The sequence below is a fragment of the Staurois parvus genome, unplaced genomic scaffold (assembly GCF_062004578.1).
Source record: "Staurois parvus isolate SC_StPar_1 unplaced genomic scaffold, SC_StPar_1.0 ptg000310l, whole genome shotgun sequence".
Lineage (NCBI taxonomy): Eukaryota > Metazoa > Chordata > Amphibia > Anura > Ranidae > Staurois > Staurois parvus.
In genome coordinates, this window is record NW_028318106.1 from 19554 (window position 1) to 307911 (window position 288358).

General features: G+C 42.8%; 2 protein-coding genes across 2 annotated transcripts; both read right to left on the minus strand.

The window, feature by feature from the left end:
• Positions 1 to 22841: 22841 nt before the first annotated feature.
• Positions 22842 to 171791, minus strand: LOC149457630 (O-acyltransferase like protein-like). Its single transcript, XM_089683422.1, has 15 exons — positions 171641 to 171791; positions 127574 to 127713; positions 110684 to 110762; positions 104483 to 104621; positions 104207 to 104406; positions 97261 to 97431; positions 90902 to 91004; positions 74800 to 74901; positions 68136 to 68301; positions 54827 to 54906; positions 44545 to 44658; positions 40325 to 40445; positions 37851 to 38037; positions 28710 to 28852; positions 22842 to 24068 (listed from the first exon to the last, which is right to left on the minus strand). Exons 1-15 carry the CDS (start codon positions 171789 to 171791, stop codon positions 23970 to 23972), a joined length of 1995 nt encoding a protein of 664 aa, XP_089539548.1. The 3' UTR covers positions 22842 to 23969.
• A 20817-nt stretch (positions 171792 to 192608) lies between these two features.
• On the minus strand, positions 192609 to 252406 carry ZNF532 (zinc finger protein 532). The gene is made up of 8 exons (XM_089683423.1): positions 250097 to 252406; positions 245601 to 245782; positions 241472 to 241648; positions 220789 to 220951; positions 217090 to 217377; positions 202161 to 202273; positions 198896 to 199043; positions 192609 to 195728 (listed from the first exon to the last, which is right to left on the minus strand). Exons 1-8 carry the CDS (start codon positions 252404 to 252406, stop codon positions 195234 to 195236), a joined length of 3876 nt encoding a protein of 1291 aa, XP_089539549.1. The 3' UTR covers positions 192609 to 195233.
• Between the last annotated feature and the right edge of the window lie 35952 nt (positions 252407 to 288358).

Here is a 288358-nt window from a genome sequence, read left to right on the forward strand (position 1 = left end):
GCCATAAGAGTTCCCTTCACTGGAACTAGGGGGCCAAGCCCAACCCCTGAAAAGCAGCCCCACACCATATTCCTCCCTCCACCAAACTTTACTCTTGGTTTGACTTTCCTGGTTTAGTGACGGGGACACAGGTTAATTTTAGTCTTAAAGGGTTAGTTTATCTTTACCAAAAAACTGCCTATCCAGGTAAGGGGCACCCTTAGATAAAAAAAACAAAAAAAACATAAAAAAAAAACTCTGCAGCTTTGACCAAAGTTATAGTAATGCTCAATATACAACCTGTACCTCTTCTGGTTAGGCTGCTAGGTAAACTTAGTTTTTGGCTCCATTGTAGTGAATGAAGCAGCGATCGATTGTGTAGGTCTGTTCAGCATTTCCTGAGCTGAGAGTTTAATTACTCCCACCTGCCTCTGAAATAAGTTTCCAGAGCCTAGGGCTAGGAGATTCTAATCAGTTGAATATGAATCAGTTGAATTGAATGATATTTATTAGACCCCAGCCAATCCCTGGAAGGAGGAGTCTAAATAGTGGCTGGGGAGGTGATAAAATGTGCTGATGTGTTCTTTCCCTCAAGGGATGGCTCTAGTTCTCCTGGGGAAAGAATGAGGAGGGGGGTGGTCACTGGGAAATAACCAGAGAGACAGGAGACTGCAGTCTGGGCCTCAGCAGCTGATGGGAAGATTGCCTAAGGATTACATTTGCTGGAGGGCACTGCACTGAAGTCTTGGGTCTGGAGAAGAATCTTGTTATCTCCTCCACTAAGGTTCTACCTGCAGATGCTGGGTGGCAGACAGCTCCTGGGATACTGTGAGTAAAGGCCTTGTTGAGGACTGTTAGTTGTACAAGTGCCAGAAGGGAAGAGTCAGAGGTTGCTTTATGGACTGCTGCGGTAGGGTCCTAGATGTGCTGGCTATTCCCTGCTACCTCAAGGAACGCTGCTTTTGGAAGGTTAGAGAGAATTTTGTCCTCCTCTTGTTGTTACTGATCTTTTGGAGTATCCTGAGACCCTAAACTCCTCTCCTGTTAAAGTTCTTCAGCAATAAATACTAAAAAGGCATCCCCTAGACAGAGCCTGGAATGTCGACTTTTGAAGGACTGAGCTTGTGTGACTGGCAGCCTCTGTGCTACTGTTGGAGACCTGCACTGCAAATGATTACCGTATTTTTCGCTCCATAAGACGCACCTGACCATAAGACGCACCTAGGTTTTAAAGGAGAAAAACAAGAAAAAAAAATATTCTGAACCAATGGACTGCAGACATAGTACAGGGGATGACCAGAGACTGCGGACACAGTACAGGAGATGACCAGAGACTGCGGACACAGTACAGGAGATGACCAGAGACTGCGGACACAGTACAGGAGATGACCAGAAACTGCGGACACAGTACAGGAGATGCCCAGAGACTACGGACACAGTACAGGAGATTACCAGAGACTGCGGACACAGTACAGGAGATTACCAGAGACTGCGGACACAGTACAGGAGATGACCAGAGACTGCGGACACAGTACAGGAGATGACCAGAGACTGCAGACATAGTACAGGAGATGACCAGAGACTGCATACACAGAACAGGAGATGGACCAGAGACTGCAGACACAGTACATGAGATGACCAGAGACTGCGGACACAGTACAGGAGATGACCAGAGACTGCGGACACAGTACAGGAGATGACCAGAGACTGCAGACACAGTACAGGAGATGACCAGAGACTGCAGACACAGTACAGGAGATGACCAGAGACTGCGGACACAGTACAGGAGATGACCAGAGACTGCGGACATAGTACAGGGAAAATACCAGGGACACAGTACAGATGACCAGAGACTGCAGACAGTGCAGGGGATGACCAGAGACTGTAGACAGTGCAGGGGTTGACCAGAGACTGCTGACCTTTGGGGAGGGAGGGGGAGCGGGTACCTGAATTTGACAGGTACCTGCTCCCACTTCCGTAGAGTTGTCTTTCCCTCTTCTTTCCGCGCCGGCTTCTGTGACAGCCGAGTGCCCACTGCGCATGCGCGAGTTGCTGCGCTTTGTGAATGGCCCGGCGCCTTCTGGGACCTGTCATGTGTCCCAGAAAACACTGGACCATTCACAAAGCGCAGCGCATGTGCAGTGGGCACCCGGCTGTCACAGAAGCCAGTGCGGGAAGACTGTGCAGCGCTGGAGCGAGGAACAGGTAAGGCCTTGCAGGAGAGAACAGCTGAGCAGCCAGGCCGATATTCTGACATGGTGGCGGCAGAAATACCGGACCGGCTGCTTTATATTCGCTCCATAAGACGCACTGACATTTTCCCCCCTTTTTTGGGGGGAAAAAAGTGCGTCTTATGGAGCGAAAAATATGGTAATTGCTATTATCAGCCTCTACAGTGCATCCAGAAAGTATTCACAGTGCTTAACTGTTGCCACATTTTGTTATGTTACAGCCTCATTCCAAAATGGATTAAATTCATTTTTTCCCTCAACATTCTACAAAAAATACCCCATAATGACAACATGAAAGAAATTTGTTTTGAAATCTTTGCAATTTATTAAAACTAAAAAAAACACATGTACATAAGTATTCATAGCCTTTACCGTGACACTCAAAATTGAGCTCTGGTGCATCCTGTTCCCACTGATCATTCTTGAGATGTTTCTACAACTTGATCGGAGTCCACCTGTGGGTAAATCAGTTGATTGGACATGGTTAGGAAAGGCATAAACCGGTCTATATAAGGTCCCACAGTTAACAGTGCATGTCAGAGCGCAAACCAAGCCATGAAGTCCAAGGAATTGTCCGTAGACCTCCGAGACAGGATTGTATCAAGGCACAGATCTGGGGAAGGATACAGGAAATGTCTGCAGCATTGAAAGTCCCAATGAGACAGTGGCCTCCATCATCCGTAAATGGAAGAAGTTTGGAACCACCAGGAATCTTCCTAGAGCAGACCACCCAGCCAAAATGAGCGATTAAGGGAGAAGGGCCTTAGCCAGGGAGGTAACCAAGCATCCGATGGTCACTCTGAAAGAGCTCCAGCATTTCTCTGTGGAGAGAGGAGAACCTTCCAGAAGAACAACCATCTCTGCAGCTGTCAGGGATCCCCTCGATCCCCGCCGCGATGGTCCCGGCGCAGGCGCAGTATGCCGCCCTGTGCAGGGACGCGGGCTCTAGGTCCGGGCCGGCCGCGGCGCGTGAGTTCGCGCATGCGCAGTAGGAGCCACAGCCGCCCGCTGGGCACCAATGGCAGCGCAGGGCGCGATATTTAAACGGCCCTGAGCTGTCATTCAGTGCCTTCTGGTCTTGTCCTTGCCCTGTATCCTGTTGTCAGGGCAGGAACGATGGAATGGGCAGGCAGGCCTATGGTACGGTCACGCTGCGACTGACGACAGCCACTACCCACAGACCAGAGTCCCTCAGGGCGCGGAGTCTAAGCCCCAGGCTACCCTTCACCAGGGCCCCTGATGGTGGGGATGGACTTGACGCAGCCTGAGACCAGGTCGCGGCCCCCGAGTGACCCCAGCTGCGATAACGACTGCCGCCAATGGCGTACAGCTGGTGGGAGCTAGATGGGATCACGAGTAGAGTAGTCAGACAAGCCGGGTCGATAACAATGGAGCAGACAGTACTAGACGGTAGGCAAAGAAGACTCAGGTCACGGGCCGGGTTCAACAACGGGAGGTCAGATAAAGGGTTAACGCAGAGAGTAGTCTTGTCCAAGCCGAGTCGGTTACCAGGAGAGCAATGGGAACAACACAAGAGCTTGCAACAGGGCAACATACAGGACACAAGTGCAGAGCACACTTGCAGACAGCAGGTTTAAATGTGCTCAACCACACCCTTCTGAGGAGGAGCCGCAGAAGCCTGAAGGCATAAAGGTTCCCACCATGCTTTGCAGAAAACCAAGATGGAGGCCAGCTCATGGAGATGCACAAGCTCTGAAGAAAGGTAGGACCTTGACAGTACCTCCTCCTCAAGGACCCCTCCCCCTCCGTGGCTCCACAAAAGGTTTCTGAGGAAATCGGGCGTGAAAAGCGCGGAGGAGGGCAGGAGCATGAACATCCGCGGAAGGAACCCAGGAACGTTCCTCGGGACCATAACCACGCCAATGGACCAAAAACTGTACCCGACCGCGGACCAACCGAGAATCCAAGATGCGGCTCACCTCATACTCCTCATGACCGTCGACCCTGATAGGACGAGGACGAGGCAGAGAGGCAGTAAAGCGATTACAGATCAGAGGTTTCAACAGGGATACGTGGAAGACATTGGAGATGTGCATCCCAGGAGGAAGAGCAAGGGCATAGGCAACCGGGTTCACCCTGCGAAGAATGCGGAAAGGACCAACAAAACGGGGGGCCAGCTTTGGTGTGGGCACCCGAAGCTTGAGGTTGCGAGTGGACAACCACACCCGATCTCCGACCTGGTATGAGGGAGCGGGCAACCGTCTACGATCAGCCTGGAGCTTCTGGCGCTGTGCTGAGTCCTTCAAGGACCTCTGAATCTGCCCCCATGAGGAGCGCAGAGCAGCCAGGTGGTTATCCACAGCCGGAATGTCCTGTGGAGAGAACAACTCAGGCAATACAGCGGGTTGGAACCCATAGTTGGCCATGAAGGGGGACATCCCAGAGGAGGAGTTGACAGCCGAGTTCCTCGCAAACTCTGCCCATGGCAGGAGATCGGCCCAGTTGTCCTGATGATCTGATATATAGCAACGAAGGAATTGTTCCAGGGCCTGGTTGGAACGCTCCGCAGCCCCATTGGACTGAGGGTGGTAGGCCGAAGAGAAGGAAAGCTCGATACCCAACTGGGAGCAGAAGGCGCGCCAGAACCTGGACACAAACTGGCTCCCACGGTCCGTGACAATCACCTTGGGCAACCCGTGCAAGCGAAAGATCTCCTTGGCGAAAACCGTAGCCAGTTCCTGTGCAGTCGGTAATTTCTTGAATGGAACGCAATGGCACATCTTAGAAAAACGATCGATCACCATAAGAATGACCGTATGACCTTGAGACGCAGGAAGATCCACAATAAAATCCATTCCCAGGTGTGACCAGGGACGCTCCCCATTGGGAATGGGTTGCAGAAGGCCCAATGGAAGGTGCCGAGGAGATTTATTCTGGGCACAGACCGAACAAGCTGCTACATATGAGGCGATGTCAGAACGGAGAGATGGCCACCAGAATAACCGAGAAACGACCCAGGACAATTGGTTCCTACCAGGATGACCGGCAGTCTTGGCATTATGGTAGGTACGTAGCAAGCGGGTACGCAATCCCTCAGGTACAAAACATCTTCCAGCAGGTCTCTCAGGGGGAGCGTTAGTCTGAGCCGCCAAAATCTGCTCCCCAAGGGGAGAAGTCAGGTTGGTACGAATGGCAGCCAGGATCTGGTTTGGAGGAATGACCGAGGTCGGCTCAGTGTCCTCCCTGGACAGCTCAGAGTATTTCCTCGACAAGGCATCAGCCCTGACATTCTTGGAACCAGGCAAGTAAGAGACCACATAGTTAAAACGTGACAAAAACAGAGCCCACCTGGCCTGACGGGGTGTCAACCTCTTAGCCTCCGAGAGATATGTGAGGTTCTTGTGGTCAGTGAGAACTAGGACCGGGACCACAGAACCCTCAAGCAGGTGCCTCCATTCCTTGAGAGCCAGAATAATGGCCAACAACTCCCTGTCTCCAATCTGGTAGTTGCACTCTGCAGAGGAAAGCTTCTTGGAGTAGAACCCACAAGGAAGTAGGGGTCCCTCGGGTGACCGACGCTGGGACAAGAGGGCGCCTACTCCTGTCTCAGATGCATCAACCTCGAGAACAAAAGGCAACCCAGGATTGGGATGAGACAGAATTGGGGCCGAAGTGAAGGCGGCTTTCAGAGCCTTGAAAGCTGAGATGGCCTCGGGTGACCACTCGTGAGGGTTACTGCCCTTCTTGGTCAGATCTGAGAGAGGCTTTGCCAATGTGGAAAAGTTCCTGATAAACTTCCGATAATAGTTGGCAAATCCCAAAAAGCGCTGAATGGACCGAAGACCACTGGGACGAGGCCACTGCAGAACCGCTGAAACCTTCTCAGGGTCCATAGAAAAACCCATCGGGGAAATGATGTAGCCTAAAAAGGCAACCTGGGATTGGTGAAATTCACACTTCTCGAGCTTACAGAAAAGCTCGTTTTCACGTAACCGTTGCAGCACCCGCTTAACATCCTGGATATGAGTCTCCATAGACGCAGAGTAAACCAGGATGTCGTCCAAGTAAACCACCACGCACTGCTGCAACAAGTCACGTAAGACATCGTTAATAAACTCCTGAAAGACCGCGGGTGCGTTACACAACCCAAAGGGCATAACCAGGTATTCATAGTGGCCGGTTCTGGTGTTGAACGCGGTCTTCCACTCATCGCCCTCCTTGATCCGTACAAGGTTGTAGGCAGCCCTAAGGTCGAGCTTAGTAAAGACCGTTGCTCCCTTGAGGCGGTCAAACAACTCGGTGATCAACGGAATAGGATAAGCATTTTTAATCGTGATCCGATTGAGACCCCTAAAATCAATGCAGGGTCTCAGCTCACCTCCCTTCTTTTTCACAAAAAAAAACCCAGCTCCTGCTGGAGACGTAGACTTGCGAATGTGCCCCCGGGAAAGCGCATCCGCAACGTATTCCTCCATGGCCTGATTCTCTGCCACCGAAAGAGGATACACCCTGCCACGCGGAGGAGTAGCACCAGTTTGTAAGGTTATGGCACAATCGTATGGACGATGAGGAGGCAGGGCACCGGCACGCACCTTGTCAAACACGTCCAGGTACTCCCCATATTCAGTGGGCAGCACAGAGTCCGAGGAGGTGCACAGCACCTTAACCGGACCACGGATGCAACCAGCCCCACACCGTGGTGACCATGAGAGAATCTCGGCCGATCGCCAATCAAAGGTCGGATTGTGCCTCTGAAGCCAGGGATAGTCCAAAACCACGGAGTAGTGCGGGGAAGAAATTACCTGGAAACAGGCCAATTCCCTGTGAACAGCCCCAATAGCTACCTCCACCGGCAGGGTCTCGTGGGTAACCTGCGATGGCTGCAAGGGCCTGCCATCTATCGCCTCGAGAACCAATGGAGTCTCTCGAGCCTGCAGAGGAATGGAGTACTGGGCCACAAACGAACTGTCCATAAACAAACCGCCAGCCCCAGAGTCTACCAGCGCCTGGGCCGTCACCGAGCCTCCTGCCCAAGAGAGGACAACGGTGATAAGCGGTTTATCTTTACGGGAAACCGGGGACGAGGAAACTCCACCCAAGATCTGCCCCCGACAGGATCTCAGGTGCGGGCGTTTCCCGGACGGACTGGACAGGACTGCCGAAAATGCCCCCCGAGTCCACAGTACAGGCAGCGACCCTCCCGACGCCGAGAGGCCCGCTCCCCCTCGGAAAGGTGAGCAAACCCCAGCTGCATGGGCTCACTACCAGACAAACCATCCCCAGGAGGCGTGGGAGGAGAGGGAGGCACGGGTGGGACAGAAAACGTAGGCGCCAAACGGTTAGGAGGCCTCCGCAGCCGCTCCTTAAATGAAGGCCTCTCTCTGAGCCTGGTGTCAATCAAGATTAGGAAGGAGATGAGTGCCTCTAACTCCACAGGCAGTTCTTTGGCTGCAATCTCGTCCTTCAACGCATCAGAGAGACCATGAGAGAAAGCAGCCACTAGAGCCTCATTGTTCCAACCCACCTCTGCCGCCAAAGTACGAAATTCGATGGCGTACTCGGCAACGGTTCGTGAACCCTGATGCATGGACATGAGCAATTTGGCAGCAGAAGCGGAGCGAGCGGGTACGTCGAATACCGTACGGAAGGAGGCAACGAAACGGGTAAACACGTGAATCACCGGGTCATTCCTCTCCCATAAGGGATTAGCCCAGGCCAAGGCCCTATCAGAGAGCAGCAAGATTAGGAAGCCCACTTTTGCCCTCTCAGTAGGGAAAGCGTGAGGTATTAATTCAAAGTAAATCCCCACTTGGTTAAGAAAACCACGACACTGACTCGGTTCCCCCCCAAAGCGCTGAGGAAGAGGGGCAGAACCAGTCATACCTCTGGGTACCGCGGGTTCCGCAACAGATGCAGAGGTAGGTGCAACAACCGGAGCAACAGTGGGAGAGTCCACCGGAGTAACAACTGACCTAATAGCCCCAGGGGTAAGGTGCGCTGTGCGTGCAAGCAGAGCCTGCAACGCCTGAGCGAACTGATCCAACAAGCGATCCTGTTGGTCGAGTCTGGCGAGTAACATAGGGATCGAAGGCGTACCTGCACCGTCAGGGTTCATGGCACTTGTGTAATGTCAGGGCAGGAACGATGGAATGGGCAGGCAGGCCTATGGTACGGTCACGCTGCGACTGACGACAGCCACTACCCACAGACCAGAGTCCCTCAGGGCGCGGAGTCTAAGCCCCAGGCTACCCTTCACCAGGGCCCCTGATGGTGGGGATGGACTTGACGCAGCCTGAGACCAGGTCGCGGCCCCCGAGTGACCCCAGCTGCGATAACGACTGCCGCCAATGGCGTACAGCTGGTGGGAGCTAGATGGGATCACGAGTAGAGTAGTCAGACAAGCCGGGTCGATAACAATGGAGCAGACAGTACTAGACGGTAGGCAAAGAAGACTCAGGTCACAGGCCGGGTTCAACAACGGGAGGTCAGATAAAGGGTTAACGCAGAGAGTAGTCTTGTCCAAGCCGAGTCGGTTACCAGGAGAGCAATGGGAACAACACAAGAGCTTGCAACAGGGCAACATACAGGACACAAGTGCAGAGCACACTTGCAGACAGCAGGTTTAAATGTGCTCAACCACACCCTTCTGAGGAGGAGCCGCAGAAGCCTGAAGGCATAAAGGTTCCCACCATGCTTTGCAGAAAACCAAGATGGAGGCCAGCTCATGGAGATGCACAAGCTCTGAAGAAAGGTAGGACCTTGACACCTGTATCCTGAATCTGAACCTGTACCTGTAAGTTGCTGACCCGGATTGTACCTGACCACTGCTGAATTCTCCTGCCCAGACCCTTGCTTTGCCTGACCTCTCTTCCGTATGTCCCCTATTGGATCTGACCTACTGTTGATGACCTGGCGTGTGACCCAACTATTCTCTGCCCGCTGCCTTGTACCGTGCTGTCCTCCCTGTTACCGACCCGGCTTGCCTGACTCTGCACTTGCTCCGCCATCCATCCATCCATTCCTCTCAGCGGGGTTCCCAGACCTCCTCATATCAGGCTCTCTCCCGTGGGAGCCCCTGGCGACCACCCCTACCACTGACGGGTGTCCTCAGTAAGCACGACCTGGTCCCGGGGTACTCCAAGTCCATCCCCACCATCAGGGGCTCTGGTGAACAAGTACTCTGGGACTTAGACTCCGTGCGCTGGGGACGCCTGATTAGTGGAGTGCTAGTGGTGTCGCCAGGCGGTCCCTTACAGCAGCACTCCACCAATCAGACCTGTATGGTAGAGTTGCCAGATGGAAGCCACTCCTCAGTAAAAGGTAAATGGCAGCACGCCTGGAGTTTGCCAAAAAGCACCTGAGGGACTCTCAGATCATGAGAAACAAAACTCTCTGGTCTGATGAAACAAAGATTGAACTCTTTGGCCTGAATGCCAAGCGTCATGTCTGGAGGAAACCAGGCACCGCTCACCACCTGGCCAATACCATCCCTACAGTGAAGCATGGTGGTGGCAGCATCATGCTGTGGGGATGAACTGGGAGACTAGTCAGGATTGAAGTAACAATGAATGCAGCAATGTCAGAGACATCCTTGTTGAAAACCTGTTCCACAGCGCATTGGACCTTAGACTGGGGCGGCGGTTCATCTTTCAACAGGACAACGGCCCTAAGCACACAGCCCACATAACAAAGGAGTGGCTACAGGCCAACTCTGTGAATGTCCTGAAGTGGCCCAGCCAGAGCCCAGACTTGAACCCGATTGAACATCTCTGGAGAGATCTGAAAATGGCTGTGCACCGACACTCCCCATCCATCCTGATGGAACTTGAGAGGTACTGCAAAGAAGAATGGGAGAAATTACCCAAAAATAGGTGTGCCAAGCTTGTAGCATCATACTCAAAACAACTTGAGGCTGTAATTGGTGCTAAAGGGGCTTCAACTAAGTATTGAGCAAAGGCTGGGAATACTTATGTACATAGGGTTTTGTTAATTTTTTTTATTTTTAATAAATTGCAAAGATTTAAAAACGAACATCTTTCGCGTTGTCATTATGGGGTATTGTTTGTAGAATGTTGAGGGAAAATACAAATTTAATCCATTTTGGAAAAAGGCTGTAACATAACAAAATGTGGCAAAAGTTAAGCACTGTGAATACTTTCTGGGTGCACTGTATGTATGTGTAATGATCATGCCACTGTATTTAATATACCATACAAAATCATCTGAGTACCTTATTTAATCATTGCTGTTCAGCAGTCACATGATGTTTTCCAGGTCTATAGTTACATGGACTGCACAGATAAGAAAAGGGAGGAAATGAACAGCTTAGAAGGGAATTGAAACTGGAGCATGCTCAGTAGAAATGGCAACGACAGGTCTACACAATCTCAGGTTGCAGTGGGGACACAGACAAGGAAGGAGGGACAGTGAACACCAAGACCAACCAGGTTTTTTGCAGAATACAAAAGACAAATCCTATAGTGACTGAGTGAGTAGGAACAGCATGTACTGATAGTTTTTAATGATGTGGGTTTAATGGCACTTTAAAAGGAGGACTAAAATCTTTTAAAAAATTCGAGCAGTCAGGCTGTTTATTGCAGAAGAGGCTTGCAATGTCTTTTCTGCAATAAAATAAACCTTTTTCCTTAGAATGTACATATACAGTATACATTCTGGCGTTCTGTGCGTCAGGATGAATGAACTGCGTATGCATGGGAGTTATGTCATCCCATGCCAGCAAATCAAGACCGCTGTGGATTGGCACCCAGAAGAAACTGGTGAGAAGATGTCAGCTCTGGCGAGGGACTTTACAGTGGTTTGACCCTTGAAGCTAAGGTAAGTATTCCAGAGTTTAGTTCTGCTTTAAATAATACCCTTAATGCTATAGATATAGCCCATTTGTGTGCCTCCCGTAGCCTGGACGAAAAACTCCCAGAGATGGCAACATCCTATCCAGTCTTGTTGCTAGGGCATTACTAAGACACTCTGAGCTGATTCAAACACTGTTGCATGCACTCTCTCTTTGCCCTATCACAGAAGCTCTCAGTTGAGATGAAAGAGGTACTGGAGCTCACTCCTGTGATGGTGGGGGGTGTGCAGTAGCAGCTGGGAGTCTCTTAGCAACATCCTAGCAACAAGGCAGGACAGGGGGACATTATGTCTGAGAGTTTTTCAGTCAAGCTTTGGGAGGTATGTAAATGGTCTACAACTAGAGCAAGGGCATTATCCATCTTTATTCAAAGTTGCCTAGTTGTTTTTGATCTACAAGTGCCCCTTACACACATAGGCAGTTTTTGGTAAAGGTGAACTAACACTTTAAATTGGTTATAAAATGTGGATGGAGAAATCTCCCTCTGTGGTTATTGTATTTTGACTCAGTCGGGATACATGGACAGTGGCTGCATCTGGCTGGATGCAGCCCTGTTCAGCTGACCATTTTCCACCTGGCTTCTTTTTGGCTCGGTTTTTCATTCAAAGGATGTTGGGCAGCAGGTTGCACCCATATAGTGAGTTCCTTAGAAACCGGTCAAAATTTGTAATGTGTACTGCTTTAGTATAACATACCCTGGACAAAACTCTTTAAATTGATTAAAACCATTGGACCAGCACAAGAAATATCCTGACAACATTCGTTTTTTTACCCTATTCGCACAGAAATGTACATGCACTTCCATTGGGTCAACTGCTATGCCATCCTTTAACCCCCCTGGCGGTATTCTGGAGTGTAGTTTGGGGTTAACTTTCAGTAACAGAAGTGGTAACCCCGAGCTACACTCGGGATTACACTGCAGCGTTGCTCCGGGATCCCTCCAGCACTTACCTTGTCCTGCGCTCCCGCGATGTTCCCCCTGCAGCGCCTCCGGCCGATGCCGGCATCTGTCTTCTGGGTTCCATTCCTTTCAAGCGTCGGGACGTACGGGGACGGAACCGGCAGGAAATTTAAAAAATGTGACATTTACTCAATACACTAAAATCACATAGTAAAACATTACTGTATCAACCCATTTCACATACATTTTGTCCCGAGTGCTTTGTCCGGCGCCCTGCCTGCATTTTTACTGTTCTTTCTGCCTGGAAACTGAGAAACGTCCATGGCGTCCAAAAAGTGTCCCTTTAGGTCAAAAGCGGTTTTAGACCAGCTAGAGAACAGCGATAGTAAATTAGAACCACTTGCAGAATTGAGTGATAATGATTCGTGGGGGAAATTCCTCATCAGACACTAAAAAAGATTCTGCGACAGCTCAGCGATGTGCGAACTTGGCGCTATATTTCAAATTTCAGTGTTTTTGGTTTGATTATATTATTGAATTAAATTTATTATTATTATATTATTATTTTTTATGATTATTTATTATATCATTATTTATGATTTTGTGTTTCAAATTTTACCCTACCCGGGATGTTTACTAGACTCTTGTTCGGACAGATTTCAGTGAGTTATTCCTAAAAATCACAGCCTACAATAAAAAAAACTACATATTTCCATGCAAAAAAATGTAACGCTTTGAGCACAGAAATATTGACATAATCAGACCGCTAGGGAGGTTAACCTACCAGCATGTCTTTGGAGTGTGGGAGGAAACCGGAGTACCCAGAGGAAACCCACGCAGACACATGGAGAACATGCAAACACCAGGCAGGTGGTGCCATGGTTGAGATTTGAACCAACAACCCTAGTACTTGTTCGGACAGATTTCAGTGAGTTATTCCTAAGAATTACAGGCCTACAATAAAAAAAAACATATTTCTGTGCAAAAAAAGTACCGCTTTGAGCACAGAAATACTGACATAAGACCTCTAGGGAGGTTAAAAATAAACCCCTAGGTGTCCTTGCTTTGATCCTGCGTTGATCAACACAGGTCAATGGAAATGGTGTGAATGAGCCCTAAATTACATCACTGACCCTGGGATGACACATACCAAGGCTAGGGTACTTTCTTCTTACCCCGTCATTTCCACGTAAAAATAAAAACTGAAGCTTGAACAGCCACTTTATTAAAATAGGAATGAAGGACTTCACTTGACTTTTAATTTATAACTTGGATGTCGCTGTTACTGAGCGCCACTGTGCCGTGACTAATTCTTATGCACAAATGCTCAGTATTCATTAGATTCATTATAATTATCCTGTAATTATTATCACAGACACTGACTCTGATTAGTGTAATGAGGGAATATACAGAGCTCTTTTCATGGCAGCAGCCCAGTTATGTGGGTGTTAGAGTATAGGAAAAAGAGAAGAATTCAACTTTAAGGGGAACCCCAGAAAAAAAATTACAAATGATTAGCCCATTGAAAGATAAAATACCCAATCCAACGTTTGCTGCAAAAGTCACCTGTAATCCAGAGAGTTCCCCCCTCGCTGAGCTTTTTTCTGCAACTATATGTCCTCATTCTGATGGCCAGCATCATTCAACCCACTTCCTGTGAGCCCAAGTCATACTGAATCCACCCCCATCCTGTGACTGGAAACTTGCTTGTCTCTCTGGTTTGTCCTCCTGTCAGCATGCTTCTGGTCAGCACGTGAGCTGATTGGCTCCTTGTGCTGCTACATAGCCCACAAGAAGACAAATCCTGGTACTTACACTGTTGAGTTTATTTACTAAAGCTGAAGAGTACAAAATCAGGTTCACTTCTGCACAGAAACCAATCAGCTTCCAGTTTCTATTGCCAAAGCTTAAGTGAACAAGCTGAAGTTAGAATCTGATTGGTTGCCATAAACAGCTGCACCAGATTCTGGGTGCTCCAGTTTTAGTAAATCTTCCCCTGTTTATGTTTCAGAAAATACTTTTAATAACGTATTAATGGCTACAGAGTTCCATTTATGTGTCTTTAATAATAATATATCTGTTTTGAGTTCAGCTTTAGGTTAGGTTTAGGTGTGTGTCACTCCTCTGAAAAATTATCAGCCTTTGGATCACTTTTCAGAGGTGATTGACAGGTGGTGAGAAAGTAATTTGATGCCTCCTCACAACATGTTTTAATCCCATTTTTGTAAAAAGCACCTGCAGCAATGCATGCGGTTGTGGGGTATTTGTGGCGCTTCCCCATTTGCTAGAATGGGTCACATTTGGCAAGCTTGCCACCTACCGATTGCAACATGTTGGATAGTTTTTGCTGCAGGCACCATGACCATGGCATGTGAACACCCCCATTTACTGGCATTGTAGCTCTTTGGGGGCACTTGGGTGAGGCATTAAAAACATGGCTAAACTGTGCATTTTTAAGGCTACCCAGCTGCTAGTCAAAATTATTATTATTATTATACAGGATTTATATAGTGCCAACAGTTTGCTCAGCGCTGTACATTATAATGGGAGACAGTACAGTAACAATACAGTACAACACACGAGGGGTTCGAGGGCCCTGCTCCTGGGAGCTTACAATCTAGGAATGAGGCCTTAACATATACAGTGGGTATAGAAAATAATCACCCCCTTTAAAATAATCACATTTTGTTGCTTTGCAGCCTGAAATGAAGACAGACACAGTTTTTGTTTTATCCAGCTGTATAACATCCAAGTGAAAGATATGACACCAACATGTCAGAAAAAAAACAGAATCACTGATTTGGAAAAAGGATCACCCCCTCCTAAAAACTCAATCAGGTGTAATCACCTTCTCAATAGCACACAAAGTCATTTGACTTTCAGCTGTGATCATCTGTGGTCATTTGATTAGCTCAACATGAAAAGAGCTTTCCTGGAGCATTTCAGTCCCTGTTAGTGCAACTGAAGCAAACAATCAAATATGGGTGGCAGGGCACTGTCAAACGGCACAAGTCAGGAGATGAATGCAAAAAAATTTCAAACACCAATGCCTAGAGGTTCAGTTAAGTCTTTTGTTAAGAAGTGGACGGTATTTGGTACAAACAGACCCTCCCTGGATCAGGACATCACTCCAAGCTGGATGAAAGAGCCAGGAGGAAACTGGCCATATGCCCAAACATTTGGGTATACCCACTGTATCTCTGTCCAGTTTTTTTTTTCCCTCAACCCCTTTCTGCCGACTGTATGCATATATGTGGCCTCACGAAAGTGAGTCTTTATCCGTGGGGCCGTACCTGTCTTTGTGCACAGAGACCGGGCTCTCACCAGGAACCCCGGGTCCCGTGCGAACGGACCTGGGACTCCTAGTTCCAGGTCACCTGATCACTATGATAGCCCCTGATTCGCTATCACAAAGATCAATCACTGTGCAGCCCTCCCCTGTGTTTTTGAATAGAGAGAGATATACATTGTATTTTTTATCTCTATGCAGGGAGATAGATGTAAATAATCAAAAGTGCTAAGGAAGGAAGAAAGGAAAGAAAAGAAAAAGAAAAATTGCTAGATCAAAGTTTGATTTAGGTCAGTGCCAGTGTTAGTCTTAGGGTCAAAGGTCAGGGTCAGTATATTTTGGGAAGGATGTAAAAAGAAATGAATTAGTATCAGTGTCAGTTAGTGTCAATGTGTTTTAGGTAGGAAAAAAAGCAAAATGTTCACTATTATGTCTGGGCCCTACTGCAGGTACATCCAACAAATAACATGCAGATATGTGGTATCACTATGTTTGTCAGGAGCAGGAAAATTTTATTTTGGGTTGATCTTTAATAGAAAATTATGGCAGTAGCAAGAAATATACAGCTAAATATTATTTTTTACTATTTTGGGCCAGTTTTCCTTTGATAATAATAATAATAATTAAAAAATAATCAGGAGATATCTGTTACCATTTACCACCAAATGAAAGCCCAATTTGTCCTTTAAAAAAGAAAAAAAAATAAGCTATAATCCACCTGGATACACAAAGAAGTTGTGATGATACCATGTGCAGTTTTACTAACACTTGTCAAAGTTGCAAAATTGTGTTCAGGAGTTAACATTTGTTTTATTCTCAGTCACTAAGGGGTTAAAGTGTTATTACACCGTAATATTTTCTTTTCAATAGGTTTTATTTTGTTTTGTTTTAAAGAGAGATACAAATACAGTTTACAAATTAATACCCTAAAAGCAGAGCAACCAATATATCAACAAAGAAGTGATCATTGCAAAAATGGTACAAACAGCAAGGAGGCAAGGCCAATGATTGGTCAATATAGCAAAATAATGCAGGAGATGGCAACCACAAGGCTGATACTATTATTTATTACAGGTTCTTAAATAGCGCCATCAATTTATGCAGCACTTTACACATATATATATATAGTACCTCACATCAGTCCCTGACCGTCAAGGGGAGTAAAATCTAAAGTCCCTTACATTCATACATACACATACTAGGGCCAATTTAGACAGGATCCAATTAACCTCCCTGGCGGTATTCCCGAGTGTAGCTCAGGGTTAACTTTCAGTACCAAAAGCGGTAACCCAGAGCTACACTCAGGTTTACCCTGCAGCATTGCTCTGGGATCCCTCTTGCACTTACCTTGTCCTGCGCTCCCGCGATGTCCCTCCTGCAGTGTCCCCGGCCATGTCCTCCGGCGGATGCCAGCATCCATCTTCCGGGTTCCGTTCCCTGCAAGCGTCGGGACGTATGGGACGTACAGAGGACGGAACCAGTGGGAAATTTAAAATTGTTAAAAAGTGACATTCACTCAATACAATAAAATCACATAGTAAAACATTACTGTATCAAACCATTTCACATACATTTTGTCCCGAGTGCTTTGTCTTGTGCCCTGCCTGCATTTTTACTGTTCTTTCTGCCTGGAAACTGAGAAACGTCCATGGCGTCCAAAAAGCGTCCCTTTAGCTCAAAGTGGTTTTAGACCAGCTAGAGAACAGCGATAGTAAATCAGAACCACTTTCAGAATTGAGTGATAATGATTCGTGGGGGAAATTCGTCATCAGACACTGAAAACGATTTTGCGACTTTGCTCAGTGATGTGCAAACTTGGCGCTATATTTCACATTTCAGTGTTTTTGGTTTGATTATATTATTGAATTAAATTTATTATTATTTTTTATGATTATTTATTAAATTATAATTTATGATTTTGTGTTTCAAATTTTATCATACCCGGGATGTTTACTAGACTCTTGTTTGGACAGATTTCAGTGAGTTATTCCTAAAAATTACAGGCCTACAATAAAACAATGACATATTTCCATGCAAAAAAATGTATCGCTTTGAGCACAGAAATAGTGACATAATCAGACCGCTAGGGAGGTTAACCTACCAGCATGTCTTTGGAGTGTGGGAGGAAAACGGAGTACCCAGAGGAAACCCACGCAGACACAGGGAGAACATGCAAACTCCAGGCAGGTGGTGCCATGGTTGAAATTTGAACCAACAACCCTAGTACTGCCAGGCAGAAGTGCTAACCATTTAGCCTCTGCGCTGCCCTGATACTATAGTATATGCAGCAGCAAGAAAGGTGGGATTTGGCGCCCAACTGCCACAAATGAGAGCCAATCACAGTGGTCACATGACAGGGATGCCACGCTGCCTCCTGGGCATTAAAGCCCTCTTAAAGAGCTGCTGGGAGGTGAAATAAAAGCAGTATTGGTCACAATTACTCAAAATTTGAAAAACTGCTGACAGGTAGGGGTTTTTATAACTGAAGAGACCCTAATAGGTCTTCCAGCCTGTCAGCGGTAATGTAATCTGAGCCACATATGCATAACTCAGACCACATTTATGGCACCCGCTCTGTGCTATAATAAATTGACTCCCATACACATGCATGGGAGTGATGTCATTGTGGCCTGACTTCAAGCAACTAGAGGAAGTCAACCTGAAAGAAAGACCAGAAGAAGATGGAAATGCCTGGAACCAGCTAGAGTCGTGACTAATACCCTAAATGCTGGGGGAACAAAGGGATCCACACCTAAAAACGTAGCTTCATTAAGGACCAACTTTGGTGTATCCAAGATTTGCAATAAATGTTGTCTAACCTTGGTTTTAATAGCAGTGGTTGGAGGATTCTTTTACATTTTTTGCTAAAATGGCATGTTTGTACTTTTTGATATAATATTGAATAAAGTTTTTTGCAAATCTTGGATACACAACGCAGTTAGTCCTTAATGAAGATACTTCGGTGCCCTAGCATTGCGATTTTCAATAAATTAAGTCCCTTTTTTATGAGTTTAATACTCTTGTTTTATCTGGTTAGTTTTTAGAGTCATTACTAAGTCCCATGGGTGGGGGGAAAATGCTTCGGGAGGGCGTGACCTGGATTGAGTCGGGCCGAAGCTGTATTCAATGATCCTACACTAGGGCTGAGCTGGCGTGCGACGTTATAGCTTTTTTAATCTCTGACAGTGTACATACAGCCCGGACGAGCACTCTCCTTGCCTGCACCCATAAATGGGAATGACCGAAGTTTGGATGGTCATCTGGTGTGGATAAGTTATATATGGTCACTAGAGGGCTTTGTTTGATAATAAGTCTACCATAATGTGGTGCATACTAGTACATTATGGCATAATTCTCCTGTGAGCCCATTAACCACTTCCATACCGGGCACTTTTACCCCCTTCCTGCCCAGGCCAATTTTCAGGTTTCAGCGTTCTCACACTTTGAATGACAATTGCGCAGTCATACAACATTGTACCCAAACTAAAATTTTATAATTTTGTTCACACAACTAGAGCTTTCTTTTGGTGGTATTTAATCACCACTGGGGTTTTTATTTTTTGCTAAATTAACAAAAAAAGACTGAAAATTTTGAAAAAAAAACACTTGTCTTTGTTTCTGTTATAAAAGTTTGCAAATTAATAATTGTTCTTCATAAATTTAGGCCAAGATGTATTCTGATACATGTCTTTGGTGAACATAACCCAAATCAGTGTTTATTATTTAGTCTGTAGGAAAGTTATAGAGTTCACAAACTATGGGATATATCTGAAAACGGATCAATCCTGAAGTACTGACAGCCAATCCAATTTCTTGAGGCCCAAAAATGTCAGAACAGTACAGATATCCCCCAAATGACCCCTTTTTGCAAAGTAGACAGTCTGACATATGTCATAAGAGGCATGGTGTGTTTTTTGAAGTTGTAATTTTTTTGTCATACTTTTTTGGAAAATGAAGAAATTAAAAAAATTATTTTCACAATTTTTTTTTACACCAGTGCAGTACAGCATCGTCATATAACTGGTGTGTTGATGATTAGGGACACTGACTGGTGACAGTATGAAAAACAAAATTGATACATTTTTTTCAATCTTTTTATTATTTTTTTCATATTACACTATGACCAAAGTAGTATAATGTTACCATAGTAACATTTTACTACTTTGGGGAAGTGATCAGTTTTTTTTTTACACAGTTTGATTGCTTATAGCAAAGAATTTATTTGCTATAAGCAAGCATTCAGCTGAATGGAATTGATTCATTCAGCTTTTTTTGTTGTGGTTAGCTGTGATTGGCCATGGCTAATCACATGACACAGATGGTCTGTGACTGGCCCAGCCTGTGCATGTGATCACTGTGACCATTCACAGCTAGACGCACTTGTATACAATGGATGGCATGAAAGAAAGCCATCCATTGTATACAACTGTCATGTGACCTGCTGTAATTGGTCACAGCAGGTCACATGGTACTGGCAACGGGGCCGGTACACAGATCTGTCATCGGCCGTGTCTGAGGTACACAGCTGGTGACAGATCTTGGCATTGAGCGGCCCTGCGGGCACACGCAAGGTGCTATCCGGAAAGGGCGTCATATGACGCCCTCCCGGAGGGATGAGAGGTTTGCCCGGCCGTCATTTGACTATCGGCTGGGCGGGAAGTGGTTAAAAAAAAATTGTGGAGTTTAATTCCACATTGGGGGTTCACATAAAATCCTCAGAATTCCACTGGTGCCAACATCTAAAAACTAAACAAAAAAAGTAACAGTGCAACCAGTTAGATAACCTCCACATTTTCTAGTCTTTTTTTTTTTTACAAATGATGACTTATATATTGTTGTAATTCTTTTTATTATTATCGATTTACACAATGCAATTGGCACAATCATCCTTCACAGGGATCCTCTCCATAGGCCATTTATCAAGAGTACAGCAATCAGCATGAAGTATCGACAAGGAAATAAGAAAAGAACATTCTGCTCTGACGTCAACAGGTTTAAAAATATGTGAGCCAATATTACACCTGGAATGATAAGGAGAAAAGCTTCTCTTCATACCGAAAGGTTATAATGTCTCCAATATTGAGTTTATTAGAATTCCAAGTATGTTTGAAAAGGTTTTAGTAGTGGACTACAGGAATGGCTATGAGACCTCACAGTTATTCGTATTAAAAAGAGAAAGCAAAAGGTCAGACATATATGAGATATTTTTTTATGTAAGTAATCCGGACTTGCACAGCTCCCAAGAGACGGCGAGGTAACATTTGGGAGGATAACAGATGATGCACTGATAATGAAAGTGAAATAACTGTAGCATGCACCATATTTTTAAAAAGAAGCTTTCCAAAAATGTTTTAATTTTTCGTAATGAATGTTTTTCTTTTTACTTGATTTTTACTTTACTTTTACTTTTCACTTGATTTTGAATTTCCTTTGAAGTAGAATTCCAGGTTTAAAGTGGTATTGAACCTAAAAGCAAACGTTTTGTTGTGTTGCAGATTACCAAGTCTTAGCTGTGGTAGCTGAATTACCGTAGTTTCTCTTATTTTTACCAGGTGGTCTGGCCAGTAAGTCTCTCCTTTTCCTAAAGAACAAGCTGCCCTACAAATATATCAGTTAAGAGGGATGAGACAAGCCATTTACCACTGAGAGGGGAGCTTACAATGATTGTATTTTATTTATTCAAATAAAACCTTTGTTCCCCCTACCAAAAAAAAAAAACTGTTTGTTCGAGGGGTGTAACTATAGGGGTCACAATTGCAACCCGGCCTCATGCTCCAGGGGGTCATGTGTCTCCCATGTACACCTGGATATGAAGCGTGGTGAGATGCCTGCATACAGAGAAACTGATTTCTGCATTTTCCTCCTGCAGCCACTTAATGGCCACTTCAATTCCTCCTCTCCCTCCCGCAGGCATTCAGCGGCTGCAGGAGGAAAGGAAAATAGAGTGATCTGTTCTACTGTATGCAGCCAGCCCAACACTTCTCTTATCCAGCTTCTTTCTGCTGCCCATCTGTGTGTTCTCCTGCCCCCCTGTGCTGTTTTCCGGCCCCTCTTTTTTTCAAAATTGTCAGTCTTTTTTTGTTTATAGCACAAAAAATAAAAAATGCAGAAGTGATCAAATACCACTGAAAGAAAGCTCCATTTATGGGGGAAAACATGACATAAATTTAATTTATGTACAGTGTTGCATGGCCGCGCAAATGTCAGTTAAAGTAACGCAGTGCCGTATCGCAAAAAAATGGCCTGGTCAGGAATCCTCTGGAGGGCAAGTGGTTAAAAGCTAGCATAAGTTCATATGGGCCTAGAACGTTTATCTATCAATAACTACAGAAATATTTGGAGCATCAGATTTCCATGTAGTGGTCAAAGTGAGTCTGTCCGCAAACAGTACATGAGCAACTACTGTTCTAAATGGTGCAAGATAGGAATCTAATCCTAAACTTAGGAGTGTCATTGATGGTGTTAAAGATATTAAACAACCTGTAAGAAATGCTAGAAAATTTGAAACAGAGTTCCACAAATGTATATTTTTACAATACTAAAAATATGCAGTACATTTCCTATTTCATCATTAGATCTCGAACAAACAGGAGAACACTCCAGCTAATATTTTTTAAGCAGTTACAGTAACTTATATTTTCCTTTTAGGGTAAGGGTTTAAAATAAATGAATAAAAGCTGACCATTGTAAGAACCCCTGTCAGTGGTTAATGTTTTGTCTGAACCCTCTAACTTTTGTTGGACAGCTTGATTTGGTAAAGAAGATTATTCTGAATGATGTCAGATGTGTTTCAAAGTCAAATCAACATAGGCCCTTAAAATGAAAACCTAGTTATGCTTTAAACCAGGGGTCCCCAAACTACAGCCCGCGGGCCACATGCGGCCCGCCAAGGACATTTATCTGGCCCACCAGGCAGGGGCGTATCTGCCACGAGGCAAGGGACTAGGGTTTGGCAGATCGGGAGAGCTTGGCAGGGCTCGGGCAGGAGGCAGGAGGGAGGGATCAGCAATTCTAGAACAGGGGGAGGTGGGCTCGGCTTATGAACCCGCACCACTCACCTGGCCTCTCTGCAGCCAGCCGGCCATCTATTCTGATCAGTGCATGCAACCGTCACGGCCGGACGGCGGAGCCTAGAGCTGACCATAAAGAGGAGGAGCAAGAGAGGAGACTCCATCGCTGCATGTCGGGTATCATGGCCACGGACCCTAGATAAGTGCAATAGATGATCGATCTCCTCCCTCTCTCTTTCCCCCCTCTCTCCTCTCTCCCTCTTCCTCCCCCCTCCTCTCTCCCCCCCTCCTCTCTCTCCCCCTCGTCTCTCTCTCTCCCCCCTCATCTCTCTCTCTCCCCCTCCTCCCCTCCCCCTCCCCCCTCCTCTTTCTCTCTCCCCCTCCTCTTTTTCTCCCCTCCCCCTTCCTCTCTTCCCCCCCTTCCCCCCTCTCTCCCCCCTCCTCTCTCTCTCCCCCTCCTCTTTCTCTCTCCCCCTCCCCCCTCCTATTTTTCTCTCCCCCTCCCCCTCTCTCTCCCACCTCCCTCCCCTTTCTCTCCCCCCTTCTCTCTCCCCCCCTCTCTCTCCTCCTTATCTCTCCCCCCCCCCTCTTGTACACAGATCTGACCCAACAAGGTGTCCTGCATTTACCGTATATTTCGCTCCATAAGACACACTTGGGGGAAAATGTCTGTGCGTCTTATGAAGCGGCTGGCCCAGTATTCCCGCCGCCATTGTATGTCCGCAGTCTCTGGTCATCTCCTGTACTGTGGCCTCCTGTTTAAAAAGTTTGAGGACCCCTGCTTTAAACCCTTCTGCCCAATCATGTGCAGTTGATAGTACAATTAATACTGTCATCAGATGACATCTTACATGATTCACGTCCGATAATGGATGAAAAACTTTTCACCATATCCTTCTGGCTGTTTGTCCAGTTGTGTTGCCCTCATCTAAGCATGTACCCATGTAAATATTCAGGTGGTCTTCTGAAGCAGTAGAAATCATCTAGACTGAAACTTTCGCTTATGGCTTCAATAAAGTGAACCTGTGAGGTTAGAAATATGTGAGCAGATATTGGAGACAATGATGAACAGGCAGGTATTTGTAACATCCAGGTAAGGGTTGGGCATTGGCATGACCATGGGCAGTGAGGTCTGCAGACGTCCTGGTAAACATAGCCAACAATTGCACCTACATGTATTTCAATGACAGAGAAGAACACAAGTAACTGATAAAAATACAAAAACAGGTCTCAAAAAGGCCACAATAAGAGCCTCACGGGGATGTTATGCAGTGATCCTGGCTTTTCTGCAAAGCCCCAGAGAGCTTGGATCTCTGCTTTAATGAATGGGTGCCAAGCTTCTTCTCCAGGAGTGATGTGTCTTCAGACTCCTACCTGCTGGAATCAGACAACTGGAAGAATAAAGGAATGCATGAAAAGCGATCAGGAGTCATAGCTAAAGATGATTTTGTCCTTTCTAACTCCAACAAAAGGTTCTCTTTAAAATACAAATAACATATATACTGTGTACTCTGTACTCCATAGCCAAAGTTTGAATATTCCACATAATGTCGTCAGTGCTTGATCTTCTGGAATCCTCTGGGGCTTGGTATGACTCTTTATCAAAGTATGATCCCTGCATGTACTGCATTTCGGGTAATTTATGTCCGCACTTTACTTCAAGTCCATGTAGTCAGAGTTGAGCCATTGAGCCATGGTGTTCTTTATTACATTGGGAAAATAATCAGTGCTAGGTACAGAGCAATCTTTGAAATGGCCTTTCAAGCAGTACTGTAAGAGCCAGCCCAATGGCGATCGTCAGTAAGGAATGTCCAATGAACAGGTAGAACTGGTGGAACAAAAATACAGTCAGCTACTTCTGAGGGAAGTGAAAGCAACGAGTGCTATTAGTTGGGTAACCTAACCACTTGAAGACCAGGCCTTTTCTGGCACTTTTTGTTTTGCATATAACAATCAGTATTTTTGCTAGAAAATTTCTTAGAACCCCATTATATATTTTTTAGGCCCCAGAGAACAAACACAAGTTTTGAGTATAAATTAAATTTTTTTCAATTTTAATGCAAAATAAACAAAATACATAACCCAATTTTTTCGTAAAATGTAAAAGATGATGGTATGACAAGTAAATAGATACCAAACATGTCACGCTTTAAAATTGCTCAGGCCTGTGCAATGGCAACAAACAAAATAAATGTTATTATCCAATGTTTTAAAAGCTTTTATAAGCTACCACTTTAGATTTACAGAGGAGGTCTTGTGGTAGAATTACTGCCCATGATCTGACGTTTGTGGTGATACCCCACATGTGTGGGTCAATCTCTGTGCGCGTGCAGGACCGATGCGTGCATTCATCTTTTGCACACAAGCACGAGGGCACATAAAATTTTTGTTTAAAATGATTTATTTGTTTATTTTTTTAACACTGTTGCTTTAATTTTTTTTTCTTATGTAAACATCTCCTTTGACAGCAATACGCATGTGACAGGTACTCTTTATGAATTGATCTAGGGTCAGAAAGACCACAGATCCCTCCTCTGGCTTTTAAAAAAAAGTATCGGCATGATGCCAGCAACTGCAGACATCATCCCAGTATAAACGCTTGAAGTCAAAAGACTTACCAGGTGTGTGACTGGTTGCAGGGCAGCTGTTAGAAACCACATGGCCCAATACAACCACCCTGACAGGGCCCTTCTCAAAATAAACACAACTTACTATGCTTTGGTTTATGAATGAACACAGTGAGCGATCGGTAGCGATCACTCATTGTGTTCATCGGGAAAGGAAGGGCCTGGTAAATGTGAAATATTTACCGGACCCTTCCCCCACTCTCCATCCTGAAGGATCCTATTGTGTGCTTGCAGTTGCCGCTGGGAAGGAGAGGAGGGAATATGGCAGCACTGTGGGTGGGGGCACACAGGGAGGCCTGGGCAGCAGGGAGAAATGTATGGTGCACAGGGAGGGCGATGAATTACTGGAACCGATCCCCTTTGTGTCTCTCTTTGCAGCAGCTGAAAGCCAGTGGGAGGGAGAGCTTTCAGCTGCTACAGAGACAGCCATTCATCGGTTCCAGTAATTGCCTCCCCCCTGCTATGCTGATCACTCTCCCTGCCCACATCTGATTCACCCAGCTTCCTGGGCCCTCTGCTGGCCTGTGCTTTGTACAGGAGGACTGGTGGTATCCCCTCATCCGCAGCCCTGATTGTATATAATTATAGATTCTATGGCAGCTTGAAGAGGAATATTGTGTCCCATTTTTTCTTTTTTTTAATCCCCTCCTTTACTTTTATCACTGGGGTAGACTCTAAAACATACTCACAAGAACAGCGAATCTAGCACTGACCTGCTGTGATCCGCCTCTCTATCGCAGAAAATCAGGTCCCATGCCACAATGCCAAGCTGTGGTTTCTAAAGCTGGCAAAATCCTCTTTTGTATTAATAGAGGTATAGACTCCAGAGAGAGAGATATCATTTCCCCCGGTACAAATCATTAGTAAGACCTCATCTGGAATATGCAGTTCAGCTTTGGGCACCAATTCACAAAAAGAACATTGGGGAACTGGAGAAAGTACAGAGAAGGGCAACCAAACTGATAAGAGGAATGGAGGAGCTCAGCTATGAGGAAAGATTAGAGGAACCGGATGTATTCTCTCTTGAGAAGAGGAGATTAAGGGGGGATATGATCTCCATGTATAATACATAAGGGGGGGATATGATCTCCATGTATAATACATAAGGGGGGATATGATCTCCATGTATAATACATAAGGGGGATATGATAACCATGTATAATACATAAGGGGGGGGGATATGATCTCCAAGTATAATACATAAGGGGGGATATGATCTCCATGTATAATACATAAGGGGGGATATGATCTCCATGTATAATACATAAGGGGGGGATATGATCTCCATGTATAATACATAAGGGGGATATGATCTCCAAGTATAATACATAAGGGGGGATATGATCTCCATGTATAATACATAAGGGGGGGATATGATCTCCATGTATAATACATAAGGGGGGTATGATCACCATGTATAATACATAAGGGGGGATATGATAACCATGTATAATACATAAGGGGGGATATGATCAACATGTATAATACATAAGGGGGGGGATATGATCTCCAAGTATAATACATAAGGGGGATATGATCTCCATGTATAATACATAAGGGGGGATATGATCACCATGTATAATACATAAGGGGGATATGATCTCCATGTATAATACATAAGGGGGGATATGATCACCATGTATAATACATAAGGGGGGATATGATCACCATGTATAATACCTAAGAGGGGATATGATCAACATGTATAATACATAAGGGGGGATATGATCTCCATGTATAATACAAAAGGGGGGATATGATCTCCAAGTATAATACATAAGGGGGATATGATCTCCATGTATAATACATAAGGGGGATATGATCTCCATGTATAATACATAAGGGGGGATATGATAACCATGTATAATACATAAGGGGGATATGATCACCATGTATAATACAAAAGGGGGGATATGATCTCCAAGTATAATACATAAGGGGGATATGATCTCCATGTATAATACATAAGGGGGGATATGATCTCCATGTATAATACATAAGGGGGATATGATCTCCATGTATAATACATAAGGGGGGATATGATCACCATGTATAATACATAAGGGGGGATATGATCACCATGTATAATACATAAGGGGGGATATGATCACCATGTATAATACATAAGGGGGGATATGATAACTATGTATAATACATAAGGGGGGATATGATCAACATGTATAAATACATAAGGGGGGATATGATCAACATGTATAAATACATAAGGGGGGATATGATCAACATGTATAATACATAAGGGGGATATGATCTCCATGTATAATACATAAGGGGGGATATGATCTCCATGTATAATACATAAGGGGGGATATGATCAACATGTATAATACATAAGGGGGGATATGATCTCCATGTATAATACATAAGGGGGGATATGATCACCATGTATAATACATAAGGGGGGATATGATCTCCATGTATAATACATAAGGGGGGATATGATCTCCATGTATAATACATAAGGAGGGATATGATCTCCATGTATAAATACATCAGTGGTTCATATAGTGAACTCGGTGTAGAGTTATTCCCCCTGAAGTCATCACAGAGGACAAGGGGGCACTCTTTATGTCTGGAGGAAAAGAAATGTAATCTCCAAACACGGAAAGGTTTCTTCACAGTGAGAGCTGTGAAAATGTGGAATAGACTCCCTCAAGAGTTGGTTCTGGCCAGCTCAGTGGATTGCTTCAAAAAAGGCCTGGATTCTTTCTTGGATACACAGAATATAACTGGATACTAACATTTATAGGTAAAGTTGATCCAGGGAATATCCGATTGCCTCTCGGGGGATCAGGAAGGAATTTTTTTCCCTGCAGGAGCAAATTGGATCATGCTTTGCTGGGGGTTTTTTTGCCTTCCTCTGGGTCAACTGTGGATATAAGATAACTTTTTTTTTTCTATGGTTGAACTGGATGGACTTTTGTGTTTTTTGAGCCAGACTAACTATGTAACTATGTAACTATCTCCTATTCCAATATCACGGAATCTGACTGTTTCTTTCTGGTTCAGGCAGTGCCCCCCCCGATTATGAGCTGCCAGTTCCGCTGTCTTCCAGCCAATGGGTGGAAGTCAATGCCTCCTGGGATACCTGGAAGCACCTGGAGTGGGTGGACATCATTCTAGCCTAGTTGAAAATGAACACAGGGAGCTTGCTGGGGCATGCTGGAAAAAAGTAAATACTGTGCATCACATTACAAAACAATATGGGCTTTTTAGATTGAGGATGGGGGAAAGGTTGTACTGGTGCAAAGTCAGTTTTTGGAGTGAAGGTCCACTTAAAGCGATATTAAAGACTGGCAAACATGTCATATTTACCTGCTCTATGTAATGGATTTCCACAGAGCGGTCCCAATCCTTCTCGTCTTGGGTCCCCACCGGTGCTCCTGGCCCCACCTTCCTGCCGAGTGCCCCCATAACAAGCAAATTGCTATGGGGACACCCAAGCAGGCATGCTCATGAGACGCTGCTCTGGGTGTCCATTCACACACAGAGTGGTGGCTCGGCCCTGCCTCGAGCTTGCTTTAACTCTTTTGAATACCATGATATGTCTAAATGTTCTTCAGTAGACACAGGGTTAAGGAAGTAGTGAAATAAAAGTACTTTAAACAACCACTTTTTACATATTCTTTGCGGACTGCAATACTGGGGGGTGTGGTGGGGTGTGCCCATGCCCTACATACCTTGAGCTAAAAGGTGTCCCTCTTCCCCATCTTAGAAAGGTTGGAGTCATGTATTCACCATTTTTCAATATGCCTCCCCTCCATGACTTCACAATTAATGCAATTCTACTCTACCTGCCAAAGATGGACCTCAGCAACCCTCACCATGTTGATGTCCTGATAGTGGAAGAGCGTCTCCTGCAGTCCGCAGTAGAAGATTATAATAATTGGATGTGCCAGGTAACATGCGTAACTGACCTTCGATAATATGTTCCATATATCACATGACAGCACTGTATTTAGGGCACCTGCAAAAAGAAAATTAATACATTTAGTGGGATTAATGAACACTGCAAATAATTTAAAGTGGAATTCCTAACACTAACTATTCCTAAAAATGTCCCCTCCCCCCCTCCTGCTATCTATCCAGCCTACCCTATGTAAAAATAGATCTGTACACTTACCTTTTTTTCTAGACATGTGTGATTCGTTTTGTTCAAAGCGAAATTCTGCCACAATTTTTGTTATTTGGAGATTCAGAAGTATCCAAATTTCTGAATCACAACAGTAATGAATTTCAACAAAATGCGAAATAAAAACAAATGATCTGAATTCAAAATTGAAAATTAATTTGATCTCCAAAAATTTGAATTCGAAATGGCAACATTGCAATAAATCAATAAGATATAAACGTGAAAAAAGATGATGATTCCTACCTAGGATTCTTTATCGAATAGAATAGAAAAGAAAAGAATAGAACAAAATAGAATAGAAGAGAATACAATAAAACATAAAAGAATAGAAAATAAAATAATAGAAAAGACTAGAATAGAACAGAATAGAACATAATAGAACAGAAAAAATAGATTAGAATAAAACAGAAAGAATTAAGCTCTCTTTCAAAATTCGAATTTCAAAATTTTGAAATTTGAATTTCAAATTTGAAAGTAACAAATATACGAAACGAATTCCGAACAAAACAAATCATTTTACCATAATGAATATGATGAAACAAAATTATTAACTTAAAGAACAAATCTGAAACAACTTAACAAATATTACCGTTGTCCACAGGATTATTTTTTTCAGCCCGCTCTGGTCCGGTCACAAGATCCCGCAGCTCCAGCTCTCCTGAGTCAGGGAATGCTCCACAACAGCTGGGAATTCCAGTATCGATGATGTCACCCATAGGCTCCCATAGACCAGCCATTGTCCATGCTCCTTTCTCTCCCCTGCAGCTGGTTGCTCACTCACACAGGGGAGCCAGAGCTGTGAGATCATGTGATCGGGCAGGAGCTTAACCAGTTCCCTACCGTGCTATAGCCGAAGGATGGCTACAGTGCAGTTGTCTGGTTCTGGAACGACATCCATGGACATCATTCCAGAACAAGCCCCCTGCGTGTCCCCAGCGGGGCGCGCACCTGGTGCTGTCGGTGATCGCTGTGATACGGTAAACGGCCAATCACGGCGGCCTTTTACCACGTGATCAGCTGTGTCCAATGACACAGCAGATCACTGGGCAAATACAGTTGCCAGTTATCGGCTGTACTTTCCTCACGCTGTCATAGCTTGAGGAAAGTACTGCCGCGAACCGGCAATTGTCAGCGAAGGGATCGGCACTGATCATCAGGGCACTAATGATCAGTGCCCTGATGATCAGTGCCACCCACCTGTGCCCTGCGGTGCCACCCAGCAGTGCTGCCCAGCAGTGCCAGCTCATCAGTGCCACCTATCAGTGCAGTCTATCAGTGCCCATCAGTGCCTCCTATCTGTGCCACCTCATCAGTGCCCATCAGTGCTGCCTATCAGTGCAGTCTCATCAACGCACATCAGTGAAGGAGAAAAATTACCTGTTTGCAAAATTTTATAATAGAAACAAAGAAAAACTTTTTTTTATTTTTTGCTCTTTTTTTGTTTATAGCACGAAAAATAAAAGACACCCAACGTCGATTTAATACCACCAAAAGAAAGCTCTATTTGTGTGGAAAAAAAGATAAACATGTCATATGGGTACAGTGTTACATGACCGCGCAATTGTCATTCAAAGTGCAACAGCGCTGAAAGCTGGAAATTGGCCTTGGCATGAAGGGGGTATCAGTGCCCGGTAGGCAAGAGGTTACAAAAGTAAGTATATGGATATTTTTTACATAGAGTAGGCAGGATAGGTGGCAGTAGCTGGTAGGGAACATTTTTCAGAATAGTTAGTGTTGGACCCCTTTTACACTTGAGCGTTTATCACTCAAAAATGCTCAACAAGTAAAATCCCATTATTTCCAATGGCCCATGTTCACACTTGAGCATTATGTAGCAAAACACCTAACGCTCAAAAAAGACCCCATAGACTTGAATTGAAAACGCCTGAACAGTGGGAATGAGCATTTTTTCAGGCGTTTTCAGTTTCAGCAGCTGTTTCTATTTCTATTGCTCACAGCAAAAATGCCTAAATGAAAAACGCCCTGAAAAAAAAAACACCTATAACATTTGCAAATCTGGTCAAAAAAACACTCAAAGACACCTGAAAAAAAAAAAAGCTTGAAAAAACGCCTGAAAAATTCTTAGCTCAGCGTGAATGGAGCCTTAAGTAGGAATTCCACATTAAGAACTTTCACAACCTGCCTGGAGTTGACATGTTCTCCCTGTGCCTGTGTGGGTTTCCTCCCACACTCCAAAGACATGCTGGTAGGTTGATTGGCTCCTTTCTAAATTGGCCCTAGTATGTGTATGTATGAAGGTGAGTTCGGGACCAGGGGTGGACTGACCATTTGGGAACTCGGGCGCTGCCCGAGGGCCTGGGGTCAGTAAGGGGCCCCATGAGATGCCCCTGGTACCTTTCATAGGCTTCTTTGGGTGCGGTTTGAGTGTGGGCGTTGACACAGGGGCCCCATGATCCCCTATTGCCTGGGGGCCCCATGAGTTGTCAGTCCGCCCATGTTCAAGACCCTAGATTGTAAGCTCCTTGGGGGCAGGGACTGATGTTAATGTATAATAAATATGTAAAATATAAATGAACGACTCTATATAAGTACCTGTAATAAATAAATAAATCGAATATCCGCATCACAAAACTCCAATTTGCATAAAAGCTGCAAACCCCCCGCCCATGTAGAAAGCACTCATGCAGATGTTTTCATTAAACCACCATCATATCGCCTCAGACGGCTTTTCTGTTGGGCACATTCAAAATCTGTTAATTTGTTCTGCCATTACACAGGAGCTAGTTAAAGTGTTGATGAGTTATATTTAGTGATTCCAGGCGGAGAAGATTGCAGTGCTGAGACTTCAACACAGATATCTTTTGGCTCAGACAATCCTAGCACAGGAAAGGTAATTATGTCAACAACGGTTTATTTCAAGTGTATGTGAATCCTAACAATGAACTGCTCTTATTTGCTCCCCATTGGTCTGCTAACGACACAGTTGAATACATTTTGTTGTCTACGTTTCATAAGCGCAAAAATAAATTCCTGTTGATCAGCCTTTTCCAGCCTTTTCACTCCAGAGGTACCCATGAAATAAACTTCAGGTCTCAGCAAACCTAAATGTAATTATTTGGGGCTTGGTGGGAAAAATGCCCTTTACATTGGTGGTTAGAATACCATCTTTAGGGCTTGTTCACACTTGACTAAATTTCTAGCTCTGCACAAACGCTCCTATACCCTTAGTATGGAGGTTAGACAGGCGTTAATGAGCTTTAGTATGGGCATTAGACAGGCGTTAATGAGCTTCAGTATGGGCGTTAGACAGGCATTAATGATATTTAGTATGGACATTAGACAGGCGTTAATGAGCTTTAGTATGGGCGTTAGACAGGCTTTAATGAGCTTCAGTATGGGCGTTAGACAGGCGTTATTGAGCTTCAGTATGGGTGTTAGACAGGTGATAATGAGCTTTAGTATGGGCATTAGACAGGCGTTAATGAGCTTCAGTATGGGCATTAGACAGGCATTAATGATATTTAGTATGGGCATTAGACAGGCATTAATGAGCTTTAGTATGGGTGTTAGACAGGCGTTAATGAGCTTTAAACCAGCAAACACAAATGCTCCTGCGCTTGGGGATGGACTCGATGCAGGCTGCAACCACATTAAGAATGTCCTGGAACATGCACAGCTTGCTGCCCTCAACAGACCGGGGGAATCCAAATATACTGAATGAGGAAAGAACAAAGAGAGGGCGCACAGGCCTAGTGCATTACCATAAAAAATGTTTAATAAGAAATAAAGTAGGTATTGTACTCACAAACGACAATAAAGTCAAGGCACATCATAAAAGAACAGCTGGGTCAACACCGCGCTGAGTAACAGTCCGTAATGGGGAATGTAGACATCCATTCCTGAGGAAGAGGCAAGTCCTCGAAACGCGTCACCCTATTGGATGTCTACATTCCCCATTACGGACTGTTACTCAGCGCGGTGTTGACCCAGCTGTTCTTTTATGATGTGCCTTGACTTTATTGTCGTTTGTTAGTACAACACCTATTTTATTTCTTATTAAACATTTTTTATGTTAATGAGCTTTAGTATGGGCAGTAGACAGGTGTTAATGATCTTTAGTATGGGCATTAGACAGGTGTTAATGAGCTTTAGTATGGCTGTTAGACAGGCGATAATGAGCTTTAGTATAGGCGTTAGACAGCCCTTAATGAGCTTTAGTATGGGCGTTAGACAGGCGTTACAAAATGCTCGCAAAGCGCCCAATGCGGGGTTTTGAGGCATTTTATAAGCATTCTAAAAGCAGTAAAACTGCACCACAAACACCTATAATAAACTGTAATGGTAATAAACGCGCCGCAACGTGTTTGTGGAGAGTCACCATAGACTTGAATGGGAGGCGTTGAAAGGCTTCAAACTCCTCCAGACTCTGCATTGTGTCGCTTCAAAATTGAAGCCTCATGTCAACACTTCATGTGTTGATAATGTGATAATGTGAACAGCACTGTGTGCTGCCCATAGCATAATTTGCATAGGCGTTTGAGGAGCGTTAAACCTCCTGTCTTACGGACAAATAAATAGATCATTGATGTCATGCCTCCGACTTTGCCAAGTGGCATTGGCCCCAAAACTATGCAGGCACCATCATAATTTAGGTTAACCAGTTCTAAAGCAGAAATACAGCTACAGGGCAGCACGGATGCGCAAAATCACGTATATATACATAATTTTGCATTTCCAGGTGGGAGTGGCACGCGCGCCCTACTTGTGCCGCCATTCATGGCCTCGGCTGTCAATCACCAGGTCCCGGCAGGTGATTACTCGCCAAAACCTGGTGATCGCTGAGTATCTCCGAAGGGGGAGAGACCTGCGTATAAACAACACAGATCTCTCCCTGTCAGCTCCTGCACACTTCTTTGTATGGCTGTGCATAGCAGAGCCATACAATTCAGTGTGCTTACAGTGAAACAAACACACAGCCCACATAGTGAAACAGCACAAAGTTAACCCTTTGATTGCCCCAGATATTAACCCCTTCCTGCCCAGTGCCATTAGTACAGTGCCAGTGCTTTTTATTAGCATTGATCACTGGGGATGTCAGTGACACCAAGTCAGTTCCCACCCAGTGTCAGAATTCCCGCCACAGTCTCGTTATAAGTCGCTGATCGCCGCCATTACTAGTACAAAAAATTTTTTAATATCTATACCACCATTTGTAAACGCTATAACTTTCACTTAAACCAATTAATTTACACGTGTTGGGATTTTCGTTTATTTGGAACAGTTTTCTTCCGAAAATACAATACATTACATTACATTACTTCCGAATTTTTTTTCTGTCATACAAGAATGTTCAGAACTTTAGCAACCTCTTCACTTTCAATATGAGGCTAGCATGTAAAAACAAAAAAACGGACAATCATTCGTCTGATATTCTCACCATGAGTACGGGGATTTAGCTTTATGGTGGTTCTAAAGGTCGAAGGTTTTTTAATGCATTCTCTGCAGGAAAGAATATGTAAACCCAACATTTCATATTCCTGATATGTGCCTGCTATACCATGTACTTGTATGAAGAAGTCTCCTGTTCTCTTTGTATTGCTTCCTTTGTGTGAAATCCCCGCTGTTCTTGCCAGTCCCTCTGCTTCCTATTAAACACTGACCGTACTAGGCATGAGAGCACTGCATGGTCAGTTCTCTACTAGCTGTTCTGGGAACTCTGCCTGCTCTCCTCCAATGATCAGACTTGTCCTGACACACCTACTCCCTACCCCCCCCCTCCTTGCACAACCTTTCACTGGGAAGATCAGTGTACTGCTGTTTCTCCTCCACTAGCTCTTATGCAGCTGAGGACAGAGAGTATGTGATCATTTATAAAAAAAGGGAAGCACCCCTAAGAGGGAAGCCCCCACAGGCTCCCTGAGCCTGATCTCAGTCCAGCGCTTCCTTGAATCTCTCATTCCTCATTGGCTCAGACACAGCAGTGGGAGTTACTGGCTCCCACTGCTGTCAATCACAACCAGTGGGGAGGAAGTGGCAGGGCTGAGCCACACTCTGTGCGTCAGTGGACACACAGAGCTGGCTAGGGAGAAAGCACGCACAAGTGCCCCCATAGCAAGCAGCTTGCTGTGGGGAAACTCATTAAAAGGAAGGGACAGAAGAGCCAGCGGGGGACCTGAGAAGAGGAGGTTCAGGGCTGTTCTATGCAAAACCATTCACAAAATAGAAATGTATCTTTACAATCACTTTATGCTTGCAGTATTAGAGGTATAAGGAGGGTAAAACCTTAGAGAAACACAAATAGTTTCCACTTCCCAATAAAGGAAGAGAAAAGCAAAAAAAGGGAATTCAAGTGTGCCAATAATAAATATATATATATATATATATATATATATATATATATACAGAAATAATACCACAAATAAATTTTATTCATACAAACAAAAAATATTTAAAATCATTGCTGTTAGAAGCTGTATGGCGATATTCCATCGGAAATGTCAAATGCTGGTATGTATATAACATGCAAAGGTGTATTAGTTCCGATGGTTACATAAAACAAGGCGTAAAGGATCAACGCGTTTCACTTTCTCCACTTCATCAGGATTCACACCCACAAAAGAACATTACAGCATCAAATGTCTCACTAGGTGGTATGCTGTTGGCGGAGCATGAAGCGATTTTTATTTTGAGAGTGGGTTCCCCGTGTATGGCCCCCCGGGATTCACTACATGTCTTTCCCTTGTATATAATTGAGGACTGTATGCAATGATGCGGAGTTGCTGTAATGTTCTTTTGTGGGTGTGGATCCTGATGAAGTGGAGATAGTGAAACGCGTTGATCCTTTACGCCTTGTTTTATGTAGCCATCGGAACTAATACACCTTCACATGTTATATACATAACAGCATTTGACATGTCCGATGAAATATCACCATATGGCTTCTAATAGAAATGATTTTAAATATTTTTAGTTATTTGCATGAATACAATTCATTTGTGGTATTATTTTTCTTCTATATTTCATTTTGGCACACTTAAAGTCCCCTTTTTTTGCTTTCCTCTTCCTTTATTTGGGAAGTGGAAACTATTTCTGTTCTATATATATATATATATATATATATATATATATTTGGATGGTGCCTGTATGTCTTACTACCTCATCCACGTACATTTTTGTAACAATAAAACCATAGAAGATACGCATACTTTTCTATTTTTATCAGTATATGCATACATTTTATTTCAAACATGTATGCCCATTCTGTTGATGATGTGAACCTCATTTCCAGATGGTTATGCTCTATATCTTTACTGATACATCTTGAAAATCAAAAACAAAAGATTACACATAAAGTGAACCTGTCCCAAAGCTGGGCAATTCAAACTGCTGTTATGATGAAAACATGTGTAAAGCACTGAGAACTGAATTACAATCTGATTAGTAGATCCAGAGATATATGCATCTGGTGTTATGCAGAATTCTTGAATTTGGACTGGAAAAAACAAACCTATCTTCTTTCTGCTCCTTTCTGCCCTCTGCTCTCTGCTCCCTTTCTGCTCTCTGCTACTCTTCCTTTTTAATGTAACAGTTGGTTCTAGTACCTAAAAAGGTATGAAAAACAACCCTTCTGGTACCCCAACATGACCATGGGCCACCCCAACATTCTTGATAGATTTATATCATCATCTGTTAAGCTCATTACAATCTGTATTTTTAGGGGACCCAGGATCACTAGCCAGCCATTTGTAAAAGTAAAATAGTCTTTATTGGTTTTCAAAATCAAGCAAATAAAACTGCTTACTTCAGCAAAAATAAACCCAAACAGTCAATAATGTTGGCCTAATTTACAAGGACACAACGGCTCACCACCAGTATACCATAAGTGTAATCGATCAGTGAAAAAATGTACCATTGATGTTGTTAATGATCGATAAAATATCAATAATTGGGGGACAAATATTGATACAATGGTGGAGTTATTACATGCATGTTCGACACATTTTTATAAATCCGAATGAGTTTCTAAGCACGTATGGTAAGCATAATACACACAGTCAGCAATATGTTTTCGAATTTGATTTCTTTTTTGAATTTGTTTTGAATTTGATTCAAATTTTGATAATTTTTTATTTCGGATGAAATTTAGTTTAGTTATTTCAGATTAGTTTAAATTCATTACTATTGTAATTCGGAAATTTGGATACATCCGAATCTCTAAATAATGAAAATTTTGTCCAAATTTTGATTTGAAACAAAACGAACCGCGTATGTCTACTGCTAATATAAACGAGCCCTCACACAGTTTTTTACAATACATATATACTTACTGTATATATACTTATCACATCTCATGACAATGATCTCATTGCTTTACTGTTTGACTAACACCTTTAAAAAAAATCAAATAGTGATCTCATTGTCTTATGATCTTTGATAAACATGTCTGAGCTAATATATAATATAGCTTGCAAGTGATTCTTCTTTATAGATGAAGACAAAATGAATAAAGAGCTAACAGCAAGCTTCTTGAACGGATAAAACAAATTTAAAGCAAAACTAGTATTTAATTATAATACATAATATATAATTTATATTATATAGAAAAGTTCTTTTGGTGAATCTGTTTTGCCTCTTTCCTAGAAGGACACTTAGGAGGCAAGAAACTCCGGACCAGGTTCAGCTTTCAAAGGAAAAGTTGAGATTTGAACATAACCTTTGCTGCCTTTATTAGTGGATCTATGGATGGTTTTGGCATTAAGATAACCTCTGCTTATATGTTTTTCTCATCATATACTCAGTCTGAATTGCCGAGGCTTGTGACAAATCGACTTTAGAGCATGGTTCAACATAAATTCACTGTATTCCTTGGTACCTCCATATCCTTCGTGACACAGAACAACGATCATGGCAATTGCGGCTGCCCACAAAGTCCTATGGATGCCTTGGTAAAGGGCGGCCAGGATGGAGTAAGACGTAGGAGTATCGTCCAGAATGAAAGCAAGACATATCACCAGAAGCATGACAAGCAATGCAGATATCCATCCTACAACCGCCTGAGCCTGTACAGAGACACAAATCCTTCCAATTACAGAAAAGAAAAAAACAAAAAAACAGATGGATCAACAAATGTACTCAATGTACTCTTCAAACTAAATACAGTTACGGTACTTGTCAGAGTACGGCAAACTCCTGGTGAATCATTCATCATCCTCAGAACTGTCAGAACAGTAAACAGACATTGAGTGTCTTAGCAGCATACAAACCTAAGAACAGAGTACACCTCGAAAAATTACAGCCCTATAGATGTTATTATCAGATATGTTGTGTTCCAGGATAAAAGGACCAGCGGTGCAATATGTGACACATAGGGATGCACACTGTGGACTTGTTTAAACTTGTTTTGATTTTATCACACATTCAAGCATCTACTGCTTCAACATGCATTTTTGAGGCTTTGTGATTCTTTTTTTGAAGCCTGGAAAATGCCCTGTGTGTTGATTTTCAATTTAGCATCAGTAGAACCCTGGCTCAGAAGTACTCCCAGCCCAGTAATACCCCTGTGCTGCAAATCCACAGCTCAATAGTACCCCTGGTCAACAGATCTCTAGCAAATTAGTACCCTCGTTCTGCAGATCCCTTGCTCAGCAGTACCAGCTCTGCTGATCCCCCACTCAGAAGAAACTCCAAGCTCTGCTGATACTTTGGTTTGCTGATCCTACTCTCTGTCCAGTCCCCTCTCACTATATTGCTCCAATGTTGCTCACCACGTGTGACATCTGCTAGTTTCTAATAAACATAAAATTAGTGAAGCGCTTGTATCACATGAATACAATCATGTATCTCCATAAAGTATAATTTTAAATCAAAGTGACCACTATATATAATAAATGTGTGTTGACTCCCTCTAGTGGAAAGAAAAATAGTGTCAACCAAAATAACTAAATATCACACATTATGAAACTAAATATATAGTGCATGAATCAGATATACTGAACAAAGTATATATACGTGAAAACAGAATAATTGGCCACATACAATGGTGTCTAAATCAAACATAAATAATATATGCCATAGGTGAAAAAAACAATATCAACAGTGAAAAAATATTCCATGCATGTGACTGTGCTTTAAGCTGGAACACACACGTGATCTCCACTTCTAAGTGCAGGTACTCTCCTTCAAATGGCAGCAATGCCTGCTCACCTCCCTTCCTTGACCCACACAGGGCCTCAAAGCAGTTACCACCTCAGTGGTGTATTCCTCTGGCAGACTCCTTAATCCTCCTCCTCTCTTATGTAACTCAGAAAAAAACAAGAAAGCCTTCCATAGTGTAGTAAATTTATTAGGCAAAGTTAAAAATAGCAAAGTTTCCACTCACATGCTCCTTTCCATAAAATAGCATTTTTCCCAGCCTGTGGGTAGATATGCATGCACCTGGGGGAATCCAATATGGCCACTGCGTCCGGACATGCGTCACCAGGAAGTAGACAAACCGACGCGTTGCGTCACGTGCGTCGTGACTTCATCAACCCTGATATGGGTTATCCATGGCATATCCATGAAGGGACACACAGACCTCTACATGGTAGACAATGGCACCTTGACTGCCATTAGGTATCGGGATGAAATCCTTGGACCCATTGTCAGACCCTATGCTGGTGCAGTGGGTCCTGGGTTCCTCCAGGTGCACAACAATGCCCGGCCTCATGTGGTGAGAGTAAACAGGCAGTTCCTGGAGGATGAAGGAATGGATACCATTGAATGGCCCCCACGCTTGCCAGACCTAAATCAATTAGAACATCTCTGGGTTCATCTGACACCGCCAGGTTGCACCTCAGACTGTCCAGGAGCTGAGTGATGCCCTGGTCCAGATCTGGGAGGAAATCCCCCAGGACACCATCCACTGTCTCATTAGGAGTATGTCCCAACGTTGTCAGGCATGCATACAAGCACGTGGGGGCCATACAAACTACTGAGGACCATTTTAAGTTGCTGCAATGAAATTTCAGCAAAATGGACTAGCCTGCTGCATCATTTTTTTACTTTGATTTTCGGGGGGGCTTTAAATTCAGTCCTCTGTAGGTTGCTAATTTTCATTTCCATCAAACGATGGGGCATCCTTATGTTCCTAACACATTACCCCGTCCATATTCGTGTAGAAATCCAGCATGAGATTTTTCTCCATTGAGATCTGATTTGTTTTCAAAGTGTTCCTTTAATTTTTTGGAGCAATATATAAATAGAATACAACAGTCAATGACAATCCTTATCACATATACCTGTTTTTTTTCAGATATCTTGGTTAATAGACCTTGGCATCTGTATTTTATAGTCACAAGAACTTACCTTGTTTCTAATGTACTGCTTTTGGGCAATCATAATGCCAGTCACTATACCAACCAAAAACGGGCCGTATCGACAGTAAGGTTTGGTGTAATACTCCACCCAGTAATTCATACGGGACTGACTGTGGAAAAAAAAGGATTTCTTATGAGTAGATTATAGCCTATCTCTAGGCACATAGCTAAATACACCCATGTTATGTACATTTCCAATGGTTACATAGTAAAGTTTTAAAAATATACTAGTCCATCTAGTTCAACCCACAGAAAAAAAAATTGAAAACCTCCATATACACAATCTTATACCCACACTTGATCCAGAGGAAGGCAAACAAAAACATAAATCATGATCCAATTTTGCTCAAGTGGGAGAAAAAAAAATCCTTCCTGATCCCCCAAGAGGCAATTGGATATTCCCTAGATCAACTACCCCTGGTGTTACTATAAATATTATCCAATTATATTTTGTTCATTTATGAAATAATCCAGGCCTTTTTTAAACCAATCTACTGAGCTGGCCAGAACTGCTCTTGAGGGAGTCTATTCCACATTTTCACAGCTCTTACCGTGAAGAAGCCTTTCTGTATTTGGAGATTAAATCTCATTTCCTTCAGTGGTAAACACTGTCCCGTTGTCCTCTGTGATGACCTTAGAGTGAATAACTACACTGTGTTCACTATATGAACCACTGATGTGTTTATACATGTTGATCATATCCCCCTTAATCTCTTCTCAAAAGAGAATTGAGAGAATTAATTCAGTTCCTCTAATCTTTCCTCATAGCTGAGCTCCTCCATGCCCCTTATCAGTTTGGTTGCCCTTCTCTGTACTTTCTCCAGTTCCCCTATATCCTTTTTGTGAATCGGTTCCCAAAACTGAACTGCATATTCCAGATAAGGTATTACTAATGATTTGTACACGGGAAGAATGATATGTCTTTCTGCAGTCTATACCTTAATACAAGAAAGTGTTTTGCTCCTGTAGCACTACCCCCTTAGGAATTGCTGATGAATTTGGGTCCCCCTATAGAACTGCACAGTCAGTCATTCAGCATTTTTCTACACAAGCTAGCATTCTGAGACAGAAACCAGACCTTGAGCTTTTGTTTTGTTGTTTATTAGGGGGTTAAACGTGGATAGAGTAAGGGGGGCATAGGATGCCCAAAGGAACCAACATCTGAAGACAACGTCTGAACTATTCACAGCTTCTCTTCTCTAATGCAACACAGTCTCTGTTGGAGTGCTAGCCAGCAGCTCCTAGCTGTACCACCCCAGACCCTAGATGAAATCCTCTTCACCCAGAAAACTGAAGACTTCTCTTCTTAAGCAGGGGATCTGGCTCCTGTCCTTTTAAGTGAGGTGAAGAGTCAGTAGTAGGGATCTAATCTGGTTTCCCACCAGAGTGCTCCTTCCCCTATCTGCCCAGGGGGTGCAGATGTACTCACTCATATCCTCTCCTGTACTGCTAGTGGGTAAGCTGCTGCTACCAGGCCTATAAGCTGGGCTGCTCTTTCCCTACCATATACAGTCAGGTCCATAAATATTGGGACATCGACACAATTCTAACATTTTTGGCTCTATACACCACCACAATGGATTTGAAATAAAATGAACAAGATGTGCTTTAACTGCAGACTGTCAGCTTTAATTTGAGGGTATTTACATCCAAATCAGGTGAACGGTGTAGGAATTACAACAGTTTGCATATGTGCCTCCCACTTTTAAGGGACCAAACGTAATGGGACAATTGGCTTCTCAGCTGTTCCATGGCCAGGTGTGTGTTTTTCCCTCATTATCCCAATTACAATGAGCAGATACAAGGTCCAGAGTTCATTTCAAGTGTGCTATTTGCATTTGGAATCTGTTGCTGTCAACTCTCAAGATGAGATCCAAAGAGCTGTCACTATCAGTGAAGCAAGCCATCATTAGGCTGAAAAAACAAAACAAACCCATCAGAGAGATAGCAAAAACATTAGGCGTGGCCAAAACAACTGTTTGGAACATTCTTAAAAAGAAGGAATGCATCCGTGAGCTCAGCAACACCAAAAGACCTGGAAGACCACGGAAAACAACTGTGGTGGATGAGCGAAGAATTCTTTCCCTGGTGAAGAAAACACCCTTCACAACAGTTGATCAGATCAAGAACACTCTCCAGGAGGTAGGTGTATGTGTGTCAAAGTCAACAATCAAGAGAAGACTTCACCAGAGTGAATACAGAGGGTTCACCACAAGACGTAAACCATTGGTGAGCCTCAAAAACAGGAAGGCCAGATTAGAGTTTGCCAAACGACATTTAAAAAAGCCTTCACAGTTCTGGAACAACATCCTATAAACAGATGAGACCAAGATCACCTTGTACCAGAGTGATGGGAAGAGAAGAGTATGGAGAAGGAAAGAAACTGCTCATGATCCTAAGCATACCACCTCATCAGTGAAGCATGGTGGTGGTAGTGTCATGGCGTGGGCATGTATGGCTGCCAATGGAACTGGTTCTCTTGTATTTATTGATGATGTGACTGCTGACAAAAGCAGCAGGATGAGTTCTGAAGTGTTTCGGGCAATATTATCTGCTCATATTCAGCCAAATGCTTCAGAACTCATTGGACGCTTCACAGTGCAGATGGACAATGACCCAAAGCAGACTGCAAAAGCAACCAAAGAGTTTTTTAAGGGAAAGAAGTGGAATGTTATGCAATGGCCAAGTCAATCACCTGACCTGAATCCGATTGAGCATGCATTTCACTTGCTGAAGACAAAACTGAAGGGAAAATGCCCCAAGAACAAGCAGGAACTGAAGACAGTTGCAGTAGAGGCCTGGCAGAGCATCACCAGGGATGAAACCCAGCGCCTGGTGATGTCTATGCGTTCCAGACTTCAGGCTGTAATTCACTGCAAAAGATTTGCAACCAAGTATTAAAAAGTGAAAGTTTGATTTAGGATTAATATTCTGTCCCATTACTTTTGGTCCCTTAACAAGTGGGAGGCACATATGCAAACTGTTGTAATTCCTACACCGTTCACCTGATTTGGATGTAAATACCCTCAAATTAAAGCTGACAGTCTGCAGTTAAAGCACATCTTGTTCGTTTTATTTCAAATCCATTGTGGTGGTGTATAGAGCCAAAAATGTTAGAATTGTGTCGATGTCCCAATATTTATGGACCTGACTGTAGGTGGTCTTCTCTCAGGTCCCGAGTTTTCTGCCTTTCCAGCTCCAGGCTCGCAGGCAGGCCCCATCTCACCAGGCCTCCTGGCAGCCTTCCTCCTCCAGCCTGAAATCTTTCTATTCCTTCTTCCACTTGAGTCCTCACACACTCCTGCTACTGAACAGGCTCTTACACATTTAAGGGAGTCCCAGCCCCTTGCCAAGCCTTCTGTTGGGGATTGGCTGAGGTCCCTCAAGAGTGCAGCCAACCACTCCTCAGATCTACCCTCTGCCTCCAAGGCCCTCCTCCAATAACCTCAGTGCAGGGGCAAATTACAGAGGGGATGGCCTGCAGAGTCTCTCAGCCCTGGCCACCATTTGACCTCTATGGCTATCACACCTAAGTTGCTAACCAGGTCGTGACTAACCATTAGGGGTTAGCTCCCCCTATCTGCACTAAGAGGGTGCTACACTCGCTTTGGAAGCTGCAGCTTGGCATTGCATGCCATTATTAAATGTATAATCTACCAGAACTCCCAGATCCTTCTCAACCATTGACTTCCCCCAGTTGTACTCCCCCTAGTATGTATGATGCATGCATGTTCTTAGCCCTCAAGTGGCATAACTGTACATTTATCAACATTAAACTTCATTTGTCATATAGTTGCCCAATTAAACAGAGCATTGAGGTCGGCTTGTAGGTTGGAGACATCTTGTAAGGACGCAAATTTTCCTACGGAAACCTATCATCTATCTACAGCCAGCATTATTCATGGCATAAGTAAGGCTTTTCAGCCGAAATGCGTTAGTGCTGTATTGCTGTATTTCTCATGTAGCCAATAAAGATTTATTATTATGGATGTTTCTGACTAGCCAGCTCAATCTCACTACTATATTGTTTATTGGAGAGTGGAGGCACCTGAGCCAGAGCACCAGTTTCCGGCCACAAGAAGGTGTTTTGCGGTTGAGTGTGGTGGTTTTTTCCCCCTTTTCAGTGATTGTAGGTTTAGATCCAGTTGCCTGAAATCTCCAAAATTCTAGACATGTCAAAGAGCCAAATATTCAAAGTTTTATAGTTACCTTTCACCTCTTGGATAACGGATGGAAAGTTTTAAAAAGAAGGAAATCAAGGTGGTGGTAATAGAAGATGCGATAAACATCAGAGCCACTGCAGCAAACATAACATGTTTAGCTCTGCAAAACACAAAAACAGATCAAATTCTATCAAATAGAGCAAAGGATCTACAGCGGGGATGTCAAACTGGTGGCCCTCCAGTTGTTCCCAAACTACAAGTCCCATGAGGCATTGCAAAGCTAACAGTTACAAGCATGACTCCCAAAGGCAGAGGCATGATGGTTTTGCAACAGCTGGAGGGCCGCCAGTTTGACACCCCTGATCTACAGTACAGGGCCGGACTGACAACTCATGGGTCCCCCGGGCAATAGGGGATCATGGGGCCCCTGTGTTCTTGCCCACACTCAAACCACACCCAAAAAAGCCTATGAAAGGTAACAAGGGGCATCTCATGGGGCCCCCTACTGACCCCGGGCAGTGCCTGAGTTCCCAAATAGTCAGTCCGCCCCTGCTACAGTATCTCTGTGTCTGTTCTATGATGAACTTCAGGAAATAGCTTTTGGAGGAACTCACTAGATGTGTGTGTGATTCTCTGACTACCCAGCTGTCAAAGCAAAACTCCCAAACATAACTAAAGTGGTATTAAACCTTTCAAAAAACAAAAATGTAATATATTGCAGCTTACCAATCCTTATGCGATGTGATGGCTGTTTTTTTTTTTTTGTTTAGACTTTTGACCCTTTTTCTAACCGGGTGATCTGGCCAGTAAATTTCCTGTGTCCACTCTGGATGGAGGAGCAACAGAGACACCTTTGGACATCAGCATTGTCAGTCTGAGGAGATGGTAGTGTAAGGTGCTCTAGCAGATTAAAGCTTGGTTCAGATATATGCATTTTACGTTTGATGCTTTCTCCAGTGCTTTTTGCAGTTTGTCTTTCTACACATTTTTGATGCTTTTTTGACGCATTTTTACCGTTTTGAGTTTTGTTCAGCTCTTTTTTTTTTTTTGTTAAAGTGGAATTTTTTTTGTTGCTGGGCAGGATAAAAATGAAAAATGCGGCAAAAATGCTCTACCGTGCATTTCAGCAGCTTTTCCATTAAACTCTATTGTAGCAAAAACCCTGCTTTTTGTAAAAAGTCTCTGACCCTTTCCAAAAACGCAGCAGATCAAAAAAGCATAGATGTGAACATGTCCCATAGGAAACTATGTTAAATGGACTGTAGTGTGTTTCTGCAAAAAGCACTAAAAAACGCATTGGTGTGAATGGAGCCTTTTATGGACTTGACTAAGTCTCCGTTCACGCCTATGCTTTTTGTACGTTCTGTTGTGCTTTTCGCAGTTCGTTTTGCGTTTTTTTGAATGCGTTTTTACCTCGTTTTGTTCAGCTCTTTTTTTCTTTTGTTAAAGGGGAATTTTTTTTTGTTGCTGGGCAGGATAAAAATGCAAAATGCGGCAAAAATGCTCTACTGTACATTTCAGCAGCTTCTTCATTGAACTCTATTATAGCAAAAACCCTGCTTTTTGCTTTTAAAAAGTCCCCGACCCTTTCCAAAAACGCAGCAGATCAAAAAAGCATAGATGTGAACAAGTACCATAGGAAACCATGGTAAATGGACTGTATTAAATAAAAGGAGAAAATAGGTGCAGCGCTAAAATCAGAATACAGTAAAAATTCTCTATAAAATATATGCATCTAAATGGCAATGGTCAAAAAAGATGTGATACAATGGTAAACAGTGCGCTAATCCGTGAGAAGTGTTAAAGCACACGTAAAGTCCTCATCCCAGATCAGTGGTGATAAGAGAGGTGAAAAATCCTAGGAACAGATAGAGTGCGCACTCACCAGAGGTGCGTTTAAATAACGCATGTAGAGAAGTATAATCTGCATGAACGCTCCAGCATCAAGGCTCTGGTCAGACCGCACTCCGTACTATCCTCTGTTTCACCGCGAAGAACAGTAACCGGGATTCATCAAACCGTGTAGGCATCAAAGGTACTCCTTAGTCCAGATAGGCACTGTGGGAGGTGGTGCTCTCAAAGAGAGCCCAATAAAGGACGCCACATAGTGTGATGCTATTTGACTAGGGTTTATTAGCCAAAAAGGGTGAAACAACAAAAAGTTACTGACCATACAATGTTGGCCACATATAGTGGCTAGATGTCCATAAGCTGTAGCCTCCTCTGACGCGTTTCGTGCGATGCACGTCCTCAGAGGATCAGGGCTTACAGCAGGACATCCTTCCCCATCTATTTATACACAGAAATGGCAATCGGGCTAGTTGCGGCGGCCATTTTGCCGGCGTCTCGCGCATGCGCAGTAGATCGGCGCCATTTTGCCATAGGACGCTGAGGAGAATGCAGTTATTCCTCCAATGTCCATTCAAAATTACATAGAACATACAGGGTAGGCGCCATGTTATAGGTGGGGAAAGCAGAATCTATTATAATCGCCGATCAGGCTACTAAGAAAATGAGCATTGTTGTTAGAACTAAAAGGAGCATTATGCTGTCTGGTAGCATTAGCTCCATACAAAAAAACCCATATCCAGATAGAACTCGGTGATTTGCTGCAGTGTGTTTATCCTGTATATATATGTATATAGATGCATGTTACGGAATTTGCATAATATAAATTAAGGAAAAATTAATCCTTATTCTGCTTTCAATTTAAATATGAATATAAATAGTCAATCAGTGATTACTCACTAATGACTTTATAAAAAGGTTTAATAAATATTAAGTCATGATAATAAACAATTATAAAATAATTATGCGATGGCCATTTCTGTTGTAATAGATAGATGTAGATAATACAGATACAATTAAAATCTAACATATTTTATTAAGTATATATTTTAAAATAGTTCAGTATGGTATAATCAATTTCATATGGTCAGAAAATTAAAATAAAACATCAATACTGGTACATAAGCATAAGACATAAAAAATATATAAAAAATAGATTAATAAAAAACTCCCTAAAAACATGTGTAAAATAGAATTCACAATAAAACGTTATGTTGGTGTTGTTAATAATAGGACACCATCAACCACATCAACTCAGACAGGGCAAAAATATCAATAATTTCAGAACAATGTAAACGCACATTAACTGTCATCAATAAAGCAATTCAAATCAAATTCAATATTGTGGCCTTTTGGATATAAAGATCCAAGGTCATAAATCCACTTAGACTCTAATTGTGAGATCGCTCTTTTTTTATCCTCTCCAATGTGCGTTTATCAATCCTATACCCATAAATATTAATGATGATGGGTCTTGGTTGTGATGCGTTTTATAATGTAGAGATAATGAGTGATCCTTGTAGCCCTTTCTGACATTATTCACGTGTTCTTTTAAACGATCTCTCAATCGTCTGGTTGTTCGTCCAATATATTGTAAATGGCAGGGGCATTGTATTAGATAAACAACATATTTACTTGTACAGGTAATAAAGTCATCAATCTTAAAGGTCTTGCCATTTGCTGTAGAGCTGAAACTTGTATGTCTGCTTGTAAATTTACTATTAGTACAGATCATGCACTTTCTACATGGGTAAAAACCTTTCATTTGAGGAAAGAAAGGAGCATATATAGGGGGGTCGAGAACATTCGGGGCTATTCTGTTCCCCAACGGAGTGGCTTTTCTAAAAGCGATCTGTGGTTTATCTGGTAAAAATCGTCTTAAAACTGGATCTGACATAAGAATCTTCCAATTATTACGAATTATCCTGGTGACAGACTTATGTTGAATTGAATAGTCTGTCACAAAAGGACAGACTCTCTCAGGTCTCTTGTTATCATTATTCATCAACATCAAATCTCTGTTAGAGTTGCCTACTTCTGTCATAGTTTGTGTCAAAGTATTTTCATCATAACCCTTTTCAAGGAACTTAGTTTTAATGATGGCGGCCTGTTTATAGTATGTATTAACATCGGTACAGTTGTGTCTAATTCTGGTAAACTGACCCTTTGGTATATTCTGCAACCATGCCGGATGGTGGCAGCTTTCCAGGGGAATGAAACTGTTTCTATCAGTTTTCTTAAAAAATGACTCAGTTATAATTCTTCCTTCAAAATTTATCAAAGTCAGGTCCAGAAAATTAATGTTCTCATGACTAGAATTAAAAGTGAGACTGATGTTAAGAGAGTTAAAATTCAAAGTGGTGAAAAAATTTAAAAGTGATTCTTCATTGCCATTCCATATGAGGAGGATGTCATCTATGTATCTCCTGTAAAAGGAGAGTTCGGGCCAATCTCTAGCATAGATGACATCCTCCTCCCACCTGGCCATAAACAAATTCGCCAGGCTGGGGGCGAACTTCGCCCCCATCGCCACACCCTTAGTCTGTAAATAAAACTGCCGATTAAACCAAAAATGGTTCTTATTCATTGCGAATTCCAAAAGTATTAAAATAAAATCCTTCTGTAAAATTGGTATATCACTAAAACCATCTAAGAAAAACCTCACTGCTTCCATACCATCCGAGTGGTTTATATTAGAATACAGAGAGGCTACATCGGCTGTAACCAGGAATGTATCCGAATTAGTAGATACAGTTGTGACCAAAATTATTCAACCCCCAATGCTGTAAAGGGGTTTAGGGACTATAGTGTACATTTGGAATTGTATTCAGAATCAAATCCTACAAGGACGTTGTAACTACCCAAATGCAACTAAAATGACATCAATTGTTTATGTAATACAGTAGTAAATGGTTCTTATGTGGTTTCTTCATTGCCACAATTATTCAACCCCTTAAAGACTACCACTCTGAAGAACAGAGGTTCATACAGGTGCTTTCCATCAGGTATTGAAAACACCTGTGGATGTCACCGAGCAGCAATCAAGCATAATAAGCACCAATTAGGCAGCTTTAAAATGACTGTGATACTCAGCTCCTTCTAGACATTTACTGGTGTGGTTACAAACATGGTGAAGGCAAGAGAATGGTCCAGGAAGACAAGAGAAGAGGTGATTTCTCTTCACAGGAAGGGCAATGGCTATAAGAAGATTGCAAAGATGTTAAACATACCAAGAGACACCTTAGGAAGCATCATTCGCAAATTCAAGGCAAAGGGCACTGTTGAAACGCTACCTGGTCGTGGCAGAAAGAAGATGCTGACTTCGACTGCTGTGCGCTACCTGAAGCGTAGAGTGGAGAGAAGTCCCCGTGTGACTGCTGAGGAACTGAGAAAAGATTTGTCAGATGTGGGTACAGAAGTTTCAGCCCAGACAATAAGACGCACACTGCGTAATGAAGGCCTCCGTGCCAGAACTCCCAGGCGTACCCCCTTGCTGTCTCCAAAGAATAAGAAGAGTCGACTGCAGTATGCCAAAAGCCATGTGGACAAACCACAAAAGTTGTGGGATAGTGTTCTGTGGACTGATGAAACAAAATTAGAACTGTTTGGGCCCATGGATCAACGCTATGTTTGGAGGAGGAAGAACAAGGCCTATGATGAAAAGAACACCTTGCCTACTGTGAAGCATGGTGGAGGGTCAATCATGCTTTGGGGCTGTTTTGCTTCTGCAGGTACAGGGAAGCTTCAGCGTGTGCAAGGTACCATGAATTCTCTTCAGTACCAGGAGATATTGGATGGAAACGTGATGCAGTCCGTCACACACCTGAGGCTTGGGAGACGTTGGACCTTTCAACAGGACAATGATCCCAAGCATACCTCCAAGTCCACTAGAGCATGGTTGCAGAGGAAAGGCTGGAACATTTTGGAGTGGCCATCGCAGTCACCAGACTTAAATCCGATTGAGAACCTCTGGTGGGACTTAAAGAAAGCAGTTGCAGTGCGCAAGCCTAAGAATGTGACTGAACTGGAGGCCTTTGCCCATGAAGAATGGGCGAAGATACCCGTAGATCGCTGCAAGACACTTGTGTCAAGCTATGCTTCACGTTTAAAAGCTGTTATAACTGTAAAAGGATGCTGTACTAAGTACTAAGATTGAATGTCACTTGGGGGTTGAATAAAACTGATAATGCTGTGAGCACAGAAAAGACATTTGTGGTTATTTCATTATAACTGTTATGTTATATTTGTCTGACCTACAAGTGCCTCTTTAATGTAAATGTAAGCAAGATGACTGAATGATCAAAAGCAATGTCAAACTGGCCAAAACACTCAATTTCAGTGGGGGTTGAATAATTTTGGTCACAACTGTATGTCTTTAATATCATGGAGAACCTGCTTTGTGTCTTTAAGATATGCCGGTGTTTTCATCACAAGTGGCTGTAGGAAATGATCAATATATTTACCTATTCTGGCCGTTAGAGATCCTATGCCACTTATTATCGGCCTCCCTGGTGGCTTAAGTGGATCCTTATGTACCTTAGGTAATATGTATAAAATAGGGAGTCTAGGTGATACTGGGCATAAAAATGCTTTTTCTTTTTTACTTATGATGTTCTCCTCATATCCCCTTTGTATTATAGACTTAAGTTCTTTCTTATATTGAGCTACTGGATTTTTAGGTAACGGTAAATATGTATCTCTATCACTAAGGATATTTTGGACTTCTTTAATATAATCAATTTTATTGAGGACTACAACTCCTCCCCCTTTGTCCGCAGGGCGGATCACGAGGTCTTTCTTCTCTAATAATGAATCAATAGCTCTACGATTAGCGTCATGTTTGTTGATTTTCTTTGTTTTTAAAGTCTCCAAATCACGTAACACTGTATCCCTAAAAGCATTAATATAGGTATTATTTTGTGGTGGAGGGTTAAACAGTGACGGATTATGAAGCTTAGAGTTAATGAATCTCCATTCGTTTGAGGGTAATGGAGGTTTATTGAAAAAAATATTTTTTTAGTGATAGTTGTCTTACATATTTTCTAATATCGACATAAGTTTGAAACTTATTGAGCGGTTTATTAGGCGCAAATTTTAATCCTTTATTTAATAATTTAATCTCTTGGGTAGTCAGAGTTTTATTACAGCGTCCTATGGCAAAATGGCGCCGATCTACTACGCATGCGCGAGACGCCGGCAAAATGGCCGCCGCGACTAGCGCGATTGCCATTTCTGTGTATAAATAGATGGGGAAGGATGTCCTGCTGTAAGCCCTGATCCTCTGAGGACGTGCATCGCACGAAACGCGTCAGGGGGCTACAGCTTATGGACATCTAGCCACTATATGTGGCCAACATTGTATGGTCAGTAACTTTTTGTTGTTTCACCCTTTTTGGCTAATAAACCCTAGTCAAACAGCATCACACTATGTGGCGTCCTTTATTGGGCTCTCTTTGAGAGCACCACCTCCCACAGTGCCTATCTGGACTAAGGAGTACCTTTGACGCCTACACGGTTTGATGAATCCCGGTTACTGTTCTTCGCGGTGAAACAGAGGATAGTACGGAGTGCGGTCTGACCAGAGCCTTGATGCTAGAGCGTTCATGCAGATTATACTTCTCTACATGCGTTATTTACACGCACCTCTGGTGAGTTCGCACTCTATCTGTTCCTAGGATTTTTCACCTCTCTTATCACCACTGATCTGGGATGAGGACTTTACGTGTGCTTTAACACTTCTCACGGATTAGCGCACTGTTTATCATTGTATCACATCTTTTTTGACCATTGGCATTTAGATGCATATATATTTTATAGAGAATTTTTACTGTATTCTGATTTTAGCGCTGCACCTAATTTCTCCTTTTATTTGATCATTGTAAGGTTGGTTGGTTGCCTTTTTTGGTGTTCTAGCTGCTTATACATTTCTGTTTTGTAGCGCTCGCTATACCATTTCCAAATGGACTGTATTGTGTTTCTGCAAAAAGCACTAAAAAACGTGTATATGGAGCCTTATATGGACTTGACTAAGGCTCCGTTCACACCTATGCTTTTTGTCTGTTTTGCAGTGCTTTTCGCAGTTCAATTTGCATTTTTTTACATGTGTTTTTACCTCGTTTTGTGGAATTTTTTTTGTCGCTGGACAAAATAAAAATGCAAAATACAAAACGCGTCAAAAACACGCCAAAAACGCACTGCCATGCATTTCAGCAGCTTCTCAGTTGAACTCCATTGTAGAAAAAATGCTGCTTTTTGCTTTTAAGAAAAGTCCCTGACCCTTTCCAAAAATGCAGAAGCTCAAAAAAGCATAGATGTGAACATGTCCCATTGGAAACCATGTTAAATGGACTGTAGTGTGTTTCTGCAAAAAGCACTAAAAAATGCATTGGTGTGAATGCAGCCTTAGATGGACTTGACTAACATGTCATTTTGCCCAAGATAATGATAGACCAGTAAAATTATTGCGGTATTAAACCAAATACCAAAAATGTAATATGTTGCAGCTTGCCAATCATTAGATGTGGTAGCTGCATTAGTTTTCTTTCTTTTTCCCTTTGCTTTAACCTGGTGATCTGGCCAGTAATGCACCTCCTATATTAGAGCGCCCCCACTCTAAATGGAGGAGCACAGGGGGCACCTTTGGACAGCAACATCAGTCTGGGAAGGGGGGGGGAGAGTATTAAATGTATTAGCAGATTTTAAATACATTAACAAATTTAGGCCAAACTCCAGATCATGCTTTATAATGAGTTACAGCAAACATTTTTTCCTTTTGAGATTAAAGTTTTACATTAATAAATAAAAGCTGATCATTGTAAGCCCCCCAGTCAGTGGTTTGTCTCATCCTGTAAACTGATACATCTGGAAGAGGTCTTGTTCTTTTGAAAAACCACAGACTTACTGGCTGGGTCATCAGATGAAAATAAAGGAAACAAAGCCTAAAAAAGAAAACGAATGCAGTCATCAAATCTAAGAATTGGTAAGCTGCAATATAATGAATGTTTGCTTTTGGGTTTATTACTGCTTTAAAGGTACCAATTCTAAAAGCAGTTTTTAATTGTCATTATAAAGAGTCCATATTCCATTCTCCCAAATTAGTCATTGGCCAACTGGACATTTGTAAACTTCCCATGAGCATGACCCTCCTGACTCTTGTCTTGATTCGTATTTTAACTCTATTGTATTGTACAGCACTGTTAATGCCATTGGAGCTATATAAATCCTGTATTAAAAAAAATTATTATAATATTTATTATTAACCACTTCCTGACCACCCTATAGCAGATATACTGCTACAGGGCGGCACGGGTGCGCAAAATCACATATATATATACATGACTTTGCATTTCCGGGTAGGTGGTGTGCGCCCTACCCGCGCCGCCATTCGCGGCTGTGGCTGTCAATCACCAGGTCCCGGACAGTGATTTCTCGCCGGTGCCTGGTGATTGCTGAGGATCTCCGACAGGGAGGAGATCTGTATGTAAACAATACAGTTCTCCTCCCTGTCAGCTCCTGCACACTGCTTTGGATGGCTGTGCACAGCACAGTCCTCCAAAGCAGTGTGATTACAGTGAAGTACACACACAGAGAGCTTACAGTGCAACAGCACACGGTTAACTCTTTGATTGCCCCAGATGTTAACCGCTGCCTGCCCAGTGCCATTAGTACAGTGTCAGTGCTTTTTTTTTTTAGCACTGATCACTGTATTGGTGTCATTGGGGATGTAAGTGACACCTAGTCAGTTCCCTCCAGTGTCAGAATGCCCACCGCAGTCCCGCTATAAGTCGCTGATCGCCGCCATTACTAGTAAAAATTAAAAAAAATAATTCCAGTATCTTTACCGCCATTTGTAAACTCTATAACGTTCATGTAAACTAATTAATTTACACGTATTGCGATTTTGTTTACCAAAGACATGTCGCAGAATACATTTTGGCCTAAATTTATGACGAAATTTGATTTTTAAATTTTTTTTACTGGACATGTTTAATAGCAAAAATTCAAAAATATTGTTTTTTTTCTCAAAATTGTCGGCCTTTTTTTTTATAGCACAAAAAATAAAAACTGCACAAGCGATCAAATACCACCGAAAGAAAGCTCAATTCGTGGGAAAAAGGGACATAAATTTAATTTGGGTGCAGCGTTGCATTACCACGCAATTGTCATTTAAAGTAACTCAGCACCGTAACGCAAAAAATGTCCTGGTCAGGAAGGGGGTAAATCCTCTGGAGGGCAAGTGGTTAATAATAATAATAATAATAATAATAATAATAATATCATTATACATACTCAGCAATCAGCAATTGCTGGGGGTGGGGGGAGCATTAAGTCACAAAATGGTTCACAGACATTGTGCTAAAACTAAGCGGACACTCTTAAATGTTATAACGCAGCGAATGATCTATGTCATTAATTTCCATTCTCACAGGGGACCCCCAACTCAAACCCCCATAAGAACATATGCCTGAAGATATACTTACTTGACATACAGGAAGATGAGAAGAGGGGTTGTGAGATGGAACTGAAAATCATTTGAGAGGTACCAGGCCCAGCCGGTGCACTGAAATAAATGGCAGTGAGACGCAGCAATTATTTTCTATAAAGTGTTACTACGCCGTGCAAAATAAAAGTTTTGGATTGTATCGCTCTCTGATGTACAATTCATGTTGGCGTGTTGTATTGATTGGCCCCAGCTGGACATATAGAAGGTCAGCACTGCCGCTGTCACATACAGGGATATTATTGATTGGGTTAATATCTGCTCCTTTGTTTCAAAAAAGTATTAATGTAATAGACATTCATTCAAACCCATGCATGGAAGTTCTTTATTGTGCAATTAAATGATTGAGAGAAGGCAGGAATAAAATAAAAGGCAAAGAAATAAGAAAGGAGGGAAGGAGGGACGGGAAGAAAGGAGAGGGAGGGAGAGAAGAAAAAACAATGTTAATCAATTTTATTATAATCCTTCATTCAGTTTACACGTTTTTAAGTGGACTCTAATTTTAACTTTTCATTTTATTTAGAGTGAGAGGGAAATGTTTTAAATCAGTTTTATGTATTTATAATTCTTCATTTAGTTTACAAGCTCTTAGGCTACCACAATTTTTTTTTTTTAATGTTTCATTTAAAGTGTTCCTAAACCCAGGACCCTGCATTCACTATATCTGGTCTCCCCGGACCCTGCATTCACTATATCTGGTCTCCCTGGACCCTGCATTCACTACATCTGGTCTCCCTGGACCCTGCATTCACTATATCTGGTCTCCCCGAACCCTGCATTCACTATATCTGCTCTCCCTGGACCCTGCATTCACTACATCCGGTCTCCCTGGACCCTGCATTCACTACATCCGGTCTCCCTGGACCCTGCATTCACTATATCTGGTCTCCCCGAACCCTGCATTCACTATATCTGCTCTCCCTGGACCCTGCATTCACTACATCCGGTCTCCCTGGACCCTGCATTCACTACATCCGGTCTCCCAGGACCCTGCATTCACTATATCCGGTCTCCCTGGACCCTGCATTCACTACATCCGGTCTCCCAGGACCCTGCATTCACTACATCCGGTCTCCCAGGACCCTGCATTCACTACATCCGGTCTCCCAGGACCCTGCATTCACTACATCCGGTCTCCCCGGACCCTGCATTCACTACATCCGGTCTCCCAGGACCCTGCATTCACTATATCCGGTCTCCCCGGACCCTGCATTCACTATATCCGGTCTCCCCGGACCCTGCATTCACTATATCCGGTCTCCCCGGACCCTGCATTCACTATATCTGGTCTCCCCGGACCCTGCATTCACTATATCTGCTCTCCCCGGACCCTGCATTCACTATATCTGGTCTCCCCGGACCCTGCATTCACTATATCTGGTCTCCCCGGACCCTGCATTCACTATATCTGCTCTCCCCGCACCCTGCATTCACTATATCTGGTCTCCCACAGCACACACAACATGGAAATGCAATTATTTTAGTAAATATACACTCCAAAATACCTTTTCTCATCAGCAGTATAAAGCATTCTTGTGACTTATTATTTATTTCAGGTACTTATATAGCGCCTTCAACTTACGCAGCACTTTACATATATATTGTACATTCACATCAGTCCCTAACCCTCAAGGGGCGTACAATCTAAGGTCCCTAACTCACATTCATACATACACATACTAGGGCCAATTTAGACAGGATCCAATTAACCTACCAGCATGTCTTTGGAGTGTGGGAGGAAACCGGAGTACCCAGAGGAAACCCATGCACGCACAGGGAGAACATGCAACTCCAAGCAGGTGGTGTCATGGTTGGGATTCGAACCAATGACCCTAGTACTGCCAGGCGGAAGTGCTAACCATTTAGCCACAGTGACTTCTTACAGTGTCCAGCTGGGTACTGGTTATTTTTTAGGAGGATTTTTCATTCTGCTCTGACTGTCCTATGAGGCTGCATAACCCCTGACCCTCTGTCTGGACAGTGCTGATTGGCCCTGTGCTGATCACATGCACCCTCTCTAGCAATGCACACTAAACTGAGCATGTGCAGAGTGACTCCTAGAATTCTGTACTATCAGCAGATGGATTGGGGACAGTAAAAGAAGGGGAGGATCTGAGAAGACAGGATCAAACACCCTTTTTACACAATGCAGAGGATTAACCCCTTAGGTTCCACAGTGAGTATAACAAGCATGCTTTACTGCATATACAGACTGATTTTACTGTTGTGGGTTTAGTACACTTTAACTTAATTTTTTATATTTGTATAAAGTCTTTATTGTACATATAAACATTTAAAGTGGTATTAACCCCAAAGCCTAGACTGTAATCATTAGCCGTGGTGGCTGCATTTGTTTTCTTTATATAAGTTTTTTTCCGCTCTGTTGTCACCTGGTGATCTGGCCAGTAACGCACCTCCTGTATTAGAATACCCCCATTCTGGATAAAGGTGCACAGGGGGCATTGTTGGACAGCAGCATTGTCAATCTATGGAGAGGGGAGTGCTGGATATACTAGCAGATTTAGATACACTAACAAATTGAAGCTAAACTCCAGCTTACACCACAGTAACAGCAACTTTTTTTTTCTTTTTGGTTAAAGGTTTTCAATGAATAGATAAAAGCTGACCATTGTAAGCACCATTGTCAGTGGTAAATGGTTTGTCTCAACAATCTTAATGGATACATTTTCAGGACAGCTTGTTCTGTTGAAAAACAATAGATTCACTGGCTAGGTCACCAGATGAAAATATTGGAAAGAAATCCTAAAAAGAAAATGAATGCAGCCATCACATCTAAGAATTGGTAAGCCGCAATATAATTAATGTTTGTTTTGGGGTTTAATACTGCTTTAATACAGGGGCGCTTCTTAAAGTACTGTATGTCTAAGATTCATTGTGACATGTTTTCCATTATTTTTCTTACCATCTGTGTCTCATTCGAGAGAAATCCCATCACTTCCTATCCTGTAGATCAGGGGTCCCCAACCCTCATGCCGTGGACTGGTGCCGGTTAGACATGTGCGGTTTGTTTTGTTACGAATCGCATTTTGGATGAATTTTTTAGTTACTCAGAGATTCGGATGTATCCAAACAACGAATTGCAAAAATAATTAATTTAAACGAATCGAAATAACAAAATGAAATTCGGCCGAAATTTGGTTTGAAAACAAATGCGAAAATGGACGAAAAAACGGATGTAAACAGATGTAAATGGATGAAAGCAGATGAAAAACAAATGTAAAACGGGAATACGGTTCGTTTTTGCATTGGAAAGGATGTAAACTGATGAAAAACTGATATGAACTGATCCGGTTTTTTTTGGGGAAAAAAGTGAATGAACTGATGATTAAAACGGAACGCCCGTGTGAAAGAACCCTATGGCTTCCTCTACTCCACAAACGTGGCGCAGATTCTCCCTCACTTCCTGTGGGGTGAAAACATTGTCACCAGACATATGCTTCATCAAGTGAGATCATGTTCATATATAGTTGGGTTGGTGCAACGCTCTCAACAAAGACAGATACTAAACTCAAATATAGTATTCAGCATATAGCACTATCCTTTTACAAACGAAGTTCCCACCAAGTTACTAACACAATCCTTCCCCTGAAGTACAAATAACATCAAAACAATATATAGTAAACTTGGTTACCCTCTAATCAGTAATTAGTGTATAAACATAAAGTCCAAAGCCCCAAAAAAGTCTATAAAAATATAAAAATAATAAACAAAAAACCAAAATCATCCCAAAAGCAAAAAACAAAAGGTCCAAAATAAAGTCCCAAATGATGATTGCAAAAAAAATCTTTATCTGTGATATCTTAATTCTTCATATCCCGAAATCCTTGTGATATACTTCAAACCAAATCTTCATATACCTCAAAGAAAAAAACTCAACATGTGTGATATCTTCAAAGAGAAAGGGGTATATAAAAACCGTGCCACACGTGTTTCATGCACATAAAAAATATATTAACGTGCCACCACAACCGTGAAAGAGGAAGTCCCTCAGCCTTAGGAGTCAATCCACTGCATACCACTAGAGGAAGTGTATAGTTACCCTCAGAATGGTATCAAGGGTCTGAGTACTTCTTTCCAACCTTTGAATATTCCTTCAGCCTTTCAGCTGCTTCCCACAGACCTCATAAACAGACCAGGGATCAGTATGTATCATAAAATTTATAGCACTTTATTGTAGTAACTTACATTTAAATAAGGTAACATCAGCTTCCACATCACAAACGATATGTTCACAATCCTGCCTCTCCTCATAAGTGTATAGATTCCACACTCTCTCACTCCCAAGAGGGAACCGATTGCCTGTGGTAAGACCCCAGTACCTCAAGGTCCCATGAGGATTCCAGGACGCCACAGCCGCATGTACCAGGATCAGAAATGGCCGCCGCCGCACTTCCGGAAGAGCGTCACTACGTCACCACGTCACGTGCCCCGTATAAACTCATATATACCTAATTTGAAAAATCCACTTTAACTTGCTACAGGTGGCTGCCAGTTATTAGGGCCAGTTAACACTACATGGGTTTCAGTTGCATTTTTTTCTGCATCCAAACCGCACAAAAAGTAGGTTATACGGTTGTCAATGTCATAGTTCTTGCAGTCCCAATGTGTTCCAGTTGTAGAAAAAAAAGTAGAACAGGCTGCATTTTTCCTGCACAGAACTGTACTGGAACGTGGTAAAACGCATCAAAAAAGCACCAGAATGCACTAAAATGCGGCGAAATGCACCAAAAACGCACCTGTCCCTATTTAAATCGAAGAAAGAGTGAGGGGAAAAATGAACTGGAATGCATAAAAAAAAACACACTGGAACGCATCAAAAACACATCAACAATGCCCTGGAGCGCACCAAAAAAGCATCAAAAACGCATCTGGACTGCGTTTCTGTAGATAGAACTGGCCCCTAGTCTGTGTTAGGAGTAAGGCGCATAGAACATGGTTAATAATAGTCCTATAGTAGATATAAATATAATGAGTCCATCCAGTGTGGGCAAGCTGAGATGAAAGCAGAAGTTGGTTCCAAACATTCAACCAAGAAGAGAGAAGCACGGTGCCTCCAAGTGTAGACTTAATCAAAGATTTAATAGTAAAACAGGTTAGGCAACTCACACATAAACCTGTATCAGGCGAGTCATAGACCAAGGGTGACAGAACCGCCAAGATAAACGCTGGGGCGCCTCAGCTGTCAGTAACCGGCGTGGACCGAGGAAGCTGGCCGGCACCTCTATCTCGGGAAGCTGGCCGGCACCTCTATCTCGGGAAGCTGGCCGGCACTTCTATCTCGGGAAGCTGGCCGGCACCTCTATCTCGGGAAGCTGGCCGGCACCTCTATCTCGGGATGCTGGCCGACACCTCCATCTCAGGATGCTGGCTGGCACCTTTATCTCGAGATGCTGGCTGGCACCATTATCTGGGAAGCTGGCCGGCACCTTTATCTCGGGAAGCTGGCTGGCACCTTTATCTCAGGAAGCTGGCCGGCACCTCTATCTCGGGAAGCTGGCTGGCACCTCTATCTTGAGAAGAGGATAGGTGGAATTATTTATTTTTATTATTTATTTCAGGTACTAATATAGCACTGTCAATTTACGCAGCGCTTTACATACATATATATATTGTACATTCGCATCAGTCCCTTACCTTCAAGAGGCATACAGTCTAAGGTCCCTAACTCACATTCATGCATACATATACTAGGGACAATTTAGACAGGAGCAAATTAACCTACCAGCATGTCTTTGGAGTGTGGGAGGAAACTGGGGGACCCGGAGGAAACCCACGCAGTCACAGGGAGAACATGCAAACTCCAGGCAGGTGGTGCCAGGGTTGTGATTCGAACCAGCGACACTAGTACTGCCAGGCTGATGTGCTAACCATTTAGCCACTGTGCTGCCCCACCGGAATGCACCATGGAGCGCAAGTGTTCAGCTTCATGTTGTCACCAGGGGGTTGCGACACGTTTTTGAGCATGCACGAAACAGACATGCGCACTCCTTTCTCAAGCTCCACACTCAAGCTTGAGAAAAAAGTGCGCATGTCCGTTTTGGACTTAGTGTATGCCCAGAAACGCGTCTCAACCCCCTGGCGGCGGCACGACGCCAAATGCTTGCACTTCAAGGTGCGCTCTAACAGCTTAATTGGTCCACGCCGGTTACTGACACCTAAAGCGCCCCTGCATTTATCAGGAGATCTTTGGCAGTTCTGTCACCCTTGGTCTATGACTAGCCTGATACAGGTTTTTATTGATGGGAACCTCCTGCGCTCCTGACTAAACCAATAAATAAATATATAAATCTAAATGGAATATTAAAGCTGCCAACATCCAATCATATACCTAATGATCTATAGACAAAGCAATACAGTAAATGATGTAGCGCTATGAATATTCCATACTCAAGTTAACACACCAAAAGCACACAAAAATAAAGTGAATAAATTCTAAAATAAATAAAAACAAAAACAAAGTGTTAAATAAGTGACTTGATCCTCATAAAACACGAAAAAATACTATAGTGTCCGAAAGTGACTTGATCCTCTAGGGATCCATTTGCTAAGGAAGTGAACATAAATCCACAAAGTGATAACGATGAAAACGTGTCTATACCAATATTTCCACACAATACAATGTGTATGTGAATTGATCCTAATTAGGATCTGAAAGTGATGGTGAACTCTCAGATAATATAGAACAGTCCAAATGGGACTAGTGCATAGATTCTGTCCAAAATTAGGACTGAAGGCGAAGAAACAACACACATAAATCCAAAAAAACTCCTATTCACGATAATCCCCCAAAACACCCCCCAAATCAAATATAAACTCAAACACAAAAAATCATGTAAACAAAAACACACGCGTGACAATGAACACTATAGTGTAAGTAACCGTGTCACACTATATGTGACAAGCATGCATAAAAAATAAACGCATGACACTAAAAAAATGCATAAAGGAAAAATAAGTGAACAAATGTCCAAATTGGTGTTTAGACACCACGTAGTCCTACGTGTTAAAGCACCCGTGCACGTGTAACGGACCGCCTGGCGGTACCACTAGCACTCCACTGGTCAGGTGCCCCCAGAGCACGGAATCTAAGCCCCAGAGCACTTGTTCACCAGGGCCCTTGATGGTGGGGATGGACTTGGAGCGCTCCGAGATCAGGTCGTGACTACTGAGTACACCCACCAGTGGTAGGGGTGTCCGCCAGGAGCTCCCACAGGGGAGAGCCTGATATGAGGAGGTTGGGTGACCCCGATGGGATGGATGGATGGCTGACCAGGTGCGAGGTCAGACAAGCCGGGTCGGTAGCCGCGGGGACGGTGCGGTACAAAGCAGCGGGCAGAGATTAGTCGGGTCACACGCCAGGTCAGCAACAGAAGGTCAGATCCAGTAGGGAGCATCCAGGAGAGAGGTCAGGCAAGCCAAGGGTCAGAGCAGGAGAATACAGCGTGGTCAGGTACAATCCGGGTCAGCAACTTACAGGATACAGGTACACAGGTTCAGGGATTCAGAAAAGACCAGACGGCACTTAATGACAGTTCAGGGCGGTTTAAATATCGTGCCCTGCGCTGTCATTGGTGCCAGGCGCGCGCCCGCGGCTTCTAGTGCGCATGCGCGAGTTCGGATGCCACGGCCGGCCCGGACCTAGTGCCCGCATCCCTGCACAAGGCGGCGCACTGCGCCTGCGCCGGGACCAGCGCCGCGGTGATCCCTGACAGCACGTGGGTGGCGGATGTGCGAAACCACAGAAGGATATCCTCAGATAGCAGTAATACCCACTCACCTCCTTGCTTCGACCCGCAAAGGGCCAAAACCAGGGGCGGGCTGACAACTCATGGGGCCCCTAGGCAATAGGGGATCATGGGGCCCCTGTGTCCTTGCCCAAACTAAAAAAAGACTATGGAAAAGGTACCAGGGGCATCTCATGGGGCCCCCTACTGACCCAGGGCCCTCGGGCAGTGCCCGAGTTTCCAAATGGTCAGTCCGCCCCTGGCCAAAACCCTTTTAGGATCACCAAACTGGATCCTCCATGTATAAGACTCCTCTGTCACTGCGCCCCTCTCCCTGCAGTGGTCTCCCCCTCAGGAGTAAGCATAATAGTGGCGTGCTCCTCTCCAGGCAGATAGATGTGGTGTAGCCAATTTTCTTGTTAAAGAATCTCCCATAGCGGATTACTATATACTGTATTAAGAATAAAGCCAAACCTTCCAAATTTGCACTCACATTTCATTACATCTCTGTAAAAGCATTTGGAACCTCATGTTCTGGGTGTAATTGCATGGGTGTAGTAAGATGGGGTACGCACCGGAAGTGCGTCACCGCTTACCTACGCGTAGCGTCTCCTTAGTCACGTGACTTCCTCAGGGCTCAGGTTTTTAACATGTGAGTTGCCTAACCTGTTTTACTATTAAATCTTTGAAGTCTACACTTAAAGGCGCTGTGTTTCTCTCTTCTTGGTTGCCAGCTATTGCCTTGTAAAATTGTTACCTTATTAACTTCAGTACAATGAAACAAAACCTAAAAAATAGTAGAAGCCTTGCTGGTGCTATTTGCATACAATTAATAATCTGCTGCACCCGGCTATTACCTTGTAAAACTCAAATTCCAACGTAAACCATGACTGTATATTAGCTTTGCGTAACAATATACACTATAATGCCAAAAGGTTTTGGGATGCCTGACTTTACACGCACATGAACTTTTATGTCATCCCAGTCTTAGTCCGTAGGGTTCAATATTGAGTTGGCCCCGCCCTTTGCAGCTATAACAGCTTCAGCTCTTCTGAGAAGGCCGTCCACAAGGTTTAGGAGGGTGTCTATGGGAAGGTTTGACCATTCTTCCAAAAGTGCATTTGTGAGGTCAGGCACTGATGTCGGATGAGAAGGCCTGGCTCGCCATCTCAGCTCTACTTCATCCCAAAGGTGTTCTGTCGGGTTGAGATCAGTCAAGTTCCTCCACCCCAAAGTCGCTCATCCATGTCTTTATGGACCTTGCTTTGTGCACTGGTGCGCAGTCATGTTGGAACAGGAAGGGGCCATCCCCACACTGTTCCCACAAAGTTAGGAGCATGAAATTGTCCAAAATGTCTTGGTATGCTGATGCCTTAAGAGTTCCCTTGATTGGAACTAGGGGGCCAAGTCCAACCCCTGAAAAACAACCCCACACCATAATCCCCCTCCACCAAATTTACACTTGGCACAAGTACCGTTCTCCTGGTAACTGCCAAACCCAGACACATCCATCGGATTGCCAGACAGAGAAGCGTGATTGGTTACTCCAGAGAGCATGACTATACTGCTCTAGAGTCCAGTGGCGGCGTGCTTTACACCACTGCATCTTACGCTTTGCATTGCACTTGGTGATGTAAGGCTTGGGTGCAGCTGCTCGGCCATGGAAACCCATTCCATGAAGCTCTCTATGCCCTGTTGTTGTACTAATCTGAAGGCCACATGACGTTTGGAGGTCTTTAGCTATTGCGTCTGCAGACAATTGGCGACTTCTGCGCACTGTGCGCCTCAGCATGCGCTGACCCTGCTCTGTTATTTTACGTGGCCTGCCACTTGGTGGCTGAGTTGCTGTTGTTCCCAGTTGCTTCCACTTTGTTATAATCCCACTAACAGTTGAGCGTGGAATATTTAGTAGCCAGGAAATGTCACGGATGGACTTATTGCACAGGTGACAACCTATCACGGTACCACACTTAGAGTCACTGAACTCCTGAGAGTGACCCATTCTTTCACAAATGTTTGTAGAAGCAGTCTGCATGCCTAGGGAATGATTGTATACACCTGTGGCCATGGAGGTGATTGGAACACCTGAATCACATGATTTGGAGGTCTGGCCCAATACTTTTGGCAATATAGTGTCCATGAATCAGTGTAGTATTTATACACCAACTACAAATCCGCTTCCACCAGTCCTTATTATAAAGTGCTTGTGCTGCATAACATTTCTCAATGTCCAATATATAACCAGTCCAAATAAAGTGCTTCCATTAATCATTTTCCACCATGATAAAAGTGCTTTCCACCTCTCCCTTTTGAAAAGTCACTCTCCAGATCCGGATACATAGACAGGTCCACAGCACTTTATTAACACTCTTTGTTTCCTCCAGTTTGGCTCCATATGGCACCACCTCCAGCTCTTCCCCACTCCACCTCCAGATACATGCAAAGAAAGTACCAGGATGGAGACTGCAATGGTGGGCTTTATTTTATAAAACACACACATTAAAATGCATTACAGGCTGACAAATTCAGTTAGCATTGAGAATCAATAGAACCTCCAGGTCCCAGACAAAGTGGCTGTGCACTCCAGTGGCCAGAAATGATACAAGCGGATGTGATGTCAGTGTGCCTCTGCCCTATACTGTACCCTGTTCTACTATTTTTTAGGTTTTGTTTCACTGATTGCACTGAAATTAATAGTTTACAGTTTTACAAGGTAATAGCTGGCAACCATCTGTAGCAAGTTTAGGAGGATTTTTGTTTAGTTTTTTTTTAATTCAGAATATTTGAGGATAGTATATGTTTTTGTTGAGAGCACTGCACCAACCCAACTATATCTGAACTGCTTTACTATTTTCCAAAAATGGGAGATGCACAGCAGCTTACAACACTCTATTTTGCACATTATTTTCAGCGACCTAGAGGTTCATTGTATTATATGAGGTGGTATCAAAAAGTTTCAAGACAAGTTTTGTAACACGCCAACAGATGGCAGCACGAGGCTGCACGCACAGTCACAGGGAGCACCGACCTCCATAAGACAGTGTGTCAAAAGACATCATCCTGTGTACATTGGGAGTTGTGCAACTGGTGCTACTCTGACCATGGGCATTACCACATCTGCCCTTTTATCATAGACAGCAGGTTGGAACAAAGAGCAAACATGAAATTCTGTGTGAAACAGGGCAAATCGCTGGATCGTCACAATGTTGTCATAACAGCGACCTTTGAGCTGGATCTTCATCTTCAGGAAGAGGGCATTTTTGGCAATTGAGCTCATTGAAGGTCTTCCTGATCTCTCGTCATCTTCCAGTGATGCTCTTGAAGCGGCCATGCCATTCAAATGACTTGCGGCATCACCGTAAACTTGCCGAATCATGTCAAACATCTCTGTGGCAGATTTGTCCAGTTCCACGCAGTATTTCACATTGCTCTTTGTTCTGACTTTCTGTCCATGATGAAATAGCAGATGTGGTAACACACGTGGTCAGAATAGCACCAGTTGCACAGCTCGTACACAGGACGATATCTTTTGGCACACTGACCTATGAAGGTCGGTGCTCCCTTTGACTGTGTGTTGAGCCTTGAGCTGCCATCTGTTGGTGTGTTACAAAACTAGTCTCAAACTTTTTGATATCACCTGATAAGTGAGATCATGTGACCAATGGCAAAGCATTCGGTCATGTGATTGACCACCATTGAAGCTCAAAATAGTGATTTCCATAAGTCAGGTATGTATTCCTTTATATTTGTTATTGTATAGGGAAGGATAGTCAGGAGAGGAGTGTTATTTAGGTACAGGTCTTTTTAGGGCTCATACACATGGCAGCAACGGGGCTGTATAGAGTGCTTAAGCATCTAGAACAGGGGTCCTCAAACTTTTTAAACAGGGGGCCAGTTCACTGTCCCTCAGACTGTTGGAGGGCCGGACTATAGTTTAAAAAAAAAAAACTATGAACAAATGCGGACACAGTACAGGAGATGACCAGAGACTGCGGACACAGAACAGGAGATGACCAGAGACTGCGGACACAGTACAGGAGATGACCAGAGACTGCGGACACAGAACAGGAGATGACCAGAGACTGCGGACACAGTGCAGGAGATGACCAGAGACTGCGGACACCGTACAGGAGATGACCAGAGATTGCAGACACAGTACAGGAGATGACCAGAGACTGCAGACACAGTACAGGAGATGACCAGAGACTGCGGACACAGTACAGGAGATGACCAGAGACTGCGGACAGTACAGGGGATGACCAGAGACTGCGGACACAGAACAGGAGATGACCAGAGACTGCGGACACAGTACAGGGGATGACCAGAGACTGCGGACACAGTACAGGAGATGACCAGAGACTGCGGACACAGTACAGGAGATGACCAGAGATTGCAGACACAGTACAGGAGATGACCAGAGACTGCAGACACAGTACAGGAGATGACCAGAGACTGCAGACACAGTACAGGAGATGACCAGAGACTGCGGACACAGTACAGGAGATGACCAGAGACTGCTGACACAGTACAGGAGATGACCAGAGACTGCGGACAGTACAGGAGATGACCAGAGACTGCGGACATACAACGGCGGCGGGAATACTGGACCAGCCGCTCCATAAGATGCACAGACATTTCCCCCCAAGTGTGTCTTATGGAGAGAAATAGTGCCCCATCATTGGTATCAGTGGGAGGAATAGTGCCCCATCATTGGTGTCAGTGGGAGGAATAGTGCCCCACCATTGGTATCAGTGGGAGGAATAGTGCCCCATCATTGGTATCAGTGGGAGGAATAGCGCCCCATCATTGGTATCAGTGGGAGGAAAAGTGCCCCATCATTGGTGTCAGTGGGAGGAATAATGCCCCATCATTGTTGTCAGTGGGAAGAAACGTGCCCCGTCATCGGTGTCAGTGGGAGGAATAGTGGCCCGTCATTGGTGTCAGTGGGAGGAATAGTGGCCCATCATTGGTGTCAGTGGGAGGAATAGTGCCCCGTCATTGGTGTCAGTGGGAAGAAACATGCCCCATCGTTGTCAGTGGGAAGAAACGTGCCCCGTCATCGGTGTCAGTGGGAGGAATAGTGCCCATCATTGGTGTCAGTGGGAAGAATCGGAGCAGAGCGGCAGCGCGAACATCGAGTGAGGGAGTGGCCGGAGTGAATGAAGGAGCAGCGCTTCCTGGACTGGATCGTCGTGGGACTGGGACACGGAGCCAGGTAAGATACAGCAGCCCCCTGCCCGCCCCTGTACTTAGTGTCCCTTCCGCGCGGCAAACACGCCCCTGGCGGCGGGCCAGATAAATGTCCTCGGCGGACCGCATGTGGCCCGCGGGCCGTAGTTTGAGGACCCCTGATCTAGAACCTCCATAGAAACTTTTGCAGAACCCACAGCTGCTGCGCGCAGCCACCCTGAGAAGCAGTTACAGGATTCACCTGTACGTGGGTATGCACTGGTAGTTGCGCATGCATGCTGTACGGCCCCATTACAACCATGTGCAAAAGCCCTTAAAGAAAAGTATTTAAAAATAGTAATTAGACAAACTTACAGAATCGGAAACGGACACAAAATTGGTAATCAGCAAGACATTTGCCCACCACACACGGTTACAGCTGTCCCACTGATGCTTGGGTAGTTCCCAGAATACACCCCACTGAACCAATGAGATAAGAGCAATAGAGAGTGGGATGGAAGCAAGGTGAAGAGGTTGTATCCTAATATACAAAAAGAAAAAAACATTATTTACAGAATTAGACTTTTAATAAACTATATACAATAGAGTTAAAAAAAAAAAAAGAAATTATTTAAATTTTTTCCTGTGTGAGTTTAGATTTTAAGAGGTTAGTTCAGCTTTACCGTGTGGCCATTCCATGAAGTTGGACGTGAAGCAGTTAATCACAAACTACGTAGGGCGTTCTTTACTGTTGGTGTCAGTAGGGAGTGTTGATTTAAAAAAAAACTCAGATGGGCATCTTAATGAACACAATATACAAGGATATGGGAATTGGTAAAGAAATAAATACATAAACACTCATATACCCGCTCCTACACAGATTGAGCTGGTTTTTATTCAACCTTACACTGTCCTTGAAACCTGTAAGCCATGCCCTTGCATCTGGGCACCATTCAAGTATCTGGATTGAATTTGTTTTTTATACTTGCAGTTGTTTTGCGACTATATTAGAGTTTGCATTTCTACAATAATTTGGTCTTATTATAATGCATTAGGCTGGTGCGCCCTGTCTTTTTATCTTTGGTTCAGCTTCTGGTCAAAGGATCTCTCCTATCTGAAGCGGGCAGCAAGGCCTGTACATTGCTCTTCATGGACAAATTCTTCCTGAATCTGATGAAATCCAAAGAGGAGCACTACGCAAGACCATATCTATAGACTGCTTAGAGTTGAGGTTCCCGTTCACCTGCAATGCTGATGGGTTTTTTTGTTTCTTTATAGGTACATTTTTGAATGCACAATAGTAACTCCCCTATCTGAAGTGGGCAGCAAGGCCTATTGATTTGTTCTTCATGGACAATTTCTTTCTGAATCTGATGAAATCCAGAGAGGAGCACTACGCAAGACCATATCTATAGACTGCTTAGAGTTGAGGTTCCCATTCACCTGCAATGCTGATGGGTTTTTTTGTTTTTCTATAGGTAGCTTTTTGAATGCACAATAGTAACTCCCCTATCTGAAGTAGGCAGCAAGGCCTATTGATTTGTTCTTCATGGACAATTTCTTCCCGAATCTGGTGAGATCCAAAGAGGAGCACTACTCAAGACCATTTTCTATAGACTCCTTAGACTTGAGGTTCTCATTCACCCATTCAGACTTGAGGTTCTCATTCACCCATTCATTCTTTGTTTCTTTTTAGGCAACTTGTTTGAATGCACAACAATACCTTACAGTGCTGACCTATATCTATAATCTTTTTGTCCAGGAGCAAGGAGGCATCGCCTCCTCACCACCACTTGTAAGTCCACACCAGCAAGGTGGGTGGACTATGTGATAACTGGGGACTCCTCCTACTGAGCTGGAATCATGAAACCTGGAGTATGTTTTTTTTTTTAGACAGGGACACAGTTGCTGACCTTTATCCATGGACAGCCTCCTGAAAGCTGGACTGTCCCCAGCAACCGGGACAACCCATCATTCTACTATGCCTACAATTTTTTGTTTTAGTTGTGCATAGAATGGGGAAACATTAGAACCCCTAAGATGTTTTATTACTCTCAGGGTTCTGTTAGAGAGACTTGCCCTCGCTTACTGTTCTGGCAACAATGTTTTACCAGATGGGAAGGGAGGAGATCTCTGCAACAAGGACTCACACAAAAATAAAGAGCTAACAAGTGTTCCAGCATTCTTCTACTTAAAGTGGAATCCCACGTTACACCTAACTACCCTTAAAACTGTTCCCTCCTCCCTGTTAACACCTTTGCTAGCTAACCTATGTTAGAAAATGTATATACTTACCTATTTTCAGATCGATCCGGTACGGTCAGGTGATCTGTCTCTCCTGTGTCAGCCAGCAGCAGCTGCAGGGGAGAGGAGGGAGAGCTGACAATGAATGAGTCATTAAAGCCTATAGGTGACATCACCACTCCAAGCTTTACTAGCTGTTGTAGGAGCACTCTCTCCTCTGCCCTGCAACTAGTGCTTACTGACACGGGGGGGGGGAACCACGTGACTGACCAGAGTGGCCTGAAAATACAGTAAGTATGAAAAACGTTCTTACAAAGGTTAGTCAGAATAGATGTGGGGGGGGGGGGGGGGAGCATTTTTAAGAGTAGTTAGGTTTTGCCCAAAATTCTAATTTAACTTACAAAAAGCATTTTTACTTCTGTCTATGCTGCTGTTAGAGATTTTTCCCATACTTTCGACACTGGTGGCAACCTTTTTACTGGACCGGAGTGAAGGAATGTTTCCAACAGGGCCTTCAACTGCAGGAAACTTGGCAGAAATGCAAATCCTCCCACATGGAAGAAAAGTATATTTGAAATATATTTTAAAAATATTCTTCCCAAATATATTGACATATATTTGAAATGGTACAATTTTGGTCATATTCAATATATATATAATATAACATACACATACACATGCACATGCACACACACATATACACACTGCATGTTGAAATGCGTTTTTTTTACAAAAAAATCTGAAGAATATATTTTTAAAAAATATATTTTTAAAAATATATATTATTTTAAAATACATTCTTCAGATTTTTTTAACATATAAAAAAGTCATTTTAACATATATTTGTAAATGCACTCCAAAAATGTAGATATGTATTTTTAAAGACACACAGTATATTTGAAATGTATTTTTAAAAATATTTTTTTATATATTTTGTAATAAAACCGCATTTCAACATGCAGTGTGTATGTGTGTGTATATGTATGTATATATATATATATATATATATATATATATATATATATATATATATATATATATATATATTTATTGAAATATATTTTTAAATATATTGAATATGGCCAATAGCATTTTGAATAGCATTACAAATATATGTTAATATATTTGGGAAGAGTATATTTCAATATTTCTTCCATATGGACTTCTAAACTCTATCCAAAAAAAAAGAAAACAGTTTTGGGTGCTTATACACTTTAAAGTGAACCTATATTATAGTAACCTAGGTATTGCACAGGTTTGATTTATTGAGAATCTGTATAGATAGAAATATTGGCGCCATCATTGTTGAATTGTTTTTAGTGTACAGTACCATTCAACATTATATTGACAATGCTTTCACTGACCAGTGAGGTTTTGGCACTGTTGAATGCTAGGGGGTGGAACTTGGTTTTACCGGGCTGTATGTGGACAGTGTACTAGGGGTCAGGGTTGTTCCTCCTTGCAACGGGCATATTAGAGAGTAAAATGCAGATCCATGCAGATGCTTCTGTGTTGCTTTGGTTTGCATCTCTGTTGCATTCAATTTATTTTCTTTGTGAATTGGTTGGAGTTGCTTGTAAATTGTGAATATACATAAACTTGTATGGAGAGGAAAAAAACTGTTCAAAATGCATACAGATGTCCATGTACATAAGCCTTTAGCCTTCCCATAAGGAGCAGAGGATAGATGGAAGTACAAATAGTCAACCACTCTTATGTTGCCCAAACACTTTGTCATTTTGTTGGCAGTTTATGGGCTTTTCATTGTTTCATAGTATTTTGTTTTATCCTGTTCTCTTTTTCAAGTGACAAAACACTTAAACCAATGCAGTGCCAGACAAAAGGCATTTGCAGTTGTTTACAAAATAATATTAATCAACTGATCTCTGTAAATTGGGAATCAACTGAAATAGCAAGTGATAGGTTGCTGTGAGGCCAGTGAAACAACTGGAGAATAGAGGAATAGTCACAATATCGCCCACAATCAGTCATGAATATCTGGCAGTGTCCAAAGACATGGTTAGTTAGGTCAGACCTGACCCATAGACTTGCCAGGAGAAAGAGAAACAGAGAAGTCACTGAGCAGGCTGAAATATATATACAGTACTCTGCAAAAGGTATGGGCAGGTGTGAAGAAATGCTGTAAAGTAAGATTGATTTCAAAAATATATAATTGTTATATATTTTTTTTTTTTTATCAATTTACAAAATCCAAAGTAGCTTCAAACCAGCATCAATTCAATTCATCAAGCTCTTCTAAAGAATCACAAAGAAATAGGTAACGTTGAGGACCATGGGTGCAGTGGCAGGCCAAGGAAACCTAATGTAGCAGATGAAAGGCACATCATGCTTACTTCCCTTCAACTTCCAGAGAAGTCTGGCCAGAAGTGGTCTTCATGGGAGAATTCTGGCCAAAAAGCCATACCTCCGATGTGGAAACAAGGCTAAGTGACTCAGCTATGTACGAACGATGGTTCACCAAAGGGCTGGAGAGTGGTACCATAATGAGTGTCTGCAGGCAACAGGGAAGCATGGTGGAGGGTCCTTGCACATTTGAGGCTCCGTTTATGCAAAACGTAGATGAAGATTTTGTCAAGATCAATGGTGTCCTCAATGCTGAGAAATGCAGACAAATACTTATCCATCATGCCATACCATCAAGGAGGCATGTGATTAGCCCCCAATTTTTTCTGCAGCAGGACACTGACCCAAAACATGCAGCCAATGTCATTAAGAACTATCTTCAGTGTAAAGAAAAACACGAGTCCTGGATGTGATGGTTTGGCCCCCACAGGGCCCCAATCTCAATATCATGGAGTTTGTGTGGGATTACATGAAGAGACAGAAGGATCTGATGCAGCCAACATCCACAGAAGATCTGTGGTTAGTTCTTCAAGATGTTTGGTACAACCTACCTGCTAAGTTCCTGTGTGCAAGTATCAAGTACCTAGAAAAAATTATGCTGTTTTGAAGGCAAAGGGTGGTCACACCAAATATTGATTTGATTTGGATTTCTCTTCTGTTGATGGGGGTTGATTTACTAAAGGAAAATAAACTGTGCACTTTGCAAGTGCAGTTGCTCCAGGACTTAGTAGTAAATGAGCAGAAGCTCTGTTGACTTCGATTATCCATAATCCATCCATCATTATGCTGTTTTTTTATTTGCTGTTAGTAAATCAGCCCCCATAATCTACCATTTTAGGTTCTAAAATGTGTCAACTAAAGTGAAATAAAGTATAGAAGGCTATGTATTATTGTATTTCCCTTTTTTAGGATTACTTAATCTGTAGCTGAGCAGTCCATCAAAACTGCTTAGTAATGTAACATAATTGGAATAAATATGTTGAACTCTGACAATGATGATTCATCAATGTACGTAATTGACAGCAGAGTGCTATGAATGGTTTTGTTTAGAAACAGATCCATTCTTATGCTGAGAACTGGTATAACGACATGGATGGGAAGGTTTTGTGTACTGAAGTGTCTATGAGGGGGAGGGGGGTGGGTAACAGTGGCGGTGTTTACATCACACCATTTTCATCAACCCATGGGCTACCTGGGTTCATCTGTAGTTTTTTTTCTTCTATTTTGGGGGTTTACTCTTGAGAGGGCAACTTTGTCACAATATCAACAACTAAATAAAATGTACAAAATTTTGAAGACTATCGTTACACATAACAAAAAACCTATTGGGCACAAAAGGTGTGCAAGTGCAATGATGCTGAGTGTCCTCCAGCTAGGAAAAGAGGCTGGCTTTATTTGACTTCTTGTAGCTTCAAATGCATACTGTGAGACGCTCACAGTGTGCAATGAAATCAGGGGAGGGGCTATGACATCACAACGCTTGATGGTTCCATATTGACACCAGCTGGCAATGTTAGGTTTTTCACCACTGAAAAAAATCTGGAGGATACATTTTTACATTTTGTGCACAAAGCGGCTTAAATACAGATTATATGTGATTGCATTACTTTTATTAATAAAACGGTTTTCAAAGGATATCACACTATGATCTGATTATTCCTCTATATCAACCACCATGGAAGGAGAGCCTATCGATTGAACAAAGGAGGACCCCAAAACAGCAAGATACCATCTCATCAATACTTTGGTCCATTTAAAGGGACACAAGTGTTATATGAGCTTACTTAAGGGTTTGGTCATATGCTTGAGGTGAGAGCACAACAACTGGTGGGGGGAGCACACTAATGCAAGTTTTTTCACACAAAATAATCAATTAAGAAGCACGGGATATTTATTTTTATTTTTTTCCAAGTGAACTATGCACATTTGAAGAAGTATATATATATGGACTTTTTTTTTTAACTTTTTTTGACTTGTATATGGACATTGCTTTTTTAAATTGATATTGATTGATTCATTCCATTTATTTTATTATTTTGATACATATTAGTAATAGCAGCACTAAGATGTACTTATTTATATTCAGTAATTTTTAGTGAAGCACGGCACAATTTTGGTATATAGGGTGGGTAATAGTGGCTGTGTTTATATCACACCATTTTCATCAACCCATGGGGTACCTGGGTTCATCTGTAGTTTTTTTTTTCTTCTATTTTGGGGGTTTACTGTTGAGAGGGCAACTTTGTCGCAATATCAACAACTAAATAAAATTTCGTCACACATAACAAAAACCTATTGGGCACAAAAGGTGTGCAAGTGCAATTAATATAGTGCACATAATCTGCTTTGGGGAAATAAATGAGCAAAGTGTGGAACTATTAATATTATAATAACATAATGACATATTTTTTATGCAGGTTAGGATACCTACCTCTTTAACCTTTTGAAGATATACCACATAACCATAGTTAGAGTTACCTCTTTTTCGGAACCTTCAGTCATCATTAGGAATGTTTTGGCACCAAGAAATCCACTGCAATAAAAAGAGGATTACAGGATGAAGCAATAGCAATGATCACAAGGCACTTGTGGGCCAATTCTTGTAGCACTGTGGTGGTGTGGGGCAGCACCAAACCTCAACATTTACAAACATAAAAATAAAACTGAAGGATGAAGAGTGGTATTAGAATGCGGAGAAGAGTCAGAAAGCTCCTTATTGCTTGTTTACATTACCGGATCACTCTTCAAAGAACATTTGACAGGTAGTGAGGAGGCATTGTATTGTCTTCTCATCACCTGCTTTAATCCCTTGATCCCCGCACTAGTGCATTACATGTGATTTTGGGGCACTTGTGCCAAGGCCACAAAGCAAAACATGGCGCCCATGGCCTGTGTACACCTCCAGCTGCTACCTCTGAAGCTACACGAGGTACAGCCGCTTATCTTAATCAGTGAGAAGCCACTCTCCACGTACGTTGGTTAACACTAGAGGCTCCACATCACATGGCTGGCTACTCTAGCCAAACATTCACATAGGCGTGGGTGTGCGTTGGCACCTATACCCCACCATAGTTGGGTTTTTCTATGGATAACTGTTGATTCTCGATTGCATGAATGATGCTTTCTAGTGTTAACGAGCCCTTATAGTTCAGAAACATGAAACCATCCTTCCTTTATCTCCATTGGTAGTATGTACAGTTAAAATGTAGCTCTCCATATAAAGGAGACAGTTGTGTTACACTATTGGATTTATTATTATTTCTCTGTGACCATCACTTGCTTATTATTGCTCTGTTTCTTTAAGCTGTCTCCTTCTGTCTAAGCTGAGCTCTTTCTCTCACCGTACTTGTGTATATCCCTCCCTCCTGCCTCTCTCTGGTAATCATTCCACTGTATCCTGTCTTCCTGAATGCATTTTTCCATGAGGCTTACAACATTAACATTTTTCTACCTATGATTATCCTCCATTAAATGGAACATTCAAATGGGTTTCCTCATCTGACTTTCTCAACATATGAGTTTATTTATTGAGTTAAGCTGTCTGACCCGATGCAAGATAGATTCAGCACCCCGTGGTATAGCTGTATAAATTGTTGGAGATAAAGTTTATCGTCCTGTAGTTGAGTCAGAACAAAGACTGCATGCTAGCTACAGTCTTATTGCCCTTTCTACCAATAGCTTGTATAAAGACAGAGCTTGCATAAAATATCTATATAATTAGGTCTGCACCTCTATTCCTCTAAAACCCAGCAGCTGTATTCCTGAGTATCCCCTGATACTCCAGAATATAAATATGTCCATTATACAGCTATGCAACTTCCATTTTACATTAAACATATCTTCTTATACAAATTCATAAACCATGACTTGTGCCAGAGGCATAGCTTGAAGCTTGTGGGCATCGAAGCAAAAGTCCCCCCCCACAATGTTGACCTGGGCCACCCTCCCACTACCTCCCAGGCCCATCCAGGGGGTGAGCCTCTGACTTCTAGACTCACACACAAGTCCATCGCTTTCTCTTGCAAGTCTAGAGTGTAGTCTGTCTGCCTCCACCTTGTGTGCATGTGCATTGTTGGGCAGGACTAAGCTGGGCGGGAAAGGGCTTGACTGGGCTAAGCAGGGAGCTGAGCAGAGCGTTCGCTTCTGGAGGAAAGAGCTTACCCCGTCACTCAGTGTGGATGAAACTGGAAACTGAGAGGGGCCAGGACTGGCCTGGCTGGTCTTGGTCCTTATGAGTTTACTGAATTAACTAATCAGGGTGATGCAGCAAGGCCATTTCCACAGTGACAGAGTGTCAGTGTTAAATCTAATGTGACAGGGAAGCCGCACAGGCCTCCCCCTAGCATGGGCAGGGTCCCCTTTGCAACCCCTGTGACCTCTTAAGTCCTGCCAGTGACTTGTTCAATAACATGACAACAGCCTTCTTCCAACTCTTTTTATGCCAACAAGTACCTGTGCAAAAAATTTACTTGTGCAAACATTGCAAACAGTACAAATAATATTTGTGCAAAAAATCCTGTGCCAAAAAGATTGTGTAAATTCTATATATATAGTCCACCATGCCATACAACAGTTCCTCTGTCTTAGTTTCAGATTTCTTTCTTTATGTTCAACTGTTGTCCAAAGCTCTGGATGTCCCCTTCATAATTCCATTTATTAAAATCAGTTATAAGACCAAACCAAATGCACGCACGTGTAGACATGTGCAGAATGAAAAATTTGTTTTGTTTTGATTCATATTTGAATAATTTTGCTTAGTTAAATTTGTTTTATCCATTTCTGGAATTCATTTTGTTTATTTGAATTTGAATTTAATTGAATTCAATTCGACCGAATTCGGAAAGTTCGAGTTTCAAAAGACAGTTTTATATTCTATTCTATTGTTTTTTCTGTTCTATACTTTAATTTTCTATTCTGTTGTTTATACAATGTACTATTATATTGTTGTTTTCTATTCTCAGATTTTCTGTTCTATTCTATTTGAATTTTTATTTATTCTATTCAAAATTCGAATTTCAGAAGACGGTTATACTCTCTCTATTCTATTGTCTTTTCTATTCTATTCTTTTATTTTCTATTCTATCCTTTTCTATTATTTTCTGTTTTTTTCTATTCTAAACTATTCTATTCAAATCTATTTGAATTTATTCTGTTCGAAATTTGAATTTCGGAAGACAAATTCTTTCTATTCCATTCTTTTTGCTGTTCTATTCTTTTGTATTCTATTTTAATTTCTATTTTTGTTTATTAAAATTCTAACTTTTTTTTATTTTAATTAGGTAAGATGGTTATATTCTACTGTTTTGCTATTCTATTCCTTTCTGCACTATTCTATTTTTTATTTTCTGTTCTGTTCTGCTTTACTCCAGTATTTTCTATTCTACTCTTATTTTTTACTCTATTTTGTTCTGTTTTGCTCCATTCTATTCTTTTAGTTTCTATTCTATTCTGTTCTTTTTTACTTTATTCTTTCTATTCTATTCTTTTCTATTCCTTTATTTTCTATTCTGCTTTATTCTATTCTTGTTTTCAAATTTGAATTCAATTTCAAGTTCATTTTCAAAATCAAATTCGATTTGAATTTTGGAAGTAATTTTGTTTTGTTATTTCAGATTCGTTTAAATTCTTTATTATTGTAATTTGGAAATTTGGATACATCCAAATCTCCAAATAACAAAAAGTTTGATCTAATTTTCTGTGCTTGATTTTAACAGATGGAGTTGTGCTACGATATTCTCTTGTGTTTTGTGAATTTCATACCTTCCCCTTCTGACTAATACATGGAGGATATGTGGATAGTGAAAAAAACATTTTTATACCCATTACAAAAAAGGAACGAAGGATCTGGAGAGTGTCCTATCTGGTGGAGGAGTTTGAAGGTTTATGTTTCTTATAATTTTAAAGGCAAGCTTGGGAGATATATATATATATATATAGATATATGTATAGAGAGAGAGAGAGAGAGAGAGAGCTTGTATAAAAGGAGTTTAAAGTAGCTAGAGTTTAAAGGATACATTCACCTTTTGCCAAATAATAATAAATGCACATTATTTTGTGCTTTTTTTTTTACTGCAGGAGCCTGTAAAGTATTACAACCTGTACTGTTGTTGCAGGGAGGGGGAGGATCAGGTGGGTACATAGTTAGTGCAGCTGAAAAAGACAAAAGTCCATGTAGTTCAACCATAAAAAAAAAAATTATAATTAAAAAAAAGTTATAATCCTATGCCCACAGTTGATCCAGAGGAAGGCAAAAAAAACCTAGCAAAGCATGATCTAATTTGCTCCTGCATGTCCCCAAAGATGAAATTATCAGTTAAGGAAATTTGTATCGGGGATATCAAAATAAATTTGTCATAATATAAAATAACATTATGGTTATTTTTATTACTGCTACTACAGCTATACCATCTATCCTAAACACTAGTCCCTGGTATAAATAAAAAAATAAATCACCTCCCAAAATAAGCCCCCCACCAAAAAGTCACACTTTCTCCCTAGAAAGTAGAATATAATAAATAAACCTTTTTGTAAACCTACCCGTGAATTCCCAGTATTAGCAAAAAAAAAAATAAATAATCGAATAAATATATGATAAATAAATAAATCAACTAATTAAAATAAATAATAAATAAATGAAAATCCATCAATCAATCCATGCACAAACCATTAGTCCATAATGTGTCCAATTAAAATCCAAAACTGCAATCTCAAATGTGTCCAATAATGTCCAAAAATTCAAATTTCAAACTCAATCCAATAGGAAGGATTTCAATCCTAAAATAATCCACGAAAAACCTCAAAGAAAAGAAATAATCTATAGTGCATTATTTTCAAACATATACATATATAAATATACAAACTCTAAACAGTGCAAAATCTAAACCACTCCTAAATGTGTCAATAGTGCAAACACACCGCAGAAAAGAAAAAAAAATTATATAAATGCTATATAATCCGTGAGTACTCCAAAACCGTGAACACTCCGTGACCACACTAATACAGTGTACACTCTGTGATCCAACCAAAAGTGATACTAAATACTATTACCCTCTGGGAGTATTCATATGCATAGCCAATATCTCTAGCATTAGTTTCTTCTGATTCCTTCACATCAGGAGTTGATCCTCCAAAATCCTTGTAAAGATAAAAAGACTCTTATACAGACTCTTATACATCCCAAGTGTAGGGACAATTTTATTCGAAAAACTTACATGAAGATAAACAACTTTCAGCTCTCTGGGTGGCTCTGATACAGCCCAGCAAACAATGGCATAAAACCACGTTTTGACAACCAACAAAATGGCCGCGGCGACACTTCCGGTTAGCGTGCGTGCATCTTGACGTCACATCCCTAACGCGTTTCGTCACATCCGGACTTCATCTGAAGGGATCAGGACATCTCCTTGGCCGCTCCTTTTATTCTAATACCTCCAATTAGCCGGAAGCTCGAGCCGCCATTTTAGATATGGGAAACATGTCTCCGCAAGCTCCTATCTAAACCCCCATTCACAACAAACGGGTGGGAGCCATAATAAGTCGGCGGAAACCATAACGCATCTCAAATAACCCATGAAAACTTAAAGTGCATATAGTCGTGTAAATACATAAATATATACTCATCTATCCCCGGAAACTGCAATATAAGTGTACAACGAGAATACATAATATAAACTTTAATCTTACTAGCCCCCATACTCTCTATTTCTGAATATAATAAACAATATTCTTTTTATCTAAATTAACTAATAATAAACCATCCTAAATTAACTAATTATAAACCATCCGACACGTTATTTAGGATACTCTACTCCCCTCTACTGTTCAACTTTATCATAGCCAGAAAAGAGAATAAATACACCATATAAATTGTAAATGCATAAAAAAATTATAAATATATTATTTTAAAATTATTCTAAAATTATTTTAATTTATATTACTTTACCTTGATTTTAAGATCATTAAAATTATTAAAATCAAAACTAAAAAACTATAATCAATCCACAGTCAATATCCAACCTCAGAATTCTCTATCCACGTCTACACAACTACCTCCTACTTACCAAAATTAAATTAAATTAAAATTTAAATTAAATTAAAGAACAGCTCCCAAAATCGGTCTATAGATCTAACCTATCTCCCTCAAACGTCTGAAATGAATCAATTTAAATCGAGCTCTATATTTAAACCCCTCGGTTTTAATGTATTCAACTGAAAGATCCAAAATGTATGGTGTTATTTATACCTCTCTAGGGGTTCATTAAGCATTATCACTAATTTTGATGTTTTTGATCAATTGAAAATGGATGTGTTCAATTTTATGGATAACAGGAAAATTATTTTAGATGAGGTATTCTCTACCACTCAGTAAGTTCTAGATGTAAATGTGGAATTGTTGGCAAAAAAAGTTGGTTATACCATGGAAAGGAAGTTACAATTGTGGTGGGATATTGTGACCTTTGAAAAATATATTGCAGAGGGCATAGTACCCAGGAGATTAAGATGGGACCTGGTCCCAAATGATGGACTGAATGATGAAAATTCCCTAGCGGAGTGGAAAAGGTTTTTTCACACATGTGAAGAACAATTGCTTAATATGCTGATAGAGGGGAAGAAGAGAAAATTGAGGATGGTAGAAACCAAATTAGGGGAAATGAAAAAGAAAGTTGAAGAATTTAAAGATAAGAAGGATATAAATGGATTATTTAAGACTCTACAGGAACAGCTTAACAAGAAAGATGGGGAAATTAAGAAAAAGAAACATAAAAAATTCATTAGAGATATGGGAGACTATCAGGCTAACAAAAGTTATAAATGGCAAGAAACAGTCATCAATAACTGTCAGTCCACTGAGTCATCACCAGCCAAGTCATCTTCAGAGGATAAGGAAGAAAACAGGATAGGACAAGGATATATATCCCAAGGCCAGAATAGGAAGAATCATACCTCTTCAGTCCCTGGGAGAGTAGATTAATCTAAAGCACCTTTTTTAAAGGGGAATTTTAAATCTAAGAGTCCGTCCAATCATGTTTACAATGTCCCGGTTCATAATAGGTTCCAGCCCTTAGAAGGTTGGAATAATTATTATAGCCCAAGAGGAAACAGGGGGAGGGGAAATTTTTTCCAGGGGGATTACAGAGGCCGTCCACCGGGTCCACCATTCAGAAGACCTTATTACCAACCACAATGGGGAAGGGGAGGACCGAGGAATCCTCCATACTACTACTGCAAAGAATGGGAGGGAAGTTATTCCCCAAGAGAGGAAGAAGAAAGCAAACCCCAGAATCAGTATACAGAAGATCACTTACAAGACAGAGGGAACGAAAACAAGAGAAAGAGAAGAGAAGTGTAGGTGAAGGTATCTATAATCTCAGTTCCGTTCCTCTGACCAAAAATGAAATTTTAGTGTTGGATAAGGACTTAAAGTTTGCTCCAAAATCTAATTTGAACAAATTTGAGACAGATATTGATATTAACAAATTTATTAGAAAATTAAATATTAAGAAATATTTTGCCTCCCTACCGAACCCTACATTAGCTGCTAATCCTCAGACAAGGTCTAAATATGTTCATAGCAATGTAAAGAATAAATCTATCTTTAACCATTCCAATTCTAGAAATTTGAACATAGAGGTATTTAAACAGATGGTAATAGATGACCTTTATGAACTAAATTTACGTAAATTTAAGGAAGAAGAATCCTTGTACCAAAAATAAGAATAATATTGTGATTAGACCGGCGAATAAAGGAGGAGGGGTAGTAATAATGGATAGAATGAAATATGAAGAAGAGATGGACTCGATGTTAAGTGATACGAGTACATATGTGAAAATTCCGAAAAATCTGATTGTTTTATATAAGAAACAGCTCCTAAAATTGGTCAAGAAAGTGGAAGAAGATAAGATCATAAATGAAAAGGAAGCTTTGTATCTTGTCCCTTCACATTGTAAAGTGCCATATATTTATATTTTACCGAAAATCCATAAGAGTTTGACAAAACCTCCAGGGAGGCCCATTATTAATGGGATTGGTTCCATACATTCAAGGGTGGGACAATATATAGATTTTTATTTACAGCCGGTGGTTAAAAAAATGCCTTCGTATTTAAAAGACAGTCAGGATGTCATCAATTTATTAGAGGGAATGGAGACTACTCAAGAAATGTATTTAGTTGCCATAGATGTGAATTCTTTATATACAAGTATAAAACATAGTGATGGAATAGAAGCTAGAAAATGGGCCTTAAAATACCATACGGATTTACATATTAAACAGAGAAAATTCATTGTACAATTCTTAGAATTTAGTATGGGGAAAAATTATTTCTGGTATGGAGGTGATTATTACGAGCATAAAAAGGGTGTCGCAATGGGCGCCAAATTTGCTCCAAGCTTGGCCAACATTTTTTTAGCAAAATGGGAAGATAAAGAAATCTATGGTAAAAATTGGAAAGGTCTAAAAATATGGAAAAGATACATAGATGATATTCTGGTAATATGGGAAGGGACGGCGGTTAGTTTACAACTTTTTTTAGATTTTATTGGAGAAAATAGATATGAACTTGGTTTTACCCATAATATTACCGGTAGTACTAAATTGGCCAATTTTTTAGATTTGACCATTTTTAAGTCTAATAATAAATTATATTTTAAAACTTTTTTTAAAGACACAGATAGAAATGGATATATTCCTACAAGTAGTTGTCACCATCCCCACTGGATCCCGGGAATACCCAAGGGACAATTCACCAGGATTATGAGGAATTGTTCCAGGTTGGAAGATTATATATTGCAATCTGAAATTATTAAGAATAGATTTATCTCTAAGGGTTAGGATCCAAATAAATTAGAAGAAATTAGATTTAAAATTAGTCAAAATTATCTAGGAGATGAAAAAATTAAGAAAAATGTAAAAATTAAGGAAGATAATAAGAAAGTAGATTATGCATTCATTTCTCATTTTAATTGTCAATTTAAAGAAATTGAAAAGATTTTTATTAGACATTGGCCAATAACAAGAAAAGACAATATTTTGGGACCAGTTCTACCAGAAAAACCGTCGTTTATATATAGAAAAACTAATAATTTAAGAAGCCCCCTAGTGAAAGGTGTGATTTCTCCACCGAATAGAAAAGCTATTAAGATGTTTGATTTTAAAGGATTTTATCCCTGTAAAAATGTAGGATGTGTAGGACCACTGGGATTAAAAATAGGGTGATTTCATCATTTAGATCCCATTCGACTGGAGAGCAATTCCCCTTTCAAAGGTTTCTTACATGTAATACACGTTATGTTACATACATGTTGGAATGTCTGTGTCAATTCCAATACATAGGGAGAACTAAAAGAAATCTATGTGTCAGATTGGAAGAACATGTTAGGAATATCAAAAAGGGTAAAAAAGACCACAGTGTCTCAAGACATTTTAAAGAATTCCATAACTCAGATCCGAGTTTGGTGAAATTCTGTGGGATCGATATTGTGGAAGGACATTGGAGGGGTGGGAATAGAATTCAGAAATTGTCCCAGAATGAAACATTTTGGATCTTTCGGTTGAATACATTAAAACCGAGGGGTTTAAATATAGAGCTTGATTTAAATTGCTTCATTTCAGACGTTTGAGGGAGATAGGTTAGATCTATGGACCGAGTGCGGGAGCTGTTCTTTAATTTAATTAAAATTTTAATTTAATTTAATTTTGGTAAGTAGGAGGTAGTTGTGTAGATGGATAGAGTATTCTGAGGTTGGATACTGACTGTGGATTGATTATAGTTTTTTAGTTTTGATTTTAATAATTTAAATGATCTTAAAATAAAGGTAAAGTAATATAAATTAAAATAATTTTAGAATAATTTTAAAATACTACATTTATAATTTTTGTATGCATTTACAATTTATATGGTGTATTTATTCTCTTTTCTGGCTATGATAAAGTTGAACAGTAGAGGGGAGTAGAGTATCCTAAAAAGCGTGTAGGATGGTTTATAATTAGTTAATTTAGGATGGTTTATTATTAGTTAATTTAGATGAAAAGAATATGGCTATATAGAGCTTCCGGCTAATTGGAGGTATTAGAATAAAAGGATCGGCCAAGGAGACGTCCTGATCCCTTCAGATGAAGTCCGGGTGTGACGAAACGCGTTAGGGGATGTGACGTCAAGACGCACGCTAACCGGAAGTGTCGCCGTAGCCATTTTGTTGGTTGTCAAAACGTGGTTTTATGCCATTGTTTGCTGGGCTGTATCAGAGCCGCCCAGGGAGCTGAAAGTTGTTTATCTTCATGTAAGTTTTTCGAATAAATTTGTCCCTATACTTGGATATCTGTATAAGAGTCTTCTTATCTTTATGAGGATTTTGGAGGATCAACTCCTGATGTGAAGGAATCAGAAGAAACTGATGCTAGAGATATTGGCTATGCATATGAATACTCCCAGAGGGTAATAGTATTTAGTATCACTTTTGGTTGGATCACAGAGTGTACACTGTATTAGTGTGGTCACGGAGTGTTCACGGTTTTGGAGTACTCACGGATTATATAGCATTTATATAATTATTTTTTTTTTTTTTTCTGCAGTGTGTTTGCACTATTGACACATTTAGGAGTGGTTTAGATTTTGCACTGATTAGAGTTTGTATATTTATATATGTATATGTTTGAAGATAATGCACTATAGATTATTTCTTTTCTTTGAGGTTTTTCGTGGATTATTTTAGGATTGAAATCCTTCCTATTGGATTGAGTTTGAAATTAGAATTTTTGGACTTTATTGGACACATTTGAGATTGCAGTTTTAGATTTTAATTGGACACATTATGGAATAATGGTTTGTGCATGGATTGATTGATGGATTTTCATTTATTTATTATTTATTTTAATTAGTTGATTTATTATTTATTTATCATATATTTATTCGATTATTTATTTATTTGCTAATACTGGGAATTCACGGGTAGGTTTACAAAAAGGTTTATTTATTATACTAGTCCCTGGTAGTATACTATGCTGACAGCTCTCCTGATGCTTGTCTTTTTTTTTTGGATACTTTAAGTTAAGATCAATGGCATCTATTGTCACAGTGGCCAGCTTTAAGCCCAAACTGTCATGGACCCAATGCTTGGGGCCTAGCCTGGACTGACTGCTTTACTGTACTAATCTCTTCCCACTACTGAATGTCTTGCGATAACAACCCATGTAATCCAGCCAATACCTTTTTTTGGATATATTGGGAAATAATTAGAACCTTTGCCAATTACATGATGCAAGTAAAAATCTACCTATAGGCAGAAGTAATCTTGCCTTTGATATTGTTCCCATTCCTCGAATGGGATGTAAGAAATTTTTGATTTGATCAGCAGCTGCAGCCAACAGGCCACAGGACTAATCAGTGTATTCTGATAGCAGAAGAGTCCCCACCTTGCTTGTGTGGATGGGGGACTACATTCGTCTTTTTTTGATCAGACCATTGGCTAATCAAAAAAAAAAAGAAAAAAAACCCACATCTTTGGGTACCCTAAAGATCACCAGCAGGGGCACAGACAGCAATACAATAAAGGTTACTGTTAGGGTTAGAATTAGAGCTACAGATATGGTTAATGTAATGGTTGGGATTAGGGATGCAGGAACTATTTATGTTAGGGTTGGGGTTAGTTATACAAGGAATATTAGTATTAGGGACACCAGGACAGTTAGTGTTAGGGTCAGTAATACAGGGAGGGTTCGTGTTAGATTTGAGGTTAGGGCTATATGGAGACCTACTGGACCCAGTCCTCCACTCACTCTGATGGGAATACATTAGACCTTGTTTTCTCTTAGCTTTGCACTCCCTACAACCTCACAAAAACCCCCTTTCCTCTCTCTGTTCACAATCACCTATCCCTCCGAGCAGCAAACAATTACCCACGGAAACCTTCACAACCCTTCTCTTTTCCACTCGGCAACTGACCGCCTCTATGACAGAATCTCTCCCCTGTCCTGCCCTGACCTGGCCACTGCTATCTACAACAGTTCGCTTTCATCCACACTAGACTCACTTGCTCCTCTAACAACACGAAGTATCAGGCCACGACCATTACAACCTTGGCAGACTGACCACACCAGAAATCTTAAGTGACATAGTCATACACTGGAGTGATTGTGGCATAAAACCAAATCTCAGTAAGCTTTCACCCTGTATAAATCTGTTTTCTTAACATACAATTCCTCCCTCCATGCTGCCAAACAAGCCTACTTTGTCACTCTCATCAATAGCTTGTCATCCAGTCCTCGTCGTCTCTTCTCTACTTTTAACCCTCTACTTTCTCCACCTCCACCCAGTAACTCACTCACTGTTTACAAGATTGCAAAACATTTCCAAACCAAGATTGATGCAATTTGAAGGGGCATTTCCACTGAACAGACATCTATCCCACTTAGCATACCTTATACTACACCTCCCTCAACACTTTCCTCTTTTGACTTTGCTGCTACCGAAGAGGTCACTAAAGTTTTCTCAGAAGCCCGTCTTACCACGTGCCCACTGGATCCTGTCTCCTCACAACTACTACGGTCGCCCTCTTCTATCCTATGCTCCCTCACTCGCATCTTCAATCTCTCCCTTTCTAATGGTGCCTTCCCCACCCCTGTACACAATACTCCCATACTTAAAAAACCCTCGCTGGACCCCACCAATCTGAACAACCTAAGATCCATCTCCCTGCTCCCATTCACCTCTAAACTCTTAGAATGCTTAGTCTACAATCACCTGAGCTCCCACCTCACCGACAACAACCTTCTTGACCCTTTACAGTCTGGCTTTTGCTTACTCCACTCCACTGAAACTGCCCTACTAAAGCTCACTAATGATTTACTAACTGCTAAAACCAATGGCCACTACTCCATACTCTTACTACTTGACCTCTTTGCGGCTTTTAATACTGTTGACCATCCCCTCCTCCTCAAAAAACTCCACTCTCTTGGCCTCCAAGACTCTCCTGGTTCTCCTCCTACCTATCACAGCGCTTCTTCAGCGTTGCCTATAACTCTGTCTCCTCCTCTCCACTACCTCTTTCTGTAGGGGTCCCTCAAGGTTCTGTCCTTGGACCCCTTCTCTTCTTCATCTACACCTCCTCCTTTGGTCACTTGATAAACTCCCACGGCTTTAAGTACATCTCTATGCTGATGACACAGAAATCTACCTTTCTACTCCTCACCTTACCCCTTCAGTCTCCTCTCGCATTACTAACATACTAAGTGACATATCGGCATGGATGTCACTCCACTTCCTCAAACTCAATCTTTCCAAAACTGAGCTCTTACTATTCCCTCCAGCCCATGCCCCCTTCCCTGACTTTTCCATCAAGATTAACAATACAACCATCAGTCCCTCCCCTTATGCCTGGGTACTAGGTGTAATCCTAGACTCCCATATGTCCTTTCAGCCCCAAATTCAATCACTGTCCAAATCTTGTAGACTTCACCTCCACAACATCTCCAACATACGCCCGTTCTTAACCCTGGAAGCAACTTATTCACTCCCTTGTTATATCTCGCCTCGACTATTGTAACTCCCTCCTCATTGACCTACCTCACCGCAGGCTATCCCCTCTTCAGTCTATCATGAATGCTTCTGTCAGACTCATCCACCTTACTAACTGTTCCATATTTGCCAAGCCCTCCACTGGCTTCCCATTGCCCAATTAATAAAATTCAAAACATTAACAATAACATATAAAGCCATTTATAACTCTGCCCCAAATTACATCACCAATCTTGTCTCCAAATATTACCCAAACCGTACTCTCAGCTCCTCGTATGACCTCCTACTCTCTAGCTCCCTTGTCTGCTCCTCCCATGCTCTTCTCCAGAACCCCTCCATCCTCTGGAACTCTCTACCACAATTTATCAGACTATCGCCTACTCTGCTCACTTTTAGGCGATCTCTGAAAACCTCTCTCTTCAGGGAAGCATATCCTTCTTTCAGCTAATAATGGAATCTTCTCTTCCTCCTACCAGTCCATCCCCCACAGTTATTACCTTTTGTACCACCAGCCCCTCCCTCTTAACCCTCTTGTATTGAACTGTATTGTTGCTGTATTGTCTCCCGTTATATTGTAAAGCGCTGAGCAAACTGTTGGCGGTATATAAATCCTGTATTATAATAATAATAATAACACTGGGATTATAGCTACAGGGTCGGTTAGGGCTAGAGCTATAGGGAGGTCTACTGTTAGTTTTGGGGTTATAGTTATAGTGCTTGTTAGTTCTAGGGTTCTGCTAGGGGTAATGGGGCTGTTACTCTTAAGGTTGGATATAGAGAGGGTTAAGATTTGGTTCAATGGGAGAATTAGTGTTAGGGTTGAGGTAAGGGCTACATGAAGGGCTAATGTTAGGGCTACATGAAAGGTTAGTGTGGGAGGCTACAGGCAGGATTAGTGTTAAATTTACAGAGCATGTGAGGGCTACAGGGAGTGTTCGTGTGAGGGGGCCTTAGAGTATAGCATTGCTCTTTGTTCTAGGACATCCGTGCTAAAAGCCAAATGGTACTAGCACCAGTCTCCTAGCACTGAAAGCTATCAAGTTTTTCCAGCCTGCCCAGAGAGTGGCCCTTTGGCAGTGCCTGGGATCCACCATTATAAAGTTATTAGCGCCAACAATTTATATATACATGAGTCCCTGGCCTCAAGGATTTCACATGAATACATACGCATACTAGGGCCAGTTTAGATAGGAACAAATCCTTGCAAGCATAAGAAAAACATTCGAGCCCTATGCAGGTAAAGTTGTGGTTGGAATTCGAATTGACAACCCTTGTGCTTGAGGTTGAGGTACTAACCACTAAGCCGATGAGCTAACATGAAATCGGCTACAATGAGACAATTGCCCAATCTGGCTGAAAATAGTTGTATTGGGTAACTGCCATCTCATATCTTTGGGAACTTTTACTCTTCAAAGCATTGTTTTGGAATGCCAAAACCCAGACTTCATACATAACAGGAAAAACACACGGTCAGAAGAAGAGACTTATCACAGACTCCAGAAGCACATACATACATGACAGACTAAGGGACCTACAGCTGGCTGACATTTAAAGTGGCCGCACAATACGGAACAGACCCTCATTTACTTTGCAAATTCCTTTGAAGATTCTTGCACATGTTATTAAAAAAAATAATTATGGTTCTGAATGCTTGTGTCTCTAAGACAGTGGTAGTAATGCCTAACTTATGTCATTCCAAGACTGCCTTATGGGGATTTTAATTAGTGTACTCCAGAATCACATTAACTTCCCAGGCAGCTGAGCAAAATTTATCAAAATGCCATCTTGATCCCTGCAAGTGTTGTCACTTGGGAGAGGGCTGCAATTAAGTCATTTCCCTTAACAGTAATCAGGATTTTATATGTGATTTTTTTGGTGCCACCATGACCCCATTAGACTGACAGTTTGTTGACATTTCAGGTTAGATATTATCATATTATACATTACCGTTTCCCCCGTAACAGCAGGACACATTCAGCTCCCATTTCATCTTGTTATCTAGGAAGAAATGACGTATTGCCTCTACTTAACCTCGGTAATTAAAAAGACTTTAAAACCGGATACTGAGATACTAGTAGGGCAGTTAGAGCTCTCCTCAGTCAAGAAATTAAAGGGCCAACAAAATCTATTTATGAAGCCACCAAATGTTGCAAGGAAGAAATTAAATGTTAAAGGGAACTTGTCACTAAGGAAAAGGCACTTGGCCATGCATGTATGTCATTAGATAAGTCTTCGAATTGAATAAATTGGAGCTAAACAAAAAAAAGTTATTTTATTATTTAGCAAGAATATTAAATATGCTCCACTAGTTTAGTGGAGGGCTTTTTAATTTTTTTTGGTCCACCTTTACCTGAATGGTTATACGTTCTTGCTGGTCCCTAAACCATACCCCAACCCATACCCCTTTGTTTCTTTGCACTGCACTTATTATAGCCAATAAGGCTAAAATAAAGGCCTCTAAGATATTAGGCTGTGTCTGTGCTATACTCGAGGAACCCTTGAAAAAAGTTGTAGGTCTCAGGGAACCTTGCTAAAATTAAGCCTTGGGGGGAGGGGGGGGGGTCAGTGGGGAAATTGCCTTGACCTTGGTGGTCAGGGAAGAATGCCCCCCTTATAGTGGTGATCAGAATGCCATCCTGCCAGATTGCTAAAAAAGATCATTGGTGTCATGATGCTGACTCTGCCCAGTGGCATTGTATCTGGCACTATTCAGGCACTATCATATGGGAGGACAGTCAGCAACAACTCCAGGAATCCCTAGCAACCTCTTGAGGAATCCTATGGTTCCAGGAACCTTGGTTGAGAATGGCCGCGTTACCGGTTTTAGATACACAGTTGGCCATAGGACATACGTTAATGACTGATGGTTTTGCCCACTATTCCTCATACTGATAGTGAGGATATTTGTTTCTCACCATTCTAACAGGCACTTCACCTGCTTCCTGTAGGTGGATTCTTTGTTATTACGAATCAAGCCTATACTGGCAGTATCAGAATTGGAGATAGATTAATTGCGTTTACCTTAGGAAGAAGAAGGAATCGACACCCAGGTACACTGGACCACTCAGAGTGTAGAAATATATTGGCTTTTCTAACACTCGTGCTTTCCATTCAAAGGAATTATCTGTGATGGAAAACCAAAGTAATGTAGAACATGGAGTCAATATTTCCACTGAACTGTTGTCATACTTTTTAATACAGAAGGATACAGTAGTCTAATGCTGGCCATACACATAGGGATAACAATAAACCAAGATTAAGAAAATGTATTCAAATTCTGTTGAATTTTCCACCAGGACCAATTTTTAAATATATGTCCATCCATTATTTTTTTTAAGTTTTGGTTAGAAAAAGGTGAGGTTAAAACAACTGTAATGTTGTACTGCTATTTAAGGCTTGACTAAGGAGATTTCTCCTCACTTACTGTTCCACTGACAAAGTTTTTTCTAAGTTAGGGAAAATTAGCAACAGAGACACAGAAATAAAACATCATTATCAGTAGAATAGGGTAAGCCTAGAACTCTCATAAGATTTATATGCAGAAATCAGGTACTTAAACTGTAATATATATCTAGTAGAAATTGTACACTGGTCTTTTACCAATGTAGAGAAGTCCTTCTCTTCCTTTTTACCCCTCTAAAACCCCTAAAATAATTTCCAGGTCTCAAGAAACCCCTGCTAAAACCTATTCATTGAGGATTAATTACATAAATGCCTCTTACAATGGTGGTCAGTTGGAAAAATGTAAACCTTGCAAAAGAGGTGGTCACCCTTACAAAGAATTAAAAAGATAACTGGCATCATGCTTCTACATGTGGGGGGTGATGAAGATTTTTTTTTTTTAAACACTGATTGCTTTTACACCCATAAAGGCTGTAAAAACAATAATTTCTCTTTCTCTCTGGCTGCATTCTTGCAGGTATTGAGAAATACTGTGTGAGCTGTGATTGGTCACAGCTTATCACATGTAACAAGGCTGTTGTGAATAGCCTTGTACCATGTGACCTCTGTGATCATTCACAGATTTTACACGTAGTAAGCAATGATGTCAGAAGTGACATCTTGCTTACTCCTATTCATGTGATCACTGATTGGCCAATCAGTGATCACATGATCAGGACCTCACACAGAGGTCCCGTACAGCAGTGTTTTGCTGTGTCCTCCGGACACAGCGGGCACTGGATCGTGGTGCTGTGCGCTCCCATTGAGCGCGCACAGTCCAAAATGGCGGGCGCAGCTTATAAACAGCAACCCACCCCTGCACTGCCACCATCTGGCTGTTTATAAACATGGGCCGGACGGAAGTGGTAAAAAATGTTGATTTTTTTTTGTGTAAAAGTGCCCTTACACTTAGTGAACACCTGCATCTGAAGAATAATTTGACAGTGTCTCTTTACTGACTGGGACTATTAGAATTTTTAACTTCCCAAAGAAAAAAAATCTCACTTTTCTCAATCACACCTTATTCATGTTATTTTCGGCAGCTCCTATGTTTGTGAGCAACTAGGGCAGGATCTTTAACTTGTGATCTGCCTGACTTTTTCTGCTAATCAGCTATCCTTATTATTAGTGTATTTTATGTGTGGCCCAAGACAATTCCTCTTCTTCCACTGTGGCCCAGGAAAGTCAAAAGGTTGGACACCCCCGATAAAAACTTAAAAAATAAACCAGAGAAATCAAGAAAAAAGTAAAGCACATTAGGAAAAGCAAAACAAAACTGAATACATTATTTTATATATAATGTTTATATGATTATCTACTGTCCAAACAGATCTATTCACCATGGAATACACATTATATATGAAAAACAAAACAGTCAGCACTATGGTACACAGCATAGGCTGCTAGCAACAATAAGGATTGATATATAAATCCTGATGGGTATGTATAAATAAATAATTGCAGCACCACCAAAACAAATGTGCTTGAATAAATGAAAATGTAACTAAATAAATAAATCAGTATGTGAAATGAATCCAAATAAATGCAAAGTAAAAAAACAAAAACAAAATAGCAATATGTGAGTGCAACTATACTCTAACCAACATTGTCACAAAACACATATATAAAATTATTGTTATACAAGATTTATATAACGCCAACAGTTTGCTCAGCGCTTTACAATATAATGGGAGACAAGACAGCAACAATACAGTTCAATACAGGAGATAATTTCGCAGTGAGAAATATCTTTCTATTAGAGACTAATCCTAGGTTCACACCTTCAGGTGTTGTGCAGACAGGGCAGTCCATTCATTTGAATTGGCTGCAGTAACAAAATGGAGAAAAAAGTCCCTGCACCTTTCCAGAAATCGCAGCCCGCATGGGATCCACACTACGGTGCGGTTCCCAGTGTGGGTGCAATTTCCAGTATGGGTGCTGTGCCATTAAGATTAATGGCACCCCCCGTGGGTCCCATGCTTTGTGTGCAGGCGGTCGCAGCTGTCCTGCTGTGGCTTCCACCCACACAAGTGTGAACCGAGCCTTATTAAAGCAAGTGCTATGAACAGAGAAATGTAAAGTGTGTTTGATGACATGGCATGCATGAAGGCAGAATGCCAATGTATATTTAAATACAACATACATTTTTTTTAATCTTTATCAAGAAAATTTAAGCGATCGGCAGCTCCTAATACTGAGATTTTAAAGTATTTTTAAACATTCAAATTCAGCAGATTGCATTTTTTGTGTAATAGACTTCAATGGACCCGTACCAAAAATGCAAGTGTTGCATTTTCGCAGGGTTTTTTTATTAATAGAAAAGTATGAGAGTTCTGTTCATATAGTGTGACTTTGATGCAACTTTACGTTCAGGTTCGCATCAAAGTCCCATCAAAGTAGTGCAGGAAGTTTTATGTGACCAACATCACATGTTAGGGTTAGGGTTAAGTGCTAGGGTTAGATGTTAGCGGTAAACATTAGGGTTAGGGTAAGCAGTAATTTTTTAGGGTTGAAACCATTTACCCTAACAATCATGACTACAGCTAACCCTAGCCCTTAACTCTAACCATTGATCTTAACCTATTCAACATTACCGGTCCTATGGACATAGAATCTCTCCTCCAGCATGGAGTTCCGTCCCTTGAGCAGAGCACCTCTGTCTCCAAATGGAAGCAAAGTGAAAAAAACAAGAAGCGCACCAACCTTGCGCATTACCTCAGTAACCAAAATTTATTAGTAAAGGAATGGTACTCACAAACAGCGAATAAAAACAGGCATGTAAGTCCTCCAAGGGACTTCAGAGACAAGAGGCCAGCGCGACTGAGACTGAGAGTGTATGTTCCCATTTATACCCATAGACTGAAATTAAGCCCTCCCCTATGGGTTGGGCAGTCTTAGGCTGGGAGGAGGGGCCAAGGTGTCAAAAGAATATAGTGTCTAGTCATCAAGAATTTACTCAACAAATCTAAAATAAATACAATGTAGATAAATATATAAAATAGCTTAAATATGACAATAAATAATTTGTTACTAAATGCAGCTTATGAAATATAAATGCGTAATATATAGATTAGACTGATGGTGAGATACATAAAAAGTGGAGAAAGAGGAACTCATAATTGCATGAACCAAGAATGGCCAGTGATTTGTAAATTATAAATAAAGGGTGGGCAATTTAGCCAGAGTATTTGCTTGAAATAGTTGTGTTGTGTATTACGCATTTATATTTCATAAGCTGCATTTAGTAACAAATTATTTATTGTCATTTTTAAGCTATTTTATATATTTATCTACATTGTATTTATTTTATATTTGTTGGTAATATCTTGATGACTAGACACTATACTCTGTTGACACCTTGGCCCCTCCTCCCAGCCTAAGACTGCCCAACCCATAGGGGAAGGCTTAATTTCAGTCTATGGGTATAAATGGGAACATACACTCTCAGTCCAGTCAGCTCTGAGGAAGAAGGTATGACCTTTGAAACGCGTCAGCTGTACTGAGTGTCTACCCCCATAATGGGATTCGCGCTGGCCTCTTGTCTCTGAAGTCCCTTGGAGGACTTACATGCCTGTTTCTATTCGCTGTTTGTGAGTACCATTCCTTTACTAATAAATTTTGGTTACTGAGGTAATGCGCAAGGTTGGTGCGCTTCTTGTTTTTTTCACTTTGCAGTATTGTTCGGGCTTCCCCAGCTTTGTTTTGGAGCTGCACGACCTTTCATGCTCTGGTGGTCATTTCGTTTGGGTTTGATTTCACCTACTCGCCACCGGCCTGGGTCCTGGAGCGCAAGAGGAATCGTATTTTGTCCAAATGGAAGCACATCTGTATCCTGAAGGGCGACATAAGCTATGGCCAGGCCTCTCTTATAACGAGCGAGTGCCCCTGCACACTCCAACAGACTACAGTAAGACCTGTAAGACCTCCAGTAAGACCTGGACACAGGATTGGAGATTTCTTCTCTCCCAAAGCACTTTGAAATCTCCAAACTCTGGAGCCCATTGCAGGAAAACAAAACCCAGAGAAAACTGAAAATACAGTCTTCTCCAGTCAGACAGAACACTCTAAAGCCCCTCAAGCTGTATCTTTGAGGACCCTGTGTGTCCTCTGCACATACACAGTTGCAGGAGCTAGCACTGTCACAGTACACTTTAATGCTTGACATTTTTAGCACATTCAAGCTCAAGAACATCCAAATTTTTGCCATACATTTTTAAGGCCAAGCTCACCTTTTTATAAAATATTAAAAGAACTGCTAGCTCACAGGAGCCTCTCCAATCTGTAGGTCCTTACTGCACTTATGTATTATGATCACCTTCTCCCACCATCCACACCAGCAGGTTTAATGTTAATGCAACACAACAATGTGAGCAGGACCTCAAAGGTTTTATTGCTTTCTGTGTTCCTGCTGGGGCACCTCAAATGGCTTTCGTTCAACCATCTTTAGGTTACTTGGCTTTCCTCAACTTTTGTTTTGGTGTTTTTGCATCCATCCAGGGCAATGACATGGATGGTTCTGTGTACTCTGTAAAGCACTACAGAATTTGTTAGTGATATGAAAACTGCATATTTCATATTTCCTTGTTAATATTGTGGCTCTTTAATGTTTATGAATGCCTCCAAGCTTTGGTTTAGGGGCTATACAAGGACAAAGTATTGTAAACTGACTATTCGGACAAGCCAAGCCAGACCACTAATCTAATTTCAGGAATGCGTGATTGCAAACTGCCCAATTCCTTAAAAGGTAATGTGGTTTGCAAGGGGAGTTGACCATTTCCTTACATTCAAGTCCTATATTACCACAGCCATAACTTGTAAGTCTTAGTCTCGTCTTCAGAGCTTGCAATCATGCATGCATATGCAGTTATATAGTTGGTAAGGTTGAATAAAGACACCAGTCCATCTAGTTCAACCTGTGTGGGTGTGTGTGCTCATGTCAAAAACTCATACCCTATATCCCTGTATATTGTGGTCACTAAAATGTCCATCCAAGAGTTTTCTGAAACTATCAACACTTCCCGCTGACACCACTGATTGTGGAAGTGAGTTCCACATACTTACCGCCCTGACAGTGAAAAACACTGCGCTGTTTAAGGCTAAACCGCTTCTCCTCCAATCTCATTGAGTGGCCCGTGTCTTCTAATACTCCCTGAGACAGAATAGTTAATTCCTAATGCTAGACTCACCACTGAGGTATTTGTATATTGATATCATATCTCCTCTTAAGAGTCTCTTCTCCAAGGAGAATATGTTTAGTGTTTGTAAGCATTCTTCATAACTGAGATCCCCAGGCCCCTTATTAACTTTGTTGCCCTTGTCAGGACTTTCCAGTTCTAGTACATCTTTTCTGAGGACTGGTGACCAGAACTGGATGGTATACTCTAGATGTGGCCAAACCAGAGTTTGGCAGGATTATAGTTTCATCTCTGGAGTAAATACCCTTTTATATGCATGCTAAAATTCTACCAGCTTTGCTTGCTGCAGCTTGGCATTGGATGCCACTGATGAGTCTGTCATCCACTAGGACCACCAGATCTTTTTCCATCCTGAATTGCCCGAGAGGTTCTCCCCCTAACGAGTAACTTACGTTAGTATTTTTAGCTCCCAAGTGCAATACTTTACATTTTTCAATAATAATACTCATTTGCCATGTTTTTGCCTTTATACACTCCTTTATTTTATTGTATAGTTTCTATATCTGTCTATATGCGTCTTTGATCACCTGCGTAAGCAGATGGAACTGCGAGGCGGAAACAACGTCTTTAGTTAGGTATTATTGTTATATTTTCTATTATCTGTATCTGTTATTACTTAATTAAATATTATACTTATAAGTATTTGTATGATCTCTCTTTGCACATATGGAATACAATCCCAAAAATGTAACAACACAGTTAGCCCTATAAAAATTACCAAAATATATCTAATAATATACATACCAATATTAAAGACACTGGCCAACTGACTGGTGTGCCCAGAAATAATCCACAACAGGCTGAGGACTCTGATCCCGTTGAGGGCTGGATATTCTCGAGCTGGGGTGTTGACTGTCATCACAGCCTGGATATTTTCTTGCAATGAAAAACTCTTGAGAACATGACCTAAACAACCTAGATACAACAAATTCTTCTTAAATAATGTGCAGTAGCTGGATGCATTTAACAATATATCTTCAAACTTTTGGCTTGACTGGGAACATTAATGTATTTTAGCAAATTCAGCAGAAATTTGCTTAAGCTACAAGAGTCTTGCAGTGCCAATACATTACCTGATAAAAGCTAGCATTTCTTGTGATGATGAGGCGGTGAAGAGGATAGCTAAAGTAATGATAAGGAGCAATTGCATGTTTTGAAAGCATTATAATTACTAAGGGCATAGATTTTCAAACATTAATAATCTGACAATTGTTCTCTTTCCTGCAGAGAAATGGGGTGGAACATTTTTCAATGCCTGTCCTGTGTCCCCTTGAAGGCTCCATAATTTTGATGTTGTAGAAGGACTTATGTAGTCAAGTGTTCCAGAGAGCTATACCATTGGTATTATAGCCATCAGAAAGGTCACCTATGTCTGTTCTCAGCTATGACCCAGGCTAAAAACCCCATCTTACAAGAAGAAAAACACAAGACTAAGGTAAGTAAATGAGCATCATGCCCACATGTACGTTCTAGCAAGCCAAGTAAGGACAGGATGACAACTGAGAGTTATCTATCTGTAGCACTACCCCCTTAGGAGTTGCTGAAGTTTTTGATCCCCCTATAGTCCTGCACAGCCAGGCAACATGTATTTCCACACAGAATTGCATTCAGGAGTCAGTAACCAGTCCTTGAGCTTGTTTTTTGGATTGTATTGTATTTTAATACGGGGATTTCAACTTGGATAGGGTAAGGGGTTTACGGGATGCCCAATGGAACTGAGAAACCGAGGACAACTTCCTGAACTATGTTCAAGTGGTTTCAGCAAACAGTCTCTTCTGGAGAGCTAGCCAGCATCTCCTGTAGTACCACCTCAGACCCTAGATACTCTTTATCCCTAGCTGTTGTGGGTGAATCCCTGAGCAGAGGATCCAGTGTCTGCCACATGAATAGTGAAACAGTCCTGGGTGGCAGGCTAATTGAGCTTCCCACTAGAGTACCTCCTTTCCCTTTCTGGCCCAGGGTGTGCAGGTTTACTCACTCAGTCCTCCTGTGCTACTGGTGGGTCAGTGGCTGTTACCAGGCCTTTTTGCTGGGCCACTTCTTCCCTGCCACACAGGTGGTCCTTGCTCTTGGGGGGGCTGGTGAAAGTCTGAGCTTTCCTCCTTCCAAACTCCACTGTCTGTAGGTAGGTGAGCTCTTCTCCATCTGGGCTCCCTCCCAGGCTCCACTCTTCAGCCCCACTCCATCTCCAACTTTTACTCGAACCCCCCTCCTCCTCCTCTACTGAGCAGGCTCAGTTACTCTTAAAGGTTTTCCTGGCCCCTTGCCAAGCCTCCTGTTGGGGATTGGCCAGGATCTTGTAAAAGTACAGACTAACCACTCCTCAGATCCATCCACTGCTTCTAGACCTTTCTCCAAAGTTATAGAGCAGGAGGAAATTCCAGAAGGTTGGTCTGCAGAGCCTCTCACCTCGGACCACACTTTGACCCCTGCTAGCTATCACACCCAGGCTGCTACTCATTGCTAACAATTGAAGTCTAGCTCCCCCTAGCTGACTAGGAGGGTGCTACATATCTAAGGACATACTAACTCCCTGGACATCATTAGAATCATGCTACATTCTCCATTTTTAACAAAAACACCTGCAAATCCATGCATAGGACTGTAGAATAACAAGAGGCAGCAACAGTATATTACATGTGTAACATGTACTCCATGTAGCGCAGACCCCTTACAGGTACTGCTGATTTGTCCCAGGTTCTCTTCCTGGGCAGCCAGGCACACAACACTTGAACGGTTTCTCTCTCAATAATCAGGATGTGGATGTCTTTTTAAGCTTTATTGCATGTTAAACTTGGATGGGGCGTTGGGAAGCTTTGGGATACTCCAGAATTTAGTACACAAACTACTTGGAGGACTTTATCTCTATCCTGTCTACTCTCTTCAGGGGCATCCCCCTCTTAACAGACACTAGAGACACAAGCACTTCTGGGAATCCCAGTAGGAAAAATCCCACATTAGCGGAACTAACACAGTCACACAAGGGGTTAATAGTAGACCATCACCAGGATCGCACTTCCAGGCCTCAACTCACTGTGTCTCCAGATACTTGGATACCTCCTCTCCAGTATTGGCTAGACACTGTACCATAAATCTCCAGGTCAGATCCTCAGTGTACCGCCTTGACTTCAAAAACTGCTTCCAGGAGAAATAGGCCCCCCCAGCTCCTCCTGAGTTTGGGGCCTTGATGAATTCTCTGCAGGTTTCACCTAAGCTGCCCAGAAGGGCAACAGCCCTTCAGGCTGGCATCTCCTCCTCCAGGACAGAAACCCTGATACTCCAGGTCTCTGACTATTTATCTCCGCAGCCACCTACTGGGTACTCCACCCAGGGATTGGCTTAACCACATAAATATTCAGGCACAGGTCTGCCTCTCCCAACCCACTACATTCTAAAATCTATTAGAAGGCAGGGAGAAGTAGTTGAGCCTGCTGCCTATGAAACTCAGAGCAGCCAAAACTAATCACACACTGCTCCACTGTTTACAGAGGAGCCAAACAGACTAAATTTACCTGAACCCCTCTAGCAACCTATTCTAGGAGGATGCTACACCCATTACAAGATTGTGGTCGTGCATGGTGTGATGTATTGACATGACATTCATTTTGAAATGCACCCCAAATTGCGCATGTGCTATATTGTCCCTGTCACATAACCACTACTGCAATGCTACATGGTGTGAACAGGCTCCTTCAACGTTGGTGTATTGGTTTCTTTATTACTTTTTAAAACACTTGTGTGAAAATTCCACAGCAGAACAAGGAGCAAAGGAGTTTAGGGACTGCTTGGAAGGGTCACAAGACTCTCTATAAACAAGTGATAAGCAGTCATCTATTCTTTATCTAGAGGCTGTAGACAGGTAAAATGTGGATGCTCTGAATATAAAATCAGGCTACCTCCCAATAGCACAATCTAGATTTGAAGCCTAGATCTAGCTAAAAGTTTTCATTTGCAATGGAGTAAGTGTTTGAGCCTCTGTTGGGCTTTAATTGCTTCCTTTGTTTACTTTAAGCAACTACATCATTGCAGTACGCCAAAAACACTGATGCCAGCCTGCCAGCTTTATCATTTCTAATGTAAACTTAAAGCAGATACGCAGATACGCAGAGAAGATGGATAAAGTATGCTGAGACCCTGACACCAACTTAAAAAAATGCAGGAAAAAGCAGAGAACAATCAAATAACATAAATGCTTGCTTGAAATAATTTTCTTTTCTTTTATTTGCAGACCTCTCTTCTCTACATCCGGTCAAAGTCCAGAATTTACACAGCATTTCTGAGCACAGGAAGGCGGGCGGTGAGGATCTGATGTCACACACTGCACATTATAAAGTGTAATCTGAGACCTGAGTGGAGGGAATGGACACACATCCCTATACACAGTCTCATAGGGAAACATGCACAACTGGGGCTGTCAATCACCTCATGTGTGCTGGAGGGGGGGTGGGGCAGTCTCCCAGGATCCCTTGGTGTCCACATAAACTGTCAGAAGTGAACACATTGATAGCAGAGGAATTGGAGAAATCACACTAGGTGCTTTGGATTGAGACATGTACACACTACAGAAGGGTGTGCTTTGCTAATGTTTCATTTCAGAGTTTTACAACCACTTTAAATGTACATATAATCTTATGGTAAGATTGTTGAAATTAATGGGCCCTTCAAAAGACTTCACTTCGTGCACTGAACTTTGAGAATTAATTGTTGAGTGCCTGCAGCTACAGAGGTCAGTGAGATCTTAAATAAAGCTTATTTAATGCTTGTTAAGAATATGTAAACAAGTCACTGTTCATAGCCTGGTCACAGTTCCATCTTAAGGTCAAAGTTTAATTAATGTATTGAATTATTCAGTTCATGGGATTTGTCCCCTTTTTTATTACCCAGATGAGTCGAGTGTAGATTAGTTTATATTATGACCTCCATCTTTTTTCTGGGTCAATAAACAGGTAATTTCACATCTAGTTATTCTATTACAAATGATCTATTTGGTTTCCAAAGGCTACAGACGTTCTGATAATCTACTAATTTATCTTACTCTTTGGCGGGTTTTTTCCTGGGTGAATTGTGTTCCTTACCTTGAGGCTGTTCTGAAATTTGTCACGTTAAACTATGTTCTCTGTCTTTCACAGGGATGCTAAAAATAAATGAGATTACTTTATACACAAACCTTTTTAATAACTTTCACTGCTAAATATGCAGCTGTTTTAGGAACCCATGAGAACATGCACAGGGTTAGAATGACATTTCCGTCATGGTAAATCTTTAAAAGAAATGTAAAAAAATATTTTTAAAGTGTTTTTTTTTTATTGCTTCTGTAAATTGGGAAAGATTTAATGGAAACAACCCTAGCAGCTTCTGTTAATGTTAATGTTAATTCTGATTAAAACCTAATTTCCTTCAATTAAATGCAGAATTTGGGGAGTTGTATTTCCTCAATAGACATATATTGTGCATTGCCTAATGTGCACATGCTAGCAGATGGTGCAGTTGCAAATTTGTATGAAATATAATAATGAACAAATGGCCTTTCATATGATTATCAAAATATGATGCTGATGAAAACACAATACATATTTCCTTTAAAGTGAACCTGTGCCCAGCCAATTGACATTACCATATATTTACATGTTCTTAACAAGCAGGAAATTGCTTTTGAAACAAGCCAACATTAAGATTTGTAGCTGCAGGTCCTGTTGAGTAATTCATTCTCAAATTTCACAATATGAGCACTGAAGCTGTCCAAGGCCTTGTCTCAGTAATTCAGCTCCCCTCTACTCGGAGTGACTGAGCATCTTAGCTCACCCTTGCTCCTTCATCTCAGCAATCATTCAGCATCTTAGAAACTCAAAATGGTAGTAAAGTGCGTTCTTTGACTTTTACCTATAGATAGGCTTATAATAAAGCTTACCTGTAGGTAAAATGAATATCTCCCAAACATGCACCATTTAGGAGATATTCCAGAGAGCAGCAGCCGGAGACATCACCTATGCATGCACTCTGAAGGAACGGCATACCCGCGCTGTTCCTTCAGAGATGTGTACCGTGGCTGGGGCTCCCAGCTTGTATGCACAGGAGTGACGTCATCGCGGCTCGGCCACTCAGATGGCCAGAGTCCGCAAACCTGGAAGGAAGACTGGGTGAAGATGCGATGCATACTAGCACATTATATTACCTTGCAGAGGAAATAATTTTTTTAAAAGAAACTTTGCTACCGTTTTAACCTGCACCCCCCCTTTCTGCTTTTCTACTCCCCCTCACAGTGATATCTCAGCTCACCCTGTTCCTGCCTCTCAGGAGATGAACTCTATCTGCTTCCCCGTCCCCCAAATTGACTCAGCAGTTTATCTTAACCTGCTCCCCACTATCCATGGTGAGTAAGTAGCTCACCCTCTGCTTCTGTCAGGAATGGACTTGCCAATAATGGTGGGACTCACCTGCCTTGTGGGCTGCAGTACCAGGGCTGGCCAGCGGGTGCTCTCAGCAATCAGAGACTCACCCCTGCAGTCAGCCAAACACCTGAAGCTGATTGCAGGGGTTGTATTTAAGGAATGGCCAGACTCACAGTCAGGGCCTTGGTGTGTGTTTTTCCATGGGCCCCGGTATCTTGTATCCTGTGTTCCTGTTCCTGTTTCTGCCTGACTTGTTGCCGACCCTGCCTGATCCTGACCTCTGCTGACTTCTCCTGTTTGATCCCTGGCTTGTGACCCTGACCATTCTCTGCCCGACCCTCTGCACCGCGCTGCCCATGAGTTACTGAACCCAGCTTGTGACCCCGACCACTCTCCCGCCTGTTCCTGGTACTCCATTTGCCCATTTGCTACTGACCCGGCCTGCCTGACTACTCTTTGTATTGTATGTATTGTTATCGGTGGGTGGTTTGGTTTGCTTTGTTTGCACTGTGTTTATGTTTAGTTTTGCACTGCGTTTTGTATTGTTAGTCTTAATAAATCATATTGTTTTTACCATATCTGAAGCCTGCGTTTCCCTGTGTCAGTCCACACACCTCTGGTCATAGCCCTGACAGCTTCCCTCCTCCCAATAATGACTAGGTAGCTCACCCTCCTCTGCTTCCCTCCTCCTAATAATGACTCAGGAGCTCAGCGTCCTCTGCTTCCCCCCTCCCAACAGTCACTCAGCAGTTTAGCTTATCCTGTTCCCCACTATCCGTGGTGACCAAGTAGCTCACCCTCTGCTTCCCTCTTCCCAATAATGACTCAGGAGCTCAGCTTCCTCTGCTTCCCCCCTCCCAAAAGTCACTCAGCAGCTCAGCTTACTGTGCTGCCCACTCTCAGAAGCCTAGCTCCTCCTGCTCCCATCACCCCCATGTTGCAATATTGGGGCCTCAGTGGTCAAATGCCAAGTCCCGGGGTGTTACGTGGGAGGAAAGGGAGTAACTCAATGTTCTCTATACTCAGAAGTACCAGGTTTTTATTTTCCCACTAAACACAACAGCAGGTGAGAAATGGGAAGGTGAGTTAAGATGCTGGTGGGACTGGCATCAAAGTGAACCTGTTGCTTTGTTCAGTCTGAACAAAGCAGAGGTTCAATTTAATCTAGCCGTTGGAGATGTTTTGTCTGTTGTATTAAAGACATAAATGACTGTATTTCTTTGTAATTTCACTGAGCAATCTACCGAATGATCTGGGCAATTCAGTGTGAAATGGGTATTTATGTATCGACTGTAGATTACTTGGTGTCTTCTCATTGCTGTAGTCCTCCTCCAGGGGGGAAGGAGATTTGATGGCCGGATTATCTTGGTCCAGAGCTCTCGGTTTCCTGTGCAAAATAATGCCCTGACACTGAGCTAATGGAGACGAGTCTTTGAAGTGAAGAACTGCAGTGTAAATGGATCCAATTATTGGCAAGATGATCAGAACTCCACTGAGGAACCTGCCGGGAGCACAGAGCAGAATTATTGATACTTCCAGCTTATGGAACACTAATGTGGTATTAAGCTTATACTTACAGGCAAACAATGGCAAATGGATTTGCTGGGAAGAGGCCTCGGGAGCAGACTGTATTGGCTACCGTGACAGCAGTTTCATTCTGGATGATGAAAGTGGGCAGAGCGGCCAGGAATGGTGCGTTCTTATATCTGAACAGGCCTGGCAAAATAATTATTATTGAGATTAAAGAATTCTAACTTATGCCAGGTAGTTTTCTAACAATACAGAGTGCAATAGCCAATAAAAAAGGATAAAGTACGCTACACCTTATAGAGAACTGCCACCATAGTCATATCACCATACAGTATGCGTAATTAGTCTGTTATCCTTAAAGTAGAACTATAGGCAACACTTTTTCTTTATTTTGGATAGAGTAAGGGAGGGTTATAACTAATTGCTGGGATTTCCCTTCACTTCCTGTACCATAGCCAAACAGGAAATGGGAGCAAATTTAGGAAATTCCTTGGGGGCCCCCAGGTCACCAGAACTAGTGTCCTCCATTGGAAGATTTCCCCTCTATTACTTTTCTAAGGACAACTGGGGGAATCAATGGTGGAGAAGGATCTGGGAGTTCTCGTAGATCACAAGCTTAATAATGGCATGCAATACCAAGCTGCAGTTTCTAAAGCGAGAAAAATCCTCTCTTGTACTAAAAGAGGTATAGACTCCAGAGAGAGAGATATCATTTTACCTCCGGTACAAATCATTAGTAAGACCTCATCTGGAATATGCAGTTCAGTTTTGGGCACCAATTCACAAAAAGAACATTGGGGAACTGGAGAAAATACAGAGAAGGACAACCAAACTGATAAGAGGCATGGAGGAGCTCAGCTATGAGGAAAGATTGGAGGAACTGAATTTATTCTCTCTTGAGAAGAGTAGATTAAGGGGGGATATGATCTCCATGTATAATACATAAGGGGGTATGATCACCATGTATAATACATAAGGGGGGATATGATCTCCATGTATAATACATAAGGGGGGATATGATCTCCATGTATAATACATAAGGGGGGATATGATCACCATGTATAATACATAAGGGGGGATATGATCAACATGTATAATACATAAGGGGGGATATGATCTCCATGTATAATACATAAGGGGGGATATGATCTCCATGTATAATACATAAGGGGGTATGATCACCATGTATAATACATAAGGGGGATATGATCTCCATGTATAATACATAAGGGGGATATGATCTCCATGTATAATACATAAGGGGGGATATGATCTCCATGTATAATACATAAGGGGGATATGATCTCCATGTATAATACATAAGGGGGATATGATCTCCATGTATAATACATAAGGGGGGATATGATCTCCATGTATAATACATAAGGGGGGATATGATCTCCATGTATAATACATAAGGGGGATATGATCAACATGTATAATACATAAGGGGGGATATGATCTCCATGTATAATACATAAGGGGGGATATGATCTCCATGTATAATACATAAGGGGGATATGATCTCCATGTATAATACATAAGGGGGGATATGGTCTCCATGTATAATACATAAGGGGGGATATGATCTCCATGTATAATACATAAGGGGGATATGATCTCCATGTATAATACATAAGGGGGGATATGATCTCCATGTATAATACATAAGGGGGGATATGATCTCCATGTATAAATACATCAGTGGTTCATATAGTGAACTCGGTGTAGAGTTATTCACCCTGAGGTCATCACAGAGGACAAGGGGGCACTCTTTACTTCTGGAGGAAAAGAAATGTAATCTCCAAACACGGAAAGGTTTCTTCACAGTGAGAGCTGTGAAAATGTGGAATAGACTCCCTCAAGAGTTGGTTCTGCCCAGCTCAGTGGATTGCTTTAAAAAAGTCCTGGATTCTTTCTTGGATACACAGAATATAACTGGATACTAACATAGGTAAAGTTGATCCGGGGAATATCGGATTGCCTCTCGGGGATCAGGAAGGAATTTTTTTCCCTGCAGGAGAAAATTGGATCATGCTTTGCTGTTTTTTTTGCCTTCCTCTGGATCAACTGTGGGTATAGGATTATAACTTTTTTTTTTTTTAATGGTTGAACTGGATGAAAGAAAGACTTTTGTCTTTTTTCAGTCAGACTAACTATGTAACTATGTATTTTCTTTTACTTTCACTTTGAATGATAATGGTAAACAGGACACATAGAGAGGGTGAATCTCCTAAACAGGGGTCCAGACAGCAATAAAAACTGACAGGTTTTCTAATACCTCTCCACTCCATCCAAAACAAAAAAAAATGCCTTTAGTTATACTTTAAGCTGGCCATAGATTAACAATTTTTTTTGTACTAACCAGCAGGTTGAAGGAAAAAAATGATCCAGTTCCTCCATCCACACACTCAATGTGGATGGGGGAATCACTACTGCAGTGCTATAGTGTTCTGATGGTGGGGAGACTTCCCCGTCCTCAGAATACACTGATCAGCACCTCTGGTTATAGCCAGCGGCACTGATCATTCAGGAAAAAACCTGACAAGCTGGTTGCACAGAAATCAATTGGTAGGTCAACTTCTATACAACCAGCCTGCCTATACGTGGATCAAAATGTAGCTCAATATAAACAACATCAACAATATCCTTTATTGAGGTTATTGAGGGATAGAGAGCACCTACGTACATTCTAAAAATAAGAAATGTGCAATACATACGTCACATTATACATATTAAACACTCAGTAGATGCGGAGATCTGGGCAGCTAATAAGACAGAGATGAAACACACTGAAAACTTTGGGAAGAAGTAGCAGAGGGAAAGGAAATAGCAATACTAGGAGAACATCAAGGAGGAGGAGGAATAGAGTGGACACAGAAGAGGTGAGTAGAATGGATGAGCTAAGTGACTTTGGACATTGTCAAAAGTCTGCAGAAACTTAGGCAAAATTTGCTTACATTTAAGAGGTAAACTGATTCTTTTCACTCTTTTTACTTTTTATTTCTTATAGTGTCCTTTCCTCTTTTGTGCATTTAATCATTGTTCTGTTTCAAATGGCAATGTATGTAATGACATACCTCCATAGATCTCAATCTTTCTATGGCCGCTTGCAGAATCTACAGGCTAACTCCATAGTAAGACATAGAAGTTGAATCCAACGTAGCTGTCAATACAGCTACCTGTCTTTTGAAGTGTGTGAAGACAATGACTTTCCTAAACCTTGTCTCTGTGATGAACTAAAACTAAATTGAGGAAGCATGAGAAAACTGCGAGGGTCTAGCTAGGACTGTATTAACTAGCATTTAACAGGAGTAGGAGACAAGGGGACATACCAAAGCACACAATAAACAAGTTGCTGCTGCAGCACCACACTGGCACTAGCTGTTGGTAGACACAGGGGTGCCATACTCAATTTCATCAAGGGCCCCAGCAGTATTATGGTTGCCCTCAAAAGGCCAGTTGTATCTGTAAGACTAGATGTCCAGAGCACCCCCACCTTCCATCAGATGTCAAGAACCCCCGCCATCAGAAGTCAAGCATCCCCCACCCTCCCTTACATCACAGTGCACTACCACCCTCTTATCTTGTGCTGCTGCCAGGAAGAAGCTGGGGTTGGAGCTGGGAAGCAGAGTGTGCAGGGTCTGGAGGAGGACCAGAGGGGGGCTGGAGTCAGCTGAATGCTGGGACTAGGGCAGTTAGAGACAAGGGAGTGCTTCAGCAGCACAGAGAGGAGCAGGATCTGTAGGAGGAGTTCTGTCCTCTCTGCTGCCAACTGCTGAGACCCGGGAGGGGGGCAGAGACGAGAGAGGTGCCACAGCTGCAAGAGAGGTGCGAAGGCCACATGAAAGGACCTGGCAGGCCAGATTTGGTCTGTGGACCTTGTGTTTGACACCTGTGCATTACAATATTAAAAATACAATGCAACAGGGGCAAAACATTTAATAGCTGGGACACGGCAATCAGTTGTGTACTGTCACTTTACATTTTTTATTTTACCTTTTTATTGTGCTATTTACTTTCTTCTTTCTGTGTTAAAATAAAATAATATAATGAAGCTGATAGGCACAAGAAACAAGTCCATGATACTTAAAAAGAGCTAGTGGCCATTAAAGGCCCTTTGCACTTTTAGAAAACTCCAAAAATCACCAATGATGGAACACGAGGGGGAATATAGTAGGAGGCAGGGCAGACTGGCATTGGAGGAGAGTCAGGGGTAAAGAAGTCACATTGAATGAAAGTGAAATACAAAGATGACAGCAGAGTAGGAGAGAAGGGACCTCACAGGTAGGTAGTGAAATATTGGAGGTGGAGGAGAGCAGAGAGGGAGGTAGAGCATGTAATCCACCAATACTAGTGAATGGAAAGAGGAATGTACCTGCAACCGTCACCCAAAAACAAATTCCAATGCCACTGTCTTAGTATCCTTTTATTTTTCACAAGAACAGGTAGCTGCTATGGGGCCCAGAAAATATTCGTAATTTATGAAGATTACAATAGCATTTGGTAAATTCATAAAATGTAAATGAAAGTATAAAAAAAAGCTAAAAACGTTTCAAAGCACTATTAAAGCCAAAAACAAAAAAAAATTATATATTGCAGCATTCAGTTTTTTTTATTTTTTTATTTTTTCACTTGGTGATCCAGATAGTAAAAACTTCCAGCCATGACTAAGGACCAAGCTCTGAAATGCGTTGGCTGTTTTTACCTTGTTAATGTACATTTAATAAAGATGCAGACACTGATTGTTTATTCTGAAGTGATGACCATCTTTTGCCTTTATAGTACAAACTTCCTGTCTTGGGATGTCTCCACTCTAGATGGAGGAGCAATGGAGACATCCTTGGAGACAGCAGCATTGTCAATCTGGAGAGATGGCGGTATTAGTGCACTAGCAGATTTAGTTGGATTTCATTAATAAATTTAAGCTGAACTCTAGCTAACAGGTTTAAAATAAGAACTCCGGGATAGGCAAAATAATCACCCATTAGTACCCCCATCCCACCGTACACAAAACACTTAATACATTTTGGAAAAACCTTACCACTTAGGAGAAAAGTCTTATTGAATTTTCATGACCTCATCTCTAATTTTAAAGACAACAGCATCTGCTCTGCCAAGGAGGTACAGCTGGAATTCATCATAACCTCTCCTATCTCTCTGAAGTAAAAGGAAACTACAGCTCCCATCAATCACAGGGAATTGTAGTGAATGTGGGCGGGTACACTAGGCTTGTACATTTTGATTGAGCCAACCACTGCAGGTGGGGCAGAATTACATCACTGCTACCTGGAGAAAAGAACTACAGAAAGGATGTGCCAAGACCAATAGCTGGGGAATAGGAGGCACAGCAGCCATTGGTCTTACAAGAAACTAAACAGAATTAACGGTTTGATTTGAAAATGAATAGGCCATTTCAGAGCAACTACTGAGTGAACCAGAAGATAGATGACATATTCAGTGAAGGTAGGAAATCAGCAACAAGGACATGTCCAGTGTTCTGCTTTAAGCAATTATAGCAACCATTTTTTTTTTCTTTGTGGGATAAAGGTTTTACATAAATAATTAAAATCTGATTATTGTAAGCACCCCTGTCAGTGGTAAATGGCTTGTCTCTACCTTCTAACTGCCACTTTTGCTGGACAGCTTGGTCTGTTTAAGGAAGTTGAAAAATAACTGAAGTACTGGCTGGATCACTAGGTGAAAATAAAGGGGAAAAAAAAGAAAATTAATATAGCCATCACATCTACGAATTGTTAAGTTGCAATATAATACATTTTTGGGTTTAATGGCACATTACATTTTGGATAGAGAAGTATTAGAACCCTTTTCATGTTTTATTACTGTCTATGTCACCGTTATGAAGATTCACCCTCTTTATTTACAGTATCCTGGTGACTGTTATCAGAACAGGAAGAGGGGAAATCTCTCAATAGGGACACTAGTTCTGGGGACATCTGGGGATTCCCTCATTTTGGAGGGATTTTCTCTCCTTTGCTGTTGAGGCCATGGGGCAGGAAGTTAAGGGAAATCTTCCCTTACTCTATCCAAAATGAAAAAGAACTTTTGGCTTTAGTTCTGCTTGAAGATCATAATCCTCTACAAATGCTTTGAAATCAGTATACCAGTTCACTAAAATAATTGCCTCTGAGGTTGAGATTAGAGAGACTCAGGGGCCCCTTAATCATTTTGCTCCAGGGCCCATCACACTTGCATATAGCTCTGAATAACCACATCATTTAGTTTACCTATGGAGGCCAATAAGGTGATATCTTGGCTAGTACAGGAATCAGGAACACATATCCCAGTCACAAACTTTATTCCTTCCTGTAAAATAATAATAATAGGAGAATATTGTAATATAAATCAATATTTTAACAAATAATAATCAGGCTGTGGCAGGTTGGTGACCAATAGGGATGAGCGGATGGTTTGGTTTGGACTTAGACCATATTTGATCAATGATAACGCCATTATCACTGCCCCTCCCCTTATATAGCTGATGACAGCTTGGGGATCTCATTTGGTTAGTGTTCTGGTTGGGATTGGTCACGTGTGCTGGGTCATCAGGTTTTTTTGGGGGGGTTTTTTGAGTTGCTGGGTGGCGGACATTGTAATTGACCATGGATTTACAATGTAGGGACATTTTGGAGGGATTTTATTTTAAATAAAGGACTTGTCAGACATTTGCGTATCTTAATTTCTCGGTTACAACTTTTTTATCTGTGAATGAGTGGGATCACTTTGCACCCATACTCATTCCATTGGGGGGGCAGTATCTAGGAGCAGGGACTTCAAAATTCCAAGGTCCCCATCTACAGACTCCCCCCCCCCCCCATCCACTGGACAAGGGTTGTGGGGAAGGGGCCCACGTCCTCCCATGTTGAGGGAATGTGAGGGCTGCACAATCCCCACTAATTTCCTGGCCAGCCAGGCTGCATGTTCTGATTAAGGGCTTGTTCCTACTAGAATGCAGTGCGGGAGAGTCACGTTCCCATGCAGCTTCCCACACTGCATTCTGATCGCAATGCCCTTGCAATCTGCTCAGAAGGTCAGTTAAAGTTAACGACACCCCAAACACAGGTCGTGAACGCATTGTGTTTGTCCGCACTGGCCCACACCAAACCACCTGGCACAAAGTACCATGCAATGCGGTTGCCGTGCATTTAAAAAAAGTAGTGCATGCACTACTTTTAGCACGGTGTGGTGTGACTTCTGCCTGTTCAAATGAAAGGGCTTGAAATCGCACTGCATAGACCCGCATATGAACACACAGCGTGTTCCTGTGCAATTCAGATCCAGGCATAGTGTGAACCGGCCCTTAGTGTCTGGTATGGATTTTTAGGGGGACCTCACACTTTTTGTTATTTTATTTATTTATATTTCTGGTACTTATATAGCGCCGTCAATTTATGCAGCGCTTTACAGGTCTGTAAATATACACACAGTATCTCACTGAAGTGAGTACACCCCTCACATTTTTGTAAATATTTGATTCTAACTTTTCATGTGACAACACTGAAGAAATTACACTTTGCTACAATGTGACGTTACGCCGCCGGATCAGGGAGGTCCGGCGGCCATCATACCTACACCAGCTGGTCAGGGCTCATAGCATTTCTTTAGGCTGATTGTTGTACCCACAGCAGGAATTTGCTGCATGTATGTTTGCACTTTATCCACATTTTAATACATTTAATACATTTATTGGATCGTTAACATACTACACTATGGGCATTTCCTTTTGTTGCTCTTTGGTGAGCTTTTAATTTCCCAGAGCCCCCCACGTGACCATTCCCTTACCCAGAAGAGGCTGCATCCATATCTTTAAAGGGATCCTCCAGACACAGCACCAACTTTGATGTTAACCATCCACCCTGAGCTGTCAGCTCCTATACCATCCTTAAGAGGGACTCCGGGATCTTCATTGATTCCATCTGAACCAAATCAGTTTATCTTGGTCTCATCAGACCACAGGACATGGATCCAGTAATCCATGTCCTTAGTCTGCTTGTCTTCAGTAAACTGTTTGCGGGTTTCTTGTGCATCATCTTTAGAAGAGGCTTCCTTCTGGGATGGCAGCCACGCAGATCAATTTGATGCAGTGTGCAGCGCATGGTCTGAGCACTGACATGCTCACCCCACCCCTTCAACCTCTGCAGAAAATTTCCCAAAGACAACCTCTGGATATGACGCTGAGTACATGCACTCAACTTCCTTGGTTGACCATGGCGAGGCCTGTTCTAAGTGGAACCTATCCTGTTAAACCTCTATATGGTCTTGGTTACCGTGCTGAAGCTCAGTTTCAGGGTTCTGGCAATCTTCTTATAGCCTAGGCCATCTTTATGTAGAGCAACAATTCTTTTTTCCAGATCCTCAGAGAGTTATTTGCCATGAGGTGCCATGTTGAACTTCCAGTGACCAGTATGAGAGAGTGAAAGCGATAACACCAAATTTAACACACCTGCTCCCTATTCATACTTGAGACCTTGTAACACTATGACACCGGGGAGGGAAATGGCTAATTGGGCCCAATTTGGACATTTTCTCTTAGGGGTGTACTTACTTTTGTTGCCAGCAGTTTAGACATTAATGGCTGTTTGTTGAGTTATTTTGAGGGGATAGCAAATGTACGTTATACAAGCTGTACACTGACTACGTCACATTGTAGCAAAGTGTAATTTCTTCAGTGTTGTCACATGAAAAGTTAGAATCAAATATTTACAAAAATGTGAGGGGTGGACTCAGTTCTGTGAGATACTGTATATTGTACATTCACATCAGTCTCTAACACTCAAGAAGCATATAATATAAGGTCCCTAACTTACATTCATACATACACATATTACTGATACCCAAATACCACCCTACCCGTAATTAGAGATGAGCGAAGAAATGAAAAATTCGATTCGACTGATTCGGCGAATTCGTGGACAATATTCGATTCGAGTCGAATAAATTCGCTGTGAATTTAACTTAAAAAAGGGTGTTTCTAGGCTTCAGAGAGACTTAATATTAGTGCAGAACACTGTACCTTTAATTTAAATGCCCTTGGAGTCTGCTGGGGAAGAGAAATAATACTGTCTGTCAGTATGACATGCAGATGAGTGCCGTCGATCTTAGAATCACTGCACACTTCACTCCTTTGGCCAGTCACGGGGCCAAAACCAGTGTTTGGAGCCACAGTGTGGCGGTGGAGGCAGCAGCAATGGGAGGCCATACAGCAACCTATGACAAAATGGAAACCAGCAGGAGCGTGAGGAGACCTGAAAGTGGCACATGGCAGAGTGGGAGCAATGGGAGGCGGTACAGGGACCCAGGTCACACTATGGGCCCAGCAGCAGCGTGACCAGGCGGTACGGGGGCCCATGGCCGATATGGGGCTTGGTGGCACCTATGGAAGGCCTGTAATCTGCCAGCAACCTATGACAAAATGGACAACCGCAGGAGTGTGAGGAGATTTCAAAGTGGCACATGGCAGAGTGGAAGCAATGGAAGGCCGTACAGGGACCCAGGTCACACTGTGGGACCAGCATCAGCGTGAACAGGCGGTACGGGGGCCCATGGCCGATTTGACCTCATTCATCCCATAGTCCTGCCGACTCACGAATAGCGTGGCCTCCTCAAAGGGCCTGAGCAAGCGCAGGTGTCACACATGAGCTGCCAATGGCTGACATCTAAGTTACACAGGGAGTACCTTTATCCGCTTTTAACATCAGGAAATCTGTGATGGCCTTTAGCTGTTCGTAAAGGCGGTCTAACATATGTAGGGTTGAATTCCACCTTGTTGCAACGTCACAGCATGAGGAGTCGGTACGGGGGCCCATGGCAGATTACATGTCTGGCAGCAGCTATGTGAGGCCCGTAATCTGCCTGCACCCTATGTCAAAAAATTTAACACACCAGCAGTGTGAAGAGACCTGAAAGTGGCACATGGCAGCAGAGTGTGGCGATGGAGACAGCAGCAATGGGAGGCCGTACAGGGACCCATGAGAGACTCTGGACTTGGCAGCAGCATGAGGAGGCGGTATATAGGGGCCCATGGCAGATTAGGGGCCTGGCAGCAGCTATGTGAGGCCCGTAATCTGCCTGCACCCTATGTCAAAAAATTTAACACACCAGCAGTGTGAAGAGACCTGAAAGTGGCACATGGCAGCAGAGTGTGGCGATGGAGACAGCAGCAATGGGAGGCCGTACAGGGACCCATGAGAGACTCTAGACTTGGCAGCAGCATGAGGAGGCGGTATATAGGGGCCCATGGCAGATTAGGGGCCTGGCAGCAGCTATGTGAGGCCCGTAATCTGCCTGCACCCTATGTCAAAAAATGTAACACACCAGCAGTGTGTGAGGAGACCTGAAAGTGGCACATGGCAGAGTGTGGCGATGGAGACAGCAGCAATGGGAGGCCGTACAGGGACCCATGAGAGACTCTGGACCTGGCAGCAGCATGAGGAAGCGGTATATAGGGGCCTATGGCAGATTAGGGGCCTGGCAGCAGCTATAGGAGGCCCATAATCTGCCAGCACCCTATGTCAAAAAATTCTACACACCAGCAGTGTGTGAGGAGACCTGAAAGTGGCACATGGCAGAGTGTGGCGATGGAGACAGCAGCAATGGGAGGCCGTACAGGGACCCATGAGAGACTCTGGACCTGGCAGCAGCATGAGGAGGCGGTATATAGGGGCCTATGGCAGATTAGGGGCCTGGCAGCAGCTATAGGAGGCCCATAATCTGCCAGCACCCTATGTCAAAAAATTCTACACACCAGCAGTGTGAGGAGACCTGAAAGTGGCACATGGCAGCAGAGTGTGGCGATGGAGACAGCAGCAATGGGAGGCCGTACAGGGACCCATGACAGACTCTAGACTTGGCAGCAGCATGAGGAGGCGGTATATAGGGGCCCATGGCAGATTAGGGGCCTGGCAGCAGCTATGTGAGGCCCGTAATCTGCCTGCACCCTATGTCAAAAAATTTAACACACCAGCAGTGTGAAGAGACCTGAAAGTGGCACATGGCAGCAGAGTGTGGCGATGGAGACAGCAGCAATGGGAGGCCATACAGGGACCCATGACAGACTCTGGACTTGGCAGCAGCATGAGGAGGCGGTATATAGGGGCCCATGGCAGATTAGGGGCCTGGCAGCAGCTATGTGAGGCCCGTAATCTGCCTGCACCCTATGTCAAAAAATTTAACACACCAGCAGTGTGAAGAGACCTGAAAGTGGCACATGGCAGCAGAGTGTGGCGATGGAGACAGCAGCAATGGGAGGCCGTACAGGGACCCATGAGAGACTCTAGACTTGGCAGCAGCATGAGGAGGCGGTATATAGGGGCCCATGGCAGATTAGGGGCCTGGCAGCAGCTATGTGAGGCCCGTAATCTGCCTGCACCCTATGTCAAAAAATGTAACACACCAGCAGTGTGTGAGGAGACCTGAAAGTGGCACATGGCAGAGTGTGGCGATGGAGACAGCAGCAATGGGAGGCCGTACAGGGACCCATGAGAGACTCTGGACCTGGCAGCAGCATGAGGAAGCGGTATATAGGGGCCTATGGCAGATTAGGGGCCTGGCAGCAGCTATAGGAGGCCCATAATCTGCCAGCACCCTATGTCAAAAAATTCTACACACCAGCAGTGTGTGAGGAGACCTGAAAGTGGCACATGGCAGAGTGTGGCGATGGAGACAGCAGCAATGGGAGGCCGTACAGGGACCCATGAGAGACTCTGGACCTGGCAGCAGCATGAGGAGGCGGTATATAGGGGCCTATGGCAGATTAGGGGCCTGGCAGCAGCTATAGGAGGCCCATAATCTGCCAGCACCCTATGTCAAAAAATTCTACACACCAGCAGTGTGAGGAGACCTGAAAGTGGCACATGGCAGCAGAGTGTGGCGATGGAGACAGCAGCAATGGGAGGCCGTACAGGGACCCATGACAGACTCTAGACTTGGCAGCAGCATGAGGAGGCGGTATATAGGGGCCCATGGCAGATTAGGGGCCTGGCAGCAGCTATGTGAGGCCCGTAATCTGCCTGCACCCTATGTCAAAAAATTTAACACACCAGCAGTGTGAAGAGACCTGAAAGTGGCACATGGCAGCAGAGTGTGGCGATGGAGACAGCAGCAATGGGAGGCCATACAGGGACCCATGACAGACTCTGGACTTGGCAGCAGCATGAGGAGGCGGTATATAGGGGCCCATGGCAGATTAGGGGCCTGGCAGCAGCTATGTGAGGCCCGTAATCTGCCTGCACCCTATGTCAAAAAATTTAACACACCAGCAGTGTGAAGAGACCTGAAAGTGGCACATGGCAGCAGAGTGTGGCGATGGAGACAGCAGCAATGGGAGGCCGTACAGGGACCCATGAGAGACTCTGGACTTGGCAGCAGCATGAGGAGGCGGTATATAGGGGCCCATGGCAGATTAGGGGCCTGGCAGCAGCTATGTGAGGCCCGTAATCTGCCTGCACCCTATGTCAAAAAATTTAACACACCAGCAGTGTGAAGAGACCTGAAAGTGGCACATGGCAGCAGAGTGTGGCGATGGAGACAGCAGCAATGGGAGGCCGTACAGGGACCCATGAGAGACTCTGGACCTAGCAGCAGCATGAGGAGGCGGTATATAGGGGCCTATGGCAGATTAGGGGCCTGGCAGCAGCTATGTGAGGCCCGTAATCTGCCAGCACCCTATGTCAAAAAATTAAACACACCAGCAGTGTGAGGAGACCTGAAAGTGGCACATGTTTGAGGCATGATTCATGGCGGATTTAGTCAGTTGTGTCAGGAACTGGTGGTTTGAAATCCAGACTAATCCACGCCTGATTCATTTTCACAAACGTGAGTCTCTCCACACTTTGGGTGGACAGTCGTGTCCTCCGCGGAGTTACAATACCTCCTGCCGCACTAAACACGCGCTCCGATGCCACGCTACTGGCCGGGCATGACAGCCTTTCAAGGGCAAATTCAGCTAGTTGGGGCCAAAGGTCAAGTTTCGTTGCCCAGTAGTCAAGGGGATTGTCTACCTCGGTTGGCAGGGTGCTGTCCAAGTAGGCCCAAGCCTGTTGTTTGAGCTCCTGCTCCAGGTCCACCTGATGCTGCTGCTGCTGCTGCGGCTGGTTAGTAGTTTCCTCACTGCGCTGGTGAAGAAAGCTACTCATCATCGACTGCAGACTGAGGCAGCCGCTGCTGGTGGAGCTGCCACTGCTCCTACCACCCCACCCCTCCCCTGCTGCCATGCCAGCGGAACGCGAGCGCACAGGGCCCACAGTGTCTGAGGATGGACGTTGGCGCACAAAGGCAGAGACCAACTGACTACATAGGTGGTTTTTATAGTACGTAATTTTGGCCTCCCTCTCAGCAGGTGTGAAAAAGGCCACCATTTTGGACCGGTAGCGAGGGTCCAACAAGGTGGACAGCCAAAAGTCATCCCTCTGTCTGATGGTTATTATTCGGCTGTCGCTACGCAAGCAACCGAGCATGCTATGGGCCATTTGTGCCAAGGAATGCGAGGGACTCCCTGCCTCCATCTCCACAGCATACTGCCACGGTGCGTCTGGGTCCTCTGTCTCCTCCTCCTCCTCCTCTACCAGATGCTCCTGCTCCTCCACTCCTGTCCGCTGAGTGGAAAAACCACCCATTTCACTCAATAATTCCTGAGCACAAATGTCCTCCTCTACCTCCTCCTCTTCTTCCTGTCCTGCCCCCACAGGGGTCATGTGGCGTTGAGATCTGTGCGCCACGTCTACCGCACCCTGACCAGCCATTGTTAACAGCATTTGTTCCAGGACGTGCAACAGAGGAATGACGTCGTTCATCCCATAGTCCTGCCGACTCACGAATAGCGTGGCCTCCTCAAAGGGCCTGAGCAAGCGGCAGGTGTCACGCATGAGCTGCCAATGGCTGACATCTAAGTTACACAGGGGAGTACCTTTATCCGCTTGTAACATCAGGAAATCGGTGATGGCCTTTCGCTGCTCGTAAAGGCGGTCTAACATGTGTAGGGTTGAATTCCACCTTGTTGCAACGTCGCAGATCAGGCGATGCTGTGGAATTCCGTTCTGCCGCTGCAGCTCAATGAGGGTGTTCTTTGCGGTGTAGGAATGGCTGAAATGCATGCACAGTTTACGTGACATTTTAAGGATGTCTTGCAGTGGGATGGTGGATTTTAGGAACCGCTTGACAACCAGATTGAACACGTGAGCCATGCATGGCGCATGGCACAACCTTCCTTGACGCAGAGCAGACACCATGTTCTTTCCGTTGTCAGTCAACATGGTTCCGATTTTTAGTTTGCGCGGAGACAGCCATCTGTCGATTTCTCTGTTCATTACACTCAGCAGTTCCTCCCCTGTGTGACTACGTTCGCCAAGGCATACCAGGTGCAGCACAGCGTGACACCGTTGCGCCCTGCACATGTGATATGCCGGTCGGGTAATGGGACTTGGCACGGGGGTGGCGGCTGAGGACACGGCGGAAAAAGAGGTGGTAGAGGCGGACATGCTTGCTGGACCAAGGACGTGCAAACGTGGAGGCAAAAGCGTCGTGACCTGTCCAAGTTGCTGGTGCGGCTGTGCCGGCACCACGTTCACCCAGTGGGCCGTAAATGACATGTACTGTCCCTGACCGTAGTTACAGTTCCACACGTCGGCGCTGCCGTGCACTTTGGCAGAGACCGACATGCTCAAAGACTGGCCCACCATCTCTTCTACATGTGAATGCAGGGCTGGCACTGCCTTTTGGGCAAAGAAATGACGGCTTGGCACTCTCCACCGCGGCGCGGCACAAGCCATCATTTCTCGGAAAGGTGCTGAGTCCACCAGTTGGAAAGGGAGGGACTGCAGCACCAGCAACTTGGACAGGAGGACGTTCAGCTTTTGCACCGTCGGGTGCGTGCTCGCAAACTGTTGTCTCTTGGATACGGATTCCAAGAAAGACTGTTGACGGAATCCGAGAAGAGGAGTAGCAGGAGAAGGAGCATCTGAACGAGCGGAAGATGCCAATGAGCGACAACTCCCCTCAGCAGAGGTGTTGGAGCCTTGACTGGCTGATAGAGGGCGATTGACGACGTCGGGTGACGGAGCAAGTAACGGAGCGGGTGATGGAGCGGGGGCTGGGGCAGGCAGAACCGCCGTATGTTTATCACGGTTTTCCCAGGCCACCGAATGGTGACGCTGCATATGCTGACGCAACGCTGTAGTCCCAACATGGGCCCCCTGGCCACGCTTGCATTTCTGGCCACATAGTCGACATACGGCTACGTTTACTTCCTCGGGCGGCTTGAGGAAAAATTGCCACACCACCGAGTAGGAAACTTTGCCCCCGCTACTCTTCACTGGCTGACTGCTACTTCCTCCGTGCGCAACGGCACCACTACTGGCCGTGGTGGTAGGCTGCAGTGGAGCTGGTGCTCTACTCCGTGGACGTTTGGCTCCACTGACACTGATGCGACCCTGCTGCTGTCTCCTGGGCAACCCACCGACTGTTTTGCTCGCTGCCAAGCTGCCACCCTCTTCTCCTGATGATGCGGAAGAAATTGCCTGATGACGACGAGGCTGCCAAGTGCGATCAACCTCCTCATCATCAAGTAGGGTCTCCGCCTCACTACTAGCCCCCTCGGCTGCGTCTGGGTCAGGAGACAGACCTGTCTCTAGACCGGCTACCGAGCCACTCTCCTCGCCAGTACTTGTTCGCTTGGCTGCTGAAAAGGCCGATGTCTCCCCCCGTTCCTGACCGCCCTCTGTTAGCTCTTCCTCACTGTACAGTGGGGCTGAGCCCACAGCATGCGATACTTCGCTTGGTGAGGGAACAGCAAAGGACAGGGGCAGGTAGAGGACACGTGATTTCAGTGGGCTTGGTCCCGGGCCATGCCAACTAACGGTTGTGTCTGACGTACCCACCGACCGTTGGCTGTAGGTGTCAGAGGTGACCTGGGAAGAGGAAGACGACCGAGCCAACCAATCAATGACGGCAGGGTTGTCGGTGGAGACACGACCGCTGGATGACACCGGGAGCACTGGCCTCTGGCTGCGAATACTGCTGCCTCGACCCCTTCCTCTGCTGCCACGTCTGCTCGCTCCTAAAACATTGCCTCCTCTGCCACTCCTCTGCATGTTGTCTGACATACTATTTAATTCAACGATTAGGTGTCCCTGAGTAACAATTCTCTGGCACTCAGTAACAATTCTGTCTGTCCCTGAGTATGAATTCTGTGGCCCTGAGTAACAATTATGTGTCTGTGCGAGTAACAATTCTGTGTCTGTGCGAGTAACAATTCTGTGTCTGTGCAAGTAACAATTTTGTGTCTGTGCGAGTAACAATTCTCTGGCACTCAGTAACAATTCTGTCTGTCCCTGAGTAACAATTCTCTGGCACTCAGTAACAATTCTGTCTGTCCCTGAGTATGAATTCTGTGGCCCTGAGTAACAATTCTGTGTCTGTGCGAGTAACAATTCTGTGTCTGTGCAAGTAACAATTTTGTGTCTGTGCGAGTAACAATTCTCTGGCACTCAGTAACAATTCTGTCTGTCCCTGAGTAACAATTCTCTGGCACTCAGTAACAATTCTGTCTGTCCCTGAGTATGAATTCTGTGGCCCTGAGTAACAATTCTGTGTCTGTGCGAGTAACAATTCTGTGTCTGTGCAAGTAACAATTTTGTGTCTGTGCGAGTAACAATTCTCTGGCACTCAGTAACAATTCTGTCTGTCCCTGAGTAACAATTCTCTGGCACTCAGTAACAATTCTGTCTGTCCCTGAGTAACAATTCTCTGGCACTCAGTAACAATTCTGTCTGTCCCTGAGTATGAATTCTGTGGCCCTGAGTAACAATTCTGTGTCTGTGCGAGTAACAATTCTGTGTCTGTGCAAGTAACAATTTTGTGTCTGTGCGAGTAACAATTCTCTGGCACTCAGTAACAATTCTGTCTGTCCCTGAGTAACAATTCTCTGGCACTCAGTAACAATTCTGTCTGTCCCTGAGTAACAATTCTCTGGCACTCAGTAACAATTCTGTCTATCCCTGAGTATGAATTCTGTGGCCCTGAGTAACAATTCTGTGTCTGTGCGAGTAACAATTCTGTGTCTGTGCAAGTAACAATTTTGTGTCTGTGCGAGTAACAATTCTCTGGCACTCAGTAACAATTCTGTCTGTCCCTGAGTAACAATTCTCTGGCACTCAGTAACAATTCTGTCTGTCCCTGAGTAACAATTCTCTGGCACTCAGTAACAATTCTGTCTGTCCCTGAGTATGAATTCTGTGGCCCTGAGTAACAATTCTGTGTCTGTGCGAGTAACAATTCTGTGTCTGTGCAAGTAACAATTTTGTGTCTGTGCGAGTAACAATTCTCTGGCACTCAGTAACAATTCTGTCTGTCCCTGAGTAACAATTCTCTGGCACTCAGTAACAATTCTGTCTGTCCCTGAGTAACAATTCTCTGGCACTCAGTAACAATTCTGTCTATCCCTGAGTATGAATTCTGTGGCCCTGAGTAACAATTCTGTGTCTGTGCGAGTAACAATTCTGTGTCTGTGCAAGTAACAATTTTGTGTCTGTGCGAGTAACAATTCTCTGGCACTCAGTAACAATTCTGTCTGTCCCTGAGTAACAATTCTCTGGCACTCAGTAACAATTCTGTCTGTCCCTGAGTAACAATTCTCTGGCACTCAGTAACAATTCTGTCTGTCCCTGAGTAACAATTCTCTGGCACTCAGTAACAATTCTGTCTGTCCCTGAGTATGAATTCTGTGGCCCTGAGTAACAATTCTGTGTCTGTGCGAGTAACAATTCTGTGTCTGTGCAAGTAACAATTTTGTGTCTGTGCGAGTAACAAATCTCTGGCACTCAGTAACAATTCTGTCTGTCCCTGAGTAACAATTCTCTGGCACTCAGTAACAATTCTGTCTGTCCCTGAGTAACAATTCTCTGGCACTCAGTAACAATTCTGTCTGTCCCTGAGTATGAATTCTGTGGCCCTGAGTAACAATTCTGTGTCTGTGCGAGTAACAATTCTGTGTCTGTGCAAGTAACAATTTTGTGTCTGTGCGAGTAACAATTCTCTGGCACTCAGTAACAATTCTGTCTGTCCCTGAGTAACAATTCTCTGGCACTCAGTAACAATTCTGTCTGTCCCTGAGTAACAATTCTCTGGCACTCAGTAACAATTCTGTCTATCCCTGAGTATGAATTCTGTGGCCCTGAGTAACAATTCTGTGTCTGTGCGAGTAACAATTCTGTGTCTGTGCAAGTAACAATTTTGTGTCTGTGCGAGTAACAATTCTCTGGCACTCAGTAACAATTCTGTATGTCCCTGAGTAACAATTCTCTGGCACTCAGTAACAATTCTGTCTGTCCCTGAGTAACAATTCTCTGGCACTCAGTAACAATTCTGTCTGTCCCTGAGTAACAATTCTCTGGCACTCAGTAACAATTCTGTCTGTCCCTGAGTAACAATTCTCTGGCACTCAGTAACAATTCTGTCTGTCCCTGAGTATGAATTCTGTGGCCCTGAGTAACAATTCTGTGTCTGTGCGAGTAACAATTCTGTGTCTGTGCAAGTAACAATTTTGTGTCTGTGCGAGTAACAATTCTCTGGCACTCAGTAACAATTCTGTCTGTCCCTGAGTAACAATTCTCTGGCACTCAGTAACAATTCTGTCTGTCCCTGAGTAACAATTCTGTCTGTCCCTGAGAATGAATTCTGTGGCCCTAAGAATTCTCTGGCACTCAGTAACAATTCTGTCTGTCCCTGAGTAACAATTCTCTGGCACTCAGTAACAATTCTGTCTGTCCCTGAGTAAAAATTCTGTGGCCCTAATAACGTTTCTGTGGCCCTAAGTAACAATTCTCTGGCACTGAGTAACAATTCTGTCTGTCCCTGAGTATGAATTCTGTGGCCCTAACTAGCGTTTCTTTGTCCCTAAATAACGATTCTGTGGCCCTCATTAACAAGTCTGTGTCCCTGAGTAATGGTTCTCTGTCCCTAAGTAACTTCTCTCTGTCCCCAATTCTCGTTTCTGTGGCCCTAACTCTGTCCCTGTCCCTAGTACAGAGCGGTCTGCCTCTGTTCAATGACTGCAGGCAAATGAAGATTTCCAAAATGGCCGCTATATATACCTCGACCATTACACAGTGCTGGCTGGCTGGCTGCTGATTGGCTGATGCGATCACATGTCGTTGAGGAATGCATTATGGGGCAGCGCGCCTTGTCTGCGCGCCTTCCCCGACATCCCCGCTCCGTCGCCGCACATGTCAGCCGCCATTTTCGGAAAAATTTCGATTCGCGCGTCCGAATTAGGCTGTTTTTCGGATTCGGCACGAATCGAAATTTTTCCGATATTCGACTCGAATTCCACTTCGGATACTTCGATTCGCTCATCTCTACCCGTAATCTTCGCTCCTCACAAGACCTCCTACTTTCTAGCTCCCTGGTTTCCACCTCCCACGCCCGACTGCAGGACTTCTCCAGGACTTCCCCCATCCTCTGGAACTCACTACCCCAATCCATCAGACTGTCACCTACCCTCTTCACCTTTAGGTGCACTCTGAAAACCCACCTCTTCAGGGAAGCCTACCCCGCCCTCACCTAACAGCCGATCTCCTCCACTCCTCCTATTACTCCATCCCCCACAGCCACTTCCTCCTGTGCCACTATCCCCTCCCTCCTAGATTGTAAGCTCGAAAGAGCAGGGCCCTCGAACCCCCTTGTGTTTTGTTTTGTTACTGTATTGTCTCATGTACTGTCCCCCACTATAATGTGCAGCGCTGAGCAAACCTTTTGGCACTATATAAATACTGTATAATAATAATAATATTATTATTAGGGACAATTTAGACAGGATCCAATTAACCTACCAGCATGTCTTTGGAGTGTAGGAGGAAACCGGGGTACCCAGAGGAAACCCGCGCAGGCACAGGGAGAACATGCAAACTCCAAGCAGGTAGTGCTGTGGTTGGGATTAGAAATGACGACCCTAGTACTGCCAGGTGGAAGTGCTAACCATTTAGCCACTGTGCTGCCCATATTTGTTTTTTTTCGAATGGAGTCTCCCTTAAAATCCACACCAGATCCTTTAGGTCCTGGGGGACCTCATGCATTTTTTATTTTTGTGTGAAGTACTCCCTTAAAATCCATACCAGACTCAGAGGGTACAGAATGTAGTTTGGGGGGGACTCTATGTATTTTTTTTCCATTCTTGCTATAAGATGTGTAAAGCAAAAATTACATTTACAAAGGGGGAAAAAAGATACAGTTTAAATTGTGAGCAAAATTGCCATCTTCTTTTTTTCTAAAAAACAAAAAACACACAGACCTCTCCAACGGTCCCATAAAATATGTGGTAGGACCTACTGAGGAAGCCTTTGGAGGTGTAACGCATATAGGAATGGAGTCAAGCCAGCAGATGACACTGGGCATTGTGGAGACCCTGTGGCGAGAAGGCTGTTCATTTATGCTATTTGTTATTTGTGCAACAGATGTTTGTGATTGTCCCGTTTTGGAGTCTTAATAAATTGCTTTTGAAACGTATTGGAGGGAACTATTTGTTTTGTTTCTTTTGCATTAGTACATCCTACATGGAGTGGGGTGGTTGAACATACAGTAGGTTCAAGTCCAAATACTGGTGGAAGTTACTAGGAGACAGAAGCCAGTTGGAGTATAGCCCTTGATTGCTGATTCCCGACTTCCCTATAGAAGAACTACTGCTACAAGGCAGCAGGGCTGCGCAAAATCACATTATATATATATATATATATATATATATGTGTGATTTTGTATTTCTGGGTAGGGGGGGCGTGTGTGCTCTACCCGCACTATCATTGGCGGCCTCAGCTGTCGATTACAGCCGGAGATCCCCCGCCGGCACCTGGCAATCACCAAGGAACACTGACGGGGGAGAGGTCTGTATGTAAACAATACAGATCTCCCCGCTATCAGCACCAGCACACTGCTTTCTATTGCTCTGCATAGCAGAAGAGACTCTTCAACAATAGAACAAAGTGCCTGCCTGTTTGAAATAGATTGTAGCTGCTTCCCGCTGCCCTATAGCAGAAATACTGCAACAGGGTGGCAGGGTTGTGCAAAATCACGTATATATATACATGATTTTGCATTTCTGGGTAGGGGGCAAGGGCCCCCTACCCGCGCCGCCATTGGCGGCCTCAACTGTCGATCACTGAGTCCCTGCCGGTGATTCCCCACCAACACCCGGCAATCGCCGAGTATCACTGACAGTGGAGAGGTCTGTATGTAAACAATACAGATCTCTCCCCTGTCAACTCCTGCACACTGCTTTGTATGGCTCCGCGCAGCAGAGCCATACAAAGCAATGTGCTTACACAGTGAAACAGCACACATTAGTACAGTAGTACATTAGTACAGTGTCAGTGCTTTTTATTAGCACTGAGTACTATATTAGTGTCACTGGAGATGTCAGTGGCCGCTAGGTTCTCCCCCAGTGTCAGAATGCCTGCCGCAGTCCCACTATAAGTCGCTGACTGCTGCCATTACTAGTATAAAAAACAAATTAAAATCCTAGTATATATATACTGCCATTTGTAGATGCTATAACTTTCACGTAAACCAATTAGTTTACACGTATTGGGATTTTTTTTAGTAAAGACGGAGCAGAATACATTTTGTTTTAAATTTATGACGAAATTTGATTTTTTAATTTTTATACTGGACATGTTTAACCCCTCGCTTACAGGGCACTTATACCCCCTTCCTGCCCAGGCAAATTTCTAGCTTTCAGCGCTGTTGCACTTTTAATGAAAATTGCGCGGTCATGCAACACTGTACCCATATGAAATTTTTATCATTTGTTTTGTGACAGATAGAGCTTTATTTTGGTGGTATTTAAATCACCTCTGGGTTTTTATTTTTTTCTTAAACAAACCAAAAACCACTGAAAAAAAAAGTTTTTTCTTAGTTTTTGTTAAACATTTTTGTAAATAAGTGATTTTTCTCCTTCACTGATATGCGCTAATGAGGCTGCACTGATGGGCACTGATAGGCTGCACTGATGGACACTGATAGGTGGCACTGATGGGCACTGATGAGGAGGCACTGGTAGGTGGCACTGATGGGCATTGACAGGCATCACTGATGGGCTCTGAAAGGCAGCACTGATACATGGCACTGATATATGGCACTGATAGGCAGCACTGATAGGCGGCACTGACTGGCACTGATGGGTGACACTGAAAGGCAGCTCAGATGGGCACTGATATGTGGCATTGATGTGCACTGGTAGGCACTGATATGTGGCATTGATGTGGCACTGATGGGCACTGGCACGAGGCACTGATGAGCACTGACATAAGGCACTGATGGACACTGACAGGTGGCACTGCTAGGGCTACACTGATCATCAGTGCTTCCCCTCCGCGGAAAGCCGGCTCTCCTCTCCTCTCGAGCTGTTACATGTGATCAGCTGTGATTGGACACAGCTGATCACATGACCAAGCTGACATCTTCGGCTCTTTCCATGATCGGTGATCTGCAGTGTCACGCCGATCGCCGTGCTGCACACTCCCTGAGCCTCGCATGCGCGGTGAGAATGGGAGGACGTCATATGACGTCCTCCCAGAACGAGAGAACCATCTTGCGTCCGTCATATTACTATATGGCGGGCGGGAGGTGGTTAATAGCAAAAAGTCAAAAATATTGTTTTTTTTCTCAAAATTGTCGGTCTTTTTGTGCTTATAGCGCAAAAAATAAAAATTTCTGAGGTGATCAAATACCATCGAAAGAAACTCTATTAGTGGGAAAAAAGGACATAAATTTCATTTGGGAGCAGCGTTGCATAACCGTGCAATTGTCAGTTAAAGTAACGTAGCGCCGTAACACAAAAAATGGCCTGGTCAGGAAGGGGGTAAATCCTCTGGAGGGCAAGTGGTTGGAATGCATATACATATAAATCTGCTAGTGCATCAAACACTACCCTCTCCACAGATTAACAATACTGCTCTCCAAAGGTGTCTCCATTGTTCCTCCATCCTAATCGGAGACAAACCTAAGACAGGGAGTGTGTTGCTGGCTGGATCACCAGGCTTTATGGATTGGATCTTGCAGTAATTAGTCTACACTGCCTTGTCCTATCATCATAAAAATCCAGTGTAACTGTTATCAAGCAAGAACAACCATACCTGCTCCACGTGTAGTTTGCAGTATTCTCCCTTAAAGTTCCCTTGAGGATCTTCTACTGACAGGCACTCACTATACGACCCCAGTCTGTCCACATTTCCCATCAGTAAGTTGCTTCCTGGTTTTCCCACAGAATCGTACACTGCAAGAAGAATGAATTTTTTAGTGCTATTCCTCCCACTGACACCAGCAGTAGGGCATAATTCTTGCCACTGACACTAGTCATGGGGCACAATTTCTCCCACTGAATGGGGCACTATTCCTCCCACTGACACCAATGATGGGGCACTATTTCTCCCACTGACACCAATGATGGGGCACTATTCCTCCCACTGACACCAACAACAGGGCACTCTTCCTCCCACTGATACCAATGATTGGGCAATATTTTTCCCACTAATACCAATGATGGGACACTATTCCTCTCACTGATACTAGTGATTGAGCGATATTTTTCCCACTGACACCAATGATGGGGCACTATTCCTTCCACTGACACCAATGATGGGGAACAATTCCTCTCACTGACACCAATGACGGGGCACTATTCCTCCCGCTGACTCCAATGATTGGGCAATATTTCTCCCACTGATTGGCAATATTTCTCCCACTGATATCAATGATTGGGTAATATTTCTCCCACAGATACCAATGACGGGGCACTATTCCTCCCAGTAAAACAAATGATGATGGATTAAATATTCCCAACATTCCCAACATTCTGAGATGGGAATGAGGGACACCTATTAGCAAAAGTGTATAAGTATAGGACATTCCCTCTGCCACACCCCCCTTAAAGGGGAATTATATAAAAAGAAGATTAGTTAAACCCACAAGTGCTTTATTTTTACCATTATTTTTTATATTGGCTTTTTCAAATGCAGTAATTTAGAAATTGGATAAAAGGTTTAGCACTGTAAAGCACTTTTTGATAGATAAATAGTGCATTTAATATACAATTATATAGATCAGACCAAAAATGAGGGGGAAATGAGGGGGAAGAAGGGACAGAAGGACTTTGTTCCAAATGAGAGACAGTCCCTTGAAATCAGGGACAGTTGGGAGCTATGGGATTACTCCTCCTCCTACTGACCACAGGCATTATGTAACTGACCATCAACCCTGAGGCAATGTTTATTCTCACCAATGCTGGGCCCAGGACATTTTCTACCCCCACTGGCCACAATCTGGCCCCCCTAAAGCCTGAAGGACAGTAAACTGGTCATTTGTTTGAAAAGTTTAGAGACCCCTGGTGCAGGCATTGATTATATGATCCTCCATTATACAACTGGTGTAGGCATCAATTATATGATCACCCATTATATTTAATCATATAATGTCTGAAGGCACCCATTATTTATTACAGGTATTTATATAGTGCTGTCAAATTTTGCAGTGCTTTACACATATATATTGTATATTTATATCAGTCCCTGCCCTCAAGGAGCTTACAATCCAAAGTCCCCAACCCACTTTCATACATTTGAGGGCCAATGTTAGACAGGAACCAATATACCTACCAGCATGTCTTTGGAGGCACAAGAACATGTATACTCCAGGCAGGTAACAGCATGGTTGGGGTTTGAACCAGCGAGCCTAGTGCTGCCAGGCAGAAGTGCTAACCACTTAGCCACTGTGCTGCCCATAATCATTGGTGTTGGCAGTCATTATATGATTATCCATTATAGGCACCCATTAAATTTAATCACATAGTTGATGTAGGCATTCATTATTCGATCGCCCATTGGGGACACCCATTATATTTAATCATATAGTTGGTGTGGAATTCATTATATGATCGCCCATTGCAGGCACCCATTATATTTATTCATACAGTGGGTGTAGGCATTCATTATATTTAATCATATAGTTGGTGTAGCCATTCATTATATGATCGCCCATTGGAGACACCCATTACATTTATTCATAGCATGGGTGAAGTCGCCCTTTGTAATGATCACCCTTTCTAGGCACACATTATATGATCAACCATTACAGACACCCATTAGATTTAATCGTATAGTTGTTGTAGGCATTCATTATATGATCGCCGATTGGAGACACCCATTATATTTATTCATACAGTGGGTGTAGGCACCCTTTATAATGATCACCCATTCTAGGCACCCATTACATTTAATCATATATTTGGTGTAAGAATTAATTCTATGATGACCCATTACAGACACCCATTAGATTCAATCGTATAGTTGGTGTAGGCATTCATTATATGATCGCCCATTGGGGACACCAATTATATTTACTCATATAGTTGGTGTGGCATTCATTATCTGATCGCCCATTGCAGGCACCCATTATATTTATTCATACAGTGGGTGTAGGCATTCATTATATTTAATCATATAATTGGTGTAGGCATTCATTATATGATCACCCATTATATTTTATCATATAGTTGGTGTAGGCATTCATTATATGATCGCCCATTGGAGACACCCATTACATTTATTCATACCGTGGGTGAAGTCGCCCTTTGTAATGATCACCCTTTCTAGACACACATTATATGATCACCCATTACAGACACCCATTAGATTTAATCGTATAGTTGGTGTAGGCATTCATTATATGATCGCCCATTGGAGACACTCATTATATTTATTCATACACTGGGTGTAGGCAGCCTTTATAATGATCACCCATTCTAGGCACCCATTATATTTAATCATACAATTGGTGTAGGCATTAATTCTATGATCACCCATTACAGGTAACCATATAATGAATCATATAATTGGTGTGGGCACCCATTATATGATCAAATGAAGGTCTCTGTATCAGCAACCCCCACACCCTCTTATTTCCAGAATATTTCCAGATCCCATGGAATAGAGCAAACAGCAACCCAAGAAAATCTCTCTTCTCTTTTAGGAAGATGAAATACGCCTTCACACCACGTCAGGTAGTAAAACAAATTGACTGAAACATGACTTTTTACAGAAAAATATCTCAGAACACGCTGTCTGCCTGGGGCTACATCCTGGGCAGTTCCTGAGAGATCCATCACCAAGAATACAGCAAGAGATATGGTAAAAAAAAGAGAGCTGCGGATTGTTATCTATTATTTCTCAGAGCAGAGCTCTTTTCTACTGCTCATAAAAAGAAAAAATTGGGCTGTGGATAGAAAAAAATCATGCAAAGTACAAACATAGCTTCACCTAAATGGATGAGCCGAGGGTTTATAGAACGGTCTATTCGGTAAGCGATTAAAGTGATATTAATCCTAAATTTTTTAAAACACTTTCAGCAGCTATTTTATTCACTTATTGGGTATGCAGATTCTTTTAATCCTTTCACAGCCAAAGCCATTTTTTCACATATGTTTAAAAAAATCATTTTAGGCCTGAAGATTACATAAAACCCACAAAACAATAACATTTTTCTGAAAGAAGACATCCTGGAGAATAAAATGGTCATAGCACCAATATTGTATGGCATAAAGTATTAGTGCAATGGTTTAACAAGTGTAGAATTACAGTAACAAATACACTCAAGTTAATTTTAGGATGCACAAACACACCACATATAACCCAATTTTTTGGGTAAAATATAAAAGCCCCTACAGGTCTCAGTTTAGAGTTAAACCATAAATAATAGGCCTAGAATTATATCTTTCACTCCAGTGTGCACGACGATATGCAACACGTAGCACAAACTATATTTTTTCATGCATAGGCACCCTCAACGCATATGTTTACATTCATATGTACAGTGAAGGAAATAAGTATTTGATCCCCTGCTGATTTTGAAGGTTTGCCCACTCACAAAGAAATTATCAGTCTAAAAATTGAGTGTTCGGTGTATTGTAACACAGAGACAGAAAAGCAACAAAAAATTAAAAAGAAATGCATGTCTAACAAATGATGTACTGATTTGCATGTTCATGAGGGAAATAAGTATTTGATCCCCTTCACAAAACATGACTTAGTACTTGGTGGCAAATCCCTTGTTGGCAATCACAGAGGTCAAACGTTTCCTGTAGTTGGCCACCAGGTTTGCACACATCTCAGGAGGGATTTTGGCCCACTCCTCTTGGCAGATCCTCTCCAAGTCATTAAGATTTGGTGGCTGACGTTTGGCAACTCGAACTTTCAGCTCCCACCACAGATTTTCAATCGGATTAAGGTCTGGAGACTGGCTAGGCCACTCCAGGACCTTAATGTGCTTCTTCTTGAGCCACTCCTTTGTTGCCTTGGCCGTGTGTTTTGGGTCATTGTCATGCTGGAATACCCATCCACGACCCATTTCCAATGCCCTGGCTGAGGGAAGAAGGTTTTCACCCAAGATTTTACAGTACATTGCCCCATCCATCGTCCCTTTGATGCAGTGCAGTTGTCCTGTCCCCTTAGCAGAAAAACACCCCCAAAGCAGAATGTTTCCACCACCATGTTTGACAGTTGGGATGGTGTTCTTGGGGTCATAGGCAGCGTTCCTCCTTCTCCAAACACAGTGAATTGAGTTGATGCCAAAGAGCTCCATTGTGGTCTCATCTGACCACAACACTTTCAACCAGTCCTCCTCTGCATCATTCAGATGTTCAGTGGCAAACTTCAGACAGCCCTGGACATGTGCTTTCTTGAGCAGAGGGATGTTGCGGGCACTGCAGGATTTCAATCCTTGTTGGTGTAGTGTGTTACCAATTGTTTTCTAGGTGACTGTGGTCCCAGCTGCCTGGAGATCATTGACAAGATCTACCCGTGTAGTTCTGGGATGATTCCTCATTGTTCTCATGATCATTGACACTCCACGAGGTGAGATCTTGCATGGTGCACCAGACCTAGGGAGACTGACAGTTGCTTTGTGTTTCTTCCATTTGTGAATGATTGTACCAACTGTTGTCACCTTCTCACCAAGCTGCTTGGCAATAGTTTTGTATCCCAGTCCTGCCTTGTGTAGATCTGCAATCTTGTCCCTGACATCCTTGGACAGCTCTTTGGTCTTTGCCATGGTGGAGAGTTTGTAATCTGATTGTTTGATTGCTCCTGTGGACATGTGTCTTTTGTACAGGTAACAAAATGAGATTAGCAGCGCTCCCTTTATGAGACTGCTTCTAATCTCAGCTTGTTACCTGTATGAAAAACACCTGGTAGCTATAAATCCTGCTGAATGATAGGGGATCAAATACTTATTTCTCTCATGAACATGCAAATCAGTGCATCATTTGTTAGACGTACATTTCCAGTATATTTCCCTGGCACTGCTGTTCTTACTGGAAGCCTTAGAGCATATCAATTGGCTTCACCATGGAGTCTTGGGGAGAATGATTTTGTCACTTCCGGTTTCAGGGCTTATTCACATCAGAATGCAGTGCGGAAAACCTGCGTTTCATGCACATTTCCTACACCGCATTCAAAACAAATTGGGTATGTGATCTACTGCAGCTGTCAATATATTCCTAACGACACCCCAAATGCAGATTGCAAATACAGTGCGTTTGCCCACACCGGATCACACTACTACGGGTGCCGCATTATCATGCAATTTGGTGCAGTGCGTTTTTAAAAAGTAGTGCATGCACTACCTTTTGTGTGTTCCAGTGTGATTCCAAGGAATTGCTGAAAATTGCACCACACACATGAATCGCACAGGAATGTGAACTTTTGAGTGAGAGACAAACAAATTAAAGCCAACATTTGATCAGGGGACTAAAGATGGCTTGCCCCCCTTTCCCTTTGACCATTACCTCCTCCCCTTCACATTAATTAACCACTCAGACAAGAAGCTGGAGTTAATGGCATCCTGCATCCTACTTAAAATAAGCCTCCAGCTGCAACACCACCGACTTGGAGACAGCCACTGCAGATACCACCATCAGAAAAAACTGGGAGCCGTACCTCAGACGGGTCCCTACAAAGTACCTTTTTTTGCCCACAGTAACCAAGAACTTTTCACCCCGCCGGCTCCCGTCAACAATAACCATCACGACCACAACTCAAAAAACGGACAAGACACAACGGGCGGGAGGGAGGGAAGTTTTCCTTTGCTAATCTTCCTTCCAACTGAAGACCCCTTCCCACATCCCATCCAAACCACCCCTTGTGGCTCCACCCGCTCCTATCTTAACCACTTAGCACTCTCCATCCTGTTTCTTGCCAACTTAGATGACTCTCCTCTCTCTACCCCTTTAACCCCTGTCATGCCGGCCCTCCCCTCATGTCTTCTCCTTTCCTCTTACTCCGGGCCTCCCTTTTTAAGCAGTTACAACAACAGGATTTTTGTTCTGGTAAAAGGGTATAGATTTCTCACTGCCAGAACTTTTTTTTTTGTAGCACTACCCCCTTAGGAGTCGCTGAAGTTTGGGCCCGCTATAGTCCTGCACAGTCAGGCAACACAAATTTCCTTCACTCTTGCATTAGAAGAAAGTAAAAAGTCATTGAGCTTGTTTTTTTAGTTTTATTAGGGAATTAGAACTTGGATGGGATAAGGGTTGTATGAGATGCCCAAGGGTAATGGCAACAGAGAACAAACTCCTTAGCAACTATATACAAGACTTTACGTCAAAACAGTCTCTTCTGGAGAGCTAGCCATTCCTACTGTACCATCCCAGACCCCAGATAAATCCTCATCTCATCCAGCTATCTGAGGGAAATCCTTGAGCAGGGGATTCAGTGCCTTCCACATTAGAGTAAGACAGTTCCAGGTAGTTACTAATCTATTTTCCCACCAGAGTGCTCCTTCCCCTATCTGGCCCAGGGGGTGCCTGTCTACTCACTCTGTCCTTCTCCTGTGTTGATGGTGGGCTGGTGGCTGCTACCAAGCCTTCTAGCTGGGCCGCTCCTTACTTGCCACACAGGTGGTCCTCTCTCAGGGGGCCGGTGAAGTCGCAAGCTTTCCTCCTTCCAGTGTTCCTGCCTGGAGGTAAGCCCCTTCCCATCTGGGTCCCCTCCCAGGCTCTTGTTCTCCAGCCTCACTTTCTCTCCGTCTTCTACTCAAACTCTCCTCCTCCTGCTGAGCAGGCTCAGTTACTCTTAAAGGCTGTCCTGGCCCCTTGCCAAGCCTCCTGTTGGGGATTGGCCAGGATCTTCTAAGAGTACAGATCAGCCACTCCTCCCCTCCGCCCACTGCTTCTAGATCTTTCTGCAAAGTCCTACAGCATGGGAAATTCCAGAGAGCTGGTCCGCAGAGCCTCTCAGCTCTGACCTGAATTTGACCCACCTGGCTATTACACTCAGGCTGCTACTCAGCCTTCCTAACCAACAATTAGAGTCTAGCTCCCCATAGCTGACTAGGAGGTAGCTACATTTTTAAATGCATATTTTAGGCTGAAAGATTACTTAAAACCCCCCAAAACAATGTATCCCTCAGTGTTATCTAGCTGTTTCCAACGTTGTGGTCAAGAGGGTACCATGTTCCACGTTTGGTGGAAATGTCCAGTTGTGAGTAGGTTCTGGATCCGCATATTCAATTTTATATACTCAGTAACAGGACTTAGTATCCATAGATCACCGGAATTGGCTTTGTTCAATATACTACCCTCTGGCGTCCCCAAAAAATCGACTAAACTAATTTTATACCTATTACTGGCGGCTCGCATTACCATAGCTAGAAGTTGGAAACAATCTTTGATCCCGTTAGACAGGGTGAAACAAAAACTTAACTGGATAATAGTTAACGATAAACTGATAAGTATTGTCAATGACGATATATCCAGATTTGAGAGGACTTGGGAGCCTTGGATTAATTACATTACTGTATCATGAGAGTCCTACAGCTGACCCCCCCCCCTTATTTTCTTCCTTTCCCTTAGGAGTCATTTTCTTCTTCTTTTCTCTCTCTTTCTTCTCTCTTTTTCTACTCTATTCACTGAATTATTTCTGTCACATTTGGTTCATTCCTTTGGTTCAATTTCTGTTTATTGATTTATGAAACCTGTAAGTCTTGATGGTTATGGCACTCTCTGTGTGTATTTGTAATGCCACCTTTCGATAATCTTTTTGCGTGCCTATCAGTGTTATGATTCTGATTCTATATCTCGTTCCACCATGTAGGTGGACTTTTTTTTTTGCCATCTTATTTTATGCTTTTATATGCTTGTTTCTCAATAAAAATATTGAAATATAAAACCCCCCAAAACAATTTAGATTTTCTGAAAGCAGAGGCCCTGTAGAAGAAAATGATGTAAGATTCAATTATGTCACACAATATTTGTGCTACTTTTTAATCAAATTTATATTTTCAGTAAAATACATCTAAATTAATTTTAGTGTACACTAAAATAAAAAATCTCCAAATTTACTGTAACATATAAAAGATATGACATAGTTGAATAAATAGATACCAAATATGTCAAGACTCTCAGTGACAAACTACAGTACCCAAAATTGTCCAAAGCAAACACTTTTAAAGTCTTCAAAGGTTATCAATCAAGCCGGCCATACACTGATTGTAATTCAACTGTTTCAGCAGAGCACTGGGCAAATTTTGATTAGTGTGCAGCCATCCCCACTGGAAAGAAGTCAATTGTGTGATCAATGTCTGTGGACAGGACATGATGGTAAGTTTTTCTCAATCAGCAGCTGCAGCCAGTCAGTGACAGCGGAGGGTGCAGCTGTCAGAATACAATGTCCCAGCAGGGTGATTCCTCCATTCACATTTGTGTGAGGAATCTATTAGTCAGACTGAGCAAAAAAAAAAAAAAAATAACAGTGATTGACTAGTAGTTGACCATAGATGATGGCACTACCCACAAGGAAGAAAAATATATTTGAAATATATTTAAAAAATATTCTTCCCAAATAGATTGACGTATTTGAAATGCCACAATTTTGGCCATATTCAATATATTTCAAAATATATTTCAATAAATACATATATACACACTGCATGTTGAAATGCGTTTTTTATATATTACAAAATATATGGAAAATACTTTTAAAAAAATATATATTTTTTAAATATATTCTTCTGATTTTTTTTAACATATAAAGAAGTAATTTTAACATATATTTTTACATATATTTGTAAATGTTTTCCAAAAATGTAAAATTTGTATTTTTAATGACATACAGTATATTTAAAATGTATTTTTAAAAATATTTTTCATATGTTTTGTAATAAAAACACATTTCAACATGCAGTATATATATTTTGAAATATATTGAATATGGCCAAAATTGTAGCATTTCACATATATGTCAATATATTCAGGAAGAATGTTTTTAAAATATATTTCAAATATATTTTTCTTCCATATGGGTAAAATCTTATTTCAGCATGTACAGTAATGTACTGCAATACTCAAAACCTGCTGCGCACATGTCTTTTATGTACACATCTGCCCTGTACATGCATGTTTATGTGCACGTGTGTGTGCTTTAAAAAATTTTTTTTTTTTACTTTATATATTTTTTTTTACTTTGCATGTTTATTGGCACTGCAAGAAAGCAATAGCCACCTGGCTGAGGCTCTATTCACACGTGTGTGACTTGTCATGCGACTTTGGACACACAGGGGTTGATTTACTGGAAAAGGGAAAATCTGGTGCAGTTCCGCTTAGAGACCAATCAGCTTCCAGGTTTCACTGTCAAAGCTTAATTGAACAAGCTGAAGGTAGAAGCTGATTGGCTAACATGCACAGCTGCTCCAGATTTTGCACTCTCCAGTTTTAGTAAATCAACCCCACAAAATCACATGACAAGTAGTATTTCAGCAGAAGCTGTTGAAATCTCTATGACTTAAAGCTGCAACAACATTAAAAAAGTTCTTGAGCCAGTTTGATCCAACTTTCATGTGACTTGAGTACCATAGACTGCAATGTAAACTCTCAAAAGTCGCATGAAAGTTGCATCTTAATGTTATCGGTGTGACAGTTATGCATCAAACAAAGCCAAAGTCAACAGTCAAAGTTGCATCCAAGTTGCACCCACCCAAAGTTGCAAAGGAAATCGCTTTACAGTCACACAAGTGTGAATGGAGCCTGAGCCTGGGTTCACACTGATGCGGTGCGGAATTTGCAGCGTTTTCTGAGCGACTTGCGCACCGCATAACAATTGCACCCCCTTCATGTGAACCGCTGCAGGTGTGTACGTTAAGTTAACAGCACCCTGAAATCGGTCCGCAAAACACGGTGCGATCTGCCGAATCGGATCCTATAGGTGTGAATACCCATGCGATCCGATTTTAGTGCGGACCAAAAAAAGGGCCCTGCACCTTTTTTGGTGTGGATGCGGTGCGATTGATACCATAAAAAATGTATGACTCCAATCGCACCGCACACAAATCGCATGTGATTTTCACAGGAATGTGGTGCGGTTCCTGTGCGAATCACATGCGATATGTCGCACCGCACAAGTGTGAACCCGGGTTGTAGGTAAAGCTTTGTCTGGCATTACACTTTAGCTGCTGATTGTTTAGTGCAACAACCCATAGCAACGTGGGATGAGCAGAGGTGATCCGATAGGATGCAATTACTCTTCAGCTAATAATTTTCCACCCCGCTCAGTTGATTTTTAAATTGATTTTTCTTGAGCTTGGTGGTGCGTCCAAGGCCACACACAGCTTGATCGATTCAGCAGTAATTGGACAAAATTTGAGCCATCCCTTAAGGTGGGAATACATGATTAGAAAATCGACTGATCGGTCATCCGATGACCGAGAGGCATTCGTTCGTTGGTCGAAATAGTGGCCCACATTAACCAATCTAAAAAAATCGTTTGGGCAATACGTAGTGTTGACGTCTTCCGTACAAGTGGAAGTGATGCGGTGTGCATGTGACCTTGTAGCCACGCCCTTCCGGCCAGAACGAGCGATATACACAACGATTACCAGCAATGAGTATCATATCGTTTATTACATTATCTATATACATAAATAGTGATACATAAAATATAATCTGCAGAATTCCGGTTTCATTATCTCATTAGGCCAATCTACTTTTCACATTTGGATTTTCCGTTCGTGTTTACGAAGATTCCTTGGACATAAACATCCCAGTCATCTTATGTTTCCGCTCATGCGTGATAGCGCTTGATAGATTTTTTTCGTACGATCGTCATACCACAGCATAGAAAATTGGTAGTTCGTATGCAAAACGACTACATTTTTCACTGTTGTTTAACCGGATTTTTTCATTCACAATATCGTTATCGGTTAAAACATCCTGCTCATCAATGAAGAGAAAATCGTTCGATCAGTGCTTCCGCAAACGTTTTCGTAAAAGTTTCTTATCGTGTGTGCGGAGCTTAAGGCTGCCTTCAAACCAATGCTTTTTTTTAGTGCTTTTTGCAGAAATGTACTACAGTTCATTTAACATGGCTTCCTATGGAACATGTTCACATCTATGCTTTTTTGAGCTGCTGTGTTTTTGGAAAGGGTCAGGAACTTTTTTTCAAAAGCAAAAAGCAGTGATTGTGCTACAATAGAGTTCAATGGAGAGTCTGCTGAAATGCACGGTAGTGCGTTTTTTGCTGCGATTTGCATTTTGCATTTTTATTCTGCCCAGCAAAAAAAAAAAAAAAAGCTGAACAAAATGCAAAACGCAGCAAAAACACATGTAAAAAAATGCAAAACGACCTGCGAAAAGCACTGCAAATCAGACAAAAAGCAAACTGCATAGGTGTGAACGGAGCCTTAAAGCAGAAATAAACTGTACCACCGCAAATTATTCAATTCATTTTTAAATATTCAAAGCAAACTCACCCATCCATAGTAGACACATAATCAGCAGATCCTAATGTGCACTGTTACTCACATGCTTATCAACAGACTATATACAGTAACTGCCATGGTACCGAGTAGCAGACAGTATGTCACTTTTGCATGTATGTCATTTTTTGATTTTGACTATAGTTAATAGTTGTCTACTACCAAAGCTTTCTATCCACTTTGACGTTTACAGAAAAACAGGAAAATACAATATACATTCCAAATTAAACATGTACAGCATATCCTCCAAAGAGAAAGCTGCAATAGGGGGAATTTCCCAACAGGGCCAGAGACAGCAATAAAAACCTGACAGACAATCTAACCTGTCCTGACCGTAAAACCAAAAATAAAGTTCTGGCTGGCTTTACACTTTAACTGCTAATTCACAAATATGCACGCTAGATGCAGCTACTATGATTTTGTGGGTTTTTTGGGTAATCAAATTAATTAATGGAGGTCCAGTTAGGCTTCGTTCACACCAATGCATTTTTTAGTGCTTTTTGCAGAAACACACTACAGTCCATTTAACGTGGTTTCCTAAGGAACATGTTCACATCTATGCTTTTTGGAGCTGCTGCATTTTTGGAAAGGGTCAGCGACTTTTTTAAAAGCAAAAAGCAGCGTTTTTGCTACAATAGAGTTCAATGGAGATGCTGTTGAAGTGCATGGTAGTGCATTTTTCCCGCATTTTGCGTTTTACATTTATATTCTGCCCAGCAACAACAAAAAATTCCACTATAACAAAAAGAGAAAGCATCAAATGCAAAATGCATATAAGTGACCCAAGCCTTATGCAGGCCATAGATGGGTCGAAAATCGGCCGATTTTTCGGCCGAAAATAAAATCGGCCGATTTTCGGATCGTTAGTGGGCGATTTGGTCGGCCGTTTTTCGGTATTTTGGCCGTTTTTTTTTTTCGGTAAAGTTGGAAAAAAATCGGCCGATTTTTTACCGATAAAAAAACTGCGCATGAGCAGTGACCTGCAAGAGGAAGACAAAAAGAAGAAAAAGAAGAAGAGGAAGAGGATGAAGAAGAGGATGAAGAAGAGGAAGAGGATGAGGATGAAGAAGAAGAAGAAGAGGATGAGGATGAAGAAGAAGAGGATGAGGATGAAGAAGAAGAAGAGGATGAAGAAGAAGAAGAAGAAGAGGATGAGGATGATGATGATGAAGAAGAGGATGAGGATGAAGAAGAGGATGAGGATGAAGAAGAGGATGAGGATGAAGAAGAAGAGGAGGAGGAGGAGGATGATGAAGAAGAAGAAGAAGAAGAGGATGAGGATGAGGAAGAAGAAAATGAGGATGAAGAAGAAGAAGAGGATGAGGATGAAGAAGAGGAAGAAGAAGAGGATGAAGAAGAAGAGGATGAGGATGAAGAAGAGGATGAGGATGATGAAGAAGAAGAAGAGGATGATGAAGAAGAAGAGGATGATGATGACGAAGAAGAAGAGGATGAGGATGAAGAAGAGGATGAGGATGAAAAAGAAGAAGAAGAGGATGAGGATGAAGAAGAAGAGGATGAGGATGAAGAAGAAGAAGATGAGGATGAAGAAGAGGATGAGGATGAAGAAGAAGAAGAAGAAGAAGAAGAAGAGGATGATGATGAAGAAGAAGAGGATGAGGATGAAGAAGAAGAAGAAGAAGAAGAAGAGGATGAGGATGAAGAAGAAGAAGAATAAGAAGAAGAGGAGGAGGAGGAGGAGGATGATGAAGAAGAAGAGGATGAGGATGAAGAAGAAGAGGATGAGGATGAAGAAAAAGAAGAAGAAGAAGATGAGGATGAAGAAGAAGAAGAAGAAGAAGATGAGGATGAAGAAGAGGATGAGGATGAAGAAGAAGAAGAAGAGGATGAGGATGATGATGATGATGAAGAAGAAGAGGATGAGGATGAGGAAGAAGAAGAAGGAGGAGGAGGAGGATGATGAAGAAGAAGAGGATGAGGATGAAGAAGAAGAAGAGGATGAGTATGAAGAAGAGGATGGGGATGAAGAAGAGGATGAGGATGAAGATGAAGAAAAAGAGGATGAAGATGAAGAAGAAGAGGATGAGGATGAAGAAGAAGAAGAAGAAGAAGAAGAAGAAGAGGATGAGGATGAAGAAGAAGAAGAAGAAGAAGTAGGATGAAAATAAGAAGAATTCCAGTCCAGCAAAAAGTGTCTCTGCAGAGAGCTCCGCTATTTCTGACAGTTCTCTGACAGTTCCTTGACATTTACAGCCGTTGAAACATTGTATCTATTTGTTTCCGAATAAAAACATCTGTATCCTAAATGGAAACAAATAGATACATTGTTGCAACTTCTATAAATGTCAAGGAACTGTCAGAGAACTGTCAAAGAAATAGCAGAGCTCTCTGCAGGGACACTTTTTGCCGGCACTAGACGGGTAGAAAATCGGCCGATTTTTTTTTACCATTGATGGTAACGTCGGCCACTTGAACAACCGATTTTTCGTTTTTTAAAAGAAAAATCTGCAGTTTTTCTCCCCATCTATGGCCTGCATAAGGCTGGCCATACACTATACAATTTTCTGTCCAATTTCTGCCCAATTTCATTTAGATTTACCTTCAACCCTGTAGTGCAAGAGCCTGCCTAACTGGATACAACTGGAAGTGTTGTTTGGGTTTGACCTCCTATTATATGGTTTTTGGTAAATGTAAACCAAAAATCTCAAGAAAATTGTATAATGTATGGCCAGCCTTAGGTGATAACTAAACTCACTGAGTACCTTATCTGCAAATAATTAGCCTCAGAACCTGTGTATTTAACCCCTTGTCCTCCTGAGGATTTACCCCACTTCCTGACCAGGCCATTTTTTATTAAATTAAATGTACGTCTTTTTTTCCCCATGAATTGAGTGTTCTTTCGGTGGTAATTGACTGCCTGTGTGGTTTTAAATTTTTGTGCTATAAAAAAAAAGAACACTAAAAATATTTTTGACTTTTTGCTATTAAACATGTCCAGTAAAAAATGTTTAAAAATCTAATTTCGTCATAAATTTACACCAAAATGTATTCTGCTCCATGTCTTTGCTAAAAAAAAATCTCAATACGTGTAAATTAATTGGTTTCCGTGAAAGTTATAGCATTTACAATGGCGGTATATATACTGAGATTTTTTTTTTTACTAGTAATGGCGGCGATCTGCGACTTTTAGCGGGACTGCGGTGGGCATTCTGACACTGGGGGGGAACTGACTTGGTGTCACTGACATCCCCAGTGACACCAATACAGTGATCAGTGCTAAAAAAAAAGCACTGACACTGTACTAATGGCACTGGGCAGGAAGGGGTTAACATGAGGGGTGATCAAAGGGTTAACTGCGTGCAGGGAGTGTTTTACTAGGGGATGGTGTCTGTGTGCACAGCCATCCAGAGCAGTGTGCCGGAGCTGACAGGGAGAACTGTTTGTAAACAAAACAGTCTTCCTCCCCGTAAGTGATTGTTGGAAATCACCAGGCGCCTGCGAGTAAGTACCGGCCAGGGACCAGTGATTGACAGCCGTGGCCGCAAATGGCGGTGTGGGTAGGGTGCTCGCGCGCACCCCCTACCCGGAAATGCAAAACCACACACACACATATATACAGTCAGGTCCATAAATATTGGGACATCGACACAATTCTAACATTTTTGGCTCTATACACCACCACAATGGATTTGAAATGAAACGAACAAGATGTGCTTTAACTGCAGACTGTCAGCTTTAATTTGAGGGTATTTACATCCAAATTAGGTGAACGGTGTAGGAATTACAACAGTTTGCATATGTGCCTCCCACTTGTTAAGGGAACAAAAATAATGGGACAATTGGCTTCTCAGCTGTTCCATGGCCAGGTGTGTGTTATTCCCTCATTATCCCAATTACAATGAGCAGATAAAAGGTCCAGAGTTCATTTCAAGTGTGCTATTTGCATTTGGAATCTGTTGCTGTCAACTCTCAAGATGAGATCCAAAGAGCTGTCACTATCAGTGAAGCAAGCCATCATTAGGCTGAAAAAACAAAACAAACCCATCAGAGAGATAGCAAAAACATTAGGCGTGGCCAAAACAACTGTTTGGAACATTCTTAAAAAGAAGGAATGCACCGGTGAGCTCAGCAACACCAAAAGACCCGGAAGACCACGGAAAACTACTGTGGTGAATGAGCGAAGAATTCTTTTCCTGGTGAAGAAAACACCCTTCACAACAGTTGGCCAGATCAAGAACACCCTCCAGGAGGTAGGTGTATGTGTGTCAAAGTCACCAATCAAGAGAAGACTTCACCAGAGTGAATACAGAGGGTTCACCACAAGATGTAAACCATTGGTGAGCCTCAAAAACAGGAAGGCCAGAATAGAGTTTGCCAAACGACATCTAAAAAAGCCTTCACAGTTCTGGAACAACATCCTATGGACAGATGAGACCAAGATCAACTTGTACCAGAGTGATGGGAAGAGAAGAGTATGGAGAAGGAAAGGAACTGCTCATGATCCTAAGCATACCACCTCATCAGTGAAGCATGGTGGTGGTAGTGTCATGGCGTGGGCATGTATGGCTGCCAATGGAACTGGTTCTCTTGTATTTATTGATGATGTGACTGCTGACAAAAGCAGTCGGATGAATTCTGAAGTGTTTCGGGAATATTATCTGCTCATATTCAGCCAAATGCTTCACAACTCATTGGACGCCGCTTCACAGTGCAGATGGACAATGACCCAAAGCATACTGCAAAAGCAACCAAAGAGTTTTTTAAGGGAAAGAAGTGGAATGTTATGCAATGGCCAAGTCAATCACCTGACCTGAATCCGATTGAGCATGCATTTCACTTGCTGAAGACAAAACTGAAGGGAAATGCCCCAAGAACAAGCAGGAACTGAAGACAGTTGCAGTAGAGGCCTGGCAGAGCATCACCAGGGATGAAACCCAGCGTCTGGTGATGTCTATGCGTTCCAGACTTCAGGCTGTAATTGACTGCAAAGGATTTGCAACCAAATATTAAAAAGTGAAAGTTTGATTTATGATTATTATTCTGTCCCATTACTTTCGGTCCCTTAACAAGTGGGAGGCACATATGCAAACTGTTGTAATTCCTACACCGTTCACCTGATTTGGATGTAAATACCCTCAAATTAAAGCTGACACTCTGCAGTTAAAGCACATCTTGTTTGTTTCATTTCAAATCCATTGTGGTGGTGTATAGAGCCAAAAATGTTAAAATTGTGTCGATGTCCCAATATTTATGGACCTGACTGTATATATATATATGTATATATATATATATATATATATATATATATATATACAGTTGTGTTCAAAATAATAGCAGTGTGTTGAAAAAAGTGAATAAAGCTGAAAATCCTTCTAATAGCTTTTATTTCCATACACACAAATGCATTGGGAACACTACACATTCTATTCCAAATCAAAACATGGAGAAAAATAGATCAAATTTGTGTTGTTCCTCTAAAAAAATTGAAGAAAAGTGAATATTAGACTGTTCAAAAAAATAGCAGTGTTTGTATTCTTCTTTACAAACTCAAACATTCACTATATAAACTGAAAAATGTTTGAAGATTTTGCTTTCCTTTGAATCACTTAATGAATATTTGGTTGTAGTCGCAGTGTTTGTGAGAACTGCTGTACATCTGTGTTGCATGGAGTCACCCAACTTCTGGTCCCTGTGATCAGGTATTCCAGCCCAGGATGATTGGACCACATTCCACAGTTCTTCTCTATTTCTTGGTTTTGCCTCAGAAACAGCATTTTTGATGTCACCCCACAAGTTTTCTATCGGATTAAGATCCGGGGATTGGGCTGGCCACTCCATAACATCAATCTTGTTAGTCTGGAACCAAGATGTTGCACGTTTACTGGTGTGTTTGGGGTCGTTGTCTTGTTGGAACACCCATTTCAAGGGCATTTCCTCTTCAGCATAAGGCAGCATGACCTCTTAAAGTATTCTGATGTATTCAAACTGATCCATGATCCCTGGTATGCGATAAATAGGCCCAACATGGTAGTATGAGAAACATCCCCATATCATGATGCTTGCACCACCATGCTTCACTGTCTTCACAGTGTACTGTGGCTTGAATTCAGTGTTTGGGGGTCGTCTGACAAACTGTCTCCGGCCACTAGACCCAAAAAGAACAATCTTACTTTCATCAGTCCACAAAATGTTGCGCCATTTCTCTTTAGGCCAATCAATGTGCTCTTTGGCAAATTGTAACCTCTTCAGCACATGTCTTTTTTTCAACAGTGGGACTTTGCGGGGGCTTCTTGCAGATAGCTTGGCTTCACATAGGTGTCTTCTAATTGTAACAGTACTCACAGGTAACTTTACACCTTCTTTCATCTTCCTGGAGCTGATTGTTGGCTGAGTCCTTGCCATTTTGGCTATTCTTCTATCCATTCCAAATGGTAGTTTTTCGCTTTCTTCCACGTCTTTCAGGTTTTGGTTGCCATTTTAAAGCATTTGCGATCATTTTAGCTGAGCAGCCTATCATTTTCTGCACTTTTTTATATGTTTTCCCCTCTCCAATCAACTTTTTAATCCAGGTACGCTGTTCTTCTGAACAATGTCTGGAACGACCCATTTTCCTCAGAATTTCAGAGAGAAATGCACTGTAACCAGCATGTACAACATTTGCTGCCTTCCTTCTTTAAATAAGGGCAATCATTGCCACCTGTTTTTCAAAGAATGAATGACCTCACTAATAGAACTCCACACTGCTCTTATTTTGAACATTCCCCTTTCAATTAGTGATTCAATTACACAGAATCAGCAGCATGCATGTCATGACTGTTGGGTCTGTTGGATTTCTATTACTCTACTACACCTGCTAGTAAATTATTTGCCATGTAGAAATATCATTTCTACCAAAAACAGAGATTGATCAGGTTAGTGATGTCTGACTGCTATTATTTTGAACACAACTATATATATATATATATATATATATATATATATATAGATATATATAAATGATTTTGTGCACCCGTGCCACCCTGTAGCAGTATTTCTGCTATAGGGCGGACGGGAAGCGGTTAATATGTGTTTGGTTTTAAAGGAATGAGGGGGCAACTCTACTGACACATCAGGTTGAATTTCCACTTTGATTTCAGGTTTAATCATGCAGAGAATTCCGTTTTTGTTTTTAATTAACAATTAAAGATCCATTCCCATACTGCGATCATTTGGTGCTCATTCCCTCAAGGGGTATGAAGAATCCTGGTTAAAGAGGATCTTCATCCTAGAAACAATAAATCCTGTAGCTGCTGACTTTATATAAATGGACACTTACCTGTCCAGGGATCCAGGGTTGTCCTCACCTAGGCCGGTTCTTTGCTGGTCTACGGGTGAGTATCCAGCTGTGACTCCTTGCAGTTTCATAGCCGGCTTCCAGCTGTGCATTGGCAAGCCACACTGTGCTTTGTGAATGGTCCCGGAGCCTCCTGGGACCTGTAATGTGTCCCAGAAGGCTGTGGGCAAAGAGAGGGGGGCTGAACTTCCGCTAAGATCGCCTAGACAATCTGAGCGAAATTGGGAGCAAGTATCAAAACCAGGTTTCTGCTCCCTCCCAAAAAACATTATGTGCCAAATGTGGTAGAGGAGGGGAGGAGCAGGATATACACTAACTGGCCACTTTATTAGGTACACCTGTTCAATTGCTTGGTAACCAATCACAGGGCAGCAATGCAATTCATTTAGGTATCTAGACGTGGTGAAGAGGACTTGCTGAAACTCAAACCGAGCATCAGAGTGGAGAAGAAAGAGGATTTAAGTGACTTTGAACGTGAAATGGCTGTTGGTGCCAAATGTGCTCCTCTGAGTATTTCAAAAACTGCTGATCTACTGGGATTTTCACGCACAACCATCTCTAGGGTTTACAGAGAATGGTCAGAAAAGGAGAAAATATCCAGCGAGCTGCAGTTGTGTGGACGAAAATGCCTTGTTGATGTCAGAGGTCAGAGGTGAATGGGAAGACTTGCTGTGACATTCAGATGGTAGGGTTAGAATTTGGTGTGCACAACATGAAAGCATGGATCCATCCTACCTTGTATCAATGGCTCAGGCTGGTTGTGGAGATGTAATGGTGTGGGGGGCATTTTCCTGGCACTAGCAAGGCGTACCTAATAAAATGGCTGGTGAGTGTAAAGGGGAACGTCCCCTTTTGGGAGAAATTCCACTTTAAGAACAGCTGCACTCATAGAAAGCTATAAAGAGGCAGAATTAAAAGAAAAAAAAAACATTTAAAGTAAATATTTTATTTCTTAAAGTTCAGGTCCTAGGCAAGAATGATGGACCTGAACCCTGCGCCTGTGCAGGAATGCAACAGGTCACTCAGATCCGCTGCACCATTCCTACGCATGCAATGCCCTGATAAATGTCCCCTGGGTCTTCTTCATCACTCATCATCCCAGGAGGCAAATCATGGGATCTCATGCTAATGAAGAAACGGCACAGATGTCTAGCAGTGTACTGGCAGAGGTCTGAAGTGTGTCTATGCATTTGCAAGGGGTCTGTCGAATGTTCAGACGTGCCATGGGGATCTGCCAGGTCCCATAGACCAGGCAAAGAATTCTGTGAAGAGAGGAGCAGTGAAGGGAGAAGTAAGCAAGCTAAACCCTCCTGGACTCTAGTGACTAGTGCCATGGAAACCACTGTGACTTGGGCTCCTGGAAAAGTGTCATGGAAACCACTGTGACTTGGGCTCCTGGACCAGTGTCATGGAAACCACTGTGACTTGGGCTCCTGGACCAGTGTCATGGAAACCACTGTGACTTGGGCTCCTGGACCAGTGTCATGGAAACCACTGTGACTTGGGCTCCTGGACCAGTGTCATGGAAACCACTGTGACTTGGGCTCCTGGACCAGTGTCATGGAAACCACGCTGACTTGGGTTCCTGGACCAGTGTCATGGAAACCACTGTGACTTGGGCTCCTGGACCAGTGTCATGGAAACCACTGTGACTTGGGCTCCTGGACCAGTGTCATGGAAACCACTGTGACTTGGGCTCCTGGACCAGTGTCATGGAAACCACGCTGACTTGGGTTCCTGGACCAGTGTCATGGAAACCACTGTGACTTGGGCTCCTGGACCAGTGTCATGGAAACCACTGTGACTTGTGCTCCTGGAGGGTCCTTCCCACCGACTATGGATCCAGGGCTAAGGTTACAAGGAACCTTTTCCCCAAGAGGATTACCTGGGTGCCTGGCTGGCAATTAAGGCTAAAGGCACTGTTTCTGGGACCTCTTGGCATACTGTGCATAGTAGATCTATTATCCTGGAGTGATGTGTTATGTGGGGGGTAAATTCCAGCATATGTGGGGTTAAGAAACTATATTTTCTGTTACAAGTTTCCTGGTATCAACTATTGTTTGCTGTAATTAGGTTTAGGCTCCATGTACACTGCAGCTGCTAAACTGACGTTCAGGAGCTGTTGAGCGTTTTTTCAGCAGCCCCTGAACTCTCCCTAATGTTTTCCTATGTGTCCGTGTACACATCTTCATTTACAGTCATTTACAGGCAGTTGAGTTTACAGTTGTTTTTTTTTAACACACCAAACTTGCGTTCAGGAGTAGATTTTACCAGTGTTTCAAACACCAAATGCTTGTAAACGCGGTTAACCGTGTTTATAAGCGTTTGCGTTTAGAAGCGTTTTTTAACTTTTCCATGTCCAGATTGTGTACAGAGCATTTTTCATCAGAAATGCATGCAAAGCGTTTTCCATGTATTCAACTGGACCCGGTACACCAGCGCAGTCAGTTCCAGGTTTCTCGTGAAGGAAGAAATGGTAGAACGTGCCGCATTATGCTCATGATGGGATCCATAGTGAATACAACCAGAAAAGACAGGTCATCTCAACACATACTGCTCTCTCTGCTTCTGCTCTCTCTATTCCTCTCAAATTGTCTGAAATAGTTAATTATTTACTATTTTTCAGTGCTCTCTGGGCATTTGGAAGGCCTCCTGAGGTTATCTTTTAAAAACTCTTCCAAAATGCAAACGCACATAAACACGGTATGCAAACGCAGCTAAACAGACGTTTTTTAACCTGCTTTTTCCAGAAGTCAGTTTCCATCGTGCAGACGTGTTTTCCAAATGCCCCGTGTATATGAGCCCTTAGGTGATATGCTCTCATTCTGTTTAACCCCTTCCCGCCGGTGCCTCCCGGCCCTTTAAGAGTTTCAGACCCCGGGAGGCGGGGGCGTGGTTTAGGGATCATGTGACCGCCGTGACGCGTCGTCATGGCGGTCACATGATCGGGAAAGGTCCCGATCGAAAGAGTGGACCGGGACCTTTCCGTGAGTACCGCACATGTGTGCTGGGAGGACGCAGGGCGCGCACTCTCAGCACATATGTTTTTTCTTACCTGAACGCAAATGTGTGACCGCTCAGCGTCTAGGCCCAGATGCCGGGAGGCCGCACATTTGTGTGTGACCGGCGTAAAGGGGTTAATCACCTCCAGGGTCCAGACTGCTAGGTGCCGGGAAGGAATTCATTGTTTTCCTCACTCTTCATTCTACATTGCCATACCTGTCTAGGTGGAAGGCTTTGGTGTATAAATGTTGTTTGTTTATAAAATCAGTCCTTCTTTTACTCCAACATTGGTTCTGTCTGCTGCTTGGAGTAGATTTGTTATATTCTGGTTCCAGAGTGGAGGACGTTGTAGTTTGGAGGAGATACCCATTCGGGGTGTCAGACAGTCCATCACAACTAGTAAGAATGTTTTTTTTTTTTAAAGTTTATAAAGGAATACTTTTATTTTTAATAGTAAGGGTTTTTAAGTTGCCCGGAGCAGCTAGTCTTTTGACAACTTCTGAGATATATCAGACACACAGCCTCCTGGCTAATTCCCTTTGTGGGGTAAAACTCACCTGAGATTCAGTCTTACACTCTCTCAAAGACCCTTTGCATGCTGACCCATGTGCATCATAGGCCTCATTCACATGGGTGCATCGATCCATACACAGTTACAAGAAAAAGTATGTGAACCCCTTGGGATTACGTGGAGTTTTGCATGAATTGGGCATAAAATGTGCTCTGAATGTCATCTAAGTCACAACAATAGAAGAACACAGTCTGCTGAACATAATGCTACACAAACATTAGATGTTGCCATGGTTTAATTGCACATAACATGTAAACATTCACAGTGCAGGGAGGAAAAAGTATGTGAACCTTTGGACTTAATAACTGGTTGACCCTCCTTTGGCAGCAATAACCTCAACCAAACGTTTCCTGTAGTTGCAGATCAGACCTGCACAATGATCTGGAGTCATTTTGGACCACTCCTCTTCACAAAACTGTTTCAGTGTAGCAATATTCTTGGGATGTCTGGTGTGAATTGCTCTCTTAAGGTCATGCCACAGCATTTCAATCGGGTTGAGGTCAGGACTCTGACTGGGCCACTCCAGAAGGCGTATTCTGTGCTGTTGCAGCCATTGTTTTGTTGAATTACTTGTATGCTTTGGGTCATTGTCCTGTTGCATCACCCATCCTCTGCGGAGCTTCAGTTGGCGGACAGATGGTCGTACGTTTTCCTGCAAAATGTCTTGATAAACTCTGGAATTCATTTTCCCATCAATGACAACAATCCGTCCAGGCCCTGAGGCAGCAAAGCAGCCCCAAACCATGATGCTCCCTCCGCCATGTTTTACAGTGGGGATGAGATTTTGATGTTGGTGTGCTGTGCCTTTTTTTCTCCACACATAGTGTTGTGTATTCTTCCCAAACAACTCAATCTTGGTTTCATCTGTCCACAGTATATTTTGCCAGTAGTGCTGTGGAACATCCAGGTGCTCTTTTGCAAACTTCAGACATGCTGCAATATTCTTTTTGGACAGCAATGGCTTCCTCCGTGGTGTCCTCCCATGTACTCCATTCTTGTTTAATGTTTTCCTTATTGTAGATGTGTCAACAAAAATGTTAGCATGTGCCAGAAATTTCTGTAGGTCTTTAGCTGACACTCTGGTATTCTTCTTTACCTCATGCAGCATTCTGCGCTGTGCTCTTGCTGTCATTTTTACAGGACGACCATGCCTAGGGAGAATAGCAACAGTGCTAAACTTTCTCCATTTGTGGACAGTCTGTCTTACCGTGGACACATGAACATCAAGGCTTTTGGAGATACTTTTGTAACCCTTTCCAGCTTCATGCAAGTCAACAATTCTTGATCGTAGGTCTTCTGAGAGCTCTTTTCTGCAAAGGCATGGTTCACATCAGACAGTGCTTCTTGAAACCAGTAAACCCAAAACAGGTGTGTGTTTTTTAAGGGCAGGACAGCTGTCAGCAACACATCCAATATCATCACATTGATTGGAGTCAAGGTTGGCTCACTCCTGGCTCCAATTAGCTCTGGGAGAAGTCATTAAGCTAGGGCCTCACATACTTTTTCCTCCCTGCACTGTGAATGTTTACATGTTATGTGCAATTAAACCATGGCAACATCTAATGTTTGTGTAGTATTATGTTCAGCAGACTGTGTTCTTCTATTGTTGTGACTTAGATGACGTTCAGAGCACATTTTATGCCCAATTCATGCAAAACTCCACGTAATCCCAAGGGGTTCACATACTTTTTCTTGCAACTGTACCTGTGTGAAGGGTTGTCTTCAATCATGCCGATGCACAGGTGCCCCATTAAGCCACATGTAGGCAGCCTGTTCGAATCTTTGACAGAAGAGCGATTGAACAGACCTGCATGGATCTCCAAGCGCTTCCCCAAATGTGCATCCATGTGGGACCGATGCATGAATCAGAACAAAGTCTACCTCAGCTGCATGTGTAATGGGAGGTGGTGAAGCATTTGAAAAAGGAGGAGCACTGCTATCTACTATTCAGTGAATATGGATGTGCACTGGGGGCTTTTTGAAAAATATTGTTGAAGGTGAATTTATTCTTTAAATTGTATTTTTTACATGCAGACAGATTTTATCTGAATTTGACTTGGTATCAGGACCTTGCAAGTTACTGTACAGCAGAATTCAGACTGGATGCAAGTGAAGCAGCGCAAACAATTGAGCTGCAGTGCTAGGAACATATTGATTGGAAGAGAGAGCAGAATGATGGGAGATGAGCTCAACAGCTTCTCCTTTCACTGCCCAGTCACAGGGTAGGTCTGGGGAGGAGACCCTTATTTATTACTCCTCCCCTTTCATACACAGCTGTGCAAACCCCAGAACAGTGAAATCACAAATAGAAATAAAAATATTGATATAAAACAGCTCACTTATATGTGCACTATATTGCCAAGAGTATTGGGCCAGCCCTCGAAATCATTGGATTCAGGTGTTCCAATCCCCTCCATGGCCACAGGTGTATACAATCATCACCTAGGCATGCAGACTGCTTCTACAAACATTTGTGAAAGAATGGGTCGCTCTCAGGAGCTCAGTGAATTCAAGTGTGGTCCCGTGATAGGTTGCCACCTGTGTAATAAGTCCATCCGTGACATTTCCTGGCTACTAAATATTCCATGGTCAACTGTTAGTGGTATTATAACAAAGTGGAAGCAACTGGGAACAACAGCAACTCAGCCATGAAGTGGTAGGCCACGTAAAATGATAGAGTAAGGTCAGCTCATGCTGAAGTGCGTAGAGAGCTTCATGGAATGGGTTTCCATGGCCGAGCAGCTGCATCCAAGCCTTACATCACCAAGCGCTTCTCTGCCTATCAATCCGATGGACATGTCTGGGTTTTGATGGTTGCCAGGAGAAGGGTACTTGCCTGACTGCATTGTGGCGAGTGTAAAGTTTGGTGGAGGGGGGATAATGGTGAGGGGTTGTTTTTCAGGGGTTGGGCTTTGCCCCTTAGTTCCAGTGAAGGGAACTCTTATGGCCTCAGCATACCAAGACATTTTGGACAATCTCATGCTCCCAACTTTATGGGAACAGTTTGGGGATGGCCTCTCCCTGTTCCAACATAACTGCACCAGTGCACAAAGCAAGGTCCATAAAGACATGGATAAGCAAGTTTGGGGTGGAGGAACTTGACTGGCCTGCACAGAGTCCTGACCTCAACCCGATAGAACACCTTTGGAATGAATTAGAGCGGAGACTGTGAGCCAGGCCTTCATAAGTGCCTGACCTCACAAATGCGCTTCTGGAAGAATGGTCAAACCTTCCCATAGACACCCTCCTAAACCTTGTGGACAGTCTTCCCAGGAGAGTTGAGGCTGTTATAGGTGCAAAGGGCGGGCCAACTCAATATTAAACCCTACGGACTAAGACTCGGATGCCATTAAAGTTCATGTGCTTATAAAGGCAGGCGTCTCAATACTTTTGGCAATATAGTGTGTGTATATATATATATCTATATATACTGTGTATCAGGAGCAGACTGACAACTCAAGGGGCCCCCGGGCAATAGGGGATCATGGGGCCCCTGTGTCCTCACCCACGCTCAAACCACACCCAAAAAAGCCTATGAAAGGTGCCAGGGGCATTTCATCGGGCCCCTAACTGACCCTGGGCCAGTCAGTTGGTCAGTCCGCCCCTGCTGTGTATACAGCAGAGTTTATTTACTTCCAGTCTGGGCCAATGTTGACATTTCTCTCACACATTCAGCATTTTGTTTGCTAGAAAATTACTTAGAACACACAAACATTATATATTTTTAAGCAGAGATCCTGGAGAAAACAATTGTTGCAAATTTTTTTATCTTATGATATTTGTGCTGCAATTTATCAAATGCAAATTTTGAGGAAAAAATACACTTTAATGAGTTTTAGTGAACACAAACACAATATAATACCCATTTTTTTGTAAAACATAAAAGATGATGTTATGCTGAGTATATAGATACCTAACATGTCATGATTTAAAGATGAATATGTCCGTAGAACAGCAACACTTTAAAAGCCTATACAGGTTACCAGTTTAGAGTTACACTAGAATTATTACTTTACCCTCTCATGTTTGTGGTGATACCTCATACTCTGTGGTGTGATCGTCATTTACATGTGCGTGCAGGACCTATGAGTAACGTTTGCTTTTGCACATAAGCACTGGGGAACTAGGGCACTTTCATTTTTTTTTAATTATTAGTTATATTATTTTTTATACACTGTACCTTTATTTTATTTATGTATTTATCTTTTAGACCAACTTTTTTGCTATTACAAGGGATGAGCAACGTCCCTTGTGATAGCATAGGCCATGACAGGTCCTCTTTATGGAGAGATCTGTGGTCTATTAGACCCTTGATCTCTTTTCAACCCTCCAAAGCATATGATCACACTGAGATCAGTTTGAATAGATGCTTTCACAAGCTGGTAAAGGACCCTGCTGTAAAAATGATCCAGCGGCTGTATAGCTGCTAGGATTACTTTTATTTTGTAGAAAATTCTGGCCCTAAAAAATTATACCTGAATTATTGCTGCAGCTGCACCTGCACCTGCAGCGATGACCAAGATATCACCCTTCCCGTCCAAGGACGTATGAGTACGTTGGTAAGGACGGGAAATGGTTAAGTCTGCTTAACATAGATAAAATTATTTCATTGAAGCTGCTCCTTTTTTAAACAAAAAAACAATCTCTTCAAATGAAACGGGAACTTTGCGTTAAATGAGTCCACCATTTTTCTCCAAGAGTAAAATAAAGGGGGAAAGGGCGCATTTTGCTTCAAAGCAAACGGCAGCTTTTCTTTCCAGCTGAGAAGAATCTGGAAAATGCACTTTAGCCCTGGATAATTTATAACTACATGCGTGATACAAGGTGCCTTTCAAGCAACGCAGCAGGCATCGCGTATTGAATTGCCTTTCAGTGACGCTCTATTTCCTGGAGTTTCCCCACAAAATGTGTTTTTAAGACCTCTGACTGTATGCAGCCTTTGCCGTGAAAATGGTAAAATGGAAACTTTATTGTGTTTAATTATTTAGCATTGCGGAGAGGTAAAAATAAAATATATTTACAGAAACATCACAGGGGAAGGTGCCCATAAAGTTTTTTTTTTCTTTTTTTTTATAATTGTAGATTTTTATTAAGGGCCGCAGCCCAAGTTTTAAAACAATACACAATTCCAACAGAAACACATTGTGTATAAACGTCACAGTGACAGAAGCCAATCATTTGCTCAGAGAAAAGCAGGAACAAGAAAGACATAAACATATATGAACAGCATGTCATTCAGTACTTTTTGGAATCAGGAATCATCATAAACCTGCACAGTATCAAATTACAAAAATTTGCAACATTATTCAAAGGCATATGAATTATAATATATTGTCCAAGCTATACGAGAGGAGATGAAAGAGGAGGGGAGGGGGAGAATTTACCAACAGGTGAGTGGTCCCATGCCCCCCAGACAGAGTGGAAAACACCAGAATGTTCAACTACTAGTGCCGTAAGATATTCCATTTCCCTTATATCCGAAATCGCTGTTATAAAATGAGTTTGCAATGGTGTGTCTACTGACTTCCAAAGACGGGGTATCACCCTTCTAGCAGCTGTCAAAATGTATTTATTTCAGGTACTAATATAGCGCCGTCAATTTACGCAGTGCTTTACATACATACATTGTACATTCACATCAGTCCCTAACCCTCAAGGGGCGTACAATCTAAGGTCCCTAACTCACATTCATACATACACATACTGTACTGGGCCAATTTGGACAGGAGCCAGTTCCCCTACCAGCATGTCTTAGGAGGGTGGAAGGAAACCAGAGAACCCGGAGGAAACCCACGCAGGCACATGGAGAACATGCAAACTCTAGGCAGGTGGTGCCGTGGCTGGGATTTGAACCAATGACCCTAGTACTGCCAGGTGGAAGTGCTAACCATTTAGCCACTGTGCTGCCTGTGCAATTCCAACCGTTTAGAGAATACCCCTAAAGGGTAGGCCCAGAAGGTAATGGAGTAGATCTATGGGTAGAACAACATTCAAAACTCATTCCAATACCATCCTGAACCATAACCCAACATCCCACAATCCGAGGACAGGACCAAAAAATGTGTGACAGTGTACCCACTTGCTCATAAAGTTTTAATAACTCTTAGAAACACAAACTCTATTATAAATGGCTACAGTAGAAGAATAACTTATTTTGAGCTTTCAATGAAAATGACGCAAGGGTCGGGCCAAGGGATGAGGCTAGAGTCCTAAAGGGGAGAGCCATACCTTAACATCTAGCTCACCCTGCGCAGCAACACATAATACATAATGCATGAGTGTTGTCATACGGCGGGAAGGTGCGTTACAAAGTGTTATTTTTTTACTTCTGTATTATCATATACAGTATGTTATCTATTTGACCTCTATATTATCATCACATGCAAGAAAAGTATATCTTATAGGCAGAATTTTTGAGACACAACATCATAGTATAGAATATACAAATGTTAATATACAGTTATCACAAATAAAACTTCATCCAAGAAAATATGAAACAGTTGCATATAAAATTACCAAACACCAAGTCCATATGTAATTCTATTGCAGTATATAAAAGGTGCTTGGTGTACAAGGCCACATCTATTCCACTCTCTATACACACATAAGTTGGTGATTCTGTAGCTCAACGCGTTTCATGGAGGATACTCCACTTCTTCAGGAGCAAGCAATGAGGAAATAAGGAATATAATTCCTCTGAATCCCTCCAAGAAGGATGGGCTATATTCAGCTTGAAACAATCCAAGAGCGAACCCCACAACAAGGGGAAAGCAACAGCCCTCCAAGTAGACACAGACTGCCCCCCCCCCCCCACACACACACACACACACACAACACCATGGTTAATGCACTTTTTGTGGCAACTCTTTAATTATAAATATTGGTATCTCAAATCAGGAGATAACCCATTACCTCTCAGTCCCCACTCAGCATTTATTCAGGACCCAATGTCTCCCCTGCCCTTCATAGCAGCTATTCAAGCACAGATAGCACTTGAATAGCTGCTGGCCTGGCTGCAGCATCCAGGGAATAACAGCCCTGAAACCAGAAGTGACAAAATGATCACTGTTTACTGCAAAAGAGATCAAGGAACAGATGTTCTTCAGTCTCCTCATGCTCACCATCCTGATGCCCATCAATGTGGTCCTGGGGTCCCAGTAAGAGAATTTGAGCCTGGAAACCATGGAGGAAGGAGAAGGGACTGCACCACCTGCACAGTAAAAGTGATTAGGTGGCTCTGCAGCTATCTGGATCACTTTTACATTACAGCTGGGAATTGAGTGAAGAAATGGAGCTACTGCAGCCATGAGTTTGTGCTTAACCCTTCCCTCTCTGGACCTACTACATATATCCAGAGAGCTGAACTGGTTAAAACTGCGATCAAACTTTTGTTTCTCAACCTTGTCCCATTAGGGGGATTTAATTTCCTCTCTTGTAGACTGAAAAGTAAGTGAGAGGATATGTTTCCAATTTGAGGGATATCACCTCTTAGACAGTTGTCACAGGTACAAGCATAACCATTGGAAGTATTTCCCTCTCTTCCTGTTCTGGTGGCACTACACATTTTGGGTGGCATCTAGGTAGAGGAATGGCTTTGCTTTCTCATGCCAAAGAACAGTGAGTAACACAGTAATAAAATCACCCAATCTCCTTTTAAATCTCATGAGATTAGTAGTCAAAGGCATCAGTGCCTTAGCTCTCACCTTGCAGAAATACAACTACGAGGTGGTAGCCACAGGAGTGCCTAGGCACAATCGCATATTAGACACTGTACTGCTATTTTTCAGGAGTAATTCAAGACCAAAGGTAATTTTTTTCAATGGTACTGCTTAGGCACAATCAACATTTCAGTTCCACATGTATCTAATGCTAAAGCTTTTTCTTTAAATTTTTGGATAGAGTAGGTAATTGTTATATCCCCTGTCTAGTTTTTATTCCTGCCTGTGTTGCTGCTGGATAGAGTCTCCTAATCTATTCTTCCTGGTGACTATTGTCACCAAGAAAAAAAGTGATACAAAATTTCACATTTTAGTCATTACTGGAACAAGAATTGAGGGGAGATTATACAAAGAGGACACTTGTTCTAGGGCAACTGTATAAAGCAGCCATTCTCAACCAGGAGGAACCCTAGGGTTCCTCCAGATGTAGCTAGGGGTTCCTTGAGCTGTGACTTGTTTGATGGTGCCTAAATGGTTTCAAGGCCAACACTAGAGATGAGCGAAGAAATGAAAAATTCGATTCGACTGATTCGGCGAATTCGTGGACAATATTCGATTCGAGTCGAATAAATTCGCTGTGAATTTAACTTAAAAAAGGGTTTCTAGGCTTCAGAGAGACTTAATATTAGTGCAGAACACTGTACCTTTAATTTAAATGCCCTTGGAGTCTGCTGGGGAAGAGAAATAATACTGTCTGTCAGTATGACATGCAGATGAGTGCCGTCGATCTTAGAATCACTGCACACTTCACTCCTTTGGCCAGTCACGGGGCCAAAACCAGTGTTTGGAGCCACAGTGTGGCGGTGGAGGCAGCAGCAATGGGAGGCCATACAGCAACCTATGACAAAATGGAAACCAGCAGGAGCGTGAGGAGACCTGAAAGTGGCACATGGCAGAGTGGGAGCAATGGGAGGCGGTACAGGGACCCAGGTCACACTGTGGGCCCAGCAGCAGCGTGACCAGGCGGTACGGGGGCCCATGGCCGATATGGGGCTTGGTGGCACCTATGGAAGGCCTGTAATCTGCCAGCAACCTATGACAAAATGGACAACCGCAGGAGTGTGAGGAGATTTCAAAGTGGCACATGGCAGAGTGGAAGCAATGGGAGGCCGTACAGGGACCCAGGTCACACTGTGGGCTCAGCAGCAGCGTGACCAGGAGGTACGGGGGCCCATGGTCGATATGGGGCCTGGCGGCACCTATGGAAGGCCGCTAATCTGCCAGCAACCTATGACAAAATGGACAACCGCAGGAGTGTGAGGAGATTTCAAAGAGGTACATGGCAGAGTGGAAGCAATGGGAGGCCGTACAGGGACCCAGGTCACACTGTGGGACCAGCATCAGCGTGAACAGGCGGTACGGGGGCCCATGGCCGATTTGACCTCATTCATCCCATAGTCCTGCCGACTCACGAATAGCGTGGCCTCCTCAAAGGGCCTGAGCAAGCGCAGGTGTCACACATGAGCTGACAATGGCTGACATCTAAGTTACACAGGGAGTACCTTTATCCGCTTTTAACATCAGGAAATCTGTGATGGCCTTTAGCTGTTCGTAAAGGCGGTCTAACATATGTAGGGTTGAATTACACCTTGTTGCAACGTCACAGCATGAGGAGTCGGTACGGGGGCCCATGGCAGATTACATGTCTGGCAGCAGCAATGGGAGGCCCGTAATCTGCCAGCACCCTATGTCAAAAAATTTAACACACCAGCAGTGTGAAGAGACCTGAAAGTGGCACATGGCAGCAGAGTGTGGCGATGGAGACAGCAGCAATGGGAGGCCGTACAGGGACCCATGAGAGACTCTGGACTTGGCAGCAGCATGAGGAGGCGGTATATAGGGGCCCATGGCAGATTAGGGGCCTGGCAGCAGCTATGTGAGGCCCGTAATCTGCCTGCACCCTATGTCAAAAAATTTAACACACCAGCAGTGTGAAGAGACCTGAAAGTGGCACATGGCAGCAGAGTGTGGCGATGGAGACAGCAGCAATGGGAGGCCGTACAGGGACCCATGAGAGACTCTGGACTTGGCAGCAGCATGAGGAGGCGGTATATAGGGGCCCATGGCAGATTAGGGGCCTGGCAGCAGCTATGTGAGGCCCGTAATCTGCCTGCACCCTATGTCAAAAAATTTAACACACCAGCAGTGTGAAGAGACCTGAAAGTGGCACATGGCAGCAGAGTGTGGCGATGGAGACAGCAGCAATGGGAGGCCGTACAGGGACCCATGAGAGACTCTGGACTTGGCAGCAGCATGAGGAGGCGGTATATAGGGGCCCATGGCAGATTAGGGGCCTGGCAGCAGCTATGTGAGGCCCGTAATCTGCCTGCACCCTATGTCAAAAAATTTAACACACCAGCAGTGTGAAGAGACCTGAAAGTGGCACATGGCAGCAGAGTGTGGCGATGGAGACAGCAGCAATGGGAGGCCGTACAGGGACCCATGAGAGACTCTAGACTTGGCAGCAGCATGAGGAGGCGGTATATAGGGGCCCATGGCAGATTAGGGGCCTGGCAGCAGCTATGTGAGGCCCGTAATCTGCCTGCACCCTATGTCAAAAAATTAAACACACCAGCAGTGTGAAGAGACCTGAAAGTGGCACATGGCAGCAGAGTGTGGCGATGGAGACAGCAGCAATGGGAGGCCGTACAGGGACCCATGAGAGACTCTAGACTTGGCAGCAGCATGAGGAGGCGGTATATAGGGGCCCATGGCAGATTAGGGGCCTGGCAGCAGCTATGTGAGGCCCGTAATCTGCCTGCACCCTATGTCAAAAAATTTAACACACCAGCAGTGTGAAGAGACCTGAAAGTGGCACATGGCAGCAGAGTGTGGCGATGGAGACAGCAGCAATGGGAGGCCGTACAGGGACCCATGAGAGACTCTGGACTTGGCAGCAGCATGAGGAGGCGGTATATAGGGGCCCATGGCAGATTAGGGGCCTGGCAGCAGCTATGTGAGGCCCGTAATCTGCCTGCACCCTATGTCAAAAAATTTAACACACCAGCAGTGTGAAGAGACCTGAAAGTGGCACATGGCAGCAGAGTGTGGCGATGGAGACAGCAGCAATGGGAGGCCGTACAGGGACCCATGAGAGACTCTGGACTTGGCAGCAGCATGAGGAGGCGGTATATAGGGGCCCATGGCAGATTAGGGGCCTGGCAGCAGCTATGTGAGGCCCGTAATCTGCCTGCACCCTATGTCAAAAAATTAAACACACCAGCAGTGTGAAGAGACCTGAAAGTGGCACATGGCAGCAGAGTGTGGCGATGGAGACAGCAGCAATGGGAGGCCGTACAGGGACCCATGAGAGACTCTGGACTTGGCAGCAGCATGAGGAGGCGGTATATAGGGGCCCATGGCAGATTAGGGGCCTGGCAGCAGCTATGTGAGGCCCGTAATCTGCCTGCACCCTATGTCAAAAAATTAAACACACCAGCAGTGTGAAGAGACCTGAAAGTGGCACATGGCAGCAGAGTGTGGCGATGGAGACAGCAGCAATGGGAGGCCGTACAGGGACCCATGAGAGACTCTAGACTTGGCAGCAGCATGAGGAGGCGGTATATAGGGGCCCATGGCAGATTAGGGGCCTGGCAGCAGCTATGTGAGGCCCGTAATCTGCCTGCACCCTATGTCAAAAAATTTAACACACCAGCAGTGTGAAGAGACCTGAAAGTGGCACATGGCAGCAGAGTGTGGCGATGGAGACAGCAGCAATGGGAGGCCGTACAGGGACCCATGACAGACTCTAGACTTGGCAGCAGCATGAGGAGGCGGTATATAGGGGCCCATGGCAGATTAGGGGCCTGGCAGCAGCTATGTGAGGCCCGTAATCTGCCTGCACCCTATGTCAAAAAATTAAACACACCAGCAGTGTGAAGAGACCTGAAAGTGGCACATGGCAGCAGAGTGTGGCGATGGAGACAGCAGCAATGGGAGGCCGTACAGGGACCCATGAGAGACTCTAGACTTGGCAGCAGCATGAGGAGGCGGTATATAGGGGCCCATGGCAGATTAGGGGCCTGGCAGCAGCTATGTGAGGCCCGTAATCTGCCTGCACCCTATGTCAAAAAATTTAACACACCAGCAGTGTGAAGAGACCTGAAAGTGGCACATGGCAGCAGAGTGTGGCGATGGAGACAGCAGCAATGGGAGGCCGTACAGGGACCCATGAGAGACTCTAGACTTGGCAGCAGCATGAGGAGGCGGTATATAGGGGCCCATGGCAGATTAGGGGCCTGGCAGCAGCTATGTGAGGCCCGTAATCTGCCTGCACCCTATGTCAAAAAATTAAACACACCAGCAGTGTGAAGAGACCTGAAAGTGGCACATGGCAGCAGAGTGTGGCGATGGAGACAGCAGCAATGGGAGGCCGTACAGGGACCCATGACAGACTCTAGACTTGGCAGCAGCATGAGGAGGCGGTATATAGGGGCCCATGGCAGATTAGGGGCCTGGCAGCAGCTATGTGAGGCCCGTAATCTGCCTGCACCCTATGTCAAAAAATTAAACACACCAGCAGTGTGAAGAGACCTGAAAGTGGCACATGGCAGCAGAGTGTGGCGATGGAGACAGCAGCAATGGGAGGCCGTACAGGGACCCATGAGAGACTCTGGACCTAGCAGCAGCATGAGGAGGCGGTATATAGGGGCCTATGGCAGATTAGGGGCCTGGCAGCAGCTATAGGAGGCCCGTAATCTGCCAGCACCCTATGTCAAAAAATTAAACACACCAGCAGTGTGAGGAGACCTGAAAGTGGCACATGTTTGAGGCATGATTCATGGCGGATTTAGTCAGTTGTGTCAGGAACTGGTGGTTTGAAATCCAGACTAATCCACGCCTGATTCATTTTCACAAACGTGAGTCTCTCCACACTTTGGGTGGACAGTCGTGTCCTCCGCGGAGTTACAATACCTCCTGCCGCACTAAACACGCGCTCCGATGCCACGCTACTGGCCGGGCATGACAGCCTTTCAAGGGCAAATTCAGCTAGTTGGGGCCAAAGGTCAAGTTTCGTTGCCCAGTAGTCAAGGGGATTGTCTACCTCGGTTGGCAGGGTGCTGTCCAAGTAGGCCCAAGCCTGTTGTTTGAGCTCCTGCTCCAGGTCCACCTGATGCTGCTGCTGCTGCTGCGGCTGGTTAGTAGTTTCCTCACTGCGCTGGTGAAGAAAGCTACTCATCATCGACTGCAGACTGAGGCAGCCGCTGCTGGTGGAGCTGCCACTGCTCCTACCACCCCACCCCTCCCCTGCTGCCATGCCAGCGGAACGCGAGCGCACAGGGCCCACAGTGTCTGAGGATGGACGTTGGCGCACAAAGGCAGAGACCAACTGACTACATAGGTGGTTTTTATAGTACGTAATTTTGGCCTCCCTCTCAGCAGGTGTGAAAAAGGCCACCATTTTGGACCGGTAGCGAGGGTCCAACAAGGTGGACAGCCAAAAGTCATCCCTCTGTCTGATGGTTATTATTCGGCTGTCGCTACGCAAGCAACCGAGCATGCTATGGGCCATTTGTGCCAAGGAATGCGAGGGACTCCCTGCCTCCATCTCCACAGCATACTGCCACGGTGCGTCTGGGTCCTCTGTCTCCTCCTCCTCCTCCTCTACCAGATGCTCCTGCTCCTCCACTCCTGTCCGCTGAGTGGAAAAACCACCCATTTCACTCAATAATTCCTGAGCACAAATGTCCTCCTCTACCTCCTCCTCTTCTTCCTGTCCTGCCCCCACAGGGGTCATGTGGCGTTGAGATCTGTGCGCCACGTCTACCGCACCCTGACCAGCCATTGTTAACAGCATTTGTTCCAGGACGTGCAACAGAGGAATGACGTCGTTCATCCCATAGTCCTGCCGACTCACGAATAGCGTGGCCTCCTCAAAGGGCCTGAGCAAGCGGCAGGTGTCACGCATGAGCTGCCAATGGCTGACATCTAAGTTACACAGGGGAGTACCTTTATCCGCTTGTAACATCAGGAAATCGGTGATGGCCTTTCGCTGCTCGTAAAGGCGGTCTAACATGTGTAGGGTTGAATTCCACCTTGTTGCAACGTCGCAGATCAGGCGATGCTGTGGAATTCCGTTCTGCCGCTGCAGCTCAATGAGGGTGTTCTTTGCGGTGTAGGAATGGCTGAAATGCATGCACAGTTTACGTGACATTTTAAGGATGTCTTGCAGTGGGATGGTGGATTTTAGGAACCGCTTGACAACCAGATTGAACACGTGAGCCATGCATGGCGCATGGCACAACCTTCCTTGACGCAGAGCAGACACCATGTTCTTTCCGTTGTCAGTCAACATGGTTCCGATTTTTAGTTTGCGCGGAGACAGCCATCTGTCGATTTCTCTGTTCATTACACTCAGCAGTTCCTCCCCTGTGTGACTACGTTCGCCAAGGCATACCAGGTGCAGCACAGCGTGACACCGTTGCGCCCTGCACATGTGATATGCCGGTCGGGTAATGGGACTTGGCACGGGGGTGGCGGCTGAGGACACGGCGGAAAAAGAGGTGGTAGAGGCGGACATGCTTGCTGGACCAAGGACGTGCAAACGTGGAGGCAAAAGCGTCGTGACCTGTCCAAGTTGCTGGTGCGGCTGTGCCGGCACCACGTTCACCCAGTGGGCCGTAAATGACATGTACTGTCCCTGACCGTAGTTACAGCTCCACACGTCGGCGCTGCCGTGCACTTTGGCAGAGACCGACATGCTCAAAGACTGGCCCACCATCTCTTCTACATGTGAATGCAGGGCTGGCACTGCCTTTTGGGCAAAGAAATGACGGCTTGGCACTCTCCACCGCGGCGCGGCACAAGCCATCATTTCTCGGAAAGGTGCTGAGTCCACCAGTTGGAAAGGGAGGGACTGCAGCACCAGCAACTTGGACAGGAGGACGTTCAGCTTTTGCACCGTCGGGTGCGTGCTCGCAAACTGTTGTCTCTTGGATACGGATTCCAAGAAAGACTGTTGACGGAATCCGAGAAGAGGAGTAGCAGGAGAAGGAGCATCTGAACGAGCGGAAGATGCCAATGAGCGACAACTCCCCTCAGCAGAGGTGTTGGAGCCTTGACTGGCTGATAGAGGGCGATTGACGACGTCGGGTGACGGAGCAAGTAACGGAGCGGGTGATGGAGCGGGGGCTGGGGCAGGCAGAACCGCCGTATGTTTATCACGGTTTTCCCAGGCCACCGAATGGTGACGCTGCATATGCTGACGCAACGCTGTAGTCCCAACATGGGCCCCCTGGCCACGCTTGCATTTCTGGCCACATAGTCGACATACGGCTACGTTTACTTCCTCGGGCGGCTTGAGGAAAAATTGCCACACCACCGAGTAGGAAACTTTGCCCCCGCTACTCTTCACTGGCTGACTGCTACTTCCTCCGTGCGCACCGGCACCACTACTGGCCGTGGTGGTAGGCTGCAGTGGAGCTGGTGCTCTACTCCGTGGACGTTTGGCTCCACTGACACTGATGCGACCCTGCTGCTGTCTCCTGTGCAACCCACCGACTGTTTTGCTCGCTGCCAAGCTGCCACCCTCTTCTCCTGATGATGCGGAAGAAATTGCCTGATGACGACGAGGCTGCCAAGTGCGATCAACCTCCTCATCATCAAGTAGGGTCTCCGCCTCACTACTAGCCCCCTCGGCTGCGTCTGGGTCAGGAGACAGACCTGTCTCTAGACCGGCTACCGAGCCACTCTCCTCGCCAGTACTTGTTCGCTTGGCTGCTGAAAAGGCCGATGTCTCCCCCCGTTCCTGACCGCCCTCTGTTAGCTCTTCCTCACTGTACAGTGGGGCTGAGCCCACAGCATGCGATACTTCGCTTGGTGAGGGAACAGCAAAGGACAGGGGCAGGTAGAGGACACGTGATTTCAGTGGGCTTGCTCCCGGGCCATGCCAACTAACGGTTGTGTCTGACGTACCCACCGACCGTTGGCTGTAGGTGTCAGAGGTGACCTGGGAAGAGGAAGACGACCGAGCCAACCAATCAATGACGGCAGGGTTGTCGGTGGAGACACGACCGCTGGATGACACCGGGAGCACTGGCCTCTGGCTGCGAATACTGCTGCCTCGACCCCTTCCTCTGCTGCCACGTCTGCTCGCTCCTAAAACATTGCCTCCTCTGCCACTCCTCTGCATGTTGTCTGACATACTATTTAATTCAACGATTAGGTGTCCCTGAGTAACAATTCTCTGGCACTCAGTAACAATTCTGTCTGTCCCTGAGTATGAATTCTGTGGCCCTGAGTAACAATTCTGTGTCTGTGCGAGTAACAATTCTGTGTCTGTGCGAGTAACAATTCTGTGTCTGTGCAAGTAACAATTTTGTGTCTGTGCGAGTAACAATTCTCTGGCACTCAGTAACAATTCTGTCTGTCCCTGAGTAACAATTCTCTGGCACTCAGTAACAATTCTGTCTGTCCCTGAGTAACAATTCTCTGGCACTCAGTAACAATTCTGTCTGTCCCTGAGTATGAATTCTGTGGCCCTGAGTAACAATTCTGTGTCTGTGCGAGTAACAATTCTGTGTCTGTGCAAGTAACAATTTTGTGTCTGTGCGAGTAACAATTCTCTGGCACTCAGTAACAATTCTGTCTGTCCCTGAGTAACAATTCTCTGGCACTCAGTAACAATTCTGTCTGTCCCTGAGTATGAATTCTGTGGCCCTGAGTAACAATTCTGTGTCTGTGCGAGTAACAATTCTGTGTCTGTGCAAGTAACAATTTTGTGTCTGTGCGAGTAACAATTCTCTGGCACTCAGTAACAATTCTGTCTGTCCCTGAGTAACAATTCTCTGGCACTCAGTAACAATTCTGTCTGTCCCTGAGTAACAATTCTCTGGCACTCAGTAACAATTCTGTCTGTCCCTGAGTAACAATTCTCTGGCACTCAGTAACAATTCTGTGTCTGTGCGAGTAACAATTCTGTGTCTGTGCAAGTAACAATTTTGTGTCTGTGCGAGTAACAATTCTCTGGCACTCAGTAACAATTCTGTCTGTCCCTGAGTAACAATTCTCTGGCACTCAGTAACAATTCTGTCTGTCCCTGAGTAACAATTCTCTGGCACTCAGTAACAATTCTGTGTCTGTGCGAGTAACAATTCTGTGTCTGTGCAAGTAACAATTTTGTGTCTGTGCGAGTAACAATTCTCTGGCACTCAGTAACAATTCTGTCTGTCCCTGAGTAACAATTCTCTGGCACTCAGTAACAATTCTGTCTGTCCCTGAGTAACAATTCTCTGGCACTCAGTAACAATTCTGTCTGTCCCTGAGTATGAATTCTGTGGCCCTGAGTAACAATTCTGTGTCTGTGCGAGTAACAATTCTGTGTCTGTGCAAGTAACAATTTTGTGTCTGTGCGAGTAACAATTCTCTGGCACTCAGTAACAATTCTGTCTGTCCCTGAGTAACAATTCTCTGGCACTCAGTAACAATTCTGTCTGTCCCTGAGTAACAATTCTCTGGCACTCAGTAACAATTCTGTCTGTCCCTGAGTATGAATTCTGTGGCCCTGAGTAACAATTCTGTCTGTGCGAGTAACAATTCTGTGTCTGTGCAAGTAACAATTTTGTGTCTGTGCGAGTAACAATTCTCTGGCACTCAGTAACAATTCTGTCTGTCCCTGAGTAACAATTCTCTGGCACTCAGTAACAATTCTGTCTGTCCCTGAGTAACAATTCTCTGGCACTCAGTAACAATTCTGTCTGTCCCTGAGTAACAATTCTCTGGCACTCAGTAACAATTCTGTCTGTCCCTGAGTATGAATTCTGTTGCCCTGAGTAACAATTCTGTGTCTGTGCGAGTAACAATTCTGTGTCTGTGCAAGTAACAATTTTGTGTCTGTGCGAGTAACAATTCTCTGGCACTCAGTAACAATTCTGTCTGTCCCTGAGTAACAATTCTCTGGCACTCAGTAACAATTCTGTCTGTCCCTGAGTAACAATTCTCTGGCACTCAGTAACAATTCTGTCTGTCCCTGAGTATGAATTCTGTGGCCCTGAGTAACAATTCTGTGTCTGTGCGAGTAACAATTCTGTGTCTGTGCAAGTAACAATTTTGTGTCTGTGCGAGTAACAATTCTCTGGCACTCAGTAACAATTCTGTCTGTCCCTGAGTAACAATTCTCTGGCACTCAGTAACAATTCTGTCTGTCCCTGAGTAACAATTCTCTGGCACTCAGTAACAATTCTGTCTGTCCCTGAGTAACAATTCTCTGGCACTCAGTAACAATTCTGTCTGTCCCTGAGTATGAATTCTGTGGCCCTGAGTAACAATTCTGTCTGTGCGAGTAACAATTCTGTGTCTGTGCAAGTAACAATTTTGTGTCTGTGCGAGTAACAATTCTCTGGCACTCAGTAACAATTCTGTCTGTCCCTGAGTAACAATTCTCTGGCACTCAGTAACAATTCTGTCTGTCCCTGAGTAACAATTCTCTGGCACTCAGTAACAATTCTGTCTGTCCCTGAGTAACAATTCTCTGGCACTCAGTAACAATTCTGTCTGTCCCTGAGTAACAATTCTGTCTGTCCCTGAGTATGAATTCTGTGGCCCTGAGTAAGAATTCTCTGGCACTCAGTAACAATTCTGTCTGTCCCTGAGTAACAATTCTCTGGCACTCAGTAACAATTCTGTCTGTCCCTGAGTAAAAATTCTGTGGCCCTAATAACGTTTCTGTGGCCCTAAGTAACAATTCTCTGGCACTGAGTGAAAATTCTGTCTGTCCCTGAGTATGAATTCTGTGGCCCTAACTAGCGTTTCTTTGTCCCTAAATAACGATTCTGTGGCCCTCATTAACAAGTCTGTGTCCCTGAGTAATGGTTCTCTGTCCCTAAGTAACTTCTCTCTGTCCCCAATTCTTGTTTCTGTGGCCCTAACTCTGTCCCTGTCCCTAGTACAGAGCAGTCTGCCTCTGTTCAATGACTGCAGGCAAATGAAGATTTCCAAAATGGCCGCTATATATACCTCGACCATTACACAGTGCTGGCTGGCTGGCTGCTGATTGGCTGATGCGATCACATGTCGTTGAGGAATGCATTATGGGGCAGCGCGCCTTGTCTGCGCGCCTTCCCCGACATCCCCGCTCCGTCGCCGCACATGTCAGCCGCCATTTTCGGAAAAATTTCGATTCGCGCGTCCGAATTAGGCTGTTTTTCGGATTCGGCACGAATCGAAATTTTTCCGATATTCGACTCGAATTCCACTTCGGATACTTCGATTCGCTCATCTCTAGCCAACACCACTTGGCAGGGTCAGTGGCATGACAACATAGATCTTTTTTGGCATCTAAAGATGGTATGTCCTTACAGAATGTCTGTAAGAAGAACATTCTTCCCACTGGTCATCAATGTAAAGGGCATATCTCCCCGCATTGGTTTTAGCAGGGATTCCCCAAGACATAAAAATTATGTCAATGGTTCCTCCAGGGTAAAAAGGTTGAGAAAGGTAGATCTAAATCTTAGTATGCACTGTTAGAAAATCGGACAAATGATGATTCACATTTTTCTGTGTCCTAATCCCATGTTGAAAATGAGAATGCCTAAAATGGTACAAAAATCCTGCAATGACAGAGGACAACTTCCCACTTATGAAGCTACAGTCTATGTGTAAGCTGTGGTCGTACTCTGTTTCTGATCATGATAATTCCATTTTATAGGATGAATACTGTACTAATTAAACATAAATTGGACATTATGAGAACGAACAAAAAAATCATGTCCCTTTGGAAATTTTCATCTGACTAGTGCATATTGGCTCTCGAAAGCAGTGTACTAACAAACATAGAATTGAAGGATCAATCTGAATACAGATATTTTCATCTGACTGAGTGTACTAGGTTTAAATCCACATTTGATAATTGTCCTTAAACAGGAAAAGAGGGGAAATGTTCCCATGGGATATTGCTCTCTTTGAGATTTCATCTCTCTTTCTGTTGTGTCTCTTTTACAGGAAGCAGGGGCAGACAAGGGTGGGGGACGGGGAAGGCAGTGCCCTCACATTATAGCTACTGCCGTCACACTGCTCCCAAATACCCACTCTCTGCCCAAGCCGCCCACATATAGGCAGGTTGCTTATTTTAGCAAAGTTAGGTACTTCCCCAGTCAGGAGGGATAGATTTATTTATGTTTTTCTTGGAGGGCTTTTTGGATCCAACCCACTGGTTCTGTAGATATAAAAGGGAACAGGGATCCAGATTGAGAGAGTCAATGCCACCCTACTTCTGTTATTATTCTCCGTTCTTCCTTCCAGCCTGCTGAGCCATGCTGAGTCCAGAGTTCCTGATGAAGATTGCCTGGCATTGGAAGCCTGCCACCATGTAGGGTAATTTCTGGGACACCAGTTGCTGGATAGTCCCATAATGGGCTTTCATTTCATGCAGGTACGCTGGGGCAGCCAAGAGCCTACGTTAGGGATTAGGGACAAGAGGGAAAGACTGTTGCCTTTGTTTGACTGCCATGCCAAATTATTTAAGTAAAGCTTTTGAAACATTGTCTTTGCCTAGTCTGAGGTCACTAAAGGGATGTAATACAAGTAACTAGGACATTCTACATATAGTCTACAGCGTGTGTTAGTGAAGCACATTGGGGTATGAAGACAGCACTACAAGAGTTAACATGGTGTGGAGTACAAACAAGTGGTTACCAAGGATTTTACCTGCAGCCTGTCGTGTGTGCATGTGATAGATGGGATAATCTCTTGCAGGAGGGAATTGTTGACAACATTCTCTCCATGAGCGGTCTGTCTCCCATAGCAACGGGAGCAGATCAGCACTACAGAGGCGCTCTGTACATAGATACGGAACAGTATAAGTTACGTGAGTGCATGCAGGGAACCTGCGCTTGGTGGACTGTGGGATTCCATTCAGGGCTTGGGAGTGAGGTACGCTGGACAGGTGGGAAGGGCACAGGCTCTTTGTCTTCATGTCCCTCCTAAATGCAACGAGTTAAGTAGTGGTGTATCTTAATGTCAAGAGAGTCAACTAGAGTTCAGTCGTTTGTTTAAGTAAAGGTACCCCATTTGCAAGGTAAGTGACCCTGTACAGGGAGCCTAGCATAGCCCAGAATACACCCCCAGGTTGACCTCTCATGTGACCCACACTTGGTGCCCAATGAGGAGGAGAACATGGAGAGAGTGTCACCAGCCCAAATAATTTTAACCTTAAATATACTTTAACCCTTTACCTGCCATCAACGTATATTATTTGCTGGCAACAGAAAAAGGGTCTTACACACATGCCCCTCTGCTACTGCCATCAGGAGTACATGTAAATCTAACAAGTTGACTGTCTGATTGAAGCAATTGGGCAAATGTACTACTACCTGCCTGCTTCCACAGACCCCCGGTAGTGCACTTATCCCTGCTAAAAAATTAAAAAAATGTAAATTTAAAAAAAATGAAGCCAGCCTCACCCCTACGTACATGCACATGCAAAAGTGAACACAAGCATCAAGGGCTCCTACATACAAAAACATAAATTTCACTATGTGTTACATTTCCCCGTGCATGCCAAAGCGAAGGAAATAGAATCTAGGTCCATTATTCACAGTAACTTTAAAGTGATGAGCTGTAGGGGATTTTAAAGCATCACCTACGATGATGTGTATATATTTATTGTATCACAATGGAATATTAATAAAGATAAATTGAATAAAAATAAATAAAACAGAAAATTATTTTGTAAACACGTGTGCAAAAAAACCCCCACAATAGCAGCTATGGCAGTGAAAAGGTTAAACCAGGTTTTAACATTTCCTTGAAAGGACTTGCTTTACTTATTGCTTGGAGTTGCTTTTAAATTTGTCCAATGAGAATAATAAAAGAATGTACTTACTCATCATGGCATAGGCTTTGGGTACATCACTGTTCAAATCCGACAGATAGCTCATGGTGTCTTTGAAGCAGCTGAAGGTCACATTTGCTGGAGCGGCCACCATGATGAGGGCTAAGGACATGTATACAAGCAAACTTTCCGCGACCATCATAACACTTGAGTTTACCAACAACTCATCGCCTGACTTTTATAGGTGACGGGCCAAGTCTTCAGGCAAATCAGGATGACGGTTCCCATTTTCCAGAGCAGCTGCAGAAAATAAACACACATAAATCTGTGTAGAAAAATTAATTACCACCCGGGCTTTACCTGTGAATAAGAAGAGTCTCAGGTTCCTCGACCGTTACAGAGACTGAGCTCGGTTGTGACGCAAATGTTGACAAGCACAATAAAAATGCTACATTCACTCCACTCCACTTAGTTACATAGTTAGAACAAAGGAAGCAAACGTCATACAACTTCAACCTTTTTATGTAAAAAAAAGGAAATGAAGACAAATATTGTACATCTTCAAAAAAAACCTCAGCCAATGAAAAAGAAGCCACAGCGGATGTAAATGCTAACTGAATTACATTTCGTTTGTTAAAGCACTTTGTATAAAACACTTGCCAATTCTTAATGAAAATCAATAAATAAGTTTGAGCTTCAAAATATAATTGTAGAAAAAACTAAGTAAAGACGCAAACACAACAGTGTATGTATTAAGCCTTAAATAAAAATTAATGATTGCTACTCTATGTACAGTATATTACACACATCTAATCAAACATGACAATTGTAAATGAAATGTGACAATCTTAAATAAAAATATGGATGGTCACCCAGTAAATGAGTCCTGTGATTATTAAATACACTTTCCTCTCAGGATCATTTGACACAATTAATGAGTCCTATAGTTGTTTAAAACCTTATTCTTATACCAAGAAATCAATATATGGAAAAAGTCAAATCCACTCAAGATCAACCAAACCAAGAAATCCATGTGTGGAAAAAGTCAAATCCGCTCAAGATCAACCAAACCAAGAAATCCATGTGTGGAAAAAGTCAAATCCGCTCAAGATCAACCAAACCAAGAAATCCATGTGTGGAAAAAGTCAAATCCACTCAAGATCAACCAAACCAAGAAATCCATGTAAGGAAAAAGTCAAATCCACTCAAGATCAACCAAACCAAGAAATCCATGTATAGAAAAAGTCAAATCCACTCAAGATCAACCAAACCAAGAAATCCATGTATGGAAAAAGTCAAATCCACTCAAGATCAACCAAATGTCACGCGGAGTCACGTGGACGACCATCAAAACTCCCTAGGGTGTGCGCTCACCTCTCAGATGGACCCTTCTTTACTGGGGCCATAAATCCTTTAGATAGTAAGCCCGCCGTCTCTGATGTCAGCTGCAGGTGGATGTATTCATAGGCTCATTTGCACTGTTGTTAATGAGGACCATGTACACAGTATCAAACAGCCTCAGGGGCAAGTGTCAAGCACCTAGATCAAAAAGGGAGAAATGCCTCATAGTGTTCACTGTATATAATAATTTTTTTGTAAAAAAGTTACAAATGCACTCACTCTGGAATTGAAATGACAAGCATCAAGAATGTACCAAGCAGCTGCCTCCCCCCTCACATCCTGATCTAGTGTGCAGGCAGACCACGTTGCTCAGAGATCAGGGGAAGAAAGCAGCCCACTGTAAACCTTGCTCTCTCCTGAATCATTAGGCATTTTACTATGCGTTTTGTCGCAGTGATATCAACGGGCAAGGGCTCAATACTTTCTTAAAGCTCATATTTTTATTTAAGATGGTCACATTTCAGTAAAGACATTGTGATGGACCACCTGGCACCCCGAGTGGGTGTCTCCATCCTCCAAACCCTTCCAGTAGACTGATAGCTACTACCAGCCCTTTACCCCCAGCCTCATACACAGACAAGGTGTTCAGGTAAAACCAAAAGAATAACGTTATTGAACAGAAGCACAGGTTTTTATACACTTGAAAAATAGGGGCAGTCCTCACATGAACAATAAAAACAAATATTACAGATTCGGGTAAACATCCCACAATGGTTAGGTAATGAGGTAAAGTTGACACCAGACTAATCACATCCTGTAGGAATCTCTAGGAGGATTAGCAAACTGACAGAAACAATAGGTTACTCAAGGATGGGAATTCACACCTAGTTGGCACACAATGGGGAAATGTCACAATGGGAGAAAGACCCTTCACACCTAGACAGGATAGGCAAACACAGGTACACCTTATAACAGTAAGCACATAACACCTTAATAAACAGATTACACATAACCGCAGGAGACCCCCAGCATCAGGTCATTATGAGCCCATTATAATCTTCTGCTTTGAGTCTCTGGGGTTTATTTACTAAAGCTGGAGAGTGCAAAATCAGGCTCACTTCTGCATAGAACCCAATCAGCTTCCAGGTTTTCTTGCTAAAGCTTAGTTAAACAAGTTGAGGTTAGAAGCTGATTGGTTTATATGCAGAGCTGAGCCTGATTTTGCACTCTCCAGCTTTAGTAAATAAAACCCTCTGAGTCTAGGAAGGGGTTGAAGCAGTCAATGCTGGATTGGGCTGTTGATTCTATACCCCAACAAAACACAGGGGCCCCAAATCTGTGTCTGGGTCCTCCAGTTCTCAGAGTCTGTATATTTCGGGGAGACATGGACTTGAATCCGAAGTAAAACTACTCCAGAGGTCCCCCCAGGCACACACCTCTCAAAGAATAGAGCCTCCTCAAATGCCAGGGTCCATAGTCAGTAGGCAAGAGGCTAGCCTGCAGTCCCCTCCAAACGCTCCAATTGGGTCTGTCACAGACATGTTTGATTCCATGAATGTTATATACAGTACATAGCACAGCACTAATTTACTTTTAAATGCCAATTTTTGATTTCATAAAATACTGTTTTAACCCTTTTCAGCATCTCAGTGCTGCCAATCTCCTTCAGCCTTTTGCAGCCATTTGCTGTCCTATTTATTTATTACTGGCCAAAGCAATTTGGCATTCAAAATTTGTTTGTGGCTTGTTTTTATAAGACCGGGAGTCTTTCATAGGAAGGCAGTAGAGCGGGGGTCAGCAACCAGTAGATCATCATCTACCAGTAGATCTTGGCCAGGTGACTTGTAGATCATGGTCAGGGCTTGGTGACCCACCATCCCAGAGCATCAAATAGAGTGCAATACTTGTAAAGTTGGAGCTGTAGTCGGGAGCAAGACGTCTCCTCTGTAGTGGCGGCTCCTATGCCCTGTCATGGTTGGTGGGTGTAGCACCTGAAAAGCATGATTTATTCAAGTGAATGAGGCTGCTCTGCAGATGCCCTGCAGCCTTGTGCAGTATAGAAAACAGAGGATTAAACAGGCAGGTGTAGCTGGCCAGCTAAGACCAGTCCTAGGTTGCTAATATGGTTCACATATATGTGTACACCAAACCTGCCAATAACCTCAGTACAGTATATATGTACATATGTTAAAGCGAAAAGCAGAATCATTGCTGTCATTTATGTCTTTGAATGTTATATGACATTTATATATTCATTGTGTTAGCAAAAGCAGAAAAGGAAAATATACCTTTAAGAGTTAGTATAGAGCTGAGCCAATCACAGACAGCCTCACACTGTACAGAGCCTTAACCAATCCCAGCCAGTTTCACATTTGTGCCTGTGTAAATCTCCCTGCTAGAATGTTCTAGGGTCACTTGCTCATCAGACAGAAGAGGAAACAGACAAGTTCCAGTCAGAGAAGCTTTATGGAAGCAGAGAAGGCCAAATAGGTATTTAATGCACGTGTGTGTTCCTCTGTTGTATAACAGTGCAGGTAGATCTGTGTGTAAAATCTGTTGTATGTGTTTACTTGTAGTTCCACCGAAATATACAGAACAAAACAATTCAATGTAGAGTAATCGTAATAATCCACCGAATCAAGTCACTGTAATACGAATTAAACCATTGTAATATGAAAGAAAAAAGCCACTGTAAGATAAACAAAACAATCCATTGTAAGCAGTTATATGAAGAAGATTGAAGTTATTAAAGAAGTTAACTAAAGTATTCGGTGTGCTCTTTAAACCTACTGCATCCATAGAGCGGCATTGGAGGAATTACAGAGTAAAGTCAGTCAAATCAAACAAAGAAACAGCAATTGCATAATTTTTCTAATGCCACAGCGCACTAGGCACCAAAGGGTGCTGCGCCTGCCACAGTAGCGGTGTGTTACTTTCTCACCAGCTTCTTTAACCCCTTGGACCCCACAGAAGCATGCAGTTACAGGGCACTTGCAGAGTGGCTCCATTTACTTGAATAGGTCTCGATTGACAGGCAGCAGCACCCACCAAAAGCAATAGGGGATGTAATTCCTGCTGCAGCATGTGTACACCTTTGGCTGATGCCTCAGCATAGGGTTTGAGAGGTGGTAAAACCATGACTCAACCGCAGGGTTTTACCACCACCCCAAGACTACATGTGACTGAGCCCTAAGAGTGCCGCTGGCGGGTGCAACTAAGGGCTCCTTCACAAGTGTAGCAGGCACTTTAAGGTTGCCTACCCCCACCTCTTTAAGGTTGCCTACCCCTGCAGTAGAGAAATATACTCTAATAGAAGCTTTGTTTATACAATGTTGGTCCTGAGAGAAGGCAGAGCGAGAGGGAGCTGTGGTGACAACTTTGGGGGTGACTGTATCTAGAGGACAAAATAGAGCACCATCTGATATCTTCCAATGGAGACAGAGTACACCCGGATACACCTGGAGATTGGAGCTGGGCAACACACAGTGGTTTTCTGGTGGAGAAGTGGAGAACCTGGTTGTCTCATTGTAACTAGTGTTACTTCATAAGTGCCAGTTCACACTAGAATGTGGTACGCGTTTCCCACACCGCATTCAAATTGCACTGCCCTCTCGATCTGATGCGGGTGTCAGTGCAATGTTAATGACACTGCAAACACAGGCTGAAAACTCAGTGAATTTACCTGCACCGGATCGTATGGTACAAAATGACAATAGGATCCAGTTGCGTTTCTAAAATTGGTGCATGCACTACTTTGGAGAGATGCGGTGCAATTTCAGCCCATTCAAAACGAAAGGACTCAAATCGCACCGCACTAAAATGCATGTGAATTGCACAGGAATGCAGTGCGCATTCCTATGCAATTCACAGTGTGAATCTAGGCTAAGAGTCTGGTGAGCCTTTTATTTACTCAGACTGCCTGGAGCTTGGACGGTTATGCATTTTTGTGCTATGCAAGTATAATGATTTACATTGATATTAATGATTTGCCATTCTGAATGTTTAGTATGCTACACCAGGAGATTGTCAATGTTTTAATGGTGACTCCGAGCAGATGAGGAGTGGAGATTCTGGATTCTGTATGCATGAAAAATGGTTCCAGGGAAGCAGAAGGCAACAGTTTTTGGAATTCATGGAAAGTGTGTGCTTTTGACTTGCGTACTGCCAGAGGGTCATTAGTATTTGGTGAGTCTTTCATCTACCCATAATATTAGGAGTGGTGGCGATGTTTGTTGCCTTGCGAGTATTTTCTTGAGCGATATGAAGATTACTGGTACTTACTACACTGTAGAGTTATTTATGTTTTCACACCGGTGCTCCATGAAGGTGAAGTGGATCAGAGGAGAGAAGTTGAAGAAAGCCATACAGAACTGTTCATATATGGCGGAGGTCCTTCCAATTGACACCTAATGCGAAAAACACTTTATGACTCATATTTGATTAGGAGACATAATTATCTGGTAAGCCTTTTACCTATCAGGGAAATATGGAATATAGGGGTGGCAACACTGTCGTATTATTGAGTCAAGAGACCGCCTTTTTTTTTTTTCTAATTGATTTTGATATGAAATTTATATTGGATTTAAATATTTTCACACCTCCAGAAATGTCAGATTTGATTTGATTCATATATACATTTTGCATTATATAGTTGTAGGACTAGTTATGGTTGGTGCTGGTTGTTTATTTTTACAGAATTTCTAACAGCGTATGTCGTGTTTGTTCGGGCCATTTGTTCCAAAATGCGAATGCTAAAAGCAAATAAAATTTTAACGTACTTTTGAAGAACATTCATCAAGTCATTAAATGTTAAAAGCAAACACAATTTTGAGGTGTATTTTAACCACTTCCTGTACTTCATTGGATTGGAAGGGTGATATCGCGATCATCGCTGCAGTGATTTCGATTTCATGTAAACAAGTCATTATCGGCTTGTTAAAGCATCAGAATAAACCGATCCTGGTTTGGTCTGCTGCTTTGGGGGCCAGAGGAGAGATCTGGGGTCTAATTGACCCCCAGTTCTCTTCATAGAGAGGACCTGTGAGGGTCTATGATATCACAAGTGGATGTTGCTTATCTTCTGTGATGGCAATTAAAGTGATTAAAAAATGGTCGGTTCCTCAGACACCCCATATAGCTCTTCCTAATACCCTGGTGGATGGTATACCTAGCTACCTACGTTTGGTGCTTTTTATCTTGCTGGGGGCTAAAAAGAACTCTTGCTCAATCCTGGAAGCGGCTTACCATGTCTCTGGCACAGGCAAAGAAAAAGATCACGTGGATTAGGTTACATGAAAATATTATTGGTGTCTTACAAGACACAGTCAAGAAATTTGAGAAGACCTGGGAACCGTGAGCAAGCTATAGGCATGTATCCTTTGTAGCCTAACACTTTTCTCTGAGAGGTTTGAGTGTCTCCCTTGGCCTTGGTCTTTTTTTTTCTTTTATCCTTTCTCCATTTGGCTAATCGGACTGCCCTACTAATTTGGGGTTTTGAGTATTACCAAGACTGGCTTTTGCCTGTCTGGTGGTCTTCCATGGTTGCATATTTATTTAATATGGGTATTAGGAGTATGATTAACTGGGGTATGAAGATCGTCTACAGCTCTTAACCGTAAAACAAATATTTACTGTGTTCTCTTGTCTTGGGCTGTGTAACCCTCCCCTTTTTTCCCCACTCATTGTGCATATTTGATACTGATACTTAATGTATTTTGTACTGTTGGTTTCTTGTTTGTGTGATACCAATAAACATATTGAAAAAAAAAAGTTAAGTGTAAAAAAAGATTTTTTAAAATATGAAGTTATAAAAAAATTAAACTTTTTTTTAAAGTTCTCATGTACTCATGAGAAAGTGCAAACATCAGTATCAGTCCCACACAGGGGTGGACTGACAACTCATGGGGCCCCCGGGGCAATAGGGGATCACGGGGCCCCTGTGTCCTTGCCCAAACTCAAAAAGCCTAGGAAAAAGGTACCAGGGGCATCTCATGGGGCCCCCTACTGACCCCGGGCCCTGGGGCAATGCCCGAATTTCCAAATGGTCAGTCCGCCCTTGGTCCCGCATTCATATGTAAATGGTGGTCACATCATTCATGCTGGGAACATCAGAGTAGAAGCACCAGACCTCATGTTACTCTAAACTGGTAACCTGTAAAGGCTTTTAAAGTGTTGCCTATGGAGATTTTCAGGTACCGTACTTTGGCGCTGTTCCACAAGCGTATGCAATTTTAAAGCATGTCATGTTTGGTATCTATTTACATGTATCATCATGTTTTATATTTTACCAAATATTGGATATTATATTGTATTTTTGTGCATTAAAATTCAATAAAGTGTATTTTTCCCCAAAAAAACTTTTTATTTGAAAAGCACAAATATCATGTGACAAATATATGTAACACCCAGTATTTTATTCTGTAGGGCCTTATATATATATATATATATATATATATATATATATATATATATATATAATTTTTGGGGGGTTCCAAGTAGATTTCTAGCAAAAAAATTTAAATCTTCTGGTGTATGACCAGCTTACCAGGAGTGAGTAACTCACAAGACTATCTGCAGTAGATTACAAATACGAATGGATAGAAAGGATTAGACAAAATTCAAACTGTGTATTTATCTGTTTACAGCATTGGTTCAAAAAGTTTTAATTTGAAAGTTTTGATCTGAGAAAACGTTTGCTTACAAAAAAATCTGAAAAGATGAGAAAGAATTTATTTCAAGTCAAATATTTTACTTTTATTTACATGTGAAATGTATTTCATACAATTACAAAGACACAAAGGATATAGGCATAGAATAATCTGACAGCAGCAAGACTGGACAATCACGGAAAAGTCATCATGCACTTTCAATATATACACAAAATATAGATTTATAAAAATTAATACAAAATAAACATTTTGAGATACATAAAAGGTATAAAATAAAATAAAAAAAAGCAATAATAATAAAAACAGATTCTAGAACTCTCACAGAGAAATAGATTTCAAAAGGGACAATACTGTACCTATTTTGCGGTTTCCTATTTTTTTTTTCTTTTATAAGTTTACATATTACAAGAAGTCATAGCTTCAACTTCACAAAGAACTGTGCAAAGAAGTAAAGGGACCTCCATTTAACAAGAATATTTTTTTTTCCTTGGTCCCTGTGCATTATTTAAATTAGTTATTAAAAAGAAGGGAAACGTGAAACACTGGTGGAAATATTTTTAACGTCATTCTCAATTATTAAAAAAAACAAACAAACAAAAAAACAAACAAACAAAAAACCCCACCCAACACATACAAAATAAAGCCCAGTTCCAGACACAATTTCCAATTTATGTATGGATAGAGTGAAGGTTAGAGCCCTGGTCAGATTTTTATTGCCATCTGTTGAGATTTCCCCTCAAAAACAGTCAGAACAGAAAATGATGGGGATTTTTTTTTCAATGGGGAAACATAAAAATGTTGTCAGATGTTCTAACCCTTCACCACTCCACTAAGATGGTTTGTTTTTTCCTATATGTGGCTTCTCGTCTCGGTGACAATAGCTTCAGCGATTTCATGCATGCATGTAACAGGGACAAGAAATGGGAAATATTTCCCCAATGGTGTCACAGGGAAAAATTTTAGTTAGTCCCCAAACTATACGAAACATATAATCAGTCACCCCCCCCCAAAAAAAACAACAAAAAACTGTAGCTAGGCTTCAAACACAATGCCCCGCTTTCCCCCATTTGATGATCTAACATAGCAGAGCAGAACAATCACCTTTGTAATTAGTATTTATAACTTGTTCTCATCCCTGTTTATAGGATCCGGATTACCGTTACAATGGAATACAACATTTTCTCTGTATACAGAAATGTTATGTCATTATCTGCAGTGTCAAGAAGCAAAGCAAGGCTGATAGCTCTCCTGACACCATCCAACTTTCTTTTATAGAATAGGAGATGGAATACTACATTCGCTAATTGCCGATTGTCCCCTGCTGGTTACTAAGCAACAGTCATTTAAATTGTAGAAGATTTCAACATAAAAGTAGTATTAAACCCTCGGCGGATTTTTAGCTTAACACATTGAGCGCAATGAAATAAACATTTCCCGGTAAACTATTTGTCACAATTCTTTTCCCAGCACTTGCAATTTACAGCTTTCCATGCTGCTGGCTCCTGCTCTATCATTGCCGCTTCACGGAATTTCTGGTCTTCATAGGAAAGAGTTAACAGTGGACACTGAAGTCTCCAGCTAGTCTGTTAGCCAGGAGAAGGGAGGAGCAGGGGAATGCCTTCCTATCCTAGACCAGCGTTTCTCAACCTTTTTTCAGTCAAGGCACCCTTTAAAATTATGGACAGTCCTGAGGCACCCTTTAAAATTATGGACAGTCCTGAGGCAGCCTTTAAAATTATGGACAGTCCTGAGGCACCCTTTAAAATTATGGACAGTCTTGAGGCACCCCATTCTAAAATGGGGTGCCTCTAGACTGTCCATAATTTTAAAAGGGCACCCTATTCTAAAATGTAAAAAACTATTCTAATAGTTTTATATAACGCAGCAACATCCACACTTGTAGGACACCCAACATTAGAGGTGATTTATTCTTCCAAAGCAAATACACTTTTTGTACTCTGGTACTGACTAGTATTCCAATGTTTCTCTTCTCCTTCAGTTTTTCTCCATCACTGAGCTAATGTGGTCCCAGAACTGATGGGGAGAGTCAAACTAGGATACGGTGCAGGCAACTGACATCCTCTTTATCAACTGATGATGTCATTGGTTGTCAGGACGCCGGCGGCTAGAAGGTCGAAATGGTGCTCAATGAAAACCTGTGATTTTGTGTAACTAAAAGGCAGGCTTGCTCCACCTGGTGTGTATACAAGTTTTGAGGCAATTTGTAGACATGTTGCCAAGGCACCCCTGAAGAAACCTCAAGGCACCCCAGGGTGGGTACCTTGGTTGAGAAAGGATGTCCTAGGTTATAGGGTTGTGTGTTTCTATTGATGTACACAGTGTGTGCATACAAGGGTGGCTCCATAGGAAGCTGCAAGACAAAGAAGATACTCTGAAACAGGAAACCTGGGGCAGCAGACCTGGCAACGGCTAAAACTGGAACATAGGCAAGGATTAAAAAGATAAAGAAGCTGCATACTCAATAAAGCCAGCCATAGACGGTTCGGTCCCTGATGAACCAGCCAAAATTCGAACCATGTATGGGCAGGCTGCATATACTCAAGCTGATCGATAAATCAACTTGGGTGCAACCAGCCTGTCAGATTTTACATGTGAATATTGCTAGTGGTTAATATAGTCCATAATCACTGTGTACTCCCTGCAAGGACGGCTTCCCCAGCCCCACCCAATGGCTCCGCGGGAGGGATTCCCCATCAAAAATGACTGTGTTGGAGGAGATCGAACGTTTTTTTTTCCTGCAACCCATCTATGGCTGGCTTAAATCAGCTGCTGAAAGTGCTTAAAAAAACAACAAGGGTTTCATTAGATTGTAAGCTCCCAGGATCAGGGTCCTCCTAACCCTCTTGTATTGAACTGTATTGCTGCTGTATTGTCTCCCGTTATATTGTACAGCGCTGAGCAAACTGTTAAATCCTGTATAATAATCATAATTATTACTTTATATTATACTCGGAACACTGATTTTTGCTTGACGGGTTTACTGTATTGTGCTGCCCTTTACTACACTTTTAGCATTTCTAAACCCCCAAAACAAAATAAAGTTCGGATTGCAGATTACCAGTCTTTAGATATGGTGGAGTCATTAGTTTTCCTTATTTTTCAGGCTAAAGACATTTTTCGGCAAATACAAAATACTTTTTGATCTTGCTGAAAATTCCAGGTCCTTGTCATTTCTTGTGTAACAATCTCATCTTCCTTCTATAATCTACTAATCCTATCAATTTTCTTAGGACTGGAGATGAACAAAGGCAAAGTCCAACTTGTGTTACAACCATGGATTCCCTTCTTAGTTACAGAAATAAGGTTAGCCACCAAAGGGACCAGAAGCATGCTATTTTTTTAGGATAGCCAGCTGCAAATAAAAGGGAAAAAGCAAGAAAAAAGAATGTAGCCAACTAAGTATAGGTAGGCTGAAATATATTACATATTTGTTTTTGGGCTTAGATATGCTTTGAGGTAGGTGGCGTCCATGACGGAGCAGAAGCCTAGGGCACATAGGAGACAAACTTGAGATTAAAGACGGTACCAGTGCCTGTCCTGTGGGTGTGTTTTATTCTACCTGACAGGTTCATCGAATCTCAAAAAAACAACAAAAAAACAAAAAACAAAAAAAAAACAAAACACCACTGAATTTTGTTTGTCATCATTTCCGCAGTCATCCATACATATTATGTAACCAGATTTCCATGAACACAAGCAAAATATGAGCATTGCACATCCCTATGTTTAACCTTTGTGAATTGAGCCTAATGAATATGTCTGTATGGGGAGAAAACGTACCAACAAAGGTAATCGATAATACTTGCAAAGCTTCTTCTTTCACCCTCCTAATGTAAGAAAACAGCAGTCTAGTTAGAAAACAGGGATGTCAAGTCATTTGATACAAACCATGTCTGCAAATATGACATTTAGGAAAGGTTCCTCACTCGTAGAAACCATAAAACAAAGACCCATATAGGTGTTCCTAGCAGTACTCAGCCCTGTGAATTGCACATTCCTAAATATTCTTCTAACTTTCTTGTTTAAGAGCGTGTGGCGCTGGACATAAAATGATCAATTACTTGAGCCTGATAGCTTGGGTTCAGCAGCTCTCCAACAAACAGGGGCCCCTTGGGAAAAATATGAGTCACCTGATTTGAAAATTCCACATATGATAAGTTATTGGTCCTCAACTTGTGGCCCTCCAGCTGTCGCAGAACTACTAATCCCGTCATGCCTCTGCCTTTGGGAGTCATGATTGTAATGGTCATCCTTGCAATGCCTCATGGGACTTTTAGTTCCACAACAGCTGGAAGGGCCACAGGTTGAGCACCCATGTGATAGGTCAGCCATACATGGGTCGATTTCCAAACAATTTTTCATTCGAAAATCAGACCTAAGAATAATCGACTGTTAGTGGGGCAATGGCACCGGCCGATTTTCGTGGTTCCTCCCCATTTTTTTTTATCGGGCATGTTGCAAATTTGTGAAAAACTACCAATTTTCAAAAGCCAGCCTACAATTACTTCCCCAGAGTGTTTATGGGAAAAAGATAGAGAGCAACAAAGGGGAATGCTTTATAAAGGGATTTTTGGTTGAAAGGAAAAATTTATAGTAGAGAAATATGGGGGAAACCACTGCCGATTCCTGCCTGGCTGTCATGCTGACCCTTTGGCTGCAAATATTTTCAAGCCGGTATCCCAGAATCCGTATGCAAATCAGCAGTTGTGACTTCATTGGCAGCATACTGTTTCTGATATAGGGCATCAAAAACTGTAGTAAAGCTGTGGTAGCACCCAGATGTTGTAGAGTTCCCCTTTAAACTCTAACACTTCTAGCAGCCTGTGTTTTGCAGAAGCGAGGTTTTTGGCTCATCTTCCCCCCCTCCCTTATTTCCTATGTACCGGTTTGTAGCTGGTGTTTCTTATCTGCAGTTGTTGTCCAAGGTAATTCTGCAGAGTTTAGGAAGCCGTTTGAGTGTATAGAAAATAGGAACGGAATGTATGCCTTGTGACGTAATCATTGGTATATACGCTTGTAAGATGTTTTCTATAACTCACTTAACAGAGGAGAGCGCGAGCCATCTGTTGAGTCAAAACAGCGCTGCTTTTAATAAATGAGTTGTATTCCTTAAGAGTCCGTGTCCAGAGTTATCTGGTGTGCCAAAATTGCTACTACAACGCTGGCCATACATTATACAATTCTCTTTAGAAAATTGCTTTAGATTTACCAAAAAGCATATACTATAAGGTCAAACCTAAACAACACTTTCAATTGTATCCAATTAAGCAGGCCCTTGAACTACAAGGTAAATCTAAAGGAAATTGGGCAGAAATTGAACAGAAAATTGTATAGTGTATGGTCAGCCTTACAGTCAAAGCAAGAGACAGACCATTATTTCCAGGAGGTCAGCAATGGCAGCCCCTTGTTTCAGATGGAGATAAAAATGACAAGGATACTATTGTTACTGATGACAGAGTTGTATGAGTTACCACATGGAAAGTCTTTAGGTACTCGTGCAAGCAGGACATTTTGAAAACTTGCCTAGAAGCTTTTCTTCCTGACAGTAGCATTTTTGCAGAAAAAACGCCTGACACTTGTAAAAGCGTCTAACACTTTTACAAGAGTTTAGATGCATTTACAGGCATCAAGAACTTGGGTGTTGATGCATTTCATTGGGCAGAAAAATAATTTATTTTGCCCATTGAAATGAATTAATGCTCAAGTGCTAAAACACAAACACACCTAGTGTTAACACGCGTTTACCAGCATCAAACGTTTTTTGTTCTGCCAAAACGCAGATGTCTGTGGATACATTTGCACTGTTTTGTTTTTTTTTTGCCACTAAAGGCTGCTAAAAGTCTATGTGTGCATGGATACATACAGTTGCAAGAAAAAGTATGTGAACCCCTTGGGATTACGTGGAGTTTTGCATGAATTGGGCATAAAATGTGCTCTGAACGTCATCTAAGTCACAACAATAGAAGAACACAGTCTGCTGAACATAATACTACACAAACATTAGATGTTGCCAAGGTTTAATTAACATGGAGGGACATATGGAAGCAGAAGGAAAGAAAAAAAAAAACACTCGACACCCCTAAAAGCGGCAGTGAAAATGTCCTGTGTGTGTGAGGCCTTAAGCTTTAAACGGGAAAGTCTAAAAGAGTTATCTGGCCTTATAAACATTTATGATAGTTCTGGTCTCTATAAACCATTTGAGGTCCCCCAATATAAGAAAATGCTACCAATTCAAAGTCCAGCTTGTAATTCTCATTCAGCAAGATATACATACAAATTAGGTTTGTGTTGGACCAATACAAATAAATTATTTAAAAATATATATTAAAAAGGGGTTTCCACTTTAATCCAAAAAACAGACCCAGATTAAGAACCTTTTATACCCTGCTTGGAATTAAATAAAAAAAAATTGTTTGGAAGCAGGAAAAAGGAAAGAAAGAAAAACAAAAACAAAAAAAACCCCACACTTGACCACCCTAAAAGCGGCAGTAAAAATGTTTTGTGTGCATGAGGCCTTAAGCATTAAACAGGACAGTCTAAAACGAGATATCTGGCTTTATAAACATTTTTCATAGTGCTGGTCTCTATAACCCATTTGAGGTTCCCCAGCATAAGAAAATGCTACTAATTCAAAGTCTAGCTTGCAATTCTCATTCAGCAAGATATACATACAAATTAGGTTTGTGTTGCAGCTATACAAATAAATTATGTGAAAATATATATTAAAAGGGTTTCCATTTTAATCCAAAAACGGGCCCAGATTAAGAACCTCCTAAACCCTGCTTGGAAGTAAATTAAAAAAAAAAAAATATTGAAATTGTTCTGTTGCTTCCACTGCCTGGATAGTTAGAAATCTCGGACACACAAGTGTTTTCCATAGGCCTGTGTTTGTTGATTTGCTCTCAAAGTGCACACATTACCGCTTCCATGCCGCCCTATAGCAGAAATATTGCTACAGGGTGCGCAAAATAACGTATACATGCACGTGATTTGCATTTCCGGGCAGGGGGCACTGCCAGCACCACCACTGGCGACTAAAAAGCGAGTATATCAATAAAAATTCAAATATATCTATAAATTCATGAGAAGTCCGGTAATACCTAGATAATAGTAATACCTAGATAATATGTAATGAACACATAGATAAGAATGCAGCAAATATATCAATAAAATGGACAAAGTGATTCACAAAATCCCCAAACGTTAGTATGCAGGATAACAGTGAAAGTTCCAGGTGAGATATAGATATAACCGCTTTCCTATCCCAGTGTGGGATAATATGTCATCTGGTGAGAAATAGTAAGATTGCACACTAACCGGAAGCGCAATCTTAATGCGCATTTGATCGAATGTATCAACCGGAGGTCTCCTATAGGGTGCAGCCTGGTACAAGATCCCCTCCTCTGTTGTAGTGGGTATTAGAGATGTCAATCAGAGGGCCCCTTAAACGGGTTGTCTGCAATAGGGTCTGGTCATAGGCTTCCCTCCCCTGGTCTGGGTGGATAACCTGGGGTCCTGGGATGGGGTTTAATTGCTCGGTACAGAGCAAAAAATATAGATGCCCATACAGGCTGCTTAATACACTGACCAGCTGGGTGAGGAGCCCTTGCATGCCGTGACGTCACGCCGCCAGATCACGGAGGTCCGGTGGCCATCTTAATCACCCAGCTGGTCAGTGTATTAAGCAGCCTGTATGCTGCTATTTTACAGACACCCTGTTATTTTTAAGATACCCTATGTATGTTTACATGCTCTAATTTTACTATTTACCCAATAAATACTGCTACATACTACACTATGGGCACCACGTGTCTCTCTCCTGCCAGCAATAGCATGCTGCTGTGTATCTCTCAGCAGCATGTTCCCTAATAAAACATACACAGTAAACAGCACACAGTTAACCCTGTGATTGCCCCAGATGTTAACCCCTTCCTGCCCAGTGTCATTAGTACAGTGTCAGTGCTTTTATTAGCACTGATCACTGTATTAGTATCAATGGGATGTCAATGGCACTTAGTCAGTTCCCCCCAGTGCCAGAAGGCGCCGCAGTCCTGCTATAAGTCGCTGATCGCCGCCATTACTAGTATAAAAAAAATTAAAATTGCAGTAAACTATATATATATATATATATATATATATATATATATATATATATACACATATATATATACATATATATACACACACACACACACACACACACACTAACATATACACACACCATTTGTAGACGCTGCAACTTTCACGTAAACCAATTAATTTACACCAATTAATTTACACGTATTGGGATTAATATTATTTTTTTTTTAGCAAAGAAATGTAGCAGAATACATTTTGACCTAAATTTATGATGACATTTGATTTTTTTAATTTTGCAATTTGGACAAGTTTAATAGCAAAAAGTATTTTTTGAAAATTGTCCGTCTTTTTTTATTGATAACACAAAAAATAAAAAATGCACAGGTGATCAAATACCACCAAAAGAAAGCTCTATTTGTGGGAAAAATGGACATAAATTTTATTTATGTACAGTATTGCAAGACCGCGCAATTGTCAGTTAAAGTAACGCAGTTCTGTATCGCATAAAATGGCCTGGTCAGGAATGGGGGGTAAATCCTCTGGAGGGTAAGGGGTTAAAGCAGAGAGAATAAAGAGCTAAAATAGATGCAATATGGCAGCTTCAAGCTCATATGAAAGATAATGTTCATGTAATGGTGGTAGAAAACTGGTGCAGAAATCTTGAGAAACACAACACAAATGATATGAATCTTGGGAACCCTTTCTTGACCAAAAGTGGAAACCTCTTTTACATATTTCTACCTTTGTCTTAAATAAGAGCAATGGAGCATTTAACAATTTGAGTGCACCATACAGAAACAACAAAAAAAATCATATTTTAACTGATTAATTGTTGTCTTCTTTCACACTATTAATACATGGAACCAAGAAACTTCTCCATCTACTACAGACAATGTACCACCAACTGAAAAAAGCAAGTCACTCCAATTTCTAGTCATTTCATACTAGAAGCATATACATATATAATTCCATTAACTATCAGTTCCACCAAGCTCGTGAAACCTGCTACAATAAAATCTGAGGTATTGGATATGGCAGCTAACTAGATTCTATCATTCTTAAATCTACACCAGGAAAAAAAAAAAAAAAAAACACGTTTGGAATGTAATTGGATATCATAGGCAAAAATTCCATATTTTACGCCAACAGTATTATTGAATTCTTCTGCATTATTGGGCTCAAATAAGTAATCTGCTATCCCTGCATAGGCTGCTTGGACCTTTTTAGGGCATTGTGGACTAAAACTCCAACTGACAAGTTTCAGTAAACATATTACAAGTCCTTAATAACAAGTGATTTTAAAATCCTGCTATAACAATAAATATCTTTTTGTGTAAATGTAGGATATTATCTACGTTTCACATACTGTCAATGACATCCAAAATATAGAAAATTCAAAAGGTGCTGCAAACTTTTGGATCCTTATCTACTAAAACATTCTTTATGTGACCTCTTTAAAACATTTAATGTGACCATAAAAATAAGTTCCTTAAAATTAAAAAAAAAAAAAGTATTTGACTTAGCTCATAGCAGCCACAAACGTTGGCATTTCTAGGCCATTACTTTTTTTAGCTACAGGCTTTCATTATAGCTTAACTGGTGATATTGAAGATATTTTTCCACATGAATCACTGACTGGATAGTTACCTGAGAGATGGGACTATTCTTTTTCTTACCCATTGTTAGACCTGTTACTTTTGGCCTTATCCATGATGAATGATAGTTTCGAGATTGCTGATACCTGACCTTTTGCTTAATAATTTTCATGTGCAAAGACTGTAATGCAAAAGCCTTACTGTATGGTATCCATTAAAATCTAATAAAAATTACATGATAAAATAAGTTACCATTTCCCAAACTGATCTATATAAATTACAGCCACACTGTGGTAATTTACGTAGAAATAGGTCATTTGCCCATCAGTATATTTTGTTGATTGTACTTTTTAAACACTGTAACCTAGAGTTAATAGAGCGCCAATTTGTAAGAAAAAACTATTTCCACAAGGAGCTTGACTACTTGGCTCAGCACAAAATCAGTTAGGACAGTTGCCCTGTTGGAGGTAGGGAGGGGAAATCAGACAGTCCAAGGAACTGTAGTGGTAAGTAGGTAGCTGAGGCTAGTAGCCTAAGACCTAATAAGTTGGTACAAGATGCATTATGTGTTCTGTTGACTGTAAAATATTTAATTTCCTCAGCAATCTCTGGCATCATTAGAACAAATTGGACAGTGTGGGGGGCCAATCTTTCATATATAACAAAGGTTCTTAATATAGTCCCTACATTCTGGAGGATATCTGCAAACAGTTAAAGAATAACTCTACAGTAGTTAGAACCATGCAGTTCCCATTCCCACCATTGACAACTCTGACACTCTAAGGCAGCCTCTCAACCAAGGTTTTGTGGAACCCTAGGGATCCTTGAGAGGTTGCTTGGGGTTCCTTGGGCAATGAGCAATTTTTGCTTCTTAGATAAGGAACCACTGACACCATTGGGTTTTTGGCTATCCATAATTGGGGAATTCATTCCAATGACTACAAATATAAAGAACATTCTAATGCCAATGTACAGAGAGCTGTAGAGATGAGAATTAATTAGCAGGGGTTCCCTGAGACCAGAAAGTTATTTCAAGGGTTAAAAATGTTGAGAAAGGCTGTTCTAAGGCAATAAAATAGGATTTAAATAAAATTCCCCCACATGTGTATGACTCCTGGAAGGATTCTATAAACATTACCAGCTCTATCCAATAAAGAGTTCTTTTCTTCTTGCATCCCTCATTAAAAGTGCAATTGCTGATCTCATCCTGAAAATGCCAGTTACCTCTCTATAACATTCAGTAGGAATGGCCAGGAACAAGCATGAAGCCAGTAATGTCAGAATGTCTGGACTGCATTCTTGTTTTAATAGCCTCTAGACCACTGACGTTCAGGCAGGGGAGATCAGTAATAAGAACCTCTTTATTTCCCATGTCCCAGGTTCAGTTATAATAAAACTGAATGAGCTCATGTCAGCCAATCAGAATCCATCGTTGACTGGTTTGAGTTCAGCTTATTTGATTCTGATTGGTTGCTTTGTTTAGAAAGAAGAACCCTTTGGCCAGGACCACACAGTGGCTTAGAGGATAGCAATTATACCTTGCAGCAGTGAGGTCCTTGAGTCACAACCAGGACACTCTGCATGTGCTTGCATAAGTTTCCTTCAGGTATTTCAGTTTACTCCCACACTCCAAAGACATTTTGGTAGGTTAATTGGCTGTTGTCTAACTTGGCCCTAGAATACAATCAGGTCCATAAATATTGGGACATCGACACAATTCTAACATTTTTGGCTCTATACACCACCACAATGGATTTGAAATGAAATGAACAAGAACTGTGCTTTAACTGCAGACTGTCAGCTTTAATTTGAGGGTATTTACATCCAAATCAGGTGAACGGTGTAGGAATGACAACAGTTTGCATATGTGCCTCCCACTTGTTAAGAGACCAAAAGTAATGGGACAATTGGCTTCTCAGCTGTTCCATGGCCAGGTGTGTGTTATTCCCTCATTATCCCAATTACAATGAGCAGATAAAAGGTCCAGAGTTCATTTCAAGTGTGCTATTTGCATTTGGAATTTGTTGCTGTCAACTCTCAAGATGAGATCCAAAGAGCTGTCACTATCAGTGAAGCAAGCCATCATTAGGCTGAAAAAACAAAACAAACCCATCAGAGAGATAGCAAAAACATTAGGCGTGGCCAAAACAACTGTTTGGAACATTCTTAAAAAGAAGGAACGCACCGGTGAGCTCAGCAACACCAAAAGACCTGGAAGACCACGGAAAACAACTGTGGTGGATGACCGAAGAATTCTTTCCCTGGTGAAGAAAACACCCTTCACAACAGTTGGCCAGATCAAGAACACTCTCCAGGAGGTAGGTGTATGTGTGTCAAAGTCAACAATCAAGAGAAGACTTCACCAGAGTGAATACAGAGGGTTCACCACAAGATGTAAACCATTGGTGAGCCTCAAAAACAGGAAGGCCAGATTAGAGTTTGCCAAACGACATCTAAAAAAGCCTTCACAGTTCTGGAACAACATCCTATGGACAGATGAGACCGAGATCAACTTGTACCAGAGTGATGGGAAGAGAAGAGTATGGAGAAGGAAAGGAACTGCTCATGATCCTAAGCATACCACCTCATCAGTGAAGCATGGTGGTGGTAGTGTCATGGCGTGGGCATGTATGGCTGCCAATGGAACTGGTTCTCTTGTATTTATTGATGATGTGACTGCTGACAAAAGCAGCAGGATGAATTCTGAAGTGTTTCGGGCAATATTATCTGCTCATATTCAGCCAAATGCTTCACAACTCATTGGATGCCACTTCACAGTGCAGATGGACAATGACCCAAAGCATACTGCAAAAGCAACCAAAGAGTTTTTTAAGGGAAAGAAGTGGAATGTTATGCAATGGCCAAATCAATCACCTGATCTGAATCCGATTGAGCATGCATTTCACTTGCTGAAGACAAAACTGAAGGGAAAATGCCCCAAGAACAAGCAGGAACTGAAGACAGTTGCAGTAGAGGCCTGGCAGAGCATCACCGGGGATGAAACCCAACGTCTGGTGATGTCTATGCATTCCAGACTTCAGGCTGAAATTGACTGCAAAGGATTTGCAACCAAGTATTAAAAAGTGAAAGTTTGATTTATGATTATTATTCTGTCCCATTACTTTTGGTCCCTTAACAAGTGGTTGGCACATATGCAAACTGTTGTAATTCCTACACCCTTCACCTGATTTGGATGTAAATACCCTCAAATTAAAGCTGACAGTCTGCAGTTAAAGCACATCTTGTTCGTTTCATTTCAAATCCATTGTGGTGGTGTATAGAGCCAAAAATGTTAGAATTGTGTCGATGTCCCAATATTTATGGACCTGACTGTATGTACAGGTCTACAAATCACAGCTACACCATCTACTGGCAGAACCTGGTTACACATTGTTGATTGGGTAATGCAGCTCTAGTACCTGGTAGACATTTCAAGCAAGGAGCCAGAGACGTAAGCTTCCAAGGTTAGAAGTGCACCGCAGATCGCCACATGGCCATGGTAGTGGGGATAGGATGGGTTATTCTTTGGAAAAGGCCATAGGCATTTTTCATGTGACAGGGTATTTTTTTTTTCTGAAATCACAATGGTGTTAGGAGACCAGCTTAGAAATAAACAGCAATTTTGGAAAAAAAATCCTAGCAATCTACTGTATTGGCCAATTTCACTTACTGGCTCACATGAGACTGAAAGAAAAAATGCTTTGCAGGTTTGTGTTCTTGGTCCATCTATAATTAGATGGAGTCTTAACTAATCTGTGATGGGGAGCTTGGTAGAAAAGATACATCCTAGATTTGAAATGTAGGAAAGATGTGGGAGAGGCTGTTTCCTATAAGCATTCTACCTGAAAACTTCTGTACATGAGGTGCAATGGTGCTTTGTGGCAATACTCAAAAATTCAGTCACTATTTATCAAACAGCAGCTTACTCTGGGCGCTTTACATTTCTGAGAACAATCAACAAACCTGGGAATGTGCAAAACAAGTATTGTATATTAATATAGGAAAAGACCAATGCACAGGGCTTTGTGCCACTGCAACCAATCAGAATGCATAATGACCTGATAGGTTGTTGAGGGTTAATACACATGACCTCTGCTCTTGGGATTGCATGAATAGGCAGGTTTGAGGCACCCTGCTGTTTTTACCCACAAAAAAGGACAGTTGAGCTGGGTGCAGGTTACCCTTTCTTCCAGTGCCTGTTTTCATATTCTCCCAGGATCTCTTGTCCTGGTTCATGCAGCTGAGCTCTCATTCTTATGTCTTTCGGACTGGCAGAACTATGTAAACACATAAAACAAAAAAGTACAGCTGACCCATATCAACCAAACAGAAACTAGGTCCAACTGCCAGCACAGTACACTGATTGGTTGCAATGGGTTACTGTGTGCTATTACCTTTAGCACTGTGTTATTATATAACCCCAATACCTATGTAGCACATCTGTACAACTAGGTCAACTACAATATTAAAAAGGTACTTTGCCACACCTGTGTAAGAAGCCTCAGATGCAAGGAGCCATTCTGACTACTGGTTGCACTTCATTACCAGGGCAGTGAAGCTGAACCCATTGAAAGTTACATTGCTATAGTGTGCACCCTTTATGCGAGGCTTCTCACATGAGTATTTTGCTTTGGGACAGGTACCCTTTAAATCACCTAGATCATATCACATATAAAAACTTTTTTTTTTTACATCAATACAGTCACAAAGAGTATAAAAAAAAGTCTATATTTACATCTGTTGTGAATTCTACATTGAACACTGCTCTTGTAGGGCCAGTGTATCAGTATCTTGAAGAGGCAGGTAAGTGACGATGAAAAGTAAGTATTGCCATGGGGTGATTCCATCGTGTTAGTCCATCAACTATTGGTTGTTTTTTTTAAAGGTACTTCGAGCCGATCCTAAAAAGTGGATGTGTTGGTGAAATAGTGGGGACCATCTTTTAACGTGAACCAATAATCATGGAGGTCGCAGCCCATTATTTGCTAGCAAAGGGAAAATTTAGATTTTTAGTGTATTGTTGAAAGTACAAGTTCTTCAAAGACTACCCTGTCATATTGCCAGTATCCAATCTGGTGTTCTCCCAACTGCTTTTTAGTGGTCTATTCCTACAAATGGTGGCCAACCAATCCTACCCAAAATACCCATAATTCCAACAGCTTCAGTAGCACTTCCTTTAACGAGCTGACTCAGTCATAATGAACACCTTCCTAAAGCAGTAAAAGACTATGGGAATGGAGTTTCCCTGCTGCATAAACATGGAGGTGTGGTCTTGGAAACCGTATCCCTAGGGCTAGACAACATCAGGTGACTATTGTCCCAAGCAGCCATCCTTGCGTGCTTGAATTGAAAGTCTCCCACCCATTCTGGTTTCCTGTCATTGAAAGTTACTAGAAGCTTCTATAGGGACAGAGGTAATGCCACAAGGCCTCCTAATGACTAATGCAGAGGCAGCAGTCTTCATCTGGCCTTCTGAGATGGCAGTAGCTACAATTCTGTAGCTGCAATGATTCCAGCATAGGAGTGTTTGAGGTGGATTACTAGTACCCACAATCCGACCTCATTAGAGGTCACAACCCACACCTATCTGATACACATTCTTCCGTAGGAAGAAGGTATCTACTCAAATGTAAACTATGAAACTCACTTGCTCGTCTTCTCTGCCCTCATTTTCATCTCTTAGCTGCCAGAAGGGCATTGCAATGAATACTGCAAGTGATGACTGGAAGGGTGTGGGGAGTAATTGGACTACAAATGCAAGAGTAGGACCTGGATTCGCTCCTAGCATTCAAGAGCCCCGTACTTTTCCCTGTACAGCAAGAAAAATCTACTATTGAAGTACCCCTTGAGTATTGGTTCAATGCATAAAATGGCTGCTTTAGCCTTATATAGAAGACAGATCTTCTTTAATCACACTTTTGCAGGACAGAAATGCTGTACTCACTTCTCTGAAGAGCCCATCCTTTTAGACTTTATAAAAGCCATCCCATGAGTCCTCATGTGGGTATTTAAGGCAGCTTCAGTTTCAAATGTTTTGGAGCAAACTTTGCATGTTTTGTCAGATGTTAGGCTATGTGCAGCTTCGTTCCCAGCTGCAGGTTTATTCTCCTGCTGAGCATCCTCTTTGGAACCATTTTGCTTGCCAGAGGTCTGCGGCTCCTTGAGCTTGTGAACGATGAAGAGGTGTCTGGAGAGGGACACATGTGAGGTGTAGCAGAGGCCACATTCCTGGCACTGGTAGGAGGAGCCATCAGATTTGTGCTGGGGTATGTGCTCATGAAACTGAAGAAGGTTTTCTGTCGTGAAGCCACACACAGCACACTTGTGGACCTTGAAGACATTGATCTTCAGTTTCTTCAGGGGCTGAGTGATGGCTCCCCGGGGAGACCGGAATTCCATAACTGGTTCTTCCAGCTTACGCTTTTGTGCAGGCATCTGAAAAAAACATTTAATAAAACACCATGAGATTCAATAGCCTGAACATAACCCTGACACAAACCTGGGTAACGCAATATTCAGTAAGGAGTGTAAAAAATGCATAAAGATGTTGTAAATGTAGATACAAATCTCAAACTTTCTTGGAAAAGTTAAATTAGGCTCTACTTCCACCATTTTTGTATAAACAGAGAGGTTGTAAAGGCAGAAGAAGCAGGACGAGTGTTGATCAAGCTTGAGATTATTTGATGAGGAAAAAACCTTGTCAGGTTCTGAGAAACCCGACCTCCAGCAGTCCTGGGCCTCCTTCCTCCCCTCCATTTCAACACTACAGCCTTCATCAGTGCACACCTCGATTCCATCCTCTGGCCTCACTGGTGTGCCCTTTAGTGATGTAGAGGTTGGAAAAAGGAGGCACAGTGCAAGGTGGGGGGCATAGAAATCCAACTTTCCTGAAAGTGTCAAATGCTGAAGACACTGATGGAGGCTGCAGTGTTGGAACGAAGGAGCGGCAGGTGACAAGGGTCATTGAAAACACGAGTACAGTAGCTCTTCACTTGCAAGGACATCTCAGCACCATGTTTTAAGAACCTGAGATGGTCGCTTTAAAAGTGGAACTTAAGGAAAAATCATATTCTCAGGATCTTCGTTAAATACTCAAAATTATGCCCTACTTTAGTCTTATAGCTGCATTCATCCTGTGGGATTATATCAATATTCAATCATTCGATGGGTGTCTATATGAAAAAATTCCCTGCTGATGTTCTGCTTCCTTGGTCATCTTTCCTCCTTTAGATGACCAAGGATGATTAGACAGTAATGGAGCAATTGCACACTAAAGAAGTCATCCCTGTGCGCTCTACTCATGTAAGCACATTCTCTGACACCACTGTGCAAAGCAGTAGAGCCAACTAGTTCCTAGTTTTGGCTCTTCCTCAACTAGTTCTGCTGTGTAGAGGATTAAAGGAGGCCTATATGAAGAAATATTGAGGTATATACATAAGCTGCACATAAAAATACACTGAATGATTTTTAAAGAAACATTGCAGAATTTCCCCCATCCTCTTCCAGGAGGGTCGTCTCCCCCTTGTTAGGTGGAAGGGAGAATTTCTCTGTCTTCGGGATACTCTATTGCTGAATATGTAGGATCCAATCTAGGTAGTCAGTCTAGATGACCTATTAGAACTGTGAGCTTGAAAACCATGTCAAACCTGATTTATAGGGAGCACATACAGGCAAAACCCGAAAAATTAGAATATCAAGCAAAAGTTTATTTTTTTCAGTAATGCAACTTAAAAGGTGAAACTAATATATGAGATAGACTCATTACATGCAAAGCAAGATAGTTCAAGCCGTGATTTGTCATAATTGTGATGATTATGGCTTACAGCTCATGAAAACCCCAAATCCACAATCTCAGAAAATTGGAATATTGTGAAAAGGTGCAATATTCTCAGCTCAAAGTGTTCCACTCTAATCAGCTAATTAAGCCATAACACCTGCAAAGGGTTCCTGAGCCTTTAAATGGTCTCTCAGTCTGGTTCAGTAGGAATCACAATCATGGGAAAGACTGCTGACCTGACAGTTGTGCAGAAAACCATCATTGACACCCTCCATACGGAGAGAAAGCCTCAAACGGTAATTGCAAAAGATGTTGCCAAAGTACTGTATCAAAGCACATTATTAGAAAGTTATGTGGAAGTGCAAAGTGTGAAAGAAAAAGGTGCACAAGCAGCAGGGATGACCGCAGCCTGGAGAGGATTGTCAGGAAAAGACCATTCAAAAGAGTTGGGGACTTTCACAAGGAGTGGACTGAGGCTGGAGTCAGTGCATCAAGAGCCACCACACACAGACAGATCCTAGACATGGGCTTCAAATGTCGTATTCCTCTTGTCAAGCCGCTCCTGAACAACAAACAACGTCAGAAGTGTCTTACCTGGGCTAAAGAAAAACAGAGCAACTTTTGCATCTCTTTTTTAGAGTATGGAGGAAGAATGGAGAGGCACACACTGCAAGATGCTTGAAGTCCAGTGTGAAGTTTCCACAGTCTGTGTTGATTTGGGGAGCCATGTCATCTGCTGGTGTTGGTCCACTGTGCTTCATTAAGTCCAGGGTCAACGCAGCTGTTTACCAGGAGATTTTGGAGCACTTCATGCTTCCTTCCGCAGACGAGCTTTATGGGGATGCTGACTTCATTTTCCAGCAGGACTTGGCACCTGCCCACAATGCCAAAAGCACCAAAACCTGGTTCAATGACCGTGGGATTACTGTGCTTGATTGGCCAGCAAACTCGCCTGACCTGAACCCCATAGAGAATCTATGGGGCATTGCCAAGAAAAAGATGAGAGACATGAGACCGAACAATTCAGAACAGCTGAAGGCTGCCAGCTTTCACAATACAGGACCCCTATTTTACATAGCTGAATAGCTGAAGCCCAAATTACACAGAGTTGAATAAGTCATACTAATGGCCCATCCACTCTTTTTTGCACTGTTCAATTCAGTACATAGCTTGTAACTAGAAAGAGAGAGTTCAAAAGGAAACAGATTCTGCTATATCATCTTTGTTTAGTAAAGCCATTATGTTATGTTGGCCATACATGGCTTGAATTGCAGCCGATTCACCAGGATGGTCAACACCACTCAGCTTGATAAAAACTTTAACCTAAATATCAAAAGAGCTGACAAAAAATTATCAGCTAAACAGTGACTGCAGTCATTTAGGTATGTCCAAGTACTCTTAAGTCATCCATACATGGATCAAAATTTCAATAATCTCTAGGCAGGTTGGTCGTACCAAAGTCGATATATTGCTATAACCACCAGCAGTGATCATTGTATTCTGCCGGTGGGGAAGGCTCCCCACCGGCAGAACACGATAGATTTGTGGGAGGGATTCCCCCATAAACACAGACTTCATAGATGAAGGAAACTGAGCAATTTTCTTTCCTTCAACCATGGGTTGAAGGAAAGAAAATTGCATAATCTATTGCTTGCCTTAGACAGAAGGACATCATAGTATTAAATGTTTCTATGTCAAACACATTTTTGTATAAATAAAAAAAAGTTATTTAAAAAATAAAATGTTATACCTTTAAAAACTTAAAGGGAAAAAATAATGGTTTGAGATCAATATTCTATTAAGTAAGTCAGAAGTAAAAATGTACCTGAGGACAGTCTTTCTCCTCCAATGTCTCCTCGATTTTCACTTCCCTTCTGTCTTTCACTTCAGGTTCTTTGATGCCGTGCATGAGTTGAATGTGTTTCTCTAACATTAAGCGCTTGGTGAAAGCTCGTTTAGTATCGGTACAATGCCTAGACAACAAAACATTACAATCACACTCCAAGTAAAAAATGTCTGCAATGACAATACTCATGCCCACCTAAAAGTTCTTTAGCCCCCAACAATGCATTAAGGAATGCAGAGAGCCATGCCTATTCTCTACTTGGGTTCCAAATCAAAACAGTATGTGCTTACAGCTTATGCTATCAGACTAGAGTTTCCATCTGCTATCCTGTAGAGTTCCTAGAAGTCTGTAGAACCCAGGTGCTCTGAAAATAAATTGGCAACCCATTCCCGTAGTTGCATGCTCTGGCCCACCCCTTCATCTATTTGCCTATCACTGTAACAGGCCAACTCACCAGTTAATATGAAGCACCAAGAGCTGAGCAACCCTGCAAGTTGGTCAATATTTTGATGGGGAAGTTTTTCGGTTTTCTGGCTACACTGCACTCAGAATGAAGGTTAGGCAGCAATCCAGTACTTAAATGCTTGTAAACCTCAGACGCGAAAAATGAACAAAGCATATCCTTCTATCTTGTGTACTTGTCTCAATCCAAAACACAACATTTCGCTTATCTCTGCTATCTCCTTGCTGTGTTATCTGCATGAATCACTTCTCTGTGCATCAGTAGACATCAGACAATCCTGGGAGATGGACCACATCCCCTCCAACACACAGAAGGCGACTGACAAACTCAGGTGTGCATGTTTCCCTATGACAGTATGTAGAGCTCATGTGTCAAACACAAGGCCCCGGGCTGAATCTGGCCCACCAGGCCACTTCATGTGGCCCTCTAACCTCTCCTGTAGCATCCCTCTCATTTCAGAAGTCAGTAGCAGAGAGGACAGAGCTCCTCTGCCAGATCCTGCAGCCACAGAGAGGCTTATCTCAGACCTCTACAACCTCATCTCGTCTCAGCAGTCGGCAGCAGAGAGAACAGAACTCCTACAGATCCTGCTCCTCTCAGTGCAGCCACAATACCCCCTTGTCCCCTCCTCCCCTGGTCTCAGCATTCAGCAAACTCCAGCGCACCTCTAGTCCTCCTCCAGACCCTGCACATTCTGCTTCCTAGCTCCGCCCCCAGCTTCTTCATGGCAACAGCACAAGGTAAGGGGGGTTCACTGTAATGTAGGAGAGGGTGATGTGACTCTTGACTTCTGATGGTGGAGGGGAGGGGGGATCTTGACATCTGATGTAAGGGGGGGTGGAATGCTCTGAACATCTAGTCTTACAGATACAATTGGCCCTTTAAAGGGAAACCAAAATGCTGATGTGACTGACAATAAAATGGAATTTGACACCCCTGATGTAGAGGAAGGTGTGCCCATTCCCTCCACTAAAGTTTCAGGTTACACAGAGCTCTATGCAGAGCAGTGTGACATCAGATCCCCACTCCCTGCTTTCCAAAACTGAGAAAAAGCCTTTGATCAGTGTGTTTCAGGAAGCTGTGTAACAGATAGGGCTCAGATAAACAGGTACAACTTATGTGGGAAATTGTTTTTTTTTTTTCATTTCCTTGGATCACTTATGTGCTTGTCACTTAACTTAGCATATGTAAGGGTTTACAACTGCTTTAGACTAGCCGAAAAGACCACTTTAAGGCTAGGTTCACATCTGTGAGGGGGTGGTGCCGCTGCGGATCCGCAGGAAAATCTGTGCAGCTGCACCACCCGCACAGAGAAATGCGGACCCACGGGCGGGTGCCATTAGTTCTAATGGCACACCACCCGCACTGGAAAACGCAACAGTACTGGGAACTGAGGTTCCCGTGTGGGCTGCGTTTTCGGAAGAAGTGCAGGAACTTCTTTCCTGCGTGTCACGGGCCTGTGCAAAACGCGGCCCGCACGGCCGCATATATGTGAACCAGGGCTAAACCAGAAACATACTGGTTACCTTGAATGAAAAACCATATGTCAAGATGATCAGCAGTGCAAGAGATAGGCAGCTGACTTTATATGCAAATCTTAGCTTTTCCTGTCAAAGTCAAGCTTGCTTCTGCTACCTGCCACCTCCAGAGCGTCCTCATTGGTCAGTAATGTCACTCACTCATATTAAAAAGGATAAGTTCTTATAAAAAATACATAAAAAAATTAAATGAACATCTTTTTTGCAGGTAACAAAAAAATGTCAATTATTATTTTATTAGGAGCCTGTAAAGCAATGCCCCCCAGAATCAGCATATCGCAGGTGCAATCTCAGGCTCCTGCAAACTGTCAGTGTAACTGTCTGCCTGTACCTCGTATGGGGAGGCAGTTACTGATTGACAGGAAGGATCAATTAACTACCTGGAGTACTCATCGGTGCCTTGTAGTTCATTGAGGACTACAAGACATTAGCTGCAATGACTGATGGTAGTTGTAGTTCTCCCCTTCATAGAACTCTGTGAATGGATAACATGGCCACGTACAAAACACACACACACACACACACACATATATATATATACACATACATACATACATACATACATATATATATACACACACACACACAGACACACATATATATACACATACATACATACATACATATATATATACACACACACACATATATATATATATACGCATTACAGTTCTATTTTTAGTCTGAATTATCCAAGTCTGTGAAAAAAAACTGATGGAGTACAGTGTTCATGTATTTTGTGTGTCAACTACAACAGTATTCAGTAGAGATATATTTTTCAACCAGTAGATGGCAGTGTTTACACATTTGTAGCTGCATCTATGGTACTGTATACGGAGTCTTTTCTCTCTAAAAAAGAAAAAAGTTCCTGTTTCCTGGTTGCAGTGAAGCAGAAAAGCACATGTGGACTGTGCACCATCTGCTCGATAGGGCTATATACAGAATTTCTAACATAAACTTTAGGCGGTTAGTTTTACATGTTTATTTTTCCACCCAGATTCACTATAATCTTTGCCATATTGAAATGTGGGACTTGGATGAGAAAAGAGTCAGCAAAGTTAGTATAGGGATATAAAAATACAGCCAGGGTGCAGCTAAAATGTCAACATGATATTGGTGGATTTTTCCTTGTGCAAATAATAGAGAGATCGTATGTACATGTAATATCCTGAGAAGGATTAAGGCCTCTCCATGAAGCAGATTGAATTATGAGTCATTCAGGAGCCAAAGAGAACACACTCACGGGCAGGTGTAAACCTTGCGGATGCCTTTGTGTTTGATGCGGTTGTGCCGACATAAACTGTGCGATGAACTGAAGGACTTGTCGCATTGCCGGCATGGATGCTTCTTCATGTGCTGTAAAGAGAAATGCAGAATTGGCGTTACCATACAAATATAAATCTTATGTTTTATTTTTTGGGTCTATTTATTTTTTTAATCTGTCCTGTAGAATGTACACATACTGTACATAGAGGAAAGAAAAGTCACCCATAACTGGATTTTGCCATTGCAAAACTACTTCTTTACACAGCACTTTAAAGTGGATGCAGACACTAAACTGGAAACAAAATGCATTACTTTATGGTCTGGGACATAGGCGAGCAATAAACTATACTAAGAAACCGAGCTAGGGCCTAGGAAACTGCTTGCAGTACATTACTCAAAGAAACAGACATCACACAATGATATTGCTAGTAGATAGACCAGTAGGTAGACTAAGTCCAAAATTTAATTGAACTGAATTTGGTTGCAAAAGGTTTTATAAAACAATAAAATAAAATGTATTTATATATACACACGCACTCTATATTGCCAAGAGTATTGGTCCAGCCCTCCAAATCATTGGATTCAGGTGTTCCAATCACCTCCATGGCCACAGCTGTATAAAATCAAGCCCCTAGGCATGCAGACTGCTTCTACAAACATTTGTGAAAGAATGGGTCGCACTCAGGAGCTCAGTGAATCCAAGCGTGGTCCCGTGATAGGTTGTCACCTGTGCAATAAGTCCATCCGTGACATTTCCTGGCTACTAAATATTCCACGGTCAACTGTTAGTGGGATTATAACAAAGTGGAAGCAACTGGGAACAACAGCAACTCAGCCACCAAGTGGTAGGCCACGTAAAATGACAGAGCGGGGTCAGCGCATGCTGAAGCTCACAGTGCGCAGAAGTCACCAACTGTCTGCAGAGTCAATAGCTAAAGACCTCCAAACTTCATGTGGCCTTCAGATTAGCATAACAACAGTGCGTAGAGAGCTTCATGGAATGGGTTTCCATGGCCGAGCAGCTGCATCCAAACCTTACATCACCAAGTGCAATGCAAAGTGTCAGATGCTGTCGTGTAAAGCACGCCACCACTGGACTCTAGAGCATTGGAGACGTGTTCTCTGGAGTCACCAATCACACTTCAATGTCTGGCAATCCGATGGATGTTTCTGGGTTTGGCGGTTGCCAGGAGAACGGTACTTGCCTAACTGCATTGTGCCAAGTGTAGTGTTAGGTGGAGGGGGGTTATGGTGTGGGGTTGTTTTGCAGGGGTTGGGGTTGGCCTCTTAGTTCCAGTGAAGGGAACTCTTAAGGCATCAGCATACCAAGACATTTTGGACAATTTCATGTTCCCAACTTTGTGGGAACAGATTGGGGATGGCCCCTTCCTGTTCCAACATGACTTCCCACCAGTGCACAAAGTAAGGTCCATAAAGACATGGATGAGCGAGTTTGGGGTGGAGGAACTTGACTGGCCTGCAGAGAGTCCTGACCTCAACCCTATAGAACACCTTTGGAATGAATTAGAGCGGAGACTGCGAACCAGGCCTTCTCGTCCAACATCACTGCCTGACCTCAAAACTGTGCTTCTGGAAAAATGGTCAAATATTCCCATAGATATTCTAATACCTTTGGCAATATAGTGTACATATAAAATTTATTTTTTATTATTATTATTATTATTATTAATAATGAAATTGTCCTTTTGCTTTGTATTAACAAAAATACACAATTTAACTATGAGCAGCAAAAACAAAAACACACAAGACTTTTTATCACTTTTTAAGACAAAGACCATGTGTTGTAAACATTGATTGAGAAACACAGCCAGTCATTGTAGTACCCTAGGTGAAGTGAATGTCCAAAGTTAACCTTCCCATTTAGAATCTATTGAATAGGCTTTATTTTCATTCAACTCATTAATATAAAACCCTGTTTATTAGGATTTTAAATCAGAATCTAATAAAATGGACTTATTTCTGAATGGGCTGGAATGAAAACAAACCCCGTAATTAGATTCTAAATTAGAAGGTCAAAAGATGACAATAAAACTTCTTTCACATGGGGCGGAATCCACTTTGCTCAGCAGGGGATCTGTCCATTGATCCCTCCCTGTTCAGAACAGATTGGGCGGATGACAGGTCCCTGTCCCCTTAGCTTATGCAGAGAGGACACAAACACATCATGCTCTGCTCTATGGGAGGCTGGGTGTAAATGAACAGATGACCTTTAACACCTAACTGCCCTCCAGTCCGATCCGTCTAGACATAGAGGGATGGATCCCCTTATGATTTTTTTGTAGCGGACCAGATCACAGGCAGGTGGGTGTGAACGAACATAAGTCCATATACACCCACCAGTCCATAGGGCTACATAGACCATCCGATCAAGTCCGCCTAAAAAACCGACAGGAGGACCTGGTGGGATTGTCCTTGTGAAATGGACCTAAAGGATATCTAAACCTATGAACCGTAAAGCAGCTGCCACATGGACTGGTAAGCTACAATATCTGGTATCATTTTTGTCTTTTGGATGTACAGTATATAAGCTTTGAGGAGTCACTCAGGGTTCTGCATAAATGGCTGTGTGTATAAAAATATTTGCAATTCCTAAACAATAAAAATAGACATGAAAGTAAGACTGATACATAAAATGATCCGTTTTTTATCGGTCAGCCACAGGACTGATCAGAAAAGATATTGAAGGAATTCCCCCATTTAAATAAGCAAGGTAAATGGAGCAATCCTCCTCACTGTCCTATTGTATTCTGACAGCAGGGACTCTTCCACTGACAGAATACACCATTTATTGCTGCAGCCAATTGGCTGCAGCTGCTGATCGAATTAATTCATTAATTTTCCAACATTCCCATTCAACAAAGTTCACTCATTAGATTGACTTCTGATGAGTGGGAACAGCAATAGATGGATTGAAATTCATCCAGTCCCTGCTGAACAGGACCAATTTTGATTCATCCATAGCCAGCTTAAGTCTATGCTATTTCCCTTTTTTGTATTTTTTTGTAAATTTTGTGTTGGGGTTTTTTTCAGAAAAATAACTGTTTGAATTACTTTTTCTTCCCATTTTCGCTGTCAGCTTAATATGTTGCCGTCACCTTGCCTTTTGGACTTTTTCCATAAAAGAAAAGCTCAGAAAACACAAAAAAGCAAAATAAAAATGTAAAAGCCCTTAAAAACACCTAAAAACACCATAAACCGTGATAACTTCACTTTCATTGTTGATTCCAAAGAAGGTTTATCCTCTGCATACATTGAGGATTGTTTACAGTAACAGCTTTAAGCAGATTTCCACAGGGGATAGTCCTGTCCAATTCAGAAGCTTGTGTTTTCTAGATGCATAAAATATAACTAGCTATTAAAATTTATAAGAAATAATACTTCAGAATGTTGACCCAATGTCAGAGGAAAAGACGAGGAAGCCCAGGCAAATGCACCAATGCGCAATATGGCCATGCCAATTTGCGGAAAGAAGTGTGCTTGCGCATAGGCGGGCGACACGTAATCATGCATTCCTGTGCACGAAAACGAACCGGCACACGCAGGGTGCACTAATTGCTGACACTCAGTGGCCTTTATAAGGACTGCAGCTCTGCTCAGTGATTGCTGGATTATCGTCAGCCCCTCCTGTTCCTGTGTTCCTGAGTTTACTGCCGATTACCCATTACTGACCCTGGCTTGATCCTGACCTTGCTCCTGTCTTCTGCTACTCTGTATGACCCTGGCTTGATCCTGACCTTGTTCCTGTCTGCTGCACTGTGTATGACCCCGACTTGATCCTGACGTTGTTCCGGTCTGCTGTTCCATATTGATACTGGCTCTGGCTACTGACTACTCTACCAATCCTCTGGTATCCACGTGTTCTCTGGAGAAACTCCTCCTGCAACTGGAGCACCTAAGGGTTCCACCTCATCAGGCATTTCCAAGCAGCAACACCACTGGCAACCCATGCTTCTTTGGGCACTGCACCTCCTGTTTCCACCTCCAGGGGCGCACTGCACTTAGCCGTAAGGGGAGCCCTCTCTCTATTGCAGCCTCCAGTCAGGTACGTGACACCCAAGGGATATCCAGTTGCCTTTTTAGATCAGGAAGGATTCAAAAGCAGGTGAAAATGTAGGTTTGCCAAGGAGAGAGGGAGAGGGAGAGGGAGAGGGGAAGGGAGAGAGGGAGGGGGAGAGAGGAAAAAAAACAAAACAAAAAAAAAATCAAATCAGAACGGCACAAAGACCTACAAGCCTATGGAAAGTAACAGTGCCAGCAGTGTGACCAGGGGCTCCTGGAGGGTGAGGACCACTTCCTGCTACACATACACACTCTCTATATTGCCAAAAGTATTGGGACACCTGTCCCTACACACATGAACATTAATGGCATCCCAGTCTAAGTCCGTAGGGTTCAATATTGAGTTGGCCCGCTCTTTGCAGCTATAACCACTTCAACTCTTCTGGGAAGGATGTCCACAAGGTTTAGGAGGGTGTCTATGGGAATGTTTGACCATTCTTCCAGAAGCACATTTGTGAGGTCAGGCACTGATGTCGGACGAGAAGGCCTGGCTCGCAGTCTCTGCTCTAATTCATCCCAATGGTGTCCTATTGGGTTGAGGTCAGGACTCTGTGCAGGCCAGTCAAGTTCCTCCACCCCAAACTCACTCATCCATGTCTTTATGGACTTTGCTTTGTACACTGGTGCGCAGTCAAGTTGGAACAGGAAGGTGCCATCCCCAAAAACTGTTCCCACAAAGCTGGGAACATGAAATTATCCAAAATGTTTTGGTAAGCTGACTGCCAACCCCTGAAAAACAATCCCACACCATAATCCCCCCCCAAACTTTACACAAAGCAGTCAGTCAAGTACCTTTCTCCTGGCAACCACCAAACTCAGACACGTCCATCAGATTGCCAGATAGAGGAATGTGATTGGTCACTACAGAGAACACTCCATTGATCTAGAGTCCAGTGCCGGTTTGCTTTACGCCACGGCATCCGATGCTTTGCATAGCACTTGGTGATGTAAGGCTTGGATGCAGCTGCTCAGCCATGGAAACCCATTCCATGAAGCTCTCTATATACTGTTGTTGTGCTGATCTGAAGGCCACATGAAATTCTGAGGTTTTTAGCTCTGGACTCTGCAGACAGTTGGTGACTTCAGTATGCTGAATCACGGCTTGAACTATCTTGCTTTGCATGTAATGAGTCTCTCTCATTTATTAGTTTCGCCTTTTAAGTTGCATTACTGAAATAAATGAACTTTTGCACGATATTCTAATTTTTTGAGTTTCACCTGTATATAAGAATACACACACACACAGGCCAAAAAGTATTGACCCCCCCTGCATTTCTGCCAGTTAATGCACCACTTCGCCCAGAAAATTGTTGCAATTACAGATGTTTAGGCATTATGTTTATTTCTTTTGTTTGTATTGGTATAACACAAAAAGTGAAGAAACAAAAAGCCAAATCTGACACGTTCCATGCAAAACCCCAAAAATGGACTGGACAAAATTATTGGAACCCTCAATTTAATATTTGGTAGCACACCGCTTGGAGAAAATAATTGAAATCAATGGCTTACTGTAACCATCAATGAGTTTCTTACACCTCTCTACTGTGATTTTGGACCACTCTTCTTTCGCCAACTGCTCTAGGTCTCTCAGATTGTTGTTTTAAGATCCCTCCACAGGTGCTCTATGGGATTGAAATCTGGATTTACCCTAGGTTCACATCTGTGTGGGTAGTGCCGCTGCGGATCCGCACGAAAATCCGTGCAACCGCATCACCCGCACAGAGAATTGCAGACCCGCGGGCGAGTGTCATTAGTTCTAATGGCACGCCGCCCACACTGGGAAACGCAACCGTACTGGGAACTGAAGTTCCCATGCGGGCTGAGTTTTCCAAAGAAGTGCAGGGACTTCTTTCCCTGTGTGTCACGGGCGTCCATTCAAATGAATGGGCTCTCGTGCCCCTGCAAAAGCAGCCTGCACGGCTGCATAGATGTGAACCGGAGGGTCATTGTTGGCTAGTTCAGTACTCTCCAGCTGTTTGTCTGAAACCATTTCTGGGTGTTTTTTGACATGTGCTTTGGGTCATTGTCCTGCTGTAAGATCCATGATCTCTGAAGGAGACCCAACTTTCTGACACTGGGCCTTACATTGCACCCCGGAATTCTTTGATAGTCTTCAGATTTCATAATGCCATGCACATGGTCAAGACATTCAGTGCCTGAAGCAGCAAAGCAACCCCAAAACATCAATGAACCTTCACCATGTTTGATTGTAGGGACTGTATTCTTTTCTTTAAAAGGCCGCATTGCTTTTTCTGAAAACAGTAGAATGGTGGGCTTTACCAAAAAGCTGTCATTTTGTTTCATCTGTCCACAGCACATTCTCTCAAAAGGATTTTGACTTCCTTAGGTAAGTTTTGGCAAACTCCAATCTGGCTTTATGTTTCTGTGTCAGCAGTGGGGTCCCTTTTTATTCAGATGGTGACATAGTGTGAGCTGACACAGTTGTACCCTGTGCCTGAAGGTCAGCTTGAATTTGTCTGGAAGTTCTTTAGCCACCGTTTGAACAATCCTTTGTTGCAATCTTTGATCAATTTTTCTCTTTTGTCTACATCCAGAGAGATTAGCTACAGTGCCATGTTCTTGACAATGTTGCACACAGTGGACACAGGAACATTAAAATCTATGAAGATGGATTTGTAACCTTGAGATTGTCCATGCTTTTCCACAATTTTTGTTCTCAAATCCTCAGACAATTCTTTGCTGCTCTTTCTCTTCTCCATGCTCCATGTGGCACACAGAGACTCACAAAAGAAAGGTTGAGTCAATTTTTCACCATTTTAACTGGTTGCCGGTGTGATTTCTATATTGTCAGCACCTGTTAATTGATATAGGTGAGTTTAATTACAAATTACAGGAGCATCACAAACTTGGAATGCAATTATTTCTTCCAATTTTGAGATGGTGCCAATAATTTTATCCAGTTTGTTTTTGGGGTTTTGAGGGGAATGTGTCAGATTTGGATTTTTATTTCTCCACTTTTTTGTGTCACACCAATACAAACAAAAGAAATAAACATGAGAACATTTATAACTGCAAGAGTTTTCTGGGTAAAGTGGTGCATTATCTAACAGAAATGCAGGGGTGCCAATATTTTTGGCCGTGTGTGTGTGTACGCTGGTACCATGTGATCGTTGTGTCCAATCACAGCACATAAAAATTGTACACAATGGATGGCGTTCATTCATGCCTCAAGAAATTAGATAGGCCGTCAGTACATCAGGATCGGTCGATTTTCATATTCAGTTTTCAATATATACCATAGTTTGTGGACAACTTTCTAGAGACTACATAAAAACCCTGATTTGGGTTATTTTCACCAAACAAATGTACCAGAATACATCTTTGCAAAGAAATAATCTTTCTTCATAAATTTAGGCCAAGATTTATAACAGAAACAAGGAAAATTTTATTTTTTCAAAATTTTTCAGTCTTTTTTCATTTAGCAACAAAGAAAACCAAGTGGTGATAAAATACCACCAAGAGAACATTTGTGGGAAAAAAAAAAGGGTAAAAATTTAAATATGGGTACAGTATGTGTGCACCAAAATTCATTTTGGTGTAGTTTTTCCTGAAAATTTGCTGCGTAAATATCTTGTGACTGTAACAGACACCATTTAATTCTCTGGGGCTTTATGTTTAAAATACACTGTAACAATGAAATATACGTCTGCGCCTTTTCTTTGTTTTTTACTATTATCTTCATTTTTACTGTTATTCAATCCATTCACCCATGTATTTGGCTAAAATTGTGCTTGTACATTGGATGGCAAGTACCAAAGAGGCAGAGAGTTCTGTCACTAGCTCAGAATTAGCTCTGTAATAACAAAGAATGTGTGAAAAGCTCCATAGCGGCCATAGTTAAAATGAAAATCAAACTCCTCAAAAGCATACACAGATAAAGCGAGCTTATTCGTCAGTAGTTACAATGGAAAACATGAAAGAAAAGTGAATTGTGAACCGTTCTATACGCTCTCTCCTTTCTTCTGAATATCATTTCTTCTCATTGTTATAACCTGCTGGGGCTATTCGAACACAGCCTCTGTAAAGGATCGTCCTTCTACCTTGCTGCATCTCATTAGGATTTTCCCCAGATGGACCAGTAAGATGAAGGTCACAGTCCACTTTCTTCCCAGCAGAATCTTTTGGTCTCTTGAAAAACCTGCCACCCTCTGAGAACCCAACTGTGTCCCTGTACCATACAGAGGAACTACAGAAAGATGCCATGCTTTTAATTCAAGTGGTCCGGCCTCGATTGATGTCCGTGTGTAGAACAGATGCTTGGATGGGGCTCAGGCAAGCCTCACTTTGTTGCTGCTGGTGATCCCTGTGTCACCTCTCTCTTCCTCCAGTAAAGGAAAGGTCTGCTCTGGCTTTTACTCTGCTTTTAGGCAGAAAAGAGGTAATTCATAAAACATTAATAAGCACTTTAGCACTGCAGCTGTTAGATACCACGGGAAGGCTCTGAACTTGTATGACAACATGCAAAGCCTTTAACTTGTTTATCGCCAAAACTTCTGATTGTTGGGTAATAACTACTGTAGCTCAAATACTAAACCAAAAAAAAAAACAAAAAAAAACACACACAATATAGTTTTTTTTTTAAACACATATGTATGCCAAACTCCACATTTAAAATGTTTTTGTAAATTGTTTGGGCCAAGCTGGCCCAAGGAAACTACTTACAGCACTAACAGGTGTGCTTCCTGGGTGCACTGTTTTAACAGTGTGTAGTCTCAGCTACATACAGTATATAGCACTGTGTTCTGACACTGGAACTAGAACCTCTGGTCCCGCTTCCAGTACAAAAGTGCTGTTTAGCCGTTCACAGGCTGACCACTCTTCACATAACAGCCCCCCTATCTTTACACCACAGTCCCCTTCACATCATACTCTTCCCCCCCCATCCTTACATCACAGTCCCCCCTTCACATTACAGCCCCCCCCCTTCATGTCATAGCCCCTCCTTCACATCAGTCCCCTCAGTTCTCCTTCACATTACAGTCCCCTCATCCTTACACCACAGCCCCCCTTCACATCATACTCTCCCCCCCCATCCTTACATCACAGCCCCCCCCCCCCCTCATGTCGTAGCCCCCCCTTCACAACAGTGCCTTCAGTTCCCCTTCATATTACAGTTCCCCTATCCTACACCACAGTCCCCTTCATGCCATAAGCCCCCCCCCCATCCTTACATCACAGTACCCAAATCACATTACAGCCCCCCCTTTAAGTCATAGCCCCTCCTTCACATCAGTGCCCTCAGTTCCCCTTCACATTACAGTTGACCCATCCTTACATCACAGTCCCCTTCACATCCTACTCTCCCCCCCCCCCCAATCTTTACATCACAGTCCCCCCTTCACATCACTGCCCCCCCTTCATGTCATAGCCCCTCCTTCACATCAGTCCCCTCAGTTCTCCTTCACATTACAGTCCCCTCATCCTTACACCACAGCCCCCCTTCACATCATACTCTTCCCCCCATCCTTACATCACAGCCCCCCCTTCATGTCATAGCTCCTCCTTCACATCAGTGCCCTCAGTTCCCTTTCACATTACAGTCCCTCTATCTTTACACCACAGTCTCCTTCATGTTATACCCCCCCCCCATCCTTACATCACAGTCCTCCCTTCATATTACTGCCCCCTTTACATCACAGTCCCCCCTTCACATCAGTGCCCTCAGTTCCCCTTCACATTACAGTTCCCCTATCCTTACACCACAGTCCCATTCATGTCAGTCTCCCACCCACCCTTACACCACAGTCTTCCCTTCATATTACCACCCTCCTGACATCACAGCCCCCCCTTCACGTTACAGTCCCTCCCCTTTACATTACATATCCACCCCTCTCCTTTTTACAACACATTTTCCCCACTTCTTTACATCACAGTCCCGTCCCCCCCCCCATATCCCAGGCACCTGCCCCTGATCTCCCAGTCCTTTCATTATATCAAAATCTCCTCTGCCCCTTTCATCACAATCCCCAGTTCCTGTCACACACCCCTGCTCCTTATTTCACATTCCCCTTCACATCACAGCACCCCCCCTACCCCCTTCACTGTCCTAGCTTACACAGCAAGGCAGAAGGTGAGAGGCACGGATGGTATTGTCTGAGGGCAGGAGCTGCCCAACCTTTTTTGTTAAAGGTGGGTGAATGGTTGCATGGTAGAAACCCACTTGTTAAACTTGAAAAGTTCTGCCCTCCATCCAGACCTGCCATGCCTCCCACCTTCTGCCCTGCCTTGAAGCAGCGGCTGGCCAGAGAGGACACTCAAGCTGCTACTTGGCAAGGCTGTGCTCCAGATAGGACTGTCACTCGGTCCGGGCCTGGACCACAGTCAGAGCCCTCCTCTGATGAAGAGGGGATTGCTCCTCGAAACACATCAGCCATTCTCAAGTGTCCTTTTGCTTGTGGGACTCGTGCACCATTTCAGATCATGGACTATTGCCGGTCGTGATACGCCTGTGTACATTTGTTGTTTGTGAGTATACATCTGCTACATTTTATGATTAAAGTTTTTATTGAGGGAATGCACAAGGCTTGTGCGCCACTTTTCCTTTCTTATCTTTAGTGTCATATTGGGCTATCCCAGCCCTTAGGGGGCTGCACAGCACTGCTTTATTGGATTGAATGCTAAGGTCTACAAAGATCCTTCCATATATGCCATATCCAGTCCCTTGAGCACAGGAAGGTTTTTACTCTTCTTTTTGGTGTCATTTAGTGATGCCTGGTTTAAAGGCTAATTCCACTTTTTTGAAGGACAAAAAAAAAAAAAAAAAAAAAAGTATCTATATTGATTATTAAAAAACTGAAATTGATTATTTTTTGCACTTTGGCCTGCAAAGTATTGCAACTACATTTAGATTGCAGGTATAGCCCTCTGGCTCCTACAGACTATTGCTGCAGGCTCAGGTCCATACAGGAGTTATAGACTTTCAGTTATGGGGCTAGAAGATATATCAATGGACTACAAGTATGGTCATGGCACTGTACTTGTGCTACACTGAGAACTACAAGTCCTACTGCTGTGGTGGAAGATGGGACTTGTAGTTTTTTTCATTCAGATTTCTGTATAAGAAAGATGCAAAATGTGTGAGCAAAAGCTTGCACAGCTTCATTGAATTTAAAAAAAGATCATTACAGGAGCCTGATGGGAGAAGAAACCCCAGGGAGGGGCATTTTAGGGGAGGGACACTGTGAACTGTAACAACGTTTCATGTAATACCCTAAATACGGGTGTAACATGGTACATTGTCAGAAAAGTGGACTTTTAAAGCATTTTTATTTTATTAGCTTTTGGCACATGGTGGTCAGATTATTGACTCTTTGCTGGAGAACCATAAAAGAATGGGCACTGATCTTTGATTAGGCTCACTAATGGACTACAAAACTAAATCTACCATTTAAAGCTATTCCTGCAAAGAGGAAAGTAAATCTCTCTCTCTCTCTCTCTCGGGGGGGGGGGGGGGGGAGATTTTTTTTTATGTTAATAACAGGTAAAATACATCTTCTGAATCTATTTTCTAATTAGCTTCCTGAAGTCCCTTACACAGAAGGGTGCATCATATGGAGTGGTGTAGAGGTTGATCACCCCACTGGCCTGTGTGAAACACACTGCTCAAAAAAATTAAAGGAACACTTTGAAAAACACATCAGATCTCAATGGGGAAGCATATATCATGCTGGATATCTATACTGATATGGACGGGGTAATATGTTAGGAAAGTAAGGATGCCCCATCGTTTGATGGAAATGCAAATGATCAACCTACAGAGGACTGACTTCAAAGACACTCCGAAAATCAAAGTGAAAAAATTATGCAGCAGGTTAGTGCATTTTGCTGAAATGTCATTGCAGCAACTCCAAATGGTGCTCAGTAGTTTATATGGCGCTCCCACGTGCTTGTATGCATGCCTGACAATGTCGGGACATGCTCCTAATGAGACGACGGACGGTGTCCTGGGGTATTTCCTCCCAGATCTGGACCAGGGCATCACTGAACTCCTGGACAGTCTGAGGTGCAATCTGGCTGCGGCGGATGGAGCGAAACATTATATCCCAGAGGTGTTCTACTGGATTTAGGTCAGCCGAGCGTGGGGGACATTAAATGGTATCAATTCTTTCATCCTCCAGGAACTGCCTGCATACTCTCGCCACATGAGGCCGGGCATTATTGTGCACCAGAAGGAACCCAGGACCCACTGCACCAGCATAGGGTCTGACTATGGGTCCAAGGATTTCATCCCAATACCTAATGGCAGTCAGGGTGCCATTGTCTAGCCTGTAGAGGTCTGTGCGTCCCTCCATGGATATGCCTCCCCAGACTATCACTGACCCACCACCAAAACGGTCATGCTGAACGATGTTACAGGCAGCATGTTCTCCACGGCTTCTTCAGACCCTTTCACGTCTATCACATGTGCTCAGGATGAACCTGCTCTCATCTGTGAAAAGCACAGGGTGCCAGTGGTGGACCTGCCAATTCTGGTGTTCAATGGCAAATGGCAATCGAGCTCTATGGTGCTGGGCAGCCTCATGAAGTCTGTTTCTGGTTGTTCGGTCAGAGACATTCACACCAGTGCCCTGCTGGAGGTCATTTTGTAGGGCTCTGGCAGTGCTCATCCTGTTCCCTTGCAGAAAGGAGCAGATACTGGTCCTGCTGATGGGTTAAGGACCTTCTACGGCCCTGTCCAGCTCTCCTAGAGTAACTGCCTGCCTCCTGGAATTTCCTCCATGCTCTTGAGACTGTGCTGGGAGACACAGCAAACCTTCAGGCAATGCCACGTAATGATGTGCCAACCTGGAGGATTTGGACTGCCTGTTCAACCTCAGTAGGGTCCAGGTATCACCTCATGCTACCAGTAGTAACACTGACCTTAGCCAAATGCAAAAACTAGTGAAAAACAGTCAGAAAAGAGGAGTAGGGAAAAAAATGTCAATGGCCTCCACCTGTAAAACCATTTCTGTTTTGGGGTCGTCTCATTGCTGCCCATCTAGTGCACCTGTTAATTTCATTAACACCAAAGCAGCTAAAACTAATTAACAACCCCCTCTGCTACTTTACTGACCAGATCAATATCCCAGGAGTTTAATTGACTTGATGCTATACTCTGATTAAAAAGTGTTCCTTTAATTCTTTTGAGCAGTGTATGGAATTCACTTTATAAGAATATCATCCAGACAGTCCTGAGAACCAGAAAAAAAATAAAACAAACACTGTTGCCTTGCTTACAAAATATTTCCCTTTAATGAATGTAAGACCTCTGAGCCCAATCAGGCTGATACCTGTTATGCAGGATGACACAAATGAGGATGGTAATTGGAAGCTTGTGTACTGGTAAGGGCATCTTAGCAGCATAAATAGGCCGTATTTCCATTCCTTCTTCTTAAATATTCATGAAAGTGACATGTTTGGGGCTTTGTAGTTTGCAGACGGCATATGTCATGTATCAAAAAATATATTTTAGCTGATTTGTCAAGCTGTTGTGTGTTTATCTTATGTAACTGTCACATGGAAATCTCCGAAATGAAAATGATAACAGGAAAAAGACATTAAAAAAGGACTGGTTAATGAACATAGTTTGAGGGAAAGAAAAAATGAAAAAAAAAATGTACAGGTGTAGTACTTCTTATGACCACCTGATGTCGATGCAGATCCCTTCAAAACTATTTTTACATTAGGGCTATGGTTAAAGCTGATCCTCCCTAATTTAGAAAAAAAAAAAAAATCACGAACACACTGTACACCAGCCTTACTCAACCAGGGTGCCCAGGCTCCCTGGGATGCCTTGAAGTTTCTTCCTGGGTGCCTTGGCAAAATGTCTAAAAATTGACCAAAACTTGTATGCAAGTCAATGGGTGGGACAAGCCTGCCTTTTAGTTACACAAAGCCACAGGTTTTCATTGTGTACCTATACGGCCTTTTAGCCGCCAGTGTCCTGACAACCAATGACATCATCAGTTGATAAGAAGGATGTCAGCTACCTGCACAGCATCCTAGTTTGACCGTCCTCTGCCCCTCTCCATCAGTGCTGGGGTCACATTAGCTCAGTGATGGAGAAAAATTGAAGGAGAAGAGAAACATTGGAATACTAGTCAGTACCAGTGTGCAAAAGTGTATTTGTTTTGGAAGAATTAATCGCCTCTAACATTGGGTGTCCTACATGTGTGGATATTGCTCTGTTATATAAAACTATTAGAATAGTTTTTCACATTTTAGAATGGGGTACCTCAAGACTGTCCATCATTTTAAAGGGTGCCTTGACTGAAAAAAGGTTGAGAAACACTGCTGTACACCCAGGCTTGTGGTAGGCTCATCTAGGTGAAGGCAGCACCAAAGGCCCTTTTTGCAAAATCTTTGGATATTCTCAACTATATTTAAAAGCAAGACCATTTTCAGCTTCGTATATAGAGGAAAAGGTTGGAGGATACCAAACAAAAGAACAAAAATGCAAAGTATAACTATAGGCAACTTTTTTTTTTTTTGTAATAGAGTGGAGAGGGATTAGAACATTTGTTGGGTTTTTATTGCTGTCTGTGTCCCAGTTAGGGAGATTCTCTCTCATTTTGTCCCGCTTACCATGATCACTGAGATTTAAAGAAAGCCCCAAATTTTGGGTTGTCACCAAAACAGGAATAGAGGAGAAATCTTCAAATGGGGACAACCAGGGATTCCTTCCTGTGGGATTCCAAGTAATTTTCTAGCAAAAAAATTTTAACGTGTGCAAAATTTAAAAAAAATTGGCCGCACAGAAAGTGGTTAATAAAGTGCTGGTGTAGATATTATAAACATTATTAAAATATCTATACAGTGCCCCTTACCTTTCCGTGCTCCTTCTTCATGTGTGAGATGTACAGCTCCCTCTGGTTGAAGTTGCGGTCACATTCCCAGCAGGTCCAGCCGGGATTAGGGAGCTTGTTGATCAGCTGGCTGGAAGTCTTCTTTTCAGGGACTGATGCATTCTTTTCCATCTTCTCTGTGCCATTAACAGGCTTGGCCTCCTCCTTGCTAGGGCTGGTGGAATTCTGGGTAGTGGGTTTGGTGCTCAGAGGTAAGTTGGTGCCCAATTTTGGAGGCCCGTCAATACTCTTCAGGGTCCCATGCATAGACTACAGGAAATAATAAACACTTGTTGGATTATATGTAGGATTTAGATAATTACTTCTTAAATTAGCCACCAACACAAACCTTGGCAATTCCAGATGAGCATATGATGAAAAACACATAAGCAGAGGTTACCTTTGGGGAAAACCATATTTAAAATAGCCAGTAGAACCCAGGAATAGTGGCAGCTGAGGTTACTGTATATGATCATGTTAAAATTTTATCTTTTAAGCATCCTTGTTATAGAGCACATGCACACACAACGAGGAAGCTCATTGTCTGTGATCAAGCCGTCATTATACATTGCAGATCAGATGCAAAATGTACAGAGCCAACCAGAGTGGCTCTGTGCCTTGTGATTGCTGTGAACCAGGGTGGATAAAAATCAACGATTTTTTAAAACAAAATAAAAAAAATATCCGATTTTTTTTATTTAAATCGGATTTTTTTTTAATAAAATGCTTTTTGAGGAAAATATATTACCGTCCAAAGGTTATTCCATCATGAAATAAGGATTAGTTTTTTAATTATGTACAATAAGGCTGTATATGTTTAATTTTTTTTGGTAAATAAATTCCATGAATCCATTCACAATGTCATGCTCTTCCAGAGGTTTTTGTAAGATTATTGGGCAGTTTCTCTGCCTACAAGATATTATCACAGATGATTGGTTTACTTTTGCAGTTCTCAAAACTGAATTTGACTCAGCGGAGATCTCTTCTTCTTCACAGCAAAAATGTTATAACATGAACAGAGTTAAGAAAAAGACCTTCATCCTAACTTCTACAAACCTATGAATACAGAACAGGGGCGGACTGACCATTTGGAAACTCGGGCACTGCCCGAGGGCCCGGGGTCAGTAGGGGGCCCCATGAAATGCCCCTGGTACCTTTTTCATAGGCTTTTTTGAGTTTGGGCAAGGACACAGGGGCCCCATGATCCCCTATTGCCCGAGGGCCCCATGAGTTGTCAGTCCGCCCCTGATACAGAATCAACCCCTTCAGTGCCAAGTTTCAAGTAGTTCAGTGAATAGAATAGAAACAATATTTTTCTGATTGTTTGGAGTGGAATAGATCTGCACAAGAAGAAAGTGAAACTAAGTGTGAGGAGGAAGGGGCTGACAGTCTAAGTTTCTTAAAATATATATATTTTGTTTAGCCAAATTAGTTAACAAACATGGATGTTTAAGCAAATACCATATGCTGGAATGTTATTGTTTCAGTTGAATAAATCTATTTAAATTGTTATTATTAAGGTAATGATTATTTTTCTCCTTCCTAAGTACAACAGAAAAGTTGTCCAAATATGAATGATTAACCTATTAAACTGGGGATAAAAAAACTAATATGAAAAGTTGTTATTCTAAAAATCTTCATCTACTTGCATATTAAAGTTATACCAGCAAGAATTAGTCTTTATCTAGAAAACTAGGATTTAAATCAAGCCTTACTGACTAGTGATTTAAATCGTGATTTAAATCGGTTTGATTTAAATCAAATCCACCCTGCTGTGAACCAATCAATCACAGTAGTAAATGGTTTAATTTTCACTTTTTCGTTTTTTTCTAATCAGCTTCTCAGCATGTGACCCAGAAGCTATTGGATCTCACTGGAGTAGTGGTGTCTGCTACATTTATTTCCAACTTCTAGAGGAATCTCACAGGTACGGTATACATAGTTGCATTGGACCAATGCAAGTATGTAAAAAATGCCATACCTGGACTTCTTCTTTAGGGTCCATGCACACTGGCCATAAAAAAATACTGCTTATACAGGAGTTTTGCGTTTTTTTTTCTTCGTTTCTGCCTGTAGAAGCAGCCCTGAGTTAGCCGAAAAGAGCAGCTTTCGGGCAGAAAAAATGCTTAACGCTCATGAATGCACCTAAATGCAGTGTTTAGGAGCATTTCACATTTTCAAGTGTATAGTGAAAAATGAGCAGAGGGAAATGTTCTAGAAAAAATGCTTACAAAAGCAAAATGCCCATAAACTCTTGTGTAATATGAGCCACCAATGGCATTTTTGGGCCACTTCTTTCTGCCAGAGGTTCTTTAATTTTTTCTGCCCCTAGTGTGCACGGACCCTTAATATGTTTTATAAAAGAAAGTAGGGAAAACATTTTTCCCCCCCCAATATTTTTAATCTTTTTTGCTTTATATAGTAAAAAAATAAGATCGTTCTCTCTGTCCAAAAGAGGGTATAAAATTCATCTGGGTGCAGTGTTGCATGACCAAGTAATTGTCAGTCAAACTATCACATGCTGGTATCGTGGATCCCACTGCTAGGATCACAAAATGCAAACAACCACCTAGTGGGAGCCACATTATCTGAAAAAAATTACTCTCACCACTTTTATAACTCCACTGCAGGGAGTGTGCAATCACAGAATAACTGGTAAGAGGCTGGCTAAAGTCACTCTGAAAGGCCTGCTTAATCTAACAGCAGAAGATGACAGAGCTTTTTAGAAGTCTCATTTTAGCAGAGTGACAAGATTTCCTGGAGATGATGAATGAATAATAGTACTTTAGGTTGCTTGGAGCCTAATCATGTCATGTTACTGCCCTACTGTATATATCAGAGGAGCTGGAATTTCAATGCTTGTTCAAGCAGTTCAAATGTAAGAAGTCTTGCAAGCAAGCTTATTAAATTTGGTAAGGCAGTTCTCAAGCAAACATATCTCCCTTGATGGGTACCCAGGAACACCTCAAAGTATAGATATAATGGGTGCCAAACCATCGAAAAAGCGAAAGCGTCCTTTACAATAGTTACAATGCAATCAAATAGAAACCACCAACGCATTTTGGGGTTAATGTCCCCTTTATCAGGGCTACAAAACAGACATAAAACATCTCCTAGATTGTAAGCTCCGAGTAGCAGGGCCCTCCTAACCCTCTTGTATTGAACTGTATTGTTGCTGTATTGTCTCCCGTTATATTGTAAAGCAAACTGTTGACGCTATATAAATCCTGTATAATAATAATAATAATGAAAATGATACAAACCTATTTTGTGTGTTTAAAATACATTTACTTTGTTAAAATATGTTTTATACTCTCATTTGGTTTTAGGTTTTTATATTTTTATTCCTGTTTACTATTATTATTCTTTTATTCATTATGTTTTCAGCCTGTTTGGTAACCCTAATGAAGTAGAGATTGCTGCCCGTGAAATGTGTTGGATGTATTTGTTCGAATTATAAATGACTAAAGGCATCTTTGGACATCTTTGGACTATTCCTTTTGGGTTGGTGCCCATTATTTCTATACTATCCTGTACAAATGTCATAATGGGAGGAATAGACAGATTCTGCCCGGGAAGGGTTAGCTGGGACTAGCACTGTTCTGAGATGTTCTGAGATGCTGGTGGGAATAAAGGGACAATGAATCTTCTCATATTTACAATGTAGAGGACTCTTCTTACCTTGATGTGGTCCATCATCAGCTGTTTCTGTGCATACAAGAGAGAGCAGTCCGGACACTTGAACACGGACACTTTCTGGTGCTCAAGGTGTTGGTCGAAATGCCGGTAGAGCAGAGGCTGCATGGTGAACACCGTGTCACACATTGAGCATTTGTAGATTATTCTGGAAAAGACAGGCAGGCACATTGGTCATTAGAGAATTGTGCCAACCAGTTAGACAAATGTTCTTATTATAAAGGATGCTGGAGGACAACCATAGACATGTCCATTGCCATTGGGAGGAAGGAAATGAGCCCTGTGTAAGTTTACCTCTTTTAGTCAGAGCATACACAGAGCTAAGATTTTCCTGCCCAATGTGAAGCTGGACCAGTCACAAAGCTGCCAAACGAAGGGACGTTGAGTGGGTCACATGATCCTCCATACCTTTCCAAAACCGAGCACCTAATTTTCCCCCCAGCCCGCCCCCCGACCCTCTACATCACGACCAACAACGCCACCATCAGTCCCACCCCGCAAGCCGAAGTCCTAGGTGTCACTCTAGACTCAAACTTGTCCTTTCAACCCCATGTCCAATCGCTGGCAAACTCATGCAGACTCCACCTCCGCAACATCTCCAAAATACGTACATTCCTAACCCCAGACACTACTAAACTACTCGTTCACTCCCTTATTATCTCACGACTCGACTACTGCAACTCCCTTCTCACTGGCCTACCTCATTGCAGACTATCCCCGCTTCAGTCTATCCTGAACTCAGCGGCCAGACTCATCCACCTTACCAACCGCTCCGCTTCTGCCACCCCCCTCTGTCATTCCCTCCACTGGCTTCCGATTGCCCAACGCATTAAATTCAAACTACTAACATTGACATACAAAGTCATTCATAATACTGCCCCAAACTACCTCACCGACCTGATACCCAAATACCACCCAACCCATACTCTTCTCTCCTCATAAGACCTCCTACTTTCTAGCTCCCTGGTCTCCTCCTCCCACGCCCGACTGCAGGACTTCTCCAGGACTTCCCCCATCCTCTGGAACTCACTACCCCAATCCATCAGACTGTCACCTACCATCCTCACCTTTAAGCACACCCTGAAAACCCATCTCTTCAGGGAGGCCTACCCCACCCTCACCTAACAGCCGATCTCCTCCACTCCTCCCACCACTCCATCCCCCACAGCCACTTCCTCCTGTACCACTATCCCCTCCCTCCTAGATTGTAAGCTCGAAAGAATAGGGCCCTCGAACCCCTCGTGTATTGTTTTGTTACTGTATTGTCTCATGTTCTGTCCCCCACTATAATGTACAGCGCTGAGCAAACCTTTTGGCGCTATATAAATACTGTATAATAATAATAAATACTAATAATACCTGGAGGTACTGGATGTACGAGTATTCTCCTGGTGGCTAAGTGGAGTGAAGCAAAGGAAAGGAGGACTAAAGTAAACCTGTTGCTTTGCCCTGCATGGACAAAGTAGAGGTTTGCTATAAAGCAGTGTTTCTCAACCTTTTTCCAGTCAGGGTGCCCTTGAAAGTTATTTTCAGTCTTGAGGCACCCCAGTTATGGTTTAGTTCACATTACTGCATGTCAGGGAATGTACGCAAAATCGTGTGCATACCCGACTCGCACACAAATGCGCTGCTCTGTTGCACACTCACAAGGGTGTGATTCATTTCTAATAGTACAAATGCAGTATGTTTTCAGTGTGGTGTGATTTGAAAAAAAAAAAAAAAAAAAAAAAAAAAAAAAAAAAAACACGTTTTGGGGACTAGGGCCAGGTCATACCAAACCACGGTGCAGTAAAAGGTACGGTTTGTGTGCGTTTCCCTGCACTGCAGATGATTGCATTGCCCTTGTGATTTGCACGCAGGTGCCAATGCATTGTTAATGGCACCCCAAACAGATCGTAAATGCAGCGTGTTTGAAGGCACCAGGTTGCATGGTATCAGAGTACGATGTGGTTTTGGTGCGGAGCATTTTTTAACTGCCTCCCATATAAGGTAATGACAGGAGGGCGGTGGTTTTCTCGTTCTGGCAAGACGTCATATGACGGGGGCATGCGGTGATCAGTGGTGCACTGTGTCTCTGGGACACAGCAAATCATCGATCACTGTAAAGAGATGATGATGTCGGCTCTGTCATTATGATCAGCTGTGTCCAAATCCTGGTGATCGGTAGTCCTCTCCTCCCATTGACAGCTCGTAAGAAGAGGAGAGGCGGTAATTGGCATTCCTCAGAGGAAACATCTACACTGATCATCAGGGCACTGACGATCAGTGCCCTGATGATGAGTGTAGCCCCATCAGTGCCACCTGTCCATGCCAATCAATGACACATACCAGCGCCCATCAATACGACATATCAATGCCTACCAGTGCACATCAATGCCACATATCAGTGCCCATCAGAGCTGCCTTTCAGTGCTGCCTGTATTACCTATCAGTGCCTGTCAGTGCTGCCTAACAGTTCCAATCAGTGCCATATATGAGTGCTGCCTTTCAGTGCCCATCAGTGATGCCTGTCAATGCCCTTCAGTGCCACCTATCAGTGTGCATATCAGTGCCCATCACTGCAGCTTCATTAGCGCACATCAGTGAAGGAGAAACAATTACTTATTTACAAAAAATTTTAACAGACACTGAGAAAAAACTTTTCAAAAATGTCAGTCTTTTTTAGTTTGTTGAAAATTGTATGTTAGTGCAAATAAAGTATCATGGACAGTACTCAATTGTTTCTTTAGCAAAAAATAAATACCACCAAAAGAAAGCTCTGTCTCAAGAAAAGGCTAAAAATTTTGTTTGGGTACAGTGTTGTATGACCACGCAATTGTCATTCAAAATGTGAGAGCGCTGAAACCTGAAAATTGGCCTGGGCAGGAAGGGGGTACAAGTGGTTAAAAGTGCATGCACTACTTTTTCTGCACTCTAGTGCTATTTACAGTCCAATCAAATGAATTGGCTGCAAAATCACACTGCACATTCCCCTCTTTGCTAAGCTCTACACCCCAATCCCACCTTTGAACCTCAATTCCTCTGCTAATCTCTGCACCCCAGAACTCTTCTGCTCACCTCTGCACTGCAAACCCCTCTCTCTTCTCACCTTGGTACCAAGAACCCCCTCTCTGCTCACCTCCACACCCCAAAACCCCATCTCTGCATCCCAACCCTGTTCTGCTCACCTCCACACCCCAAACCCCTCTCTGCTCACCTGCATATCCCTCTCTATGCTCATTTCTGTACCCCAAAACCTCTTTCTGCTCAACTCCGTACCCCAAACCCCTCTTTATGCTAACCCCTGTACCCCAAACTCCTCTCTGCTCACCTCTCCTCCCCACTCTATGCTAACCCCTGTACCTCAAAACCCCTCCCTGCTCACTTCCACATCCCCTCTTTGCTCACTTCCACATCTCCTCTCTGCTCACCTCCACATCAAGTGGAAAGGTGGGGTAGTGATCATCACATGCCTGTTGAAGAGGTCCTCCCTGGCCTCAATATGTGGGAATTTATGGCTGTATTATTATACAGGATTCATATAGCGCCAACAGTTTGCGCAGCGCTTTACAATATAAAGGGAGACAATACAATTACAGTACACTAAAAAAAAAAGAAGGGTAAGAGTGATGGCTTTAATAACTTTTTGGATGCTATTTGGAAGTGGTGTGCTGGTGAAATATGCTTTGACTTGTGTTGATAGCAGTTCCCAGCTGGTAGATACAACTGCACCCACTCGCTTCAAGCCACTCCAGAAAACCTGTGATGGGAATATTCTGCTTGCGGTACTACAGTGATTCTCTGCCTACATAGGGATCAGCCAGATATGATATAAACAGGTTTCCTTTGATCCAAGCTGGACCAATGTAACTGTTAAACAAAAAAAAAAAAAAACCCACACCTATAAAAGGGCATCTCAACTAGACCAACGTCCTTGCTCAAAACAAACTGGCTGCATGTGGCTCTATATATACCAATCTCAGATGCTGAATATGTTGTGATGCCCATCTTTAATCCTGAGCCAAAGATGAGTGAACATGAGGGTGCATGCTTATCTACATTGAGGGATTAGGGGCAGATTGGGTGACACCAGTAGCACCTGGACATACTCAGCAGCCTCCTGTTTTAAACAAAAACTCCTCCATATCAAAAAGGTGCTCCTTTAAATTTTACAAATATGCGGAAAATCCACCAAGGAATGCCATACTGCCTTTTTTTCTCAGAAAACGTGCACTTGGTCTTTCAGTGGTTTTTGTAGGATACTGGTCTTTGTAGGTATCTGAAAATCCATTCCTATTTCTTCTGTACACAGTGAGGGGTTGATTCGCTAAAACTGGAGAGTGTAAAATCTGGTGCAGTCCTGCATAGAAACCAATCAGCTTCCAGGTTTTTATTGTCAAAGCCTAATTGAAGAAGCAGTCGTTAGAAGCTGATTGGCTACCATGGACAGCTGCACCAGATTTGGAGTGCTCCAGCTATAGTAATTAGAGATGAGCGAAGAAATGAAAATTCGATTCGGCTGATTCGGCGAATTCCTTTAATTTAAATGCCCTTGAGATGAGGAAGGAGAAGGAGAAGGAGAAGGATGAGAAGAAGAGAAGGAGAAGGATGAGAAGAAGGAGAAGGAGAAGGGTGAGAAGGAAGAGAAGGATGAGAAGAAGGAGAAGGATGAGAAGAAGGAGAAGGAGAAGGATGAGAAGAAGGAGAAGGAGAAGGATGAGAAGAAGGAGAAGGAGAAGGATGAGAAGAAGGAGAAGGATGAGAAGAAGGAGAAGGATGAGAAGAAGGGAGAATGATGAGAAGAAGGAGAAGGATGATAAGAAGAAGGCTGAGAATAAGGAGAAGGATGAGAAGAAGGAGAAGGAGAAAGGATGAGAAGAAGGAGAAGGATGAGAAGAAGGAGAAGGAGAAGGATGAGGAAGAAAGAGAAGGATGAGAAAGGAGAAGGATGAGAAGAAGAAGGATGAGAAGAAGAAGGATGAGAAGAAGGAAAAGGATGAGAAGAAGAAGGATGAGAAGAAGGAGAAGGATGAGAAGAAGGAGAATGATGAGAAGAAGGAGAAGGATGATAAGAAGGACAAGGAAGAGAAGAAGGAGAAGGAGAAGGATGAGAAGAAGGAGAAGGATGAGAAGAAGAAGGATGAGAAGAAGGATGAGAAGAAGGAGGAGAAGGATGAGAAGAAGAAGGATGAGAAGAAGGAGAAGGATGAGAAGAAGGAGAAGGAAGAGAAGAAGGAGAAGGAGAAGGATGAGAAGGAGAAGGGATGAGAAGAAGGAGAAGGATGAGAAGAAGGAGAAGGAGAAGGATGAGAAGAAGGAGAAGGATGAGAAGAAGAAGGATGAGAAGAAGGATGAGAAGGATGAGAAGAAGGAGAAGGATGAGAAGAAGGAGAATGATGAGAAGAAGGAGAAGAAGGAGAAGGATGAGAAGAAGGAGAAGGATGAGAAGAAGGAGAAGGATGAGAAGAAGGAGAAGAAGGGAGAAGGATGAGAAGAAGGAGAAGGATGAGAAGAAGAAGGAGAAGGATGAGAAGAAGGAGAAGGATGAGAAGAAGGAGAAGGAGAAGGATGAGAAGAAAAAGGATGAGGAGAAGGAGAAGGATGAGAAGAAGGAGAAGGAGAAGGATGAGAAGAAGGAGAAGGATGAGAAGAAGGAGAAGGATGAGAAGAAGGAGAAGGAGAAGGATGAGAAGAAGGAGAAGGAGAAGGATGAGAAGAAGGAGAAGGAGAAGGATGAGAAGAAGGAGAAGGATGAGAAGAAGGAGAAGGATGAGAAGGAGAAGGATGAGAAGGAGAAGGATGAGAAGAAGAAGGCTGAGAATAAGGAGAAGGATGAGAAGAAGGAGAAGGATGAGAAGAAGGAGAAGGATGAGAAGAAGGAGAAGGATGAGAAGAAGGAGAAGGAGAAGGATGAGAAGAAAAAGGATGAGGAGAAGGAGAAGGATGAGAAGAAGGAGAAGGAGAAGGATGAGAAGAAGGAGAAGGATGAGAAGAAGGAGAAGGATGAGAAGAAGGAGAAGGAGAAGGATGAGAAGAAGGAGAAGGAGAAGGATGAGAAGAAGGAGAAGGAGAAGGATGAGAAGAAGGAGAAGGATGAGAAGAAGGAGAAGGATGAGAAGGAGAAGGATGAGAAGGAGAAGGATGAGAAGAAGAAGGCTGAGAATAAGGAGAAGGATGAGAAGAAGGAGAAGGATGAGAAGAAGGAGAAGGATGAGAAGAAGGAGAAGGAGAAGGATGAGAAGAAAGAGAAGGATGAGAAGGAGAAGGATGAGAAGAAGAAGGATGAGAAGAAGAAGGATGAGAAGAAGGAAAAGGATGAGAAGAAGAAGGATGAGAAGAAGAAGAAGGATGAGAAGAAGGAGAATGATGAGAAGAAGGAGAAGGATGATAAGAAGGAGAAGGAAGAGAAGAAGGAGAAGGAGAAGGATGAGAAGAAGGAGAAGGATGAGAAGAAGGAGAAGGATGAGAAGAAGGAGAAGGATGAGAAGAAGGAGAAGGATGAGAAGAAGGAGAAGGAGAAGGATGAGAAGAAAAAGGATGAGGAGAAGGAGAAGGATGAGAAGAAGGAGAAGGAGAAGGATGAGAAGAAGGAGAAGGATGAGAAGAAGGAGAAGGATGAGAAGAAGGAGAAGGAGAAGGATGAGAAGAAGGAGAAGGAGAAGGATGAGAAGAAGGAGAAGGAGAAGGATGAGAAGAAGGAGAAGGATGAGAAGAAGGAGAAGGATGAGAAGGAGAAGGATGAGAAGGAGAAGGATGAGAAGAAGAAGGCTGAGAATAAGGAGAAGGATGAGAAGAAGGAGAAGGAGAAGGATGAGAAGAAGGAGAAGGATGAGAAGAAGGAGAAGGAGAAGGATGAGAAGAAAGAGAAGGATGAGAAGGAGAAGGATGAGAAGAAGAAGGATGAGAAGAAGAAGGATGAGAAGAAGGAAAAGGATGAGAAGAAGAAGGATGAGAAGAAGGAGAAGGATGAGAAGAAGGAGAATGATGAGAAGAAGGAGAAGGATGATAAGAAGGAGAAGGAAGAGAAGAAGGAGAAGGAGAAGGATGAGAAGAAGGAGAAGGATGAGAAGAAGGAGAAGGATGAGAAGAAGGAGAAGGATGAGAAGAAGGAGAAGGATGAGAAGAAGGAGAAGGAGAAGGATGAGAAGAAGGAGAAGGATGAGAAGAAGAAGGATGAGAAGAAGGATGAGAAGAAGGAGGAGAAGGATGAGAAGAAGAAGGATGAGAAGAAGGAGAAGGATGAGAAGAAGGAGAAGGAAGAGAAGAAGGAGAAGGAGAAGGATGAGAAGGAGAAGGATGAGAAGAAGGAGAAGGATGAGAAGAAGGAGAAGGATGAGAAGAAGGAGAAGGAGAAGGATGAGAAGAAGGAGAAGGATGAGAAGAAGAAGGATGAGAAGAAGGATGAGAAGGATGAGAAGAAGGAGAAGGATGAGAAGAAGGAGAATGATGAGAAGAAGGAGAAGAAGGAGAAGGATGAGAAGAAGGAGAAGGATGAGAAGAAGGAGAAGGATGAGAAGAAGGAGAAGGATGAGAAGAAGGAGAAGGAGAAGGATGAGAAGAAAAAGGATGAGGAGAAGGAGAAGGATGAGAAGAAGGAGAAGGATGAGAAGGAGAAGGAGAAGGATGAGAAGAAGGAGAAGGAGAAGGATGAGAAGAAGGAGAAGGATGAGAAGAAGGAGAAGGATGAGAAGGAGAAGGAGAAGGATGAGAAGGAGAAGGATGAGAAGAAGGAGAAGGAGAAGGATGAGAAGAAGGAGAAGGAGAAGGATGAGAAGAAGGAGAAGGATGAGAAGAAGGATGAGCAGAAGGAGAAGGATGAGAAGAAGGAGAAGGATGAGAAGAAGGAGAAGGATGAGAAGAAGGATGAGAAGAAGGATGAGAAGAAGGAGAAGGATGAGAAGAAGGACAGTTCTGTGACAGTTTCTGTCTATTTCTGACAGTTCTGGGACATTCACTCCATACAGCGGTTTCAACCGCTGTATGGAGGGAATGTCATGGAACTGTCAGAAATAGACTATTAATGACAGTTCTGGGACTGTCCTTCCATGCAGCGGTTGAAACATTGTATGTATTTGTTTCCATAAATGGATCCATTTATGGAAACAAATACATACAATGTTTCAACCGCTGCATGGAAGGACAGTCCCAGAACTGTCATTAATAGTCTATTTCTGACAGTTCCATGACATTCCCTCCATACAGCGGTTAAAACAGCTGTATGCAGTGAATGTCCCAGAACTGTCATAAATAGTCTATTTCTGATAGATCTGGGACATTCACTGCATACAGCTGTTTTAACCGCTGTATGGAGGGAATGTCATGGAACTGTCAGAAATAGACTATTAATGACAGTTCCGGGACTGTCCTTCCATGCAGCGGTTGAAACATTGTATGTATTTGTTTCCATAAATGGATCCATTTATGGAAACAAATACATACAATGTTTCAACCGCTGCATTGAAGGACAGTCCCAGAACTGTCATTAATAGTCTATTTCTGACAGTTCCATGACATTCCCTCCATACAGCGGTTAAAACAGCTGTATGCAGTGAATGTCCCAGAACTGTCATAAATAGTCTATTTCTGATAGATCTGGGACATTCACTGCATACAGCTGTTTTAACCGCTGTATGGAGGGAATGTCATGGAACTGTCAGAAATAGACTATTAATGACAGTTCTGGGACTGTCCTTCCATGCAGCGGTTGAAACATTGTATGTATTTGTTTCCATAAATGGATCCATTTATGGAAACAAATACATACAATGTTTCAACCGCTGCATGGAAGGACAGTCCCAGAACTGTCATTAATAGTCTATTTCTGACAGTTCCATGACATTCCCTCCATACAGCGGTTAAAACAGCTGTATGCAGTGAATGTCCCAGAACTGTCATAAATAGTCTATTTCTGATAGATCTGGGACATTCACTCCATACAGCTGTTTTAACCGCTGTATGGAGGGAATGTCATGGAACTGTCAGAAATAGACTATTAATGACAGTTGTGGGACTGTCCTTCCATACAGCGGTTGAAACATTGTATGTATTTGTTTCCATAAATGGATCCATTTATGGAAACAAATACATACAATGTTTCAACCGCTGCATGGAAGGACAGTCCCAGAACTGTCATTAATAGTCTATTTCTGACAGTTCCATGACATTCCCTCCATACAGCGGTTAAAACAGCTGTATGCAGTGAATGTCCCAGAACTGTCATAAATAGTCTATTTCTGATAGATCTGGGACATTCACTCCATACAGCTGTTTTAACCGCTGTATGGAGGGAATGTCATGGAACTGTCAGAAATAGACTATTAATGACAGTTCTGGGACTGTCCTTCCATGCAGCGGTTGAAACATTGTATGTATTTGTTTCCATAAATGGATCCATTTATGGAAACAAATACATACAATGTTTCAACCGCTGCATTGAAGGACAGTCCCAGAACTGTCATTAATAGTCTATTTCTGACAGTTCCATGACATTCCCTCCATACAGCGGTTAAAACAGCTGTATGCAGTGAATGTCCCAGAACTGTCATAAATAGTCTATTTCTGACAGTTCTGGGACATTCACTCCATACAGCGGTTTCCGGCAAAAAGTGTATGTGCAGAGTTCCTCTATTCTGCAGATACACTTAGAGGAGCTCTGCAGATACACTTAGAGGAGCTCTGCACATACACTTTTTTCCGGTTTGGAATTATTCTTATTTTCATCCTACTTCTTCTTCTTCTTCTTCATCCTCATCCTCATCCTCTTCTTCTTCTGAGGATGAGGATGAAGAAGAAGAAGAAGAAGAAGAAGAAGTAGGATGAAAATAAGATTAATTCCAAGCCGGCAAAAAGTGTATGTGCAGAGCTCCTCTAAGTGTATCTGCAGAGCTCCTCTAAGTGTATCTGCAGAATAGAGGAACTCTGCACATACACTTTTTGCCGGCTTGGAATTATTCTTCTTTTCATCCTACTTCTTCTTCTTCTTCTTCTTCATCCTCATCCTCAGAAGAAGAGGATGAGGATGAGGATGAGGATGAGGAAGAAGAAGAAGAATGAAAAGAAGAATAATTCCAAGCCGGCAAAAAGTGTATGTGCAGAGTTCCTCTATTTCTGACAGTTCTCTCACAGCTTCTTCACATGTACAGCGGTTGAAATATCTGTATCCTAAATGGAAACTAATAGATACAAATTGTATCTATTAGTTTCCATTTAGGATACAGATGTTTCAACCGCTGTACATGTGAAGAAGCTGTGAGAGAACTGTCAGAAATAGAGGAACTCTGCACATACACTTTTTGCCGGCTTGGAATTATTCTTCTTTTCATCCTACTTCTTCTTCTTCTTCTTCTTCTTCTTCTTCTTCTTCTTCATCCTCATCCTCATCCTCTTCTTCTGAGGATGAAGAAGAAGAAGAAGTAGGATGAAAAGAAGAATAATTCCAAGCCGGCAAAAAGTGTATGTGCAGAGTTCCTCTATTTCTGACAGTTCTCTCACAACTTCTTCACATGTACAGTGGTTGAAACATCTGTATCCTAAATGTAAACTAATAGATACAATGTTTCAACCGCTAAACATGTGTTCCTTCTGTCAGAGAACTGTCAGAAATAGCGGAGCTCACTGCAGGGACACTTTTGCCGGCTGATCGGGAAATGTTCGATTCGCGCACCCGAAGTAGGCAAAATTTCGGTTTCGACACGAATCGAATATTTCCTGAAATTCGACTCGAATTCCGGTTCGCCTAGTTCGATTCGCTCATCTCTAATAGTAATGCAGGCCATAGACGGGGAGAAAAACGGCCGATTTTTCTTTTAAAAAACGAAAAATCGGTCGTTCAAGCGGCCGACGTTACCACCAATGGTAAAAAAAAAAAAAAAAAAAAAAAAATCGGCCGATTTTCATCCCGTCTACAGCCGGCAAAAAGTGTCCCTGCAGAGAGCTCTGCTATTTCTTTGACAGTTCTTTGACAGTTCCTTGACATTTACAGAGGTTGCAACAATGTATCTATTTGTATCCATTTAGGATACAGATGTTTTTATTCGGAAACAAATAGATACAATGTTGCAACCGCTGTAAATGTCAAAGAACTGTCAAAGAAATAGCAGAGCTCTCTGCAGGGACACTTTTTGCCGGACTGGAATTCCTCTTATTTTTCATCCTTCTCCTTCTTCATCATCATCCTCTTCTTCATCATCCTCCTCCTCTTCTTCTTCTTCTTCATCATCATCCTCTTCTTCATCATCCTCCTCCTCTTCTTCTTCTTCTTCATCATCATCCTCTTCTTCATCATCCTCTTCTTCTTCTTTTTCTTCTACTTCATCATCATCCTCTTCTTCATCATCCTCCTCCTCTTCTTCTTCATCATCCTCTTCTTCTTCTACTTCATCATCATCCTCTTCTTCTACTTCTTCTTCATCATCATCCTCTTCTTCTACTTCTTCTTCATCATCATCCTCTTCTACTTCTTCATCATCATCATCCTCTTCTTCATCCTTATCATCCTCTTCTTCTTCTTCATCCTTATCCTCTTCTTCTTCATCATCCTTATCATCCTCTTCTTCTTCATCCTTATCATCCTCTTCTTCTTCTTCATCCTTATCATCCTCATCATCATCCTCTTCTTCATCATCATCATCATCATCATCCTCTTCTTCATCATCATCATCATCCTCTTCTTCACCCTCTTTTTCTTCATCATCCTCTTTTTCATCATCATCATCCTCTTCATCATCATCATCCTCTTCATCATCATCATCCTCTTCATCATCATCATCCTCTTCATCATCATCATCCTCTTCATCATCATCATCCTCTTCATCATCATCTTCTTCTACTTCTTCTTCATCATCCTCTTCTTCATCCTTATCCTCTTCTTCATCCTTATCATCCTCTTCTTCATCCTTATCATCCTCTTCTTCATCCTTATCATCCTCTTCTTCTTCATCCTTATCATCCTCTTCTTCTTCATCATCATCATCCTCTTCATCATCTTCATCCTCTTCTTCATCATCATCCTCTTCTTCTTCATCATCTTCATCCTCTTCTTCTTCATCCTCTTCTTCTTCATCATCTTCATCCTCTTCTTCTTCCTCTTCTTCTTCCTCTTCTTTTTGTCTTCCTCTTGCAGGTCACTGCTCATGCGCAGATTTTTTATCGGTAAAAAATTGGCCGATCTGCCCATTATTGCCGCGAAAATCGGCCGATCGGCAAAATCGGCCGATTTTTTTTCCAACTTTACCGATAAAAAAAACGGCCAAAATACCAAAAAACGGCCGAACAAAGAGCCCACTAACGATCCGAAAATCGGCCGATTTTATTTTTGGCCGAAAAATTGGCCGATTTTCGACCCATCTATGGCCTGCATAAGTCTCCCCTAATTCGATAGTTTGTTTTTGCATCATTGAAATGGATTTACTGTATGTCTAGAGTTCTGTCAAGACCACATCCATTACCTAAAAAAAAAAAAAAAAGTGGTGTCGAATTAGCGCTACAGCGTTTATTAATTTTGATGAGACTAAGAAATTTTACAAGTTTGCTCTTATATATTTTTGTATTAAATGCAGTGATTTTTAGAATAGCTACTACAGGAATCTCTCAGTGACCATGGAGATCAACCAATCAAATGTTGTGCTTTACGGCTTCTTGTAACAACGTAAAGCTTTTCATACTTCAAGAACCTTCATTTGAATTTGATAATATTTACATGGAGTCAAATCAATGTTTATTTCTTGACTGCAATGACAAGAAAATTCCAAGGAGCAGGATGGAAACTTTTTTTTTGGGGGGGGGGGGGCAGGTACCTGGTTTTGACAGGTACCCGCTCCCACTTCCGGTTCAGTTCACGGTGGCGAAGTGAGCCAGAAGTTCGGCTCCCTCCTTCCTCCCACAGTCTCCTGGGAACCTTCACAGGTCCCAGAAGACTGCCAGACTAATCAGGAGGAGCAGTGCAACTCGCGCATACGCAGTAGGCACCCGGCAGTGAAGCCGCAAGCTGTAACAGCCTGGTGCCCACAGTTGAGATGCCGGCGCCGGGGCTCAGGTGAGCACATCACTGGACCCTGGGACAGGTGAGTGTGTGTTTCTTAAAAGTCAGCAGCTACAGTTTTTGTAGCTGCTGACTTTCAACAAACACAAAAATGGCTGGAACACCTCTTTAAGGTGAAAAAGAAAAAAAAAGTGCAGCTTTCTCCCCAACCCCGCTTATACTTACCTGAGCCTGATCTTGAGCCAGCAATGTGCATCACAGCAGCGGCTCTCTCCCTCCTCAATGGCTCAGGCAGCAACCGGGGGGCAAGGCCAAGCTACGCTTTATGTGTCTGTGGACACACAGAGCACAACTTGGGGGCACTTGTGCATGCTGTCTCCTATTAGCTAGCATGGGCGGATCTAGTGGGGTGCTGGGGTGGGCTGTGCCCCCCCAAATTTCATTTGCGCCCCCACCAGGCAACTCACTCCCACCATGAATGTTGACTTTTTAATTGTAAACCAGGCAGATTACTTGTTATGAGTATTGTTAATATTGCCAACGTTTACAAGGGACATGGTTCTTATTCTGTGTTAATCAACCTGAGTGGACTGTCCTCTATTAGATTTGTGATTATATTAGACAGTTCCACTAAACTTGGGAGAGCACATTCCTTTTAGAAAAGTTCTTTTAGCATTTAGATTGCTATCGATTACCCCCTTTTTTTATAGACCATATCTAGAGTACAGCTTACAGTATGTAACATCCCTTATTCTGGGATAGTTGGTCTGAGTGGCTTGTCCCCTTTAAGACCAATTTTGATTTACATCAGGAAGTTTAGTAAAAGCTTGGGAGAGTATATTCCCCTTTAACCTCTTGCCGCCCAGCCACTGCATTAAAATGGTGGCAGGGCGGCACGACTGCACAATAGCACGTTTTTAAACGTGCTCTGCGCTCCCGAGGTTTTCGCAGGCAGTAGGGCGGGTGTCACCCGCGGCTGTCACCATTTGATCCCCGAGGAATCAATCATTCGGTTTCAGCCAGTGATGTCCGGCTGAAATCGGATGATCGGTCCCTGTCCTATCCTGTCCTGTGTTGACAGTTACACAGGACAGGATATGATGTCATTCTTCACTGCCTGGGCACATTCCGTCCCAGAGAGAGCAGAAGACACAGTAAAAAGTGAGTAAAACACTACACATTTACAGTTAGAACACACCTAGGTCACATTTAACCCCCTGATCACCCCCCCAGTTAACCCCTTCACTGCCCTGTCACCAGTGTCATTGATCACAGTGAACAGATTTTTACTGATCACTGTATTAGTGTCCACTGGCGACTTCCAATAGTGTTAGCACCCCTCCCAGATAGCGCTAATTTGCCTGCTAGTACACCAGTAATCCCATTTAACCCCTTGATCGCCCCCCTCCCCCCCCCAAGTTAACCCCTTCACTGCCCTGGCACCAGTGTCATTGATTACAGTGAACAGATTTTTACTGATCACTGTATTAGTGTCACTGGCAATTTCCGATAGTGTTAGAGTCAGTTAGCACCCCTCCAAGATAGCGTCCCTCCCAGATAGCGTCAGATTGTCGCTAGTACACCAGTAATCACATTTGACCCCTTGATTGCCAGGAACACGCTCACTTGCATGCTAAACCTCCATTGCTAGTATAGTGTCTCATTGGATCAATATCTTTGATCAGATCAGCACTATACCAGCGTTCACATTACTATAGTATCCCCAAAAACACAGCATTAGCGGGATCAGCCCCGACACCTGCCAGCACCTGCGTTTAGCCCCTACACCCCCCCTTCTCCCCCAGCAAGTGCAGTGTCAGTAGATAACTGTCACTTGATACATTACACACAAAACCGCAGTGTTCACAGAATCAGGCCTGATCTCTGTTAGCACTTGTTGGTAAATTTTTTGTAGCGGTTCAAGCAGTCCCTGGCGCTCTTTTTCCCATGAGTCGCACTAGGTACCAGTAAATTTAGTGGCCAAAATGGCTGTATAGCAAAAAATGGCATAAATTACAGCATCTATACCATAGTTTGTAGACACTATAACTTTCGCACAAAGCAATCAATATACACTTATTGGGATTTTTTTTACCAAAAACATGTAGCAGAATACATTTTGGCCTAAATTTATAACTAACTTTGAGTTTACTATATATTTTTTATAGACGAAAGTAGAAAATATCGGGTTTTTTTCAAAATTTTTGTGTTTTTTTTTGTTTATTGTGCAAAAAATAAAAAGCGCACAGATGATCAAATACCACCAAAATAAAGCTCTATTTGTGGGAAAAAAAGGACATAAATTTCATTTATGTACAGCATTGCATGACCGCGGAATTGTCAGTTAAACTAATGCAGAGCTGTATAGCAAAAAAAGGCATAAATTGCAGTATCTATACCATAGTTTGTAGACACTATAACTTTCGCACAAAGCAATCAATATACACTTATTGGGATTTTTTTTACCAAAGACATGCAGCAGAATACATTTTGGTATAAATTTATGACTAACTTTGAGTTTACGATATATTTTTTATAGCCGAAAGTAGAAAATATTGGTTTTTTTTTTCAAAATGTTCGTGGTTTTTTTTTTTCCAGGCCAATTTTCAGTTTACAGCGCTATCACATTTTGAATGACAATTGCGCGGTCATGCAACACTGTACCCATATGAATTTTTTAGCATTTTTTGAGACAGATAAAGCTTTATTTTGGTGGTATTTATTCACCACTGGGAATTTTATTTTTTTTGCTATGTAAATGAAAAAGTCCCAACGTTTTGAAAAATAAAGTGTTTTTCTTATAAAATTTTGCAAATAAATAATATTTCATCATAAGTCTCGGCCAAAATTTATTCCGTTATCTTTTTAGTAAAAAAAAACAAACAAAAAAAACCCAAATTAGTTTATAACCAAAAATTATATTTTTTAAACTTTTTTTTACATTTTTTTTTTACATACTGTCACCCTAGCAGTACAGTGTCCCCATGGTGACACTGTACTACTTGTGGGGGGTGATGAAGATTTTTTTTTTTTTACACTGATTGCTTTTACAGCAATAAAGGCTGTAAAAGCAATCGTTTCTCCTTCTCTCTGTCTGCATTCTTGCAGCCATTGAGAACTACTGTGTGAGCTGTGATTGGTCACAGCTTGTTACATGGTACAAGGCTGTTGTGAATAGCCTTGTACCATGTGACCTCTGTGATCATTCATAGATTTCACACATAGTAAGCAATGATGTGACATCTTGCTTACTACTCTGCATGTGATCACCGATTGGCCAATCAGTGATCACATGATCAGGACCACGCACAGAGGTCCCATCCGACGATCAGTGTTCCACTGTGTCCGGAGGACACAGCGGGCATCAGACTGCAGTGCTGCGCGCTCCCAGGGAGCGCGCACAAGCAGGGGATGCTAAGGCCATTTATAAACGGCCACTCGACCCTGTACTGCCACCGTCTGGCCGTTTATATACAACGGCTGGACGGGAGGTGGTTAGGAACCCCATCGTTGTATTTTATGCACTAAATGTACTTTATGATTTAATTTTAAGTTTTGTCTACTAGCCCAAGCATATCTGGCATATGTACACTGTATTCAGCAATGTTGCAGGTAATTATGGATAGATTTGGGCAAGTAATCAAGTGACACAGCTGCAGCAAGTGATTTAATCACTGCTTTATATAAATACCATCTCCAAAATGGCAGATCTTGCACTTCCTGATGACGATCCATTGATTGAAACCAGTCGAAGTTTGAAGATGCAACTTCTGCTGACGTCATTTCCGCCCTTTGGTACGCATGTTGGAACACTGCCACCATCTTGGTTTCTATTCACAGGCAGCAAGGCTGAATACACCGAGTGCCAGGTTATGGGCACTTTGCTTGTGAGTTTTATTCTTATAATTTCTCCCCATCAATAAAGTTTTTTATGGTTTTACATTATGGGATGTTTGCTTTTGTTCCTGTTCACATGCTGAAACTTGGTTTACTGCCTGGGAGGAGAGGAAAAAGTTTAAAAAGGCTCTTTTGAAACTACACTGTCATTTATATCCACGCTGGTCATCATCCTATTGGTTACTATCAGCCAGATCGCATGATTCTCAGGAATGAATATTGGTGCCATTCATATATTGGGCTAGTCCCTAACCAAGTGCTTAAGACCAACTAGAGATAGGTGGTCCACGGCCAATGGGGAGTGCACATCCAAGTGGGCACTGATTGAGCACAGAGGAGCACCTGTCATTTTTTGCACGAAGTTCACCAATTAGTATCCAACACCTGGGCACTTTATTTTTCTGAATTTGGACTGAATGTTATTCACTTTGTATATGTGAAGCATTATTACTCATGTATTGTCAAAACTAATGCACTTAATTTATGCGCGGTCCACATGCTATTAGACTGTTTACATATTATTTATACTGTTTAAAGGCCATGTTCTCTTTTAGTAACATATTATTATACATCCTCTGCCCTCCTGTACACTGCCATAATGACCCCTCAACCTTCCCCTACTGACCTCCCATCCTCTGCCCGCCTGACATTTTTTAGTGCAACCCACACATCAGATCAGCTAGATCCGGCCCTGTTAGCTAGTGGTAGTAGCTTGCTATGGTAGACACACAGCAAGGAGAGGGGCCAAGAGCACCAGCAGGGGACCTGAGAAGAGGAGGATCGGGGCTGCTCTGTGCAAAAACCACTACACAGAGCAGGTATTACAACGAAAAAAAAAATGAATTAGATGTGTATATATATATATATATATATATATATATATATATATATATATATACACACACACACACACACACACACACACTATATTGACAAAAGTATTGGTTGGCCTGCCTTTACACACACATGAAATTTAATAGCATCCCAGTCTTAGTCCTTTGGGTTCAATATTGAGTTGGCCCCGCCCTTTGCAGATATAACAGCTTCAACTCTTCTGGGAGGGCTGTCCACAAGGTTTAGGAGGGTGTCTATGGGAAAGTTTGACCATTCTTCCAGAAGTGCATTTGTGAGGTCAGGCACTAATGTCAGATGAAGAGGCCTGGCTGGCAGTCTCCGTTCTACTTCATCTCAAAGGTGTTCTATGGGGTTGAGGGCAGGACTCTGTGCAGGTCAGTCAAGTTCCTCCACCCCAAACTCGTTCATCCATGTCTTTATGGACCTTGCTTTGTGCACTGGTGCGCAGTCATGTTGGAACAGGAGGGGGCCATCCCTAAACTGTTCCCACAAAGTTGGGAGCATGAAATTGTCCAATATGTCTTGGTATGCTGATGCCTTAAGAGTTCCCTTCACTGGAGCTAGGGGGCTAAGCGCAACCCCTGAAAAACAACCCCACACCATAACCCCCCCTCCACCAAATTTTACACTTGGAACAATGCAGTCAGGCAAATACTGTTATCCTGGCATCTGCCAAACCCATACATGTCCATCCGATTGCCAGACAGAGAAGCATGCTTCATCACTTCAGAGAACATGTCTACACTGCTCTAGATTCCTGTGGCGGCGTGCTTTACACCACTGCATCCAACGCTTTGCATTGCACTTGGTGATGTAAGGATTGGATGCAGCTGCTTGGCCATGAAAACCCATTCCATGAAGTTCTCTACACACTGTTGTTGTGCTGATCTGAAGGCCACATGAAGTTTGGAGGTCTTTAATTATTGACTCTGCAGACAGTTGGCAATTTCTGCGCACTGTGCGCTTCAACATGCGCTGACCCCGCTCTGTCATTTTACATGGCCTACCACTTTGTGGCTGAGTTGCTGCTGTTCCCAGTTGCTTCCACTTTGTTATAATCCCACTAGTTTACAATCACTTTAAGAACAGCGATCAGTAATCAACCTTGTATTCACAAACCAAAACACATTTTAACCAGAACTTAAGGTGTTAATTGTGTTTATAAAAAAAAAAAACTAAAACAAAAACTACACAACACATTATGATCAATAATAATTTTGCACTTCCACTAAAAGCAAAATGATGTATTTCCTTAATGTGTAAAATATCTATTATGATGTGAGCTCGCCTGAATCTGAGTGTTTTAGAGTCCTGTGCATCTTTTATAGAAAACTATTAATGATGAATGAGCTGCCTTCTTCTTGAAGTATCCCAGGCTGCAGGAATAAAACGACTCAGTGATATATGGTAGGAACTGTGTGGTTGTCTCTCATATTGTCATTATTGTAGATACCTTTTATAATAAAGACTAAAAACACAGAGGAGGCATTGGGTATGTGGCATATACTGACTATGGAAGCCAGAAAGGAATGGCACCAGTGTAAGAGCTATGGCCAAGGTATAACCAAGCACCGGTATGTCACCCCTCCATGAGTATGAATACCATATGGTGACCTTTGATAGCAGAAGGCCAGTGATGGATGTTGGGAGGCTGTTAGAAGAGTGACTGCAGATCAATACAAGAACATTTGAACGGTGGACTAATTATTCTTAACCACTAAACAACATTGATAAAGGCAGATATAGAGTAAAGTCTTGTTGAAGGGGGATTTTCTGGTCCCTGAAATGCGTTGTTCATTTTCTCTTTTTACTGGTTTTGACTTTACTGTCAAGAATAAAAAGGGATATATGGACTTGTGAAATGATTGTTTGATGCTTGGTTCTGTTTGTTCAGTCAAAAACACCTCAAAATGGGTGTGTCCCACTGCTGTCAAACTATCCCCCAACTTGGTGTTCTCCAAATGACTAAAAGCCATTTGGGACCAACCAAGACCAGGCTGCATTTGAAGATAGCCAAACTTCAAGTCCAGTGCCTCTAATTTTATTTCATTAACACGCTTTCTGTGCTAGGATGACAACCATACTAAGCAGCATTGTCACCTTAGGACAGGCAATGTGTTAGGACAACAGAACAATGTGAACGGCTACTTATTTTGTTTTTTTTTTACACTTGTCCAAATCAAGTGCCAGTGACAATGCTGATCAGCACACCCCCTGCAACATCTTCCCATCACTGTTGTACAAGCAGGCACAGTCGACATGAGAGGGACAATGCTGCTTTGAAATCAGGAGCAGTGCAGTATTGTTGCCACCCCACCACAGGAAGATGTGGCACACTTCATTGACAGATATTTGTGGGGCTATAAAGGGGGACAAGAAGAAAAGTAAGTGCAGGTGCACTTAAAATGATGTGCTGCCACACTTTTTTTTTTTTTTTGTTAAGAGGGGGGGCAAGAATGCTATCCGGCACACAATGCACAGAAAATCTGGATTACTGCACTCTGAAATTCCAATTTATTGAAAGCAAATCACATATACTGGCAAATGAAGGTAAACAGAAGCAAGAGGTACAAGGAGAGTCGACGTGTTTCAAGCTGATTTAGCTCTTACCCATGACTGAGTTATGAGTATGTTGACTCTCCTCGCACCCCCTGCTTCTATTTGTCTTCATTTGCTTCTATATTTGATTGCTTTCAATAAATTGGAATTTTGCCAAGTGCAGCCATCCAGACTTTTTGTGCATCCTATCTTCAGTTGACAGCCTGGGCATTGCACCTGCAGTTAGGAGGATAGCATGGGGGACCATATAGCAGACTCCCCTAGAGCAGCGCCCATTTGTGCTATACCCAGGAAAGGAAAACCAATTACCTCCAAAATAGATGCAGTTAAATTATCTTGAAATGGTTTGTCAAATGCTTTTTAAATATATATTACAAAAAAAAAAAACAACATACGTACTTGGGTTCACCTATCTTCACACCCGGGTGCTGGGTATATGCATGGGAATGGGTGCTGGGTGCAGATTTAAATGCCATCGGACAGATGGGACACTTGTAGAAGACTTCACAATGGGATCCTTGAATGTGACACTTTAATGCTGCAATCTCGGAGTAGACCACATTGCAGTGAATACACCTGAGAAAACACAAGACATCTGAAAGTCAGTAAACTCAGCTTGGCACAAATGGGAGGTCATCTTCCTCTTCACTGGGATAGTTTTATGTGATGTTCTCCCAAGCGCTGTATTAAAGTGGTTTTAAACCCTTACCTATACTGAGTGAAGTGACCGGCCTCAGGTGATACACAGAGATGAAACAAATCTTCCTACATAAGTTGTACCTGTTTATCTACAAACGTCTTTCCCTTACAACCATTCAAAGTGTAGAATTTACACAGGATCTCTCAGCTCTGAAAAGCAGGGGGCAGGGAGCTGGAGTTACATCAGTGAGAAGAGTTCTGAGATCTGACTGGAGGGAAGGGACACACTCCACCACACAAGAACAGAGTTGAGTCTGTCAATCACAGGCTGTACCCTCCTTGTCATCATTTTTCTCTTGGTGTCAAGCAAACGTGTCAGAAGTGACTCATACACATAGCAGAGGAATGAGGCACCAGCAGAAATGGCACTTCGTGTCACCCCACAACAAAAACTACTCCATCTAGTATTTTGTATGACCTCCATGATTTATAAGGACAGCATTAAGTCTTCTAGGCATGGAATGAACAAGTTGGTGACATATTGCAACATCGATCTTTTTCCATTCTTTAAGAACGACCTCTTTTAGAGCCTGGATGCTGGATGGAGAGTGATGCTAAACTTGTCTCTTCAGAATTCCCCATAGGTGTTTGGGTTCAGTTCAGGAGACATACTTGGCCACTGAATCATTTTCACCCTGTTCTTCTTCAGAAATGCAACAGTGGCCTTAGATGAGTGGTTTGGATCATTGTCATGTTGGAAAAGTGCAGGCTGACCAAGGGCACGGAGTGATGGTAGCATCTTCTCTTTCAATACAGAGAAATACATCTGTGAATTCATAATACCATCAATGAAATGCAACTCCTCGACACCAGCAGCACTCTTACAGCCCCACAGGAGGCCACTGCCACCACCATGTTTCACTGTAGGCACCATGCATTGTTCTTTGTACTCATCTTTACAACGTCATACAGTTTTGAAGCAATCGGTTCCAAAACCATTTATCTTGGTCTCATCACTCCAAAGTACAGAGTCCCAGTATTCTTTTCAGCATGGGCCCTGGCAAATTCTAAGTAGACATTTTTGTGCATGGGCTTTAGGAGAGGCTTCCTTCGTGGATGACACCCATGCATGCCATTCCTCTGCAGTGTACACCGTATTGTGTCAAGGGAAACAATCACCCCAGTTTAGCTTTATACTTCTTTAGCTAGCTGCAGTGAACTTGCATGGTGATTTTCTTCAACTCTTCTCATCAGAAGATACTCCTGTCAAGGTGTTAACTTCCATGGATGGCCTGGACATCTCTGTGAGAGGGTTGCAGTTCCATCCTTGTTAAATTTTTGTGTCACTTTTGCTACAGTATTCTGACTGATAAGTAAAGCTTTGATGAACTTGTAGTCTTCACCTTTCTTGTGTAAAGAAATTATTTTCTTTCTCAGGCCTTGTGACATTTCTCTTCTATGTGGTGCCATTGCTGACAGCATGAAATGGGAAGGGGTTTTCTTTGTTAAATAATTCACTTTTATAATCAACTGTCTGCTGGACACCTGTTTAATGAATAATTAGGCTCACCTGTAGTTGAATTCATGTTAATTAGGATTTTGTTGTCTAAAATTTAGCTTTGCTCCTAAGACTTTCATTGGGGTGTATTCATTTTTGCAACATGGTCTTGAGTGATTTTGTTAGGAAAAATATTTTTTGCAATCAATGGCCCACATTTGTGGGTGTATTTGGTAGTATAGTGTCCCATATAAAATGTTGATTCTGAAAGGAAAGGAAAGGTTTTCTGACAAGTGTGTGTGTGTGTGTATGTACACACACTCTCTCTCACAGAAGTGAGTACACCCCTTCCATTTTTGTAAACATTTTATCTCTTCATGTGAGAACACTGAAGAAATGTCACTTCGCTACAATGTGACGTAGTGTGTACAGCTTGTAGAACAGTGTAAATTTTCTGTCCCCTCAAAATAACTCAACATACAGCCATTAATGTCTAAACCGCTGGCAACAAAAGTGAGTACACCCCTAAGTGAAAATGTCTAAACTGGGCCCAAAGTGTCAATATTTTGTGTGGCTACCATTATTTTCCAGCACTGCCTTCACCCTCTTGGGCATGGAGTTCACCAGAGCTTCACAGGTTGCCACTGGAGTCCTCTTCCACTCCTCCATGATGACGTCACAGAGCTGGTGGATGTTAGAGACCTTGCGCTCCTCCACCTTACATTTGATACCCCACAGATGCTCAATAGGGTTTAGGTCAGGAGACATGCTTGGCCAGTCCATCACTTTTACCCTCAGCTTCTTTAGTAGGCAGTGGTCATCTTGGGGGGGGGGAGGGGGGTGTTTGGGTTGTTGTGTTGGAATACTGCCCTACGGCCCAGTCTCTGAGGGGAGGGGAGGGGATCGTGCTCTGCTTCAGTATGTCACAGTACATGTTGGCATTCATGGTTCCCTCAATGAAATGTAGCTCCCCAGTGCCGGCAGCAATCATGAAGCCCCAGACCATGACACTCCCACCACCATGCTTGACTGTAGGCAAGACACACTTGTCTTTGTACTCCTCACCTGGTTGCCGCCACACACGCCTGACACCATCTGAACCAAATCAGTTTATCTTGGTCTCATCAGACCACAGGACATGGATCCAGTAATCCATGTCCTTAGTCTGCTTGTCTTCAGCAAACTGTTTGTGGGCTTTCTTGTGCATCATCTTTAGAAGAGGCTTCCTTCTGGGACGAGAGCCATGCAGACCAATTTGATGCAGTGTGCAGCGTATGGTCTGAGCACTTACAGGCTGACCCCCTACCCCATTCAACCTCTGCAGCAATGCTGGCAGCATTCATACGTCTATTTCCCAAAGACAACCTCTAGATATGACGCTGAGCATGTGCACTCAACCTCTTTGGTCGACCATGGCGAAGCCTGTTCTGAGTGGAACCTGTCCTGTTAAACCGCTGTATGGTCTTGGCCACCATGCTACAGCTTAGTTTCAGGGTTTTGGCAATCTTCTTATAGCCTAGGCCATCTTTATGTAGAGCAAGAATTCTTTTTTTTTTCAGATCCTCAGAGAGTTCTTTGCCATGAGGTGCCATGTTGAACTTCCAGTGACCAGTATGAGAGTGAGAGCGATAACACCAAATTTAACACACCTGCTTCCCATTCACACCTGAGACCTTGTAACACTAATGAGGCACATGACACCTGGGGGGGAAATGGCTAATTGGGCTCAATTTGGACATTGTCACTTAGGGGTGTACTCACTTTTGTTGCCAACGGTTTAGACATTAATAGCTGTTTTCAGTGGCGGACTAACCATTCGAGCGCTCGGGCACTGCCCGAGGGCCCGGGGTCAGTAGGGGGCCCCATGAAATGCCCCTTGTACCTTTTTATAGGCTTTTTTAGATGTGCTTTGAGTTTGGCCAAGGACACAGGGGCCCCATGATCCCCTATTGCCCGGGGGCCCCATGAGTTGTCAGTTCGCCCCTGGCTGTGTGTTGAGTTATTTTGAGGGGGCACCAAATTTACACTGTTATACAAGCTGTACACTCACTACGTCACATTGTAGCAAAGTTCCATTTCTTCAGTGTTTTCACATGAAAGGATATAATAAAATATTTACAAAAATGTGAGGGGTGGACTCACTTCTGTGAGATTACATATACAAATATATATATATATATATATATATACACACACACATACACACACACACACACACACACACACACATATATATATATATACACATACATACACACACATAAAAAGGCCTAGCCGAAATGTCTCCGGATTTAACTGGTTAATATAGGAACAATCTAGTATAGTTTTAAACCATTTCTTCTTGTTAAGTGATTAAGGCAGGTCCTCTTTTTTTCTGGCACTTAAACTTACCGGAAGCCGATCCTGCGGGTGTAGTGTAGACAGTTTTTGGTGACATGCGTCTGGAAGTGCGCCGACCTGCAGATTGCTCCACACTCAGGACACGTGTATGGAGATTTGTGCTGATGAATGCGCTGGTGGCAGGCAAAGCTGCATGGGTTCGGTAGAAGCATCATACAGACGCTACATGTCCTCTGCAAAAAACAAGAAGGATTTGCTGTTCATTTTGTAGATCTTCAGGAAGCTTTCACTTAGTGTGGTTTCTGTTAAGCTGACTCACATACTGGCTTCCTATATTTCCAGTGGTGAGTTGTCTCCACCAGAATTTCCATATCTGCCCTACTACCACTACAAACCCAAATAACAGCAAATTGGAACCACACAAGGCATGCAGACTGTTGGCTTGACATGTCCATAATGAAAGAGGAGGGCATCAAAAAGACAGCTGGATTATCACACACAAACTCAAACTCACAAATCCGTGGACTGCCACAGAGGACAGCCACTGGGAATATGCTCAACTCCAGCCAATATTTTTTTGGTTTAAGATATAGTGAGGGTGATAACCTATACCTGTTTTTTATGGTCACATGTGTCTCTGTTGGGGAGATCCTACCTTGCTTTGTGCACTGGTGACCAAAACAGGAAGAGAGGGGAGTTTTCCCCAATGGAGATAAAAATCTGAGTTTTTCAACCTTCTCCCACTTTACTTGGCTCTAAGGCTGGTCATATGCAGAGTGAATTATGGCTGGTTCTTGATGAAATTGCCAAACCTCAAGCCAAACCCCACAGGTGGCCATTCTGAACACCCCCTTTCTGTAAACCAACGAACCTTGCGGAAAATTATTTTCCAATAAGCCAATCAGATTCGAGTGTCCTAAGGGTCCCGGCTATCAAACCACAGTAGCTTGCAGGAGAGATTTGTCCATCAAAAGATTTCTGTCATTCTTCCTGTGGGACTGAACAAGAGTAATCTTACAAAGTATGGCCAGTTTCATATTTTATGCCTTTCTGGTCTACTGAAAGATTTTGCCAACTTCCTGTCTCAGGGACCACACTAGAAGGGCTATCTTTTTTTTTTTTAACAAAGTTTTAGCTGGAGTTGTGCATTTATTAAACTTTGCAGACTTCAGTATTTATTGAAGCAAGTTGTCAAATACCAAGGTTAAACTGGTCTTAGATGCAGTACAAAATGAAATGCGTTGTGAGATGGCATTCTCATTGGCACTCTGGCCAAACCTGAAGTGACATAGGGTTCTTAGGATGGAACCAAAGCCTATGACAGGAATAAAAGGTATCAAACACTCCCAGGAGCAGCTGAGAATCTGACTGAGGCTTCAGCACTGGAACAGAGTAAAGGTAGGAGGCACAGGCTACTTGAGGGGGTAAATGTACCACCTCTTCTATCCCCAGGACCTATTGATTAGATTTTTCTAATAGACAATCACTTTTTCTGCCTTTGTGAAAATTGGATGGAATTGAGGAACTGGTGGATCACTCTCCCAGTTTGCTGGCATTCAACTAGACTTGTTCATGGTAGGAACAGAGCAACTGGCACAAGTTTTTATAACCTACCCAATCAACGTATCAATAACAGCAGCTGGCCTGCTAACCCACACAGAGGAGATGATTACTATAATGAGACAGTTGTCTTCCTTGAACTCAACCACCACTGAAATTTGGCTTATTTGCACATTTCCAATCATCAAAAAAAGGACTAAAAAATTTTGGAGTTGTGAAAGAAACCTGACAGGGATTCCAACTTATTATCTGTGTGTTTCTGCTCAGGAGATCTCTCCTCACTTCCAGTTTTACATAAAACACCTGTCACCAAGATGGGAAGTAGGGAGAAGTCTTCCCAACAGGATTATAGCAATAAAAACTTGACAGAAGTTCTAACTCAGTGGTTGGAAATGTATGGGATTCACTCAAATTGACCATTTTATTGTAATCTGATCATTGTTGAAGGATGTGCCTTACAAATTCTCTCATTTAAAATAACTCTCCTGTAGCATGTGTGCAGTCTCTGACCACCTCCTGCAGCATGCACACCATCTCAGACCATCTCCTGCAGCATGTACACCATCTCGGACCATCTCCTGCAGCATGCACGCCGTCTGACCATCTCCTACAACATGCACGCCGTCTGACCATCTCCTACAACATGCACGCCGTCTGACCATCTCCTACAACATGCACGCCGTCTGACCATCTTCTATTACATGCACGCCGTCTGACCATCTCCTATGACATGCACGCCCTTTCTGACAGTCTCCTATGACATGTGCACCCTCTGAGCATCCCCTGTAGCATGCACGCCCTCTGAGCATCCCCTGTAGCATGTGCGACGCCTCTGACCATCCCCTGTAGCATGGACGATGTCTCTGACCATCCCCTGTAGCATGCGCAACATCACTGAGCATCCCATGTAGCATGCGGGATGTCTCTGAGCATCCCCTGTAGCATGCATGACGCCTCTGACCATCCACTGTAGCATGCATGACGCCTCTGAGCATCCCCTGTAGCACACACGACGTCTCTGATCTTCTCCTGTTGCATGCAGATCATCTCTGACCATCTCCTGTAGCATGCACACCATTTTTGACAACTTTCAGTGAAATGATATTAACTGAAAATCATGTGCAGCCCATAGTGATGTCAGCAGGCCCCGTCTATCAAGAAAGTGGACTACTGCTGGTTTAGATTGTAGAATCAGAGGACAGCAAAACCATGTGTGTCTGGCTTACCATTTTGAATTAAGGACCTTTCAATATATAAGATAAGATTGATAAAATTGCTGAATAACTATACCTGTGTGTGGCCCACAATGGAAGTGCTAATACCACAGCAAAATACCAAAAAACACACTAGCTGCAGTACCACGTCTGGGCAGGAGATGGCATAAAGTCCTTTGCAGGGTGCGTCCACCTGCTGATTTTTGCAATAAACTCTGCGCTTTGTGTCTTTCATAAGAAATCCAAACACCATCTCATAGAAGAACTCTGAATATATACACCTCGATATTATAATTCTAATATAGGACTCATAACCTGCAAAATACACCCACTTTTATATGGATAGAGTAGGCTATGGATAAAACGCCGGTCAGTTTTTGGTATCTGTGTCTTCATTTAGATAGTGGTCACTGGAACAAGCTATCCCTCATCCAAGATTTTTGCTGAATTAGTATCATATGTTTTAGGTACAACTGTAACACTTTGGATCTCCAATTTTTGTCACTCTGTCCAATTTACAGTGGTCACAAGAGTAGATCTCCCCAGCAGATACACAGACAGCAAGGAAAGAAGCTGGACATGGGCCCTCACCCTCTTCCCTAATCCTCAATAAAAAAAAAAATTTGTGTGTGTGTGATAAAAGTGGAACTAAACCCACCAATTTAACAGTTTCCCAAAAGAATTTTAACGGCATTAATGGCATGCCTTGAATGTAACAGTCACAGTTGCTTGTACTCTCTACTGAACTGTCAAGACATCAAATGGCTGGTATGGTAACTGATCAGCATCACTGATCACGTCGAGTACCAGCTGCAGACCAATCAGAAGCTAAGATGGCAGCTTCCGTGACAGTTAAGGATAGGACGGTTTAGTTCTGCTTTAAGATTGGACAGGAGGGCTGGGCTAATAATACATCAAGGTATTATATTTATTATTAGTCCCTTTAAAAGTACATGTGTCAACAGAGCAAAATATGTGGCCTGCCATTGCTGGCCTTCTTCTGCAAATGCTAGAGCCCGGCCATGGCTGGCTCCAAACCGTTTAAGACATGTGTAGCATGCAGGCAACAGATGAAAGATGGAGACAGGTCAGAATCCCTCATTCTCTATTCTTGTTATGAGCACAGCTAAGTAGTGGAATGTCCCTTGAAATATTCTCTCCATCTTGACAATTGATCTTCCAGATCCAACATCTCAATCCTCTGAAGAAAGTGGGGAAAAGCTGCTTACCGTAAAACCCAATATTACATTTATTGAAGCAAATCAAAGCACAGACAAGTCTACCAGGTGTCACCTACGCTAACGCATTTCATTCCTGATTGGAGTTAATGTATTTGCTTCAATAAACTTAATCTCAGGTTTTACAGTGAGTGACTTTGGCTCCCCTTTCTTCTGAAGATTCAGGAGTTGGATGTGGAGCGGTTCACATCCGCATGGAGGCTGCCTCTGATGCTGGGTGGATGGAGAGGAAGATGAAGCCTACAGCGGAACATTACTCTCTTCGTACATCAACTGACCTTCCAGAGCTACTTGGGGGAACCAGGCAAGGGGTTTGTTACATAAGGCAAAAAAAAAATGTTCTTAGCTAATCAGACCCCAGTAAACTGGAATCTGGTATGGATAGCCCACCCTTTGCACATCCCTGATGCATTTTGGCTTGATCTACAGATGATGGTAGAAGACACTGGTGAATATAAGGGCTGCCCTAAAAAAAAAAAAAAAGGTCATCTTAGCATCAAACAAAACAATTCTATTTATTTACAAGGTACCGTACTTGTCCAGTTGCATCTGCGGCTTGTTGGTAGTGTGTTGCTAAGGAGGTTTCATCTGTAAAGACTTCATTGCATTCCAAACACTTCAGACTATGTCTGCAGAGCCTAGATGAATCTTCATCCAAAGGCATTGCTGGGGTAACAGGTGCACTGGCAGGAGCAGATATCACTGGTGCAGATGCTCCTGGCAGCACCTTCGATACTTGGTGGGCACCTGCAATAGCTGGGCTTTGTCGAGGTGTCGGGGTCGTTGGAGCGGAAGCGCCGTTTTGGGGCGAAGAAATCATTTGGTCTACTGGCACTGGCTTGAGAATAAGGTGCGAACACTGCATCACAACTCCTTTCTCTTTATGACCACGTGCATGCGACAAAAGACTGCATTTATTGTAAAAAACTAAATTTTTTGCACAATGGTTGCAGGTTACTTCAATCCTAACGCTTCGGCGGTCATAATGTTGCAAAAGACTCTTTTCAAGAGCAAAGGAGTCTCCACATTCTAAGCACTTGTATCCCCTTGCTGGCAGGGTAATTCCTGCATTCGTTGGGGGACTCAGGTTCGGAACATAGACGGGGATGGGATTTACACTACTAAGTACTTTGTTAAAGGCCTCCACCACAGAACTTTGGGAGGAAGCCACTACTTGGACTCTGGACACCTTCTTGGCTGGAGTCACAGCAGTGGCCTGTACAAGAGTTTGTTTGATTTGCTGCTGGGGTTTAGTTAACACTTGACGAAGCTCTGAAGTAGCTTGAGAACCTTGAGGCAAGAGGTTAAGATTGGCAAAATGCACCGTCTTTGGCACAAGTTTTGCATTGGCAAGACTGGAAGCTGGGACCACCACAGTTTGCTGTTGGATGGCATTGGCCGCTTTGATGATAGCATTGCTGGCACTTTGGACGGAGGCAGCAGATATAACCGTGGCTTTGACTGTGGTATTGTTACCAAACTTCAAATTTATCACTTGCGAACCTGCTGTTTTTACTGCAGATACAGGTAGAAAAGCTGTAGCCACTGGTTTGATTGTAACCTGTTTTGGAGTGCCATCTGTTGACACAACTGCATTAGTAGTGATGGTTGATTGCAAGGATGCCCTAGTAGGAGAAGAAAGAATAGCAGCCGCAGATGTTGGAGATGACAAGAGAGAGGAGACTACCAGTGGTGAAGTTTGATCTGATACTTGTTTTGTACCTTCAGCTTCAAAATCAGGTAACACTCGTGTGACAGTTCTTTTGATTTCCCCAGAGGAAGTCTTGATGGTCTTAATTCTTACTTTTGGTATAGCGGGTGTTGAGCCACCGGATGATGGAGACCCTTTACTGCTGTTCTCGCTCGATACACTCCTTGGGCTGTCCGATGGCTTTACTGGGGTTTTCTTTGTACCATCAATCAGATTTTGCACTGTAAGTTGAGCTTCAGGAGACTTTATGTTGGCCAATGGATTGTCAATTTCTTTTGGCACTTGAGATGACTCCTCTGAAATGGTGTGTATATCCTTTGGGTCACATGCTGCCTTCTTCGCACTAAGAGCAGCAATGGCAGCAATACATGATGAAAGCTTTGCAGAAGACTTTAGCTTTAGCTGTGCTACATTTCCTCCATTTACTTCACTTTTTTCTGAGTCCAGTTTGCCATCAATAGCTTTGCTCTCTATCATTCTTTGAGCATCCTCTTCCAGTTTCTCATCAAGATTTTTAATTTTAAAGGTGTCGAATACAGAACCAACCTCATAGTCTTGTTTGCTCTCTTTGTTTTTTTCCAAGTTGTTGGAGATAGCAGTCCCAGACTTTATTAAATGTTCAACAGTTTTGTCCCGTTCATAGTGATGCTGAGTTAAAATACTGGAACCAAAACTTGGGCACAAGGCTTCTCCATCAGGAGTATCATCCACTTCAATTTTTTCATCCTCATCAAATTCTTCAGCACTGGAAATGGGACTGAACTGATTAAAGACAGGCTCTTTGGGAATGGTGCCAGATGCAATTGCTTTTTCCTTTAGAGACTTCAGCCCTTCTTTGTTAAACCGTTCAAGATTTGAAATGGTGAGAAAGCCATTGTGCAAGCCATTACCGGTTGAGTGATGATCTTTGTCTGTTGCTTCAGAAGAGTCGATGGTTCTTATGTTTTTCACTATAACACTGACACCAACGTCTGATGATGAAGGGATGTGGGTATCATCATCACCTTGGGCATTTTGCTTCAAGTGATCATGTTCATCATGGCCAGACTCAATAGCTGCCTTGGGATCCACCATGTCAGGAATGTCAAAAGCTGCAAGAAGGTCGTCAAAGTCTGGGGTCTTCATATCTCCCATGATCACAAGTTTGTATTCATCAAACACTGCAAAATAATAATTTACAGAATTTAGCCATATACATTAAAGTCAACCATAAAAATCTTCATCAAAATATACAGCATACAGGTGAAACTCGAAAAATTAGAATTGTGCAAAAGTTCATTTATTTCAGTAATGCATACTTCAGTAAGGTGAAACTAATATATGAGATAGACTCATTACATGCAAAGCAAGATAGTTCAAGCCGTGATTTGTCATAATTGTGATGATTATGGCTTACAGCTCATGAAAACCCCAAATCCACAATCTCAGAAAATTAGAATATTCCATGCAATCAATAAAACAAGGATTGTACATAGAACAATATCGGACCTCTGAAAAGTATAAGCATGCATATGTACTCAGTACTTGGTTTGGGCCCCTTTTGCAGCAATTACTGCCTCAATGCGGCGTGGCATGGAAGCTATCAGCCTGTGGCACTGCTGAGGTGTTATGGAAGACCAGGATGCTTCAATAGCGGCCTTCAGCTCTTCTGCATTGTTCGGTCTCATGTCTGTCATCTTTCTCTTGGCAATGCCCCATAGATTCTCTATGGGGTTCAGGTCAGGCGAGTTTGCTGGCCAGTCAAGCACAGTAATCCCATGGTCATTGAACCAGGTTTTGGTGGTTTTGGCAGTGTGGGCAGGTGCCAAGTCCTGCTGGAAAATGAAGTCAGCATCCCCATAAAGCTCGTCTGCGGAAGGAAGCATGAAGTGCTCCAAAATCTCCTGGTAGACGGCTGCGTTGACCCTGGACTTAATGAAGCACAGTGGACCAACATCAGCAGATGACATGGCTCCCCAAATCAACACAGACTGGAAACTTCACACTGGACTTCAAGCATCTTGCAGTGTGTGCTTCTCCATTCTTCCTCCACAGTCTGGGTCCTTGGTTTCCAAATGAGATGCAAAAGTTGCTCTCATCAGAAAAGAGGACTTTGGACCACTGAGCAACAGACCAGGTCTGTTTTCCTTTAGCCCAGGTAAGACACTTCTGATGTTTGTTGTTCAGGAGCAGCTTGACAAGAGGAGTGCGACATTTAAAGCCCATGTCCAGGATCCGTCTGTGTGTGGTGGCTCTTGATGCACTGACTCCAGCCTCAGTCCACTCCTTCTGAAAGTCCCAACACTTTTGAATGGCCTTTTCCTGACAATCCAGGCTGCGGTCATCCCTGCTGCTTGAGCACCTTTTTCTTCCACACCTTTCCCTTCCACATAACTTTCTATTAATGTGCTTTGATACAGCACTTTGGGAACGTCCAACTTCTTTTGCAATTACCTTTTGAGGCTTTCCCTCCGTATGGAGGGTGTCAATGATGGTTTTCTGCTCAACTGTCAGGTCAGCAGTCTTTCCCATGATTGTGATTCCTACTGAACCAGACTGAGAGACCATTTAAAGGCTCAGGAACCCTTTGCAGGTGTTATGGCTTAATTAGCTGATTAGAGTGGGGCACTTTGAGCCGAGAATATTGCACCTTTTCACAATATTCTCATTTTCTGAGATTGTGGATTTGGAGTTTTCATGAGCTGTAAGCCATAATCATCACAATTGTGACAAATCACGGCTTGAACTATCTTGCTTTGCATGTAATGAGTCTATCTCATATATTAGTTTCACCTTTTAAGTTGCATTACTGAAATAAATTAACTTTTGTACGATATTCTAATTTTTCGAGTTTCACCTGTATATATTTCCTGCTATACAGTTACACTAGATGGCAATTTTGTGGACATCCCTCCAAATAATTGAATTCAGGCTTTTCCAGGAGTGAAGATTACTGTTAAATGATACAGCACACAGACATTTTGAGCAATTCTGTTGTTTCAACCTTGTGGTAACAGTTTGGGGAAGGTCCTTTTCCGTTCCAGGATGACCGTGCTCCTATGTACTAGCTAGGTCCATAAAAAGGTATGGGTTTGGGAGTTTGGTGTGGAGGAATTTAAGTGACTGTACAAAGCCCTGATCTCCACCCTACAGAACACCTGTAAGATGAATAACCACACCCACTGAAAACCACATCAGCACCTAACCTCACATATGCTCTTTCTTTACAAATTCCCACAGAAACGTTTAAATATCTTGTGGAAAACCTTCTAAGAAGAGTGGAGGGCATTATAGCTACAAAGTAGGGGGCAACTCTATATTAAAGACCATGGTTTTGGAATGGGAAATCCAACAGGCTAATCATAATATATATTTAGCAATATATACACACAGTATCTCCCAGAAGTGAGTACACCCCTCACATTTTTGTAAATAATTTATTCTATCTTTTCATGTGACAACACTGAAGAAATGACACTTTGCTACAATGTGACGTAGTCAGTGTACAGCTTGTATAACATGTAAATTTGCTGTCCCCTCAAAATAACTCAACACACAGCCAGTAAATAGGAGATACTGTATATGTCAGGAGGTCATTTTCGGCCATATAGTATATATGACTTCTTTCACTGACTGGTGGGACCATAAAACCCATAAGAAAAGCATCCGTTTTTGGCACTCTAATAAAATGTTAGTGTTGAACTCCCTAGACATGAGGTCCCTTGGCCAACGTTCAAAGTAATAGCACACGATTTTGTAGGTTTCGTCTTTTAGGGTGCATGGTAAAGCATACCTTAGAGATGCCTACCAACCCACCTTCTTAAAGTGAACGGATCACGAGGAAAATACCGGAACTGTAGTGTACGTCGGACAAAACGTGTCAGATGGAGCTTAGTGTTGACGTCATCATGTCCATTCAGCCAATTAGAGTGCCATTTCACTCTTCTCTCTATGCAGTTACTTTGTGTGCATCTTTCTATCACACAATAAATGTGGTTTTAGAATTCTATAGTATGGAGCTCTGTCCTACTTATGTTTGATGCCCTGTACTGTCTGTGGCTGAGAACCTTTTGGCAGAATGGTTCCCACGTGCATTCCTCAATGCCCCCGGCAGATCCTAGAGTGCACTCAGATCTCTTATTACTTAGGCGTCTACCTACCTGGTAAGCAGTTTCCTTGTTTTTTTCAGTGATCACTGGAGCAAAATACACAGAGAATTACCACATTTGCACGCAGATGGTTACCTATAGTTTTAATCTGGACATTTTTTTGTGAACTTTGAATTTGTGCATTTTCATTTTTGCTTTCACATTTGTTAATATTGCTCACATTTATGTCATACTGATTTGCATGGAAGAGTTTATTTAAAGGCATAGTGCAACTTTTTTTTATTTTTTTTTACATTTGGTAGTACCTTGTATTCAGGTATTTTATGAGTGCTGCTGTCCTGCCAATCATATTTATAATAATTTGCTTATACAATTTGCACGTAGCGCAGATTTTTCTTTTGCGCATAAGGTTTAACCTCTTGCCGTCCGCCTGCTGTTTATAAACGGCACCCGCCTTTTCTAGCTGTGTGCGCTCCCTGGGAGCGCGCACCACCGTGGTCCGGTGCCCGCTGTGTCCTCCGGACACAGTGAAACACTGATCGTCGGACGGGACCTCTGTACGAGGTCCCGATCATGCGATCACTGATTGGCGAATCAGTGATCACATGCAAAGTAGTAAGCAAGATGTCACTTGTGACATCATTGCTTACTACGTGTGAAATCTGTGAATGATCACAGAGGTCACATGGTACAAGGCTATTCACAACAGCCTTGTACCATGTGACAAGCTGTGACCACTGACAGCTCACTCAGTAATTCTCAATGACTGCAAGAATGCAGACAGAGAGAAAGAGAAATGATTGCTTTTACATCCTATATGGGTGTAAAAGCAATCAGTGTAAAAAAAAAAAAAAAAAAAAAAAATCTTCATCACCCCCACAAGTACAGTGTCACTTAGTGCTCTGGATTGAGCCAGGTACACACTATAGTGGAATATGCTTTGTTCATCATGGCTGAGGTTTAATTAACAAGCTGAAGTTAGAAGCTGATTAGTTACTATGCACAGCTGCACCAGATTCTGTGTGCACAAAAGAAAAAAACAAAGTACAAAATAATTCTTAAAATGTGGAAACATTGTCTGGATTGTGGGAGGAGGGGAGTGCAACAGAAGAGAAAAACTTGTAATTTAATAAGCGTCAACTTTAACCACTCGCCCTCCACCTGCCTTCGTGACCAGACCATTTTTTGCTATGCGGTGCTGCTTTAACAGACAATTGAATGGTCATGCAACGCTGTACCCAAACAAAATGTATATAGTTTTTTTTTTGTGGTGGTATTTGATCACCTGTGGATTTTTTTTTATTATATAAAGAGAAAACAGTACACAGTACAGGGGACACAGTACAGGGGATGACCAGAGACTGCGGACACATTACAGGAGATGACCAGAGACTGCGAACATAGTACAGGAGATGACCAGAGACCGTGGACACAGTACAGGAGATGACCAGAGACCGCGGACACAGTACAGGAGATGACCAGAGACTGTGGACACAGTACAGGGGATGACCAGAGACTGCAGACAGTACAGGGGATGACCAGAGACTGTGGACACAGTACAGGGGATGACCAGAGACTGCGGACACAGTACAGGAGATGACCAGAGACTGCGGACACAGTACAGGGGATGACCAGAGACTGCGGACACAGTACAGGGGATGACCAGAGACTGCGGACACAGTACAGGGGATGACCAGAGACTGCGGACACATTACAGGAGATGACCAGAGACTGCGGACATAGTACAGGAGATGACCAGAGACTGCAGACACAGTACAGGGGATGACCAGAGACTGCGGACACAGTACAGGGGATGACCAGAGACTGCGGACAGTACAGGGGATAACCAGAGACTGCGGACAGTACAGTGGATGACCAGAGACTGCAGACACAGTACAGGGGATGAACAGAGACTGCAGACAGTACAGGGGATGAACAGAGACTGCAGACAGTACAGGGGATGAACAGAGACTGCAGACAGTACAGGGGATGAACAGAGACTGCAGACAGTACAGGGGATGACCAAGAGACTGCGGACCTTTGGGGAGGGAGGGGGAGTGGGTACCTGAATTTGACAGGTACCCACTCCCACTTCCGCGGAGTTGTCCTCCCTTTAGTGTGGGCACCCGACCTGTCATGTGTCCCAGAAGACGCCGTACCATTCACAAAGCAGAGCGCTTCTTGCGCATGCGCAGTGGGCACCTGGCTGTCACAGCCGGGTGCACACACCAAAGATGCCGGTGTGGGAAGACTGCACAGCGCTGGACAGAGGAACAGGTAAGGTCCTGCTGCAGAGAAGAGCTGAGCGGCCGCCCCAGTATTCTGACACGGTGGTGGTGGCGGAAATACCTAACCGGCCACTCCCTATTCGCTCTATAAGACGCACTGACATTTTCCCCCCTTTTTTGGGGGGAAAAAGTGCATCTTATGGAGCGAAAAATACGGTATGTATATATATATACACACACACAATTTTTTTTTTTTATACTAGTAATGGCGGTGATCAGCAACTGCGATAGTGCGGCGGGCAATCTGACACTTTCTTGGAACTGCCACCTACAAAAACAACGAGATCCCCTGTCACTGAACGCAGCTCTGTGTTTACACTCACAGAGCTGTGTTCTGAGAGACTCGGAGCCGATTGCCGGTGATCAATCCTGGCCGGGACCCAGATAACGGCATGTGCTGTGATAAATCATGGCACAGCTGGGTGGGTGCTCGCCCCCTAGCTGGAACTAGAGAATCATGTGATTCTGCACAGAGCGTCTCTCCTGTAGCAGTAAAGCTACATGGGCCTTTCGAGAAATGGCTAAAGTTGACTTTATGCAAACTTTACGAATCGAGATGAATAAATGCTAGACGGGCTCGCTTAGGTCTCATGAATACTGGGTGTCAAAAATGCCATTTAAGGGTGTTTCACATTTTTTTTGGCCAAAACTCCCCTCCATGCAGATATAGGAGTTTATAGGCAGAAAAAAAACCCCAAAAAAACAAAACACCATCATTTGTGATTTCAGGAGAGGAGCTTTTCGGCAGAGAACCCCAACGCGCATAAAATGCACATAAACACACCTGAACAATAGGCACGTTTACGCTTGAGTGTTCCTTCTTTTCAATGGCCAGAACAAAATTAATATTCTGTCCAATGAAATGAATGACTGCCCAAACGTCTGAATGTGCAGAAATGTGTCTTTTAGGCAGGTTTTTAAAGCTGCTTTTACTAGGAAAAAAAGGCATTCAGAGGAGCTGGGCAAACGCCCAGTGTGCATGGGGCCTCATCACAGCACTCCTCTGATCTTGAGTCAACTGCCTGTACACAGGCCAAGACCATCCGCCTACTGCAAGCTGGAGGAAGTCTCCTCTCCCCACCAGGGATCACACTTCCTCTGCAATGCCAGCTCCCCAACTCTAGTCTGGGTTCTTATATTGGAACATATACAACGTAAGATATATGGAGGGCAGAGGAGGCAGCTGATTCTTTTGTCGTTTTTAACCACTTGCCCTCCAGAGGATTTATCCCCCTTCCTGACCATTTTTTGCGATACGGTGCTGCGTTACTTTGACAATTGCGTGGTCATGCAATGCTGTACATAAATTAAAATTTGTGTCAACCTCTTCCCACAAATGGAGCTCTCTTTCAGTGCTCTTTGATCACCTCTGCATGTTTAATTTTTTGCACTATAAACAAAAAAAAGACCATTAATTGTGGAAAAAAAAAAAAAAAATATATATTTTTTTTTTTTTTTATTATTACAGTATTTATAAAGCGCCAATAGTTCGCTCAGCGCTGTACATTACAAAGGGGGACAGAACATGTGACAGAACAATACCAATACAAAACATGAGGGGATCGAGGGCCCTGCTCTTTCGAGCTTACAATCTAGGATTATATATATATATATATATATATATATCCTAATTTTTTATTTTTTTTTGCTATAAGACATCCAGTAAAAAAAAAATTAATAAAATGTCGTCAAAATTTAGGCCAAAATATATTCTGCTACATGTTTTTGCTAAACAAAAAAAAAAATCCCAGAACATGTAAATTAACCACTTTCCCTCCAGAGGATTTACCCCCCTTCCTGACCAGGTCATTTTTTGCGTTACTGACAACTGCGCGGTCATGCAACACTGCAATCAAACTAAATGTACATCCGCTTTTCCTCATGAATTGAGATTTCTTTCAGTGGTATTTGATTTCCTGTATGTTTATTTTTTGTGCAAAAAAAAAAAAAACACAATTTTGAGAAAAAAATCTAATATTTTTGACTTTGCTATTAAACATATCCAGTGAAAAAAAAACAAATCAAATTGCGTCATAAATTTAGGCCAAAATGTATTCTGCTACATGTATTTACTAAAAAAAAAAATCCTAAAAAAATTGTAAAAATCCCAATACGTGTAAATTAATTGGTTTACATGAAAGTTAGAGCATTTACAAATGGCGGTATATATACTGGAATTTTTATTTTTACTAGTAATGGTGGCAATCAGCAAATTGTTTTCGGGACGCATTCTGACACTGGGGGGGGGGGACTGACTTGGTGTCACTAACATCCCCAGTGACACCAATACAGTGATCAGTGTTAAAAAACAAAACTAAATACAGACACTGTACTAATGGCACTGGGCAGGAAGGGGCTATCAAAGGGTTAACTGTGTGCGGTATGTGTGTTTGTGCTTAATCACACTGTGCACAGTCATGCAAAGCAGTGTGCAGGAGCTGACAGGGAGGAGAAATGTTGTGTTTACAAACAGTTCTCCCCCCCAGTCAGAGATCCTCAGCAATCTTTGGGGGCCGGCGAATAATCACCAGCTGGGACCCGGTGATTGACAGCCGCAAATGGCAGCACGGGTAGGGTGCGCACCCCCTACCCGGAAATGCAAAAAAAAAAAAAAAAATATTTTATATATATATATATATATATATATATATATATATATATATATATATATATATATAATACACACACACAAACACGTGATTTTGCGCACCCGTGACGCCCTGTAGCAGTTTTTCTGCTATAGGGCGGTTGGGAAGTGGTTAATTGGTTTAAGTGACAGTTATAGCATTTACAAATGGCAGTATGTATACTGGAATTTTTTTCATTCATTTTTTTAAACAAGTAATGGCGGTGATTAGCCACTTATAGCGGGACAGCGGTGGGCATTCTGACACTGGAAGGGGGGGGGGGGAACTGACTGACACTAATACAGTGATCAGTGCTAATAAAAAGCACTGTCACTGTACTAATGACACTGGGCAGGAAGGGGTTAACATCTGGGGCAATCAAAGGGTTAACTGTGTTACATTGTGCTTACACTGTGTACTGTGTTGTGTTTTACTAGGGAGACCTGCTGTGCAGAGAGATAGAAAGCAGCATGTCCATACTGACAGGAGAGAGATCTGTGTTGTTTACACACAGATCTCACCCCTCTCAGCTTCAGCAGTGATCACCGAGTGCCTGCCGAGAATCACTGGTCGGGACACGATGATTGACATTCACTGCAACCAATGGCAGTGCAGGCAGGGCGGCATGCGCGCCCCCTACCCGGAACTGCAAAATCACACGTGATTTTGCGCAGAGCAGCTGCCCTGTAGCAGTATATCTGCTATATTAGGGGGCAGCACAGTGGCTAAATGGTTAGCACTCCTGGCAGTACTAGGGTCATTGGTTCGAATCCCCACCACGGCACCGCCTGCCTGGAGTTTGCATGTTCTCCCTGTGCCTGCGTGGGTTTCCTCTGGGTACTCCGGTTTTCTCCCACACTTCAAAGACATGCTGGTAGTTTAATTGGCTCCTGTATAAATTGTCCCTAGTATGTGTATATATGAATGTAAGTTAGGGACCTTAGAATGTACGCCCCTTGAGGGTTAGGGACTGATGTGAATGTACAATATATATGTAAAGCGCTGCGTAAAATTGACGGCGCTATATAAGTACCAATAATAAATAAATATGGCGGTAGGCAAGTAGTAAGTTGAAAAGCTGCAGCACGGGCTGATCTGTGTCAGGCATTTGTGAACACCAAAAACTGCACTGGCACCAGGATTTACAGGTTTGAGTGTCATCTCTGAGCCAGCATCTCAGTTCAGCAAGTACAGTAATACTGCAGCCCAAGGATACTGTATACAAAATCCAATGTGTCTGCGGGGCTAAGCTCCTCCCCTCTAATCAGGACTTGTCCGCATACTTTGTTCCTTTAAACCCAAATGAAGAGGGAGGAGTTTAGCCCAGCAAACGCATTGGATTTTGTAGACAGTTTATGTTTGGAATAAAAACGTAACTTTTGTACTCAATTTTTACAGTGTGGTTCTTTTTTCATTCTTATCACAACCCAGCATCATCGAAGCTCTTTTCTCCCCAGCTTTACTTTCCCTGGCCCAGCCCCTTTCATTCATTGGATTTGAATGTATTCAATCATAGAATCTCAGTATTATGGGTGGGGGTTACCTATGGTGGTCTGTATGCAAATGCAGTCTATCTAGGAACATCCCCCCCCCCCCCAGACTGATATCCAGCCATTAAGACTTTAGGATATTTGCATAACTCTTCCCAAAAACCTGCCTACTGCTTGCATCAGGACTGAGTGATTTTAAGAGGAGTATTGAGGCAGGGTGTTGGTATGTTTTCAGGAAACTATGTAGAGCACCCTGCTGCCCCCCTCCATGATCTGCCTGCATTGCATAGAGAAGTACAGAGACCCAGTGATGATAACACTAGGGCCTAAATAAGATAACACTTCAGCTTTAAGCTGTCTTAAATTGTATTCTATGTTGTTGTTATTCAGATGTAAAACAATTTCCCACTCAATCCTTTTAGCATGACATAATTCCCCTCTGTAGAAAACTCGAGCACAATTCAGCTTAGCCATGGCCAAGGCAACACACTCTGCCCCCTCCTGCACAGGAAAGAGCCCAGACAGGCTGAATTGAAGGCATTGTAAAGTTCTCTGGTGTCTGGCGGCCTCGGCTCTGTTTGCTGTTCTTCCTGGAGGAAGGCTGGGAAGGAATACCAAACAGATTACACGTCTGCGCCTCCAGGGGAGCACAAGATCGGTCTTGTACAGGCCCAGCAATACAACTCTAGGAGGGAACCAGAGAGGCCGACTGATAGAGCAGACTGCTATACCCGATTCACAGACCGCTATCCCCGATTCACAGACCGCTATCCTCGATTCACAGACCGCTATCCTCGATTCACACACCGCTATCCCCGACTCACAGACCGCTATCCCCGACTCACAGACCGCTATCCCCGACCGCTATCCCCGACTCACCGACCGCTATCCCCGACCGCTATCCCCGACTCACCGGCCGCTATCCCCGACTCACAGACCGCTATCCCCGATTCACAGACCGCTATCCCCGACTCACAGACCGCTATCCCCGACTCACCGACCGCTATCCCCGACTCACAGACCGCTATCCCCCATTCACAGACCGCTATCCCCGACTCACAGAGCGCTATCCCCGACTCACAGAGCGCTATCCCCGACTCACAGACCGCTATCCCCCATTCACAGACCGCTATCCCCGATTCACAGACCGCTATCCCCGACTCACAGACCGCTATCCCCGACTCACCGACCGCTATCCCCGACTCACAGAGCGCTATCCCCGACTCACAGAGCGCTATCCCCGACTCACAGAGCGCTATCCCCCATTCACAGAGCGCTATCCCCGACTCACAGAGCGCTAGCTCCGACTCACAGACCGCTATCCCCGACTCACAGACCGCTATCCCCGACTCACAGACCGCTATCCCCGACTCACAGACCGCTATCCCCGACTCACAGACCGCTATCCCCCATTCACAGACCGCTATCCCCCATTCACAGACCGCTATCCCCCATTCACAGAGCGCTATCCCCGACTCACAGAGCGCTATCCCCGACTCACAGAGCGCTATCCCCGACTCACAGAGCGCTATCCCCGACTCACAGAGCGCTATCCCCCATTCACAGACTGAATTATATCTACTTTAAATTGCACTTTTTGGGTGAATTGGGAATTCCAATTATTAAAATGTCATATAATCTTGAACAGGATAATCTAATTTGAAAATTAATCTGCGATATCATTACATCTGCTGCTTTCGTTACGTTGTTGCCGTCCATATAACACATATGTGCAGAAGCAAAAGGGTGGGCTTTAACCTCCCTAGCAGTCTGATTATGTCCATATTTCTGTGCTCAAAGTGGTACATTTTTTTGCATGGAAATATGTATTTTTTTTATTGTAGGCCTGTAATTTTTAGGAATAACTCACTGAAATCTGTCCGAACAAGAGTCTAGTAAACATCCCAGGTAGGATAAAATTTGAAACATGAAATTATAATAAATAATCATAAAAATAATAATATAATAATAAATTTAATTCAATAATATAATCAAACCAAAAACACTGAAATAAATATATCACTGAACTCAGTCGCAAAATCATTTTCAGTGTCTGATGATGAATTTCCCCACGAATCATTATCACTCAATTCTGCAAGTGGTTCTGATTTACTATCGCTGTTCTCTAGCTGGTCTAAAACCACTTTTGACCTAAAGGGACACTTTTTGGACGCCATGGACGTTTCCAGGCACAAAGAATGGTAAAAATGCAGGCAGGGCACAGGACAAAGCACTCGGGACAAAATGTATGTGAAATGGTTTGATACAGTAATGTCTTACTATGTGATTTTAGTGTATTAGTGAATGTCAGTTTTTAAAATTTTCAAAATTTCCTGCCAATTCCGGCCCCCGTACGTTCCGACGCTCGCAGGGACCGGAACCCAGAAGATGGATGCCAGCATCGGCCGGAGGAGATGGCCGGGGACACTGCAGACGGCACATCGCGGGAGTACAGGACAAGGAAAGTGCTGAAGGGAATCCCGGAGCAACGCTGCATGGTATTCCCGAGTGTAGCTCGGGGTTACCGCTTGTGGTGCTGAAACCTGGGATGAAATCCCTGGACCCATTGTCAGACCCTACACTGGTACAGCGGGTCCTGGGTTCCTCCTGGTGCATGACAATGCCAAGCCTCATGTGGTGGGAGTATGCAGGCAGTTCCTGGAGGATGAAGGAATTGATACCATTGAATGGCCCCCACGCTCGCCTGACCTAAATCCAATAGAACACCTCTGGGATATGTTTTGGTCCATCCGACGTTGCCACGTTGCACTTCAGACTGTCCAGGAGCTCAGTGATGCCCTGGTGCAGATCTGGGAGGAAATACCCCAGGACACCAGCCGTGGTCTCATTATTAGCATGCCCCAACGTTGTCAGACATGCATACAAGCCCGTGGGGGCCAAACAAACTACTGAGTACTATTCTGAGTTGCTGCAATGAAATTTCAGCAAAATGGACTGGCCTGCTGCATCATTTTTTCACTTTGATTTTCGGGGTGTCTTTGAATTCAGTCCTCTGTAGGTCGATCATTTTCATTTCCATCAAATGATGGGGCATCCTTACGTTCCTAACACATTACCCCGTCCATATCAGTATAGATATCCAGCATATTTTTTCCCCCATTAAGATCTGATGTGTTTCAAAGTGTTCCTTTAATTTTTTTGAGCAGTGTACTTCAATACCGGGCACTTTTACCTCTTTCTTGCCCAGGCCAATATTCAGCTTTCAGCGCTGTCACACACTTTGAATGACAATTGCGCGGTCATGCAACACTATACCGAAATGAGATTTTTAGCATTGTTTGACACAAATAGGAGCTCTCTTTTGGTGATCTTTAACCATTAGCCGCCCGGCCAATGGCCGTTTGGCGGCTTCAATTGTGTCCCTGCATTCCGGGTGCACGCCATTTGGCGTGCTCCCGCACATGCGCCGTTTGCGCTAATGCAGAGCGGCGCAGCAGTGCGATCTGTCACCCGCCGTGCACCTCGGTCACGGCCGATGACAGATCCGAGTACCGGCTCCCATTGCTGGTACCATGTGACCTGCTGTGACCAATCACAGCAGGTCACATGACAGTTGTATACAATAGATGGCTTCATTCATGATGCCATCCATTGTATACTAGTGCCTAGCTGTGAATGGTCACAGCTAATCACATGCACATGTCATGTGATTAGCTGTGACCAAATCACAGCTAAGCACGAAAAAAAAAAAAGCTGAATGAATCGATTTCATTCAGGTAAATGCTTGCTTATAGCAAAGTAATTCTTTGCTATAAGCAAATTGTGTAAAAAAAAAAAAATAATACAGATCACTTCCCCAAAGTAGTACAATGTTACTATGGTAACATTGCACTACTTTGGTCAAAGTAAAATATGAAAAAAAAATCTTAAAAAAAATAAAAAAAAATGTAATAAAAATTTAAATATAATAATAAAAAAAAAAAAAATAAAAAATATATATATATATATATTTTTTTTTTTTTCTTCATACTGTCACCAGTCAGTGTCCCTGTTCACCGCCATGCCAGTTATATGATGACGCTGTACTGCACTGGTGACAGTATGTAAAAAAAAAAAAATAGTGAAAATAATTTTTTAATTTTCCGAAAAATTATGACAAAAAAATACAACTTCAAAACACTCGCCATGCCTCTTATGAAGTACGTCGGACTGTCACCTCTGCAAAAAGGGGTCATTTGGGGGATATCTGTACTGTTCTGACATTCTTGGACCTCAAGAAATTAGATTGGCTGTCAGTACTTCAGGATTGATCAATATTCAGATCTATACCATAGTTTGTGAACTCTATAACTTTCCTACAGACTAAATAATACATCCTAATTTGGGTTATTTTCACCAAAGACATGTAGCAGAATACATCTCGGCCTAAATTTATGAAGAACAATTATTTATTTGTAAACTTTTATAACAGAAAAAAAGAAAAATGTTTTTTTTTCAAAATTTTTGGTCTTTTTTTGTTAATTTAACAAAAAATAAAAACCCCAGCAGTGATTAAATACCACCAAAAGAAAGCTCTAGTTGTGTGAAGAAAATGATAAAATTTTAGTTTGGGTACAATGTTGTATGACCGCGCAATTGTCATTCAAAGTGTGAGAGCGCTGAAACCTGAAAAATGGCCTGGGCAGGAAGGTGTAAAATTGCACGGTATTGAAACGGTTAAATCACCAGTGGGTTTTTAAATTTTTGCCAAAAAGAAAAAAAAAAAGTTTTTATTATAAAATTTTCAAATAAATAATCAGTCTTCATAAAATTTAGGCCAAAATACATTCTGCTACATTTCTTTGGTAAAAATACCCAAATCGGTGTATATTATTTAGGCTGTAGGAAAGACAGAGCCCACAAACTATGGTGTATATATAGCAAAAAAAAAAGAAAAGTGGATATACCAACAGCTCATTTCTTGAGGCCCAAAAATGCCAGGACAGTAAAAATATCCCTCCAACGACCCCTTTTTGGAAAGTAGACAGTCCAGGATGTTTAGTAAGAGGCATGGCAAGTTTTTTTGCAGATGTAATTTTTTTGTTGCAATCTTTTGGAAAATGAAGAAATGTTTTAAAAATTGTATTTTTCACTTTTTTACATACTGTCACTAGTGCAGTACAGTGTCATCATAACTAGTGTGGCAGTGATCAGGGACACTGACTGAAAGACTGTAAAAAAAAAAAAAAAAAAATTACTTTTTTTTTTTTTCATACTGTCATCAAATACTGTGACCAGAGAAACACAATGTTACCATAGTAACACTGTACTACCCTGGGGAGGCAATTAGGATTTTTACTTTGACCACTTATAAACAGTGAAGATCAAAATAGTACACAATGGGGTTGATTCACTAAAAGGCAAAAATACTGAGCACTTTGCCAATCGCAATTGCACTCTGCAAGTGCTCTTGCTCCAGAGCTTAGTAAATGAGGTAAAGCTTGTCTTTGCCAAGAAAAAAAAAACAAAAACCCCACACACAGCATTTTTGCTTGCACATAATTGGATGATGGAAGTCAGCAGAGCTTCTGCTCATTTACGAAGCTCTGGAGCAACTGCACTTGCAGAGTGCACAGTCTAATTGCCTTTAGTAAATCTAGTAAATCAACTCCAATAAATGGAAACCATCAATTGTGTACAATTGTCATGTGATCTGCTGTGACTTTTCAAAGTGATCACATGGTACCGGCAGAGGCCCAGTACACTGAATGGTCATCCGCTGTGTCCAGGAGACAGATCGTGCAACAAACAGAGCAGCCCATGGGACTCACTCCAGAGAGGATGTGATATGACGTCCACCCGAACAGCAGAGCTTACGCCTGGATGTCATATTAAAAGATAGGCACGGCGGGAAGTGGTTAAGGAAACCTAAAAGAAAAAAAAAAAAGTAATTCTGTAAGTATTTACATCTACTTCAAGAGGTCCATTTATAAAGATAAATTGCTCTGCAAGGATCTCAAGCATGCCAGTTGATCATGATACAGCTTAAAGCAGAACTTTGCTCATTTCCATTTTATTGATGTACTGCCCATCAGCACCCTTGCTGGCCTCTGAAGTTGCAAACTTCTTCAGGAGATACTGAGCTAAGCATGCGCAGCTCAGTGTACACACTCAGGTGTCAGGATGAATGAACTCCTCTGCGCATGTGCGCAAGGCTCGCCAAAAGACTGGGTGAAAATGTCAGAGGCATAGCAGGAGCTCATCTACCTCACGTTGCTGGTGGGGGGGGGGGATTAATATGGCGCTTGAACCCATTTTAATGTGCAGAATACTGTATGTTAGCAAGCTTGGGTTAGAAGCTTCAAAGCAATCCTGTCTGGAGCTTTCACAGGGCTGAGTAGGTCACATGCTACCCATACCTGGAAGTACTAGAAATGACTTTGCATGCTGACTTCTGGCTCGCTTACCTAGGCAAGGGTGACAGCGTTCAGACAACACATACTGTATAAAAAATGTTTTGTGCTTTGGCCAGAATAAGGCAGGGCATTGAAATAGTAACATTTTCAAAAATGGTCTGCCCTCTTTTCTTTCGGCATTTGTTGTACCCAAAGTGTCCAGAGAAAGAGCATACTTTCCTCAATGTCAAGAGGACTGTACACAGCTGGTACCAGCGGTCAATGAAATGTTTGCATAGGCCAACATTCCATGTACAAGTCATCCATGGCAACAAGGAAAATGTTAATTGCCCACCTAAATGGAACAGTTCACAACTAAAATTACTCACAGGTAGTATATACAGTAACAGATCTGAATTGTGTGCGCAGTCAAAATATGTAGATTTCCTGCAAAGAGAACTTTTCCTAATGCAGGCCATGGACCTGTCGAACATCGGCCGATTTTTTGAAAAAAAAACGAAAAATTGGTCGTTCATTCGGCCGCTGTTACCACCAATGTTAAAAAAAAAAAAAATCGTCCGACAAAATCATAGAGTTCACCCCATAACTTCTGTCTCTTGCAGGTCACGGCTCATGCAGATTTTTTATCGGTAAAACGATCGGCTGATTTGCCCATCATTGCCAGGAAAATTGGCTGATCGTCAAAATCAGCCGCAAATTTTCCAACATGATCGATAAAAAAACTGTGCAAAAAACCTGAAAAAACGTCTGACCAATTAACCCACTAACAGTGCGAAAATCGGCCGATTTCTTTTTCGGCCGAAAAATCGGCCAATTTTGGACCTGTCTATGGCCGGCATTAGGATACACACCCAACAGAAGCTTCCATTCTCTCACTTGTTCCAAATTTTGTATGGAGCTTGTAGGTTAAAGAATGGCTGCTTCCATCAGATACTTCTAGGTTGTGTTTTGGGGAGATGTAAACCCTAACTGAAAGACATTTTGTTTGCTAAAGCACTGCATATTAAACAATTGCTATTATTATTGTAATGTACAGCGCTGAGCGAACTGTTGGCGCTGTATAAATACTGTATAATAATATTTTGTTATGTTTGTGTAGGCCCATTCAGTCATGACCAACTCTTGGTGATTCTATAGGTCAGCTGTATGAGTACCATGTGCTAGAAAGGCTTTTTCCATAGATTGTTGTTGGCAAATCTTTTGCAAGGTAGGTCAGCAGAAGGAAATTGGAAACCTTTGCAAACTCCATTCAGGTAGAATTCTGGCTGAGATTCAAACCAAGGACCCCTAGACTCGAACCAAGGTTTCCAGTGGACCAACCATGTTGACACTGACCAGTTGTGGTCTTCATCAGAGCTCATGTGATATGTGAGTGGCAACGCAGAAGCTATATTGTAAGGCAGAAACAGATCATGGTCACCTTCTGAAAGGAAGGGTCATATTTTTTCATCCTTTGTTATATCTCAGTGCTGCGGATCCCCTCCAGCTACTTCTGCCTACATGCTCTCCAACAATGACTGCAAGGCACCCCTTAGGGTGGTTTTCAAGATGGGGACAACAGTGGAACCATGACTGAGTACAGTTTGTTGCAAAGGCCACTAGAACAGTCTTTTTAACATGAAGGAACCCTTGCATTACCTTTCAGGTCTCAGGGCTAATAATTACTGTATCTACAGCTCATGATACATTAGTGTGATGGCCAGTGGGAGGAATGCTCCTTACATTTGTGGTCAAGAAAATAATAAAACAAAAACATTTGTCCCGTGACAATGTTATTTTAATTGTTTAATGTACTCATCTTTAACTTGGAGCTGTACAAACACAAAGGGTGTATACCGCTATCTCCTGGGCTGATGTGTTTGCCGACAGTTAATGAAGCTGATGAGAATGAAAGGTTGCTGGGAAATACAGGCTAAATGATAAACCCTTCCATACAGGGCTACGCGGTCATCTGTACACGAGGGGATCCTACTATATTTACCTGGGCTTGTGTAGGGCTGTCCTCTTTGTACACATCGGTCTGTTTAACACATCTTGAGAGATGGACAGCAATAACGTCTACCAGTCAGTTACATGAGCTCGGGTGATGAGTGACGTCCAGGTGTGTGCTGTGACCCTCATCTTCAACTGCAGAGACAAAATGAGCTTCATTCAGGAAAACATATCAGCATCATTATAACAAATCTTGTGGTCAATGCAGCTGACTCACTTTACACAGTAGAGATAGGACGACTTTACTGAAATATGTAGAGGACCATCGCCAATGACTTCTTCTGAAACAAGCATGCATATCAGGTGTTCCAACTTCCTATTATCGTCACTGACTGTATGGTTTGTTTTATGGGGGGGGGCAACAACTCAGAGAATGGAAGCATAGAGACAGCCAGGCAACTAGTATTATCAGAAGGAGCAATGGCAGCCTACATCCCTCTGTTAGTACAGTTTCCATTTAATGTATATGTAAATGTTCACATTTTGAGTAGGAAAGGGTTTGACCCTATATCAAGTTTTTATTTCTAAATTGGACTGCTTATACAGGAGCTGCTACATTACCTAGCAAAATATAGAGAGGAGAACCAAACGTCCAACTCATAATAGGGCCCTGACTTTCATGGTAGAGGGAATCCCTCTATCACAGTCAAACTGCATCCACATTTGTACTTTTGTATGCATGAGGCACCCGAATTAGATCCCAACATATACATGCTGTGCTCTCTGTTCGGTGGTCATCACAGAATAGTTCAGTGGACCTGGGGTCTTCAGACTTTCTAAACAAAGGGCAATTTTATGGTTCCTTGGATTTTAAATAGGCCTGACTGTGGCCAGTGGGAGATGAAAATGTCCAAGCATTATTGGGAGTAGACAAGATCTCAGGCTTGGCCTTCAGTGGGAAACAGTCACATGTGGCACCTGTGATCAGGAAGGGGAAGAATAGTTCCAAATCATTGGTATTAGTGGGTGGAATAGTGCCCCGTCATTGGTATTAGTTGGAGGAATAGTGCCAAATCATTGGTATTAGTGGGTGGAATAGTGCCCAGTCATTGGTATTAGTTGGAGGAATAGTGCCAAATCATTGGTATTAGTGGGTGGAATAGTGCCCCTTCATTGGTATTAGTTGGAGGAATAGTGCCCCATCATTGGTATTAGTGGGTGGAATAGTGCCCAGTCATTGGTATTAGTTGGAGGAATAGTGCCCCATTATTGGTATTAGTGGGTGGAATAGTACCCCTTCATTGGTATTAGTTGGAGGAATAGTGCCCCATCATTGGTATTAATGGGTGGAATAGTGCCCCATCCCTGGTATTAGTTGGAGAAATAACCGCCTCATAATTATTATTAGATGGAAAAATGGTGCCACATCATTGGTATCAAAGGGAGGGATAGTGCTCCATCACTGGTGTCCATGGCATGAATTATGTCTCACTCTTGGTGTCCAGTAGGAGGAATAATGCCTTATAGCAGTGGGAGGAAAAGTGCCCAAAATGTTGCATTCGGTCCAGGGACCAAGCAAAAAGGACTGCATCAGGTTCATGAGCCGCAGTTCGGAGACCACTTCCCTAGACAGTTCTCCGCTGATACACGAACGAAAAAAAAAAAGAACAAAAACACACACATACACATGAGTTATTGTCCTGTAATTTATTTTTTTCTTCAAGGTCTCTGATAAAGAAGGAAAGTCTACTAATCTAAAAACAGAACATCAATATTAGAAAACAATATAGCAAAAAGTGAAATTCTAGTGAAAAAAAATAAAAAGTTCCTGGCTCAGAAGTGGTCTGTCTATGCAAACCTTATCTGCACTCCACGTTCTATGCCAAGTAGTACGCATGACATTTGTATCTGTTGTAGTCTAGCTTAAGAGTGCCTTCAAAGCCTCATAATAAGCAATGTACAACTGAAGGAAATTGTATACAAGGTAATATCCCACACAGACACGGTGCATTGCCTTACTTTTCTTTAGCAAAATGGGAGGAACTAATAGGGGGATTTCCAAGTCAATGGTAAACAAGGGAGGACTAGGCTGGCGGTCAATGGAGTATTTATGCCAGACCAGCATTAAAAAGGCAAGTTGGGCTGATGGTCCTGAGTAAGGATACTTCATTATTCACACATTGATCATGCATGGCAAAAGTCAAGGTGCACCAGCTTTACCTCCTATTCAGCCAAGCACTATTCTCCCACACTGCATGGAAAAACGGTCTTCCTTACATAACCATCAATCAGAAGGTGGGCCTGCATTCGGTGACATGGTGGGTATGGCCATCTGCTCCCCTTTCAGACATGCAATCACAGTGTCTAGCACAAGAAAATCTTCCTTTGGAGCACTGATATGTCTTGTAAACCAGTGCCTAATGGACCAAGGAAACTCATACTGGGAGATGTGAAAAGGTGTGTCCCAAACCACATCCTTTAAGAACATTAACCTTTCACTATTATGAATAATGAACGTGGCATCATGGCACACTTTCTTTAACCCACAGAAATGTATCCTTACCACGAAAAGGGCCATTTGGTTGTGTTTGGACCCAAGGCCAAGGACTCCCAGCCCTCCCGACTGGAAACTTCTATTTGAAAAAAGGTTCATTCGGGGCACATGTTAATGTGCACCTTCACAACATACACTGGTGAGCACTGTGAATATGCAGTGCAGTGCTTACTTTTTTTGTTTCTCCCAACATCCATGTAATATGCATTGCCATGCATTAAAGCATGTCAGGACATGCCATGTTGAGGAAAAATAAAAAACACGTTTTTTTTTTTCCAGCACACCAACAAAGCATGTAGGCAGGAAGTGAAGCGATGGGACATTAAGGCAAATTACCTTGTTATTGCTATGGAATGGCATTTGGCAAACCTTTTTTTAGCGCCAACCACTGCAAGACAGTGGTGTGTACAAAAAAGGGAAGCAGTTGACAAGAGCGAACTGCAAAAAGATCGGTATCTTAATCCAAAGCGGAGTAAAGAATACATCCAAATAGATGCAAAACAATCACTTTGTTGTGATCCTCTGAAGGATAGGCTTGAGACATGGTGGACACAGTGAATCAGACAATAAAAACAGTGTGATTAAAAACAAAAACAACGAGTCCAGCGCATTCACTTAGTTGAATAGTAGAAAAACAGTGGGAGGCTAGGAAACTGATAACAATAACCTTCTAGAAGTATCTCTCAGATATATCATATTGAAGATACTTTTCCCAGAAGGTTATTGTTATCAGTTTCCTAGCCTCCCACTGTTTTTCTACTATTCAACTAAGTGAATGCACTGAACTCTTGTTGTTGTTTTTGTTTTTAATCACACTGTTTTTATTGTCTGATTTACTGTGTCCACCATATCTCAAGCCTATCCTTCAGAGGATCACAACAAAGTGATTGTTTTGCATCTATTTGGATGTATTGTTTAATCTGATTTGGATACCTATCTTTTTGCAGTTTGCTCTTGTCAACTGCTTCCCTTTTTTGTATGCGAAGTGTTCAGCTTAGAAAATCCACACCTATTCTTACATTGGGATTGCAAGGGCAAAGACACCCAGCACAGTCCAAAGACACCGAATGTGAAGAAGAAGCCCTTATGGTTTTCAATCTTACTGATACATATTGTAATTGTAGCACACCTCTAGTTAGTCAGGGGAAACTAGACTTGGTTTTTGGACAGAGGCTGAATAGCAGCCTGGGCAGGAGTCAGCCAGGTCACCTGGGGTCAGGACCGCCTTTAGATATAAATGGGCCTGATTGGCAGGAAGTATGTCAGAGTGCGTGTCGGGTGGAAGATGGAGTAGGAGGCTGGAAAATGGAGCCTGGAAGGGGGTCCAGGGAAGGGGCCTACCTACAGGCAGGTGCTGAAGAGGGGACCTCCACTGTGCCACCATCCACCAGGAGGGACAGCCTGAGCAGCAGGAAAGGAGCCAGCCCAGCAGAAGGCATGAAGGTAGCCACCCACTCAAAGCTCTCAGGAAGGACAGTGTGAGTAACCTTACACCACGTGGTCCAGATAAGGAAAGAGGGCAGCCAGGTGGAGAACCCAACTAACTCCTCAGCTGGGACTGTTTTATCTTTGGCAGCTTTTTGATCCCCTTGCCCAGGGAATACCCTTAGTATTGCTGGGTGAAGAGGAGGATTCATCTGGGGTCTAAGGAGAGCTGGAGTACTCTCAAAAGAGACAATTTTTTTGCTTCCTGTCCATAGATATATACAGTAGTTTGCCCCCTCCCTGTTCACAGTTCCTTTGGCATCCCATGTATCCCTCAACCCCATCCACATTTAATAGCTCTTAATAAAACGACAAAAACAAGCCTAAGGACTGGTTACTGTCTCTGTGTGCAAGTGTGGAGAAAGAAAATGCATCTTGCCTGGCTGTGCAGTGCTGTAGGGGGACCCAAAAAAAAAAAAAAAAAAAAAAACAACTTAGTGACTCCTAACGGAATAGTGCTACATAAGGATATGAAGGAAGAGGAAAGAGCAGTGACTGTGCAGCCTCTCTATTCAATAAACACACATGGCAACTTATGTACATATATAACTTGATAAGACAATTTACACTGAACAGGACACATTCATGTATATAAAGTATGTAAACTCATTTGTCAATATAGATCCTTTTAAAAAGAACCAGCCAGTCTCTTATACATAGGTACACAGCTCCCCATCAGTCATCAACCACAGCAATCAGGTAGCCACAGTTTCAGCTGTCTAATGGGCTGAAGAGACCACCAAAACAAAAATGTAAAAAGGCCCCTTTCGGACAGGTATTCAAATCAGGTCCCCCTGATTTCAGGTAGATCTGAACGGAAGGTCTATCCATCTCCATGCACAGGTGTTGTGAATAGGCTTGTGTCCGTTTACATCCGCCTACCTATGGGATCAGATCAGGCCTGCTTACTAAAAAAAGGGGGGGGGGTAAAGGACACAGCCTCTTCTGTTCAGGCTGATCGGAGGTACACGTTTAAATGGAAAGCAGACAGCAGTCCGTTTACTCCTGGCTGCCCGTAGAGCAGAGTAGGCTCTGTCTGTGTCCATATACTGGGCGGACATGGATGTAACATCTACCCGCTCTGCACTGATCAGCAGAGGATCAGCTCACAGATCCCCTGCTGATCGCAACAATATCCCCTCCATATTAAAGGGTCCAAAGTCTTTATTGTTCACCTGATTACAACAAGCAGAGCAAAAGAGACAGCCAATGTGTTTAAGGGGCTACACAATCCCCCTTCATCAGGACTGAATTAAATTTTTAAAATAAAGCACATAAGAATGATGATAGAGCAGACTTTTGTCCTGCTTATGGTTACCAGTTGGACGCTTTAAAGGATTTTTCATTGGGTGCTCTCATTGACCCATTACACTTGAATTCTTCAATTTGGCTAACATCTCCTGGGGGGGTCCCTGACTTTGTGGTGAGTTGCTGAACACAGGCAAAATTTGGCCCAAGTAATGATTTAATCTGCATTTGGATTTGTGAAAATCCGTGTCCAGTGCCCATCCACTACTACCCTCTCTGGCTATTACACCTGGGCTGCTGCTCAGCCCCTGTCTGTCTAACCATTGGAGTCTAGCTCCTTCTAGCTACCCAAGAGGGCGCTACACTAGTTTCAACCAACCAATGGTCAGTATTGACAAGGACAGCGGGTGAATTGGAAGCTGATGGAAATCTCCAACACGACCATGAAAATGTTCTATGTTTATGGCAGTTATTAGTGTATTGCATACTTTGGTGACAACTAAGCCTTGTTTAAGTGGTCCTTGTCTTTTTATTTATTTTTTTTTAAGTCAGCCAAACACTATAAAAGAAGATTGATACTTACTTTTTTGTCTCAAGGTATGTTACCTTGAAGAGTTATGGGTGCAACTACTATTCAGAATTTTCAAGTGTGCCAGACAGTTTTTCCTGTTGGCTGCTGTGGTTGCTCCAGCCAGCTGCAGGGGTACTATTGGACATAGTAATGCTATAGTGCAGTGGTCTTCAAACTGGCCTTTTGCTTGCTTTTATCTGGCCCTTGGGGCACCATTTCATCCACTAATACCAACAATGGAGCATGCCCCCCACTGACGCCAATGATGGGACACAATTCCTCCCACCGATGCCAATGATGGGGCATTGGGACCTTTTCTACCCTCAATGGCCACAGTCTGGCCCCCCTAAAGTCTTAAGGACAGTAAACTGACCCTTTGTTTAGAAAGTTTGGAGAGTCCTGCTATAGTGGTGGACAGTAGTAAGCACAGCACCCATTGAGAGACCAAGCACCCCATATACCTAGAGGTGTTGAATAGCAGCAACACCCACTGAGAAGATTCAACAAGCCACCCACCAGAAAGGTAAATATTAAAGTATAACTGAAGACCAGATTTTTTTTTTTTTAGTTTTGGATAGAGTAGAGAGGGATTAGAAAACCTTGCAAGTTGTTGTTACCGTCTGTGCCCCTGGTAGAGAGATTCACCCTCTCTATTGTCCTTTTTACAAATATCAAAAATGAAAGAAAATCCCAAATTTTGGTTGTCCCCAGAACAATGATGAAGGGGAAATCTTCCAAGAGGGGCACTAGTTTTGGAGACAACCATGGGTTTCCTCACTTTGGAGGAATTCCTTCTCACTTTCTGTTTTGGCAATGGGACAGAAGTGAAGTTATTTTTCCCCAGTGGGACACAGATGGCAAAAAACCCCCCAAAAAACCCTGACAGTTACAACCTTCCCTTACTCTGTCCAAAACAGAAAAAAAAAAAGTTTTAGATTTAATTCTACTTCAATGTTCTTTTACAGGATGGTGCTAACGTCACTTTAAAATGAAGATCGGACCACTTTAAAGGGGGTTCTGGACTCTGGTACCAGCCGGGGGGGTGGGATCTGCATGCAAAAGTCCTACTCATTAGCAGCTCAGGCGGCCAATCGGTAGCACTGCCAGACACAGATCCCACCCTGTGCAACGAGATGTAACACTTTTTGGGCTCATGTAGACAGGCAGGAATTTACCTTCATTTGCCACATCAAATGCAGCGCCAAAGCTTCTGTTCTTTAGTGTGGATGACAGTTCTGTGGCCATGTCTGGCATGGTTTGCTTTTTCTTTGGACATAGCGCTTTCCATTGATATGCATTTTTAGGTAAAGTAGGCCAGATGTAGGCTTTTAGGGCATTTTGCATTTGAACACTTGCTTGCGAAATGCTGCATTCTAATGCAAAAGATCATTTGTGAAAACAATGCCCATCTATAGGATAATGATCTACAGAACACTGTTCAAAACAAATTAGTGTTATAATAGAGATTGAAGTGGAAAGGCATGCAAACAGCTAAATACACATCTGAAATGCCTATAGGTTAATTACTTTAACTGCTAAAAGGACCATTATTTGGACACCTCTGCCACACTGCACAACCAGATCGATCACCCTGCTATAGCCCTGTACACACGATCAGAAAATTGTAAGAAAATGGCGCTTACAAAGCAATCTGATGATAATCTGATCGTTAATACACAGCAGAAACTTTGGGTCATACTATACCAGATCATACAATTTTTGTTTAACCAGTACTTTTTTCGTCTGAAAGTACAATACAAATACATATCACTTCCAAATTTTTATTCTGTCATATGAGAATTTTTGTAACCTCTTCACTTTCAATATGAGACTAGCATGCAAAAAAAAAAAAAAAAAAAAAAAAAACACACACACACCAAAAAAACAAAAACAAAACTGACAATCATTCATCCAATATTCTCAACATGTACAGTGGGTAAAATAAATATTGAACACATCACCATTTTTCTCAGTAAATATAAATCTTAAGGTGGTATTGAAATTTTCACCACATGTCAGAAATAGCCCGTGCAATTCATACATACAAAGTAACCAAAACAAGTTCAGAAATTAAGTTATGTGTAATAAAATGAAATGACACGGGGAAAAAGTATTGGACACGCGAAAAAAAAAAATAATACTTGGTACAAAATCCTTTGTTGGTAATGACAGCTTCAAGATGCCTTCTGTATGGAGAAATTAGTCGCATGCATTGCTCAGGTGCGATTTTGGCCCATTCTTCCACACAGACAGTCTTCAAACCACAGAGGTTTCGTGGGCCTCTTCTATGAACTCTGATCTTTAGTTCTTTCCATAGATTTTCTATTGGATTCAAGTCAGGCGATTGGCTGGGCCTTTCTAGCGTCTGTATTTTTCTTTCTTAGAAAACAATTGAGAGCTTCCTTGGCTTGGTGTTGGGTATCATTGTCTTTCTGAAATGTCCACCCTCGTTTCATTTTCATCATCCTGGTAGATGGCAGCAGATTTTTATCAAGAATGTCTTGGTACATTTTTCCATTCACCCTTCCTTCAATGATATGAAGTTTGCCAGTACCTAATGCTGAAACACAGCCCCACTCCATGATGTTGTCACCTCCAAACTTCAAAGTTGGTATGGTGTTTTTGGGGTGATGTGCAGAGCCATTCAACCTCCAAACATGGTGTATTATGGCATCCAAGAGTTCAATTTTGGTCTCATCTGACCAGACTATATTCTCCCAGTATTTCACAGGCTTGTCTAAATGTTGTGCAGCAAACTTTAAACAAGCTTTTTCTTCAGCAATGGAGTCTTGCATGGTGAGTGCATTACTTGTTTTCTTTGAAACAATTGTACCTGCTAATTCCATTTCTTTCTGAAGCTCTCCATGAGTGGTCCTTGGTACTTGGATAACTCTTATGATAATTCTTTTCACTCCTCTGTCAGAATTCTTGCGAGGAGCACCTGGTCGTGGCCGGTTTATGGTGAAATTATGTTCTTTCCACTTCTGGATTATGGCCCCAACAGTGCTCACTGGAACATTCAGTTTAGAAATCCTTCTGTAACCAATTCCATCAGTATGATTTGCAACAATAAGGTTGTGAAGGTCTTGAGAGAGCTCTTTTCTTTTACTCATCATGAAAGATATCTTGTGTGACAACTTGGTAATGATATACCTTTTTATAGGCCATCCGTTGAGATTGAACCAGCTGATATTAATTTGCACTGACAAGGGGCAGGATTGCTTTCCATTTACTGATGAATTTCAGCTGGTGTGTCTTGGCTTTCCATGCCTTTTTTTGTTCATGTGTTCAACACTTTTTCCCTGTGTCACTCCATTTTTTTTTACACATAACTTAAATTACTGAACTTATTTGTTTAGCTTTCTTCGTATGTATGGATTGCATGGGTTGTTACCAACATGTGGTAAAAATTTCATGTCAAATAGCACCTTTAGAAATATATTTACCGAGAAAAAAATGGTGACGTGTTCAATACTTATTTTACCCGCTATATACGGGGCTTTAGTCCTGGTTTAGGTTTACAGCTTCTTCTGTTCATTGGACTATGGTGATGGTGCACTGAGCAAGATGGAGGCAGGGGGATGACACAGGAAGCTGCTTTGTTGAACCATTGAAGACATGTGTTACCTACAAGGTTTTACAGTTTGTAAAGCCAGCAATAGACAGTTCAAATCTTGGCTGGTTCAGCAGGGACCGGCCGAGATTCGAACCATGTATGAGCAGAACTGGACCACTGATAATGGAAGAAGGTGGCCTGGTCTGATGAATCACGTTTTCTTTTACATCATGTGGATGGCCAAGTGTGTGTGCCGCTTACCTGGGGAAGAGATGGTACCAGGATGCAATATGGAAAGAAGGCAAGCCAGCGGAGGCAGCGTGATGCTTTGTGCAATGCTCTGAGAAACCTTGGGTCCTGCCATTCATGTGTATGTTACTTGACATGTATCACCTACCTAAACATTGTTCCTAACCAAGTACACCCCTTCATGGAAACAGTATCCCTTAAGGTAGCGGCCTCTTTCAGCAGAATAATACACCCTGCCACACTGCAAAATAGTCTCTAGAATGGTTTGAAGAACACAAACAAGTTTAAGGGGTTGACTAGTCCTCCAAATGTCAATCCATTGAACATCTCTGGGATGTGCTGGAAAAACAAGTCCAGTCTATGGAGGCCCCACCTCACAACTTTCAGGAATTAAAAGGATCGGTTACTGACGGCTTGATGCCAGATTCTACAGCATACCTTCCGAGGCCTAATGGCGTCAATGCTGCAATGGGTCAGAGCTGTTTTGCTGGTAAAAGGTGCCATTTCATAATGTTATGGCTGATTGGTGTATGAAAATAAAGTCCAGCTCCATAAAATTTGCTCTTTTAAGCAGGCCAAAGAGACAAAAAACAAACAAAAATTTTTGGTTGTTGATCCAACATGCTGGGTTTTGTTTTGAAAAACGAAACAAATGACACAATCAGATGTACCATTTTTGTTTTTTGAGCAACATAACGTTCAGTTTTCAACTCGTCTATGGCCTACCTAAGTGTTGGAATGGCCTACAGTGACTCTTGGTCTAGGGGAGAGTAAAAGCGATTTTACTTACCTGATCGTCCATTTCTCCGACAGATGGCGTGTCCCCAGGCTCCAGCAGTGTCCTGTTTCTTGGCATCCTCACATCCAATGCAGGGCTATGGTTCCTATATTGGTCTTGATGACATCAGAAATTTAGACCACTGGAGCATGGGGAGGAAGATGCTGTGGGGAGCAGTCTAGCAGCCGTACATATACATGCCCAAATGCCCCAGCCGTATTTGGGGTAGTTCTTACTTTTATGCCCAAGATCTATAAGAGCAGCTAATCCTTGCAGTGCGGGAGGGGAATTATTAGGTTTCCCAGAGTTGGGCTTTAAAACATGTATTTATTTGTTTGCCCTGAATTATATTTTAAAATCAGCGTTAAATTTTCCTCTTCTCTCAAATGGACAGCTGTAAATGCACCGACATATGCAAAAGGGACTAACTTTTCATACCGCTTCAGTGGAGATTGAGATAGGTGTGATCAGTACAATTGGCCCCCAATCAGCATGCAGCTTCCTTTCCCAAAGTCAGCCTCATTCATAGAATTTTACAGGCCCCCTCCCAGGTAAAGGGGGACACCAACCTTGAAATCTGCTTTTTAGAGAAAAAAAAAAAAATTGTCTAGTTCCCTTTAAGGCTTTTGAGCTGTAGCTTGGAGACGCCATCTGGCAATTACCGCACTACGGAATAATGGTTTAGAGAGCAACGGTAAAGAAATGACCAATACTGAGCTGTCAGGAATTCTGCTGCAATGCAGAGCTGTGGAACACTGGGTATTACATCCATGTAACGCTGAGTGTAAACCTTAAAGTGACCCTCCATCTTATCATTTAGGAAAACACACCTGGATTAAAATAGCTTCCTGATTTATATTTCAATTACGAATATAAATTTGTAGCTGCAGTTGTGTTTAATTGTGGTGTTATCGGATTTGAACGTAAGAGAGTATATGAACCTAAAAATGATATTGAATTATATTGCTGCTTGCTAGTAGAAATATGCTTAGGCATGTTTGGATCCTAGTCTGAACCCACCTAAGGAAGCCCACCAGGAAGCGGTCACTGTATCATAGGCACCTGAGGCATACGTGCTGAAATGCCCCAGCCGATGATGACTGGTTCTGTACAGGTGGCAACTTCTTGGCCAGCCAGGGGCAAGGACACAGGGGCCCCATGATCCCCTATTGCCCGGGGGCCCCATGAGTTGTCAGTCCGCCCCTGTGGCCAGCTTGCCAAGATGAGTTTGGCCTAGTATTTTTACCTCATCATTCTCCCAGTCAGGGGTGGACTGACCATTTGGAAACTCGGGCACTGCCCGAGGGCCTGGGGTCAGTAGGGGGCCCCATGAGATGCCCCTGGCACCTTTTTCATAGGCTTTTTTGAGTTTGGGCAAGGACACAGGGGCCCCATGATCCCCTATTGCCCGGGGCCCCCATGAGTTGTCAATCCGCCCCTGCTCCCAGTAACACATTTCCGGTTCTAGAATAAAGCTGACCATACATCATTTTAATTTCAGCCAGTTGCTGAAGAAACGGGCACAATTTGAGCAGTGGGTCGACCTGTTGGCACCCTACTACCAAAACATTTTTCAATCTGAAAACTGAAGATGGACAGATAATTCTTGGCCGAACAGTGACTGCAGCCAATCAGTTGTAGTCACCGATTGGTAGCACCCATTGTATTATGACAGCCACCAGCTGTCAGCATACAATAGCCTCAGCAGGAGAGTGGTGCATCTGCAATGTTAGGGTAGATAGAGGAATCTATTAGATTTATTAGTGTATGGCCAGCATAGAGGGCAATTCTATTTTTATATGGAAAAAAAATAAAAATTCCTAATATTTCTCCAACTTTCACCGTCCTTACTGCATTTATCTGCATGTGCTGAAAATCATCCACTGCCTACGCCAGCCAATCCGTATACTTGTAAAGTCGTACACAGCCGCGGAGGCTGTGTAACATAACGTTGGCAACTGCTCATGGTCATTGGTCAGCGTGGTCACATGACAGCGCTGGCCAATTAGAGTCTTCTTATATCCAGGACATACGAAAGTAGGAATGGGGTGGTTGTTGGAAATTTGTTTTGGTGTTTTTTTTTTTTTTTTTTTTTAAATAAAAAAAAGGTGGAAATATCCTTTAACAACATTCCCTTAACCTACTGTATCAGGACAACAGAAGAAGGACAGGACTACTGGAATCTCCCCGTTGTTTTGTTTATCCTGCAGTCTTCAGAATAATGAAACTGAGCATAGGCCAAAGGCGCAGGAAGTTATCTGACAAGATTTCTGGTAGGATCAACATTTTGTAAACAAACATGCCATTAATATATAAAACAGACCAAAACAGAGAACAAATGAGAAGTTAATTGTAAGGCTAACCATACATGCATTCATTTAATCTGTTACCAAAAAAGGGGCAATATTGCCCCCACTGATAACAACCAAGGGGCACTATTGCCCCCATTCAAGCCAACCAAGGTACACTATTGCCCCCCTAATACCAAGGATGAGGCATTGTTTACTACCACTGACACCAGAACACTTTCTTCTCCCACTGGCTAGAGTCTGGCCCACTTAAAAGTTTGAAGGACAGTAAACTGGCTCTTTGTTTAGAATGTTTGTAGACCCCTAATAATAGATGTAGTCTAAATAGCACATCCAAATTCCTTCAGTAAAAAACAGTCAATAAATAAAGACATTTTGGCAGCTAAAGTTATTTGCCAATCTTTACTTTAGTCTTGTGAAAGAGTGTCCCTGCCCATTCCCATCTTCCAAATCTGCTCATTCATTCAGGCAGGCCACCCATTACATTAAAAAAAATAAAATAATAATAATTGGAAGGCTTCAGAGTTGGGGCCATGCTTCACTTACAAAAAATAGTTCAGATCTGCTCATAACTTCAGCTGCCCATATATAAACATCACACGGATACCAAAATCCTTAGAAAAGTTAACCTGTTAACGATTACAGTTATCAGTGGAATTTATTTGGCCTAGCAGCTAGCATCTAATGGGACTCCAGTGGAAAGACCTCTTTGGCTGTATTCCTGCTCAACTTGGCTGTTGCTACACCTCCTGCCGAAATCTCCATTAGACTACATTTACACAGCTGGGCAGGAGTGGATAACTTGCTGGCTAGATTCCGCCTCTGAATGCAGCAAAGACGCACACTAAATGGCCAATTATATGTGGACAGAATCCTGCAGAATACCATAGCTGGACGCACACTGTCTGCATCCGGGGTCATTTGGAGGCTCTGTTTGAATGTGACCGCTTACATGAGCAGTTACATGCAAACAGAATTAGCACCAACCAATAATTTGTACAGGGTACCACCAGCAAGAATGTACTGATTCTCATTTGCGGTCACCCCTTTACAGAGTGAATTTAGCCTTTAAAAACATTAATAAAAATCCAGCAGCATCTGGTGGGCGAGAGGTAAAAGGTATCTTAACACCCGTTGTTGCTGCTCTAGCTGCATGCCCATTGTATGGGCATGCAGCTACAGCGGCAACAACGGGTGTCAAGTTATGCCTGTAGAATTACATCTCTTCTGCCTGAGTGCAGGGAATGCAAGAGAGACAAATCTGCTACGAATACTAAAGTTGATCTATTCATAGCGGAAAATAATCACTACATTATAATACAGAGCACACTACGTACATGCATAAGCTTTCATAAACAGCACTGTGCAGTAACGATACTACATAATAATGAATGCTATTGGCAGAAGTAGCTCGGTTTAACCTGTAAGTCATCCATGCAAAACAGAACCCAACTGTCATTTTTCTTGCTTTTATCGAGCAAAGACGAATTATGATCTACAAATGCAATCACCCACGGCAACCATCCACATTCTACTTGACCTAATAATAGGACGTTTGGTTGGTTGCCTAGTGTACATGCATTGTGTGTACCTGTTAAGTCTCACAAACACAAACAACCATGACGTCACCAGGACAACATAATCAGATTAAATGACGCTATCCATTTCGCTAATCCCCGATCGGTTCTATATTCCACAAAAACAAATCAGCTCATGCATTAAAACAAGTGAGGTTAATGATCAATGATGACTCCCAACAACAACAAAACTGAGCACATTGAGTTTTCCTAAATAAATAACCGACCAATGGGGACATCTCTATCCTAGGCCAGATTTGTGTTAAATAAGAGCCCAGTGTCACATTTAAATACAACAAGGCCCTCCTGACAGAGAACAAAGGCTTGCCTAGCTCACACAGGCCTGAAAAATTCCAAACCTGGCCTAGGCAGCAGGCTGTGGAGAAAACAGGGATTCCCGTGTTCTTGGATTCTCAGGCAAATCAATAAATAAAAAAGGAAGTGAAAAAGGTGCTCAATCCTTCGATGGCTTCACTTACGTTTTTACAATATTTCGGGTCTGTCGGTCACCTCTTGCAGCCATGCTAACACAGGTTTTTTTTGTGGTGTTGGCTCCTGCAAACGGATACAGGGTAACACAGCTGCAGGCAATCACAGTGAAGAGGGAGAGGAGGGAAAAAAAAATCCAATCCAGCGGGGCTTGCCTCTGCAACAGCAGCAGTAAACAAGAGGCCCTGTAACGGCTTACAAGTCCACTGTCCCCATTAGTGCAGCCACCTACGTGAACATGGCTCCAATTAAAGCCACATGGCTTCCACTGGGCAGCCCTCGCCTGGGTGTCAAGGCAAGGAGTGTTTTAATTAAAAGGGGAAATCATCCGCAGGAACCAACGCACAGCACACTGGAGTACATGCACAGGGCGTACTTGCAGCAATGCAAACGTTCTTTAAAGCCTGACAAAGGGAGGCCTGCTTTTCACAGCTCGGTCGCCCCCCTCCCCACCACTGTAGTGTGTACAAATAGCAGAGCCTGGGATAAGCAAGCAGACTTGGCAATATCAAATTGGATTTGAAAAACAAAAATTGGCCAAAATCACCGAATCTAGGTTAAAAAAATAAATAAATTGGCATAGCAAGGTTACAGATCCTGGGATTTTGGAAATGATGAGTGTGCCATTTTAGCTGTGCTTGTGCAGATGGGAACAAAGCAGCTCAGGCTCACAGCACATCCCTCCCTGTAAATACAGAAAGGAATGTCTGGAATTTTAACTTCCTAGCCACGGAAGCTTGCAAACAAGAACGCCTGGGATTTAAACTGACCATAGGAAAGCCAATCTGAGAACAAAGGGTAGAAAGCAGATCTATTACATTAGCAATTATCGTCCATTATCATTACAGACCCCTACGATCTGCCCTAATTTTTCTCTTACCAATCGGCTGATGTTTGACAACTCATATTTCGCATGTTAACCCCTATGCTGTCCAACCGCTGCAAAAACCACTTATACTGGGCCGTATATATGTGCGGCCCAGTTGACCAGGAAAAAAAACATATGGGCTACCACTGCGGGCCTGGCTGTCATGTTAGTCCTCTGGCTTCCGCATTTTCTAAGCCTCAGGACGTGGGACAAGTATCCAGCAAACTAAGTCAGAACTCTAGATCTGCACAGTTGTTCCAGGACAGTGGCTACCAGAACTGAAACCAGAGGATCATTATAATAGCCAGGCAACTATCATTGGGAAGACAATGGTGGTGTCCACCCACCCATCCTCGAAAAGTGCTGCCATGTTTTTGTGAAACCACAATAGGTACACCACAAAAGGAATGTTAGATGAAATGATTGGATGGAGAGATTGTCTACAATGCTGGCAGACCTCTGCAACTGACCCCATACTTTAAGCCTGGCAGTGATAAGTGCATGCTAATCCATAGTGGGGAAGGAATCATATGTACTGCTGGTGAAAATTGTGTGCCAAGTATCCATCTTTCTGCAGGACATCACCCACCACCCCAAGCCATACATATTCTGAAAACTGTCCCAGACCTCCCACCCCCCCATGCACCACAGAATGTCCCACCAAGCAGATGATTGCACACAAGTTGCTGTGTCAGTCCAACCGGTCTTTTACATTTTTTCAGGAATGTTGGCTATTCCATACATAAACCCAATTTTGCGTGAAATAATTATGTACTGTAAACATGCGTTTACGAGCGATAACAAATACCTCCAGGCTCTTTATTGTTCACAGATGCAAAATGGTGAAAAACCTCTGTGCCCAAAGAGCCACCAATCTCCATGGAAAAGGGTACAAGCCATCCACCATGCCCAAGTGCGCCAGAGATGAAAGTTCCAGTGGATCCGTGCGCAAAGTGCAGGAATTTAAACGCAAACCTGAATCAAAATGGTCAACAACAGCAATCTGTGTGCTGCAGCTACAAAACTGCAAGTCAGGATTCATCACAGCAAAGACAAGCTGGCAAACATGTTGTGCCTTGTTCTTGTTCACCACTTACCCAGGTCCAACCTTCCCCCAAGGCTCTCTGGGCCACCTTGTATTCTCTGAGGAGCCCACTTTTCACAGTCATTCACTGGCCATCTTTTCACTATTGTCCTCCATTTTATTTATTTTTTTCCTCTCTTGATTGGAGCTGTGACAAAGGCAGCTGTGGGCTGGGGCCGGTTTTAGCGTCAAGCAAGGCTGCTGATTTCCTGTAGTAGGAAGTAACAAGAGATGACTCCAAGACGGAATGTGTTTAGTAGAAGTCCATTCTGGAAGGCTTTGTTTTCAGTCCTCTGCTCATTCATTACAGCTGCCTCCTGTGTCTCGCCCTGCACTGCCACGCTCTCCCTCTCCTCTCTCCCAGGCCTCCAGCTTAAAGACAAGATTCACAGGCTCACATGAATGCGTGTCCTTTTTTTCCCCGCACCTAGCTTTGCCTTTCATTCCATCTGTGCAACTGTGAAATTGGACACAATGCTGATACGAGTCGATACAGAATCCCATTACATCTATTTTGCAAACAATAGCAACATCTCAGGCTACATATCCTAGGTTCCAGATCAAAATTGCTATTGTATGCCGCAATAAACCATATTTAGCAGATGTCTACCTGGATGCGGCGAATAGTCTACCTTGCGGCGTGTTTGCTGGGCTGTGAATGTACAGTAGGTGCGCTAACGGACACGTCCCGGCATTATTTGCTGTGCCGCACTGGATTCCAGGTATGGACACATTTGTGTAGTAATATGCATGTCAGATGGGGTGTCCATTTAATGCATCACAACTACTGCTCTTACGTGCCACAAATTGGATGCATTCTGTGTGAGCAATTAGTACGCAGAATATGGATGCAATTAAAGTGAGCTTGCCATGCATTAAATATACACAATGGCACACAAATGTATACATACCCATATGTTTCATACAAGCACATCTGACTGATTTGAAGCGTGTTCCCAAACGCGCTTCAATACTAAATGCCAGATTTCCTAGATTGTAAGCTCGAAAGAGCAGGGCCCTCGAACCCTCGTGTATTGTATTGTTACGGTCTTGTCTCATGTTCTGTCCCCCTTGCTACTGTACAGCGCTGAGCAAACCCTTTGGTGCTATACAAAATAGTGAATAATAATAATTTCCATTTTATTGATGGGGCCCATTCACATCTGAGCAATGTGCTGATGACATACCACTAGCCCCTCCCTCTTAGATTGTAAGCTCCAAGGAGCAGGGCCCTCCTAACCCTCTTGTATTGAACTGTATTGTTGCTGTATTGTCTCCCGTTATTATTATTATACAGTATTTATATAGCGCCAACAGTTTGCTCAGCGCTGTACATTATAATGGGAGACAATACACAAGACAGCACAGCAAAAATACAATACACGAGGGGTTCGAGGGACCTGCTCCTTGGAGCTTACAATCTAGAAGGGAGGGGATAGTGGTAAAGGAGGAAATAGCTGTGGGGGATGGAGTGGTAGGAAGAGTGGAAGAGATCGGCAATTAGGTGAGGGCGGGGTAGGCTTCCCTGAAGAGATGG

Excerpts from the sequence above, each read along its gene's own strand:
- LOC149457630 (XM_089683422.1), bottom strand. The coding sequence starts at position 171,791 with ATGATGGTCGCGGAAAGTTTGCTTGTATACATGTCCTTAGCCCTCATC. Across the intron at positions 104,407-104,482 it reads CCATTTGCCATTGTTTGCCT|GTTCCTCAGTGGAGTTCTGA; the intron begins GTAAGTATAAGC and ends TGCTCCCGGCAG. Across the intron at positions 40,446-44,544 it reads CGTTATCCAAGAGGTGAAAG|TCAGTCCCGTATGAATTACT; the intron begins GTAACTATAAAA and ends TTTTTTCCACAG.
- ZNF532 (XM_089683423.1), bottom strand. The coding sequence starts at position 252,406 with ATGGGAGATATGAAGACCCCAGACTTTGACGACCTTCTTGCAGCTTTT. Across the intron at positions 241,649-245,600 it reads ACCCGCAGGATCGGCTTCCG|GTGTATTCACTGCAATGTGG; the intron begins GTAAGTTTAAGT and ends GTGTTTTCTCAG. Across the intron at positions 195,729-198,895 it reads AGGAGAAAGACTGTCCTCAG|ATGCCTGCACAAAAGCGTAA; the intron begins GTACATTTTTAC and ends TGTTTTTTTCAG.